The sequence below is a fragment of the Macaca nemestrina genome, chromosome 12, assembly GCF_043159975.1.
Source record: "Macaca nemestrina isolate mMacNem1 chromosome 12, mMacNem.hap1, whole genome shotgun sequence".
NCBI classification, from domain to species: Eukaryota; Metazoa; Chordata; class Mammalia; order Primates; family Cercopithecidae; genus Macaca; species Macaca nemestrina.
This window is the reverse complement of record NC_092136.1, coordinates 28,417,630-28,705,987: the sequence shown is the minus strand read 5'-3', so window position 1 is coordinate 28,705,987 and position 288,358 is coordinate 28,417,630. Positions and strand designations below refer to the sequence as shown.

General features: G+C 38.5%; 1 protein-coding gene, 1 long non-coding RNA gene and 1 pseudogene across 3 annotated transcripts; 2 read left to right on the top strand and 1 right to left on the bottom strand.

Moving 5' to 3' along the window:
• Positions 1-34,620: 34,620 nt before the first annotated feature.
• On the top strand, positions 34,621-39,392 carry LOC105471576 (uncharacterized). The gene is made up of 3 exons (XR_981225.3): positions 34,621-34,985; positions 38,124-38,291; positions 38,585-39,392. It is a non-coding gene; the product is annotated as an uncharacterized lncRNA (long non-coding RNA).
• Positions 39,393-73,401: 34,009 nt separating this feature from the next.
• On the bottom strand, positions 73,402-74,689 carry LOC105471578 (succinyl-CoA:3-ketoacid coenzyme A transferase 1, mitochondrial pseudogene; annotated as a pseudogene).
• A 132-nt stretch (positions 74,690-74,821) lies between these two features.
• Positions 74,822-223,662, top strand: LOC105471577 (succinyl-CoA:3-ketoacid coenzyme A transferase 1, mitochondrial-like). Of its 2 annotated transcripts, XM_011724127.3 has the most exons (3): positions 74,822-75,347; positions 114,576-114,674; positions 223,206-223,662. In XM_011724127.3, exons 1-3 carry the CDS (start codon positions 74,846-74,848, stop codon positions 223,232-223,234), a joined length of 630 nt encoding a protein of 209 aa, XP_011722429.2. In that variant the 5' UTR covers positions 74,822-74,845; the 3' UTR covers positions 223,235-223,662. The 2 variants fall into 2 exon arrangements, with proteins under 2 accessions (XP_011722429.2, XP_070930966.1); XM_071074865.1 differs by lacking the exon at positions 223,206-223,662 and having other exon boundaries at positions 114,576-114,766.
• The last annotated feature ends 64,696 nt before the right edge of the window (positions 223,663-288,358 follow it).

Here is a 288,358-nt window from a genome sequence, read left to right as displayed (position 1 = left end):
GACTAAGTAATTCACAGTGAACAGAAATTTATTTGGCGCCTAGTTCTGGAGGCTGGAAAGTCCAATATCAAGGTGCTGACATCTTTCAAGGGCCTTCTTACTGTATCACCCCATGGAGGAAGGTGAGAATGTGAGAGAGGGTGAGAGAATGCAGGAGAGACTGAACTCATCCTTTCATAAGGAACCCATTCCTTCAATAAAAATCTCACTTCTGTAATAACAAACCCACTCCTGCAATAATGACATTAATTCATTGATGAGGACAAAGCCCTCATGGCCCAGCCACCTCTAACTAGATCCCACTTCCCAACACTGTTGCCCCAGGGATTCAGTTTCCAACAGATAACTTTTTGGAGGGCACATTCAAACGTAGTATTGGGCATGTTGCCCTGTCAGAGACCATGGGACACAATGAGGCATTTCTGGGAGTATTGGTAGAGAAGCACACTCTCCTTTGTGTTAAACTTAAGACTCAGAGGTCTTATTCTGGAAATGAAGGCAGCTGCCATGTTACAAAGTAGAACCTTAGAATGAAGCCCATGTGTAGGAGGGCAGAGCTGCGGGATGAAGAAATACCAATAACTGATGTCCTTCTTTGAGCCCCTGAAGTTGAGATACCTCTAGACTTTTAAACTTTGTGAACAAATGCATTTTCTTTCTTTCCTTCCTTCCTTCCTTCCTTCCTTTTTTTCTTTCTTTCCTTCCTTCCTTCCTTCCTTCCTTCCTTCCTTCCTTCCTTCCTTCCTTCCTTCCTTCCTTCCTTCCTTCCTTCCTTTCTTTCTTTCTTTCTTTCTTTCTTTCTTTCTTTCTTTCTTTCTTTCTTTCTTTCTTTCTTTCTTTCTTTCTTTCTTTCTTTCTTTCTTTCTTTCTTTCTTTCTTTCTTTCCTTCTTTCCTTCTTTCTCCTTCCTTCCTTCCTTCCTTCCTTCTTTCCTTCCTTCCTTCTTTTTGTTTAAATCAGTTCAGAGTTTATTTTGTGTTTTGTGTGTCATTTATGTATGTGTATGTATGACTATATTTACAATAAAAATGATTCTAACCTGTATAATGGCAGTGGATGAAAAAATACTTAGCTGTAAAACTTTGTGCAGGATTCCTTTGCATGAGAAATGGAGCTAAATTAATTATTGACCACATTATTTGGGGATGTTAAGGTTGCTAAAAATGTAATACAATGATTTTTAATTCAAATGTAGCTGCAGTTTTAAAAAGCATGCCCAACCCCATGTTGAGGCCCGAATTTACGTATGGGCCAGAAGTTACATATAGGCCCTTGTGCTGGTAGAAAAATATGCATAAAAATTGTCCACTCCATGCAGCAAGAAGGTGTGAAAAAAGGAAATAGATTCTTGTTCTATTTTCCATTGTAATTGAATATGATCTTGCACAGGTCTGCTTATCAAGGTGGGTCTCTGTTTCCTTGTCAGAAAAATGAGGTTAATAATTCCTGCCCTTTCTTTAGGTTATTGTGAAATACAAATGAAATCAATGTAAAATGTTTTAAGTAAGACTGTATTCAAATGTAATGTGTCATCATCATTATTATTTTTCATAAAAGAAAGATTCAAGAATGACTTTAAACATGTTGATGTTTCAAAGTCTCAGAAAAAAAGTAAAACCCATGTATATAAAACTATTGAAATGTTTACCTATATTTCTAATCCAAGTATATGTTTCCAAAGGAGATGTAAGTTATCAGGTTATGCAAACAAACTACAGTGGTTTTAGAATCTTTTAGACACATTAAGGGCAGATTTCTCATCAAATTAATGGCCCACTTGAAGAAGAAATTAAGTAACCAATAATAGATTTTAGTAGGTCTTGTTGCCTACCTAAAATTCCTCAACTCCTTTTAAATCTCATTTTTGTTTAGATTTCCATCCCATCCTTAGCTCCAGGAGGAACCCTGATTTCTAAACTGATAAGCACATGCCATTCTCATGATGAGAGTTACTAGTCCAGGGATGCCGTCATGCTTTGAACTGGCTCAATCAGACTGGAGGGAGAGGCTTCTGTTCTTTCCTACTGAACGCAGTCAGGGAAGTGTGCAGCTCTGGTTGTCACTTGGAGTCATGCTTGCTGCGACGAAGGGAAGCAGCTCTCAGAGGGAGCTGCCACTAAGGAGGGCAGAAGGGAGTAGTCGAGACAACCTAGGATTTTATGGCATCATTACCTTTCTGGGCTTCCAGTTACAGGTGTTCCTGCATTTCTTTATTATTTAAGCCTGTTTGAATCTACATTTTCTGTTACTTGCAGCCAAAGTTATTCTCAATGACCCTATATATTTTTGGAGGCTTTCTAGAAATACCTGAAATGAAATTACAGTAAAAACTATGTATTGCTGTACTGTTTTCTCATCTTCGTTAATCTGGTTTCCATCTTCCTTTTCTTTCTTAAGAAGGCTAGAAAGAAGACGTTATTGATTATTTGAACTCAGAAGTGAGCAGAGGTCAATCATCAGCATATTACTATGCAAATCTATTATTGCCATTTCAAAACATAATGCATGGCTGGGTGTGGTGGCTCACGCCTGTAATCCCAGCACTTTGGGAAGCTGAGGTGGGCAGATCACCTGAGGTCAGGAATTCAAGACCAGCCTGGCCAACATGGTGAAACTCCATCTTTACTAAAAATACAAAAATTAGCTGGGCATTGGTGGCAGGCGCCTGTAATCCCAGCTACTCGGGTGGCTGAGGCAGGAGAATTGCTTGAATTCGGGAGGCAGAGGTTGCAGTGAGCCGAGATCACACCATTGCACTCCAGCCTGGGGGACAAGAGTGAGACTTCATCTCAAAACAAGCAAACAAACAAACAAACAAACAAAACATCCCCCCAAAACAAAACAAAACAAACAAACAAAAACGTAATGCATTTTAGAAGATGTTCATTTATTTCTGAGAGCTGCTTATGGGTAGTCAGGTTGGTAGCTCCAGCAAATAAAGTTGCCTGCTCAAGCAATCAAGATACAGAATGCCCAGCTAAATTTGAATTTTAGATTAACAATATATATTTTTAGTATAAGTATGTTCCATGCAATATTTGAGACATACTTAAACTAAAAGTTATTTATTGTTTATCTAAAATTCAGAATTCTGCAGCTAAATCAACAACTGAAGTTCTTTCAAATGTATGTATGCCAATTGTGAAAACAAAATTGTAGATTAAAAGTGGCACAACTTGTTCCTCTCGGCCTTGCACTTGAATGTATTTCTGGCTAAATACACATCATGATTACCCATTTTAAAACAAGGCGATGCTTGAGGTCAGGAGTTCAATACCAACCTGGCCAACATGGTGAAACCCTATCTCTCCTAGAAATACAAAAATTAACTGGGCATGGTGGTGTGTGCCTGTAATCTCAATTACTAGGGAGGCTGAGGCAGGGGACTCACTTGAACCCAGGAGGCGGAGGTTGCAGTGAGTGAAGATCACGTCACTGCACTCCAGCCTGGGTGACAGAGTGAGACTCTGTCTCAAAAAAAAAAAAAGGTGATGCTTAAGACAAACTTATAAAACAATTTTTTCATATAAGCCTTTTAGCTACCGGGTGAAAGAAATATTTTCACAGGATCTGAGAAATCACATTACATAAACAACCTCTTACTGTTTCTTTGGATAAAGTTGGCCCAGAGCTGGGAGCAATTATTCTATTATTTCCAGACAAATGTGAGTCTGAACTAAAATGCTTGTTGCATGTTGAAAGGATAACTCAGGGAATTCAAGATCAGTCAACAAGTGCAAAGGAGTGACAGAATCAAGAGTCGGGACATAGAAAGTTGGACAGAAATATTTAGGGAGCTAAGTAGGAAGGTCCTGGGTCATTGCTGAAAATCTGGCCATGCATCCAGGTATCTGAATCACCTTTTGGGTTATTCACATAGAATATGGATTATTCAGGTTGCCACTCAGGCAAACTGAACAATGCCAACTGTGAAAACAAAATTGTAGATTAAAAGTGGCATAACTTGTTCCTCTCGACCTTGCACTTGAATGCATTTCTGGCTAAATACACATCATGATTACCCATTTTAAAACAAGTTGATGCTTGAGGTCAGGAGTTCAAGACCAACCTGGCCAACATGGTGAAACCCTGTGTTCCCAAAAGGGAAGAAGAGAATTATACTCAGAATTCCCAATAGTTGGCCCCAGTCTTTCTTAAAATAAGAGATCTTTATGTGCATCTCTTCCTGTTGTCTCAGAGTTTTGGCAGAGGCCCTAACAGGTGAAAAAAACACACTCAGATTCCAAGTGAAATGCCAACCTAAGATGAAGTGTAAGTCTATTGATGCAGGGCATGCCAGTAAGACTGTGAATGGGTTTTGCAGTCATCTGCCTCTAGTTCACATAAGAGGCTGAGAGAGAATTATCAATAACTGTGCATTTTACTTCCCCTCTGTTGGTGTATTAATCTGTTTTCATACTGCTATGAAGAAATATGTGAGAGTGGGTAATTTATAAAGAAAAAGAGGTTTAATGGAATCACAGTTCCACATGGCTGTGGAGGCCTCATAATCATGGCAGAAGGTGAAGAAGGAGCAAAGGCACATCTTACATGGTGGCAGGCAAGAGAGTGTGTGCAGGGGAACTGCCCTTTATAAAACCGTCAGATTTTGTGAGACTTTTTCACTATCACAAGAACAGCATGGGAAAAAGCCACCCCCATGAGTCAATTACTTCCCACTGGGTCCCTTTCACAACCCATGGGGATTATGGGAGCTACAATTCAAGATGAGATTTGGGTGGGGACACAGCCAAACCATATCACTTCAGAGGGCAGTAGTGTTGCTTCCCATCACCTTACTCCCAGGGAGAGGGGCATCCGGGGAACCTTCAGAAAGTTTGACATATACAAAATATACGAAATGTGAAACTCCTGTTGGATACTCCCCTGGGTGAAGATCAGAGGAAAAATTCTCTGGCTACAGCTGCTGGCTTGGCTGTATTGGGAATGATCTGCATGGGGCAAAAGTGCCTGTTTTCTGGGGGTCAGCCTGTATCTCGGTATCTCTTTGTTTTTTAAATCTCTCTCTCTCTCTCTCTGTATTAGACTATTCTTGCGTTGCTATAAAGAAATACCTGAGACTGGGTAATTTATGAAGACAAGAGGTTTAATGGGCTCGAAGTTCTGCAGGCTTTATGGGAAGCATGGTGCTGGCATCTGCTCTGCTTATAGGGAGGCCTCATGAAGCTTAAAATCATGGCAGAAGGTGAAGGGGTAGAAGGGATGTCACCTGGCAAAAACAGGAGTAAGAGGAGAGAGAATAGGGGAAGTGCCACATGCTTTTAAATCACCAGATGTCACTAGAACTTACTGTCATGAAGACAGCAACAAGCCACGATCCAAACACCTCCCACCACGACCTACCTCCAGCACTGATGATTACAATTCAGCATGAGGTTTTTGTGGGTACAAATATCCAAACTTACTCTCTCTCTGTGTGTGTGTGCATGTGTGTAACAAAGGCTTCCTTTCAAAAGGACTGCTTGGACAGGCAGAAAGACTATATTGGTAGGAGTCTATGTAGAAAAGGGGCATCCTCCTCCTCAAAGCAGTGCAGAGGTTTCCAGCAGAGGGATTGTTGAAGAACCTGCCAAACTGCCCCACGAAAGAACCAGCTCCACACCCTGAAGGACCCAACACCAAATTACAATGGTCACTGCCACAGAGACTGTGCCAACTCTTCCTTTTTACCCTCATCCTTTATTCCTCTGAGCCCAACGATGAAGAGCTTTGAAGCCATTTCTAGAATCATACTGTGTGGGGAAGAGTAGATGGTGTGGGGCACAGCTGATGGACACATCCCTGACCCTACTGCAGGTTCCAAGACTGAGGAATGCCTGGGGAGCAGGGGAGGGAGAAATCTTACATTGTGTGAGGTTTTGAGTTTTGATGATTACACTGTGTGAGGTATTTTGATTACTGAAGTGAGACTATTCTTGACCTGAAGGGACCAGAAAGTCATAGGCCTGCCTGACAGTCATCCGGGCTGAGGATAAAGGGATTCACAGAATGAGCTTAACTGGGGATATGAGAAAGACTAAAGATGCATTATAATTGCACCCTATCCCATACAGCCCATTCTTCCTGGCGAGTTTGTTAGTAAATTAACTAATATCCCTCTTTATAGCAATGCTCCAGGGGCTAAACATTTGCTGGAATTCTTAAGAAAGGATTTTGGTCAATCTCATCAGTCTGTGGGCCTCTATGGGACCTTGTAATTCTTCCTATTCACTCTCTATTAATGATAAAATGGGCAATATTTATAACCCTGACTACTAGAGCACTGAAAAGACTGAAGGCTTTTTGTTTCTGAACTTGACTGTTGTAAAAAAAGCAATAATTTATGATATTCCTTATAAAGGTTTGATCAACCAGGACATATAAAGAGTGTGATCTGGGTTTAATACAGGTACATCCAGTAACCCAAAATTTCTAGATTGCATTATAAATAGTAAGAATTGATGTTTACAATAACATCCATAAGGTACACAGGATCCTGAGTCTTATACATGAATAGTTTTCAAATGTCTTTCATCTCCACCAGTATTACTCTAGTCTAAGCTAAACCACCATGATTTTTCACTTTGATACTAGGGAAGCCTCCTGATTGATTTTTTCTTCTAATTTTTTCTTTCTGTAAACCATTCTTGACATGGCAGCAGAGTGGTTACACACTTATTCATGTTAGATTGTGAGTGTTAACTAAGAAATTGCTTATCATAGAGTCTGGCTTATTATAGATGCTCGATAGTAGACACTTGCTATTGCTGCAGCCTCCTCTACCACCAGCTCTTTTCCCCATAATAACAAATGGCCACCCCACAGCCTATTATTTTTTTCATCATTATCTTCATCATTTCCTTCTACATCATCCAAGTCTTGTTAGGACCAAATCCAAATGTGCTAATGGCTTCATGATCTTCCTCTGCTTACCTTTCAGGACTCATCTCTTGCCATTTGCCTCCTTGTATCTAACACTGCAAACAAATTGAACATTTTAGTTCTTCAGAAATTCCTTGTTCTCTTTCAATTCCATGTCTCTGCACATGCTATGTCTTCTGCATTGAGCACTCTTGGTCCATGTTCAGATATCACTTCTCAGAAACTTTCCCTGCTCCCTAAACCCTGGGTTGAGTGACATTCCTATGTGTTCCCATGAACCCTCCACTTCTCTTGTCATAATGTATGTCCTGCTATACTGTGATTGCTCCTTTACTTGTCCATATTCCCTTTCTACCATAAACTTTGTGAATGCAAGGACTGTAAAAAAATCTGTGTAGGTCAGTTTCACAGCTCCACAGTGGCTTATAGTGGATCCTCAATGAATGAATGAATAAATGAATGAAAGAATGAATCTACAGTATAACAAAGTAAGAGTTATTATTTATTGTGATTCAATATAGAGAAAAATCTTAGCTATATTTCTGCTAAGTTGAAAAAGAAAAAAATTGGAGAAAAAAGTATTAAATATTGAAATAAAAAGTAATTCTCTTTGGCACTCAGTGGAACATAAGGTTCAAGTATATTGAACTCCCCATGCCATCCTTGAGCATGTCTGCTAATCAGAGATTATTGTTTTTTTTTTCTCTACATGGATATGATTGGTCCTCTGTGGTTACCCATCAATCCTGAGAGATTTTACCACTGAATTTGAATCTTTGCATGCCCTTTCTCCTGCCTGTCTAATACAACTTTCTCAGTGTTCACAAGATGGATGGCATGGTAGAAGCCCTTGATATAGAATCAGGGGATTTGAGATTGCATGAGATTCTCAAATATACTTGGAAAAGTCGTTCCACACCACAGATTCAGAACTTGAAGGGAAATCTCTGAGCTGAGCACTTTATGTGCATTTTCACATTTCATCATAACCAATGGCTGCTTTCAGTGAAAGTCACTGATATTACACTGATAGACACCTGCTGGTGTCTTGTTATGTGTTTGTAGCCTCAGCTAAAATCATCAGCTAGTTGGAGACAGCGCTAGGTCTTACTCATTTTTCTATGTCCAGACTTCAGTGCGATTTTATTTCCTGGAGCTAAATTCTCCCATAATCAAGATAAAGAAGCAGGACTGGAGAACCTCTGAGAAAAAACATCTAGCTTCAGAAATTTTATCTCATTTTTAGGTCAGGCATGTGATAACTGCCATATTATCTTTTAGGTAATATTGGGAATTTATACTAATGGCAATCACTATTGTGGATATTATAAAACAACAACATCAGAGACCCTTTCTCTTTTTTTTATTGCTGTTTCAGCAGCCCCTAGAATATTGTCTGGAATATAATAGGCACCTGATCAGTATTTATTGGTTGCAATAATGAACTACCCATTTTTGAGCATCTTTGGTGTCATCCTGTGCAAGGGTTTCACATAAGTTATTTCACTTTATCCTCAAAAAAATTCTAAAAGACAGACATTATTCTACCCACTTTAGAGATCACAAAACTGAGACTAGGTGATGTTTAGAAAACTGGCCACGTTTTCCCAGCTAATAACTAGCAGAACAGGACCAGGGTTTGGAGTCAATTTGGACTAATTCTGAAGCTTGTGCTCTTTTCAGAGTGTCATGCCACTTATTTGTAGCATTCTAACTCCCTGATAATCTTAGCAGGCTTCCTCCGGAGAGTTCAGATCTGGTGCATTTTTGTACAGGAAATGGTACTGGGGAGAAGCCTTGGGAGAAGAAACTAAGAAAGAATAATAATCCTCATTGTAAAGATCCCCATCACAATGTAAAAAGATCTGCTTCTTCAAAAAAAAAAAAAAAAAAGTGGACCCTAAAAAAGATAATAAAGATTTAACCCAGCTATGCAACTATAAAATCTCCCCAAGATTATTAACTTGCAAGGAATAACTCAGATTTTCCCTGAAAAAAAAAATGAATCCCATATTTCTTCTTCATAGAAGAGGACAAGCAGGCAGTTGTTGATGTTCGTTATTAGCAAGCTTACAGCATTGATAGTCTTCCTTTCCCCTTTTTATCTTCTCTCCTCTTATCAGCTAGTCTGATCAGAACCAGAGCACTGGGGATATTCTCTTATTTCTTTTCATTTTATGATACTGTTATCACATAGTTTATGGGTCCCCTTGTATGTGCCATGCAAGTTGCCATAATTCAACCACTACATCACATTCATTAATCTAAAGCCTTTTGAATTTTGCTGTGAGTTCTCTAATGATTTGTCCACAGTGGAATGTTTTTGAAAGAAAATAAATTAATTTAAAAAGTTTTTTTTTTAATGTGACAACTGGAAGATTTAAAATTATACATGTTGGCTGGCTTGGTGACTCATATCTGTAATCCCAGCACTTTGAGAGGCTGAGGTGGGTGGATTGTTTGAGCCTAGGACTTCAAGACCAGCCTGAAGTACATGGCAAAACCTTGTCTCTACAAAAAATACTGAGGTGGGAGGATCACTTGAGCCTGGGAGGCAGAGGTTGCAGTGAGCAGAGATTGTGCCACCACATTCCAGCCTGGGTGACAAAGCAAGACCCTGTCTCAAAAAAAAAAAAAAAAATTCATATGGCTCACATTGTATTTCCACTGGACATCAATGGCCTGGACCCTGGGTCAGCATCAACTCTTGAACCCACCACCCACAATAGTCCATGATTTATTTCTCAAAGTTGCAAAAGCCCCAGTTTCTCTGCCTCTGTGCTTTTATTTACGCTATTCAATTTCAGCTGCCAGGTTGCCCCTCTAAATCCACACACTGAAATTTTGTCCCTCTTTCAGGCCTTTGAAAATATTTTCTAATGCCCCTCCTCAGGTTTTCCATGGTACTTTATTGATATTTCCAGTTTGGAACATGTATTTTAGGACTAACAAACCCCTGGCATCCATGCTGATACTGTCCTCTACTTTGTCCATAGCAGACATTGCTAATCTATCATAGCGCTGTCATAGTGAACCTGATCTTTTTATGAGAATCCCTAGTACAGCACTCCAGGCAGCTACTTTCAAAGGATCAGAGGAGAGGCATAGTTTGAAACGTTGAAGTGCATGAATAGCCTGGATGCCCCAGAGGTCTAATATTAACTGTGTGAAGATTTCCTGTTCAAGTAGAACTCTCAGGGAGGGATCCAACATCATTGCTTTCAAGAGAGAATGGGTGTGAGGGACCATATTTTTGCATAGTATCTTTCTTTTCCTTTCTTCTGATACACCAATTAATTGTTTTACAATCGTTTTGCCATTTTCTGCATCTTTCTATATATTTGTGTGTGTATATATATATATAGAATCTAACTATATCTATATATTTATATCTATCTATCTATCTATCTATCTATCTATCTATCTATAACTTAGGCAATGTGACTCTTTCAAAGCAGATTGGTTGCTGAGGAGTCTAGCTAAGGACTATTTTGGGATGTTGTAAGCAATGGAATACCTCCATGATGAGACAAAGCTCTTCGGCGGTACAAACATAGGTAGCCTCTCTTTTTATCCCTTTTGTTATAAAGGTTGTCTTGGTGATGGGAAAGGTTAGAGTTGGAAGAAAACTGGAGAAGAAAAAACAGTTTTATAAAAGTTTCTTTTTCTCAACCGGATCTCTTCCTTCCAGTCTTTTTCTCAACCAGGAAGGAAGAAGTATTACTTCCAGAAGCTAATCATTCACTGCTGGTCTTGAACTCCTGGCTTCAAGCAATCCTCCTGCCTTGGTCTCCCAAAGCACTGCGATTACAGGCATGAGCCACCACACCCAGCCTTGTTTTATTTTTCTTTCATATGTGTGTGACTGATCAGGAGAGGAAGAAATGCCAGGTGCTCTGGCTAAACATTATCACTAAAACCTCTAATACAGATAACAAGACAACAGCATTACATGATTTGCTTTCAAGTAATCTGAAATCTAGTTGATGAAGTGAGATAAGCAGAAGACAAATGACAGAAGAGTGAAATAACAGGGTGACAGAGCAATAGAACGGATGGATTAGGAAATAATGTTGCTCAACACATGATGCAGAAACTAAGGGCTGTGGCTCATCAGAGAGGAATATCCCTGTTGGGAGGGGGAATACAGACTTTAACATGAGTGTGCCCTTCTTCAGGAACTCATGCCAAAAGACGCATCATAGGTGACATGGTATTGTGGTAATAAAGCACAGCTCTTGGCCGGACCCACTGAATTCCCAGTGTATTGATGCCTTAAAATCCAGTGAGAGGATGCTGGCTCTGGACTTACAGGGCTGTTGGAGAATAATAGGAAGAGAGAATGTTTCTTCTGATCAGTGAAGAAAAGTGTTTTTTGGCAGATGGAGAAGAGAGGGAAAACTGTGTTGGCTACAGGAATCAGATACAGGACTGTTTCTCCTTTAGCTTTCTGGCTTAGCTCTGGCCTCATCAGAACACAGGCCCTTTTCCCTTCTTACTTCCCAAACAATTCTGGTCAAAGAGAAGAGTTTCTATTAGATTACATCTGGGATGAAGCAGAGCAGAGGCACTTATTTCTGAATGGAATAAGATTTATGATGCCAGGGGTGGGAAGGAACCTGATGTCTTTGGAGATATGACATGGCCTTATAGGAATGTTTCTGTAACTACTATAGCTGAACTGACAGGGACAATGCCAAGATACGCATAAGAAAACCCAGTAATTAATCTATAGAGACACCTTTGCAACAGATCAAATTCAAGATATGGTATCTCATGGCGTTTCAATTCTGTTTAAAACTGGTATAAAATTGGCATCAGAAAATGCCCTCTTTGATGCCAGAGAAGGTCCATAATGCTACTGTGAGCTGCCCCCCTCTCATCAGTCTGCCTTAGTCTGTTTTTTCTTTTTAAAAATTTTACTGAATTTTAATTTTTTGCAGCACTAGACTTGAACTGGGGCACAGGAGAAGTTATGAACACTCCCAATGATAGGTGAGGATATCTAGAAACCCAGCCAATGTTATTCTTCTATGTTTTCTAAATCATACGGAAACCATGAAATTCTACATGGACTCCTAAAGAAAGAATTAGATCTGAGTTCAGGTTTTTTTTTTTTTTTTTTGTATAAACCACTTCTTTTCTCTGCATATCATAAAACAATTAGCCCCATAAAACAATGATATCTATCATTTATTAAGCGTTTTTAAAGTACTAACCACAACATTTAAGTACTTTATACTCATTACCTCGGTCCATCTCCAAAATAACCCCATGAGGTAGGTGCAATTATCATTGCAATTTTAAAGGCAAAGAATGGAGATTTAAATAAGATTAGGTAATTTGCTCAAGGTAGTTAGTAGCAGAGCCAGATTCAAACCCAGGTAGTCTTACTACAAAATCCACACTCTCCACATCTGTTATACTGTTTCAACTAAAGACTTCCCCAGCTCCCTTTCAACAATAAATGTCAATGATCCTGTGAGTATTTATTTCATTGGGTATTGATAGCAACTACTTTCAGAGTCATGAGGTTTGGGGGATGGTTTTTCTGACTTGGTCCTCACATTTTATACTTGTTTGAGTTATTCTAATTTGGTGTAGCATAAGAAGACATTCAGCCTACTAATATTCATTAATATTTACTTTGTGTTTCAAAGTTAAGAAAAAAAAAAACCTCTTGTCCATAGAATTTTTCATTTCATCTTTACAGCAGGCTGTTGGATTAGGAAGTAGGCAAGGTAAATGTTACTATCCTCATTTTGTAAGGACTTAGAGAGTGAAAACATTTAGCTAAGGTTGCTCAGCTAGTCAATAGTGGAGCCAGGAGTGGAATCCTGGTTTTTCTGGCATATTGTATTATGTTGTTTTGGGGTTCTAGGAAAATCCATTTTGTCCTCATAGATGATGTCCTAGAACACAAGGTAAGAACCTGGAGAAAACCCCTGACATGATTTCTTCTGAATACTGTGAAAATTACTCTTCTGCAGTGTCTCAAATATATTTGAGAGCTTTTGTGCACTCTTCTAGGACAGAATTCCGTGAGGCTTAACTGGTATTTGCCAGGTGGCTGAGCCCTGGATGAGAAGCATACAGCACTGGGAAAATGAACTAGAGTAAAACAGCTACATCACAAAGGAGTCCTGATGCAGATTTTGCCTGGGCAGATGCTCCATTGTTTTGTAATGTCCCTTGTTTGGGGGGTGGGCATTGGCCATTTAGCCAGACAGCTTAAGCATGGCAGCGGGGGTGGGGGGGTGGGGGGGCACAGGCATCCAGATACAGCCTAGTTACCTTTCTTTAATCACAAGGAGAAGCAAGGGTACCAAATACCAGTATAGCTGATCTCTGGACAGCATCTCACTGATGGGTTTGCTGACCCAGGCAGCCTCATTATCATTATCATTTTTAAGACACACTTTGTGCTTTCCTCCCACTGAGGGGACTGGAGGCTAAGCATGCATTTCCACCAGACCCTCCCTCTGTGGTTTTGGAGATGGACGCTTATTCCCCCTGGATCATCTGCAAGCACTCCAGTGTGGCTGGTGTTCATCCCAGATGTCTCATCCCCTGGAAAGTGGTCATTTCATCCATCAAAAATAACAGAGACAGCAGTGCACCCTGAGGATTTGCCCCAGTGATGTCTGTGCTAAGGATTTGCCAGGACTCACACTGTAGTTTCACTGAGCAGATTAGTGAGGATGATTCAAACCCAAATCTGATAGTACCCAAGAGGACAGTGATAGATCTTTCCTAAATTGTGAGGTCATTCCTACCACTGGCCCCACCCTGCAAGTCCTGGAAGCCTCGGAGTCAGAGGGTCTGATTTATTCTTGGCAGCAACCAGGAGGGTCCTTGTGTAGATGCAGCTGGTGAATATAATTTGGTCTTGAGCTCTGACATCTCTGGTTTCCATCATTATTCTTCTCTACTCTGGACCCAGGAGGCAGCTTCTGGTTGACTAAATTCAGGCCAGAGGCAGGGACCAGGTGACATTTCCCTTTCAGGGTGGTAAAACCTTGTCTTATGTTTGACAAAGTACCTGTGTTGGTCAAAGCCTTAGACATTAAAATTAGTGCGAATTTACTCTCACAGGCCTCAAAGTGAAGGATAGCCTCTCTCATCCAAGAAGTTGCCATGATGCTGGCATTTCCACCCACATTTTTCCTTAAATACAATCATTAGTGGCATCTTATAGAATGATGATGACTACTAATGAGTCCCGTATTTATACATAATACTTTATACTTTCCAAAGCATTGTCACATATATCATCGCACTTGATTCTCAAACGTTTTTAAAAATATATAGAGTTGTTAAATATTCTATTCTCACCCCCAAAGCCAAAACACTTTCACACACATAACATATCAATGTCTCAAAATTTAAAGTTTTCATCACTTGCTTTTCGCGTTTTCCATTTTCCTCTCATCTACAATGTACTCGACCTTTTTGCTGGCTGTTTCCTTATGAATTATACATTACCTAGTACCCCAAGTGATTTAAGTATCCTAACATTTTAATGCATGTAAAACAAGGCAAAAATAAACGCCAAAAAGTCCCCTGCCTCAGCCAGCTGGAAAGAACTAGGTAGGGCTATAGTACCTTGGGTGAGTGATTGTCCCACACTCAGTAGAGAAGGAAAGGGAGCCACTTAAGAGACAAGATAAGCTGTTAAAAATGCAGCCGCATCTTCTTAAAGCAATAGGGAAATAAAAGAGGCAAGTAGAACACCAGAGGCATATCTCGTGGCTGCAAGAAAAGAAACGATGTCTGTGCTAAGGATTTGCCAGAGCTCATGCTATAGTTTGAGCAGATTAGTGAGGATGATTCAAACCCAAATCTGATAGTACCCAAGAGGATGTGGTGGATCTGAATATATGAACATATTGATGGATCTGAAAATATAGAAATATTTCTGTGGCCACTGAAAATATTTCTCTGGCCACTGAAGTGGTCATTAAGGCATTTTCATTCGGAAAATGCCAAGCAAACACAAGGAGTTTGAAAGGTGTGTTGGCAGAGATTTGGTTCTCACTGGGCTTTTAGGGGCACAGGCTTCTAGAAGTATCTATAGCAGCTTTAGTTCAGGAGTCTGTTGAATGTAATTCTCCAGCAGAAAAATAAAGCGGGTATGAGGAGGCAAGTTTCATAGATGTAAACAAATCCATAGCCTTTGTCACAGGACTAAAAACCTTTGCTCTTTAGGTCAACTCAGGTGATGGAACTCACTACTATTTCAGCACTGAGATGCCAGGAGACGGAGCTCAAATAGGACATAGAAACTGAGAGGATGTAAATCAATTGAATAGAATAGAAAAGCACCCCTAATAAAATAATCTGGTGATTGGGGCTGACATAGTTGCAAATTCTTAAACTTTTCGAGAAGACATGAACATCTCTGAAATGCTGTTTTGTGAGAACCCCATCCCTCATGTGTCACGACCATTGGATTATGATCTACATTTTATGATTAACATCTTAATGAGAAGTTTCTCACACTTAAGTGTAGGATCAAATGTAATGAAATCTAAACAGCTGGGATAGATGATCTGGCATCCTGATTAGGTTGAATCCAGGAGAATCCTTTCTGTTTTGCCTTTCTCCTTAGATTCTATTCTGGTCTTTGTCAACAGTTAATATGAGGCTAGATTTCTCCAAGTACTGGCTTTGGGAATATTATTTTGCAACTGCACAAGGAGCTGGGATTGACTTGTTTTGTATATAATGTGGGAGTGTAATTTGGATTTATGAGAATTTGAGATTGAATGAATCCAACTTCAGAACTTCTTATAGAGGTGTATATTCCAGTGGAAGATGGCTTAGGCTGCATTTGATGACGGAGTTTCAAATATATTGACATACTTCATGATGACATTAAGCAGATTACTTGGAGAGTAAGGATTTTGGACTATAAAGCATGTGGCCTTTGGAGTTGCTATGGGCTTTAATTTATAGGAAATGAAGAATTTGAGTTTTCAATTTCAATTTCTTTCTGCAGATTGAATAATGAGCAGAGGTCATATTTGACCTTGTGTGTGTTGATATTGGAGGGTCTTTATGTTGCTTTTTCATTTCTATAAGACATTTGGGGAGCAGTATTGACTAAAGTAGGTATGCATAATTTGGGATGGGAATTAGAGTCATGGTAAAATTTAGCTTAGGATACAAGGTGGCCTTCGATTTAGTTTTTAATCAGCTATTGCTGCAATAATGCTGTCTAACAGACGACTTCAAAACTTAATGAACTATGGCAGCAAGCATTTATTTTCCTCATTTATTTAGCCTGCAGGTCAGCTAGAGAATTTCCACTTCAGGCTGCTGGTTGACTAGGTGTCGCTGCAGGTTGGGTTTAAGTGTACTTCATATGTCTCTGTATTCTTCCTGAATGAAGCAGCTGCCATATTCTTTTCATGATCAACAGCAGGTGCTCAAAAGAGCAAAAACACATGACCTCTTAAGGCATTGGCTCAGAACTGGACACTGTCATTTCATTCACACTCTGTTGGCCAAACCCAACATCATTTGACCAGGAAAATACACTGTGCCCACTCTTGTGCACTACAAGATCTTACAATAGGACATGAATGATTGAAAACAATGTCTAATCAATGACAAGTAATATGCTTCTTGTCTTGTTGCATCTGTTATTTCACCTTTTATTCATTTGGAAGTGTGGTCAAACATCATCCTTTAAGTCTTCTATAGTTCCTACAGTTTAGGCTCATTGGCTGCTTTCTTTAGGGCTTACCCCAAAATTATAGAATTAGAATCTTCCTGGATGGGCTTCAGGAATTTCTATGTTTAACAATCTTGGTAGATGATTTCAGTGAACTGTTAGCTTTCAGTAGTCATCTGTTTAGCTCAGGAACGCAGCTTCTATTCAACAGGGAGTTAATTTATCACCTAGTTGTTAATTTGTTGAAAAATTGTGTGTGTGTCTGTAACTAGTTCAAGCTACATTAGACTTCTCACAATCTTTTTCACCCATCTTGCAATTTTCAGCCTTATCCATGTTACCTTTTATATCCAGAATGCCTTTGACCCATGTGTTCCTATCTAAATTCTACTCTACCCCAAATAAGCAATATTTTAAGGTCCAATTCAAGGGCTATTTTTTTAAAATTAATAATTTCAATTATTAATTCAGCTAATAATTTTTCAATTTATCTTTTCTTATTTTGTGTTTCTGTATTACTTGTCAGGTCCTGCATTTTAGTAAAACTAATTGAATATATACCTCCATCCCCCAATTAAAAGTATCTTGATGGCAACAACATGCCCAATTCGTTTTTGTGCCCTCCTCAGCTCCTTGTAACTGTACCTTTACTCATTTTCAAAACTTAACTATGGTTCTCCCTGGATACAGTTTCCACCTGTGTCTTTGTTCCAGGTCCCCATCTACCCTTTCTCCCTTCAATCTTGCAGATTTTAAGACACCATAGGCAGTGTCTTTAGGTTTTTGAGCCTTCCTTCTTCTTATATCACTGTATCTATACAAACCTCTCACTTTCTCTTTGATTTTTCCTATTCTGGCTTCAATTTTGCCATTTTTGTCTCTTCTAGTTCTTCACTTCACTACGTATATTGCAGTAGGGGATATAGATTTTTTCTTTTAAGCCTCTGGCTTTACTCTTCCCTTGAGAGCTTTCTCTATATTATTTTGAAAAATGTCCCACTGATCCCTACCCCTTGAAAGAGGAGGCGGCTTTCTTGTTCCAGTTTTGATCATAGATTTTAATCATGTTTCAGATATTTTTCCTAATCTAACTGGAGAATTTTCTCATTGTGTATATATTTATGCCAAATCCTCCAGCTCTTAAACAATTAATTCTTGCTATTTCCTTAGTGTGACTGGACAGGGGGTTCTTTTTTACTTGAAATTTTACTACTACTTTATTGTACATAAATCTTAATGATTTCTAAAGGGCCACATTCTTCTTTGGTAAGTACACTCAGGACTTTTAGGAGTGTGTCACTGACTCTATGGTGCTATCGATGCATTCCACACATTTGGCTTTCCGAGATCACTTTAGTATCCTCCTTGCCTTGTCATTTTGTGTGGTTAAAATCTCTTCCTACCACCACAGTTCTTGCTGTCAATGGGGAAAGTACTATTCCTTTTAATGTATTTCTTTTCCTTTCCCATTTTGCAGAAAAAAATTATGAAGGAGTGTATAGGCTTTCCCAGTTTTTATGTAGCTGCTGTTTTGAACAATACAAATGACAATGTAACACAATTACAATTTTATTTTTCATTTTTTTTTGGTATCCCATGGTACTTTTAAAATTCATTCAGGGCTAGGCATGGTGGCTCACACCTGTAATCCCAGCACTTTGGGAGGCTCAAGTGGGAGGATCACTTGAGGCCAGGAGTCCAAGACCAGACTGGACAACAGAGCAAGCCCCCATATCTGAAAATATGCAACAATTAACTGGGTGTGGTGATGTGTTCCTGTATTCCCAGCTATTCAGGAGGCTGAGATGGGAGGATTGCTTGAGCCCAGGAGTTTCAGGCTGCAGTGAGCTGTGATCACACCACTGTACTCCAGTCTGGGTGACAATGGGGTCCTGTCTCTTAAAAAAAATAAATAAAATTTATTCAGTGGGGGAAATCTCCTGCCCCGCCTTCCTTATGCTTATGATTTTTCTGACTCCTCTTAGGTAATATAACAGAAAGTTCTCAGATGACTTAAGTTGCAAACAAGACTTGAACACAGAAATTAGAATGTCAAGGCCAACATATTGAACGGTGAAGATTTAACATCAAATTCTCTCTTTCTTTTTTAGTTGGGGTTTGCAGCTCAAGGCTGGCAGCTGGCAGGAGGGCAGGGGTATGGTTGACTGCTTTCTGTGTTTCTATCTTCCACCTTCCTTCCCTTCCTCCCAGCTTGCTAGCTAATTGCCGACTTTTCCAAGTTCAGAGTGGTGAGACAGAAGAGGGGGAAGATGATAGGAAAAGTCTACCTTGAACTAGCACTAGATGAAACTGGTTTCTAACTCTTTGGCACAACAGCTATTTACAGGTGATTCTTTCTCTCCAGGGAAATACTGAAGTTTATTTTAGAGATTCTCATTCTGGAACCCTTGCTCCATAGTTCTTTTGAGTGAGGAAAATGCGTTTCCTACCCCCAATTGTGGGTCCTTCTACAGTCTCTAGACATCTAACATTTACTTCCAGCTTTCTTGTGGGTCTCTCTGCCCTGTTAGACAGCCCCAGGGAATGAGACCTGTGTACCCTCTGAGTTAGTGCCCTTTCATGTGTGGCCCCATCTGCTAATGTCAGCCAGTCCTGTCAGCTACCCCTATCCCTGCAGGCTGATTAGCTTTGTCAGGCCTGTCAGGAATCAATCCTCTGCTCCCAGCTACAGTGAGTACATTTCAAGCCACTAGCTTTTTATTCATTGGTCAATTTAAGTAGGTGATAAAATTGCTCTTCCCTCGAGGATTATCTTGGATAAAAGACCAATACAGGGTTCTGTTAAAAAGGAGGGAGAGGCAAACAAACAAAATCAAGGCTCAGGAAATCCAAGCTTCTATGACTCAGCTTTTGTTGTTGTTGTTGTTACTCACTGAAGGTTTTCTTGCTCTCCCAGGTTGGGGTGAGGCTTGTCACCTCCTTACCATTGGTGCAGAAGCACCTACAGCAGTATCCCCCAAAGCTTCCTGCTTCTCTTTGCCTTCTCTAGTGGCCAAGCCAGGTTAATCCCAGTAGGCGTCTCATTTCTAAGTGAGATTCATTTGATTTCCCACAACTGCCCTGTGAAATCGTAGACATGGGAAAAGTGACCCCAAAATGTTCACTGACATGTTTTCTATCTGAGAACATGTCTCACTTTCTCTTTGATTTTCCCTATTCCAAACCTTGCCACATGGTTCCAAGCTCTTTTTACCAAGCTGCCATGTGATACTGACCAGGTCCTCACAGACACTGGCCTGCATCTCTGACTCTCAGCATCTCTGTGTCTCCTGTGAACAGATTTATGGAGAACCCAGGAATTATCAAAGCCATACATACAGTATTTTCTTCCTGGCATAGGAAGGAACAGGAGACACTTGCTTTCTGGCTAGGAGATGACTTAGTTTTAAATTTCATATCTTCTATTCAAAGGACATCCTTGTTACTTCTGGCCAGTCTCCTTCCGAACCTTTAAAACCTTACCATTGTAAACCAAACTCCTCTAGCTGCATGGACTTGTTTTCTCTTTACATGAGTTATGCTGCAGATATACCCAGTGCACACCTAGAGGCAGCCTTATGCATCTTGTGTGTGTGCTTGTCTGGCTTTACTTACAACATGCATATGTAACCCTAAGTTTTCATCTTTCTGGAGCTGCCTTCTCCTGTACCATCTAAGTAAAAACACCCTCTTCCATGTGACTGCAGAAAGTCTAGGTCCTTTCACAGCTGTTTCTGAGGATACTTGGGAGGTACATACCTCTCCTTGCTATTTACAGTCTCTGTTTCTGGACCCTTTCCTTGAGCTGGTCTCTGATCACCCTGTTTATTTCCCAATACTTTGGGGTTGCTCTCTTCTTCCCAGGCTGCTGGTATGGCCATGCAGTTTGTATACTGCACAGCTCCAAGGGATGCTTATCATGCCAACACAAATGTGAAGGGCCTCCTCCAGAGCTGACAAACATGGCACACCCTCTGATCCCTGTCTTTTATCACAAGGGTAATGGATCTGTCTCTTTGGTACCCAAACAGCCCCATCACAAAGCTAGTTTGTGCAAAAACAGAACAGGAAAACTTAAAGTTAGTTGTAGGTGTCATTTCGTAGGCTGGTTCTTAGTTTCTGTCGTTTGGTGGCATGTCTCTAACCAGTCATGTTTCTCTTCAAGCCACCTGTCTACTCCTATATTGCTAAAGACAGTTTCTTTATTAGGTCAGAATCCCCTTTTCCTCCACTGTCTAGAAAAAGCAATAAATCAATTAACAATTTAATATCCTCCCAAGGATGCTAGCTATACCAAATGAAGACAGCCTGTTTCTCCCTCCCTTCCTTCCCCACTTCCTTCATTCCTCCTCCTTCGCTCCCTCCTATCTCTTTTCCTTCCCTCTCTCCCTCTCTTTCTCCCTTCCATCCTTCCTTGCTCTCTCCCTCTGTTATTTTCTCCCTCTCTTCCTCCCTTCTTTCCTCCTCTATTCCCCCATCCCTCTCCCCTCCTTCCCTGGCTTCCTTCCCCCACTTTTCTCTTACTTCTTCTCTCCCTCCTTTTCTTCTTTCTTCTCTTCTTCCCCCACCTTCCTTCCTTCCTTATCTCTTCTTTCTTCCTTCTCCCCCCTTCCTCCCTCTGTTCCTTTCTTCTTCAAATACTTATATATTTACTCCTATGTGTCAGGCGTGATTGTAGGTTCAAGGGATTCAGTGTTGAACAATCAGACAATGCCCCTGTCCCCATGCAACCTACATTCTACTAGTAAGAGAGTAATACCTAAATATATCATTTCAGAGAGTGGTGCTTATTATGAAGACCAAGCTGGGGAAGGGGATAGAACAGGGACTCTCAATCTTGGCTTCATGTTAGAATCACCTAAGGGCTTTAAACATCCCCATGTCTACTACCACCCACAGAGCTTCTGATCTGATTGCCCTAGAGTGAGGCATCGCTAGACTTTAAAGTTCCCCAGGTGATTTTAATGTGCACTGGGCCATTAGAAACCACTGGGATGAGAAGAACGGCATGTGTACCACTTTCGATAGGGTAACTAAGGAAGGTTTCCTGAGGTGACACCTAGGTAAAGCAGGGATGCGGCCAAAGGGAGATTTCTGGCATAACAAAGGTGTTTTGGCTAATGTTTGAGCACTGATTTGTAGGGGTTACAGATTTCCATGCCGTAAATAGTCTCATTACAACTGATTTCAAACCACCAGTGTGATAGCACTGAACGTGGAACTGGGAATAGATGGTAGCAGTTGGCCCCTCTGAGCCTCTATGAGCTGGCTGCGGCCTACCACTGGCTAAGTAGTCTAGGCAAAAATAACAGGCTGTGCAAAGGCCCTGCCACTTCCATTGTTTTGCAGGGCAGTTCAGCACCTACTAGGCTCAACCTTTCCCTTTGGGACCAGGCTTTGAACATTTCCTTCACATAATCAAACCATCCATGGAAATATTTCTCCTTCCCCTACTAAGCCCTGCAAACAAAGAGAATAAGCTAGTCTTTTTTGTACAAATGGTTTCTGCGTCCCCTCCAGAGTTTTGGCAATGGCTTTATATTTCAAAGTGGCACTCTTTGTTTCTCCTTTCCCTTTTTGATTCTGTCACACAGCATTCTGCATATTTTATCTTCCACTTACCTAGACCAGGCTTGCTTTTCATCTCTGCTTCTCCAGTTCCTACAAATTCTTTACACTTTGAATAATGACTTTGTGTTAGTTCTCCCTGTGTCTACTCTGTGATGGTAGTAAACAAATAAACAACAGAACAATCACAAAGTCCAAAAGGGATGAGAGACTTGAAGCCCTCCTTAAAAAATATCTTCAGGAAAGAAGTAAACAAAAACCCTTTATTTCCTGCACTAAACAAAATTTCTCTTGTTTTTGGACATCTTATTGAAATAATATTAAATCAAACAAGCAGGCTGAACAATAAATGGAGAGTCATGAACACTATAAGACCTAATCAGAAGCATAGGGAATTATAGTGAGTGGATCTTCGGTTGCATAATAACGACAATTTTTACTCTCAGGAAAGTATGCTTTTTTCCCTAAAAGCAGACAGAATGTCAAACAGAAGTTGTAATTGGATGATGTGATTTACATACAGATTAATCCATTATTAGTCTAAGTGAGAATCTTGATTCAGCAAGATACTTATCATCCAATTGCTTTGCTCACATAAATCCAAATGACTTTGTAACTTTAATTGTACTGCATGTTCCAGAAATATTGTCCATGATTACACCCTGTTTGCAATAATTAGGTGGTAATTAGCATTACAAGTGTCTTTTAAAAAATACTATCATTAGAGAGATGGCTAAATGAATTACCTGGCACGGGGCACTTGGTTTTCTTGGCATAGGTACCTTTCTCCACAGAAGGGGCAGTGGTGTTCAAAGGCATTCTCAGAGAAAGCCTGTATTAGTCTGAAATCAATGCTGTAACAAATCACCACAAACTTAGTGGCTTAAAACAACACAAATTTATTATCTTGCAGTTTCTGTAGGACAGAAGTCTGGTAGACTTTGGTCTGTTTGGACACCCAAAAGGCCAAAAGCAAAGCGTCAGCAGGCTGCATTCCTTTCTGGAGCCTCTAGGAAAGAATCTGTTTTCTTGCTCATTCGAGTTGTTGGCAGAATTCAGTTCCTTCCTACTATAGGACTGAGCTCCCTGTCTCCTTGCTGGCTGTCAGCTGAGGTTCATTCCCAGCTTTTCAAGGCTGTCTGCATGTCTTGGTTTATGGCCCCCTCCATCTCCAAAGTCAGCACTGACAGGCTGAGTCTCATGCTTTGAATTGCTCTTGCCTTTTCTTCATAGCATCTCTCTGACTTCGGCTGAGATGAGTTCTGTTTAAAGGGCTCATGTTATTATATTGGACTCTTCTGGATAATCCAGGTTACTCTCCCCATTTAAAGTTTCTTAACCATAATGACATCTTCAAAGTCCCTTTTGCCATATGAGGAGACATATGCATGGACTCCAGAGTTTAGGGCCTGGACATCTAAGGGAATGGGGAGGGGTGCATTATCAGCCTACTACAGAGCCTGAGCCACATATGTGTTTCATTAGGCATGCTGTATCTTCTTAAAAATAATAGCAGGATACTAGTTATTTCTGTCTTTCTTGGAGTATTGACTGACTCAATTCGAGAAAGACAAAAGGACAACGGAATGCTTTGATGCTTAGACTACATTGAGATGCAACAATAGGCAGAGAAAAGAGAATTTCTGTTAAGTAACTGGTTGATATTTTTGAGAGTGTCTCATAAAGAGCTACTGATTTTGAAAACATTGGCTTGTAGGATGCTAAACATTTATTTATTTATTTGAGACAGTCTTGCTCTTTTTGCCCAGGCTGGAGTGCAATGGTGTGATCTCGGCTCACTGCAACCTCCGCCTCCCAGGTTCAAGTGATTCTCCTGCCTCAGCCTCCCCAGTAGCTGGAATTACAGGTGCCTGCCACCACACCTAGCTAAATTTGGTAGTTTTGGTAGAGACGGGGTTTCACCATGTTGGCCAGGCTGATCTCGAACTCCTTACTGTAGGCGACCTGCCCACCTCAGCCTCCCAAAGTGCTGTGATTACAGGTGTGAGCCACTGCGCCCGGCCTAAACATTTATTTATTAAAGAAGGGTTTGTTTACTTGTGTTTTTTTTAAATTTTTTCCATCACATATGAGTCCATGAAGACAGAGGTAATGTCTATCTTGTTCACTACTGTGTCCATAGAGCTAGGAAGAGGACCTGGCATGGAATTGCTCAATAACTATTTTCAATAATACATATTTATTGAATGGACTATTTAGCTACAACTATGACAGCAGTTCCAGGAAATCTAGCAGTGAAAAAGGCAGACATGGTCCCTGCCCACTTGATCTTAAACAGACATTAAACACATGATGACATGACTAATTATAATGAGAATTGATATGGTTTAGATCTGGGTCCCTGCCTAAATCTCATGTCAAAGTGTAATCCCCGATACTGGAGGTGGGGCCTGGTAGGAGGTGATTGGATCATGGAGGTGGTTTCTAATGGTTTAGTACCATCTATCTAGTGCTATCTTGTTGTAGAGTTCTTAGGAAATCTGGATGTTTAAAAGAGTGTAGCACCTCCCCCACCTCTCTCTTCCTCCTTCTCTAGCCGTGTAAGATGTGCCTGCTTCCCCTTCGTCTTCTGCCATGATTAAAAGCTTCCTGAGGCCTCCCCAGAAGCTGTCATGATTCCTGTATGGCCTGCAGAACTGTGAGCCAATTAAACCTCTTTTCTTTACAAGTTACCCAGTCTCCAATATTTCTTTATAGCAGTGTGAGAACGAACTAATACAAGGATAAAACTGAAAATCTTAAAAGTGGTAGAAATGTATTTTACTATTTGAAATTAAAATGTACAATTGTCCACCAATATTTTGATGTAGCATCAAGATATTTTGTTTGAATAGGTTTTGGTTGCATGAAGTTCTATGTTTTCCTACTTACATAAATCATACCCCAAATTCATATCTATGATTGTCAGTTTCTGCTTCTCTTCAGTGGTGTGAGGACTCAAGATCAGGGTTTGGCAAACTATGGCTCCCCATCTGTTTCTGTATGACCTAGAGCTAAGAATGGGTGGTTTTACATTTTTTAAATGGTTGGAAAAAATTAAAAGAAGAATAATATTTTGTGACATGTAAAAATTATATGAAATTCAAATTTCAGTCTTTGTAAATAGACTTCTTTGGATCATAGTCATACTCAATCATTTACATATGATCTATGGCTGCTTTTATGTTACAGCAGTAGAGTTTAGTTGCCACTATACAGCCCGCAAAGACTCATTATGGCCCCGCAAAGCCTAAAATATTTACTATGTGACTCTTTAGAGAAACTGTTTGCTGACCACTGTTCGAGATGCTTGAATAGTAAATTGAGGGAATAAATCTTGTAGATTCCTACCCCAATAATTTTCTTGGTAGTATGTGTATGTTGAAAAGGGGCTTCAAGGGGAGGCCAGTAGGCTACTTTCTAAAGCATTACATCTTATATCAATAATTGTTGGTGACTCCACTCTATTCAATATTTCCAAAACAGTGAAATCTTAATCAACTAAGAAAGGAATCAGCTCTCCTTCTTAGTTGATTCACATTTTATCAATTTACACTTGCCCCAATTAAATTATACAATGATGTCAACAGGTACGTATTACCATAAATTAGTTTCCAGATGAACACAGCTGACTTCTGGTAAGCAGACATCTCCAAGAGTGAGGCAGAAGTACATACTGTTCCAGAGAGGAGCCCACTAGCTGCAGACATAGTGAGGTCATCTGTCCCTATATTGTATGGAGGAATGGAAAGGTGTGGTTAATGCTGCAAGTTGGTCAAGTGAGAGCTTCAGCAGATAAGAAAATTTAGTACAAATTAAACATAAATTTGTATAGAATAACTAGAACCATGCTTTTCTAGATGTCATTTATCCATCATGCAAGGTAACTTGCATCTAGAATTTTGAATTTTAGCATTATTAATGTGGGGAACTAGTTTATGTTACAGAACTTTAAACCTCTAATATAGGAGACTTTCTTGCCAGAGCTCTTAAAACTCTGATTTTACTTTTATAGAAACCTTATCTTCCCTTCAAATATCAAAGTGAAATCCCTTATCCCAGTCTGTTTAGAATTCAGTCAATAATTGCAGTGATTTTTTATGCTTTCCTCCAAGATAATTTTTTCCTGCAATCTCTTAATTCAGGAGAGAGTTATCCATAAAGTCTGCTTTATTTTTTTTAATGCCCAGTCATATGACTCTGTGCCTCATTAAATGAATATTCTATCTTCTGAATAGTAATTTCAATTTATTCTAATGAGGGTAATCATTGCAAAGTATAACAGATAATTAAAAAGTAACCACTTAGCCTGATGCAGGTGTTAAACATAGAGTTGATGCAGATTTGCTATCATTTTCAGTTTAGAAACTTTGTCTTTTCATATTTCAGTGGTTCCTTTAGTCCTGAAACATCACCTCCTCAATGAGCAACTGGCTTGTTTTTACGTTATAAGGACTTGGGATTACAAAGTCAAAAGGAACCTCTATGCATCTTTCCTTACTTGCCTCAGTAGATGCAATATGAAAAAAGCATAGCATTAAGGAAGAATCTTTTCTTTCTTTTTAGTTTCTCCCTCTGGAGCTGAGTTAAACTGAAGTACAGTCATTAAAAGGTTACCTAGAGTAACAAGCTCTCTGCCAAAAGCAGAGCAGAAGGCTCTATTCCTCTGTGAGTTGTTTTGTGAAGTAGCTCATGGCTGACAATCAGTGAACTAAATCCTCGGACAAGGAGAGATTTACAAGGACTTGTCTACAGAGACGAAGTGTTTCTACAGACTTGAGAAGAGCTGGGACCAGGGATTAGCAGCCTTGCACATAAATACAGCTTGTGGCTTCAGGATTCCATAGCTGGGAGCTTTCAATAGCCACTCTGTGTAAATATGCCTATGAAATTGAGTTCTAAATATCGATCGTGCTGCATACAGGATTCATATGGCTTCCAGGGTTTACAGATGGGCTAACCAGGTGTTCTCCAGACACATATCTCAACCATGGAGCTCTTTTTCCTGATTTCTTGGGAAGCTATAGTGCTTAAACTCTCTCCTCCTGCCCCGCATCCCATCACTAAAGAAAGGGCTAACCAAGTTAAGTTTTCACCCCAATCTCCTTTCTTCTGGCTCACAACTGTGTATTGTCCATTGTGACTGGTGTTTCCTGGCAAGTCTGTTAGGTATTAGGAGTGGTGAGGTTATTGCAATTTGCCCATGGACATTTAATTCATGACTTTGTTTGGATGTGACTCCTAATATTCAAGGATTAATTTTGTTAGGCCCAGATAAAAGAAGTAATAATCAGAGATAAATTGCATAGGGACTTACGTGCATAGAATAACACAGCTGGAAGAGACATTAAAGATTATCTAGGACATCTGTACTATTTTTTTAAATATGAGAAAATTAAGGCCTACAGAGGTAAGAGACTTATATATGGCCACAAAGATGGCCTAGTTCAATATGATGATTACAACCTGCGGGATTATAATAAGCCACATTGCTTGTGCACTATCAAGATATCGTCATTACAAGTATCCGCTGTGAAGCCAAATTTCCTGGGTTTGAATCCTATCTCTGTAATTCACTAACTGTACAACCATGGAAAATGTGTTTTCCTTTCTGTGTCTCAGAGTATTCATTGACAAATGGAGATAATAAACAACCCTCATAGGGTTGTTTGTTTATCAAATTAGTAAATACACATGAACCACTCAGAGTAATACGTATGAAGAGGAAATGCTCATGTTGGCACTGGTGCTATCACTACTATCCTATTACTACTACTCCCTACTACTACTACTAGTTCTTGACTGATTTCTCCCAATTCAATGTGATCTGGGAACCAATAAAAAATTAAAAAGAAGAAATATACCATGTTTTGCATTTTCATCGGAACAATACATATAAGTGTGTTTGTGTATGTATGTGTACTATGTAGGTGTTTAAATCTATTGTATGTGTGTATCCTTTGTGTAAAACTATTAAATAAGATCAGCCAATTTTCCCCTGAACTAAATAGGAACTGACTCAACATTTCATCACTCTCAAATTGCTGATTTGCAAGTATTAACACTCCATTTTGAATTTACGTGTGTCCTTGTGGGACATATATCATGATATATATTACTGGGGTGTGCCTGGGGTTGGTACTTCCTCATTTTTTTCAATAAGTTGAGTCGTAAAGCAGACTGAATTTTTATTTTGTCTTGGTGCTTGAAATGTAGCCCTTGTGTAGGAGGTAGGAAACATGAATTTCCGTGTTCTAGTTACTCTTGGAATGCTTTTTCTTGGGAGGAGTACAAAATTGGTGGAGTAAATCCTCTACCAATATAAAGAGAAGGCCTGATGGCTTATATTAGTCTCACTTTGTTCTGAAGAGCCTTCACTCATGGTCTTGCAGAAGGTACTTATTTGAAGTAGCTTATTTATAGTAGCTTATATAAACTTATTTATAGTAGCTCTGTAATTACAAAAAAGTGGAAGCAATTTAATGACCATTGAGAAGAAAATGGAAAACCAGATTGCAATTTATATAAGATATTACATAGCAGTAAAAATGAATAATCTATAGCAATATAAAATAACCTAAATGAGTGTCGATAACATAATGATGAATAAAACCACAAATTCCAGAAGACAGTCTATAATGTGGCATGATTCTTATAATGTCTTAAAACAAACTACAAAACAATATGTTATTTAAGAATACATATGTATGTGGCAAAACTCTCACATACATATGTATTTACATATTAATTTCTAAGTAATAAATAAATGAATCAATAAAAATAAAATAAAACCGTGCATTGCCCAATGACAACATTGTATTATGAATAATCCAAGTCTATGCACCTGAGGTCCATAGGAAGAAAAAATAATTTCAAAAAGAATAATCACATAAGCCATTGTTTTGCAAGAAATAAAACTTCAGCATGTAGTGCAGACAGAATAAAAACCACAAAGTGTGACTTGGGAATAAGAAACTGTTATTTAAAAGTCTTAAAATTTTTTAAAAATCTTATGTGATAACATCTGTCCTCTGTAGCTTTTTCACTCTGTGATTGCTGGCCAAGACATTGCTATTTGTATTTGAGTCCATGAGGTAAGGTTATGAGATCGCCTTCATAGGACTTTAAAAGAAATAAAATCTGGGCACATTTCCATTCCCTCTAGTCCTGCTAAAGCCCAGAGTAGAAAAAAGGCAACAGATTCCGAGGACTCATCATTCAAATACATGGAAAAAAGCCAGACGAATCCTTTTTTCTACTACTGGCTTCTCTTTCATCTCTGCTGTTTGTTTCCTTACTCTGGTGTGTAAAGAGCGGGTGAGTCCCAAAGCAAGAACAGGCCAAGAGAAGATGCATGACTCAGCTGGTGAGCCAGTGAGCCACCTGAGAGCAGCACGACATGTTTGAAACATGTGTCTGGGTTTCTCTTTTCCCTAAACGCTCGATCTTTGTTGACTTTTGAGTAGCATGGCTGCTGCTGAATAATAACAAAGAACAAACTTGCAAATCATAAAGTGCAAGGATAGGCTTACGGGAGAGGGCTGGGATTCACAGGCTGTTTTCCTGATTTTCCCTTTATCTCTTGTGATGCCAATAAAGATGTACTTGTGAGAAGAGCTTAGAGTTTTGAGCCTTTTCTGATGATACTTTGACTTGTAACTTTCCAACTTGGAAAACTTTCTTCCTCAGGTCAGATGTGGAGAAAATCGGAATAAATTTCCCCTATTTCACTGCAGTGCTGAGAGAAAACTACTACCCTCTGAAGGGCACAGAGAAAATTAAACCAGTGCAGCCCTTTAGAAGTAAACGACAGTGAACAGACCGAAGTGGCCTGCTGCTAGTCCCATAGTTTTTGGAAGCATTATGTTTTATATTAAGTAATGCAAAGTCTGCTTTCCACTTAGCAACATGCCTGAGCTTCTTTTAATAGAAAAGATCCCTATCTATCTATCTATCTATCTATCTGCTTGCCAAATTGTCTAAGGAAAACAATGTTTCTGAAATATGTTTATGCTATGACTTCTGGTATCCCTGGGGTACACCACTCTATATTGTTAGAAATATTCATACCTTAGTTAGAAAAGTACAGAGTTAGACATTATTGGAAAGTAACAGTATTGTCTTTCTTCATATGCCAGGTTGTTTCAATCACACACAAGTTAAAAATTTCAAATTAAATTGAGTCTATCAAATTGATTGTCTCAGTAATTATTTGGCTAAACTTAAGCTCAAATCACAGATGAATAACCAGTATTGAGGCTAATTATTACTTTGTCATATGGATGAGAGAGAAAACAGACTAAATGCTATTGCAATATGTAGAAAAATCTAGCATATGATATGTTATTGTCAAAGCAGCCTTAAAATTTTTTTTGAGCTAGGAGACAAATAGATAAATGAAAAAACACACAAACATTAAGTGACTGGATATTTACAAAGGCGATATGTGACTAAGATATGTTTGAATGAACTGATGATCTAAGAGTTGCACTAAAATTGAGAGTCTGCCTTTCCCTCCCACATTTCTTGTCATTTGTTCTCTTTGTCATTAAAATCACATAGGAAGGTGGTTTTACCACTTTTTAATGTGTATAGAACTCCTAAATTTGTATAATCAGTTACTACCTTTCTCCTGAGCCCCAGAATAGCATATTCCACTAAAATACCTTTAAGAAGTATCTTTAACTTAACATGACTAAAGTAGAACTCTCCTCCCCATTTCAATAAGTGGCACCACAAACTACCAGTGACCAAAACTTCAAAGAAGATATTGTTTTTGATTTTTTCCTTTTCCTCCTTATCCTACCCCATATTCAAACCATCAACAACATACTTAGCTTTTTCGATAATGCATGGAAAGACACTGTCTATGTCCCTCTATCTCACTGCTATTACTTGGGTCTAAGACACCCTTATTTCTTTCCTGAGCTTGGCTTTCACTTTTGGCTGCTCAACCCCTCCCATTCTCCCAGCAGCCAGAGTGAATTTTTGAGAGTGTACATCAAGTTGTGTTGCATGCTTGCTCAAAGCTCTCCACTGGTGTCCATTACAGTTGGGTATACTTTCCCTGTGCACAAAGCAATGGGAAATCAGTTGAAAGTCTCTCTCTCTAATCTCCCCTTCCCACCCTGTCCCCCTGTTTATTGTGCTCTGGCCCAGTAGCTTCATTTCTGTTTCTGAGAATCTGGTTTCCATTCTGGGGACTTTGCTTTTACTGCTTGCTTTGCCTAGACTGGCTACTTCTGGATCTTTCCATGGCCAACTCCCTTCCATCATTCAGGATTCAGCTCAAATGTCACTTCCTCAGTGAGTCCTTTCCTGACAAATCTATTTAAAGCCATCCCCTCCCCTTTGTCACTCTTACAGTGTTACCCAGTTTTAGTTTTATTCTCTTAGTAGTAATAAACTTCTAATATTGTTCTGTATTCATGTATTTGGAGACTACAGTTTAAGCTTTGTTGTTCATTATTGTATTAATATCTCTAGCACCTGGCTCAGTGAGTATCAAGCATTTCCGAATGACTGGACAATTTTTCCTTAACCTCATTTGAGTCTTATAACAACCTTCTGGGTGGACACTGTTATCGCCTCTTTCTAGTGGTTGGCATCTTAATTTTGGTGTTTTGGGATTTTTTTTTGGTAAGTCCATAACTCATATTTCTAGAAAGAATGCATAGTTCTCATTTCACAGGTGAAGAAATCTCAGGGTTCAGAGAAGCCAAGTTACCTTTCCCAATGTTATACATTATGTAAATGGCACAGTTGCATCTAAAATATGTGTCTTAAAAATTAATTTATTAATTAACTTTCCCCAGCTTTATTGAGGTATAACTGGCAAATATAAATTATATGTATTCAAGTTGTACAACACGATGTTGTGATGTATGTCATTGTGAAGTGATTTAGTCCTGGCTCCTAGCTATTTGCTATTTCCCTGCTAACTTGTTACTTTCCAAATGGCAATTTCCCTAGTAAGAAACTCTGGAAGAAAAATATTGAATGGTAAAGAGTACATTTAGTTAGGTGCTCAGGAATTGAATCAATTTTTTTTTTTTTTTTTTCAAACATGTAATCGGTGTATTCTTCAATGAACTTCTTTACTTTCTTGTTGTTCAGACAATTCTAGTATGGGCTCCGTTCATGTCCTAGTGGAAAATGCTGGTATAATAAGATTGGAAATGTCGTTTTGAAACACTTACTGTTGTTTTTTCCTGCTATTCTCTTCCTTGGTTTTCTCTTCCGAGCCAAATCTTGTTTATCCTGCACTCAGTAAGTAGCAAGCTTTCTGAGTGCAAGACCTTGTCTTGGAGGTGATATTGAAGAGTGTTATACAGTTAGTCTTTGACTTAATGTTCTTCAAGCTCAAATCCAGGCTGTTGCTTTCTAATTTTGTGACCCTGGAAAAGTCTGTTTTCTTATCTGCTAAAGATACATAATAATAATAATACATACTTCCTAGGATTGTTAGAAGAATTAAACAATGATAACTTGCTAATCTATTATTATACTCAGTGTTGAGTATATACTGAGTATTAAAAAATAGTTAACTATTATTATTTTCCATCTTTGTACTTCTTTTTTTTTTTTTTTTTTTTTTGAGATGGAGTCTTGCTCTGTCACCCAGGCTGGGGTGCAGTGGCCGGATCTCAGCTCACTGCAAGCTCCACCTCCCGGGTTTACGCCATTCTCCTGCCTCAGCCTCCTGAGTAGCTGGGACTACAGGCGCCCGCCACCTCGCCCGGCTAGTTTTTTGTATTTTTTAGTAGAGATGGGGTTTCACCGTGTTAACCAGGATGGTCTCGATCTCCTGACCTCGTGATCCACCCGTCTCGGCCTCCCAAAGTGCTGGGATTACAGGCTTGAGCCACCGCGCCCGGCCCATCTTTGTACTTCTAATACCTAAGCACAGAAGCTAGCATATAGCAAACATATAAAAATGTTAATTAAATGAATCCAGGGGCCATATTATCGACTGGATCTTTGACAGACTTTAGTAGGCTTATCCCTCTCATCAATTTCCTTAAAGTTAAAGAGGAATTGAGAATTGTACCTGTTGTTTCCCTCTAACATTTGTTATACCTTGCCTAACCAAACCCACTTCCTACCCTACAGTTATTTGACAGATTTTTCAAATATATAGGTTCTTTCAGCATAAATTATTGTTAATAAGAAAATGTGTTTTGTTGAGACAACCTCTGCTTTCTGCTTAGATTTTGAATTGCCAGATTCTAATTTATAGAATTTGATGACACTCCTCCTAAAAGCTGGTCTTTTCTCCTCAGGTCAAATTACCCACCATTAGTCTCTCTCCAGAGCACCTATATTTTAGTTCTGGAATGTTCTGTTATCTTGTTTCCCTTGTTGATGGAAACATATCATTTTTCAATATTGCCTTTAAATTGAGAAATTCAAAGGTACACACGGGTTTTAGGAACCAGGAGAATACGTGCCACGTGCTGCCTTCTTCTGAGTTTGTTGCTGCTGAAGGTGAAGCCCAGCATGTTTTCTTTTTGCTGATTATAAATACCCAGTCACCAAAACTTCAAACCAGATATTGTTTGGGAACAAGGGAAGTGACTGGGGAGCCTTTCACAAGTAATGAACTTACCATATCACAGACCTATGCTGTTCACCCAGATAAAGACACTGCATTTTTCAAGTTATCAGTTTTAGTATTGTGCTTGAATAAAACAGAGACATTGATATGTATCTAATCTTGTTTGGATAAAGTTTGACTTTGCTATCTAAGATGTTCATCTAAAAAATACAAAAAGAACAGGAAACTTAAATGAATCAATAGTGAATACTTTGTAATACAAATCCCATTATTTTTTAAAACCTCCTTCTGTTTATCAGTCAATGTTGGGTCAATATTATGCATAGAATTCTTTTTCTTTATATTCATAGCCCATGTGGAAAGATAGCTTCTCTTTTCAGTTGAATGATACAAGGGAGTTGCATCAAACATCAGAATAATTATATTGGAGAATCAAGTTTTTAAGATGTGAACAGTGACATCAGGTAAACAAGAAAACACTCACCCCTGATCATTCCAGAATCACAACTCAGAATATAGAACGCATCTATCAAAATAAATTCATCAGAAGCTCTCTTAACTGATCTGTGCTTATCCTACTTAGCACATCAACTCAATCCTTTCTCTCTAAAACATAGATGACCATGTGCTGCCCACTACTAGGTTCTGGGCCATTACCTGGTCTTCTCTCACACCTTTCCTCTCAGAAATTGAGTGACGTGCTTACCAAGACGCAGTTGTGCTTAGTTCCAAACCCTTCTATGTCATTGTATTCATTATACTATATTCTGTAATTTAAGATAATGATTTTTTCGGAAAGGGAATATAATTTCTTTAAAAAATAAGTTGAATGATTTAAAAATCATTGATAAAGATGATTTGATAAAAATAAAATTGCTTTTGAATTAGAGGTAAGACCACTTTAGAGGATTAGAAAAAAAAATTGGAAGGATGCTTGCTTTACTTCCTTTGCAAGTATCTTCAATCTCTTGCTTTACTTTAAGCCAAAATTGTAAATATTACATGATGTGTTATGGTTATGTTTTGTTGTAGAAAGAAGATAGAGTACTCTACCTGTGCATCTACTGTGTATCTATCTATTCAAAGGAACACCTTGAATCTGCATAGAAAGATTGGAGAGTGAAAGTACACCTATACATTTTAAGTTAAAATATCAAGGTGTATATGTGTATTTTGGAGGGTCTGCTTTATTATTTTCAAATAATTGACTGTCTGAAGGTATCAACTAAGCCAGACAAGAGGGCTTTTGCTCTGATCACAAACCTCATGAAACTGAAGGTTGAACGTGATGAAAAGAGAGGTAAGTTGTTGAGGACCAAGTGACTTCTCTTCCCAAGGTCTCGGTTTCCTTTTCTCTGAAATGAAAGGGTTGGACGTAATCAACCTGAAAGTTCTTTCTAATTCTAATATTTTGTATTTCTTGATACCAATTTGGCCAAAGTAAAGACCTTTCCTATTATGTTACCTGTTAGATGACTTTTCAGTCCGCTGTACTTCTCTCAGGTATACTTTTGTGAACATTGTATTGGCCCTGGAATATTTATTTGAGTTCATCCTGGTCTCTTGTTAATCATTCAAGAGACACTTGTCTGGAAGAGAGACCCAGGTTGAGTTGCGTTTGGTTTAGATCTATATAAGAGCATGTTACTCCCTTGCTTAAGGTCTTTCAAGAGCTCAGCCTTCGGTACAGGGCATCATGCACCTTCCTTAGTATGCATCTAAGTTTTTGCATAATCCAGCGTCTACAGAGTATTTCAGCCTGACTGTATAAACTTCTATTACAGAACTGACTTGATTATCCTTATTCCAAGGTGTTGTTTATACTTCTGAGACTTCATGCATGCTGCTTGCTCTGTCTGGAATGTTGTTCTTCATCTGTTTTTTGCTGGTTAACACACACACACACACACACACACACACACACATATATACACACACACATATATATATATGTATATATTTTTGGAGATGGAGTCTCGCTCTGTCACTCAGACTGGAGTGCAGTGATGTGATGTCAGCTCACTGCAAGCTCCACCTCCTGGGTTCATGCCATTCTCCTGCCTCAGCCTCCTGAGTAGCTGGGACTACAGGTGCCTGCCACCGTGCCTGGCTAATTTTTTCTATTTTTAGTAGAGACGGGGTTTCACTGTGTTAGCCAGGATGGTCTCGATCTTCTGACCTCGTGATCGGCTCGCCTCAGCCTCCCAAAGTGCTGGGATTACAGGCATGAGCCACCATGCCTGACCAACTTCTATATGTTTTTTAAAGAGTTAGTTTTGTTGCTCCTTTCTTTAGGGAGCTTTACCTGATTACCCCAGGCCAACCCAGTTACTTCTATGACTTTCTTAGAAATCTAAGTTTACTACCAACATTTTAATATCCCACAATATATCTCTTCCACTAACCTGTAACCTCCTAGAAGAAAAAGACTGAATCTATGTTTGTTCCAGAACCTGTACATTTTGCAGCATGGGGAAGTAGTTCAAAATGTTTGGTCAAATGCACTGTTGTAAACTTGGGGGTTTTCAACTGGACTTGAAAAACGTATCTAGACTGCCTGGCTTAAAACTTCCATTTTATACATGAAGAAACTGAGTCCCAGATGATTTTATGACTTTGCCCAGTATCTATTACTAACCCTGGAAACTATAATTCACCCCACTGTGTCTTGTCCTAAGCTTCCCTCCCTGGGATACTCAAATTCAAGAGCATCTGACTCACAAATTCATAGGAGAATATAGCTATTGAACAAGAGATAAAAATTAACATAATGAAAATGCGTACTGGAATGTTTCCACCCCAGCTCAGATTCCAAAAATGAACATAGGCTAAGGCCTAGTGAATAAGCCTTTCCCTGACTTATCAAGTAAGCATCCTTCTGTCTATACCCCACAATAGCCGTCACAGGTCTTAACTGAGGCTATGTCTTGATGTTTCTCTTTAAAGTCTCATCCAGTGCTCATCTTCTCTTGTTATGGGGGCTTGAATCCTTGTGATATGTAGCCAATTAGCACTTAAATGTTTTGATCTGGATAAAAATTCTGCTGATATTAACTACTAGGTAACCTTGAGGTTACTTCAAGTTGAAAGATTCTAACTCTGACTATCCAACTACACCCCAATCCTAAATGCAAAGTTGTAAAATGTTTTAGTAGAAGAGAATGAAAGATGTTATTGAGTACAGAATTAATCATTAAAAAGGGACTGCTCAAAAGGAAATTAAAGGGCGAAAATGATGAGTAAGGCAAGTTAAAAAAAAACCCAATCCTTAAAGGTGTATGTTGTTTAAGCTTGATATTCAGAAAAGTTAGAGATAATTTATTTTTCCAAACTGAGACATTTTTGAGAATGGAAAAGAGGACTACTAATAAAAGCACAAGCACAAACCAGGACTGCCTTTGCAAAATCAGGACATATGGTTACCCAAAAAAAGCTCACCTCTGTCCAGTGTAGTTTCGTTGCTTCAAGAATGTTCTCCTAGATAAGCCATATGCCCAACAGTTGAGCTGAGAGTGTCAGACATGCTTCTGATCTGGTTTTCTATCTCTTCCCATTCCATTCTGGTCCTGATGCTTCATTTCACCAAATTCCACTCTCACAGCTTCCCATTTGCCTAGCCTTTCCCATTGGAAAGACATATTTGACTTTCTTAAATCTCTACTTTTTGGCTGCATGTGACTTAACTCTTCCATTTGTTATATGATTTGTGACTCCAGTGATTTTCACACTATTTTTGGTGGCATTCTAGGTTTCAAAGGTTCAACAAATGTTTGATTTTCCTTTAAGTTTTTAAAGATATATTGTTTACCCATAATTATTTTGGCTGACACAGGGGATGAGAAAAACTGTGTGGGAAGATAGCTTGCTCCCATCTTCCATCAGAGCAGCTCTCCCTTCTTCCTCTGGCAGTGATTCATATCAGGCCATTGTGGGCACCCATTTCCAATGCTGCCAGCCTGTGCCCAAGCCCCTGGGTGTCAGGAGGCAAGGAACCCAGCCTTGGGCCTATGCTGCAACTGCACTGTGATGAGTGTCCATCATGCCCAGAGCCTTACTCAATGCTTTAGGGAGGATAACCCTGCTTTTACCTGTTTTAAGTATTTTGTTCGAAAAGACTTTAACCATTAAATTTGCTTAAAAACCATGACTCTAGCTTTTCCCATAGTAACTGACTTTCCTTTGTTTTAGCTCCCAGGTTACTGTGTCTATACCTGTGGTGGGCAGCTTCTGAAATAGCTTCCAATGATCCCTGCTTCTGATATTTACAATCTTGTGTATTCCCTCTTTGTGAGTGTGGGATGAACCTAGTTGTTTGATTTTAACAGATAGAATACTAGAGCAAAGGTGATAGGGTGTTACTTCCAAGATTAAGGTGCAAAAGCTTGAGTTACTTGAGTCTTGCTAGCACTCTCTTTTCTTCTCCCTTGCTCTGATGAAGCCAGTTCCTATATTGTGAGCTACCCTACAAAGGAAACCTCATGGAAAGGAAGAAAGAGAAGCCTCAGACCAACAACTCATGAGGAATTGAGACCCTCAGTCCAACAGCCCTTGAAGAACTGAATCCTGCCAACAAGCTGAGTGAGCTCAGAAGTGAACCTATCCCCAGGTAAGCCTTGAGATGACTTCAGCCTTGTAAGAAGCCCAGAACCAGAGGATCCACCTATGCTGTTCCCACAGTCTTGACCCAAAGCGACTACGAGACAGTAAATGTTTTAAGCCACTAAATTTTGGAGAAATTTGTGATACAGCAACAGATAACTGACACAGTGTCTCATTTGAAAGGTCAATTTCAACCTCAGCCTTACCCCATTTTCCTTTGGCCTCAGGGGAATGAACAAGTCACAAACATCACACAGACTTCAGAGAACTAAGACTATAACTTGTTCTTTTAAATCCTAGATCCAGGCCGGGTTATGTATCCTGTGATTTACATGCAGAACTCCAGTAGTTCCATCAAACCCTTGTTCAAGTATTCAAATGAATTCAAAACTACTGCTTGGGAAGATGACAACAACAACAACAAGAAGAACAGCAACAACACTTTCTCGTTTTGCAGTGTACCGCCTGTATACGAGTCAGACAGCAACTTACCATTTTTAATTTCCTTAGTAAAATACTAGTGATGGTGTCTTCATTTAAGAACTTAAGCATCTCCTTGCAATCAGCAGCACAGGGCACTTGCATGGAAGGACTCCAGTCTGAATTTGACTGTTATACATCGTTCATTAAAAGTCCTGCTGAGAAAATTGGTATGTCAGTATCAGAGAAGTTGAACCCTTTATTTTTATCAGATTTTTAAGGCTTTATCATGACATTGAAGCACACCATGAGCTAGCCACATACTGGAATTTATTACTCTGATTCTCTATATAAGTGCCTTGAGAAAACTGCAATTTAAATTTACTCCTTAAACTTTGAAATAAAGAATGCCCATAAAGAGAGCTATAGTGATAAGCTTTTGTAAAATCATTTTCAAAGACACCATCAGTTTGTTGTTCACTATACGTACATTATGATAAATTTTTTTTTCAGTTCAACACTATGAAATACGTGTATTTCTCTGGTAAACCGGTACATGTTCTTTTACTGAACAATAAGAATGATGTAACATACTAACTTTCTCATTTTGCTTTGGCTGCCGGGAAATATGTTTATTTTCTGAGCAGTTATAGTAGCTACTCTCAGCCTAAGTTTGTTACTATATCTCTTTTTGACTCCATATTTTAGTACTTGTTTAATTAATTTTCTTTTTATTTATTTGGCTTTTATATTGTTTTGGTGCCTTTATAGTTCAAACTATCACATTTTAGGGAGTTAGGTGGTGAAATGCTGCCCCTTTAACATTTGAAAAAAGGTCTCACTAAGTTAAACAAGAAATCTTTCTTCTTTTTTATTTTTTTACTTTAATAGTAAAACCCTTTTCACAGAGGATTGGAAACATTTCTTTTAGAATTTTATAAATTAATCGGTAGATACATCTTATTTTTAAAATCCACATTATTAAGTAAAATCTCACAGTGGAAGGCATGAGCTCCTGGTTTTGCCAAGCAAAACTGAACCTGGAAGTAAGCCAAGTGAGGCTGCAGCAGGAGGGGGTCAGTCAACCTTCTGTACAGAGCAGCGGTGGGAGTGGCCATCTTTGGAGGAAAACATGATGGAGCCTGCTGTGTCCAGTTCTGATTCTGTGGTCAGTATTGTTCTTGCTTGGGTAACTCCTTAGTTTGTACCTCTGGCCCTCTCAGTGATTCTATGAGCCACCTAGTACCCTGTAACAAAAGCTTTTTATCTGCTTGGATTTTATTGTATGCAACTAAGAAACCTGAGAAACACAGGTTTACAAACACATGTACCTTCAGGGGCTAGTCAAATAACAAAAAAGATTGATGTGGGTCAGTATAAGAGCCAGGGAACAGTCAGAGGGGAGGAGGGATGTATATGCCCCTCTAATGGTATTCAAATTCAACTTTTCTAAAACATTCTTTTCATCACAACTAACTTGGTAACATCTGCGCTCTAAATTTAGCTTATGGGGCTCCCAGTTTGTGACATTTGACACTGATATTTATTTAATAGAGTTTTTTTTTTTTTTAATTTGAATTTAGGGAATTTCTTGCTTGCCTTTTTTAAAAATGAAGTTGGCATTTTCCACCTAAATATTTTGCCATTTTAGCAACATGGTTGTGACTCTGTGGATGCCCTGGGGCTCCTAAGAAATTCTCTTGTACTGATTTACCTTATGGTGAGGGCAATCATGATCCCAAGTAAAGAGAAAGGAATAATCCTGGATTATGGATGCTGGATGCTGCTGGCTGATAGCAGCAACACTCTTTTTCAGCAAATCCTCATTCCTTTATCACGGAGAATAGACTCCCAGGAAAACCCTGTGTTCTAAGTATCTTTTAATGTCCCAAACAGTTCCTGACTTGTAACAGCTTTTAAAGCAGCCACAAAACTGGAAGCCCAGCTAACAGTTTTCAGTCCTGGGATATAGTAGAAATGAAAGTTCTGTGGCAAGTGATGTGTCTGAAAATTGCATTGGAAGAGTGATCATTAGGAGGACTGTTGGCCCATTTCCAGAGTGGCAGGTGTCTGGGATAATGTTCAGGGGAAACTCACCTATTTCATCCTTCCCCTCAAGAGCTGGTTAGCTTTAGTCCTTGAAGCAGTGAGATTCAGCACCTAATTCTCTATGTTTCATGCAGAGAGATGCAGTGCTTTAAGCCAACATTTCATTTGTGGTTTTAAAACTGTATTTGGATTGCATTCTGTTTTGTGATTCATGTATATGTTGCCTCATTCCTTTTCATTGGAACACCACATCTACGGGCCTCATTATCTCTAATAGACCTTTTAGCTCTCTCAGGGTTATGTGGTTTCAAAGTATTACAAACTCATTCATGTCATTCTAATTTAAACACGATGATGTTATTCCTGTATCTATTTTATGAACTACCCTTCTGCTTCCTTTTCTACTTACTGGGTGTTACGGGAAGTGGAAGATAGCATTCCAATCAACTGTGGAGCTAAAACGTCTGGGTAATTGCATTTGACAAATGTTGAAACCCTATCCCCCAAATACTTGCAACACTTTCCTTCCTGACACCAGCAATAATGAAAATGTCATGGTGCTAATGAAGGATTTCTACTGCGGTCCCTTGAACATGGCCCAAATAATCATTGTCAGGCATACACCATTCAGATTTCTTGGTATAGTCTTACCCATCAACTGAGGTTAGGCCTCCATTTATTTCAGGATGACAAAGATATATTTTTTTCTAGACACTTATCCTGGAAGCTTTGAGAAAAGGCAAAAAAAAAAAAAAAAAAAAAAAAAAAGGTTGACTGTGAAAATAAAATGATAATGGTTGTGTGTATAAGAAAGTCACCTTAATCTTACGTGTTTGCTTCTTAAAGCTCCCATAAACACAAGAAGAGAGTGACCATTTAGGTTATTGTTTTTCAACAGAGAAAGTGTTGCACCAGAATTGTAGATTAGCAGAGTTGGGAGAAAGGTTTAGAAACGATCTTGTCCCATGCCCTTTATTTGCAGGCAAGGCAATGTGGTTTAGAAAGTGGTAGTGAGTTGCCTCAGTAGGATATGAGGGTGAGTAAAGAGGAAGTTGATGGACAAGCAGATTCTCCATTAGACTATAGCTTCTATCTTTCTGGAAGGGAGTGACAAACAGGTGAGATTAAGTGACCTTAGTGGAAAATATGAATCCCAGTGGCAGAATATTGTTTGAAATACATCTTGATTTATTTTCCTTCCTCCTTTCTTCTCTTCCTACCTCTTTTCCTTCTTTCCTTACCTTCTTTTGTTACTCTTGTATTTACCCCTTGAGCTCTTCTTCTATTAATTCTACCTTGTAATTTTAAACCGGAAGTAATTTTTGTCCTGCAGGGCACATTTAGTGATATCTGGAGACATTTTCAGTTGTATCTAGTGGATAGAGACCAGGGATGCTGCCAAATATACTACAAGCATAGGATATCCCTGCCTATGCCCACAACAAAGGATTTTCTGGTCCAAAATGTCAATAGTGCTAAGTATGAAAAATCCTGTCTGGGCTGATTCTTTCCAGCAAAGAGAAAGAGAGAAGGGACCAGAGAATATTTGGAAGAGAAAAGAAGATATGATAAGTTACCTCTCAATTATAGAGAAGGACAATGGGAAACTACTTTAGTACTGAGAGGAGAAATCTGGGGAAAGATTCTGAGAAGGGTGAGAGGTGAGAGTTGACATTACCCTGTGAGACTTCTGCCTCCATTGGGCCATACCTTGGAAGGAACAGGAATGCAACAGATAGCAAACTACCCACATCAGTTTGGAGTTTGGTAAAATCCTAGAGCCGGATCTGCATGTTTTGACCTCTTGGCCTTTGGCCTAGTTTAGAAGACTTCATGCTCCTCAGAGAGAATCCAAATTCAGCTGGTGTCTTAGGTACTATGGACCCAAACCCAAGTCGTTAGTAGAAGTGGTGGAGGGAGATGCTCAGGCCAGGAAGACTGAGATAGTGCCCTTGGCTCTCCAGAGTCCACACTAGCATGGAGAAGGCCAGGAGATTACTGTGTGCCACAGAGGGCTGCTGTAGGTACTGGTTGAAGAGTTCCTCAGGGGTGTCTCTGAGTCAAGGAGTGAAAAGACTCTGAAGTGGAGAGCTGCAGGGCAGACCACCCTTGCTGAGTGCTCAGATCCAGACACCAGCCATCCCTGTAGGCAGACCAATGGACCTTGACTACATAGGAGTGACACCAGCTCACACATTCTGCAGCAACTGTTATGAGCCCTGAAGCCCATTACAAGAAGTAGAGCACCACAACCGCCTACACCATCTCACCCCACCCCATGACATAGCACAAGCATCACCTTCTATCCAATGTCTGGAGAAGAGAAAGAGAACCGAAAGAGAAAGGAATCCAGAAAGGCCAATTACCTGAAAGAGATTATGTATTAAACTAGAAGAGACCAGAAGCTTGTAATTGGCAAGTACATTTTACTGTCAGCAGTAATGAATGCTGAAGGGAAAATGAGAAATACAGTTAACTTCCTCCCATTTACATTTAACCTCACTACATTCTTATTCTGTGTCCATACGACCCCAGTATCTAGTACTAGTTTCTTTTTCGACACCCTTGTCCACATTCATCATTTCTTCAGCCACATTCTCTCTATGATGGAGCATCTCACCTTTGAACAAACACCAGTTGCCACGTTGGCTGCTTACCTGCCTTTGCTCTGTTTTTTCTTCTTCCATGTCCGTGGATATCCTCAGTGACAAAGGAGCTGTCTGTGTATTAAGATCACCTTGTCTTAATGGAGAAATTTATCAGTGTCTTGTACGTCCATGAGACCCAGGTCCTCTCTAACAAAGTATATGTCACTGCATAGTAGATCCAGCTACATTCCTGAATACACCAGGGCCCCAGAAGGAAACATATGACACTCTTAAATGGGGAATTTGAGGCATGCTTAATAAAGGGCCTATTTGAAAAACTGTGGACAGGGTTAAGGGACATGAACAATAGATGAAGAAGTGTCTCAAAACCAGTAATGGTAGTCTGAAGGGGAAAGAGGAAGTGGTGTTATTGGAACCCAGAGACATCTCTAGCTATAGAAATAACCTTTGGTAGAGGAAAAGAGTCACTGCCAATCTGTGGCCCAGCAGGGAAAAATAATCAGTCAGGAAATATCTCGATCTCAGTCTCTTTATACCCTTTGATCTCTGGCTGGTAACTCTTTTTGGTCAACTGAACTGGAAACTAGGAGACAAGCGAGCTCTGTGGATGGAATTCATAGAAATCAGCATCTGGGATGCAGGAGAAGGATGCAGAGGGTGTCTTTAGGGATGAAATGAGAATATCCAAAACAACAATGTTTTTAGATGTTCTTTGGGTCTGCTAACTTAGAGTTTGGGCTCTGCCATGCACTCGAGCTTGAACAGCTTTTAATTTTTCTGTAAATTAGTTTCCTCTTCTGAATTATGGCAATATAAAAAACAGTACCTACCTCATTTAGTTGCTTTGGGGATTATGGGTAATAATACATGTAGCACACTCATAGCAGTACCAGGCGCACAGTAAGTGCTCAGAAAATGTTAGTGGCTTTGATTTTCCTGGTTCTTTGGTCTTCAGCAGGACAGGTAGCAGGGGTTCTGATTTCAGGATGCTGTGCAGTCATTTGCGCCTCATGTGCAGGATGATGCCCTGCCAGGGAAATCCTGAATTTGAAGTGGAGAATTAGGCAAACTCTACCCTATAGCACTGCTGATTTTACACTTAGTTTATTTTGCTTAGATTATGAGTCTGCTTCTTCCTCCTTTAGAGGATGATTTTGAGAAACTGTTCTCCAGGAAAAAAGAATTAGTCACAATTACAGCAAAACTTTTACTGCTCTGTTGTAAATTAGGTGACTTATTTTAGGTTCTCATAGCTCCTGTAGTGTTAGATTGGGTGACGTAAAAATCACTAGACCCTCCACTTGATTCAGAAACAAAAGCTGGCCTGCACTCTTATTTGATGTAGTTCATGCTGTGTTGTGGCACCCAGATCATCCTGCCTGCTTCCAAGATGGACATGCCTATTTCCCAATTATTGGAAATATTGGTAATTGACAGATTCCTTTGACTTTCTCTTTCAAATTTTCCACTGGCTGAAGAGAGTCACCTTGTCCATACCCAGTGGCTGGTCAATATGGTTTATAAAGACCTGGCTGCTTTGCCTCAATTTGAGAAACTTTAAGGGGGTCAAACCATTCACCTTTGCCCTCTGTGGGATCGTCTGAAGCCTTTGTTGTGACTACATTGCTGTTTAACTTTCCCCCCTGCATAGTCTTGCTTTCCTCACTCCCTCTTGTGTATCAATCCCAGTTTGTATACTTTAACAAACTTCCTGCATGCAAATCTCTGTCTTGTAGTCTGTTTCCAAAGAAATCTCACCTGCAACATTTGGGGTCAAGAGTTATTTTTTATAAACCTTGCTACACACTGTTGTATTATCCGGGATGCTCAATAAGTGTTTATTGAGATGAACAATTGCACTTGAAAAGCTGACTCAATGGGACCCTAGATTTAGGGTGATGTGGTTCTCACAAAGGTCACTATTTTAATCTTTAGGATTGATTTGGATAACTAGATTGGTTACAGATAGTCTTCTTTCCTCCCTCACTGTTCCATGAGTGTTCTACAAATGCCACATTTTCCACCAGAGAGGACCCCTTCTTCAGAGAGAGGAGAGCTGTACTTTAGTTTCATAGTGGTTGGATTTCCACAAAAGAATTGCCATTCCGAAGACCAATTTGACTTGGCATTTTAATTATGGAATTATATATTCCAATTAATCAGCCCATAGACAGTAAAGTTCCATTTTGTACCCTTCACAGTGAATCTTTGAGTCTGTGCCAGATTTTATAGTGTTAATGTATGCTCAGAGCTCCTGAGGCAGAAATGTCCATCAGAATGATGCCGAAGACAGTAGTGCTGTTGCCTCATGGTCTGATGTGATTCGTTAAGACTCTTATTCTATTTTAACACTGCTATGGGAGAGTTGTGTTTGAAATATACTATTATGATTATGAGAAAATGCAGATCCATTAGCAAAATCTTCCTTAATAAACATCAATGTTTTGGTAGCTTTCAGATGTCTGGGGGCATTGGGCTGACTTTGCTGAGTCAAAAGACACACTTCAGTTTTGCCAGCTGGCTGGAGCAGGTGTACCAGTAATGGCATTGCCCACAGTGCATGCTTTGGAGTACAAGCCACGGGCTCTGCTTTTAATGGTGCTAACTTGATTGCACTCTTGGCTTTTGTGAAGATTTGCCAGGTTTTCAGGGCAGATTCTGTCCATGCATAAGTAGCTCAATAATGTTTTCTCATATTGCTAGAAGTTAGTTGCACTCTGATATTTTCATCATGGCACCTGTGCCTGAATTCAAGTTCCTGCATCATAATCAAATTATATCATCCAGATTTTTAATTTAAGATCCACAGCTGTAACTAAGTTAGGAGGCAGTGTAGGGTTTATTGTGATAAAGTTTTATTTACAGTGGGATTTTCTTGGGAGTCCAGACATCAAAAGACAATTATTCTATGGACCCCTACCAGAATGTAATTAATGAAAGTATTGAAAACACTGATTGATCTGTAAAACATCAAGAATAGTGTTAAAAGTCAGATGGAAATAACTTCATCTGGTGAATGATGAGCTCTGTGTGGTAGGCTGAAGTATGTGACGGAGGAAGCAAATGTGTAACTACAATTATAGATTAAGTCATCCTTAACAAAAAGGAGGGATTAGTGTAATATCTCGTAAACACTTAGGGCTTTCTTTTCTTTCCAATATTGCTCTAAATTGAAATGTTGCCTACTTTAAATTTTTGGTGAAACAGATGCACAGAGACACAAATCAGTACATTTTAGAGAGGATATAGAACATGGTTATTTTGAAATATTTAACTTTGGACCTAACTGGGATCAGGTTTGAGAGAAATATTTACAAGAGAGGTTTGTGAAGAGAAAAGAATACAGTCAACTTCCAAGTGTAGAAGACCTGAGCAAACTTGAATTATCCCCACATCTCTCAGAGGGAGAGATGCTCGATATCCATAGAGTTTGAAAACTCCATTCAAATCTATGCACTGTGACTAATACAGCCTATTAGGCAGGAGCACAGATGGATATTTCAGTTGTAGGAAAGACACATTCTAATTGAGAGTGAAAAGACTCATAGGAGAACTGTATATTATTTAAAAAGTTAAATGTTCATCTAGAAACTGAACATGATACAATTTGCACAAAAAGATGCAGAAATACATCATAGACATACCTAAAATGAAATGCAAATGTTCGGTTATAAAACCCCTAAGAGTCATATTTAAGGAATCTGTGGTCATGGTTGACCAAAGGAGACAGGGAAGGGTGTGGACTGTCACTGGAACTGAGTCTCCGGCAGAATCAGGGCTTGGGGAACTGGCCTGGTTGCAGCTGCTAACTGCAGAGGTTCCAGCTGGGGACAAAGTGACATGTCCAAAGGGAGCACAATAACTAAAGTTTACAGTCTAGGCAACTAGTAAACACTGGCATGAAGAGATTACAGGGGGGTCTAAGGAAAATTACTGAGGCATTAAATTGAGGGTGGGTCTCAGAGATGGTGAATTTAAGGTTAGGTGTTACTAGAAAGGCAGTTATGTCATAGAAAGCTATTCAGGGCCCCTGTCACAGGGCTAGGCCTCACAGACAGACTCCAGTATGTCAGAGAGGACAAGCAAGAGCAACACAGAGCTCCAATTTTAGTAGATATCTTGGAGAACCATGCAAGATTTAGACATAAGGACGCTGCTCTAGAATACAAGTCTGAATTCAGTTAGGAAACTGTGGTTGAACGTTGGAGATATAATCACTTCCAAGATCAAATGGGAGTCCACTTCTTCCATCCTCAGGCACTCTTTGAACTAAATTTCTGTAGGTATGCTTGCTATTAATGAATGATTGCAGGATGTCCTAACAATCAGCTAGTTCTGGTGGAATGGTTCATCTAATGGTTATCAAGTCACCAACTCAGTAATATAAGCAGATATAATCTGATTCTCACTATACCACTCACTCTTTAATCTTTTCCATTGTTCCTTGGGATGCCTGGAGACTAATTTAGTTTGCATCTGTTTTCATTATTCTTGCCAGTAGTGAATCACTTTGCTCCGCCTTTCAGCAGCAGATTCTCTTTTAAAAGCAAATCAATGTATCTAACGGGTTTTCAGAATGGGTACTTATGATCAATGTGCATTATTTATCACAGAATTGCCTGTGTGCATATTTTTTTTAAAAAGACTTTTAAGAAGGCAATACTCTAGGTATGCATATGGAAAATATGCATAATAATCAGAAACTTAATAATTTATAAATAAATATTAAATTAGCCTTGAAATTAAAAGAAACTCTCATCTTTCTCATCATTTGGGATGCTCTCTTATTGTTCTGGATGACTTCTAATAGATCAGTGATAAGATAAATGAAGACATGTATATATACATCTATAGTGTTATTTAATGATAGGTAATAATTGCAGCACAAATGTAAACACACATACATGGAAAAGATTATAGAAATAAAAAAGAAGTTAGAAACCATGTCAAAATAAGCCAGAGTTAATGACACTGTGCAATAAATCTGTGCATGAGTTTCCTGGCTGTCAAGTCAAAAAAGGGAGAAGGTTGTCTTTCTCTGCAATAAAAGCATGCAGGCAAACGTTTCCTGGCACTGAAATCAAGGTTGTGTAGTGGTAGTTAAAACTGTGAGCTTAGGACTCAGTAGAAGTGACTTTGAGTTCTAGCTCCCTCATGTATAAGTGTGGATCCTTGGGTTAGTGATTTCAACTCCTTGAGTCTCCGTGTCTACATCAGAAAAATGCAAACAGCAATACCTCATCCTAAAGGTAGCTGAGAAGTTTAAATTAGAAAACTCATTTAAAGTACCTAAGGCAGTGCATGCTACAGAGTACCTGCTCAATAACTGCTAGTCAAAACCCCACAGCACACAGGGGTCATCCGAACCAGAAAATTCCCCTGCAGGTGAGATACCAATTTAGGAGAACATAGGAAAAGCCAAAGTATTTATTTAAAATAATAGTGAAAAGTTTATAGGCACAAAAAGTTTAATTCTTTTCCTCTTTGAATTTTTATAAAGGTAAGATGAATCCAAAGTGAGTATTTGAGGCTCATAATAATTAACATCTGTTGCTAGCTTTGCTTTGCACTCATTTCAGCACACTATGGGAATAAAAATATTTGCTTGATCCGAACTACTGCTGAAGTGTCATAGTCTGAGAATAACACTTGGGCTTATTCATTACTTAAGAGGGTTAAACTGAGAGATGTTTATAGTTAAGTGGCGTAAATATTTTTAAATGTGTATCAGCTCCAGGTTGGAGGTTAGAGGCATGCTTAATGTTTGAGAAGCTGTAAGACATCTTTTGTCTACTCTGCATAGACTGGAGTCTTGAATGGTGTGCTCATTGTACATGTGGATATAAATAGTGTGCTGGGTGGCTTGATGCCAGTTCAGCATCTCTGCTACCTCCTTCTACAATCTGCTACATTTTGGAGAATCCAAGAGCGACATTTCCAGGCACCTTTTCCCATGTGACTCTGCCAATAGAACCAGTGTACTAGCTAGTGAGTGGCACACCATGTCAGATCTGGAAGGCACAAGGAGGAAGGCTAGTGTTCTCCTGAGGCAGTTGCAGCCACGACAGATGGTCACATGTGAGGTTTGAAGCAGCTTTCACCACACTGGTGCCCAAGCTGAGTCCATCAGTGGTACTGCTCGACCCTCACACTCCAAGCTCTTTCAGCAACTGGGTAAGCCTCTGAATCCCATATGTAAAACCTCTCATTGAATAAGAGCCTCAGTTTTCCTGACACGATGTTGATTATTTACACATACCCACACTCATTTACTGAGCACCTACTATATAACTTATTGTAATCATTTTACAAAAATTATGTCATTTAAACCTTTCAACAGCCCTGCTAATGCTGCCATTTTACAAACGAGGAAATAGAAAGTCAGATAATTACAACCTCATTTAGCCCCTAGCAGCATTTTCCCATATATTCTACCTTCATACTATTACTATTAATTGAATATCTATGTTTCTTTCTAAAACAAATTCTTTTATGTGTATAGTAATGTCCTATTCTCTTTTGCCCACTCAGGAACACCACTATAGCAATTCCCATTTCTCTTGTACATTATTAAATATCTCCTCTTTACTGGGTTATTCCTGTGGGTATAAAAACATACTTTATTTCTTCCATCTTAATCCCACTGTTCTTTCCAGCTGTTACCCAGTTTCTCAGTTTCCTTGAATGTTAAATCAAAATTTTTCTTTGTCTCCAATACCTCTTCTCTCATTCTCTCTTAAACTCTATTTAACTTCTTGTCAAAGTTATCAATGACTTCCGTGTTAAACCCAAAGTTCAATTCGCAGCCCTCATCTCACTGAACTATCAGCGGCCTTAGATTCAGTTGATTTCCCCCTCTTTGGCACACTTTTCTTCACCTGCCTTTCAGAGGCAGGCTAGATTATCTCCTGCTTCACAGATTGCTCCAGCTCAGTCTCCTTTGCTGGTCTTGCCTCTTCTCTCAGGCCTATAAAGATTGGAATGTCTTAAGGATTGGTCCTGTTTTGTTTTCTTTCTTTCTGTACTCTCACTCCCTTGGTAGCCTTATCCAGCCTCATGATCGATAATACCAGGTATATGTCAATGTCTAATAAATGTTTATCTCCAATGCAGACTTCTCTCTTGAGCTCCAGCTGCTGGCATCTAGTAGACGTACCAAGCTCAGTCTGTGCAAAATTACACTGCTATCTTCCCTTTCAAGCTTGCTTTTCTCAGCCTTCCCCATCTCAGTGGAAGGCAACTTTGTTTTTCCTGCTGTTCAGTCAAGAGACGTTGGAAGGATCTTGAACTCCACTCTTTCTCTCTCACCCATTATTTAATCTGTCAGAAAATCTAGTTATAATACCCTTAACGTATACTAAGGATCAGATTGTTTTTCAGCATGCCTTCTACTGCCTTCACTATGGTCTTAGCCACCATTATGTGTCACTTATTGCTACAGTGGAGTTTGACTGGTTTCCCTGTTTCCATTTTTTTCCTGTGGTTGATTCTCAGTAGTCAGATTAACCTGTTTGACATAAGTCGTATCATGCCATTTCTCCACACGAGACCTTAGAAACGTTCTTTGTTGTCCTCACAATGGCCTACAAGGCCCTGCACGATATGGCCTCTTGTCCTTATTTAACTTCTTTTCGTCTTTTTTCTTATACTCTACTTTAGCTACATCAGCCTCCTTGCTGCTAGAAATGCACCTTAGGGTTTTGCACTGGCTGTTCCTTCTGCATATAATGCCATCTCAGTGGATAACTGCATGGCTCACTTCTTTATCTCCTTCAGGTCTTAGCTTAAATATCACTTCCTCAATAAGGCCCACTCTACTGTATTTTTATTCCTATGTTGTTATTATTTTTCTATTTTTATTTCAATAGTTTTTGGGGAGCAGGTGGTTTTTGGTTACAAGGGTAAGATCTTTAGTGGTGATTTCTGAGATTTCGGTGCACCCATCACCTGAGCAGTGTACACTGTACCCAATGTGCAGTCTTTTATCCCTCACCCTCCTCCCACCCTCCCCCTGACTCCCCAAAGTCCACTATATCATTCTTTTGCCTTTGCATCCTCATAGCTTAGCTCCCACTTACAAGTAAGAATATGTGATATTTGGTTTCCATTCCTGAGTTACTTCATTTAGAATAACGGTCTCCAACTCCATCCAGGTTGTTGCAAATGCAATTATTTTTTTCCTTTTTATGGCTGAGTAGTTTCCCGTAGTGCGTATATACCACATTTTCTTTATCCACTTGTTAGTTGATGTGCATTTAGGCTGGTTTCATATTTTTGCAATTGCAAATTGCGCTGCTATAAACTTGTGTGCAAGTGTCTTTTTTCATATAAAGGCTTCTTTTCCTTTGGGTAGATACTCAGGAGTGGGATTGCTGTATCAAATGGTAGTTCTACTTTTAGTTCTGTAAGGAATCTCCGTACTTTTTTCATAGTGGTTGTACTAGTTTATGTTCCCACCAGCAGTGTAAAAGTGTTCCTTTTTCATCACCTCCATGCCAACATCTATTATTATTATTATTATTATTATTTATTTATGGCCATTCTTGCAGGAGTAAGGTGGTATCTCACTGTGGTTTTAATTTTAATATAAAATGATATATAACTTATTATTTATTCCTTCACTCCCCTTCCCTCCTTCCAAATGTAAGCTACATGAGAGTAGGAATTTTTTTTTCCTTGCCAGTTTCATTCACAAGTATCCCAAGCTCTCCTAAAAGAGTACCTCATGTATAGTGAACCATTAATAATTTTTTGTTGAATGAGTGATAGAAATTAAGTTATTTGCCTAAGGTCAAAGGATGCACCCTCAGTAGAGCTGACTTTAAAGACTGGGCTCTTTTCTGTATGTCAAATTACCTCTCAATGATCTATGTCTTTACAATATGTTTCGTGATCTCCTCACTCAATCTTTAAAAGTGATTTTGCTGTTAGGGAGTTTGGTATCTGGTCCATATGGAGCTCTTGGTTGCCTCTTCCTAAAGTTACTTAGAATTTTGAATGTCAGAAAGGAACTGACTAATTTTTTTTTCTCTTATTGGAGTGTCTACCCTGTGTAAACCAGTAACACTCTAATCATGGCTCAAGCAGGCGGAGTTGGAGAAGGTGACCCCAGTCTCATGAAGGTAGACTTGGACAAGACAATCCCAATCACTAGCTAAAGGAGAGGTCACTTCTATTTTGATTATTCTCAATTATGTTTTTATCCATGTTGGCAAAGTTATTAGGTATAATCTGAGAAAATATCAAAATGGATGGGTGTTTCTGGGCACAGATGATTTCTGCTGTGAAGACTCTCCCATGTTAAGTGTGTCTGAGTTTTGTAGTATGATGACATTACATGGGGTATATTCATTTACAGTTTGTTTCCCCCACTAAACCAAAGTGAGTACCTTGAAGGCCAGGACTACTTCTCATCTGCTGTTTAATTTCCTTCTCATTTTATACCTCTGCAAGGTGTTTGCAGAATAACAGTCAATCCATGATATGTATGTGTGATATGGAGGTAGAAGAGGCAGCTCCTTCATGGGCTAGATAACAGGGAGAATTCAGACAGAAGTGGCATAGAGCTGATGGTCCAGAGTGTGAACTTTGGACTCAGGAGGGCCTAGTCCCAGGACTGCCTCAGATATTTACCAGCCTGATCTTCGGCCTCAGTTTATGCATCTGAATGCTGAAAAAATAAAATATATATATATATATAGTGAGGACTAAATATAAAGTTTTACCATAAACCCTGAGTTATGTGCTTTATAAAATTAATTCATTATTCTCATATTTCTGCAAGACAAATCTGATTGCCTCTCTCCCTTGCTAATTGCCCTACTGTGGTAGGTTGAATTGTCTCCATCACCAAGAAAAGTTATCCAACTTCAAATCCCTGATACCTGTGAATGTGACATATTTGAAAACAGGGTCTTTGCAGAGTAAGTAAGGATCCTGAGATGAAATCATCCTGGATTTGGGGTGGTCCATAAATCCAATGTCCAGTGTCCTTATAAGAAGACAGAGAAGGGAGTTAAGGCTCAGAGACACAGCTCATGTGAAGGTGAACAGCAATTGGAATGATGCCGCCAGAAGTCAAGGAACACCGGGAGCCCCCGGAAGCTGGAAAAAGCAAGGAAGGAGTCTCCCCTGGAGCCTTCAGAGGGAGCATGGCCTTGCCAACTGTTGGATTTTAGACTTCTGGCCTCCAGAACTGTGAGATAATAAATTTCTATTGTTTTAAGCCATCAAGTTTGTGGTGATTTGTTATGGCAGACCTAGAAAACTAATACATCTCCCCATAACCACTACAGAATAAATTCTAACTCCTTAACTCAGCATACAAAGCACCATTTAGCTCATCTTATACTTGCCTGTATCTCCAGTCTCTTCGTTTGCCACATTCATTTTTCTATTAACTCTTAATCTTTGTCTCCTACACTGATCCTTCTGCTTGGAATGCCATTCCCACCCTTCATTGCATTGATAACTCTTGGTCCTTCTTGGAAACCCAACTCGAGTGTCATTTTCTCTAGATCCACCCTGTCTATGTGGTAGCCACTAGTCACAGGTGACTGTTGAATACTCGAAATGTGGCTTGTACATGAAGGAGCTGACTTTAAAATTGCATTCACTTTTAGTTTAAATTTAAAAGCTGAAGCACTATAAATTTTTTAAAATCTTGAGTTCATGTAGAAATGATACTATGTTAGATACTAATTTAGAAAATAATATTATTGAAATTAATCTTGTTTGTTTCTTTTTCTCTTTCTTAACATGGCTGCTAGAATATTTACAATTCTGTATGTGGCTGATACCTATCGGACTGCATTGAGCTTATTGAGCCTATTCTCTGTTACTACAGCACCAGCGCACATATACCACATTATATGGAAATAGTACTTCATGTATCGACCTCCTCTATTAGGAAGGTTTTTTGTTTTTTTTTCTTTTTTAGACAAGAGTCTTACTCTGTCACCTAGGCTGGAGTGCAATGATGCAATTTCCGCTCACTGCAATCTCTGCCTCCCAGTTTCAAGCAATTCTCCCTGCCTCAGCCTTCCGAATAGCTGGGATTACAGGCACCCACCACCATACCCAGCTAATTTTTGTATTTTTAGTAGAGACATGGTTTTTCCATGTTGGCCAGGCGGGTCTCAAACTCCTGACCTCAGATGATCCACCCGCCTTGGCTTCCCAAAGTGCTGGGATTATAGGAGTGAGCCACCTCTCCCGGCCAGGAAGTTTTAGATGGTGGGACTGTAACTCATTTTCTTTTTGTACCCCTGTGCCTAGCCCAGTACTTCGTACAGAGGAAGTGCTCAGTAAAGCTTGGCAGAAAAGCATAGATGAGATGCCCATTCTTGGCATCCCTGTAGTGGGCTTTTCGTAAATTAACCATCCCCCTGAATCATAGTTGTTGGTTTGGTGGTCTCTGATGAGACTGGGACACAGGAGTGGAGAGGGCATGTCTTCTCTGCCTTTGCTTCCCTGTTGTCTGGTACATAGAACTGCTCAATACCAATCTGGATGCTATGAGTTTCTTTTGGGTGAGTATTGTGACGAAAATATCTTTCCTCTGACTTCAACCCACTCAGCTGCAATTTAAGCAGACTGTGTTTGAGGCTGGCCTCTGGCGATGAAGAGCAGCTCTTCAATAACGACCATCTCCCCACTGATTCCCTTGGGCTCCCTCTTTCGCTTCTCATCTTCTCAATTGCTCCCTTGTGAATTTTGCAGTGGTACCCAGTGCTCTGGGATGAGTCCTGCTAGTGCTGATGCATCCTACTGTTTGCCACTTGTGTAAAATGTCTATTTCCTGACTCATTTCCAGTCTTGGATTGATTAGGTGGCAAGAGTAGAGTCTGTGTGGTGATAAAGGAGCTTTCGTGGGTGAGCTGGTCCAAGCCAGCCATCCAACCTTTAGTTTCACATGCCCCCTTCTTGGATGTTATGCCTTAAACATAAAGGGATTATCTTGATTTATCAGCCAAACCAACACTTGAGAGTAAAGACTTTCATTCATTTAGTAAACATTTATCAATGAGGTGATGGGCCATGAAAGCTGCTAGGCACTAGGGTTGAGATGGGAGTCACAGGGTGAATGAGTCATATTTGCTGACCTCAGTTTGTCTGAATTCTAGGGGAGGTGATAGGTCGGCAGTCCTTGCAATGGGTGCTGTGATAGAGGGAAACACAGAGGGTCAGAGAGGCCCGCAGGCAGGGCAGCTCATCCATTCTCCACTAAGCATCAGAATCAGAGAGACCTGAGTTTGAAATCTCATTCTGTCCCTTACTAATGGTGTGATCTTTTTTAAAAAAACATTTGAACTTTAGTTTTCTTATCCACAGTAATAGGAGATGTAATTGTTATCTGTAAGATTGTATTGAGAATTACGTGCAATGATTTGCACAGTACATTTATAATCGTGAACACTTCCAGGATTCAACAAATGGCTATTATTATTATTTCCTTAGATTTGTCATGCCTGTGATGTCTGGCTTCTGAGACGATGGCCCTCTCTTTCCTTCTTGGCATATATTAACAACTATGGGTTTTGCATTCAAAACGATAGTGTCCAAGACTCAATGATACTCAGGACACCAGCCCCTTTTTGCAGCCACATTGGTTGACTTGCTTTTCCCGGTATGTTCGATAAAATCATACCAAGATCCATATCTCACACATTCCTTTGCTTGGAATTCCTATCCCTGTCTTCTCCATCTACTATACTAAAATCTTATGTGGCCATGAGGCTGTCTCAGGAAGCCTGTCCCTCCCACCGTGGTCCGCAGCAGCTTGTCCCTTCTGGGAGTTTCTGCAGTAGCCCTGGTTACCACATTCAGCGGGTGCCCCATGTAGCAGCCTCCTTATCACAACTTCTCATTTTCCTCCAATCCTGTGAAGCAATTTGGCTTTATATATATTCTGTATTCTCACCACCATTTTCAATGAATAGGTCATTAATAAACAGTTGTTCCTTAAGGGAGAATCTTATACATACTCTGCAATGTTTTTCCCCGTGTCTGTTGGGAATAATTTTGGCTGCAAGTAAAAGAAAATGTGACTTAACCCAAAGGGTTAAAAAACCAACCCTCCCCCTCCCACCCCCACACAAAAAGAGTTAAAAAACCAAAGGGTTCCTGTTTAACCAAGAACAGGCCTGGAGGGAGGCAGTGCTCGTGTTCATTTCTTAGCTCTGTGATGTTAAGGTGTTTCGTTGGGTTGGCATCTCTGTAATTCTCCTGGCTTATATTTCTCATGCTTACCAGATTTCTTCTGCAGCCCCCAAACCCTATTCTTTATCCAGTTGTGTTCAGAGGACAAGGGAGGAAAATACAGAAATGAGAGAGAGAGAGAAAGTGAAAGAGAGAGAGAGAGAAAGTGAAAGAGAGAGAGAGGTCTCATTGAGGGTCATTTTCCTCTTCTTCTCAGTGAGGGAAAAGCCATCTCAGAAATCTCCTTATTTCTATTAGCAGGAACTGAGCTCTATGGAACCGTTAACTGTAAGGAAGTTAGAAAATGTACGTAAGTGCCTGCCTTTTAAAATTTCTACAGTAGGAGAAGGGCCAGGGTCAAGGGTGCTGGCAATGGGTGTTAGGGGGCTAAACCAGCGTGTCTTCCATGTGTCCTCTGTATGGAGTTGACAAGAATTAGTACCACAGACATCATTACACATTGAGGAAGAGCTCATAGAAAGAAGCACCAGACAGTGGAAACTAGCAGGCTTCTGGGAGTAGAATGTGGAGGCCAATTGCATCTGTTCAGAGGAAGTCTTAGACTTACTTTTTTTTTTTTTTTTTTTTTTTTTGAGACGGAGTCTCACTCTGTTGCCTAGGCTGGAGTGCAGTGGCGCGATCTTGGCTCACTGCAATCTCTGCCACCCAGGTTCAAGCGATTCTCCTACCTTAGCCTCCTGAGTAGCTGGGATTACAGGCACCTGCCACCGTGTCCGGCTAATTTTTGTATTTTTAGTAGACTCGGAGTTTCACCATCTTGGCCAGGCTGGTCTTGAACTCCTGACTTCGTGATCCACCTGCCTTGGCCTCCCAAAGTGCTGGGATTAGAGGTTTGAGCCACCACACTTGGCTGGCTTAGATATTTTAAGACTAAGTGAGAATGGATGCCACTTGGATAACCCAAGTTACAGAATGCATGGTTTGGGGAGAGGGAATGGTTTTGGGAGAATGATGAAGAGATAGGTTTGGTATGAGTTTTGGAGCTTGGATCAAAGCAAGATGTAGGAGCAAGAGTAGTTGCTGCTGGAGTAGAGCTGGGTTGGTGAAGCAGATTGGGGGATGTTGGATGAAATGTTCCCTTGAGTATTACCTTTGGTTTGTTTTCATAAAAGCTAACCCAGAGACAAGGATTTGGGTGTAAAAACTTTCTTTGGGAGATGATTGGGAGCCTGTGGCAGAAGTGAGGAAAGGCAATAGGGAAGGGAAAAAGCTAATAAAGGATGAATTCATGAGCATATCACCACCATGGGCAATTGAAACTTTATCCTACTGTGGATCCCTGAAAGATTATTGTAAAATATACTCCATGATTGTCCTTCCAATGAGATGAAGAAATGGAAATATCTGTCTACCATTTTACATCTCTCATTGGTGGGGTCAATTCTGTAAGCACTGCCTCCCTGAAACTTTTGACCTATCTTACCCTGTGGGGCTGAGCATGGCTCCACAACCAGAAGATGATATAGGGTGCCATTGGAAAGTATGTGAATTGTGTGCAGGTAGCATCTCAGAGGGGCTGAGATGCTATGGGGAGGGCACCCACCATTTCTGATACTGGTAACATATCTTGGTGATCTGAAAGGGAATAAGAGAGGAGGTACAATAGCTCATCTATTGTAGGCACAGAGAAAATAGTTCAGCACCCACCCTGAGGATGGAAGGAAGTATAACCAGCTACTGTCTTTTCAGTGACACTCTGAATAAATGGTTCTCTAAGCAGACACCTATAGGCACATCTGGAATAGCTAGGTGTACTTGGAACGAAACAAGAGTTGCAAAATTTTCCTTGAAGTTTAGGTATCTATAATTTTCTCTTAGGAGCAATGCTGGATACTTTTACAGTCCCCTCTTAGTAAAACCAGTCAGCCCAGAGTCCTGCTCAAGACATGATTTCCAAGACCAGGGGTAGGTGAGAACACATAGTTGGGCCAGCCACCTATGGTATGAGCTGGTGTGAAAAAACAAGAGGGGAGATCAGATAACTGTCCTGAGAATTTAAGTTTGAAACTTGGAAAATCTGTTAGTTTAAGTCAGTTTCTGCCATCATTGAAGCTGAAGTGGAAGGAGAGTCCTAATAATCCATGTATATTTATCTTCCAATAAATAAACACCCTCCATTTTTAAGTTAACTTGAGAGGGTCTCTGATGCTTGTAACTAAAATAACCTAAAAGGAAACATGAATGGGGATTCATTTCCATTTAGATAGTTGATCATGGGGATATATTGATATCTTTACCTTGAGAGATTCTCTCTCTCTCTCTCTCTCTCTCACACACACACACACACACACACACACACACACACCCCAGAGAGATAAAATGAATCAACTGAGTTGGGTTAATGGTATTACAAAGTGAAAAGTTTTTTTTTTTCTATCTTTCATTTTGTACTTAAAGGCATCCAAGATTCAAATATTCATTGGCTTTCTCCCTAAACTTTTGGAAACTGCTCTATCCACACACCTGCCCTCTGTTTTTAACCTTCATAGATATTAAGGCTTTGTCTTTTGTGCAAGTTCTTTTAGATTGATATTTCTTGGTTTTCCAGGGCAGTCTTGATTTCAACTATTGTCCCGTTGTCTCCATATACTATCAATTTCCCAGAACTGCCAATATTTTGGCATTTAAACTATATCTCTCTCAGACAGCCTAATTCCCAGAAGTGAAGAAAAGTTATTTGTTAGATTTTGTGTCCTGATTTTTGGTTTGGAAGATAAGGTCATCATAGCCTTATTCTACTATTCTTTCAGGTCTTGAAATTTGTGAGTTGCCACTTGCTTCTCCTTGAGCAGGTATAACCTATGCAGCTTTCATCATTGAAGCACTGCGTTATATGAAATAAGACATGTATCAGAATTTATTATTTTTTTATTTTATTTTTTTTTTTTTTGAGACGGAGTCTCGCTCTGTCGCCCAGGCTGGAGTGCAGTGGCCAGATCTCAGCTCACTGCAAGCTCCGCCTCCCGGGTTCCCGCCATTCTCCTGCCTCAGCCTCCCGAGTAGCTGGGACCACAGGCGCCGCCACCTCGCCCGGCTAATTTTTTGTGTTTTTAGTAGAGACGGGGTTTCGCCGTGTTAGCCAGGATGGTCTCGATCTCCTGACCTTGTGATCCGCCCGTCTCGGCCTCCCAAAGTGCTGGGATTACAGGCTTGAGCCACCGCGCCCGGCCCAGAATTTATATTTTTCATGCTTCCTTGGAACACTCATTACTGAGGATCAGCACATCCTATGGAATATTCAGTGGAGGAGAAGACAAAATGTGGACATCAGTCCTCTGGAGCTGAGTGAGCTCCCTGCCCCACACCAGGGGGATTGGATGGGAGGATGAAGCTGAGTTAAGAGTGCTATGCCATTCTAAAGACATGCAAATCTAATTCTTCTTCTCTCAAAAGCATTTTGTATTTGCTTTCTAAGGCCCTTAGAGATAGAGCAATTATTCTTATTAACTGAATGGTCAGAAAAAAAGATGTATTTCAGTATGACTGCTATGCCTCTATGGTACTCATTGCCCTTGTTGACCTATCTTGTCCTAATTGACTTTATCCCTCACTAGACTCTGAGGTTCATGAGGGTGATGGAGTGTGGTCCTTCTACATGCTTAGCTTGGTCCTGGTTCGTAGTGGGTGATAAATATAAATGTAAAATACATGCAGGAGTGTGTTCTCAGAGGCAGCACTCTCAGGAGTGCACTGGATTAGTGTAATTGTTATTGAATTGTACGTAGTAGATTCTTAAATTTTATTGGTCACTGCTACTTCTGAAGAGTTGCAGACATATGATGCTTGATTAATTTAAACAAAATTTATGATCAGGACCATCTTGTTGTCATAATTATTCTCTTTTTAAATGTCTACGCTGATAATGAGGGTGAAAGCTTATTTACTTATGGGTTGAAGTTGGCGGTTGAAAAAAGATAAGTAAATTAGTTTATTAATTTATTAATTAGACTTCTATAGTCATTTTAAGCAATTGCTCATTTGGCTCTTTTCTTATTAATTAGTGTCCTGATTGTTTGTTAAATAATAATGTATATGTAAGTTCAACATTTCTTTCATTTTACCCTTGTTTCTGAAATTCATGAAATCCTGTCTTAAAAATGGGAATGGTAATAACTCAACTTTTGCTTAGATAGCTAATAGAATGTTGAAATAATAAATGAGAAATTAATCATCCAAGGAGATTCAGCATAGTGAAAATGATGATAATAAGTGCAAAAATGATAGCTATTTTATTAAGAGATAAATACATGTTGAATATTATCATAAACTTTTTGCATGTAAGACTAATATAGCCCTTGCACAACTGATGTTACAGAGGAGGAGAAGGCACAGAGTGATTTACTTGCCCAAGGTCATATATAGAGCTAGTAGACTGAGGAGTAGAGATTGAGATACTACAAAACTGTAAGTGTATATTGTGAATCATAAGGAGAATCACTTGGGTTTCAGTTCCAGGAAAGGGAACCAATGGTTTGGAGATGGAGAAATTTTATTTTAAAAAATTTGCTTGTTATAAGATGAAAGACTCTATAAGTTGTCTGAACTTCAAGATGGCAATCTACTAGGTTATGGATTTTTCAAGACTTATTTTTGAAATTAGATTGATAGTGAGAGGCTGAGTGCCTAAAAGGGGCAGGTAGGTTTGTTTGTGACGTTGAGACTCCTGATTAGTGCAACCTTAGTATTTATGTGAGTCGCACCTCCACCAGTAAGTCCACATTGTTATCTATCTTAGCTTTTCCAAATTATGCTTGTGAACATTACTTACAAGATATATGAATGGGTGTTAGGTTCAAAATAAGGTTCCTTTGATCAAATAAATTTGGAAAGATTGTATCTAACAAAATGAAATTAGTTTCAAGACACAGTGTTCAGGGTTCTAAACTACATTGTGAATGTCCAAGAGGGACATAAAGTAGGTAGCATTTCTCAAACTTATTGATGGCCTTTTTCAATTTTTTTCCTGGAGAAGCTTATGAGACTCAATGGCTCACAGAACAAACACATTTTTGGAAATGCTCTTATTTCTACATTACGGAAATGAATATTTGTACCTATTTATATAAAGAAATACCATCTAGACACGTTTTATGTATAAGGGGGAAGAGAAATCAAAGACTGTGTAAGGCAGTGTGCTCCAGTGGAAAGAGATAGAAGCTCATAAATTTCACCATTTCTTTCCAGTTGTCTTTAATTTGCTGTGCAATGCTGGATGGAAACATGGCAATTGTGTATCTTTGTTTCCCCATTTAAAAATTAATGATGAAACAGGATGATAATGATGGGGAGAATGGGGAACAGGGGTGGGAAGAAAACAAGAAAAGGTACTTGATGATTAGAAAAGGAAACATAGTATCAAGTAGTCATGCAGAAGCAATAAATTCAGATCTATTGCACAGCATGGTAACTATAGTTAATGACAATGTATTGTATACATGCTAAGAGTAGATTTTTAAAGGTTTTTACCACAAAATAACGATGAGAAGTAATGGACATTTTAATTAGCTTGATTTTTGCCATTCCACAGTGTATGCATATATCAAAACATCATGTTGTACATCATAAATATATATAATTTTTGTCAATAAAGATTAAAAACTTCACTGACAAAACAAAAGTAGCTAATTGTCATCATATGTCCAACATGTTCGTTCACTTGTCATTCATTCATGCATTCAACAGCTGTTTTATTCCATTTACTGTGTGCTAAGAATAGAAGGATGAATAAAATAAACACGTTTTCTGCCCTTTTCGATCTGTTAATCTGAGGATGAGGGGAAATAGACAATAAAGAAGGAAACAAATAAACAAAAATAACACAACCAGCTGTGAAATCGAAAAAAATAAACTTGAGTGAAGTGATGGAGCATAATGGAATTAATTTCAGCTTCATAAGATATAAGGACGTATTCTCTGAAGACCCAGAGGGGAGCAGGCCTCCCATTGGCTTCTTTGATGGGGGAGGATGATTGATTTCTTCCACCCCCACATAAACCTTCATGGGGCTTCCCATGACAGCCTTAAAATAATCTAGCATTTCATTGGTGAGTCATAAAATGTAAGTGAAAAACTATGTTTATAATATATTTATGATAACTTCCTGCCCAGATGTGCCTTGAAATGTTTCCAATTCTAGTAAATGTCCTGATACTCCATTATGATTTTCCTGTAGGTGGAGCAGAGGAGAGACCCAGTGCTGGATGCCAAAAAATTTGTCTCAGCTCTGCCATGAATGGACTGAGCCATCTGGTCAATTCACCTGAACTTTCTCAGCTTTATTATTTTCTCTTTTGAAAAACGAGGGCATAGAATATGTTGTCCCCAATGTTTTCTAGCCCTTAAATATCCATTCCAGGTTCCTTAGACCCTTGGTCTTGCTCCACTCTTGTCTTTAGCATTTCAGTTCTGATGTTGATGCTGCATCCTACTCTCTTGAACTGTCACTTGTGATTTAGCTCATTCCAGCAAGTTTATGAGCTTAAAGGAACCAGCAGGTCTCAGGCTTCTATATCACACAAATAGAAATGTTAAGAAGCCATCCCCCATGCCAGCCATTTGACTCTTGTGAAAGGCTAATTTAATACAGGAAAGTTTAGGTAACTTCAGATGGAGGTGCCCATTTACTCACTGCCATGGGTCAGGCAGCTCAAGTTAATATCTACACTAATTGAATACATGAATCAGAGAAAATGATGATTTGTCACGAGTATGTGTATGCTTAAAAATGGGAATAACGAAAAACTAACAGAAGACAAATTGTGCTGTAAGAATTTTGTAAATGGAAATTTCTGCCCAAAAAAAAAAAAAGAGCACAAAATATATTGAGGAGCCTTGGAGACTCCTAGCCAAGCTTCTCATTTTTTCCTGGCTGGCCTGTTTTCTTTTTAGGTATCGTTCGGTGTCATAAATAAAATTGTCTCTGCTGGAAAGGCTCTGAAGACCTAGGGAGAAAGGGGAAACTGCTGGCTATGCCTAATCAGAATAAACGATGGGGCTCACTCCTAGGAATTCTTTATTTTTAGACACTGGTGTGTGTGTGTGTGTGTGTGTGTGTGTGTGTGTGTGTGTGTGTGTGTGTGCGCGCGCGCGCGCGCGCTTGTGTGTGGTATATGCACTCAAGTGCATGTTGCATTACCTGGCTGTACACTCCTGGCATGGCACCTGAAGACTCCAGCTCAGTTTTCTGGTAGGTTATTGTCATTTGTTTGTCATTAATAGGAAAAATGGAGTGAACCTGGAGATGTTCTGCCCAGATTCCTCCTTTGATGAAGGACTTATTGTCCCAGCTGTTGGGATAGCGTCAGCTACAGAGGACCAGGACCTCCCTCAATGTCAATCGCTTTACCCAGGGTGGTCCACATCCAGTGAATGATTGATGGAGGGGATAGTGTTGTGGCCTTCTTACCCCAGCTTAAGATAACTCTGAAGGGCTCCTGATGACTCCTCGGTCAGCCATGCATTGTAGGGATGGCAGTGCCACCGACTTCTCCCTCTGCCCAATCCTGTTTGTTTCTTCCGTCTTTCCCAGAGGTTGGTCCCATGGGCACTCTTTAATAAACATCCTGCAAAGCCAATCTCCAGCTTACAGTTGCTTCTGGGAAACCTGTGACAGAAGACAATAATATATTTGTGAAATGCAAATCGGATCATGTTATTTTCTTGCTTAAAGTGTCTCTAGGTGGAAGTTCAAACTCCTTAGCAGGCTTTAAAGGTCCTTCAGGAACTGACCCTTCCTCATCTTTTCACCTCCATCTCTCATTGCTGGCAACTTGCACCCTGAGCTCCACTTTGGCATCCTTCAAATGTCCCAAGCATTCCTATGCTCTGAGACTTTATATATAAATAACATCTTTTTTGTTTGTTTGTTTTTGGCCTTGCTCTTGCCTTCCTTGGTTTCTTGACAAACTTCTATCTTTCCTTCAAGACACATCTTATATCACAATGACAGTTCACATTTATTGGGCCCTTCTGCTGTGCTAGGGACTGTGACTGTAGCAACGTGCTTTTTTAATCCCTAGGGGTTTATGAGGTAGCTATTATCATCATTTCCATTTTGCTGGTGAGAAAATAGGGTACAGAGAGTTTAAAAAACTTGCTTAAAGTCACAAAATTGGTACAGAGTGGAGCCTAGACTCATGGAGGTAAATTGTACCCTTATTCATTATATGAAACCAGTCTGTATATTTCTTGAGAGAAAGAACTTTTTACATTTCTTTTTAAAAGGTCTTTTAAAAAGACCTTTTCATATTTACTTTAATTTCAACCATTACTAGAGACCTTACTTTCTTTTCAGCTTTATTGAAGTATCATTGATAAATAAAAATTATATATATTTAACTTATACTGCTTGATGTTTTGATATATGTATACCTGTGAAAGAATCACCACAATCAAGCTAATTTATATCCAGCATCTCACTTAGTTACCATCTTCTTTTTCTTTTTTTTTTTTCTGGTGAGAGCACTTAATGTTTACCTGCTTAGCAAATTTCTAGTATACAATGTAGTATTGTTAACTATAGTTACATTGATGTACATGAAAACTTCAGAACATATTCATCTTGTAAAACCAAAAGTTTATATCCTTTACCAGCATCTCCCCATATTCCCTCCCTTCAGTCTCTGATAGCCACTATTCTACTCCAGCTTCTGTGAGTTCAACTCTTTTAGATTCCACATTCCACATAGAAGTTGAGATCATGCAGTATTTGTCTTTCTGTGTCTAGCTGATTTCAATTAGCATAACGTCCTCCAGGTTAATCATGTTTTTTCAAATGGCAAACATTTTTTCCTTTTTTGAGTCTGAATAATATCTCATTTTACATATATATGCATGTATATCAATCTATATACCTATTTATGTCTGTACTGATCTATATATCACTATACAGAATATATCAGTATATCACTATGTAGAATATATCAATATATTTATATGTAAGTATACACCAGTGTATTTATATAGATATATAAATATGGTATATATATATGTTATATATTAATATGTAGATCTATATCTATGTTAAATATGGTTATATCTATATACTGAATATATCATATGTATATACATATGTATATGTATATTGATATATAAATATACATGTAATCGATATACATGTGGAGACTGATAGACATATATGTAGACATAGGCTTATCTATATATTGATATATAAATATGTAGATATATTAATATATGTAGACATAAATATATCTATATATAGTATTGATATTATATAATATAAATATATAGATGTACCTCTATAGATGTACCTATGCCTACATATACATTTATCAATCTACATATATTTATCAATTTGTATATCGATATATCTATATATCATATATTGATAGATCTATCTATGTGTTTATATATCAATATATCTGTATCTTATATATTGGTATATATCTACATATAAATATATAATATATCTCTATATCTCTCTATATAGGTATATCAATGTATAGATATACCTATGTCTATATATATATGTCTATATCTGTATCAGTATCTATATGTGTATCGCATTTTTTTTTAATGATACTTTAAGTTCTGGGATCCATGTGCAGAATGTGCAGGTTTGTTACATAGGTATACATGTGTCATGGTGGTTTGCTGCACCCATCAACCCATCATCTATATTGGGTATTTCTCCTAATGTTATCCCTCCCCTAGCCCCCCAGCCCCCAACAGGTCCTGGTGTGTGATGTTCCCCTCCCTGTGTCCATGTGTTCTCATTGTTCAACTCCCACTTATGAGTGAGAACATGTGGTGTTTGGTTTTCTGTTCCTGTGTTAGTTTGCTGAGAATGATGGTTTCCAGCTTCATCCATGTCCCTGCAAAGGACATGAACTCATTCTTTTTTATGGCTGCATAGTATTCCATGGTGTATATGTGCCACATTTTCTTTATCCAGTCTAACATTGATGGACATTTGGGGTGGTTCCAAGTCTTTGCTGTTGTGAATAGTGCTGCAATAAACATACATGTGCATGTATCTTTATAGTAGAATGAGCTATAATCCTTTGGGTATATACCCATTAATGGGATTGCTGGGTTAAATGGTATTTCTTGTTCTAGATCCTTGAGGAATCACCACACTCTCTTCCACAGTAGTTGAACTACTTTACACTCTCACCAACAGTGTAAAAGTGTTCCTATTTCTCTACATCCTCTCCAGCATCTGTTGTTTCCTTACTTTTTAATGATCACCATTCTAACTGGTGTGAGATGGAATCTCATTGTTGTTTTGATTTGCATTTCTTTTATGACCAGTGATGATAAGCTTTTTTTCCCCCATTCATCCATTGACAGACATTTAGGTTGTTTCCATATCTTAGCTATTGTGAATAATGCTGCAATGAACATGAAAGTAGAGCTATCTTTTTTAGATACTGATATCATATTCTTTATATATATATCCAGAAGTGGTATCAATGAATTTTTATTTTTTTGAGGAACCTCCATACTGTTTTCCATATGGCTATACTTTCATTCCCAGCAGCAGTGTACAAGTGTTCCCTTTTGTTTAATCATAGGCTAGGGCTGGAACATAGTAGAATTTCAAGGAGTGTTTGCTGAATAAGTGAACAAATGCAATAATGGCTTTCCTCAGTCCCAGCCCCAACATGCTGAGTAAAGGAGTATGGACCCTTCTTGCCTTAAAAGGATGTCTCTTGATGAGTAGGCAGTGGTTTTCTCTGAAGTTTCTACTCCTGTCCAGAGCTCCCAGCTGCCCATACTTGGAAGCTTTCTGTTAGTCTGTTTTGGTTAAGGATCCAGCTGTGACTTTTTCCTCCTCTGATGCCCTCCACTGCATCTGGGATCAGAATCAGAACCTTCCGGAGCCATCTCTATACAGCAGCTTATCCGCATCTTCTTTGCTGAGTTTCCTAGTGGGATTCTAGAGCTGGGAGCACAAGTTTACTTTCTGCTTTGCCATGTTCTGATTTGATGCTTTCAAACTCAGTTTTTTAAATTGCAAGACAGGTGCAATCATAATTCACAGACTTTTGGTGAGGATAAAATGAGATAGTGTACGTATCAAAGTTCTAAATACCAACAAATATTATTTATTGTTAAAATGATTTGTTCTAGTTGTCTTTCAATTCAAAAGTTGTCCCAGTCAAAACCCTCAGTCCCATCCCATGCCCCACTCCTCCTCCCTATTCACAACTCCCTTCTTATATTGTTCCAGTTTTCTTCTCTCATCAACTACCAAAGTAATTCATCCTCAACACATATGTTTCCTATGGGAAGAATCAATCCTCCCATCTAATTTCTATTCTGGACTTTGACTAACTGGATTCTTATGTCTTCCAGAAATGATAAAATATCAGAATCTGAAAACACAAACAAGAAAAAGAAATTGAAACTCCAAGAAGCAGAGTGACTTGCCTAGAGGTCACAGAATAAGCTGAGGGTCCAAAATCCACTTTCAGGATTAGGACCCTGTTCCTTTGGGGTCTTACCTTCAGACTTACTTTTGCATTCTATGTATTGAAAGGGTTACAGAAGAGCTTCAGTGCTTTCTTGGGTGGCTTTCTCTGATTCTACAGGATGCTTAGATAGTCTTTTTACATGCCCCTAGGGCACTCTACACATCCATGTAATGGCACTTCCACAATTGTAAGGAACTGCTGGATGGCTGTTTTCCCTAATAGACTTTAAGCTCCAAGAGTGCAGAGTTTGGATCTGTCCTGTTTGCTATCCTATGTGCTTGATAGGGTGCTTGTCATATAGAAGCTGGTCACTAATATCTATGGGAACATGGTAAGTGGCCAATAAATACCTGAGACTGACTGATCAACTGCAGAGTACATACTGCATTGAGAATCCTCCTCATTCTTCTCTAGTTGGACCCATCAGGAAAACAAAAACACGAGGCTGAGTGTTTACATTCTCCGGCCCCATCTGTTGCCCTCTCCCCTTCCCCCTGGGCATGAAGATCCAAATTTTCGCAGGTAATTTCCCAGTTAGATTCCTGAATTATTTCCCCGTCACCCACTTTGTCTGTTACCATTATCAGAGCCAGTAAATGAAAGAAAAGAGATTGGGTCATCAGGTGACTTGGCAGTTTCCTTTCAGTCTTGAGATTCTATTATTCTCATCATTCATTCACTGTCATCATTCACACACTCAACAAATGTTTATCGAGCACCTACCATGTTCCAGTATGTTCCAGGCACTTAGGCACTAGGAATACATTGGTGAATAAAACAAATACAAACCCCTGCCCCACTGAGCTTACATTCTAGTGGAGGGACATGGACACTGCAGATTCACATAAATTAAATAATAGTACTGCTGTGGAAGTAAATAAAGTGTAGTAGGGAATAGGAATTCTGGGAGAATTGGGTGTTTTCATTTAAATATAATTATTTGTAATTTCAACTTTTACTATAGATTAAGGGGCACATGTGCAGGTTTGTTACATGTTACATATTGCATGATGTTGAGGTTTATGGTACAACTGATCTCATTACACAGGTGATGAGCATAGTACCCAATATATGGTTTTTTAGCCCATGCCTCCCTCCCTCCTTCCCTCTCCTGTCTAGTAGTCCCCAGTGTTCCCCATCTTTATGTCTATGGGTATTCAATGTTTAGCTCCCACTTATATGTGAGAATATGTGGCATTTGTTTTTCTGTTTTTGCATTAATTCTCTTAGGATAATGGCCTCAAGCTCCATCCATGTTGCTGCAAAGTATATAATTTTATCCTTTTTGATTATTGCACAGTATTCCATGGTATATATATAACACATTTTCTTTATCCAAGCCACTGTTGAAGGGTACCTACCTATGTTGATTCCATGTCTTTGCTATTATGACTAGCACTGCAATGAACACACAGGTGCATGTTTCTTTTTGATATAATAAATTATTTTCCTTTGGGCATATACCCAGTAGTGGGATTGCTAGGTTGAATGGTAGTTCTGTTTTCTGTTCTTTGAGAAATCTCCAAACTGCTTTCCACAGTGGCTGACCTAGTTTGCATTCCTACCAGCAATGTATAAGTGCTCCCTTTTCTCTGCGAACTGGCCAGCATCTGTTATTTTTTGACTTTTTAATAATAGCCACTCTGACTGATGTGAGACGGTACCTCGTTGTTGTTTGGTTTGCATTTCTCTGATGATTAATGATGTCAATCATTTTTTCATGTTTCTTGGCCACTTGTACATCTTTTGAGAAGTGTCTGTTCATTTCATTTGCCTACTTTTTAATTAGTTAGTTTGTTTTGTGCTTGTTGATTTAAATTCCTTGTAGACGCTGGATATTAGACTTTTGTCAGACGTATAGTTTGTGAATATTTTCTCCCATTCTGTAGGCTGTTTACTTTGTTGGTAATTTCTTTTGCCTTGGAGAAGTTCTTTAGTTTAATTAGGTCCTTTTTGTTTTTGTTGTAATTGCTCCTAGAGACATAGCCTTAAATTCTTTGCCAAAGCCCATGTTGAGAAGGGAAATTCCTAGGTTATCTTCTAGGATTTTTATAGTTTAAGGTTTTATATTTAAGTCTTTAATCTATCTTGAGTTAATTTTTGTACATGTTGAGAGGTAGGAGTTCCAGTTTCATTATTCTGCATATGGCTAGCTAGTCATCCCAATATCATTCATTGAATAGGTAGTCCTTTCTCCATTGCTTATTTTGGTCAGTTTTCTCAAAGATCTAATGGTTACAGGTATGTGACTTTATTTCCATGCTCTTTATTCTGTTCTATTTTTCTATGTGTCTGTTTTTGTACCAGTACCATACTGGCTTGGCTTCTTAGCCTTAGAGTATAGTTTAAAATCTGGTCATATGATGCTTTTGGCTTGTTCTTTTTGTTTAGGATTGCTTTGACTATTTGGATTCTTTTTTGGTTCCATATGAATTTCAGAGTAGATTTTTCTAATTCTGTGAAAAATGACATTGGTATTTTGATAGGGATAGGAATGAATCTGTAAATTGCTTTGGGCAGTATGACCATTTTAACAATAGTGATTTTTCAAATCAGTGAGCATAGGATATTTTTCCATAGATTTGTGTCATCTCTGATTTATTTCAGCAGTGTTTTGTCATTCTCCTTGTAGAGATCTTTCACATCCTTGGTTACATACATTCCTAGATGCTTCATTTTTTGTGGCTATTGTATATGGGATTGTGTTCTTGACTTTGTTCTCAGCTAGAATGTCACTGATGTATAGAAATGCTACTAATTTTTATACAATTATTTCACATCCTGAAACTTTACTGAATATGTTTACAGTTCCAGGAGCCTTTTGGGAGAATCTTTAGGGTTTTCTATGTATAGAAATATATCATCAGCAAAGAGAGATAGTTTGACTTTTTATTTTCCTATTTGGATGACTTTATTTCTTTCTCTGACTGATTGCTCTGGCTAGGCCTCCCTCTACTATGTTGAATAGGAGTGGTGGGAGTAGGCATCCTTGTCTTGTTCCAGTTCTCCTGGGAAATGGTACCAGCTTTTGCCTGTTCAGTATAATGTTGGTTGTGGATTTGTCATAGATGGCGCTTCTTATTTTGAAGTGTGTTCCTTTGCTGCCTAGTCTGTTGAGGATTTTTATCATGATGAAATGTTGGATTTTATTGAAATATTTTTCTGCATCTCTGAGATAATCATATGATTTTTGTTTTTGATTCTGCTTGTGTGGTGAATCACATTTATTGATTTGTGTGTGTTGAATTAACCTTGCATCCCAGGAATAAAGCCTACTTGATCATGGTGAATTAACTTTTTGATGTGCTACCGGATTTGGTATGCTAGTATTTTGCTGAGGATTTTTGTGTTTATCTTCATCATGGATATTGGCCTAAAGTTTTCTTTTTTTTGTTGTGTCTCTGACAGATTTTGATATCAGGATGATGCTGACTTCATAGAATGAGTTAGGGAGAAGCCCTCTTTCCCAAATGTTTTGAAATAGTTTCAGTAGGATTCATATCAATTCTTTGTATGACTGGTAGAATGTGGTTGTGAATCTGTATTAGTCTGTTCTCATGCTTCTATAAAGAAATACCTGAGATTGGGTAATTAATACAGCAAAAGGGTTTAATTGCAGTTCCACATGGCTGGGGAGGCCTCAGGAAGGTTACAATCACGGCAGAAGGGAGAGCAACAGATCCTTCTTCACATGGTGACGAGAGAGAGAAGAATGGGTGAAGGGGGGAAAGCCCCTTATACAACCATCAGATCTCATGAGAACTCTCTCTCTATCATGAGAACAGCATAGGGGGACCATCACAATAATCTAATCACCTCCTATGAGGCCCGTCCCCCAACACCTGGGGATTACAATTCAGACTACAATTCAAGATGAGATTTGGGTGGGCACACAGAGCCACATCATGTCAGAATTAATCTATTCTTGGGCTCTTTTAGGTTGGTAGGTTTTTTTTTTTTTCACTTTGGAATATTTATTATATTCCTTAATGCATTTCTTAGCAAGTATAGCACTCTTTAATCAAGAATATAAAGTCATCTACTTAGAATCACAATATCTTAAAGATGCATACTGGAATGATAAGCAAGTTTGAAGATGTAACTATCAACAATTCTTTTCTAAGTCATATCAGTATATTACTCTCATGAAACTTGCACATTCTAAGAAAGGTCGTTTTTTTTCCCCCAGTACTGGGAAGGTATGCATTTAACCATGTGGCCAGCCAGAAAGGCTATTTTATTTATGGTGTGTGTTACTTATTAAAAGCCTGTCCTTTCTCTAATATTGTATATTACACAATTGTAGCTACACCTGAAGAGAAGTGAGTTTCAATGACCACTATCACCTAAAAACATGAATAAGTTCCTATATTTAGGACCAGAGGAATGATATATTGTACTGTACGATGCCTACCTCTGTCCAGAGGCCAGCTATCTCACCTGTTCTTCAGGGTGCCTAGACTTCTTACCCATCTATTATCAGGGATGCTTCTGAAGTCATTCCCATGGGCCCCTGTCTAGTATTGAGAATACCTCTAAGGAAGTTTCTTTCAAATCTGATCTACCCGCCATGTTTATTCCCTGACACTAAAAGTTCACTGACTTCAAATCCTAGACTTGTCCATCATTATTTTCCCTAGTTGGACAAGGCTGAATTAAAGACACTTTGTTAAAGGAAGTAGCCTTGGCAGAAGAAAAATCGTTGTTCTGTAGAAGTGTCATTCAATATTTAAAATCTTTTCTGAACCAAAAAGAGAGCCTGAAAGTAAAGCACCTTTTATGTTTTAACTCTGCTGTCATTGCTACTAAGGATTCATGGTAAATTATCCTGCAGCCCTTCTTGGCTTGAGAGGAGGTACAGCACAAGTAGCCCACAGGGTCTCAATAACAGAAATATTCTCAAGGACCCTTGAGAATACAAAGGAATACTGGGCTGTTTTAAAATGAGAAAACAGAAGAATCAGTTTCTTCTGTTCCTATTCCTATAATATGCCTTAGTCTTTGAAAAGCACAGATAGACAGTTGGTTTGAACTAATTATTTCTCCCTGCTCTCCCCCACAAGAGACATTCCTGCTTGCCTTCTTGGGCATCTGTTTAAAAGCAGTATGGGAAGAAGGGGGATGCTCTAGGGGGACAAGATGTAATCATAAAATCTGAAGCCCCAAAAGAAAAGTCAGAGGAGGTTGAAAAAAAAAAAAAACATGAAAGCAACTCTCCTAACCAGAAAATCAAATATGTTATCTTTCTTTCAGGATTAATAATTAATAGTTAAGAGGAAAGCCACATCAATTTATAGGGCCCTTCTTTGGGAAAGGTTCATATAATTTAGCATACATACCATATTCAGTGAAAATGCATTCAATATAATTACCTATTATAAAGACAACCTTCTCGGTACTTAACAAATGAGATAATTATAAATGCTCCTTTTGCTTTTTATTAAAATGTCACAGCATGCCTAGAGAACAGTTTATATGGATGCATAAAGTCTGAAACCCTAGAAGAAAACTAATCAAAAACCACCTGTTAAATACACAATTATGATTACTGGTGGCCTTTCAATTAAATCCTATGTGTTTAAAATGAAAAACACGCAGCCTGGTACAAATATTCATGTTTCAATTTGCGATCTGCTGCATTGGCATGAGTTTTGGTGAAACTGCAAAATCACACCCGGTACTCTTCTGTGTGTCATCCACTGTCAGACCTTCCCAGAGCTCAATCAGAGTCAGCCCTTTTTTCTTGTCCACATCAAACACAGCCTTTTCAGTAATAATGCGGTTGACACATTGCTTTCCACTCAATGGTAATGTACAGTTCTCCATGATTTTATGTGCATTTCCCTTTGCAGAATGCTCCATGGTGACCACCACTTTGGTTTTGGCACTGGACACTACATCCATAGCACCTCCCATTCCTTTCACCATCTTCCCAGGTATCATCCAGTTAGCCATATTTGGAAACCTGCATCGCTCCTAGCATTGTCAGATCGACATGTCCCCCTCTAATCATTGCAAATGATTCATCGCTGGAGAAAAAGGAGGCTCCTGGAAGAATAGTAACTGTTTCCTTGCCTGTATTGATGAGATCTGCATCAGCTTCATGTTGTCGTGGGTGTGGACCCAAACCCAGGACTCCATTTTCACTTTGAAGATGAACAGTCATATTTGGGCTGATAAAGTTGCTGGCCAGGAGAGGGATTCCTATGCCCAAATTAACATACATGCCATCCTCAAACTCAAGAGCGGCCCTCTTGATGATTCGTTCCCTTACGTCATCTCCAGGTTTAGCAGATTTGGCTTCCTCATCTCCCTCTTTCTGGATTGATAAAGGCTCAATTCTTTTCTCATATTTTTCTCCCTTTATAAGGCGATGTACATAAATCTGAGGAATATGGATGTCTTCTGGAGCAAATGCTCCAATATCCACAATTTCTTCAACCTCTACCACTGTGGTTTCTTCACCTTTGCACATTGGCAAGTTGAAATTCCTTGCACTTTTCCTGAAAATCGCGTTTCCTGCTCGGTCCGCCTTCCAGGTTTTCACCAAAGCAAAATCCCCTGTAATTGCTTCCTCCAAAATAAAGTGCTGACCATTGAACTCCCTCGCCTCTCTTGGCTTACTGGTAATGGCAATACTGCCATCTTTGTTGTATTTGATGGGCGATGCTCCTCGAAAGGCCGGGAGGACGTCACAGCCGCGCTGTGGAGGCTCCAGCCCGCCCCTCTTTTCTTCGCAGTGAATCGGCTGCGCCCGGGACAGCGCGCACCGACGCTCAAACGCGCGCTCCACCCGGTAGCCTCCTCCTGCCTCAGGCCCGAAGATGGCGGCTCTCAAACTCCTCTCCTCTGGCCTTCGGCTCTGCGCCTCTGCCCGCGGATCTAGGGGAGCCTGGTACAAGGGATGTGTTTGTTCCTTTTCCACCAGTGCTCATCGCCATACCAAGTTTTATACAGATCCAGTAGAAGCTGTAAAAGACATTCCTGATGGTGCAACGGTTTTGGTTGGTGGTTTTGGGCTATGTGGAATTCCAGAGAATCTTATAGGTGCTTTACTGAAAACTGGAGTAAAAGGACTGACTGCAGTCAGCAACAACGCAGGGGTTGACAATTTTGGTTTGGGGCTTTTGCTTCGGTCCAAGCAGATAAAACGCATGATCTCTTCATATGTGGGAGAAAATGCAGAATTTGAACGACAGTACTTATCTGGTGAATTAGAAGTGGAGCTGACACCACAGGGCACACTTGCGGAGAGGATCCGTGCGGGCGGGGCTGGAGTTCCTGCATTTTACACCCCCACAGGGTATGGGACCTTGGTACAAGAAGGTGGGTAGGTTTTTAAAATTGCTGATTCAGTTTTGGAACATGTTATTTGTCTGTTCAGGTTTTTACTTTCTTCCTGGTTAAATCTTTGGAGGTTGTGTGTTTCCAGAAATGTATCTATTTCTTCTAGATTTTCTAATTTGTGTACATAGAGGTGTTCATGGTAGTCTCTGAGGATGTTTTGTATGTCTGTGGGATCATTTGTAATGTCATCTTTGTTATTTCTGATTGAGCTTATTTGGATCCTTTTTCTTTTCTTTGTTAATGTAGCTAGTGATCTATCAGTCTTGTTTATTCCTTTGAAGAAACAATTATTGGTTTCATTAATCTTTTGTATGGACTTTTTGGTCTCTATTTCATTCAGTTCTCTGATTTTAGTTATTTCTTTTCTTCTGCTATCTTTGGGGTTGGATCATTCTTTTTTTTCCCCTATATCTTTAAGGTACAATGTTATATCATTAATTTGAGCTCTTTCCAACCTCTTCATGAAGGCATTTAGCACTATAAACTTTCCTCTTAACACTGTTTTAGCTGCATTCCAAAGATTTTGGTGAGTTGTATCTCTATTTTCATTGATTTCAAGGAACTTTTTAATTTCTGCCCTAATTTTGTTGTTCACCCAATAGTTATTTAGAAGCAAATTGTTTGTTTTCCATGTTCTTATATAGTTTTGAGAGATATTATTGGTATTTTTTTTTTGCACTGTGGTCCAAGAGTGTGCTTAGTATGTCTTAATTTTTTTTGAATTTATTGCGACTTGCCTTATGACCAAACATATGGTCAATCTTAGAATATGTTCCATGTGTAGATGAAAATAATATATTTTCTATGGTTGTTGGATGGAATATTCTGTAGATGCCTATTAGGCCCAATTGGGCAAGTGTCAAGTTTAAGTTCAGAATATCTTTGTTAGTTTTCTGCCTCAATGATCTGTTTGGCACTGTCAGTTGGGTGATGAAGTCCCCTATGTTATTTTGTGGCTGTCTGAATCTTTTTGTAGGTCAAAAACTTGTTATTATAAATCTGGGTGCTCCAGTGTCAGGTGCATATATATTAGGATAGTAAAGTTTTCTTGTTGAAATAAACCCTTTATCATTATGTAATGCCCTTCTTTGTTTTTCTTGGTTGTTGTTGGCTTAAACTCTGTTTATCTGATATTAGAATCGTGACTCTTGCTTTTTTGTTGTTGTTTATTTGCATGTTAGATCTTTCTCCGTTCCTTTATTTCTAGCCCGTGGGTGTCATTACATGTGAGATGTGTCTCTTGAAGACAGCAGACAGTTGGCTCTTGTCTTTTTATACAGCTTGCCACTCTATGCCTTTTAAGATGGATGTTTAGATAATTTACATTCAGAGTTAGTGTTAATATACAAGATTTTGATTCTGTTGTCATATTGCTGGCTGTTTGTTTTGTAGACTTGCTTGTAAAATTGCTTCATATTGCCTGTGAGTGATGCGTTTGAGTGTGGTTTTTTTTTTTTTTTTGTGGTAGCAGGTTTCAATCTTTTGTGTCCATGTTTACCATTCCTTTTAGGGCCTTTTGTATGGCTGATCTGGTGGTAACAAATTCCCTTAGTGCTTGCTTGTTTGAGAAGGATTTTATGTCTCCTTTGCTCAAGAAACTTAGCTTAGTGGGATGTGAGATTCTTGGTTGGAATTTCTTTTTTCTAAGAATGCTTAAACATGCCCCCAATCTCTCCTAGTTTGTAAGGTTTCTGTTGAGAGGTCTGCTGCTTGCCTGATGAGGTTCCCTTTTTAGTTGACCCGACCTTTTCCTCTAGCTGCCTTCCATATTTTTTCTTTTATATTCACCGTGGTGAATTTAATAATTATATTCCTTGGGAGTGGTTGGCTTGTATAATATTTTGCAGCAGTTCTCTGTATTTTTTGAATTTGTATGCCCTTCTCTCTAGCTAGATTAGGGAAATTTTCATGCACTATATTCTCAGATGTGTTTTCCAAGTTACTCTCTCTCTTTTTCTTTCAGAAATATTCATGAGTCATAGATTTGGTCTCATTACACAATCTTATATTTCTCAGAGGTTTTGTTCATTTTTTAAAATTATTTTTTCTTTGTTTTTGTTGGATCGAGTTGCTTCAAAGAACCAATCTTCAAGCTCTGAGATTTTTCCCTCAGCTTGGTCGATTCTGCTGTTTATGCTTCTGATTATGTTATAAAAGTTTTGAAGTAAATTCTTCAGTTCTAGAAGTTTATTCTGTTTTTTTCTTAAAATTATTATTTCATTTTTCAGCTCCCAGGTTGTTTAACTGCTTTCCTTTTATTCCTTGGATTGGGTTTCAACTTTCTCCTTGATCTTGATGAACTTCCTTGCCACCCATATTCTGAATTCTGTTGCTGTCATTTCAGTTATCTCAATCTGGTTAAGAACCATTTCTGGGGTACTAGTGTGTTCATTTGTAGGTAAGGGCACACAGTGGCATTTTGAGTTGCCAGAGCTCTTGCACTGATTCTTTCTCATGTGCAAGTGCTAGTGTTTCTTTAACTGTTATGTAAGTTGAGTACAGTCAGTTGGCTTTGTTTCTGGAGGCTTTCAGAAGGCCAAGACTCTGTGCAGATCTTTTCTTTGTAGTTGATTTTTTCCTTTAGCTTTATTTTTTATTTTTATTGTTATTATACTTTTAAGTTCTAGGGTACATGTGCACAACGTGCAGGTTTGTTGCATATGTATACATGTGCCATGTTGGTGTGCTGCACCCCTTAACTCGTCATTTACATTAGGTATATCTCCTAATGCTATCCCTCCCTCCTTCCCCCACTCCACAACAGGCCCCACTGTGTGATGTTCCCCTTCCTGTGTCCAAGTGTTCTCATTGTTCAGTTCCCACCTATGAGTGAGAACATACGGTGTTTGGTTTTCTGTTCTTGTGATAGTTTGCTGAGAATGATGGTTTCCAGCTTCATCCATATCCCTACAAAGGACATGAACTCATCCTTTTTATGGCTGCATAGTATTCCATGGTGTATATGTGCCATATTTTCTTAATCCAGTCTATTATTGATGGACATTTGGGTTGGTTCCAAATCTTTGCTATTGTGAATAGTGCTGCAATAAACATATGTGTGCATGTGTCTTGATAATAGCATGATTTATAATCCTTTGGGTTTATACCCAGTAATGGGATGGTTGGGTCAAATGGTATTTCTAGTTCTAGATCCTTGAGGAATTGCCACACTGTCTTCCACAATGGTTGAACTAGTTTACAGTCCCACCAACAGTGTAAACGTGTTCCTATTTCTCCACATCCTTTCCAACACCTGTTGTTTCCTGACTTTTTAATGATTGCCATTCTAACTGGCGTGAGATGGTATCTCATGGTGGTTTTGATTTGCATTTCTCTGATGGCCAGTGATGATGAGCATTTTTTCATGTGTCTGTTCGCTGCATGAATGTCTTCTTTTGAGAAGTGTCTGTTCATATCCTTTGCCCACTTTTTGATGTGGTTGTTTTTTTCTTGTAAATTTGTTTGAGTTCTTTGTAGATTCTGGATATTAGCCCTTTGTCAGATGAGTAGATTGCAAAAATTTTCTTGCATTCTGTAGGTTGCATGTTCACTCTGGTGGTAGTTTCTTTTGGTGTGCAGAAGCTCTTTAGTTTAATTAGATCTCATTTGTCAATTTTGACTTTTGTTGCCATTGCTTTTGGTGTTTTATGCATGAAGTCATTGCCCATGCCTATGTCCTGAATGGTATTGCCTAGGTGTTCTTCTAGGGTTTTTATGGTTTTAGGTCTAACATTTAAGTCTTTAATCCATCTTGAATTAATTTTTATATAAGGTGTAAGGAAGGGATCGAAGGGATCCACTTTCAGCTTTCTACATATGGCTAGTGAGTTTTCCCAGCACCATTTATTAAATAGGGAATCCTTTCCCCATTTCTTGTTTTTGTCATGTTTGTCAAAGATCAGATGGTTGTAGATGTGTGGTATTATTTCTGAGGACTCTGTTCTGTTCCATTGGTCTATATCTCGTTTTTGGTACCAGTACCATGCTGTTATGGTTACTGTAGCCTTGTAGTATAGTTTGAAGTAAGGTAGCATGATGCCTTCAGCTTTGTTCTTTTGACTTAGGATTGACTTGGCAATGCAGGCTCTTTTTTGCTTCCATATGAACTTTAAAGTAGTTTTTTCCAATTCTTGATGAAAGTCATTGGTAGCTTGATGGGGATGGCATTGAATCTATAAATTACCTTGGACAGTATGGTCATTTTCACGATGTTGATTCTTCCTATCCATGAGCATGGAATCTTCTTCCATTTGTTTGTGTCCTCTTTTATTTCATTGAGTAGTGGTTTATAGTTCTCCTTGAAGAGGTCCTTCACATCCCTTGTAAGTTGGATTCCTAGGTATTTTATTCTCTTTGAAGCAATTGTGAATGGGAGTTCACTCATGATTTGGCTCTCTGTTTGTCTGTTATTGGTGTATAAGAATGCTTGTGATTTTTGCATGTTGATTTTGTATCCTGAGACTTCGCTGAAGTTGCTTATCAGCTTAAAGAGATTTTGGGCTCAGATGATGGGGTTTTCTAAATGTAAAATCATGTCATCTGCTAACAGAGACAATTTGGCTTCCTCTTTTCCTAATTGAATACCCTTTATTTCTTTCTCCTGCCTGATTGCCCTGGCCAGAAATTCCAACTCTATGTTTAATAAGAGTGGTGAGAGAGGGCATCCCTGTCTTGTGCCAGTCCTCAAAGAGAATGCTTCCAGTTTTTGCCCATTCAGTATGATATTGGCTGTGGGTTTGTCATAGATAGCTCTTATTATATTGAGATACATCCCATCAATACCTAATTTATTGAGAGTTTTTAGCATGAAGGGCTGTTGAATTTTGTCAAAGGCCTTTTCTGCATCTATTGAGACAATCATGTGATTTTTGTCTTTGGTTCTGTTTATATGCTGGATTACGTTTATTGATTTGCATATGTTGAACCAGCCTTGCCTCCCAGGGATGAAGCCCACTTGATCATGGTGGATAAGCTTTCTGATGTGCTGCTGGATTCGGTTTGCCAGTATTTTATTGAGGATTTTTGCATCGATGTTCATCAGGGATATTGGTTGAAAATTCTCTTTTTTTGTTGTATCTCTGCCAGGCTTTGGTATCAGGATGATGCTGGCCTCATAAAATGAGTTAGGGAGCATTCCCTCTTTTTCTATTGACTGAAATAGTTTCAGAAGGAAGGGTTCCAGCTCCTCCTTGTACCTCTGGTAGAATTCGGCTGTGAATCTCTCTGGTCCTGGGCTTTTTTTGCTTGGTAGGCTATTAATTATTGCCTCAATTTCAGAGCCTGTTATTGGTCTATTCAGGGATTCAACTTCTTCCTGGTTTAGTCTTGGGAGGGTGTATATGTCCAGGAATTTATCCATTTCTTCTAGATTTTCTAGTTTATTTGCACAGAGGTATTTATAGCATTCTCTCATGGTAGTTTGTATTTCTGTGGGATTGGTGGTGATATCCCCTTTATCATTTTTTATTGTGTCTATTTGATTCTTCTCTCTTTTCTTCTGTATTAGTCTTGCTAGTGGTCTATTAATTTTGTTGATCTTTTTGGAAAACCAGCTCCCAGATTCATTGATTTTTTGAAGGGATTTTTGTGTCTCTATCTCCTTCAGTTCTGCTCTGATCTTAGTTATTTCTTGCCTTCTGCTAGCTTTTGAATGTGTTTGCTCTTGCTTCTCTAGTTCTTTTAATTGTGATGTTAGGGTGTCAATTTTAGGTCTTTCCTTCTTTCTCTTGTGGACATTTAGTGCCATAAATTTCCCTCTACACCCTGCTTTAAATGTGTGCCAGAGATTCTGGTATGTTATGTCTTTGTTCCCATTGGTTTCAAAGAACAATTGAAACCAATTTCTGCCTTAATTTCATTATGTACCCAGTAGTCATTGAGGAGCAGGTTGTTCTGTTTCCAGGTAGTTGAGCAGTTTTGAGTGAGTCTTAATCCTGAGTTCTAGTTTGATTGCACTGTGGTCTGAGAGACAGTTTGTTATAATTTCTGTTCTTTTATATTTGCTGAGGAGTGCTTTACTTCCAACTATGTGGTCAATTTTGGAATAAGTGCAATGTGGTGCTGAGAAGAATGTATGTTCTGTTGACTTGGAGTGGAGAGCTCTGTAGATGTCTATTAGGTCCACTTGGTGCAGCGGTGAGTTCAATTCCTGGATATCCTTGTTAACTTTCCCTCTCATAGATCTGTCTAATGTTGACAGTGGGGTGTTAAAGTCTCCCATTATTATTGTATGGGAGTCTAAGTCTCTTTGTAGGTCTCTAAGAACTTGCTTTATGAATCTGGGTGCTCCTGTATTGGGTGCATATGTATTTAGTATCGTTAACTCTTCTTGTTGAATTGATCCCTTTACCATTATGTAATGGCCTTCTTTGTCTCTTTTGATCTTTGTTGGTTTAAAGTCTGTTTTATCAGAGACTAGGATTGCAACTACTGCATTTTTTTGTTTTCCATTTGCTTGGTAGATCTTCCCCCATCCCTTTATTTTGAGCCTATGTGTGTCTCTGCACCTAAGATGGGTCTCCTGAATACAGCACACTAATAGGTCTTGACTCTTTATCCACTTTGCCAGTCTGTGTCTTTTAGTTGGAGAATTTAGCCCATTTACATTTAAGGTTAATATTGTTATGTGTGAATTTGATCCTGTCATTATGATGTTAGCTGGTTATTTTGCTCATTAGTTGATGCAGTTTCTTCCTAGCATTGATGGTCTTTACAATTTGGCATGTTTTTGCAGTGGCTTGTACCCGTTGTTCCTTTCCATGTTTAGTGCTTCCTTCAGGAGCTCTTGTAAGGCAGGTCTGGTGGTGACAAAAGCTCTCAGCATTTGCTTGTCTGTAAAGGATTTTATTTCCCCTTCACTTATGAAGTTTAGTTTGGCTGGATATGAAATTCTGGGTTGAAAATTCTTTTCTTTAAGAATGTTGATTATTGGCCCCCCTCTCTTCTGGCTTGTAGAGTTTCTGCCGAGAGATCTGCTGTTAGTCTGATGGGCTTCCCTTTATGGGTGACCTGACCTTTCTCTCTGGCTGCCCTTAACATTTTTTCCTTCATTTCAGCTTTGGTGAATCTGACAATTATGTGTCTTGGAGTTGCTCTTCTCGAGGAGTATCTTTGTGGCGTTCCCTGTATTTCCTGAATGTGAATGTTGGCCTGCCTTGCTAGGTTGGGGAAGTTCTCCTGGATAATATCCTGAAGAGTGTTTTCCAACTTGGTTCCATTTTCCCCGTCACTTTCAGGCACACCAATCAGACATAGATTTGGTCTTTTCACATAGTCCCATATTTCTTCATTTGTTTTTACTCTTTTTTCTCTGAACTTCTCTTCCCGCTTCATTTCATTCATTTGATCTTCAATCACTGATACCCTTTATTCCACTTGATTGAATCGGCTACTGAAGCTTGTGCATTCATCATGTAGTTCTCGTGCCATGGTTTTCAGCTCCATCAGGTCATTTACGTACTTCTCTACACTGGTTATTCTAGTTAGCCATTCGTCTAATCTTTTTTCAAGGTTTTTATCTTCTTTGCGACGGGTTCGAACTTCCTTCTTTAGCTTGGAGAAGTTTGATTGTCTGAAGCCTTCTTCTCTCAACTCGTCAAAGTCATTCTCCATCCAGCTTTGTTCCATTGCTGGCGAGGAGCTGCACTCCTTTCGAGGGGGAGAGGTGCTCTGATTTTTAGAATTTTCAGCTTTTCTGCTCTGTTTTTTTCCCCATCTTTGTGGTTTTATCTGCCTTTGGTCTTTGATGATGTTGATGTACTGATGGGGTTTTGGTGTGGGTGTCCTTTCTGTTTGTTAGTTTTCCTTCTAAAAGTCAAGACCCTCAGCTACAGGTCTGTTGGAGTTTGCTGGAGGTCCACTCCAGACTCTGTTTGCCTGGGTATCAGCAGCAGAGGCTGCAGAACAGCAAATATTGCTGAACAGCAAATGTTGCTGCCTGATCGTTCCTCTGGAAGCTTCATCTCAGAAGGGTACCTAGCTGTGTGAGGTGTCAGTCTGCCCCTACTGGGGGGTGCCTCCCAGTTAGGCTACTCGGGAGTCAGGGACCCACTTGAGGAGGCGGTCTGTCCTTTCTCAGATCTCAAACTCCGTGCTGGGAGAACCACTACTCTCTTCAAAGCTGTCAGACTGGGACAATTAAGTCTACAGAGGTTTCTGCTGCCTTTTGGTTGGCTATGCCCTGCCCCCAGAGGTGGAGTCTACAGAGGCAGGCAGGCCTCCTTGAGCTGCAGTGGGCTCCCCAGTTTGAGCTTCCCTGTGCTTTGTTTACCTACTCAAACCTCAGCAATGGCAGGCACCCCTCCCCTAGCCTCACTGCCGCCTTGCAGTTTGATCTCAGACTGCTACGCTAGCAATGAGTGAGGCTCTGTGGTCATGGGACCCCCTGAGCCAGGCGTGGGATATAATCTCCTGGTGTGCCATTTACTAAGACCATTGGAAAAGCACAGTATTAGGGTGGGAGTGACCCGATTTTCCAGGTGCCATCTGTCACAGCTTTTCTCGTCTAGGAAAGGGAATTCCCTGACCCCTTGTGCTTCCCAGGTGAGGCAATGCCTCGCCCTGCCCCCATTGTCTGACAAGCTCCAGTGAGATGAACCCGGTACCTCAGTTGGAAATGCAGAAATCACCTGTCTTGTGCATCACTCATGCTGGGAGCTGTAGACTGGAGGTGTTCCTATTTGACCGTCTTGGAACCAACCGCCCCTCGTTTAGTTTTCACAGGTGCTGTATATTGGCAAAGTATTTTGGTGTTGTGGTTTGGGCTGTTATTGAGTAGGTTGAAGTTAAGAGTTGTGGCCAGCAGATAGACTCTTAGCCAATGGATCTTTTACATTTTGATGCATTTTAGTGGTAGTGCTCTATGGGTATGGGGGAGAGAGTTGACTCCCTTACCTGTGCTGCTCCTGGGCCTTGGAGGAACCCCCTCCAATTACTGTTTTCATGCCAGCATTTTCTTTGTTAGGTGTTCTGGGTCACAATGCTCCCTCAGGAAGGGGATGTGGTTGGCAGACAGGCCATACCTTTCCCAGACATACCCGGTGCAGGGAGGCATGTCCTAGTCCCCTGCTGGCCTGTGAGAACTCAGGCATCTCAGCCCTCACAGTATTCTAAGAGTGAAGGCTCCCCCACCTGCTTGGGCACCAACCAAGCCAGCAAGTCCCACTCAGCTAGGAGTAGCAGGAGTGGATGGAATCATCTGATCCACCCTCTGAGTGCTTCCCAGGGGAACATGGGACTGTGCCCACCCACAGAATTTTGGTAGAGGCAAGGCTTTGTGCCGGAAACCCCAGCTGGTGTGTCCCACCAAGCTAAGAGCAACAAGGATGGGTGAGGTCTCCGGTTCCACCATTCAGGTGCTTCCTGGGGGAACATGGAGCTGTGTCCCCTGGCAGAGTTCAGGCTGAAGCTGAGCTGTTGTGCTGGAAGCTGGCATTGAGCCTTGTCTGACAGGGGGAATGGTCCAGTCTTCCTGCTTCCAGACACCATGACTGTGGCCTCTATCATGGCTATGGCAGCTAGCACTGAGCTGGTCCAGGGTCCAAGGCCTGTGGGAGGTCCCCTAGGGACTTGAGTGTTGCCTTTATAAAAACTCCAGGTGGCTCTTTGGATTAATCAAGGGACCCAGGAGGCCGAGGTCATTCTCTCATTTCCAGGATTGTACAGGTCCCTGTGGGAAGTGTGAATCCCCCAGGGGCTCTCACTCATTCACCTTTTCTCCATGAAAAGGAGCCAGCTCCTTCTGGCTCCATGTTGATCTCAGAGGTGCTGCTGCCAAGCTTCACTGTTCTCTGTTCTTAGTGTCCCCTCACTTCCTTGATGGATCCCTATGAGGCTTTTTAGACAATTGACTTGTAGCATCAGTGATTACTCACCACTCTGTCTGTGAGAGCGGCACACACCAGCTACTTCTAGTCTGCCATCTTGACCCCCTCTTGTTTTAATTTTATAGTATTAGATATCTGCAAGTCTTAGAAAATCTCAAGGGGGTGGCCCAGATTCTGCCTTGGGCACATGCAAGACAAGGAAAAGAAGAAAAATCCTGCTTATGACACATTCCTCCCATCCCCATGTGACCTTTGCTGCTCCCTTGAAAGGTGTTCGGTTCTACTTAGGCTGATTTAGCCTTGCTGGGGCTGAGACTCTGCAGCTGAAGATAACTGAGGATAAGGTATTAGTTTCTAAGGAAAAAATCCCCATAGGCTAATCTGGCATCAAGATGATTAATACTTTTCACTAACAAATAAAAGTTCAGGAGTCCCAGGGAGTTCAGTCACCTTAATGCCATTAAAGCTATAAATACTCTTTGAAGACATAGACTGTTGGTGTTGAAATATTAGCCAAATGATCTCTAGTGGCTGCGGAAATTTACCACTTCCCTTGAGAAGTGACTCTGCTCATAGCCTGTGGAGCCTTCTGAATTTGCTTCTCCTATTCAAATTGTACACTATCTTCCAGAGTTCTTAGCAGTACCGTTGGTCATCTTTGAGGGGAGGATAGACCCTACTAAAACCATCATTTAGGAGGCGGTGGAGGACTTTGCCTAGGGTGCCTTCATTAATTTCTATTTTTTACTCCTGAATACATTTTCTTCTACAAAAAAAGCTATTAACATGGTGTCAAGATCCATTTGTTTCAGCCATTTTCCTTATTGTATTCATTCTGCATGCTATTAGGATCAATTTCTTCCTATGGGATCCTGGATCTTATGACAGGACATTAGCTCTTGTTCCAGGGAAATCTCACAAAAGTAGCCACATTGATCAGGGTAGCATAACATCCTAGCTCCTGGGCTTGTTATACCTTCATAGGACCTATACTGCACTTTGGAGACACAAATCTCAGATGAAGAAAAATTCAATCCAAGGAAATGCACTAATGCTGCATGTCTTTCATTTTTGAATTCCCAGAGTCTAGAACTATGCTCCAACTTTGAAATGAATCACTTAAAAATAATATATAAGTAAGAAAATGCAGTGGAACTTATGGTCTGCACCTTTTTGGATTTGGGTATGCCTGGAGATCTGGGATCTTGGGTGGGTGAGGTAGGGGTGAGTGAATGGAACATGATAGCAGTTTGTGGAGGTCTATTTGTGTGGGGAGCCACTTTGGGTAGGAAAGTATCTTAAAGGGAGAAATATGTGTGCATGAAGGGCTCGGACTATTTACGTGGCTTTGGTGATGGAGGTGGGGCAAGAGCAGGTATGATTCTGCATGTAATGTGGTACCAGTCCCTCTGATCTATGCCCAGCTCAATTCCATGGAATTGTACCTGAGCTGTAGAAGAGACGACATCCTGCAATCTATTTCATTACTACTGTCTCCACTTTATATTACACTCAATTGGAGGGGTCTGGCAGTGCTGTGCTGGTTATCCCACCCCTTGGTGCCACAGACCACTTTGCAGTTTTGGCTGTTCCAGAGAGTGAGTAATGGCATCAGGTAGGAAACTATAGTAGCCTGAGAGAAGACAGCAGAGGCAGTGTGGTAGCAGTGTGCCCAGAAAAGACACGTAGTTCTTGACTAGATTTGCATGTGTACATATAAATAAACTCCCATAAATGCTTATGGGGGTTGAGGTCTTCGTCAGAGGCTGAAGTTTTACGTGATCAGATGGTGTCAAGGATAGAGATATTTTTATGGTTGTTGTTAATGTTATGTCACCTGGACCTTTAGGCTGTGGAAGTGTGTGTGTATGTGCATGTGGATGTGGATGTGTGTGTGTGTTTCTCAAATTCAGGGATACTCAGTTGAATCTCTAGGGATCCTTAGAGATTGGAGGCTCCTTCACAGCTTCTCTGGCTCTAATTTGAAATGTGGCTGGGTCAGCATGTCTGGATGACTTTCCAGTTGGTTTCCCAGGAGAAAGAAAACAGCTCAGAGCACTTGTTAGTCCAAAGGTTTAAATGCACTAGAGTCAAGATAATTAAGGATCTCCAGGAGAGCACAGAGAAGAGTAATTGAGAGAAGCCAAGTGAAAAATAATGTGGGGAGAAAGGGAGATGAAGGGCATTAACACACAATAAGTTGGCAGGTCCTTGTTTAGATGATAGAAGGGCTGAGATGATAACAAGAAAGGTTGGGACAAGCTGTAGCCAAAGGAAATTTCATTTGAACATTTATCAGCATGTCCAAAATGAGGGATCCATTGAACGAAGGGCGCAGAAAGGGAGTCATCTGACTCACTAAAAATGAGCATTCCCCTAGCTGAACAAAGATCAGCAGACTGAGGGGGTGGCTAAGAAAATACCATTATAGCCTGTGCTGCTTCTAACCCTGACAGAGTTGGAACAAAGCTGAGTTTTGAAGGCAGAATTGACACCATGATGATGGAACTTGTGTCTTGCTGTGCCAATGCCATCCAGAGATGTGAGCAGTTAAAGGACTAAAATGAAATGGAGCCAGAAGATCGATGTTATTTGGCTGGGCAGGCAGTTGGGAGCCTGCAGTTCACAGGGGGCTCCATCTAAGTGCTTGATTTCTTTTCTGTTTTTTAAGAGAGACTAGTAGTTCAGAGGAGTCCAGTGCTCCTGCTCCTTCCTTCAACTTGGAGACATCGGTGGGCAGAACTGAAGTGCAGTTTGCTAGAAACAGAACACTGTTCTGGATGAATGATGCTTCTGTACAGGATAATGCCTTTCTGAGGCTGGAGCACTGGCTTTGAGACTTCCCCATTCAGTGCAAGCTGGACCAAGCAGGCCTGTGTCAGACAAGGACAATGAATCTAAGGCAGATCATATGATGACTCCCTGTTGTTAAAAGAGCATTCATGTACTACCCAGCACTGTCTGTGCTCCGGTGAACATGATACTTCACTGTTATCCTTCCTGTGGGGTTATGCCAACCATCCCAGTATCTCAGGATGTAGGACTCTCAGTACTAAAACCAAGAGAGCCCCTGGCAAACTGGGACAGTAGTAACACTAGCATAGGAGAGCCTTATTAGGTATGCCTTGTGCTTAGTGCTTTACCTGATTTATCTCAAGCATTTCCTCTATCACTTCTGAGGAAGACTGTTACTTGTTCCCATTTTATGGATGAAGATAGGCAGGCAAAAACATGTTAGTTCACTTGCCTAACAAAATGTTAATGTCCGTTCTCTTTGGGTAGTGAGAGTCCAAGTGAACTTTACTGTTTTTCCATGTTCTATACAGTGTTTAAATTTATTAAGTGAACATGTATTATGCCATAATATATATAAAAAAAACCCAATGTACCTATTTTCCTTGTGGGAAGGTAAGTAATTTACCAACATCATGTATTTAATGAGTTGAATCTGGAATCCTGCATTGATGAATTGCCAACCACCATAGCATCAGGACAGGCTTAAAGAAGAAATTCCCTCATTTTAAGGTCTTTCTGATTCTTTGGGAAGTTTCCATCCTCACCTCTGACTGCCTTAGAACCAACCTATGCTGAATTCTCTATAATAAGAATGTTAGAATGAGTTTTCTTTGTGTAATAGCTTCTCAACTAAGTGGAGTACTCTCTTTTGCAGTGACCAGATTTCTTTTTAGCTATAAGATGCCAGATATGAGAATCTTACTCTTAGCATATTTAATTAGCACCCTGGGGCAAATGCTGATAAAGTCCTATTTCTCATGATTGTGGGAGAGTATGTGGAAACCCAGTGGAGGGCTCCTAAATTTCTCGATTTTATCACCAGGGCTGTCCATCCCCTGCTGTCTTGCACATCTGTGCAGTTCCAGTTGCTGCCTCAGAGAGAAAGGGCAGCAAGGAAGGTCAGCCAAGTGACCCTACTAGTGGAGGAGGGGCAGAGGAGGCTTTGAGCTCAGCTTGGCTGAAGTCCTCAAATTTACTTGGGAAACAACGCTTTTCTATACCTTCCAGGTTTGCCTTGAATGCTACAAATTTATGGGACTCATGCTCATCCTAAAGCAAATTCCTCTGTGTTTCCCCTTAGTAAGCTTGAAACATTTAAGTGGATTGGAAGTCTCCTTGCAATGATTCTCCCACTCTGACTTGTACACACTTTTGGCACTAGTTTGTTGGGAAGCACTTTGGTATATTGATTAAGGTTCTGGAATCAGACTGCCTGAGTTTGAATGCCAATGAGTTAGCTATGTGACTTTGTGTAATTCAGTTCATCCCTCTAAGTGTAAATGTTTTTATATATAAAATGGGATTATAATCATACCTAACTCATAAGATTGATGTCAGGATTAAATAATAAAATGTACATATATTAGCTGCTGCTGAGTAAATGCTCAATACCTGTGTTTTCACCTGGATTTAACAGGGGCAGGCAGGGTCATGAGGAAGCTTGAACTCATAGGCATGAGCTGAAGCTATTGTCCATGAGTTTTCTGGAAGGGAAGGACACAAGGAGGCTGGAACTACATGGTTATGTTCATGATGTTTGGGAAAGCCTCATTCCTGCTTTTAAAGTCTTCCAACTGATAAAGTTAGAATCACCCAGGATCATCTCTCTTACTTAAAGTCAACTGATTAGGGACTTTAATTACATCTGCCAAATCCCTTTACCCAAGTACCTAGATTAGTGTGTTTTGCTGAATAACCAGACCCTGTAACTAGCCAAGGTGATGCCCCCAAAAGCCATACCCAGCTTTTAGCTGTGATCATTTATTTTAGTTTCCTGTGTCTGCTGTGACAAATTACTACAACCTCGGTAGCTTAACAGAAATGTATTCTTTCACAGTTCTTGATGCCAGAAGTCTGAAACTAGAATCACTGGGCTGAAATCAGTGTGTCAGGAGAGTGGCATCTCCTCTGGAAGCTCTAAGGGAGAATCAGTTTCTTGCCTCTTCCAGATTTTGGTGACAGCCAGCATTCCTTGGCTTGTGGCTACATTGTTTCAATCTCTGCCTCCCTGGTCACATTGCTTTCTCCTTCACTATGTATGTCAAATCTCCCTCTTCCTCTTTCTTATAAGGATACTTGTGATTACATTTAGGACCTATCCAAATAATCTTGCATCTCAAGACCTTTAATGTAATCATGTTAGAAAAGACATTTTCCATATCAGGTAACATTTCCAATTTCCAAGGATGAAAACCTAATATTTTGGGGGACCATTATTCAGATTGCTACATCACCTCTTCATGTATTTTTGGAAGCTTGCTTTATGCCGGGGACTTTACCAAGCTGTTGGGAATATGGAGATGAAATAGTTACAGTCTCTTCCTTCAAGGAGCTGACTGGTAACAAACAGAGATTCTTCAGGTACATGAGGAGCCTAGCAGTAATACCAAGAGCTGAGTCAAAGTGCCTCTGGATGGTTATTTGTGATGTGGTGAAGGATTTTAGAGGAGAAAAGAGATCACTGTCAACTGTGAAGATCTGGGAAATTTTCATGGAGAAGAGAGGATATGATTGTCCAGAGCAATCCATTTCAAATTTGAGCATGTATAACATCACCTATGAAACTTCTAACAACACAGATTGCTAGGCCTTACCTCCAGAGTTTCAGATTTAACAGGTCTAAAGTAGGGCCTAAGAATGTGCATTTTAAGTAAGTTCAGAGGTGATGAAGATGCTGCTGGTCTGGAGACCACACTTGGAGGAACACTGTTTCTATACACAAAAAGATGATGGTGGGAGGGGAGGTAGCTCTTTCCTTTCTTGAATTAATTTAGGTCACAATTTAGAGGTCACTTTCTCAGACAGCACTCCTCCTTTAAGACAGAAGAAAACCTTGTCACATTAATTTACCCTGCTATGTTTCTTCATATTATTTATCATCACTGTCGAGGGGGTAGTGTCTGTCTCTCCTGCCAGGAGGTAAGCTTCATGAGGATGCAAACTCTGGCTCTTTTGTTCACAGCACTTAGAAAAGTGGTTAGCACATGGTAGGTGCTCAATAAATATTTGTTAAGTGAAAGAGTGAATGATCTTAGATTTCATGTAACTTAAAGTTCGTTAACTCCTCTGACCTTGTTCCTTCAACACTAAACCAGTCTCTTCATCCTGAGAGCAATTATTTAAATAGAATTAAATCAGTCAAGTTGGCTGTTTGAGAGGACTTTTTCATTTTTTTCAATATGTTCTAGTTGACACAGTCTATGCAGAGCTGAAGATAATTTGGAGTTTCCTTAAGCAGTGAAGAAATGCCCATAAAGTAATTAGGTTGGTTTAAACTCATTTACTTCTTAATATTTCCATTTTTGAGTAAATATTTCATGCATTGCTCTTCTGGGAGGCAAAGAGCCAGGAAATTTCAGCAATAATGTGTGTATAGAATTTCTTTTTTCCCCACAGTAGCACATTTTGAAAGATATCTCAACAGGTTATGACAAGTAGAACAGGAAAATATTATTTTAATTTCCCTGGGTCAATTATTAGAATTACTGAAAAATACACTTAAATCACACTTTATCAGTATGATCCAATCTGAGGAGGAGGGTAAGTAAAAAAGGACTGGACTGGTTTATCATGATTAAGTTTGTGCCCAAAATGCCAAAACAAATCAAGCCCACTGGATGCATCTGTCTTCCAGCTATTGAATATAACCGTGAAAAGGGGGATTCAGCCTGTCTAAATGTGGCATGCTGCTATAAAGCAGGTGGTAAAATCTAAAGAAAATTTAAAGCAAAGTACATCTTATGAGCTATGTTCCTAAATTTTCCCTTCGGAAACAGATGTCACATAATAAACCGTAATAAAAACTTTGAACATGTAGAAGGACATTTTGAATAATTAGAAACTTATTTTAGTCATCGAGTTTGATGATAACTACAGGGCTCTTCCCTAATTCATCTCCTTCCAAGCAGAACAAGAGAGGTAGAAATGGGGTCAGGTTAGGGGCAACATGCTCTATGTGGAAAGGTGGGGTGATCAACTCATCCCAGTTTGTCTAGGACTTTCCCAGTTTTAGCACTTCTTATCTTGTATCCCAGAAAACCTCTGTGTTCTGGAAAACTTGGACAACTGGTTGCCCTAGGCACAGGCTGGCTCTGTTATTAGGTAATGACTTCCTACTACTAAGGATAGTACATAGAGGTTGAATGGCCATTTCCCTGCATGAAGTGGTTCAATCTCTAATGAATTTTAGAGGTTGACTGGCTGCAATTCTCTTATTCTCCAAACAAATAAATCCTCATCTCAAGAAGCTAAATACCTAATTATAGTCATATAAAGCAGCATGTACTTGTGCAGATTCCTATTTTATCTTAACTTTAAAACAAAGGTGGATGAATTTATGAATTCTTAACAGTTGATCGTTGCTTTTAAAGGTCTATTTGACAAATAATTCACTCCCCTTCCAATTATATACAGTTATTTGGTGTTTAAATGTCCTAATCTTGTACCAAGACTTTTTTTTGCTTTTTTTTGGTAAAAGGACTAATTTAAATGTGTGTGTGTGTGTGTGTGTGTGTGTGTGACAGAGAGAGAGAGAAAAGAAAGAAAGAAAGAGAAAGAAAGAAAGGGGGCAGGGAGAACAAATACTATGTAGTAGGATTTTCTTTTCTTTCAACTTTTATCATTTATTAGCTCTTCTATTGATACTTTTCACTTGAAACAAAAGCTACACACCATTTGTTTTGGAGGACAACTTCTTAAACTGTCATTCACTTGTCTATTCTCCCTTTGGGATACGAGTGATGTGTGGACATCAAGGAATCTCAGACTGTAACCTTGAACCCATAGCCTCAGAGTGATAGGAATGGGTGGGCTTGAGCGGGTAAGTGGGAGGCAGTGCAGCCTAACTAGAAGAGTGAGGTTTTCTTCCTCATTTCCCTACCATCCCAGGTCATCAAAAATAAACACCTGCCTTTTTAGATTAAATTGTGTGTCTGCTCTAGAAAGGATGAAACAGTTCCTTGGACAATCAGTATGTGTGAAAGATTGTTAAAAGGCCACGCAGTACTAATTCTCTTCTTATTTCCGTCTGACAGATTCCTCATTTTGTTTGAGGCAGCAGTGTGAGCAGTTTAAAACACTCAATTTCCCAGCTTCATTTGCAGGTTGGGTGGCCATGTAGTATAGTTCTGACTAATGAAGTACAGGCATAAATGCCCTTTGCTTTTCCTTTACTGGAGAAGCAGTGACCATATTGTGACCACAAGGCAACAATCATGAAGAAAAGGGAAATCTCACAACATCAGTTTTGACATTGTTGAGTCGGTGAATGAACACCTACTTCTAGAATTTTTGTTAAATGAGATAACTGGTTAAACTTCTGTTAGTAGCTACAGTTGTAGGATTTTCTGTTTCTTCCAAATAATTGCTTTCTAACTGATCCAGGATATATGATACAGTGGAGAGTGTGCCACAGGAGGAAGCCGGAAAACTGTTCTTGGTTTATTTTTTTTCTGCTGTTACAGATGATATTTTGAGGTCCATTTTAGGTCTAAGAGGTCGAATTCCAATTCCAAGTCATTTTTGAAATAGAAGTTGTTATTTCTTCTAGTGTGTGTGTGGGTGCAGTAGTATCTATGATAGTTAATAGTAATAATGAAGATTATTTAGTCTAAACCAGAGCCTATTTTCTTGCTGCTCCCTACTAAGTTTCTCTGGCAAAGATGTTTGTCTTCTCAGGGTTACATTTGGTTCAGCTATGGCAATTCTATTGTGTATCCTGTCCTTCTACCCAAAGTTTGTGTTGAAATTGATTAATGTTGATGAATTGCCTTGAGCTTCATGAAGATCTGAAATTATTACAACCTGAGGAAGGAAGGGCCATGCTTATGTGACTAAGACAGAAAAATCTATAACAGAATCTGTGCAATTTCTGTTTTCCTTAAGCTGCACTTGTGAATGGACCCCTGTTCCTCCTTGTTCACCCTTTGTAGCACCATGGAGTTAAAATGCAATAAGTTGAAATGGCTGTGCTCTGAGTCTATCTGATGTCACTGTTGTTACCTTGACACAGAAGCAGGCAAGTTTTCATGACTTGTTGGAGGTTATGAAATCCACCGACTTCAGGGATGACCTTGATGTCTTCTAGGAATTCAGGCTCTGATAAGTATAATTAACTCTAACCAGTGGGAAATCTCAAAAGGAATAGCTTCTTCCTCAACATTGAAGTAACAAAGAAAGCGAGCTGCCATTTAAGATAAATATCAACATGCTGCCAATAACTGAGTGAAGGTTTGGAGATATTTATCAGTGTAGTTTTTTCACAGAAGAAGTTGTTTCACAGAAGAAAACAAAATGTTGATTGCCTTGGTTCCTCAAACTGAGAAACAAAATGTCAGGGATTATTTCAATCTTGTGCTCCTACTAAGCTTCCTTTTTGACCAGTGCCTCCCCTTCCAATTCCCTCATGCCCATTTAATGTTAATAATTTTCTGGAGCAGCTGACTACTTTCTTCTTGTGTTCCCCTTCATAAGCTGGCTACAAAGCTTGTTCCTTAGTTACCTCTGATACCCCTTTAGAGGTCTATGTGAATTTTTTCTCTTGCAGCCTGTATCTGAAGGTAAGGTAGTGGGAACAGTTATGACAGTTACTTGAGGGGCAATTTTGCCCTTTTGGTGAGATGAGAGGGAAGAAAATGTGAGCAAAGACGAATCTGCAAAATATTTCCTTATATTACTGTACTTCTAGTTGGGGACTTAGAAGGGAACTTACAATTCAAGTCATTGTGCCCATGTGGTTAGTGACATGTGACTATTGATTATTTGAAATGTGATTAGAGTGACTGAGGAACTGGATTTTTAATCTTTTAAAACTTTACATCATTTAGATTTAAATTTGAATAAGCATATTGGCTTATTCTTGCCATATTGGACAGTGAAGATATATAGTATATAGGAATGTTCTCAGAGTTCATGTGTCGGTTCAAGAGTTATTTTAAGGAATCCTAGATTCAGGAAGTAAATTGATCTCATTATCCCTAGCCATTATTGAGATATGATGAGTGTATTAGAACTCAAGCTTTATCAAAGTTTTTCTTTATTTTTAATTTTTTTTTGTATTTTATGTAATTCTACTAAGCATATTTCAAGACTGCCGGGCCTGGGCCCTTGTGAATCAAATATGTTATATTAGACAGGAAGGTAATATTGACTACAAGATAAAAGCACAGGCTTAAAAATGTGGCACATATGCACATGGAATACTATGCAACCATAAAAAGGATGAGTTCATGTCCTTTGCAGAGACATGGATCAAGCTGGAAACCATCATTCTCAGCAAACTAACACAGGAACAGAAAACCAAACACTGCATCTTCTCACTCATAAATGGAAGTTGAACAATGAGAACACATGGACACAGGGAGGGGAACATCACAGACTGGGGCCTGTTCGGGGGTGAGGGGCTAGGGAAGGGATAGCATTAGGAGAAATGCCTAATGTAGATGACCAGTTGATTGGTGGAGCAAACCACCATGGCACGTGTATACCTATGTAACAAACCTGCACGTTCTGCAAATGGATCCCAGAACTTAAAGTATAATTTAAAAAATCATAAATGTCTGACTTCAATGTCTGATTCTACCTTTTCCTGGTTGTCTGTTTTTGGGTAAGATAAACAACCTATGTGGGCCATAATTTTCTAATTTTAAAATAGAGAAAGTAGCTCCTATACTCTGAGGTACTTGCTAAGTGTTAAAATGAGATAAAATAGCAATAGTAGTTAACACAGCCCTTGACATAGAGTAAGCACTTAATCAGTGTGTCTGTGTATGTGTGTGTGTTTGTATGTACGTTCATGTGTGTGTGGAAGTCTGGGTTACATACCCACACACCCATACAGCTTCACTAGCATTTTATAGTTATATTTATTTTTTGATAATCTATACATATGTTTATATGTATATTTATAGAAGTGTGAATATGTGTATAGGAACATTACTTCTATTTGGCATCTGGTAGTAAGTTGCCATGTGGTATAAATGTCCAACATTTAAAAAAATTATCCTATATGTATTTGATCATTTTTATTTTGTCAACAAACATTTCCTTTTTTTCAAAGCATAAATGTGCAATATGCCAAAACCTTCACCAATTCCCTGGCCCCTGCAGAGTAAGCCCCACCCCCATAGGATGGCATGCTTTCAGTTTGGCTCCCACTCATGATTCTAATTTCAGCTCCTTCCATCTATCCTTCCCCCAGTAATTTCATGCCACGATTTAGTTTCGTTTAGTCCCGATACATCTCACTCTTTGATATCTCTATGCATTCACATGAGCTGTCTTTTTCATCTGGAACACCTCTATCCTGTCCTTTCTGGTTTTGGGAAGCACTAATTCTACTTGAGACCTAGTTAAACTGTTACTCCTTCTCATGAACTCCCATCCCCCAGGGGTTCTTATTTCTGTAACTTTATTATAACTCCTATTTCATTGGATTTTAATTTTTTGTTCCTGGAATTTCCCCTCCGCTGGTGCCTTAGTTACCTCTGATGTCCTCTTTAGAGGTCGTCTATGTGAATTTTTTCTCTTGCAGCCTGTATCTGAAGGTAAGGTAATGAGAACAGTTATGACAGTTACTTGAGGAGCAATTTTGCCCTTTTGGTGAGATGGGAGGGAAGGAAATATGAGCAAAGATGAATCTGCAAAACATTGTCTTGTATTATTGTACTTCTAGTTAGGGCCTTAGAAGGTTACTTACAATTCAGGCCATTACGCCCATGTCATTAGTTACATGTGGCTATTGACTATTTGAAATGTGATTAGAGTGTCTGAGGAACTGGATTTTTAATCTTTTTAAATTTGACTTCATTTAGATTTAAATTTGAGTAAGCATATTGGCTTATTCTTGCCATATTGGACAGTGAAGGTATTTTGTACTTAGGAAAGTTTTCAGAGTTCATGCGTGGGTTCAAGGGTTATTTTAAGGAATCCTAGATTCAGGAAATAAATTGATCTCATTATCCTATGGCACCCCAAAACACAAAAACAAAATCCATTTGAGTTTACCAATTAATATTTTAATGTACATAAAATGTTAACTCACTTCTAGAAAATAATCTACTATGCTTGGATTCACAAAATATTATACAGTAAGGACCAAACTAGGGAAGAAATATTTGTTCATTCTAATAGAATTCATGTCTCTTTCTTTTCTCCTTCAGGATTGGTTAAAAATTGTTTGTTTTCTAAGCTAATGCTAGTAGATAATTACCTTTAGTTCCATGGAGAGTAACAACAAACAGGTAAATTCCAGTACCTGAAGGGTATTACCCAATAGTACAGGACTCCTATACTACAGGACTCCAAGGTGCAATTTAATAAAGCAGAGACTTAGTTGTAATCTTTAATTCCATTGGGGTACTACTATATTTGAACCTATGAAGCAATAATTTTCTAAATTGCACCCTAGTGGCCTAAATGTTAATTCAGCTTCCTGAGATTTCTAGCTTAAAGTCGAGGAGTTTGTTCTACACTATTAAATCTTGTTCTACAAATTTTATTTCCTTTAAACCTCTAGATTAAGAAATCACAGCTTTCAAAATGAAACTGCAAATTAATAGATGGAGGAGGAATCATCCATGAATTGACTGACTGAACTGCATACTTTTTTTTCAGATGCTAAGAATTCATTTTGATTCAGTTTCTAGCAAGCTTGAAGCAAAGTTTTGTGATCAATTTTGGTAATTAACTATCTCAGGAGTCTAGTTATATGTACTTTTTATTCATTTTAATTTCATTGGTCTATTTTAACTTTTATTGCTCTGTTTTATAATGTGTTTGGTTTTGTAAGCTATATCTAGTAGTTGCAAATTTCCTTGTTCCACACTTGGATATACAGAGAAAATGTATTTTTTTCTGTCTTTATTGACTAATAATATCCCATAGGAGTCCTACATTTGGTTGGGCTAAAGCAAATTTATTTAGCCCAATCCAGAAAATAGAATACTTCCTTAAGGTAAAAGTAGATTCTAAGGTTCTCATATTTGTAAGTTTCATATCTCCTCCATTTTCATCTTTTCCCAGAGGCTACTGGGTATATAGTGAGTGTGATTTATATGGCCCCCAAGGGGAGGTAATAGTTGTGAAGCCCTGGGATCCAGCTATATCTGCCCCTTCATAGGATGATAGCTGTGGAGGGACTAATAGAGTTGCTCTCTGGGTTGCAAATGTGCTGAGGTGTGACAGGTCGCATCTGGTAGAGATGGCCCTTCTCTCCCCTTGATTTTTACGAAGAGTGATTTTTTCCAAACCATACTCCTGTGGCCTCTTACCTTACTCCTCAGTCTCCTCCTGAGAGAGGGGTAGTGTGAACCTGGTTAGAAGGCAACAGGTTTCTTGATTGTTTGCGGAGAATCTATCCAAGGTCCTGAGTGTGGTTCCTATTCTTCTCAGTGAGACGCAATGGCTGGTCAGCCTTAAGGACTGACACTCCTCTTGGGTGTTCTGTCTCAAGTGTGGCCATGGGTTTGGATAGGGAATGACTTGGCACATTTGGCTCTCACACAAACTGCCTACTTTGATCCATATACACCACTAATGAATGATATTTTGACTTTCATCTTTACTCTTGTATTGTATTTCTAAAATTCTAGATCCTTGATTGGTGAAGGGTTTATATATTATTAATGTATCTAGGTGCCCCCAGATACTCCTGACATATGAGTGTCTTTAAGAACATAACAACATAAAAAACTGGACTTTTACATTGGAAAGACTTTTGGGGAGCCAGAAAGATTAATTCTTTCATTTTAATACTTTCTTCCCTTCTTTTTTCTGTTTTTCAGTTCTGGTTAAGATCCCATTTAGACTATTTGCCCAAACTTTGGCCAATTAAAAGACTGTACCACCTCTGTTGCATTTCTTCACAGTAACTTTCAGTAATTGGCCAAAGTTACTGAAGTTACTTTACGGAAAATAAAGTAAGCAGGGGATGAAAAGCATCCATCTTTGTCAAGGGCCTGACCTGGAACTGTGGGACTTGTTCCCTTGGCATTCTTCCATATACCTCTCTGCCAGTCTCTTGCCACCACCACATGCCAATTTTGTTTGTGAATTTTAGAGAATCAGATGGCAGCTTTACAGAAATAGAGGGAATTTTGTTAATGAACAAAATAAAATGAAGCACCTCCTATGAGGCAATCAATCTCAGTGTGGGTAGAGGAGAAAAAAGCCTGGTAAATTATTACAGATCCAAAGGCCAACAAAAGACAACATTATTAAACAAAACTTGTGTCTGAGATGCTTTACTCTTGGGGAATCAGACTGGTACTGAAACAGAGCAGGCAGCCTCAGGAATGCTCAAATTTATGAAAGCCAATAAAGCATAAACTTTGCATGTTTTTCTTGAAAGTCTGTAAAGTGGGGATGTTATAATGCCTCCCTGACAGAGTTGTTTCTGACATTGAATGAAATCAGGCGGTAAATAAGAATCACTTCAGCACGTATGACTCAGATGTGTATCTCAACAACATGACAAATTACTGCACATTATTTGTGTTTGATTGTTAATGCAGTGATTGAGACAATGATTATTATATCCAAAATGCCAAGAATTTGATGTATTTATAAAATCCTGCAGCACATTCTTTTGTAAAGCAAGTGATCCTTCTGTAATTTTAATAGACAATCCCCAATTTTTAATTTTTTTGTGGCTTAGGTAGTTTACTGCATTTCAGTTTTTTTTTTTTTAAATGGCATCTGTTTTCTTTTTTCTCTTTCCTGGGTGCAATGAGTGTGGATGTGATACATCCTTCAGGGTTTGAAGAAGCATAGGTGTTTTTAGAGAAATTTTACTATTACCAGGCTTTTTTCACTGAGAAGCAAACTCAGCTTAGCAAATCCTTGTTTGTTTTGCAATAGATGAAGAGAATGGTAGTGAAAAATGGACTGTCAGATTTGTACTGATTTGATGTGTCTTCCCAGCTAGCTGTGCTGAGCATTAATGAGCAGGGTGCAAAAATAGTTATTTCGAGGTACAATGTATGGTTGTTATAGAATAATATCATCACTTACATTCAGTCTCAGGCAAACTAAATCCTTGAGCTAAAACTGCATTCTGATTTTCTGAACAACTGTATATAATACCAAGAGTCACTATAGTTAGAATTCTGTAATGTAACATAGTAGAAGAAATGATGAATTACCCATTTCAAATCTGCTATCCCATTGCCATTTCATCAAATACATATATGAATAATTAGTCATCATAAATTCACTTCAGAGTATTTATTGAGCACCTATTTGGTGCTTGGGTCTGTGAAGGATATGAAAGCTTTCAACAAGGTTTTTGCCAAATGCAATGTAATTGATAGGAAAGGATACTCACAAGAAGAGTTAAGGAATTATATGAAAGTTTAAAGTGCCTAAGAAATTCATAGACACAATACTTTCATTAGGAGTTTAAAGGAAGTGGAGATTCCTGTGGGCCTGGGCAGTGAAAGAACACTCATTGCTAAGGATGGGTAAGGGAGGAGGGGTCAGGAGATGAGGATTAACTTCAGAGCAGGGCCACATCACAAAAGATAGGCAGCAGACATGGGGCTACTGCTCCATGAACTAATGAGCTTGGCTGGTGAAGACAGTCTGTGAGGCAGAGTCCTGATTGTGAGTTAATACTGAGCTGGAGAGTGGGTGACAACTTTACCAAGGTCTTGAAAGCCATATGGAGGGATTTGGCTTCCTTCTGGAGGCAGGTGTGAACTACTGGAGAATACCAATAGCTATCCAGATAGTGACTGTGGTTTTGGAACATGTCTGATTATGGGTGTTTGTGGGCAGTGCTGTTCCAGTTCTTCACTAGGAACAAGGGGTGGAATGCTTCATTGTAGAGAACAATTCTGGAAAAAATTCCTAGGAAATGCTCCTTCAGGCCTTGGAGTGAGGATGCTACTGTCTGGCAAAAGAGAGCCAGTAAAGTGGTTACCCACTATGGAGGGACTGCCTAATGTAAAGGCATTCCTCCCTAGATGACATTGTTTCTTTGCCAAGGAACAGGATATGCAGCTCAAAGTAAGGAGGCTCCAGTTTTTGTAGTTGAAACCTAACTTCTGTGGCCAGTTTCTCCACTGGCTCTTTCCCCTGAATTGCAATCATTTTGAGATTGCCTATCCTTAGCCCAAGTGAGAAAAAAGACACAGGATAAAAAGGGAGCCCTTCTTGGAAATCCATCTTGCAAATGGTTGCCAAGCCAATATGTTTTTAAAATACTCCTTTTATTATGTCACTTTTTGTTTATAAACTAAAAATAGATCATTAATTCCAACCTGTGCATTGTAAGTCTCTTTTAAGGTCAGAACCCACTTTGTCTGTCTATGTATCTATGTATCTATCTATGTATCTATCTATGTATCTATCTATCTATCTATCTATCTATCTATCTATCTATCTATCTATCTATCTATGTATCTATCATCATCTATCTTCCTCCACCTCATCATCTCCTTAGGTTCCCATCATTATAGATTTCTAGTCTTCATTTTAGTTAGATTAGTTCCACACTAACCAGAACTATGTCTATTCCCATAGACTTAATTGTTTCCCTGGCTTGGAAAGTGCCACATCTTTGGCTTTGATCCAAATCCTACCCATTCTTCAAAATCTATCTTAAGTCCCTCCTGTTTCATAGATTTTCCTGTCTCAACTTGAACCCTGAATGATCTCTGTATTCTCTGGACCATTAAAAGACTGAAAAACATAGAGCATAGAGTTTTAGAGGACCAACATATTATAATATTGAAGACTCTAGAACAAAATGAGTTACAGTCTTTATAATTGTATGTCTACTTCGATTTTTAAAAGATCAAGAACATTAACCTGCAGAGGTTCAGCCTCTTTTTAATGTATTTTAGTGGCAAGAAGATGCCAGCCCATTCCTTTGTGTTTCAGCAAGGTTTTTCTTGTCTTCCTGTTTGACTATAGAGGTGGGGTAGAGAACAGGCTAGGTGCCTTTACATTTAGTGATGTATCACAAATTTATTGAGCAGCAATTATTTTTTAGGTATGGTACTGAACACTAGAAATGCTAAGATTTTGAAAATGTCTTTTATTTCAAGGTGCTTATAATGTATTGTGAATGTGAGCTTGATCCATAATAGTTGATCAATAGATGTTTGTGGATGAAAGAAAGAGAGGCAAGAAAACCAACTATTATCACGGATTTTTAAGAATATGATCTCTTAGATCAGATTGCCTGACTTTGAATCTTGGTTCTGATACTAGGTATTTACTGAATATTACAACATAGGTTATTAGATTTGAATGAGAAAATGCCAATAAGATGCTTAGCATAGTGTTTGACACGTAGGTTCTCCGTACATGTAATGATAATGACAAAAATAAGTCTGATTCATTGGATAGAGGCATGGGCAGAATGCTGTGGGAACACGGAAGAGGGTCATTCTGCTCAGACCTATGTGCAGGGAGGTTGGGAGGGACCAGCCAGTGAAGTGGCATGTGAAGGATGGCTCAGAGCAGTCAGAGCTGTGTGCTCTTATAGGAAAATGTGAGTAGTGATTGAGCAAAACCAGTTGACCTTTAAAAAATTGGAAGATGGCACAAGTGTTCTTAAGCTTCGTTAGACATGTCATCAGGAAAGTGGCATTATTCTATGAATTTCAAGGCAAGTACTACCTTCTGAGACAATAATTGACTGAAATAGTTTACCATGTACTAGCTCTGTGTTCAGTGTGTTTTTTTTTTGTTTTTTTTTGTTTTTTTTTTTTGTGAAGAATGTCTGAAAATATCTATAAATAAGAAGGATATAGAACCAAGGAAAACACCTGGTAACATGTCAATTGCTCACCAGCACCTGTACTTCTAAGAGAGCATTAAATGCCGAGTCTGGTGGCTTTTGTCTATAGTGAGATCCTAGGCTTATTGGTAAAAAATATACTCACAAGATTAATGATAGAGGGCCAGATGGATGGTGTCTGCTTTTTAATAATCACATGTAAAGTTTTGCTGTTGCTTTTCCTTTCAGTCACTGGGAAAGAAGTTGTTATTTCTATATATTTCTGGGTAGTGTTTAATACTCTTTTTTCTGTATATCTCATTTGCTGAGTTTCAAGCAAAGTGCTTTTTTAAAAGACTGAAGAGCTTTATAGGTTTATCGCAAGGCTTTTGTTGGCCCCAAATGTATAATTATTATTTAGTCAAGGCATAGAGTGCTAGCTAGCCACATTAATGTATATCATATAAAATTGATACTCAAACTCTTTAAAAGTATCTCAGAATAATGTCCATAGTGTGATCTCAATTGTAGTTATGTATGCATACATACAAGTGAAGAAAAATCTTAGAGGAGTACACAATGGTGTTAGAAGTCAGTCATTCCAAGGACTATAATTAGGTAAAGACATGGGCTTTCATTTTCATAATTTATGTGCATTTTAATTATATTAGTAGAGTAGGCTATCTGCTGTAACAAGTATACCCAAATAGAGCTGATGGCTCAAAGAACATAGAGGTTTAGTTTTTCTTTGTGTAACAAACCCAAAGTAGTTCCTAGACACTGAGGAAGGGTACAAAGAAGCTCTGCCTCACACACAGTCATTCAGAGATCAATCTTCAACATGCAGCTTACAAGGTTGCCCTGGATACTGATGTCACATTCAGTCCCTGGGCATTGACACCAAGGTGGCAGAAGAAAAATGAGCATAGAAGATTAATCACTGGAGGTGTGTGGTATGGTGTATGTGGCACATGGCAAAAGTGTGTCTCTGTGTGTGGGGGTGTGTGTCGGTATGTGTGTGTCTAAAGGACAGGCTTGAAAATGGCACTTCTGCTCATATTCAATTTACTAGAACTCAGTTATGTGACCACATCTAATTGTAAGAGAGGCTGGGAAATGGAATCTAGCTGTATTCCCAGGAAGAAGAGGACAACAAAGGTTTTGGTGAACAGCTAAAAGTTTCTACCAGAGTCAGGTTTTGTAGTGCTCCCTTCTATCTACATAGAGAGCACACTTGCCGTCTTTCTTAAGGAAGATAACAAAAAGTTTCATCTAAATTCCATAGAAAATTCAAAGGCAAGGGTCCCTGGGTAATGCACAGTCTTCTTAATCATATCCAGATGTGGTCTCTAGTGGTTTGGTGACCTGCATATTAAAAAGATGCATTCTCTCTCCCCTTTCATCCCTCCACTGGCAACACACACACACACACACACACACACACACACACAAAATAGTGGTGGACCTGCAGCAAGAAAACCACAGTAAAAACTCCCATTCAGGAATGAGAAGAGTCACTGGTTCATGGCAATGATAGAACCAGCTGGTTGAGCTTTGTGAAGTCCCCCTTTCCTGATGGTAGGGAAAGTTCCTGAAATAAATCCTGATTCTGCCATCCTGGAGGAAATCCCGTGTCTACTGAATGACCCTGGTTCCCTGCTGTAGGTGCATCTTCCTTGTCCATTATCCTCCATGACCCTGCGTGAATTGAGAACCAGCAATGTACCCTCCTCAGGGGTTGCACGGTACTCTCATCTTGCTTTCTGCTGTGCCAATAACAGGGCCTGCCTAAGAATTCTTTAAAGGCTTGAATAGTTAAAGCCTTTTCAGTTTAGGCACAGGATTATTTGGCAATATCAGTTCCTTAAATATTTAGTTGCCTGGTAATCTTTTTGCTTTCAGTGAGTTCCATGTGAGTGTAACCGTACCTAAATTCTTTCCTAAGACACAATGCTTAAACCTTTTCTCTTTCCTCATTTCCCAACCCAGTGCCTCTCTCCCTCAGCTTACTGGTGGTTCTTTGTCAGCCATTTGAAACTACGGGCTTAGGTGGAAAGGAGACATATTTAATATGGTGCTTGCCATACTGTTAAATACCTCTGTTTAACTAATGGAAATTGATGGAGGCTTCAAGGCGTATTTTCAGTCTCATTTCCTATGATTTGTTGTTCAGTAGTGGTTAAATTTTTCAGTTCTGCAAAGCCTGATTTTCTGGACATTCTCCATTATCTTTCATTTCTGCTTGCAAATCAACCAATTCTTTCTTGAACTCATTTATTTCTTGTAAATCCTTCCTAAATGCAACAAGTAATAGTCAACATACTCTCCTAACATCTCTTTTCTGATCACTTACCCCATAGCTACAAGCATGGGAGGCACCTGGCTTGCCTTCCAAGACAGGTTTTACCAAATTCTTTGTCACCATATATCATGGGTCTCCAACTGTTGAGACTCTGTTAAGAGTTTCCCCACCCCATGCTACTTGGTCACTAAGCCATTGCCCCGTATGTTAGAGTTTTGTTATGGCACTATGCCACTTGAAGGCATATATTTCTGTATAATTAAAGAGGGTGAATTTCTATGACAAAAATACACTAGTCCATCAACAAATATTGGATAAAGAGAATGGGGATACATATATACACAATGGAATACTATGCAGCCATAAAAAGAAATTGTTACAGGAGTTATGAAGACATTATTTTAGGCAGATAGAGAGCAAAAGAGGTCCTTGGGAAGTTTTTATTTCTTTTAAAGCAGCTCCAGAAACGTTTCTTGTCTAGTAGGAAAGCCCCAGCTCTTAGAGCTGGGCAGGCAAGCTTTGATATGCAGATGCCGGGCCATTAGAAACTGGGTCCACCCAAACCTGGTGATTCCCGCTGTCTTCTTCTTGCCCTTGCCCCTAAGTGTGCCTGGCAACGTGGCCACCCCTACATATCCCCACGTGTGTAGAACATCATGGCACCCTGTATTTGCATATAAACAGGTCACAGTGGGAGGGCCCATTGCATATAAACAGGTCACAGTGGGAGTGACATTTCACGTGTCAGTTCTTGGCTACGTGAATGACACACCTGGTTAAACCAATCCTCTGGGCCCTATGGAAACCAGACACCGCCTCCTCCAGCATCCTAATATAAGCAGCCACTTTTCTACCGCACATGGGGTTTTATTTTGTTGGAATCCCCCCTCCCTCTGTCTGTGTACAGGCGACCTGTTTTCTTCTTCCTTCCTTCTTTCTTGCCTGTTAAACTTTTCCCTCCTTAAAACCACTCCACGTGTGCCCATGTCATTAATCCTATCAGCCAGACCCTAGTGTTCCTCCAGTCATCAGAGCCGTATCAGAATGAAGTCATGTCTTTTGAAGCAACATGGATGGAACTGAAGGTCATTATCTTAAGTGAAGCAAGCCAGACAGAGTCAAATATTGCATGTTCTTGTAACTGGGTACTAAAACAAGTGTACACATGGATGTAGAGAGTGGAGCTATAGACAGTGGAGACTCAGAAGGCTGAGATGGAGATGGATGATGAGAAATTACCTCATGGGTACAATGTACATTATTTGGGTGATAAATACCCTAAAATCCCTGACCTGACCGCTATCCAATCTATGCATGTAACAAAATTGCATTTGTACTCCATAAATGTTTATAAATAAAAAACTCTTAAGTTAGCTATTGTGTTATATACAAACACAATAGAATCTTCTTTCTTGTTTAGGTAAATAATCTAGGCTTGCTCCAGTTTAGCATGGGATGGGCTATGCTTGTCACGGTCATTCAGGAATCCAGGCTGATGGAGTCTCTGCCATCTTCAACATATAGCTTTCAAAATGATCCTTGGCATTGTCATCCAACAACAAAGGAGGTCAGTGAGACCAAAAAAATTGCCTGAGAAGTAGAAAAGGCTGATGCATGTCTTCCACCACTTTTGCTAACATCCTATTGCCTAAAACTTAGTCCCATGGCCTCAACCAAACTCAAGAGAGGCTGCAGATTTTGTTTAGGCCCTATGCCCAGGTAGAGGAGAACATGTATTTATATATATATATATAAAAAATATATTTATATTTTTATATAAAAATTTTAAATTTTTAGATTTTTAAATTTAATTTTAAAAATAAATTATTTAAAATAAAATTTTTAAATTTAAATTTTAAAATTTTATAAAAAATTATTTTATATTTTTATATATAAAATATATATTTTATTATATAAATATATATATTTGTATTATTATATATCCAGTTGAAGCTGGAGTGCATGATCTCGGCTCACTGTAACCTCTGCATCCTAGCTTCAGGTGATTCTCATGCTCAGCCTCCAGAGCAGCAGGGAATACAGGCGTGCACCACCACACCTGGCTAATTTTTTGTATTTTTACTAGGGACGGGGTTTTGCCATTTTGCTCAGGCTGGTCTTGAACCCTTGGGTTCAAGTGATCCACCCACCTTGGCCTTGCAAAGTGCTGGGATTATAGGCATAAGTCACTGCATCTAGCCACGAGAATGTAGATTTTAATCAGCAAGTGACAAATATTGTTTGAATTTTTAAAATCCTGTATTTCTGTAATAAAACCAAATAATTGTATTTGTTTTTCTTATCTTCTGTTTGAGCAACTTTGCTACTTGTAATTTATTCTAGAAAAACAATTTGACAAGTGAGCATTGATATGTGTGCAAGGGTGTACTGCAGAATTGTTTGTAAGAGAGGGAAAATTGGAAATAGCCTAAGTGATAAATTCTCAGGAACTGGCTACTAATGTACCCATTAGGACAATGATGTGAAGAACTGTACTCACTGATATTCAAATATGTTGATATCATATCAAGTGAGCAAAGGAGATCATCGAACAATATGTCTGGTGTGACTTTTATCTTACATATTTGTGTTATGCATTAAAGTTTTGGAAAATATCAATAATGGTGATTCATAGATGGTTATATTATGGGTAATTTTAGTTTCTTTTCTGTTTTTCTTTACAGTATTATTTATGTTTTATATAGTAAATGTAGATACTTTGGTAATTAAAAAGTCAATATTGTTGATACCACGAGTATCGACAGCGTATTTGCACGATTCTGCATCCTGTGTCCCAGTGTGGAGACCCTTTCCCTGTGTAGTCATAGCTGTTAGGAAAGTAGCTATTTAATTGGAATTTCCTGGGTTGCTCTATGTTTTGCTTATTCAGGTGTTCTCCAAAATTTTCCTCTGCACCCAACAGTAATATAGCTCTTTATAAAACACTTTCACATAACTTCATTTAATTCCTATAATAACCCAAATAAATAAGCAGTTACTCCTATTCAGAAAAATGAAGTGACTTTGCTATTGTCATACCTAGTGAGAGCTGGGACCAGGCCTTAGTTGAGCCCAGTTTTTCTTTGTGTGGACTTGGCTCACTCCACCCTGGTTGTTCTCAACTCTGGCAACATCTTCGTATCACTTGGGAAATTTACCAGTTCTTTGGTCTGTCCCCTGAATAAGTAAAGAAAAAATGTCTCTCTCTTTATCTATCTATCTATCTATCTATCTATCTATCTATCTATCTATCTATCTATCTATCTTCTATATCTATCTGTCTATCTATCTATCTATCATCTATCTATAGTTTATATATTGTCATTGTTGTTACTATTTTATTACTAGTTGTCTTTTTGATAGTTTTAAATGGTTTTCATATATTATCTCACACACACACACACATATATATATATATATATATATACTCCTTAAGTGATTCTAATACATAGTCAGCTTAAGGACATGTGTCCTATGCTAGGCTGACAAAGGGACTGAACTCTCAGGGGCCTGTGTCATGGGAGACGGGGACTTGTTCTTCTGCATCATTGCCAATCATTGGTGGAGGAGAAACACTGAGAGGTAAGGTAGGTGTGGTAGCCTGGCAGGGAAAAGGAGAGAATATTAAGTCTTGTGACTTGCAGCTAAGCAAAAGAGTAAAGAAAAAGAAAAAGTCAGGGTGCTCACTTAGGCCTGAGAGGAGGCACCAGCAGCTTAAGATTTCTTTCTGAAGATTCTGGACCAGCCCAAGGCAAATCTGTAGGAAAGAGATTCCTTTCTCCTTCCAGTGTCCTCCTTCCCTCTGCTGGTGCTTACACTTCCCTCCTCCACCGCTCCCCACACTCCCAATATCAGGTCATTGACATCAGGTCAGTCCCTTAATACTTCTGTCTTCCTTAGTCATCTTTTTTACTTCTATCTGAACTTGCTCTCAGGTAATTCACCAGGTGAAGATTCCACACACCAATTTATACTAAAGTACTATTGATTGATGATACCTTATTATTGTCTTCTTTCTCAAGAGTATTTGTAGATTAATAAGGCTTAATCAGAGAAATGACTTTAAGATCAGACATGAGGAAAGATACATACTTTTAAGGGATACTTTGGACAAGGAAGACATCATGGTGGCTCATTGTATTATATATGGCATGTTACCTTTTGTCCTTCAGCTCCCACTGGGTGGGGGGAGCTGTTCATTTATTTATTCATCACATATATAGTGAACTTTGTCTATAGATAGACATAGGGGCATAGGGGGACACAGCAATGAGCAAAATAGAAGAAAGTCCCCACCCCTATGGAGCTTACATTTTAGTGGAGAAAACAGGTAGTAAAGAAAAAAGCAAAATACATGGTATGTTATGTAGTGATAAAAGTGATGGAGAAAAATAAAGCAAATGAGGGGTATAGAATCAGAGGAGGCTAGCTGCACAGGCCTCAGTGAGCAGAGACAAGGAAGTAAAAGAGGATGCTATGTCAATATCTGGCAGGACAGCATTCAAGAAAGAGGGAACAGTAAGTGTAAAGACCCTGAGGTGGCAGTGTTTCAAATGTGTTTCATAAAGAGCAGGTGTCATCATGGCTGGACTAGAGTAAGTGAAAGGGGATGGAGTAGGAGGCTAGGTCAGAGATGATAGTGGGGTCAGATCATTAAGGGCCTGGAGGACGTTGTATAAGTGTTGACTTTTACCCTGGCTGGGACTAAGAGACATTGGAGGATATTGAGAAGTTGAGTATTGAATGAAGGGGCTCAGGTCAGATTTGGAGGGACCTATCAAGAGGCAATCACAGGGATCCTGCAATAGATGGTGACTTGGGCCAGGGTGATATAGAGGACATAGTGAGAAGTGATTGATTTCTGGATGTATTTTGAAGGTAGTAGCAACACTTCTAATGGAGTAGGTGTATAGTTTGAGGGTAAGTGAGGCATGAAGAATGACCAATAGCTTCTGGAAGGATGGAACTGACATAAGCCGAGATGGAGAAGACCGTGGCTAGTGTGGGTTTCAGAGCAAGGATGAAGAACTCATTTAACACTGTATTGAGTTTGGACTTGTGAAATTTGAGAGTCTGTTAGATATTGAGGGGAAAGCAATGAGGAAGCATTTGGATATAGGATATGTGAGCTTGGATTTCAGGGTGATATCTGGGCTGGAGATCTAAATTTGGGAAGGGTGCCTATGTCAAGAAATCCAGATAGATGCCAAATAGCAGAGTATGTAAGCACAGGCTCTGAAGCCAGATTGCCTGGGCTGTACTCTTGGCACATAATCTAAACTTTGAGTACTCAGTTGCCTCATCTGTAAAATGGAGAAAATAATTACAGTATCTAATTTAGGAGTTGCTGTGATAAATACGTTAGTAAATATATTTAAGTTATATAGGTAAAGGTCTGGCAACTGGGGAGTGCTGAAAATGTTAACTGTTTTCATTGTTGTTGCTATTTTATTACTAGTTGTCTTTTTGATAGTTTTAAATGCTTTTCATATATTATCTCATTTGATCCTCATTAGAAACTCATAAGGTAGATATTCCTTTTCTTATCACAAATGAGGAAACTAAGGCACAGAGAGGATAAATCACTTGCCCAAGAAGATCCAGTTAGGAAGTGGATCAAGGAATATTTGAGCCTACATCTATTTGCCCCCTAAGACTGGGCAATTAATCATTTTTATAAATAGTAAAATTTGGTCTTGTGTGCAGGTCAAGACATCAGAAGATTAGAGTTGTAGCTCATATAAATAGCCAAACTAGGAACTCAATGAGTTTAAACTCAATATAATTCTGTGAACAAAGCAACAGGATAATTCGAAATGTCAATGTGACATTCTGTTCCACAGTAAATTAATAAGATGTGACTGGAGGCCTTTCTCGTCAAGGCTGTAACAATCGCAAGCCATACTTTCTCTCCCCTTTAATCTCATGCTATGACAATAGGCAATCAGTGGAAACATCCTTCAAATATCAGCTGAGTCCTTTTCATACTCAAAGGTGGCATATTGGCAGCATCCACTTTTTTTCATTTCCGTTGGAAGATGTAGCTTTAAACACTATGATGTGATGAAATGAGCAATGTAAAAACAGAGGCAGTTTTCTATAATTAATTTGGTATTGATAGAAAACACTTTGATCCTCTTCTCATTTTTTTCATTGCTGAAATGATGGTCAGTTAGATGATCTGAGTGACTTTGAGGCATGGGTGAAAAGCTGGGAGGTCCTAGCAAGTATTTAAGCCATCTGATAAAGTCCATCGGGTCACCCTGGAGATTACTCCTCATGTTTCAGAATCCTTTAATTTTGGACATTTCTTTAGCTACAGATTCTTGGTTTCCAGTCTTGAACATGGCTTTGGGCACCTTCTCCATTTGATCTTGGTGCTACCTGCTGGATCCCACCTAGACCAGCCCAGTATCCCTGTTCTGTGGATTATGTTCAGAACCAGCTCCATACTAGCAACTTCCTGGTACTCATCTAGCAACTGGCACTTTGAAAATCTAAATTCTATTTCCTTAAGGTGACTAAGGAGAGAGAACATCCCCATGGGTGAGATTTGTTGCGACTTGTTGCCGTAATTCTTCTATTAAGAGAGATGAGAGGCCTCTTAGCCAAAACTACAAGGAAACTGAAACTGCCATTTCCACCTGGCAAGTGTCTTTATTATTTACAGTATGGACCTTTCTATACTCAGGGTGAAGTTTCAGCCTTTTCTTTTCCTGAAAGGTGAGGTTGAGAGGGCACCTTTAGCCCAGGCATGTGTGCAGACATGTCCTCAGAGCACATGAACACATGAAAGACCAGAACTCATTGAAATGTGGCATGGAAAATGCTCACTGTTCAAACTGGAAACCTGGATCCATCTATCTGTAATTCTCTATTTGTTTTATTATTCACATCAAAACCATCAGTGGCCATCACCATCTCTTTCTCTAAAAATATGTCTTTTATCTGCCCACTTTTCTCCATCTCTTCTGCCTGCTACCCTAGTCTGTGTCTCCATTATCTCTTATTGGCTGTCCTGTAGTAACCTCCTAGGTGGTGTTTCTACTTCCACTTGTGTGTTCCTACACATTATTTTCCTCAGGGCAGTTAAAGTAAACTTGCAAATCATAGACCAGATCATCTTACTCCTCTGCTTTAAAAGCACTGGCTTCCCAAAAGATCCTATATGATCTGGTGCCAGCCTATTCCACTAACATCACCTAGTCCCACTCTCCCCTCGGTCACCAGGCTGAACCACAGGACTTTGTTCATGGAATAGGACAAGCTTGTTTCAACCCCAAGGCCTTTGTAGCTCCTATTTTTTCTGCCAAAAAGTTCTTTGCTGGGGTCTTCCTAGCTTGGAAGAACCTTCTTAGTTGAGAGGTTATTGCCTGTTTATTCTATCTAAAGTAGTCCTTTTCTGCCCCTTCATCATGTCTGTTTATAGAACAAGTACTTATTGGATGCCTGCTATGTTTCAGATACTGGGAATAACTCAGTAAACAAGACCAACATAAATTCCTGCCTTCGTGTGCTTTACATTCTAGTGTCCCATCAGGATGTTTAAATTTCTTCATAGCACTGACCTCTATTTGAGTTATATATTGGTTTGCTTGTTTTAGTCTTTCTCTCTATAGCCTACCCTGGGACAGACTGGGAAGAATAAATCAGTTTTGGTTTTGCAGCATGTCCATGGTAATCTGTCTCAGGAGGCAGACATTGGAAGAATCTGTAGACATAAAGAATCAGAGTGGGAAGAGTTTATTGTCCTTTTTTGTTACTTCCTCCTTTGCTTAGAAGAACATTTTGAGCATGAGTATGCTTACACATAGTCTAAGATGATACTTGTCAAATATAGTTCATAGATGGCATCATTAATACAATTTAGAAACAATAGTGCCCCTACCCCTTTGTCTACTGACTGTTGAATTTTGCTCCATAGGATACAATTTTCAGATACTGTCTTTCTCTGTATTGTGGTTTGTGTATAACAATTACCTGGTAATTCAGATTTTGAAGCCCTGCCTCTAAAGAGTCTGATTATTAGGTCTAAGGTAGAACCCAGGAGCCTGTCTGCATTTTTAAGAAGTACTCCAGGTGACTCCATAGTCGGTTTGTGGACTGTAATCTGTAAAATACTTTGTAGAGCATAGCCTGATACTGTAAACAAGGACTTTCTATGGTCCTGTGTGCCAGAGAATGTGCATTTGTAGAATCTCCTAAATTTAGGTGACTGTGTGACGAGGTTTGCCTGGGATGGTCCTGGTGTCTGTTCATTTTCCCAGCGTAATTATTAATAATGACCATTCTAACTATCAAAAGTGTCACAAGTTGAATGGTACATTTAATGGTAACTCTGTATGTATGGAACTCTCACCCAAGAGGTTATTGTAAGAAGCTTCCTTGTTGGTGATAAAAAGGTAGGCTTATCTGAAACGGATAAAGGGGGAATCTGTCCACCTGGTCTAGGTCTTCTATCATGGAATTTTTGAACTATATCCAGACTATGAAAGAGCAGTTCCTTACATTCTAGGGATTCCAGTTCCTGCTTCCTCCTTATCTGATATTCCTCCTTGTCTGATATTCCTCCTTGTCTGATATTCCTCCTTTTGTGATATTCCTCTGCCAGACTTACCATGGAAAGTCACATTTTTGCCTATGTGCTGTCCAATACTGTAGCCAACAGGAGTATATGTCTATTTAAATGAAAATTTATACGAATTGACATAAAATGAAATTTAAAATTCAGTTTTTTAGTTTTGCCATATTTCAAATGCTCACTAATCACAGGTGGCTAATGGCCGATGTTATGGACAGTGAGTTATAGAAAATCTCATCATCATAGGAAGTTTCTGTTGGACAGCACTAGCCTAATTTGTGTTTCCGTGTTTTTTACCCACTCAGATTTGTATCCAGTATTTTTTGCAGTTATGACTTGGGAGAAATCAGAAAAATAATGCTTTTAGAAGTTATATTACAGATTGTCTAATACAATCTCTTAATATCATTTATATTTAAGTGTATTAAGTAACCCTAGCTAATTGCTTGCTATCAAATTATCCATCTGCAAAATGGGATCACAACAGCTCTTCCTCAGAGTGACACTGAGGCAGCTTTCCAGCACATGCAGATGCCAGCTACTGAGCAAATAGCATCTCATGTCATTAAATGGTACACTGGCTTTGACATGTTGCTATAAACTCCTTATCATAATTCGTTATGAATGTGTTAGGGAAATTGACTTAAAGCAGCTATATCAAAATAGCCATGAGTATGTTTGAGTCCAAAGATGAATTACACATTCTATTTCATTATCTCGTTAACAGTAGGTTCCCTTAATGAGATGCTTTCTATTTCAGATGGTGGTGTAACATGGCTAGTACTTGAAAACTTTGAGGAGTCCTTAAGTGATGCTGTTTGCAGCCCTTCAGTCCTGTTCGACACCTCCAAAGGAAATGGTAAACCCTGTTGCTGTCTGTCCATTTGGTTTGATGTGACTGATGCTTTGGCCTTCTTCCAAAAAAAGATTTTTTAGTTCAATACTCTTCCCTCCATGGAGCACCTTCTCTATAGGATGGTGGATCCATTCCTCTGGGAGAATGCTTTGAGATATGTGTGTTGTGCATGAAAGACAATACATGAAACACTTGTTTGATCACTGGTTTGGACTTCACTTTCATTTTGGTGGATGTGTGAAGAGAAGGGCTTGGGCAAATGCCTATAGGCAGGAGAATAATAATAAATGTGTTCTGATTATGAACTCATGTATTATGTACCTACTATACCCAGCGGCACATTTGCTTTCAAGAATCCTACAGGAAAATTATAATTTTCTCCTTGTATGGGTGAAGAAACAGGCTCAGAGAGAGAAAGTAAATATCTCTGGCTGTACAAAAGGGATTCAGGATTCTTACCTGAGTTGTTTGGCTTCAGAGCCCCCATTCTGTCTACTATATTATTCTACTTTACTTGTACAGTAAAATGCATTTAGATCTATTTTCTTATTTGATACTACATTCTGTTAGGTGGAATGGCAGGTATCAATATCCCTGTTGCTTAGATAGATCCTCCATCCAAGTGGAGCAGTGAGTTGCCCGAGGTCAAACAGCAAGTATGAATGTCTGAGGCTCCTATATACACTTAGCCTGATAGATAGGGAAACCGTCAAAACACCAAAATAAATAGGAAATATTGCTGGAAGCTGGTAGCATTCTGTCCCTAAGCCATGATTTGGAATGCAGCAGAAACTCTTGTCAAGCCAGCACACTTTGTGTAATGAAACATTTGTCCTGTATGTTTCAATGGGATCTCGGGAGCTCTTCTACTTCTGTGTCACAGAATGGCATTTCGTAGGACTTTCTGGAAAAATAGAAGAGTGTTTAAACACCAAATAGCATCTGAGAGGGATCCAGAGACCAGTGATTAAAGACACATGCTAAAGGCCCTGGGAATGCTGATTTCAGGAATTCTGGGATGCAAAATGAGTGTCAAAATTGAGGCATAAATCTTTGCTGGCTCGCCGAGAGGAAGTTACTTCTACTCAGCTGTGTAAACAACCATGTTGGAAATGTCAGAAGAAATGAAATCCTTTTTTGGAGAGGGACTATTAAAAAGACAGTACTAATAGTAAAATTAGAAATGCATTAGCTTTGTTGTACGAGATCTGTGACAGCATCAATTTTTGGCACCAGAGTAGTCTCTTATGCACATAGGGATAGAACAGTTGACAGGTTTATGATCTTCCCCCATAAAATGGTTATTGCCTCTTGATTCCTCTACCTATATATCACACAGTTCATAAATTGATTTACAAATCTCATAATATCAAATGTCTGTTCTGATCAGCCCATCAGCCTTTTTAATATTTATATAATTTTCTTTGAAAGATCTTGGTTAAATTATTTCCTGGTTTTGGAGCTGGGGTAGTGATGGTGTAGGGTGACTCAGAGAAGCCTGTGGAGACTGACTGACAGATGTAGTGGCCACTGAGAAAAACAATTGGGTTATACTCGAGAGATGCACTATGATGAAATGTAACACTGTCACTTGTTTGATCTTTACAGTTTTTGGGAAAGCTATTGAATGCTGTACCAAAAGTATGACCGTGGTGATATTTGGATTGCAGGGGCCTATGAAGTGGGAACTTGTACTCATCAAAGGCAAAACAATTTAAAAGGGTATTACCTATGTCAAGTCTCATGTAACCAGCTTGCTGTGTATTTCACATCATGATGCAAAAAATCATATAAGGCATATGTAGGAAGTCAGGCCAGAGGAGGTAGTCAGGGATGTTTAATGTAGAACATTTTGAAGCCAAAGTTTTGGAATTCTGTTTCAGACACCTTTCTTGTACTGTTCATGTATTCCATCATTCATTCATTCATTCGTTCATAACTTTATAATGGGAGGGGCTACATTATTAGTTTTTTTTTTTTAGACGGAGTCTTGCTCTGTCACCTAGGCTGGAGTGCAATCGCACAATCTTGGCTCACTCACTGCAGCCTCTGCCTCCCAGGTTCAAGTGATTCTCCTGCCTCAGCCTCCCAAGTAACTGGGTTTACAGGCACCCACCAATATGCCCAGCTTACTTTTGTATTTTTAATAGAGATGGGGTTTCATCATGTAGGTCAGGCTGGTCTCTAACTCCTGAGCTCAGGTGATCTACCTGTCTTGGCCTCCCAAACTGCTGGGATTACAGGCATGAGCCACCGTGCCCATCTTGCATTATTAATTTTTTAGGGCAAATAGATATCATTTGACAGGAATACATCAATATGAAATATTCAGCATCCTATCTACTTATAGTAGCAGGAAATGCAGTTTTTCCTCTGAGAATTCTCTTCTTGTAATAAGTACAAGAACCTCAGGATGCTAAGTTAATCCAGATGGTCAGTCCAGGTTCAGTCTTTCTGACCACAGGCCTGTTCTCTACTGTGCATGCAACTGCTGCCTAGTGCTTCATAGAAAGGCTGACTACCGCAGGGGTCAGTCCACAGGGCTTGAGGGAAGACTGACTTGTGGCAGAATGTGAAAAGGATTGGAAGAAAAATCAGTCCAAAGTAATACTCAGGTACAGGTGCGTAATGCCAGCCTTGACTCAGGAGAACGGTTTCTCTAGCCAGACTTTTCAATTAGCTCGACACATTGTCTGAGACTTGTAAGTACATATGTTGCTCAAATATGTGGTTTGGAGATGGTCTGAGCTCAGCCTTTTGGCAAATCCAAAAACAATGTCTTGGCACAGATTTATGGTGATTTTTATCTCAAGAGTCTTGTTAGATATTTCCTGCTAATAGGCCTCAATCAGGGACACCCTAGGTCTTCCCCCACGTTTTGATTCTTGAATACTTTTGCAGCTTAGAGGGAAGAGATCAATCTTGATACTACCTCTCAGAGACCCTTTCTGCTCTTATGCACATTTTCATCCCTTCTTGCAAACTTCAGGCTTCACATTTCAGTTAGTATAGGGGAAAGGTGAAATGCTATCCATCAACAGAGCTGGATTCTACCCTCCCTTCAAAATAAAGGGCAGAGGGGTCCTGCTTTGCTAGTCACTCACCTACATCTACTGTGTGCCTGAGGTTCTGTTAGGGCCCCATTGTTGGCAAACTAAATAATGTTTTATTGGAACATGGCCAAGCCTATTCCTTTACTATTGTATATAACTGCTTTCACCCTACAGTGGCAGAGGTAAGTAGTTGCTATGAAGCCCATGTGTGACCTGCAAAGCCTAAAATATTTACTATTTGGCATTTTGCAGAAAAAAGCTTGGATACCTGTGTTAGGGACTGGGCATTCAGAAATGAAAACACATTACTGTGCTCACGGGGGAGCCAGCATCCTGAGAGTTATAATGGAGTGAAGAACCCAGAGCGCTTGTAAGATACAGCATAGAGTGTTACCTCTGCCTCGGGCCTGGGAAAGGTTCCCCAAGGAGGCCACATTTAATCTGGGTCTTGAATTTAGACTTAGCTTTCAACATGTGGAAAAACGTGAGGCATGCAACAGCATCCAGGTGGTGAGAATGCTTTGTGCAATGGCAGGAATCATTATACTGTTCTGGGGAAACTCAGGGTGGCTGGAATGTAGGTGTGGAGGGTGATGAAGCTGGAGGTGAGCTGCAGGTTGATCAGCACACTTGGCTAGTACTAGCAGAGAGCCTGGGAAGCTGCACATGGGCTTTTGATGGGTTCTGGCAAGTGGAGGAGGAATTTCAGCAAAGTCACATTGGATCCATCCTTTGGAAAGATTGCCACTTCTGCTGGATTGCAAAGGAGCAAGACTAGAGCCAGGGAAACATTAAAAGACCTGCTTAGGCCAGGCATGGTGGCTCACACCTGTAATCCCAGCACTTTGGGAGGCCGAGGCGGGTGGATCACTTGATGTCAGGAGTTCGAGACTAGCCTGGCCAACATGGTGAAATCCCATCTCTACTAAAAATACAAAAGTGAGCTTGGCGTGGTAGAGGGTGCCTGTAATCCCAGCTATTTGGGAGGCTGAGGCAGGAGAATTGCTTGAACCTGGGAGGTGGAGTATGCAGTGAGCCAAGATTGCACCATTGCGCTCCAGCCTGGGTGACAGGAGTGAAACTCAGTCTCAAAAAGAAAAAAAAGATCTACTTAAAATGTACACATTCTCTGTTGTTCAAAGGCAGCTCAGTTGTCTGTCTCCTTCAAATAAGTTATCTATTACACTGGTACTATGTCCTGGTTGTGAATACTTTAATGCCAGGTGTGACGGTTAATTTTATGTGTCAACTTGACTGGGACATAGGGTGCCCAGATTAAATATTATTTCTTGGTATGTCTGTGAGAGTGTTTTCAGGTGAGATTAGCATTTGAACCAGTGGGCTAAGGAAAGCAATTGGCCCTCCCCAGTGTAGGTGGGCATGATCCAATCCATTGAGGGCCTGAATAGAGCAAAAAGTCAGAGGAATGGGGAATTTACTCTCTCTGCCTGACTACTTGAGCTGGAACATCAGCCTTCTTTAACTGGAACTTACATCATAAGCTCTCTGGTTCTCAGAACTATACCACTGGCTTCCTGGGTTTTCAGATAATGGGACTTCTCAGCCTCCATAATCACGTGAGCCAATTCCTTATAATAAATTACATATCTATGTATCTCATTAGTTCTGTTTCTCTGGAGAACCCCAACTAATACACCAGGTTTGTTTGCATTCAATGCAAGGACCCTCAAAAGCACTATTCTAATGGGTCTTTCTATTGAATTAAATCTTAGCAAAGAGCCATCTCCATGAAGCTATCTCCTTCCTTTCCAAGCCATATTGCATACATTCCTATTTTATATTTATTTTATTTTGCTCTGATTATGATTACTTACACCTTTGCTTACCACAATGCCAGGTGCATAGGAGGTACTCAGGTTTATATTTGATGATTGGAAGAATGACAGAATGTGGCTAAGCACTCTCTTGGTGGTCTGCAGAGCCAAACTGGGTAATAGGAGAGTCTGAACAGACTGTCAAATGTGCCTCAAGGGGTAGGAGCTCTCATTGAACAAGGGTTAAGTGAAGTACAGAAATTATCTCATTCTTAGTTCTCTCCTTTGAGTTCCCTTACCCTGTCCCCCAACCACCACCACCACAAAAAGGTACTGAGGAAAGTCTGCTTGACTATGTGGGACTCATTAAAAGTCATTTGCAATTTGATTGACATACTCTGGTTGGATTCCGTTTCTTTCTCTTTTTATTTTGGAAGATCTGCATCTTATTTTTGTGCTACCCGCAAGTTTCTCATGTTCACTTGCATGGACATCTGTGTGGTAGGCATCTGTTCTGAAGTTGTGGTTGGAGGGATGCAGTTGGAAAGTTGTGTGGATGGAGGGCATGGGTTTCAAGAATTATGCTTAGCTTCAGCTGGTACACACAAAAGTAGTCCTATGGTAGGGTAGGTAGAACATGAAGCACCTTCATCTTGGTTGGCAAATAACTGCTGCCTCTCTCAAGTGTTTCTGCCATTCAGACTGCCTTTTCCACTCATCCCTGGAATTTCCTTGATATGCCTGCATTCTGTCATCTAAATGGTTAATGATTAGCAGGTTTGTCTGAAGGACATCCCTGAACAACTCTGCTCCAGTGATCTATTTGATTGGTTGGTACCTGAGCCACTCTGCATATCCCCAAAGTCCTGGCTTTGGGACTGTGTTAGTCAGGGATCTTCAGAGAGACAGAACATATAGGATAGATATAGTGTTGGCCCTCCATTTTCATATATTCATGGACTTTGTGTTTGTGGATTCAAACAACCACAGATAAAAATTATTTGGGAAAACAATAAAAAATGGTGCAGATAGAAAAGAATACATTATAATAACGATTTCCACAGCATTTACGTTGTATTAGGTATTATAAGTAAAGATGATACAAAGTATAGGAAAGGATCTGCATATATGCAAATGCTACCCCATTTTATATAAGAGACTTGAGCTTGGTATCTGTGTGTGGGAGGAGGTTGTCCTGGAACAAATCCTTTATGGATACTCAGAGATGACTGTATAGATAAATGAGAGGACTTTACTGGGGGAATTGGCCCATGTGAATATGGAGGTTGAGAAGTCCATGAAAGGCTTTCTGCAAGCTGGAGACTCTGGGATGCCAGTAGGTAGCATGACTCAGTGCAAATCTGAAGGCCTGAGAACCTGGGGGCTGCTGGTATAAGTCTTGAAGTCCAAAGGCTGGAGAGCTTATATCCAAGCGTAGGAGAAGAGAGATGTAGCTCAGCCTCAGGAGAGGGAGAAATGGCTGGGGGGGGGGGGGTGCATGGGGGGTGGGGGAGAGAGAGAAAGAGAGAGAGCGAGAGAGAAATTCATCTTTCCTCTTTGTTTTATCAAGGACCTCTGCTAATGAGTTGGTGCCTGCCCCCACTGAGGGTGGATATTCCCCCAACTTAGTCTACTCAGACTCAAATGCTAGTCTCCTTGGGAAACACCCTCACAGATGCACCCAAACTAATACTTTACCAAATTTCTAGGTATTTCTAATCCATTCAAGTTGACATTTAAAATTAACCATCAAAGGGCATTTCCATCAATGCCTTCCAGGACCACAGAATTCTTTAACTTGTTTTCAGCCACTACTCAGCCTTAGGCTCAGTTCTGGAGTAGGATGGTACCACTGGGGAACTGCCTTTGTGCCTAACAGCCAGGCTGCCTGGCTCCTGTCCACTGGCTTCTGTTCATGAATTTCATCTACATCAGAACGAGCTCAGACCTTAGGGGAACTAGAACCCATAGCAAAGGTGCTGACACTCTGAAAAGCAAATGTCACCTGTGCCAGATCCCAGGGACAGTCGTGATCCGTGTAGCAGAGGGTACTCAATTCCGGAGACACCCTTGTGTTTTTGCTCATAGAAACTGCAGCATCTGTGGGCTTTTAAATCTGAGAGGCTTGGAAAGACAGGGAGAATGGAGATGAGGTGGGTAGCAGAAATAGTGGATATTGCAACAACAGCTAGATGCTGCAGGCTTCTTTGCACATTGAGTACTTCTGAAATTTGAAGGAGGCTGTGGGGATGGATGGAGCTATGAAGAATGGGCAGATTTGTCTGTTTAATGAGACACATCTTTGAAAATTTGCACAACCCCCATTCATAATGGACATCAACAATATTCATTTTTATAAAAGAGAGAGCTAGTGCTTACATGTGGCTTCTATGCCAGGCACCATGTATAGTGACTTATTTAAATATTGTTGTAACCATCATAATCTCCATTTTGCAGTTGAGGACACTGAAGTTATTTAAAACAAGAATAACATAGGATTCCAAAGCAGATAGCCCTGAGTCTCCAGTGTTGGAAGGCTTATATTTGATCTAACTATCTTTGACATGTCAACAAATGATATCTGTGACTTAGTTGATTATAGAACCACTGAATGTAAAAATATTTAGATATTATTATGTAATTGCTGCTACATCAACAGGAGCTGAGGAAAGCATTCAGCACCATAAAACAACATTGCTGATGGCAAGAGAAGCTCACATTTTAAGACTACAAATGATCATAAATTTAGAAGAGTTTGACTGTGATTGGCTGTCAAATTATGACTCAGACAAGGGCTAAATGTCAATACTGGCAGTTTCACAAACAGGAGCTAAAACCCATAGTTTTACTTAGTATTAGTGGAATTTATTTTATAAAAAATAGTATTTTTTGTTACAACTTATATTACCTGGTAACCAGTTTAAAATATATGCATATATGTATAGATATATTGTTTGGTTTATCTAAAGATAAAATAGGAACAGAGGTCTAAATTTTTTCTTTACATATTAATTTATTTTTCTACACAAGTTGTTGAACATTATAAATATACTTTCTGATGATATTAAAGTTACATAGTGAATAAATCAAACAGGGAGCCTAGTAGATATGAAAAAATGCATCGTAAACTGTAACATGCTCATTAATTGTAATGGAAAGAATTAATATATTAATTTACACATGCACATGCTTTTTTTTAAAAAGGCAAGGACAGCCGAGTATGGTGGCTCATGCCTGTAATCTAGCACTTTAGAAGGCCGAGGTGGGTGGATAACTTGAGATCAGGAGTTTGAGACCAGCCTGGCCAACGTGGTGAAGCTCCATCTCTACTAAAAATACAAAAATTAGCTGGGCATGGTGGTGGGTGACTGTAATCTCAGCTACTCAGGAGGCCGAGGCAGGAGAATCACTTAAACCCGGGAGATGGAGGTTGCAGTGAGCCGAGATTGTGCCACTGCACTCCAGCCTGGGAGACAGAGCAAGATTCTATTTCTAAATAAATAAATAAATAAAATAAAAAAGTAAGGATAAAAATAATTTAGAAATAACTTTTGATTTATTAATAGCATTGGGGCTGGGAGTCATTACTTCTCTGTAAAAAAATTGAATAAATGTGGTAGCTCAATTGTATGTAGAAATGCACTTCAATTAAGGCAGTATAACACCGTGACAATGACAAACATTTTGAAGTCACAGGGATCTAGGATTTATCTTCCTTGATCCCGATGATCTATACAAACTTAGACAACGTATGTATTTTTCTGAGTCTTGGCTTTCATTCTTGTAACATGTGGATAACACCACATACTTTGAGAGTTAGGAATATAATGCTCCTATCAATGTCCTTAATATATTGATAAATATTTTTTTCTTAACAAATTTTTTGTGGGTACATAGTAGGTATATATATTTATGGGGTACATAGAGTGTTTAGATACAGGCATGCAATGTGAAATAAGCACATCATGGAGAACAGGGTATCCATCCCCTTAAGCATTTATAATAGTACTATTAATTTTCAACATCTCTCATATCTCCTCTACACTCTCAAGAATCTGATCTCTGGTTATATACTTAGTTTCATTTATTACCTAAGTGTAAGAAATTTATATTTTAAATAAGTTATTTTTATAATTACAAAAGCAATGTATAGTCATGTAGAAAACTTAGCAGAGAGAAGCAAAGATGAACAAGAATAAACATTTCTATCATCCTCAGAGAAAACCATTATACATTTTCTCAGTCTTTTTATGCATACATATACCTTTTAAAAATTAATTATGCTATACTCACTGTTTTGTAACCTGCTTTTTTTCACTGAATATATATGAATATTTTTCCATGTCATTAAGTGTTCTACATCATTTTAAATGGCTATATGCTGTATGACTATAAAAAGCTGGGGACTTTTTGACTTGCAAAACAAATCCTCATTTTCTTTTGGCTTTGTTTTTTTGGTAGGTGAGTGGAAGCAGATAGAGATTGTTTTTAAGGTATGTTTCACCTATTTGTTTTCCCTAATGATGGTTTGGTAGTTTGAAAGATGCGACTCAATCCGAACCTTATGCATGACAATGACAGGATTTAGTACGATAACACTCTCAGGGAATTCATTGCCTGCCAAGACCTAGAGCTGGAAGATTTACTGATGTTAGAGGGTTGGCTATCAACAGGAGTCACATGAAAGGCATAGAGTTACTGTCTATATTTCAGTTACTCTCTGCAGGAATGCCTGCCTTCCACTCTGCATCAGCCACCTCTGGTTGTCTGAAATATGCAAACCAGCAAGTGACAAATGCTTTTTAGAAAAAGTACAATTGCATTCAAATTGAAAATGGAGGAAGTTGATCAAAGAATAAAGAAAGAAAGGCATTAAAAATTAATCATCCCAGGGCCATAAAGTCAGCTGTAAACCTTTAGTAATAAAAAATTAAATGAAGAAGAAGTTAATGTTTTAAACAGAGATTTAAATTTTCCAGGGGAGAAGTTGATAGCTGCACCAGATTGGGGAGCTGGCAAAATTTACAGGGGAAGCCCTAGTGTCTGGTCCCACTAGAGGCTGCATAAAGCAGTCATCAAATAAAACATCATTTATATTATTTAGCATCATTGTGCAAAATCTTGGTTGTAAAAGGAAATGGCACTTTTGACCAACTGAGAATATTGTTCTATTCAGAACAGATTAAAGTAGCAAAAAGTGGAGGAATGCTTAAAAAAAAAATCACTGCCAAGAGAATCCCAGAGGAAATATTATAGAAATATTTAATATTAGAGAATCGTAGGGCTCAAGTAATAATATTTATCTATCTTTCTTGTTCAAATAACAAACCCTAAATCTGTACCTGGGATTATGTGTTCATTGATAGGTTGTCTCTGGGTGGGCTTAATAACTGATCAGGTATTTGGACCCAAAAGGAAAGTTGAATCATATTTATTATAGTTTCTGAGCAAACTTAGCAAGTATTTAAGGGTGTTTCCGACACATTCTTAAAAATTGGGATTGAGATGATAAAGGTATTAAGACACTACAGTGTGGTGGTAGAACTGGTTTTGGCCGCAAACACATTTCTGCTTGAATCTTGGCTGTGCCACTTACTATCAGACTCTGAAGAAATCACTTCTATTTTTTGAGCTTTGATTTCTTCATCTGTAGAAGGGGATTAGAAATAATAGTATTCCCTTCATGCAGTGGTGATTATGGTGATTGAAATATTAGATGCAAGAAATGTAACATAGATCTGTGTATACAGTAAGTCTTCAGTAAATGGCAGCTTCTTACTTCATTCTTTTGCTAAAGTAATCACATAGAGGTCAGATAAATGTGTGGAAAATGTTTGAAGGATATAACCTGGATGATTTGTCATACCACAGCCTTGGAATTCCAGCTTAGTACTACCTTGTGGCCTGTAGGTATTTTGATCACTTCCTGGAGATCCCCCCAAGATTTTTAGGGTCTTTTCATTGGCATTCTAGAGACATTGACTGTGAGTACCTTGGATGTGTAGGATATGACAGCAATATCTTCTGACTTTTCTCTTTAGATCCTGGTCAGTTGGTGGGGACGGGGGAGAGTGGAAATATTCACCAGGATAATCTGAGCAAGGTCTCCTACCAGTTCAGCTTCCCTGGATTTACTCACAGATATATTTTATTAATACTTAGCAACCCCAGGAAGAAATGTTCCAGCTGTTGAGAGAAATTAACACTTATTTAGCTATTTTTTAAAGCTCATTAAAGTTTATGGCACTTTCGTTTGTGTACTGATGCTGTTTCAGGGCTGAACTGTCAATCTTCAGTTAAAGGAAGCAGCTGGAATGTTGAAGGATGTTGACTTTCAGTTTATTAGTGTGTCAAATGAGAATAATACAAATAACTATTTGCAATTGTTATAGTCCTTTTATTCCCAGCATCCTTTCAAATGAGTTATGTCCAATTCCTTCCTTTTACTCTAGGAAGCTGGCCCTTTGTACATTTGTGAGACTTGCCCTCTGAGTACATTCCCCTTTCCATCTTTCTGAGTTTAATGCCACTATCATCCACTTAATCACCCAAACCAGTAACCTCAGTGTCATTCTAGATGCCTCCTGAAAACAAGTGGTCAACAAATCCTATCAAATCTAGTTCCTGAAATAAGTCTGTCTTCCATTATCCCTACCACTGCCTTAGTTCAGATCGTCAGCATCTCTTGATATATACTTCAAAAGCCTTTATACTGGGCTCCTTTTCTTTAATCTTTACCTTTTCTAATCAATAATATCCAATAACATTATTTCTAGAAGGAATATATGACTATGTCACCTTTTTTGCTTACAAACCATTCCGTAAGTCCAATTTTGCCCCTCTCTATTTGGCCTACTACCTTCCCTCTTCTTGCTTCTTAATTGTCAATACCTGAATCATACGGAATTACCTGTAGGACTCCAATCGGTCACGCTTTTTCATGCCTTCATTCCCTCAGCCTGAAATATGTCCCTTCCAGTTTATCCTCTATTGAGAACTGGCAGAGATAGCTCACAGGACACTTTGTTTCCAGGACCCATTCATTATCCTTATCCTTCTACCTTTCCCTCATCATATTCTGTGATTCCGAAACAATTGATATACTCTCAGGTAGTTTAGACATTGTGCATACTAGATGCTACATAATACATGGTTGAATGATTGGATAGATGGATGATGAATGGGCATGAACTCCTATTGTTTTCTTTTGGTGTCTCTCTTTCCCTCACTACCAAATCATCATGACTCTTTCTTTCCTCATCTAAATGCTCCTTTTCTCTGCACCAATTTTAATAGCTGTTAGGAACCAAACATTTGAATTTAAACCACTTCATTCTAAGTTGTGAATGACTCACCACCCCCACACTTTCTATTTTTAAAAAAGAAATTTCTACTTCTAGTTTTAAAAAGAAGGCATAAATTCCTAGGTGAGATTTCAACAAAGATATTAGGCTGGAGAACATGTAGCTTTGAGCTTTCAGATTACTCCCTGTATGTACCCTTATTTTGAATATACATAAGACAGCCTGATATCACCAAAGAAAAGCTTCCCTTTCATAAGATCAAGAGATAATATTGTAAGCCAGGTGCAGTGGCTCACACCTGTAATCCCAGCCCTTTGAGAGGCTGAGGTGGGCAGATCACCTGAGGTCGGGAGTTTGAGACCAGCCTGACCAACATGGAGAAACCCTGTCTCTACTAAAAATACAAAATTAGCCAGGCGTGGTGGCGCATGCCTGTAATCCCAGCTACTTGGGAGGCTGAGGCAGGAGAATCGCTTGAATCTGGGAGGTGGACGTTGTGGTGAGCCAAAGTCGCACTGTTGTGCTCCAGCCTAGGCAACAAGAGTGAAACTCTGTCAAAAAAAACAAAACAAAACAAAACAAAAACCATAATATTGTTATAGTAACAACAGCAACAACTGCTCATTCATGAGTGCTTGTGGTATATCAGTTACTATGCTAAGCCCTTGTATACATGATTTCACTTAGTCCTCACTATAGCCCTAAAAGATAGGTCTCAATTTTCCTGTTTTGTGGGTGAGAAAGAAGATATGTGGTCAAGTCAAAGGACTTATCCCAAGTCACACAATTAAGTGGAGGAACTGGGATTTAAACCTATGCCTTTAGATGCTACTCAGCTTATATCCACATTCAGCCACCATGCTGGGCAGGTACCGTGACTTTACAGAGAAACAAATTCAGAGAGCAAATGCAACAACAGGAAGTGGGGACTCAAGGAGGATATGGGAACAATTTATCCAACTGTAAACGGAGTGATCATAATAATGATCAATAATAATTATGGATTCTGGTATATCAGGCACTCTGCTCAGCACTTTCTATCATTTATCCATGCATAGTCAATCTTCAAAAAAACGTCAAGTAGAATATAAAGAGGAGAAAACGAACTTAGAAAACTGAACTCAGAAAGTGACTTGCCCAAATCACTCAGTTAGTAAACAAGGAATTTAATAAACATTCCAGTGATGACCACTCTTATTTTATCAATGCTATTGAAAAGAAATACCCCACAAAAACCCTGAGGCTCGTGTAGACTTATTTTAATAAAGGTCTTCCTATGTATATATTTTGTTTCTATTATTGGAGCCATCATACTTGGAAGTCTGCAATTTCAAGGGCTTTTCTACTTTGGGTTGTGCAATCCACATTGCTATTCCCCTGAGCTTTCAGATAATGTTTATATTTCTTTTTAGAAGAGAAATCCTAAGTGCTATTTCAAGAAATTGCCTGTAAGTAAAAGGCACTGAGACCTGTTGATGTGCCTTTGTTCCAGTTCTCTAAATATCCCCTTTATTGGTCTTGATAGACGGCTAATTCCTTACAGGCTCCATTACTTCTAACTTGTACAAATGTCTTTTCTTTCTTTTCAGGATTGTGATAGCTTTAAGGAATGAGGTCAATATTTCAAAGGCATAATTAATTTAGCATGCCTCCTCCTTCATTAGGAGGCTAATTTTCTCTTGAGCCTCTCTCTCTCAGTATGTCTGCAAAGCGCTTCTTCATTCTCCGTAATTCCTTTTGTGAGCACAAACTCACTTTTCTTTTTTTGGGGTTTCTGACACTGTTCTCATTCTTTAACATCCTCAACCTCACATAGAGCATAAATTCTTCTTAAAATTTTTCTTCTATCTTCAGTTGCAATTTCTTTTTCTATTTTTTTCTTTTTTTTTTTTTTTAAGGTGGAGTCTTGCTCTGGTTGCCCAGGCTGGAGCGCAGTGTCATGATCTCAGCTCACTGCAAACTCTGTCTCCTGGGTTCAAGTGATTCTTCCACTCAGCCTTCTGAGCAGCTTGGACTATAGGCATGAGCTACCATGCTCAGCCAATTTTTGTCTTTTAGTAGAGACGGGGTTTCGCCATGTCGGCCAGGTTGGTCTTGAACTCCTGACCTCAGGTGATCCGCCCACCTCAGCCTCCCAAAGTGCTGGGATTACAGGCGTGAGCCACTGTGCCCAATCCAGTTTCAAATTAGGTATTGAAAAACTGGGTTCAATTCAAAGAAGCTAGTTTGGTAGGAGCCCTGAGTTTCTCAAGCCAAGAAGAGCTTTTCCCCTGATATGAAAAGGTGGCTTGCTTGAGCTTGTTCTGTTTATGAAAAGCAAAATTCAGTGCTTCCCTTTTCTCCAGGTGTCACTGACCTACAGATGTATGGGAAAAGTGAAGCAATGGAAATTTGTTCAGAAAAAGCATATTCCAATTAGAAAAGATAGGCCAAGAGAAGACATTGATATGATGACAGAAAAAAGATCACCCTGGATCACTGAATAGCCACCTCCTTGCTGTGCCTTTCTGAAATGTGTGATTTGGGGTTACCCATGATTTTCTTACTTTTGAGGAGGACTTGACCAGAGAAAATTATAATGTGGTGACATAATTTTTCCTGATGGACATGATGTGTAGAAAAAGGATCTTGTTGCCCTCTCCTTTTGGCACAATTAGCTCCGCAAAGAGGCAAAATACAAATAAATCCCAATTTTAGACCAGCTAGGCATTTCGAGGTAATTTACATATTAGGTCTCGTAATTTAATTCTCCCAGCTGTACCAAGGTCATCTTATTCCCAGTTTATAGATAAGGAGTAAGAGGTTCAGAAAGTTTCAATAAATTTATCAAGAATTCACTGGTAATAAGTGGTGAGACCAGGATCTGGTCCAAAGGTTATCTGATGCCAAAGCCAGGCTCCTTTTCAGCAAACCATCACTCTTAAGCCAAGCTGCTTAGCACTGCATGGCGGATGCACCTGATAGCAATAGCTTAACTTAAGCATAACTTGAGGATGACCCTGTGTGGCAGATGGACCTGAATGTGTGTTTGGAGTTCTGAGCTAAGGAATCTGGGTGTGGCTATCCTGTAGATTATTCCTTAGCTATGAAGAACTTCTGAATTCCAAGTCTTGTCTGATGGAATGCAAGCTATACAGGGGATTGAGGATCAAAGTCCTTTTATGGGTTAAATGAAATGAAAGTTGCCAGGGGGAGGCTGTTAGGGGCAGGGTGCTAGAAGAAAGTGCTATTATAGACTGCATGCTTTTTGCAAGTGGTTGTGGTTCTCCTGCCCAGCTTCCTGCCACTGAATCATATGATTCTTCTGCCCAGCCCATGGTCACTGAGCTGAACTGTTCTCCTGATCAGCCTGCTGCCACTCGACTGTCCCTGTGTGTAAGTTTCCCGTTAATGAAACTCTATGTCTCCTTTGCTTGGCTGCTTGGCCCCAGGTCTTCTTTGGCCTTTTGAACCTGGTGGTGTCTCTATTAAAGTTAATAAGGGTCTAGCATGTCAATTGGCGAGCCAGCCAGGAGGGTGGAGAAAATCCTGTGAGCACTGAGACAATGGAGTCGGGGAAGGGAAATCTGCAGGGGACATCCTGAGCTGGCTGTCCACGTCTATGTGGGGCCCTATAACTGCTCTTTGATGAATGGGACCCACTGAGTATGTGAATTCCTCCAAAATGCTGAAGGGTCTGGAAGAGTTGTTGCAGGGGAGAGATCTGACTGAGGGAGGGTCAGTTGCCTGAGCTGTGGCAGCTGCAGTTGGCTCCTGCTTGTGACTGAGCACTGAGCAGCTGTGGAGGCTGATTTTGCAGCACGGGTGAGGGTTTATCAGTTATAGGGCAAACTTCCATTAGAAAGAGATGCTAGATTAGTTAGGGCTGAAACATCTAAGACCTTACTGTCCCGGGACCTGTGGGCACAGAATGACAAAGTGGAGACCCTGGCTTGTCGGGTGGCTCGTTTGAAGGGTTGCCAGCATCAGTACTAAACTATCCTGGGACTGTAAGTCCTGGAACCTAATGGAGGGCTGTAGTGGGGAGGAGGGTGAAGATTGGGACAAGCTTGTAGAGGTTCCCATCTTCATCTTCTCTGTGCATCTGATGGTCATCACCAAAATAAAAGTAGATCAACTGCTCCCAAAAGGTGTAGCCCTACAAAACTTGTCCCCACCTAAAAGACGGCAGCACACTGGAATGCAGGACTACACCACTGTACAATTGGTGGAGCTGGAACATAGGCTCAGGCAGAAGGGGAGAGAGTCGATCAAGGGGTGGCTCCTCTGTCTATGGGACATAGGGACGGAGGGTATGAGAGTTTCTGGACTCGCAATGAATAAAATGGCATCCATCACAAACCACCCAGCCCTGAGGCAGCACTTCTGTGGTGCCAGTAATGGGGATCAGGCTATCACCCTCTACTGGCCAAATGAGGGGTAAGTCTCTACATCTCCTTTGCGATGGCAGACTATGAAGGAATTGCGGGACATCCTCTGGGAATTAGGAATGAAGCATGCAGTCTACACCGAGCATTACAAAGGCCCCAATCATGAGCTTTTACAAAGACCCCAATCATGAGCTGGCACAAAAGAAGCCATCTCCCATTCAGCACGCAACCCAACCAATTGATACTGCATGTTAATGTCTATCCTGGACCTCTTGGTAGGACAGCTAGTGTTTTAGGTGACCACTGACTTAGGGGAGACAGGCAAACTGTGTAGATGAGGGGTGTGTGTTGCTGGAATGAAAGACAGAGGAGCCAAAGGAAAGGAGACAAGGGTCTCATCAGGGTGGTCTGCCCACAGATATGCCCACAGATGTGGTGTGACCCGGTGGTGGCAGGAATGCCTACTGCAAGAGCGAATGGACGGCCTGATGCTGTTCTGGTAAGAGTATGGCAGAAGCTTAAGCCAGAATAGCACTTCCCTCAGGAGCCTCACGCCCAGCCCACTGCACCTCCTGCAGAGGGAGGCAGGCACCAGCCCCTTTAGACTAGGAGGAAGGTGGCCCTGGAGTCCTGATAGAAGCAGTGGTGGCTGGGGTGTCCAGGGACTGGAGGCCACATGTAGAACTAACCGTATATTGGTCACCAAAGAATAATCAGACTATGCTTGCCCTAGTGGATACTGGAGCCGAACGTACTCATATATGGTAAAATTCATTGGTTCCAAAAGGTCTTTAACAGCATAGATGGTTATGGAGGGGGCCATGGAAATCAGACAGGTTGAATTAGTATTACAAGTTAGGAGACTAACATCAAAACCCTATTTAGTATACATAGCTCCCATCTCAGGGTACATCTTGGGAATTGATATCTTATCATGCTTGACCCTCCAAACAACTGTTGGGGCACTTGGATTGAGAGTTAGGATGGTGAAACATATGATCAGGGGAAATGCGAAGTAGATGCTGGTACTGCTGAAATACTGCCTGCTGGGGTGTGGGTCAGGATTTGTGTGATGAAATGGTGGGGAATGTTAAGGAGTTAGCCTGGGTAAGCATTATAAGGTCAGTGCACAGCCCATAAAACAGCCCTGTATGGCCCATGTGGAAGCCTGATGGAACATGGAGAATGATAGTAGATTGCCAGGAATTAAGTTGGTCCCGTCAGTGTATGCCACTGTTCCCAATGTTGCCTGTCTTCTGACAAGGGTAGGAGAGGCGCTGGGCAAATGTCGTTTTGTTATAGATTTAGCCAACCCTCTTTCAGCATCCTCGTTGCCCCAGAGAGTCAAGACCAATTTGCACTCACCTGGGAAGAACAGTGGACCTTTACTGTCTTGCCCCAAGGATACCACCCTGGCGAGGTTTTCCATTAACTTCTGAGTCTTTTTCCAGCTTATAAATTGCAGTTCCCACCTTGCTGTCCCACTTGGCAAGCAGAGAATGGGTGATCAACACAAAGTCCAGGGTCTGGGCTTGTCAGTCAAATACTTGGGTGTCATCTGGTCAGGCAAGACCATAGTCATTCAGTCCACTGTTATGGATCAGGTGCATGCCCACCCACATCCTACCACACCAAAGTAGTTGCAAACCTTTTTAGGCCTTCTAGGGTATAGGTATATTTTTTTCACCATTTGACCCAACTCCTTCGGCCTATATACCACTGGGACAGGTCCACAGAGGAAGATGAGGTCTCTGAAAACTTGTGGTGGAATAAACATAAGCCTTTGGAGTTCTAGTGCAGGGACAGCCATGTGAACTGTATGCAGTCAGTTACCCTGAGGAGTTTAGGTGGGGCCTGTGGCAAAGGCAAGGACATAAACATATGCCTTTGAGATTCTGGTCTTAACTATGTAAGGGGGTTGAATTTAGATGTAGTACCATGGACAGCAACTCTGCACTACATACCATGCCTTACAACAAATGCAGGGCATTGCAAAGGGGATGCTAATATGCACCTCATAGCAGGTTGGCTAAAGGATACCTCCAAAGTCTGGGAATGCCAGACAAAAACTATGGCCAAATGACATACATATTTGCAACAGAGGAGTACATTAACTAATTACACCTTGAGCGCAGAGCTCCAGTTGGTGCTTGGTCCTGTCACTATGTGAGAACTGAAGGACAGTCTTTGATGGAGGCAACTGAACCTCAGGGATTCCCTCCTTTATACAGGAGGGACAAAGTCCAATTCATGACTAGTCCTGGTACATACATGGCTCGTGGTGAGGCAGTTCTTGCGCTTCGACATCTGTGGCCATCCAGCCGTCCACTGATGGTTCCTGGCTTGATACAGGCAAAGGACATAGTAGCCAATGGGGCGAGCTATGAGCCACCTGGATGATCTTCCTCCATGAGCTGGACCCAAGAGTCCTGTGCACTGGTAGCTGGGCCATCTTCAAGGGACTTATCATGTGGCTGCTGCAACGAGAAGCACAGGAATGCTCCAGGCCCTTGCCACATGATACTGGGCCCATCGCCCGGGGTTAGAGCCCGTGATAGCAGGTAACTACATAGGACTTTTTTTCTCTATCCAATGGCTGCCACTTTGCCTTGACTTGTGCAGACACCTGCACAGGGCTGCTGCAGGCATATCCCAGCAAAAGTGCTATCCAGAAAACCATCATAAAAGAACTAGAGCAGCTGTGTGTAGCCTATTGCATCCCCGCTGATATCAACAGTGACCAGGGCTTGCACTTTACTGGACATAATGTGCAGGGGTGGGTGGAGGCCCTGGATATCCACTGGCATTTCTACCTGCCAAACAACCCTACAGCAGCAGGGCTGACTGAACAGTTGAATGAACTGTTGAAGCAACAACTCTGGCAGGAGCTGCTGCTTACCATCAGCCACCTGCACTCTGAATGATCATGTGCGTTCTCATCGCTTCTGTGCGTACACTGTCCTGATGCAAGGACCTGACACCATCGTCAGGGTTCAGGTGGACAGTGCAGTGGACAGTACATCTTTGCCTCAACTGGAGATTCAAGGTAAACTGCTATTGTTCTTGCCACAGGACTTAGCCACAAGGGAACACATCACAATGTGGCCCTGGAAATGGCAAACCAGTCCCCCATGGTTCAGTTGTTTTCCTCCATGGGGGAAGGACCTAGAACAGGTTATACAGGTCACACCTATTTTACACACTGCTCCCCCTTGTAATTCTAAAATAATGAAAATTGGTCTTCCCTGTGCAATGGGACTATCATCCTCTCATTATGGACAATTATGTTACCTCCATTGTCTTACTCTGGCCTCCCACAATACACCACTGAGGGTGGCCAATACATTCAGTATTGTAAACCAGGCACCAGGCCATTGCCAGAGTGGTGCTCTCTCAGAAGGACACAACTTCCTTTGTCTTAAGTCCCCATGACTTGTCCTTTCTTGTACCTATTAAATACCTCACCTTCTGCCCATAGATGGTGTGCAGCAAACCCGTTTGACAACTGGGAGCAGATATTGGCCTCTCTCTGAAACAAAGCAGACTGTTGGGACTCTTAAGAACTGTCCCTCTCCTCCTGTGCTACCACGGCCCTTCTGTGGTGCATCCAAGCAGCTAACTTGAGTACCTGGAGCCTTTTCAGTTTTACAAATTATCCTTATTTTATTTTATTTTTATTTTTTAGATGTTATGATTAGTATGTCCATAGCGCTCCTCCATATACCTGGCCCCAGGGAAATCATGGAAGAATGGCATGATAAGAATGTGGGGGCCACTCAAAGGTATGCTGGGGTGGAGTGTATGGCAGCCTCACCTGACAGCAATAGCTTAACTAAGCACACCCTGAGAGTGACCCTGTATGGCAGGCACACTCCAATGTGTGTTTGGAGTTCCAAGCTAAGGAATCCAGGAGTAGCCAACCTGGAAATTTGTTCCTTGTCTATGAGGAACATCTGAGCATCCCTGTCCAATCCTGTTGAACACAGGCTGTACAGGGGATTGAGGCCCTGTGTTTGGGGTTAAGTGAAGTTTGCCAGGTAGAAGTTGTCAGGGGGAGTGTGCTAGTGAAAATGCTATATAAACTGCATGCTGTTTGCAAACAGTTACAGTTCTCCTGCCCAGCCTGCTGCCACTGGACTGTCCCTGTGTGTATTTCCTCCTAATAAAACTCCGTTGCATTTGCTAGCTCCAGGTCTTTTTTTTTTTTCTTCTTGAACCTGGTACCGTCCCTATTGACATTAAGAGGAGTTTGGTATGACAGGCATATGCAGTGTGCGTGCACTGTGGGTCACATGTCTCTTCTTCAGTATGACCTTGACCTTTCTCACTCTAACATGCCTGGTTACTGTCTGCAACTCTCTTGTCCTTGCTTCTATGCAGCATTTTAATAGAATGACTGTCACTCATATCACATAAACAGCCTCTGAGTTATTCACATACTGATTATTGACTCTCTGCCCACATTCCCAGTCTTTGGTGAAATAGCCTTATTAAGATGAACCTGAGGAATACTAACTTCTTATTCTGACTGTAAGACAGGCATTGCCCTATTGTTTTACATATTGTTACCCATTTTAATCCTCCTAACAACCTCCAGGGTCAGGCACTCTAATGGGTCAGGCCCCATTTTATAGATAAGGCAATAGACACAGAGATTAAGAAATTTGCCCAAGGTTGCTCCACCTGGTGTAACTCCACCACGTGTAACCTGATTCCAGGTGGTGGAATCAGGAAGCAGGGATGCCACTCAGGGCCAAATGTTCTAAGCCTCATATCTCTATCTCTGCTTCATCACATTTCTAAGTTGAATGACTGGTTGAGTAGGTTTTTAGTCAGCAATCCCTTTACTTAATCCCCAATTTATAAATGAAGCAATTGAAGATAAGAGCAGTCAAACAGGAAGTGGAAGGTTGGAGTTGGAAGATGAATTTAGGTTTGATTGTCTTCAAAATTCTTCAGGCTGCACCAGTCAGGGAACCTTGGATCTAAAGGATATTCATTCAATAGCTTTAAAAAGACATAAATTACTTAATTCTTCCATTTAATATGGGAAGACTGCACAGGTTCTAAATGATGGTCTTTGGCCTAGACACCCTTCCTTTTTTCCTCCGTGAAAGCTCTTGGTTACAGAGGAAGAAAATAAAATTGGGACAGGAATGATTATATGAGGGAAGCATTGATTTTTTTTCATATCATTACTGGTGACAGTATTTAGTGGATATGAGAGATTTTTGACTCAGATCTGGGTTTGAATCCAGCTTTTTAACTTCTTCAACCTCTTTAATCCTAAATTTTCTTATCTATTAAATTGTCACACAGGATTGCTGTGGGATTTGGATAAGGTAATGCGTGCAGAATAATTAGCACAGAATTTGCAATGAAGAGAGGGCTCAACATGCCATAGCTGTAATGAGAACTAGGCTTTACCTGATTTGGGCTGAGAGGTGTGATTGGAATAGGAGAGGCTGCCCAGCAGGATTAGGTTCTGTTTGATTCATTACCATGAAGCTGGTATTCTTTGGCCCTAACTGTTTATTAATCCACAAGGGGGCCATGAATACTCATGGGCTTATCTAAAATATATTGTTGTTGACTCTTCCTAAATGTGTTTCTTTCCTTTGACTTTTTGTTTTCTTCCCCTTCTTATCTTTCCCTCTCTCTCAGGTAAAAGATGCAGAAAATTTTTACTCGGCTCAAAAAGACCAGACATGGGGAAAATGGGAGGGGAGAGAAAAACATATAGCTGGAATGACGAATAAGTGGAAAAGAACAACAAAGAGACATGATTGTTTCTTTTTTGATTTTTTGAACCATATTTTCAGAAACAGCTCAATAAAAATTCAAAATCTGCAAGCTAGAAATTAGGGGAAAGAAACTATGTACCATAATCCCACTATTCTAATGTATTGTAGCCAATTACCTTCCCTTTTTTTCCCCTAAGCACTTTAAAAAAAATGTAGATGTAAGATGGAGGAGACACGTTTTTGTATTTCTTCTTTTAACATGTTGCTAAAATAAAAATAGATACACTAAAGCTACAAAAAGATATGAAGGAAACTTAAATGCGTATTGCTAAGTGAAAGAAGCCAGTCTGAAAAGGCTGTATACTGTATGATTCCAACAATATGACGTTCTGGGAAAAGCAAAAATGTTGGAGGCAATAAAGCTATCAGTGATTGCCTGGGGCTCAGGGGTTGGAAAGGAGGGACAAATAGTTGGAGCACAGAGAATTTTCAGGGCGTTGAAAGTATCCTGTGTGATCCTTTAATGGTGGATGCATGACATTATGCAATTGGCAAAACCCATAGAACTGTATAACTCAAAGAGTGAACCCTAATGTAAATTGTGGACTTTGGTTAGTAATGATGTGTCAGTGTTGGTTCATATAACACATGCAGTACACTAAAGCAGATGTTAATGGGGAAGCTGTGTTAGGGAAAGGTTGTATATGAGAATTTTCTGTACCTTCTGCTCAATATTTCTATAAACCTAAAACTACTCTAAAAGTAAAAACTATAAAAAATAGATATATTAGAATTTAAAATTTTGAACATCTGTTGTGCCCTTCAAAATAGTCTCTTCAGAATGTTATGTGCTTGTTTTAGAGATGCTGTCTTTGCTAAAAACATGTTGTAAGTCCTCTTTAAAAAATGTCTACAGAGATTACGTGGAGGAACAAGATGGAGATAGCATTTAAAATTACATTTGTATGATCGTGGAAAGACTGGGAGGAAATGAGACACATTTTCTCAGGTGACTTGTAAATTGGATTTGAAGTTTTTCTTTAAAGAAGCAAGTATTGAGCAAGCACTTCCTGAGGAATATTTATACAGACTCCCAAGAGAGCTTTTTGCAAGAGAGCAATGCTCCTGGTGATGCAAGAGGTCTTTTATAAGAGGAAAAAAAAAATGAAAGCACCATATTCCTGTCTATTTGTTTTTCTTTCACAGAGCCATGGACATTGGCAACAAGTGACTACAAGGTCACAGTGAAGCACAGACTTTGATCAAATTCTAGTTCTACCATTTACCACCTGTAAAATCGTGGGCAAGTCTGAACCCTAGTTTGTTTCTCTCTGAAATGGGGAGAATACAATATTATCTTGGAGAGTTTACATGGGAATTAATACAGGGAATGTAGATTATGTATCTGGAACATACCACCCAATACAGCTGAAACATAGTAAAAATTACTACTAATTATATATTGTTACAATTAGAAGAGCACATAATTTTAGTATTATCTTTTGAGGTTAGTATTTAAAAACTAGGGTTAAACTTGTAAAGAGAACAACACTTTGTAGCAAAAAAATGTGCATATCCGTAAGGTATCACCTTATTGGCGTATATAGACATTGGCCTATACATGCTATCCCTATTATTTTTAAAACTGTTTTCTTTTTCGTAACAGTTAAGGTACAAAATGTATGACCTACTTTAAAAAATTTGAGCTTACATAAGATTATCTTTACAGTAATGTCACTTTCACTTACTAGCATTTTCATAGACTTTCTTGAGTGGGAGAAAAACTTGTACATTTTAGCCAGTGCATTGGGAATTGCCCACAGCCTGCAACCTGTCTTTGGAGTGCTGAAATCTGTAAGCTGGTACAGCCATGGATGTGCTGTTATGTGAATGTGATTTGTCAGCTGTTTTGAGGTGAAGAAAAAGACTGAGAATTTCTGTCTTGGCTTAGTCTGCATTCCAGCTTGTTACTCTTATTACCCTTCTAAGGAAGACTCTGCTGCTGCTGTAATTCCTAGGGGCAGCAGTTGGACTCCAATTTGTTTTCCCAGAGAGTTTAATTTTGCCTTAATATACATCTTTAAGCAAATGTTAATACATCAAAGAGTACTGATGAAATATTATGTTAATCATTGAAACCCTTGGTTGGTATTTTAGAAATAAATAGAAAAAAATACCCAAATAAAACTTAAGGGAAGATAGAATTAATTTTAGTAACAATATAATGCCAATTCTGGGCCTGGCTCTTAGAACCAACTGTCAAGTTAATTTAATTCCTCAAACCCCATTGCTCCAACAAAATGTTGTTTAAATCAATTCATTCTTTCATTAGGCTGCCTAAGAGCGCCATGGAGTGATGAGAAATTACGGAGATGGCATTCATGTTTCAAAAGCCCCTCAGTTTCACTTCATTTTCCAACCTGACATGGGACTAATGTTCTGCATTTGCATGCTAAAATAGTATTTTTAATTGTAAAAGTGGTGTTGTTAAATTACCTTCAAATGAGTTTATTTTAAACGGTTCATTAAAGTTTTTGAAATCATTCCCTGCATGATTGCATCTCTTCTCCACTTTGATGTATTACATCTCTCACCAAAAACGCTGGCACTGAGAGAAAATTCTTTTCTTGTAAGACTCACATCTCCCAATCTGGCCAGTTTTGAAGTAAAAGCAGCAAAAGCCTCATGCTGTTGCAGAATGACCGAGGGCGTCTTCTCTGGCACCTCAGCTGAGAGGCTAGGGTGAGGGGTGAAGGGAGGTGACTGTGTTGGGCAATAATGAAAGGTCAAAGTCACAGAGGTTTCAAAAGGCTGTGTCAACTCGGAAGATGAAAAGCAGCCTTCCCCAGATAGCTAGTTTGGTTCTGAGATTTAAATACATCTCACAGACTCTTTGTGTTTGCTTTCATTTTAACTTTTCTCCCCCGATACCACCTTTCCTCTTCATTATTTCTTTTCTTTTGGAATCATCCAAACAATTCACCTCCACATTAATTCTCCTACTGGTACTCAAACTTTTTTTTTAATCTTAAGCCTTATCAGTCCCTTTCAGATTTTTTTAGAAACAGATAGCCTAGTTTTTCAGAGATTGCCATATGTATGTTTATGAGAGTTTTAAAATCATATTATTTATTTACAGTAGGTTTAGGGGAATATGAAGTTGTAATATACTGATGGAGTAAATTCGATTGTGATTCCTTAGTTATTGTTATGAAAACCTAATTTCCCATCCAGACCTACTATTTTCTCCAGTGGTAGAATCCCCATCAAAAACTACCGAGCAAGAAGGCTTTACCCTATGGGGAAGACAATGAGGAGAGGAAGTGAAGAGAGCCAGCTGTATTACATGCTGTAGTATATAATGTTGGCATTTTGCAGCTTATTGATCAATGGATGGTTCTGAAAGTATATTTTGTCATCTTTGCTTGTCAAATAAAATCCAAACTTTACTTAATGACCCTAACCATTCTAACCTTGAGTAAAAGCAGAACTTCCATTTCTGTTTGGGCAGAAATCCAGCTTTTCACTCTTGACACCCTAACATTTCACCTTTCACATCTATTGAAAGTGCTAGCTATCTTTCTGGTGATCTGTAAGGCACCATAATACTATTTGTGTTAATAATTTGTTTCGAAACTTTTTGCACGATGGTAATAACACAATATACATTTGCTGGAGCCAATGTGAAGAACAGAGCTCCTGTTTCTTCAAGTTAACCACTGATTCCTAGACCTTGGTTTTCAGTCTTTGGTCTACATTAACTTTTTTTCCTCAAACTTTCAGCACTCACAAGGCATCCACAGGCATTTATTGAGCACCTGCTATATGCAAGGCATTGTAATAGGAACTACGAGGAATATGAAATAATAAAAATGGAGATGAAATGAAAGCTAATGACCATTTTCTTTATGTCAGTTACTGTGCTATATGATTTCACATGCATTATCTTGTGATAGACTTGCAGGATATAATCATCTTTATTTTACAGATAAGGAAGAGATATGATCATCTTTATTTTAAAAATAAAAAGCCTACAGCTTCAAATTGTAATCCTAAAGGAACTTATAATCCAATGGAGAAATAAAATACATAAAATAAAAATATGAAGTGGTACATAATGAATATCAGATGAGTATTTCCACCATAACTACTATAGTTGTTGAGAAGAGAAGGTCATTAATTTGGGTTGAGCTAATTAGGAAAGCTTGACACTATGATGAGGTAGCAGTCAAGAATCCACTCATTCTAGAATCATTTTTGAAGTGCCTGCCATAGTATTTTTCTAGGAAAGCATAATCTGGGGATAAGGACTGACATGTGAGTAAGCAAGTACAGTTACTTTAAAATTTGCTTTAATGTGGGCATAGACAAAGAAGTCTGGGAGTACCAAGGAGGGAATAACTATATAACTTGGTTTGAGTTTTAAATGGAAACAGAAATTTTATAAACATAAAGTATTGACGTAGCTCTTTGAGGTTCACAACATATTTGGGTAGTTTTTACATTTTACTTGTGGTAGTAATTTTATTTACTTTATACAATTGACAAAGAAATACAACAACTTACTTTTTTTTTTTTATGATTCTCCTCCTGTAGGTCTTGCTTTCACTCTCAAATTGGATAGAAACAATCTGTTTCATTCCCTGGGAGTCGGGGCAGTTGATTTTACAAATTTCTGGCTAATAAGATCATTATATTCAAGATTTCAAATTCACATCCACATTAATTCTCCTAGTGGTTTTTTATGTAGATGTTTTTAACACACACACACACACACACACAATAAAATAAATAAATAAATAAATAAATAAATAAATAAATAAAATAAGTGCTGAAATTGACAGATATTTGAGTTTTGATTTAGAAGCTGATTTTCTTGGCTGTTGGGTGGTGAAAACTTGGGGTGCTTAATTAAAAGTATAGTACAAAGGGTTCCACTGCTTTATGAGAAGTGAAGTCTTCTACTGAAATTCTTCATTGAATGACATAATAAATCACTCCAATAAATAATCTGTTCCAGACAGTTCAGTATTTTGTTACTGACCAGCGAGTTTATTGAGGAAAGTATTATGTTTTCTATGAAATCAAAGGTTAAAAATTTTCTTTGAATATTTCCAATTTTCTGAAAAACTTGATGGCAATACCAAATAGAAGTTTGGCCACATCCTTTAGGCATCTATACATCTTCCCTTGTATATTTTGGAATGACACTATAGCACTGATTTATAAACTAGAAAATCTAGACATTTGCTTGGGACTTGCTAGTCTCTTACTCTGTGATCTTGGGCAATCACGGAAGACTTAAGGCCTCGGTTTCTTCATTGGCAAAGTGGAGTATTACTGTTAATCCTGCTTGCCTCTTAGGGTATCTCTGAGGCTCAAATGAATTCCTAGGTACTTGAAAATTCGAATGCATTTTGCAAATATAAAATATTTTTTGTTGTATACTCATTATCATGGACTTGTCTTGTTCTTTGATTTATTCATCTTTAGGGGTATTTCCTAATATGTAAAAAGAAAAATCCCTTTCTAATAAAAGGAATCAGAACTCCATGGAGAAGTGCTCCAAGTGTTGTTTCTAGGACTGTGCAAGAAACATACAAGATCAACCTAGAGTATCTTGCGGGGCTAGAAAATAAAACAAAAACAAAAACAAAACAAACAAAAGAACTCAAACAAAGAAACAATAAACTGAAAATCAACAGCCACCCCACAATGATGGCAGTATGTCAAAGAGACATGGGAGCCAACTGAATATTGCATTATAAATCAAAGAATAAAAAAAAAATCCATCAGTCTACACTGATATAAATAAATGATAAAATAAATTGGGTAGAGAATAGACAAATTTCTCCTGTAGAAGAATTTAAAATAACTTATGGAGCTACTTTACCTTTAAGGAGGTGGACAATAATTCTCCCATCTTTAAGCGTGGGCTGCCCACAATAACTTTCTTCTGAAGAGTACAGTGTGTAAAGTGGGAAAAGGAGTAACCTTTCAGTGGAGGGACCTGACAAATACTACCTCAACCAGGTAATCCAGGATAACATCATATTGGTAATATGTGGTCTTAATATGATGTGATGAGAATGATACTTCATCTCTGTGGTCTTCCTCCCAAAACACATTAACTCACTCTGATTATGAGAAAAGAATTAGACAAATCCTAGCCAAGGAACAGTCCACAAAGTACTTAACTAGTACTCCTTGAAATTCTCAAGGTCATAAAAAAAATCTGAGAAATTGTCACAGTGAGGAGGAGGCTTGGGAGACATGGCAACTTAATGTAGTATGATTTGTTATGTGAGATCCTAGAAGAGAAAAATGACATTAGGGAAAAGCTGAAGAAATCTGAAAAACATATGGACTTCATTTAATAATAATGTATCAATATTGGTTCATTGTTTACGATAGTGTACAATACTAGTGTAAGATGTTAATAATATGGAGAACTGAGTATTGGGTATACAGCAACCCTCTTACTATATTTGCAATAATTCTGTAAATCTAAAACATTTCTCAAATAAAAATGTAAATTCCAAGGACTCTTTGGAAAGTGTTTAAAATATTTGGATGGAGAAACTTGTATAATAATAAAATATTTGGATGGAGCAACTTGTATATAACACTTTCTTTGGAAAGTGTTTAAAATATTTGGATGGAGAAACTTGTATAATAATTAAAAGAGAGATTTCTTCCACTTTGAATAAGTTTGTTTTCTTTCAAGCCTAGAGAATTATTTCTTATTGCTGAAATATACATTTTTAAATAGTGAATTATTACTGATAAAATGTTCAATGGAACAACATTTAAATATAAGATGAGACATTGATTTTCATCAGGAATTATATCTATTTTAGAAGAGAATGAAGAAAAATTAATCATTATAAGATACATGTCTTTTTAGTTGTGTATTGCATTGCTATTATTCTTGGATTTAACACTTATAGATAGATAACTTTTGCCACATTAACAAAAGACAATATAAAAATCACGTATCCCTATGTTTTATTTTTCTGGCTTTGCTGGTTCTCACTCTCATCCGAGATTTCCAAGACTTTTGAACATTCCAAAAACCTTTCTATCTAGCCTTCATCTTTTGTACAACAAAGAATCCTAGCCTTTTCAGTTATCTCCTTTGTAGAAGCTCCATCATCTCCTTATTCATTGTGCAAATTAAAGCCTGCAGTATAAACAATGTTCAGTACCTTCAAAGCAATGAGCCTGTACTGGATTTCTCGTTCTTTTTCCCTTATGCGATCTGATTGCTTTGCCTGAAATTTAACTAACAATGATTCAGAGATGCATTTTGAATCCAGAATCCAGAATCCATTCCCTGCACCAAATCTGCGACACTGGAGAGAGAACCAGCAGAGAAAGTTGTTGAGAAGAGTTAGTTACATGACCTAGATCTCATGCCAATTTCCACAGAATTGCTGCTGTGAAGTTAAGTATCCAACATGATTTGATGAAACAGTCCTAGGAGATCAGGAGCCTCTCAGTCCTATAAGAATTCAATGCTACTTAGTTATATATCTAATTCACCATAGAAACTCACTAATTATTTTGATGGTTTGAGAAGAAGAAGGAGAATTTTACATTTTTGTTATCAGTGAACTCTTGGGAGAAGTGAGAATGCCATGAAAACATGAGTAGACACATGATTGATGCACTCATCCAACTGAGATTGGCCAGAGTAAGATGGGTTACAAAATCCTTTGAAATAGAATTTCTTGGCTTGGATTTTGGCTCTGGCAGGGCCAAAAAATGGAAGTGGCTCGGTGTAGAGCTGTCTTGCAAAATACTGAACCTTTCTTGAGAGGCTATTTTCTTACCTGACTCTAGCTATTGACTGTACAAAAATAGTGGTGTAGAACTATGCATTAATCTCAGTGACATGCCTGGGGTTGGATGGAGAACTTGCTTCTAATTTGTCTGAAGAGAAATATTCGAATCCACTTTCACTCAACCAGGTTAATCCCTGGATAAATTTATACAGTGACAATTCATGTCTGTGCTGTTTTAAGGCCAGTCTTCTACAGGGTGGCGTGCATTTTAACACAGAAAGAATCGATGCCTGCAATTGATATTTTGGTTCCCAGGTCACTGGGAGAGCAATCACGCATTGGTCTGAGCCAGGAAAATCCTCCACTGGGTCATGCTATTGCAGGCACACCAGACGCAGGCTAACTTCTCATTCTTTTGATTACTCTAACAAGAAAACAGTTTTACAGGTGGTTGTTTTGGGGGTGGTCAATAATTATTCCTGGTTTGCACTGGCTATTTTATCTAAGCCTAGCTGCTTAGATAAATTATCCTGAGTTTCCTGAATATTCCTAGCTTCTGACCTGCCTGCTGGGATTGCTCCTGGTAATTTGGATTGGTTTGAAGGATCTCTGGAGAAAAAGATCCCATGTCTTTTTGTTCACATTTTTGATGATTTTTTACCAAATGAGGAAAGGGTTGGCATCTGTTAGGAGAGGCCTCAAGGACATGCCCAGTGTAGCTCAACTAAGATCAGGGTCTGTTTTCAATTGAGAGTCTGGAGCCTGTAAAGTGGTTGGTGGGGGATAGAGTCAGAGTATGTTGAATCATGAATCACTGGGAACAGGATCATAAGAACATGGACACTAAGAGCAACATAGTCTATGGAACGGAAAGCAAAACAATAATTTAACAACAGAAAGCAAGACTAGGCAGGGTTCCAGCCAAATTCTAATCAGGTAACAGAAGAGGGGCATGTAGGTAATTCTGCCAAACCAGTTGCAACCAGGGTTAGATTTGCAAGCTCTGAACCAGGGCTCTTTCCTCTACCACTTGTAATTAGTTCTGTGTCTCTTTGTTGAAATATTAATATCTGTTTGATGTTATCCTAAATTCTTGTATTTAACCTTCAAAACAACCCTTTGTGTTTGTGCTATAATTATCCTCTTTTTACATAATAGAAATACTTAGGCTCAGATAATTTAAGTAAGCTGCCCAAAGTCACACAGCTAAAAATAGGCTGGGCCAATTTTATGGTTCAAGGGAGAGAGTGGGAAGGAGGAAAGAAATTGCAATTGTGAGATTGCAACTTAAATGGGCAAAACTTTGCTCTCCCTAGACGCTTTCCTTGAGAAACAGCAGTAGAAATCTTGTAGTTTGAGGGTGTATCAGAGTTTTCATTAAAGAGTATTATAAATACTCTATATGGCAGGCAGAATTTTTCTGCCCTCTGGTATTATCTCTGTGAATGTTTTGCTACATAGCCCAAGGAACTCTGCAGATGTAGTTAAGATTACTAATCAATTGACCTTAAAATAGGAGTGTATTCTGGGCTATCCAGGTGAGCCGAATGTAATCACAAGCTCTTAAAAGCGGAGATCTTTCTCAGGAATGCAGCAAAAGGGGAAGTCAGAGAATTGAAATATGATACAAATTTGACCTAGTATTGTTCTTGAAGGTGAAGAGAGTCATGTGGCAAGGAAAGGTGGTATCCCGTCTTACAAAGGCAAATAACTGAATTCTGTCAAAGATCAGAATGAACGTGGAAGCAGAATCTTCCTAAGAGCTTCCATACGAGAGCCCAGTCTAGCAGGCACCTTGATATCAAGCTGACGAGGTCTTGAACAGAGGACCCAGCTGAACCAGGCTGCATCCAGACTTCTGATCGAAAGAACTCTGAGATCATAAACAGTATTGTTTAAACATTAAATTTTGGTAATTTGTTAACACAGTAATAGAAGACTAATGAACTCAACAAGGCCCCAAGAGCTTGTGCAATCTGGCTCTTGCCTGCCTCTTCACCTCTATTCACAACCACCTTTCTCACTGCCAAACTCATTATTTTCCAGCAACATGGACTGTAGTGTGTTGAACTGTGTTCTCCAAAAAGATATGACCCCGTACTAGCTACTGGTACTTGAAAATATGATCTTATTTGGGAAAATGGTCTTTATAAATGTAATTAAGGATCTCAAAATGAGATTATTTTGGAATAACCAGATAGGCCCTGAATCTAATGACAAATATCCTTGTAAGAGGCAGAAGAAGATACGAGAGAAAAGGGGAAGGCACAGAGAAAAGAGGGCTCCATGTGAAGATGGTGGTAAAGATTAGAGTTACACAGCCCCTAGCAGAGAAACACCTGGAACCCATAGGAGCAGGAATAGGTAAAGAAGTATTCCTCCCTCTAGCCTCCCAAGGGAGTGCGGTCCTGCTGCCAGCTTAATTTAGGGCTTCTAGCTTTCAGAATGTGAGAATAAATTCAGCTGCTGTAAGCTGTGAAGATTGTGGTGATTCGTTACGGCATTACTGGAAAACTATTATACTGACTTTTCAGGTTCTTAAAAATGTCATGGCCCTTCCTTTCTTTGGGTCCTCTCAATGCTTTAGAATTTGGTGGTCTCACTTGATAGTTCTCTCCTCTCTGCTTTCCATTCATTTTGCCTGACTAATTTGTTTTCATTCTTAAGGTCTCAGCATAGTTGAAATTTTCTTAGAAATGTTATTCCTGTCTATCTTCTTTATCACCTTGCTAATAATATAGGCTTCTCTGTTATAGGTCTTCATAGCAAAATGGACTTTTCTATACTTACTTGCATAATTATTTTTCCCACTTTTTTCTTTCCATTAGACACTATACTCCAGGAGGGCAGTCCTCATTTCTGTATTGGTCACTCCAGGACAATACCTGACACAGAGTGTGTTGACAATAGATATTTGCTGGATGGGTAATTGAATATTCCTTTTGGCTCATTCTCTGTTTGGGACTATCAAAAGGATCAATCCCATAAAACAGTCAATGGAAAAGATTTTTAAATGTTCCTGTTTCTGACACACAACTTTAATACCGTTTCTCAAAATGCCAACCTTCTATTAATATTCAAACTAACAAGAGGAGTGACGATGGAAACCTAAAATGAAAAATGTTGAAGATAAAAAGAGAATAGCTAGGACTCAGAGCTCCTGTGTCTAACCACCTCTTTAAATGCTTTTCAGATGTTTTCAAAGAGCAGCAGCTGAGAGGAAGAATGTGCTGCCTATCTGATGGCCACAGAATTGTTTGCTTCTGAGCAGACAGCCTATGCTGTAAACATCAAGTTTTTCCTTTTTATTTGTTTTCCCCTTTTGTTTAACTAAAAGTAATTATGTTTGCATTAGATTAAGCACTGGTTTGTTCTTGTGTAGAACAATAGAGCTTTTTTTTTTCCTCCCCAGCTCTTGTTCATTGTGTCATCCTGTCAGTAGCAGTCAGTAGCAAAGCCATAGTCATATTGCAGCTGTGTCCTGAGAGACATTGGCTTATCCTTTGTAGAAAGAAAATGGGGCTGCGCGAGGAGAAACTGAAAGGTTAGACTGGGTAACTTAGACTAGCAAAATAAAAACTACAGTAAGAAGGCTTATGACTTTGCATTCCTGGGAGGCTTCATGAAGAGTTAAATTCTTTCATTAGTCAATGCAGCAGAAAAGCAATTAAATTGTGATTTATTTCTGCTCACTCTGTGTTTTGTGACCAGTGGGCCTCCAGGGTTTTCCCCAGATGCACGAGTTCTTTACCTTCTCAAATGTTCCTTGGATAGGCTCTTGGACAAGACTTTTTTCACTGCCATGAGATACTCTATGGAAATGAGAGAAGCCTGAGGAGCTTCTGCAAGTGCACATCAGAGAGGTAAAGTCTGGGGAGAAGGTAGGATTCGGAATCTCCTTGTTTCCCCGAAGCCTTTGAAGAGAAAGAGGAATGACATTCTGAATCAGCAATGACCAGTTAGTTTCACAGTCAGTTTAATCAGCCAGTTAGTTTCACAGTCAGAATTCTACTGATAATTGGAACATTCAAATATAATCCCTCCTTTTCCCTATGGATGGCACACATCATATCTTCCTCAGAGGGCTCATAGATACTTCGTGAGCTGTTGATCCTTGTCAGAATGACTAGGTTTGTTAGTACAAGAAGATTTTTTTTTCTTTCTGGAGGCTCTGGGGTCAAGACTTTATCTGAAACTCTGCAAAAATGTCACTGCCTCTATCTAATTCCTTGTCTTCTCTGTATCTGGGAGGCTGTGCGTGGGCTTGCAGAGGCACTAGAACCCCAGAGAAGCTTGAGTTAGAATTCAGGCTCTGCCACTTATCAGTATGGAAACATCAGCACATCATTTACTCCCATCCGGGCTCTCTTTCTTATGCTATTAAGTGGATGGTAAGTGTTCCCTTCTGGGCATGACTGTGGAGAAAATTAGTGAGCTAATGTAGGTGGAAGATCAACGCAGTTTCTGGTAGGTAATAATCTTTCAAAAAAGAGTGGTCAGAAAATCCCTTAAAGCATGTTACTATCTTTGGCAGATTATGCCAGTAGCTAGAATAGCACCACTATTTCCCTTTATGTAGAACTTTACAGTTTGTTCCATGCAGACTTGTCATGTAAGGTAGGATCATATACATGATTTGTTTTGTTTTTTGATTACCACAGAGTGTTATTCCTCAAAATGTCTAGTTCAGGAAGATCTGCCTTGAAGAAGCACTGAGAACTAATATTTTTCGAATACCTACAGCTGGCCACCTAGAAATGAAGTAATAACTTTTTTTTTGAGATAGAGTCTCGCTCTGTCACCCAGGCTGGAGTACAGTGGCACGACCTCGGCTCACTGCAACCTCTGACTCCCAGGTTCAGGTTTGAGATTACAGGCATGTGCCATTATGCCCAGCTAATTTCTGTATTTTTAGTAGAGACAGGGTTTCACCATGTTGGTCAACCTGGTCTTGAACTCCTGACGTCAAGTGATCCACCTGCCTCAGCCTCCTAAAGTTTTGGGATTACAGGCATGAGCCACGGCGTCCAGCTAGAAATAGGTCTTACTTGATCTTCACAATGACTCTATGGAGAAGGCTATGCTAATCTCCCCACATTACAGCTATAAAAATGGAGGCTGGGAAAATTCAACAATTTACTTAATGCTTGGCAAGAAAGAATCAGGACTGCAGTTAAAGCGAAGGTGTCTAACACAAAAGTATTTGGTCTTTCCATAAAATCAGCTCTCTTCCTCTGTTTTGAGAAAGAAAAAGGTGAATTCTGAAAGTGGAACAGAGGAGAATCTATGCATTGTTAATGCCTGTGATCGCTAGAAAGTTATCCCTTTCCATTCAGAAAAGAAACTTCCTGGAACGTGCAAAGAACTCACCTTCTCTCCCTGAAATGATTTATTGGTAAAACTTGAAGGGATTGGAAAAGGTCTTACAGAGGAAAGAGTAAGTGAAGGCTCTTGTGTTGAGTGGCACATTCCCACTGATGTTGGATTCTTTATGACAAGGTACAACACTGTGAGTTGTGGATATTGCTCCTTGATCACCGCAAAAACCCTCCAGTTTTCATTCTTATATAACCTCAGAATGCCCTTTGCTTATTAAGTTATTGTGTCCTTAGCCACATGTTACAGTCAGAAACAAGGGGTTGGTGTGCAGAGTTTGAGTAATGAACTGAAATGAGACAATTTCTCTTTGCTGACAGTAACCCATTAACCGCTCAAACCCATGCTCAGCCATTGTTCAGGGCATATTCACACTCCTTCTTGCAATTACAGGGAGTAATTGCAAGACACTGAGTTATGAAAGGAATCTGGGTTCACAAAAACCATAGCAGACTGACATGCTTGACAAGTTGGTTGTAAAATTACCTTTTGTTCAGTATAATTTGAGATAGTTAGGCTTTGTATTGGGTATGTTTTTTGGTCTCCTCTCACTGCATAAAACTACACTCAGTGTTGCTTCATAACATCCTGCTATTATCCTAATAATTTTTTGGATTACCTAGAAAAATCTTTCACTGTGGCATAAGTTCTTTTTTTTCACAAATTCATTTATTGTTAAGTTGGTTAGGTGTATGTAAATAAGGACAGAAGTTGCAGTTCTTGGAAGACCTGTGATGTTATGGAATGGGGGAGTGAGACGTTAGAGAACTCTATGCAATAGTGCCTCTCCTAAGGGGACTTCCCTGTAAAAGAAAACTAATGTGGGACGGGTGTGCTGGCTCACGCCTGTAATCCCAGCACTTTGGGAGGCTTACGTGGGTGGATCACAAGGTCAACAGATTGAGACCATCCTGGCCAACACGATGAAACCCCCTCTCTACTAAAAATACAAAAATTAGCTGGGCATAGTGGAGTTCACCTGTAGTCCCAGGTACTTGGGAGGCTGAGGCAGGATAATCGCTTGAATCCGGGAGGTGGAGGTTGCAGTGAGCTGAGATCGCACCACTGTACTCCAGCCTGGGCGGCAGAGCGAGACTCCGTCTCAAAAACAAAACAAAACAAGACAAAACAAAACAAAACAAAAAAACAAAAACCAAACAAACAAAAAAGAAACCTAACGTGATAGGATGGAGTCTGTATGCTCCATGAGGGGTGGTGCTTTGAATGATTTATTCATAGCTGTATCCCCAGTCTGGCACATAGTATATGGGCAAAAAACACACGTTCAGTGAATTAATAAATGAATGGTACAATAAACAAATGAGAGGCATAGTTTGGTAGAAAAGAGATCACAGGCTTTAGAGCAAAGGGGGAGAATTCTGGCTTCATTATTTATAGTATGATTTGCGGCTAGTCACCAATTCTGTTTTCTCATATATAAAATGGATATAATAGACATTTTCTTTTTGGCTTCTGATAATTTAATGAGAAAATGTTTGAAAAAATCCAAAATGAATAAATGTTTATGTGTGTACACACACACACACACACACACACATACACACATATATATTTATTTATTTCTTGTTCTAAAAAGGATTTGAAGTGACGTAAAAACAAATCCAAGGATTACTGGATTATATGTAAAAGTAGAGGAGAAAATATTAGTGAAGGGAAAGCAAGCATGGGAAAAACTTATGTATAATCAAGAGTGAAGGTAGTGTATAAATTGCAGGGAATATATATCCCTGGATTGCCTAGAAAAGAACCACAAATTTGACTCTGAGCTTTCTATCAAATAAAATGAAGAGGTTAACATGACCATAATTGAAATTGTTAGTCAAATAAAAACAAAACAACTCTTCAAAAGACTGATCCTCAGAAAAAAGAGTTTTTTTGTTGTGAGCTACGTTCTAACAGTAACAGACTTCACTGAGCTATCTTTTTCAGAACATGTCAACATGGAATCTAGTAAAATTATGCCTTAATATGGGAAAGAGAGCATAACAACCTGTAATATAAAACAGATTTCTGATGGTCATGCTTATTCCCAGGATAAATTTATCTACATTTATTGCATTTTAGAAAAGCTATAAAGAAAACAAGTCAAAGATAAATGACTACCAAATTGATGATCTATCAGAAAAGCATTGGTACAGAATTTATAAATAGGGATATTTTTGAGTAAGACTTTCAGAGAATGAATTCCCTGTGCTTACTTGATCTGAATTATAATTTTCATTTCAAGTTATTTCAAATAACTCACTTTTTATTTGCTATTTTGTCTTATATTTTACTTCTTCTATACAAGCTATAAACTTCACAAAAATGTTGTCGTTGTTGTCTTAAACAGTCAACATCTTTTATATTCCCCTATATTTACCTCTTCTGGTTCTGTTCATTATTTCCTGGGATTTCTTGCTGTCATCTGGAATTATTTTCCTTTACCCAGAGGAGATTCCTTTAGTATTTCCTACAGTAAAGTTCTGTTTTCAATGAATTTTATTATTTTATGTCTGTCTGAGATTATTTTTCTTTTGCCTTCATTATTGAAGGATATTGCCACTGAGTATAGAATTCTAGTGTTAGCAGCTGTTTTTTTTTTTAAACAGGTTAAAAATGCAATGTATATATATTTTGAAACATCATGTTATACATAATACATATCATTTTGTCTGTCAATTAAAAAATAAAACCCAAAAAACTAAAAATGATAACATAATCAAATAAATAATTACATTTTTTAATGGCATACATAGTTTCTATTGAGAAATCAGTTGTCTATCATTTTAGTTGTTTTCTCCTTAAAGAAAATGTTTCTTTGACCCCTCTGGCTGATTTAAAAACAATTTCTCTTCAATTTTGGGGGTTTGTTTTTAGCAGTTAGACTTTTATATGCCTAGGTGTGGTTTTCTTTTCTTTTTTTTTTTAATATAAATGTCTTTTAATTTGTCTTTAACATGTTTTAATTGAAGTATGTCAACACTGAAAATTAAATCTACTCTTACATGAGTGTCCTACTCAGTTTTTTTTTTCTTTTCTTTATTTCTTTATTATACTTTAAGTTCTGGGATACATGAGCAGAATGTGCAGGTTTGTTACATAGGTATACACGTGCCATGGTGGTTTGCTGCACCCATCAACCCATCATCTACATTAGGAATTTCTCCTAATGTTATCCCTCCACTAGCCCCAACCCCCCGACAGGCCCTGGTTTATGATGTTCCCGTCCCCGTGTCCATGTGTTCTCATTGTTCAACTCCACCTATGAGTGAGAGCATGCGATATTTGACTTTCTGTTTCTGTGTTAGTTTACTAAGAATGATGGTTTCCATCTTCATCCGTGTCCCTGCACAGGACACAAACTCTTTCTTTGTTATGGCTGCATAGTATTCCATGGTGTATATTTACCACATTTTCTTTATCCAGTCTATCATTGATGGTCATTTGGGTTGGTTCCAAGTCTTTGCTATTGTGAACAGTGCCACAGTAAACATACGTGTGCATGTGTCTTTATAGTACAATGATTTATAGTCCTTTGGTTATATACCCAGTAATGGAATTGCTGGGTCAAATGGTATTTCTGATTCTAGGTCATTGAGGAATTGCCACACTGTCTTCCACAATGGTTGAACTAATTTACCCTCCCGCCAACAGTGTAAAAACATTCCTGGCTGGGCATGGTGGCTCACGCCTGTAATCTCAGCACTTTGGGAGGCCCAGGTGGGTGGATCACGAGGTCAGGAGATCGAGACCATGGTGAAACCCCGTCTCTACTAAAAATACAAAAAATTAGCCTGGTGCAGTGATGGGTACCTGTAGTCCCAGCTACTTGGGAGGCTGAGGCAGGAGAATGGCATGAACCTGGGAGGTGGAACTTGTACCGAGATCGTGCCACTGCACTCCAGCCTGGGCGACAGAGTGAGACTCCGTCTCAAAAAAAAAAAAAAAAAAAAAAAAAAAAAAAAAATTCCTATTTCCTCACATCCTCTACAGCATCTGTCGTTTCCTGACTTTTTAATGATCACCAGTCTAACTGGCGTAAGATGGTATCTTATTGTGGTTTTGATTTGCATTTCTTTAATGACCAGTGATGATGAGCTTTTTAAAATGTTTGTTGGCTGCATAAATGTCTTTTTTTGAGAAGTGTCTGTTCATATCCTTCACCCACTCTTTGATGGGGTTGTGTTTTTCTTGTACATTTGTTTAAGTTCTTTGTAGATTCTGGATATTAGCCCTCTGTCAGATGGATAGATTGCAAAAATTTTCTCCCATTCTGTAGGTTACCTGTTTACTCTGATAATAGTTTCTTTTGCTACGCAAAAGTCAAGATAGGTCAAAAGTTAGTTCTCTTGCACCAGAGAGCGAAGTTGTGAATACAAAAGAAAGCTTCTTGAAGGAAATTAAAAGTGCTACTCCAGTGAAGTGAACATACAAATGCGAAGAAAGTGAAATAGTCTTATTGTTGATAAAGAGAACATTTTAGTGGTATGGACAGAAGATCAATTCAGTCACAACATTCCCTTAAAGCAAAGCCTAATCCAGAGCAAGGGCCTAACAATCTTCAATTCTATGAAGGCCAAGAGAGGTGAGGAAACTGCAAAAGAAACCCTGGAAGCTAGAAAAGGTGGGTTTATGGAGATTTAAGGAAAGAAGGTATCTCTGTAACATAAAAGTGCAAGGTGAAACAGCAAGTGCTGATGTAGAAGCTGCAGCAAGTTATCCAGCTTGATGGATCCAGAAAATCTAGCTTAAATAATTGATAAAGATGATTATATTAAACAACAGATTTTCAATGCAGACAGTACAGTCTTCTGTTGGAAGAAGATGCCATCTAGGACCTTCATAGCTAGGAAGGAGAAACCAATGCCTGGCTTTGAAGCTTCAAAGGACAAGATGACTCTTTTGTTAGGCCCCAGTGCAGCTGGTGACTTTCAGTTGAAGTCCATGCTCCTTTATCATATTGAAAGTCCTAGGTCCCTTAGTATTATGCTAAATCTATTCTACCTGTGCTCTGTAACTGGAACAACAGAGCCTGGATGAGAGCAAAAAGCCTGGAGGAGAGCAAATTTGTTTACAGCATAGTTTACCTACGAATATTTTAATCTCCCTGTTGAAATTTACTACTCAGAAAGAAAAAATTATTTCAAAATATTACTGCTCAGTGACAACACATCTAGTTGTCAAAGAGCCGGAGATGTACAAGGAGATTAATACTGTTTCCATGCCTGCTAACACACCATCTATTCTGCAGCCCATGGATCAAGGAGTCATTTTGACTTTTATGTCTTTTTATTTCAGAATTATATATTGAAAGGCTATAGCTGCCATTGATAGTCATTCCTCTGGTGGATCTGAGCAAAGTAAACAGAAAATCTTCTGGAAAGAATTCACCATTTTAGAAGCCATTGGGAACATTCATGATTTATTGGAGGAAATAAAAATATCAACTTTATAGGAATTTGGAAGAAGTTAATTCCAACCTTCATGGATGAGTTTGAGGGCTTCAAGACTTCAGTGGATAAAGTCACTGTAGTTGTGGTGAAAATAGGAAGAGAACTATAATTAGAAGTAGTACCCTAAGATGTGACTGAATTGTTGCTATCTCGTGATAAAACTTGAACAGATGAGGAGTTGCTTCTTATGGATGAGCAAAGAAAGTGGTTTCTTGAGATGGACTCTTCATCCTGATGAAGATGTTATACATAGTTGAAATGACAAAAAGGATTTAGAATATTCCAGAAATTTAGTTGATTAAGCAACAGCAAATTTTGAGAGGACTGACTCAAAATTTGGAAGAAGTTTTACTGGGGGTAAAATGCTATCCAAAAGCATCACATGGTACACAGAAATCTTTCTTGAAAGGAAGAGTCAATTGATTGGCAAACTTCATTGTTGTCTTATTTCAAGAAATTGCCATAGCCATCCCAGCCTTCAGCAACCACCAATCTGATCAGTCTGGAGCCATCAACCTTGAGTCAAGGCCCTCCACCAGCACAAAGGATTATGTGTAACTGAAGGCTATGATTATGATCAGCATTTTTTACCTATATAGTATTTTCTAGTTAAAGTCTGTACATTGGTTTTTTAGACATAATACTTTGTACACTTAATCACATAGCAGTATAGGGTAAACATAAATTTTATATACACTGGCAAACCAAAATAATTTTATGTGACTTACTTTATTGCAGTGAAAGGGAGAGGAGAAGAGAGAAAAGTGTGTGTGTGTGTTTGTGTGTGTGTGTGTGTGTGTGTGAGAGAGAGAGAGAGAGAGAGCGAGAGAGGCTGAGACTGTTTGAAGTTCTAGATCCAACTGTAAGTGTAACTCTGAATTTTAACCAATGGTAGTAAAACGATGCAAAAGAAAAAATCCAGATTGAAGAGTAAAAGACTTAAATTCTGGCACAATAAGGATCGATTGATAAAATTAAGTATCAGAGGGGACTCTATGAAATGAGGAGAGGGAATTTGCCTTAGATAAAGTTTGCATCATTATTTTCTCTGAGGTTGAAGGAGAAAAGGATAATAAATATGCAGAGGCATGTTAACATGGAAATAAGCAGAGTTAAAGAAGTTGGTATTTGATGGCTAAGATTACCTTCAGACACTAGGAAGAAAGGTTAGCAATCATTTGACACATAATCAACATGTTTTGTTGACTTTTTTTCATAAATTGTGTATGAGATGTTGCTTTCATACAGATGCTCTGTGCTATATTCCACAGTTTATTCATTATAAATAGTAGAGAGAAATATGGAAAGTAGTAGAAGATATGGAAAACCCTTGAAATATATTACACACACACACTCACACACACACACACACACACACACATGCCTTAAGGGCATAGGTGCATTGTCTGCTGCAGCACTGCTATTGGTGAATGCAGCAATAAATAAACCAAAGCACTAGAATTAAATTCCTACCTTGATATTGTTAGCCAGCTAACTCATGATAGTGCTCAAAATGAACATCATGGTCATTCTTAGTCTGTTTGTTTTTCTCCTTTTTTTCCTTATTCCTTCCTTGTGAATATTTACAATGTTCTAGACACAGGGATTACAGGCTTGAACAGGATTGATACCTCTGCCATCAAAGTGGTGAACAAAATAACAGAGGGATTAAGAAGGGACCGAATATTTCAGGCGTCTGAAGTCTTGTATCTATTTTGCCAACTGTAGAAGTTTTTATAAGAACATTATTTATTGATAAATTGTCAAGACAGAATCAGCTGTGCTTATTTTTATTGAAATTGGAAAGTTGATTATGTCCAACAAGCTTGACAATTTATGTGGATAAGCGTTTGGAGAGAAGTCAGTCTTTTCTGATAGTGTGCTCAGCTAGACTGCATCCAGTTTTCTTTTATTTAACTAAAGATCAATAATTATATTTCAACCTATATCTTTTCCCTTTCTACCCTCTCTCCACTTGGTAAGGGTTCATTAATCAAAAACCTTATTTGCTTTGCGTGTGTGTGTGTGTATCTGTGTGTGTGTGTGTGTGTGTTTGTGTTTGCAACAGTTGAAGGGCATTAAATTTTTGCAATGATTTCTTTATCTTCCTGAAAGGTTTTAGCACAGGGGAACTATTCACTCTGTAAGGTGAGTTGGAAGGGATATTAGTCCCCGTAGAGGCTACACAAACTATTGCACCAAACTACAAACTAGTGGTGGGAATGTAACAGAATTCCAAAGGAAAATATTTCATGTACATTGCCCTGTCATGTTAAAGAATCTACTGCTCTCTGTAGGGTTTAAATTTCAATAGTGGCTGGCATGACAGGATACACGAGCATTGCCCAATATTTAATTCAGATTTTGCTTATATAACATCTAAAACTGGTCTACTCAGAACTTTGATGCAGTTGAAGGAAAGCTTCCACTGTCTCCTTATCACCTTTGAACACCAGTTGTTGGTTGGCTGTGTTGTCTATTCGTTTCCCACATGATTTTGGAAGTCATAGTCATACGCAAGGCCTTTATTTATTACCCCCATTTGTTTACTATTAAATCTGTTCTAGTTTTACTAGTTGGAAAAAAACCACAGTTGAAAAGTTGAAGTTACCCTCTCCCTTATTTGCCATTTTATTTATATTTCAGTCTTGAATACAGAGAACAAAGATAGGAAAAAAAGAACTGGTTAAAATATTTTGTACGTTGTATCAAAACCTTTTCTAAACTCAGCAACTGATGTCTATATCCACAGGTTGATGCCTTCTCCAAATAGTCCACTGGCTTTAGTCTGTTAATACAATAGAAAACCAACATTGCTCAATTGAAAGAACACTTGAACTGGGGACCAGAAATTTGGCTTTAGTTTCACCTCTTGCAATCATAATATGCACCGCCTTGAGTTTTCACTTAACTTTTCTGAACCTTGTAATTTTACAAAACAGGAACAATAATATGAATATATTTCCTATAGATCATCTTTAGAATCAAATAAGATAAATTATGTGAAAGTGTTTTGTACATTTGTATAGTACTGTACAAATGAAAATTATGACTGTGGAGGTGAATTGCCATATTATTGATTTTGTTTACTTGTTGTTTTAGATCTCAGGGGAAATATCTCTAGAGTCACATTGCCCAGAATAAGTAAACATCAGTATTATTAGAAAGAAAAGTTCCGTCTTGTCTTTCTCACAAGCATAGTTTTTGATTTTGTTCATCAGTGAAATGATTCTTTTAAGACACACAGTGTTGTCATGCATTGTACATATTCATACATACTTTCACTGTTAACCAGAGGAAGTCCTAAAATTCAAATAGATTCACAGTGGACAATTCAGAAGAACAGAAGCTTTTATAAAACTTTCAGTTCTTTTCATTATTGTTTCAACCAGAGAGCTGGTACTTAATGCAAAAAGTTCTAATTGGCTCCATGCTTATTTAATAGCACTCTTTAAAATACTTTTTTTTCAGCAAATTTAATTATAATTCTTTCACCACTCCTTGAATTATTTGGTTAAGAGTATTGTATTGCCCTTTGATAGTAATTAAGTTTTAATTTTCTGACATGTAAAATTTAAGTAACATAAGATCTTCAAAAATACATTTTTATATATAAATTATATGAGCATTGAGAAATAAAGGATAGTTAGAAACTTCTAAAATTTTGTCTTTAAACAGTGACAAGTCTAAAAGAACCTAAGTTCTAGGAAAGTTAACATCAGAATACCCCTCTAAAGCTGTTCACGATAGGATATGGATTGACTTGGTGATAGTCAATCTTGGGAGACCATGTAGTTTATCTCTATGGGGTTTCACTGGGCATCACATGGACCACAACAATTTATTAGGTTCCTCTGAGTTTCACCAGTTTCTATTTTTGTTCTGTATTATTTCAATACTTTGAAATGAGGTGCTGGGGATGAATGGAGGAATAGAAAAGTAGAGGGGACTTAAAATGCATTAAAATTCCACTTTTAGGATATAACCCTCACATTTTTATGGTTTTACTAAAATGAATGTGTTGTTATATACAAACAAGCAAAAACCTTATGTGTTGGGTTCAGTTAAAGAAATCTCATTTAAAAAGCTAAATTTAAATATATTAGTTATACTATGTGTGAGCAATGAAGTAAAACACCATGTACTCTCATATATTACTGGTGAGAATGTAAGTTGCTACAAACACTTTTAAAACTGTTTGCCAGTATCTAATAAATGTTAACATTCAAATATTCTATAATCAAGTTTTTCTACATTTAGAGACATACCTAACAGAAACGTATACCTATGTATACCAAAAGGCATGTATAAGAATATTCATATTATTAATAGTACCAAACTAGAGACCCAAATGTCCAAATGACAAAACTATTTGTCTACAGTGATAGAAGTCAGAAAGTGATTACTTTGGGGGAAGAAGGAATGGTTAGTGATGACGAGGAGGCATGGGGAGCTTCTGGGATCCTGGTAATATTTTATTTCTTGGTCTAGGTGATAGTTACGCAGGCATGTTAGTTTTGTGATAATTCACTGAACTATACATTTGTAACTTGGGGATACCTCTGAATGTATATTATGCTTCAAAAGTTTTAAAATAAAAATGATATTTAGCTAAGAATCAACCAAAGCATCAATCAAATGCGAAAGTAGAATAAAGGCCTTTTGCAAAAGTCCCACACAGCCTTTATAAAGAAAACTAGTTACTGATATATCCTAGCAAATAGAGGGAATAAACCAAGAGTCATGAAGATGTAGGATCTAGAAAGAGATAATCTAGTTTGGGAGATAACAAAGGGAAATTCAACCTTATAACTATAAGCAAGACTAGGGGATGAGGGTCCTGTGTAGACAAAAGGACAGAAAACTCCAGGAAGATGCTTAAGAGATTTAATGTTATCCCAGAGAAATGCAAGAATTTATGGATTCAATAAAAGCAAATCATGCAAGAAAATAAAGGTCAATAGAAAAATGATGAATAAAATGCAGAAAGATAAACAAAATAAAGAAAATAAAACCAGAGAATGTTTCTTGGCTCTACCATGTACAGTATTTATACAGTTATAATAATATAATATAAATCCTGTTTGTTATTATCCAAATACCGAGGTTTAAATGTGGTTTCAAAACAGATTTCAAATATTGGTAACAACTTTGAAATGTGAAAATAAAATTGTGGATGACAGAAAGTTGGAGGCAGGAGTAGTATGAGAGTGAAATACTGGTGGAGACATGGACACTTCCTTTTAAAAAGTGCAATGACAAAGATGTTGGCTATGGTTGATTGGCCAAGGCTGAAATGTTGGAATGTGTTATTTAAAGTTGGAAAATGTAATCAGCAGAAAGACTAAAATCAGCCATCTCTATTGGGAGGGGAATGGGGAAGTGGGCTATGAGTGAATTAAATCCTCATCTATCCTATCAGGAGTCAAATCATAATGTCAGACAAAATCAAGAAATAATAGAGTGAGAAAATCATTAAAAGATACAACAGTCTCACTGAGAATTAAAAAAAGCAGTTAAGATTAGAAGTTGTTACTTCTGGAAAGTAGGACTGGGGAGGAGGTACAGGTATCAGATAGGGGACTATTTATTTTTTTCATAAGCCCTTCTGTACTATATTTGATTTTTTAAATGAAAGGCAAATATAACTCAGAAAAACTCAAGTAGTAAATTTTAATGGTTCATCGATTCCAATGTTTCTATTTATAAAATTTTTAAAATAACTGCATCTACATAAAAGTATGCTTTTGATTATTGGTGTAACTAATTACCACCAATTTCTTGGTTTAAAAAACCACAGCTTTATTATCTTGCAGTTTTGTGTGTCAGAAGTCCAACACTAGTCTTAGTGGGTTCAAATCAAGTTGGTGCTCCTTTCTGGAGGCTCTAGGGAAGAACCCATTTCTCTGCTGTTTTCAGCTTTGAGAGGCTTCCCACATTCCTTGCTTCATGTATCCCTTAATCAGTCTTCAAAACCATCAGGGTCCAATCTCTCTAACCCTTCTTCTGTCATCACATCTTTCTATCTTACTGATCACAGAAAAATTCTCTGATTCTAGGAACTTGTGTGATTAGATCGGGCCTACCCAGATAATCCAGGATAATCTCTCTATCTCAAGGTCCGTAACCTTAATAACATCTACAAAATACTTCTTGCCATGTAAATTAACATATTCACAATTTCTGAGAATTATAGCATGAACATCTTTGAGGCCATTATTTTTCCCACGAAAAGTTAATACTCAACCAGTTGTACAAAAAGTTATCCACAACCCTACCATACTGGTATATCCAGAAAAAAATATGTAAACTCCTAATTATAACATTAAAATCATGAAAATAAAGCCAAACTTGTGATGAAAACTCTTCCCATGCTCGCCCACCCCTGAGAAAAGAGAGGTTTGTATGTGTTTCTCAGGAGTCTTTGGTTTGTGCACACTGAGCATATTTTACCTGGGTGGCTCCTGAGGGAATGGGATGAACACACATATTGGACGTGAGGAAGCAGAAAGTGGTGAGATCTTGTGAGAGAGACTAAGAGAGGAGTAGGGTTTGAGGAAGGGTTTCTACCTGTGGAATTAACTTGACCCCACTAGCATGCAGCATCTCAGATGCTATGGGATACCTTGGGCTCTGTATGCATTATGCACCATATACATTACTTTGGAAAGCACTGGAAATGATTCTGATGGACCTCCAAAGGGACTCTGAGTTTGAACCACTGTGAGTATCCCCAATCCCCAACAAAAGTGCATGACCAATCAGTCATAGGGCTAGCACCCACCAGCAGCTACAGACTACAAAGACTGGACAGTGGAAAAGTTATGTCCTTGGGCTAAGACTGCCCTATTGTACTCCACTGTGTGCACCTAGGACTCTTAGATGATCTCATAGAGTGGGAAAGAGTGACACCACAATATTCCAGCCTAATTTCTCACCAGTTAGGTGGAGATGGAACAAGAAACAGATTAAAAATGATATGAAGAAATAACGGTATGTGATAATTTCTACACCTTCCTATCATGCACTAAAATTTATATCGCACCCATCAGGTTTTTGTTGGTTCAACATAAGTAGGTGCTACTCACTTCTAATTCCTGGGCAAAACAAATGTTTTTATATCTCTCTACCTTTGTTTATGCTGTTCTTGCTTCCTAGAATGTCCTTTCTCTCTCCCAATCAGGCTTCAAATCCCAGCTCAGTAAAGACTTCCCAACCTAACTGGACTTCTTATTACTGAGTTTCTGTAGCATTCCTAACTCTAGACTCTGTTACAGCACTTGCCACATTTCACGAGACATTGTTGCCCGTCTTAGTTTCCTGATTACTAGTGATAAGTTAAGGTCTCAAAGGAGACAGGTACGTAAATATATAACTTACTTACTTTGAATCCTTTTGTAAAACCAGGACCACAAAATGTGGTCCCCCAAAAGCAGATTATCCCTTTATACTGATATAATATTCAGGCCATGGGACCCTTCCAAACCTCTGGGTATAATACTTTATACTGAATTATTGACTGTCTTCCTTCACAAGTTTGGCTAGCACAGTGCCAAGTAGGAGCCCTTGTGGGAGAAACTGCCTTTCTTACTGGATAACATCCAGAGCTTTCACATTGTGGAGGCCTCAAAAAGCATATGGATCTGGAATCTACAAGCAGTTCAGGAAGCAAAACAAATATAAATGGCTGCACCAGTCTTGTGGACATCTATAGAAATGCTTCCTTCCCCTCATTAGAGCATAGAAACCCCAAATAAGTTAGTGGAGGACAGGGAGGTGGCCTTTGGATGTCATTTTATATTACTTCTCCAGAATGTACTAGATATACAATATTGGACAATTTATTTCACTATGATTCTCAAACTTCTCTGCAAAATGAGAATTGGCAATGGTATCTCCAAGGTTATTGTGATGTTTAATGAGATAGCATCTGAGATTCCTGTTTTATTACTTTGCTCATGACAACATGTAAAAATTTGATTTGACCTATCCTGGCTAAGTTATGACTCATATCTAACACAGAGAGCACACATGTCCCTCTGTGCATGAAGGAAACTAATATTTTATTGAGAAGCTATTACATCTTAGGCACTGTGTGATTTATGGATGGAATACAAAATAAACAAGATTCATCACCTTTTCTTCTCAACTTGCTTGAATCTAAGTTGACAATACATGGTATAGTTAAGGCAAATAGTCCAATATTTAAACATCAATGTGGGGCACACTATAAAATAGCCATGTGTGATCTAGTGAGGCATGCATTCTATAGACTCACTGCTGTTGTCAGTAGCATTAATTAATAATGTCATTGGGACACAGGGGAGAAGAAGATGATCTCAAAATAGACTTTTTGATGATAATAAAGACAATTCTTATTTAATGTGTTTGAATGACTAAATCTTCCAAACGGTTATCTAAGCCAAAAAATAGCTTTTATTTTAAACTATTGATCCTTTAACAATAACAGCTTGATTAGTCCTAAATGTTGAATCAATGAAGTGCTAAAAGGATGATCTGGTCCAGAGGGTTAAATAAAATCCTTTTCACTTCAGCCCTTGCTGAAGTTCCTTTAAAATTTTTCAAATTCATTTTCCTGCCATAAGCAATAGAATGTTGTTAAAAATAATGTACTCTGATGATAAGTTATGGAACATCATGGAATTATAAAAAGCATAGAACATTGAGATAGACAATCAATGACTCTAAAACATTAAAAACAATTTTTTTGGGGGGAATTCCTAACCCCTCACATAAGATTTCTGGTTTTTGTCTCATCGTGTTGGGGATATTTTTGTGATGAGTCTTTCTATAAAATTAGAGTAAGCAAAATATTCCAATGCACTGAAAGCCATGGTTACCTGGGTTCCTATAAACCAGAATTTTTCTCCATCTGTTAGGTAAGATATTGATAGAAAAGTCTTTTGCTATATTTGACACCAAACTGCTAGCTTGGATTTAGAGATGAAGGTTTTTAAAAATGCAATGTACTAGCTACAGGTTTTAGTGCCAACTGCAGAGATCAATATCATTTGTACCACAGTGGGAGCATTTATTAAGAAATCACTCTGCCTCTGAGTCCCAGGGAGAAAATCAAGCTTCACGCTTTGTATTTATGTGGCAGTTGTCTCCACAGATCACAGTGAGCCCTTGTGAAGTACAAGTGAGCTGTGTTCTACATAACGTGTGCTGTGCTTGTAACTTGAGAGTGTGAGGGTGGTTTCTTCCCATTCCCCTAAGCCCCTTCTTCTAGAATTCACTGATATTAGACTGATTCATTTTGGAGCTAAGAAGCCTTATTGGAAAGTTATTCAAAAAGGGTTGACACCTGGAATACAGACCTACAATGGCATGACTGGCTGACTGAATGGCACCTGCAGGAAGCCAGATTGCCATGGTGGACTGTGGGACAGTGGGAAACTATCAACCCTGAGTGAAGATAAGCTAAACTCAGCCACAGGACCTGAGGGCTGGAGAAATACAGTGGTGCTAGGTAAAATATGGTGGCTGTAACTCAATCATGTGGAAACTCTGGATGAAGGTTGTGTATGTTGAATAGAAATATATATTTTATAAGAAGATAAATATTAACATGCATGTGTTACTAATCTTATACCCCTTATCATTTCCCAAGATTGATATATAGTCTTTGCTTATTCAACTTCTTTTCCTCCTCTGTATTCTAAAAAGATTTCTACTTTCACCAAAGTTTTTGAGATTTGTGATTTGTAATCTTGAGAGTAGTTAGAAATGCATGGTTGGCTAGTATGTCAAGGAGAGTGATGTGTTGAGTTGAGGGTTGTGTTGAAGATGGGGGAACTTTAGATGAGAACTGGGACTGGATGATTTAGGGATAAGGGAAGGTGATGTTAAGGGCAGGAAATGATCCAGATTTTGTGGGGTTGGAAACTTATACAATAATTGAGATCTCCTTTGAAAGACAGAATGCAAAATTACAAAAAATTAGGTGTTTAATTGAGTGTTTATTTAGCAAAAGAAAATAAATCACAGTAAGTCCCAATGTTAAAAGGCAGATAAGTATCACAAAAGTCACTGAATGTGTAATACATTTATTAATTATTATTGTACACTTTTGTTATGGACTGAATGCTTGTATCCCCTCTAAATTTATGTGTCTAAGCCCTAATCCCCAATGTAATAGTTTTTGGAGATGGGGCCTTTGGGAGGTAATTAGGGTTAGATGAGCTCAAGAAGGTGTAACCTCATGATGGGATTCATGTTTTCGTAAGAGACATGAGAGAATACTCTCTGTCCTGCACACATGTAAGGAAGCAATTCTGTGAACACATGGTAAGATGGTGGTAGTCTGCAAGCCAGAAGAAGGAGCCTCAGAATGAAAACTATCTTGTTATCACCTTGATTTTGAACTTTCCAGCCTTCAGAACTGCAAGAAATGAATTTCTGTTGTTGAAGCCACTCAATCTATGATATTTTGTTATGGTAGTTCAAGAAGAGTAGGATATCTTTATACGTATATTTTCACATATATATTATATATATCATATTTTTTCATACATATTTTTGGTTGTATACATTGAGCACTTCTCTATACAAAAACATGTGTTCTTCTAAATATTTTCAGTCTTTATATAATTGGTTGACGTGTGTATTTTATTAAAATTGTGATGTGACAATATATCAATTATCTCACAGATATAGTAATCATTTATAGAGTTGTGCCTTAAAAACCAAAGAAATTCTGATAAATTCTATTTCCCATCAAAAGATATGGTTCTTTTGTAATTGCAAATGCTGCATTATTATTTTCCTAAAAGAAGAGGATTTCTCTGTCTCCTCTACAATTTCACATTTTTGATAATTTGAAGTATTTTCCACATACTAGTTTCTGGCTCTCCAATTTTGAACCTGGTTTCTTCCTGACTACAAACAGTTCTGGTGCCTGGTGCTGTGGGACAGATTCACTTTGCAGCACAACCTCTGCTTCTGTGCCTTTGTGTTTACGATAGTGGGTGAGTTGGCATGGTGGGCAGGAGGAGTATTCCTGAAAGCCATTCCAACCTGGAAAAGCTAGAGATGATTATAAACCACATAAATATATTCTATTCAAACTACATGTATCTTAGACTTAACCATGCCTTAGATTTCCAAGATGTTCATAGTTTATTGTCACCCAACACAGGAGCAAGTGTGACAGAGGGGAAGTCAGAGTGGGAAGAGACAACAGTCTTAACTACAGTATTTTCACTTAAAATATTTTTCCAGATTTTACAAAAACATGATCTTGTGAATACATTGCTAGGTCTTCCTTTTCCCTGTTGGTCTTCTGACTCATTGTCTTATCCATTTTTGAAAGTGGAATATTAAACTCTTTTTTTTTGAATTTTCTATTTGTCTTTTGAATTCTGTCAGTTTTTGCTTGATGTATTTTGGGGTCTCTGTTGTTAGGCACATATATAAGCTTATGTTTTCCTGATGGAATTATACTTTTATCATTATATAATTTTTATCTTTATCTCATACATTTTTTGTTTTAAAATCTATTCTGTCTGATTTACTAGAGTCACTTCTGCTCAGATACTTTCAAGGGAAATTGACAATCTTTAGTTTGATATTGTATAAAAGGCAATATCATTTTTATCTCTATATCAAGAATTCACTGATGGGAGGAGGGAGAAAGTTTACACTAGAGAAATAAATATTGTATCATTTGGAATAAGTAACCTTTATTATAGCTTGATTCTTATTTGAATTTTGGTCAGTAAGGGTAGGGTATTTTGATAGCTGTGTGAGGTGTCTGTTGTACAGATTAAATATAAAAAAACACTTCAAAGTTGTACTTTGGAATTCTGCTTCTAGTTTGGGGTGAGGGAGGAAACAATATGGGCTTGGGTTTTTCTTTTTCTTGAAATCATGAGAACTTGCTTGTTGATGAGGATGATTTGTCTAAAGCTCCATAACCATCCAGCAAAATACCCAAGCTTGACATCTTGGAATGATCCGCCACTCCTGCTTTCCCATGTCCCACATCAGTACAGATGTGTGTTCAGCTCTGAAGTCTTGCCTGATTTATTGCTGTTTCCCACCTCTACCTTCTCTTCCCTACAGAAGCTATTAGCCTCTGTATGCCCCAAATAGTTTTTATACCTGTTATGGCACTTCTCACATTGTATTTTAATTATCTTCTTTTATATCTTATGTCTCCCAAGTACATTAGATAGTGAACTTTTTGAGAGGAAAAACCATATATTATTTAATCTTGGTATCTTTTATGTTCATGCTACATGCTTAACAGATGTTTAAACCTTTAAAAAATTTGAACATGACCATCCAATATATTTAGTTAGTTAATGCTAGAGTTTATTTGGAGAGTTAAAAAAAGAAAAAAAAAGGGGTACTTGTCACTACTTGTGTTTGTTATTATGAATGTCACCCTAGAACTTAGGAGAAATGGGTTATATGATTATATATTTTAATATATATTTACTCATTGAGATAATCTATACTCATTAAAATAGTAATTGGCATATGTTCTTTCTGGCTTTTATGTTCCGCTTGGTGAAATTATAGATATTTGACATATAGCCAGATTTTATTTTAAATGGCTGTAAACCAAATATAGTTTACAAAACAAGGACATTCATGGAAACAGCAGTATAAGAACCCATTAGTAACTACAGGTTCTTAACAGATTGGTTGGTTGAAAATAGCTTTCACTTAGTCTAGTAGAAGAAAGAATTTCTTCAAACTAAGATTTTCCTCTATCTCCATAGTTATTATGTTTGCCAGGTATCTAGGAATGTTGATAGGTCAAAATAGTTGATTAAAAAAACAGCTTGAATTATTTCTACCAAATAGTTGAGATTCTTTTCAGGCCCAAGATGGAGAATCACAGAATCTTGACTTTAAGGGGATCTTTCAGTCAACATAACCTGACTTCCATATTTTACAAATAAATAAAATGAAGTCATAAGAATAGAAAGTGATTTTTCAAAGGGCGAGAACCCACATTTTAAAAGTTCTAACCTACTAGTCTTTCCCCCACATCTTTCAGCTTCTTACAAAGTATTTAACAAATAGATTCAATACAATCTTTATCAAAATCCCAGCTCTCTGTTTTGCAGTCAATGACAAGCTGAACTTAAAATGATCTAAGGGACCTAGAATAACCAAAACAATCTTGAAAAATAATACAGTGGGAGGACTCACACTTCCTGGTCTCAAGTCTTAGTATAAAGCTATAGTAATGAAGACACTGTGGTACTGGCATAGGGATACATATAAATATCAACAGAATATAATTATAAATCCAGGAATCAGCTCTTACATTTATTCAATTAATCTTCAACAAGAGTACCGAGACCATTCAATGAATTGAGAAATAATAGTCTTTCTAACAATTTGTGCTGGGACAACTGGATATTCACACAAAAAAGCTTAAACTTGGATTCCTTACCTCACATCTTATCCAAAATGAACTCAAAGTGAATAATATATCTAAATAGAAGAGGTTAATCTGTAAAATCTTAGAAGAAAACATAACTATAGGTATAAACCTTTGTGACCTTGGTTTAGACAATGGCTTCTCAGGAAGGACACAAAAAACACCAAAAACAAAAGAAAAACAGATAAATGGACATTATAAAAATGAAAACCTTTGTGTTTCAAAGTTTACCATCAGAAAAGTGAAATGACAATGTTGTAGGACTTTTCCTTGGTTCAACTAAAGACGACGTCCTTGTCTGTCCCACTGCCATGAAAAATTAGGCTCACAGACAGTTTGAAGGGTGAGGGAAGCAGGGTTTTATTGGGTGAAAAGGGAAAAAAGGGGGGAAAACAGAGACTCTGGCAAGCCCATAGTCCCTGCTAGAGCACTTCCCACCTGGCAGTTTGAATCCTAGTTTCCGCACAGGAAGAGGAGGGGCCAGGCTCCTTCCTGCTGCAAAAGGCATGAACTTCCCGAGGCTCCATCTCAGTGGGCAGGCTGGTTGGAGTTTCTCCAGAGACTTCCTCTCTCTGGGGTTGTCTCATTCCCCCCTCTAAACAAGTGCATCTGATTGCTGTTAGATTAAGGATAAGGACAAAGACCCATCTTAAATGCTTCCTGCTGAAGGGGGCACTGTTTTGGGGAAATGGCAGTCAGCGCTCCCTCAGAGGTCTATCTAAGGGTTCCCAGCAGAAGGGGACATTGTCAGAGGCTCCGGTTGCAGGACTGTTTGGAGTTTGATGTCCTGAAGGCAAGAACAGACAAACCAGGTTATTAGCCAAGCATGCATCAAAATGAAACAAGGGGAGGGGTAAGGACAGCTCAAAAATTATGAGGCCTTTTACCAGTTTGCACAGGGAGGCCAAAAAGCTCGACTGGTAGACAAAAAGTTACCCTTTTGCCAGCATGTTGGGCTTCTGGGTTCCCTTCCCTGGAGCCCAATCCTAAGCCAACCAGGTTAAGGTTTGGAAAATTAACTCTATCCAGTTTGAAGGAAGCATCTTAGGAGAGTGTCTTATAGTATGGAGACAAAATTACCTGTTAGTGAAGACAGGACACAGGAGAAGAAAGGAAAAAAGTGCCCTTTAAAGGAGTCCCAGGGGTTTAAGAATCATTTGAAAGGGGTACAGACTGAAGATGAATGGCTACCCATCTAGAAAGAGAGGAGCAGGCATCCCTGATTCCCTTCTCTTCCTAGCAGATACCTGGGGTAAGAAAGAGAGAGAGAGGGAAGAACATTCTCTTTCCCTCTTCCATCCTTGCATACCCGAGTTCCAGTGACCTTGGCAGGCACCGCCATTACTGTCAAAGCGACTTGCACCCACAAAGCAGGGAGACCTAGGGAGTGGGAGTCATCTGCTCTTACCCACATACGCTCTATCTCCCATGCTATCAGTAGGCTTGACTTCCCAAGACCTCATTTATGCCATGGATACTAACGTGGCCTTTATCCATGAAACAGGAAGCTTGGGCTTGACTTAACCTGGAGGAATCAGCCACGCTCACCTGCTCTGTGCCTTTTAACCACTGTTGTCATTTGCCTCTGGATCCCTCAGATCCAGTTTCTTTCCTAGGGCTTTGACCCTAAGCTTGGAATTGAGTCTGGGACAAAAATGTGTCTCTTGGGGGTTTCATGAATACTTTATCATAAGCCCAATGCTAAGGTGAAGCTGTGGAACTGAGTCTTCCTCCAACAAGGGAGAGGAAAGGATGTCTTGTGACACACCCAGATAACTGGTAGCTATAGTTATGCTTGCTAGGATTTGGGAGCATGGTGCTTGACTTTGGTTAGCTTCCTTGGTCTTACTTTACTGAAAGAAAAACCTCCAAGTGATGGGCATCCTATTTATTCCCATCACCTGGCAGAATTTGCAGGATAATTGCTCAGGACTAGAACATTGATCCGGATTTCTACAACAACACATAGAATAGGAAAATATATTTTCACACTATATATCTGATATAGGATTTGTATCCAGAAAATATAAATATATATAATCTTACAGCTCAACAATTAAAAGGTGAATCACCCAGTTAAAAATAGGCAAAGGATTTGAGTCATTTCTTAAAAAATAGATATGAATAGCTAATAAGCACATGAAAAGAGATTAAATACTATTAGTCATTAAGGAAATACAAATGAATACTCTATGCCTCAGAAATTCTACTCATAGATGAGTACTTAAGAAAAATGAAAATTTATGTCTACCCCAAAATTATACTAAAATGTTTAGGCACTGGCCTAATTTTGGCATTTACCTAAAAGTCATATTGATAATGAACAGCAACCCCAGGATTTGAGTCCAGCTGATCCTTCATCCTACTCCAGGCCTTCACCTTAAACTCAGCTTAATTGTTGATTTATGGGTTATTGTGGGCTATATTATTGCTATGATGGAATCATGTGGTGTTGTGCCCCTAAGATATATATATAGTGAGTGAGGTGGTATAATAAACAACCCCAAATCAGTGGCTGAATATCCTTGCTTATATAGAATCAACAGTGGCTTTCCATGAAACTAGATTTAAAGAGCATAAATCTTTCTTCTTATGTAATTATCCCATTTGGAAAATAAAATGTACAAATGAAACTCTGTGGCTTGCTAATGTGTCAAAGCGGAAAGTGCCATCTGCATAGAAAACCATGTCAAAAAACCCCCAAGCCTCACTCTCATTATGGACCAAATGAGGTTTTTCCAAGGTAGAGGTGATAATGTATTCTCAGGTTTCTGAATATCAAACATATGAGGGTACTCAGGGACCTCCCAAACATATATTTCAAGGATAAAAATCTTTTCATCTTCAAAGAATCAACTTACTATTCAACAAAGATGGTTACAAAATAAGACAAATGGAATTATTCTGCCTCACAGGTGCCATATAAAAATACATGTATATATACCAGAGTAGTTGAGAAAGATTAGAAGTTTGTGTAACTGAAAGAAAATACATTACAAAAGTTACAAATGAAGTCTTTGGAGACGGTGCCTGCTACTGTTTCTCATTAACAAGAGGAATGAGCAAGGGGGAGGGAATCAGAGGGAGGTGTCTACGAAAGAGAGAGCAATGTTTAAAAGCAAAGGTTCTAGACTTTTATCTTCCAGGTTCTAAATCTGTCCTTTAATCTCTGTGTACCTTGGTTTCCCAATGGATAAAATCAAGATAATGACAGTGCTTATGTCAAGTGGCTGTAGGAAGGATAAAATCGACAGAAGGAAAGGGTTTCCTGTTAATATTTGGTACATTGTACATGATTGATATGTATTAGCTATTATTCTTATAAATATTCATAAATAATACACTAGAACTGTGCTTTCCAATAAAGTATACTGTAGTCATGTGTGGCCATTTAAAGTTAAATGTAGATTAATAAAAACAAAATGAAATTATAAACTCAGTTTCTTAGCTGCACTAGTCATGTTCTAAGTGCTCAGTAGTTACATGTGTGCTAGTGGCCACCATACTGCAGAAGAATTACATCCATCGTCACAGATAGCAAAGTCTCAGTGACAAATAGCAAGCTCTGTAGCCTCTTTAATTTGATTGAAGGTGAAGAAGAGATCTTTCCCCTTCTTCCACCACTGGGTCTGGAAATGCACAGGGCAGTGACAACTCTCTCAAGAAATCCTCTGTCTCAAAGCCATTCCCTGTCAACTCTAAAATGCTCTCCAGGAGAATGCTGGGCTTCTGCCAGCTGAATTTATTTTACAATTACCTAGCCAGTACTCTTAGGTGGTCCCGTACCAGAATTAGGATACAGGACCACTTAGCAACTATTACATATTGCCAAGATGTAGAACCTCTGCCAGAATTTTCATTTTATCAGCTGTCCCTACTGCATCAATGTGTGTTCTTCTTCTAGTCTCCCTTAAACTTCTAACCTCTGAGTTCTGGATTTGTGTGATCTAAAAAACCAAGTAACCAAACTTATTATAAGAGTAAGACTCTAGAAAGGGCTGTTAGTCCTTTGCAAGAATGTCAGTGCATAAACACTTAAAGACTTTTTTTAAAAAATAAATTTTTTCCTGGTCCCTGCCTTGAGACCTAAGACTGCCACAATTCCTAGCCTGTGGAAAAAGCTTTATTTGCAGTATCAGAGATCAATATAGATGTATGAAGTGATTCTTTGAAAAAAAGTATAAGAAATAGAAGAATAATATAAGTGAGATAAAAAATACTTGCAACTAGCAAATCTGCAAAGTATGCAAATTTAGACAAATGGCTAATTCCATTCAGTCATGGGCAAATTATGCCAAATCATTCGTAAGCTGGCAAAAATCCATCCTTCAACTATAAACCACAAATAATTAACTTTACATAACCCAATGCAGTATGCTTAATCATGTATACATTATAATGTATAGCCAAATACATTTTAGGCTGTCTATACACATATGCCAGCTTGAGGAAATAGGTGAAATTATCTAAATGAACATTTCTCATTTGAACGTAAATGATGTATTTCTTGCAAAGCTGATTTATTGAGTGGTGTGCATGAGAAATCAACTAAGTTAGGCTACATAGGATGGGCCTCTGGTATCTTAGTAGACTTATAAGGAAGATTCGAATCCTTCTCATGGTAGACCTGCTGCACTACCGTTTTGATGTTAATGCTCTAATACTTTCTGTGTGTAGAGACATCTACAAGCTTTCTGTTTTTGGAAGGTGAGACACAACCACTCTATAGTCCCTGAAGCCTCTCTGGAGTTTTTCCAAGACTCAGGCTGAAGATTGCAGGGGATAACAACACTACCCTGCTATTTGAGCTATCACTTCTCCTCTCTGTTTTTTCTCCTTTCTCAGTCATTCAATTCACCTTATTTTGTATGGGAAAACTTGCTTCTAGGTCATTATGAAAGTTTCCTGAAACTATGTTTATGAAATAAACTTTGTATGTCTTCTGGGTCTTAGTTCTTAATAGCTAAAGGCAAACTTTTAGAACACAGCAGACCCTTTCTCTTTAAAAAAGCTAGGGTCTCACAAATCAAAAGCACTTTTCTTTTAAGAGTCCATTTATTTCTACGTTTCAAAATTCAATTTTGAACCTTGAAGTCAATAATTGCTGTTCTGCCATCCCTCTAAAGCAATGGAAGTCATTGAATAATAAATGGGAGAAGGGTCTCTGGGCAACTAGAATACAATACAGCATTTCAATCTTAGGACATAGCTAACAACCAAAATGCCACACTGGTGATACGGATAACGCATGCTGTAGACACTTAGAAGATGGAGAGGTGTGCAGGGGATGAAAGGGTCAGAGGAAACTTCATGGTACTGGAAAACCTGAACTAGGCCAGGGTGGATGGTTTGGGTTTTGGTAGGAAAAAAAGAAGGGATCATATCTAGCACAGGCAGGAGTGTGCAAGGGAAAAAGATCCATTCAGTGTGCCAGACAGGAGCATTCGTATGGGAAAGTCCCAGAGATGTGTAGTAACTGAATGCTTTGAATGGCAGCCTGAAAAGTTAGGGCCACCTTTTCAGTTTCAGACACGTGCTCTGTGACTTGCTGCGAACTGTTAGACACCTGAGTGAGGGATGTGGTTGCAGCTTATCCTCCTGAGCCCAAAGCTCGTCTGAGATCTCTAAGCTGCAGAATAGCACGTTTGTAGAGCCACTTTGTGTCACCAAACCTTTGCCCATATATCATGTATAACTCTCAAGCCAACTCTGTTGATATGGTTTGGCTGTGTCCCCACCCAAATCTCATCTTGAATTGTAGCTCCCATAATTCCCACATGTCATGGGAGGGACCTGGGGGGAGGTAATGGAGTCATGGGGGTGAGTTTTCCCATTCTGTTCTTGTGATAGTGAGGAAGTCTCGTGAGATCTGATGGTTTTATAAAGGGCAGTTCCCCTGCACATGCTCTCTTGCCTGCCACCATGTAGGAAGTGCCTTTGTTTTTCCTTTGCCTCTGCTGTGATTGTGAGGCCTACCCAGCCGTGTGGAACTGTGAGTCCATTAAACCTCTTTTTCTTTATAAATTACCCAGTCTTGGGTATTTCTTCATAGCAGTATGAAAATGGACTAATACACTTTTGAAGGATCTATTCTCCCACCTCCACCTTATAGAAGGAATGGACTTAGCATATCTTGAATTTTTTTCATAAGTAGTTCACCTTTTGTGTTTACTACTTAGCAATTGGCTCACTTTGAGGATGAATAGAGAATGTATGGATGAGTGTTTGATTAAGTGTGTGTGATGTGTGTATGTGGTGTATATTTGTGTGGTATTTATATGATATGTGGTGGTGTGTGGTATATATATACATACTATATATACACATATAAGCAGGTCACACACACGCACACACATATGTGTGTATATATATATATATATACACGATACATGTCTGTGGTGTGATCTGTTCCTTGAATGGGTGATGTGTGATGTGTGTGTGGTGTGGTCTGTTCCTTGTATGAGTGATGTGTGATATGTGTGTGTGTGTGTGTGTGTGTGTGTGTGTGTGTGTGAGCTTGTGCTGCAGTATTTAAGAGTACCAGCTCTGGAGGCAAATTGCTGGAACTGATGACTCTCTTCACTTATGGGCAAATAACTTCTTTGTGCCTTAGTTTCCTTTTCTCTAAAAATAGGGTAATAATAGTGCCTACCCCAAAGATATGTTATAAATTACTATACATAAGGCATTTGGAACTATGCCTAGTACATAGGTGACACTCAGTAAATATTAGCTGTTTGGTTACATCACTTGTACTTGGGTTTTTGGTGATGTTTCAAGGTCTGTCTGCCCTTTCTGCTAGTTGATAGCACCTTTGAAGCAGCAGACAGTGACAGTTTATTATAGAACTGTCAGATCCAGGCTAACAGAGAAGATTTTTCTCCATGTCCTTGCTGATCTCCAGCATTACTCTATTCATCCTTGAATTGACTGTAGATTCTGACAACACACAAAATCCAGAGCAGCTTGGTTTTTCAGATACCTGATTGGGCTGATGAAGAAGAGTCAGCACTCCAGTTTGCACCACTAGTAATAAAAGAAAACCAAATACTTCACAGGGACAGTTAGGTGGATGGCTATCAAATATTAACCACAACCACGACCACAACTCATTAATAGTAGTAGGTGTTTGGGTAAGAGACAGTATGTTAGCTGCTTATGTAATCTTTTATTTGGAAAAGAGAAATGCCTATGAAAACACTCTGGGTTTCCACTTAGAATGAGTGGGGACACATCTGGCTGATGATTGAAACACTGACATTTCAGTAGGCAGCAAGGAGCCAGAGGTTGAGGAAAACTCATTTCCTCTTATTGCAACCTGACAACCTGATCCAGAGAGGTTTTTAGGGCATGGACAATGACAGCTCACCTGGAAGACATTGTATACTTGTCAGGATTATTTAGTCCAGATTATCAACTACAGAGTAGAAAAATTAGTCATAATTTAATAATAAAAAAGACATTCCAATTTCAGTAACCGGACAAATGCACAAGAAGCATATATAAAATATATTTATCTCCTGACTATCAAACATAGTCATCTCTCTTCTGTCTTTGTCTCTTTATCTTGATTTATTTTATTACTGTCTTCCCCTCCAGATGGTAAGGTTGATGAGGACAGAAATTTTGCCTCTCTTTCTCATGGCTGTATTTTCTCAACCTGAAATATTTCCAGACACATTGCAGGTACTCTATACTTAGCTGTTGAGTAATTAAATGAATCCATGAAAAAAAATGAAAGCAACTTAAATGTCCAGAGAGAAAGTTTGGTAAAATATAACACAGCACTTCCATACAGAGGAAAACAATGAAACCATTAAAAGTGATAATGCACATTTAAACCCCTATGTTGATATAGAAAGACACAATTTTATATTTAGTGAAAAAATCATCTTGCAAAGCAGCTTATAGTTATATATATGTATCTATATACATTTGCTTATAAAAATGTATAGACTATTAGTAATGATCTTTGGGTGGAGAGACAATGGGAGACTTATTTCTTACTTACACCTTTCTGTATTGTCTGAAAAAATTAAATATAAGCATGGATTTCTTTAAAATTCAGAAAAGTAATTTTCTTTAAAAAGAGATCTTTTTTTTTTTTTTTGAGCTTACAAACCCTTCCTTGAAAGCCTATCTTTCTGCTCTAATTTGCTGCAGCTGCTGAGGGCAACAGAAACTTGGCACTTGAGATTTTTGAGAAGTATCCAGATAATTTCTTCTGCTTAATTAGCATGGCGTTGAACTTGTTGGAGCTTCAGAAGAAAAAAACAAACAAAAAAAAAATGCCAGCTCCTGGCATAAAGTAGCCCTCAACACATGCTTGTTAAGTGAAATGAATAAAGTTGGAAACTTACACGTGGCTTGTTCTTTACTGAAGTAGTTCCCGCTGGCTCCAGGTTGAAAGACTTGATCAGTGGCATTCTGGAGAACTGTGACAGTTACCCCAAGTTCAAGGTCTTGCCTATCCCCTCAAATGTATTTTTTCAAAATCTCACCATTGTAGATTAGATAAGAATGAATGAAAATGGCCTAGTTAGTAATATAAATTTTTTAAATGTGGGAATCAGCTTATGTATTTTATAATAGAATTAGACTGAGTTCCAGATCACACAGTTTTTGAGTGTTGAGCTGGTACTAAAACCATTGCTACCATCCTTGCCCTCTGAGATTTTACAAAGTCAGAGAGTTTTAAAATTGAATAAGGACCACAGTCATTTCAGGCCTAGGTCAGTGGGAGACATAGCCTATCAATGAAGTATTAAAATAACCACTGAACTTACATTGTCTCTTACTATATACCAGTCACTGGGCTACATTTATTACTTGCCCTTTCTCACTTAATCCTCCTGGCCACCCTCTAGGGTGGATGCCATTATTATCCCTATTTTAGAGATGATGTACCTATCGTTAAGGGGACATTAATACCCTGCTTGAGGTCATACATGTGGACTTAATATGACACATCTGAGACACGCAACCAGCTCTCACCCACTATAGAACCTGTCCTCTTAAACCATTCTGTACTGTCTTTCTGCCTGTTACATTTTTTAATTCATCAATAAGGAACAACCTACTTTATGCACATTCCTGATCTCTTCTGGTTCCCAAATGGTCCCATTTGAGATCATTCCAGAAAGAGTTGGAGACTTTGCCAATAGCAGGGCTATTTCACAACCTGCTTTGCTTTGTTGTCAATGTTGCTTTGAGTCTCGAATTTAGCCTGTTCAAGTTAAAACTCATAGATCTTTTTAGATAATATCTGGAAATATAGAACTAGATTTGAGGACTGTGTGACATGTTGGCTTAATTAGCCAATAGAGAAGCAAAAACTATATTCTTTTGGAAGGATGCCTTCTTTATTGACCTTACATAAATGGAAAGAAACCTGGTTCATCTGATTTCACTTAATTGATTTCCCATTTAAAGGGAAAATAGTATGTTGTAGTTATAAACATATATCTCATTAGCTAGAACCTTGCACAGTTTCTTCATGAAGTCATTATTATTTAGGATAGCAAGAGGTAAGTTTGTTTGCAATAGCCTATGCATATAATGATACAGAAATAGCACAATTATTTTTTCAACATAAAATATCACAGAGTGAACACAGGTACCCCAATATAAGAGAGAAGTCATTTAAGTATTGAAAAAGGGACATGGAGACCAGTTAATTGCCAGGATCTGAAAGTCAGCGGTCTAATCCGATTAAATATGTAAATGCTGCAGTGGTGTTCATTTTCAGTGTCCTTTAGGGCTAATAATTAAATGATGGATTTAGAAATTAATTGCTAGGTAGTGGAGTGCGTGCGCAGAAAACACAGAATCCTTTCCCCAGCTGTGCCCACTTGCAAGTTCTATGGCCTTGCTCTTTTCTGACTTGGCCATAAAGGAAGTAAAAAGAAATTTACACCAAGAACAAATAACCTCCTTCCTCTGCCTTCTCTCTGACATGGCAGTCAAAATGAGAGAATATTCTCCCTTGAGGACAGTGCTATATTGCTGCTTGACTTATAATAAGTGTCAGGAGAATAGCACTAGGGAAAGATGGAAACTGAATCTTAGCGCTCTTGCTCCTGCTGTTAGAGAAGAAAATGCCTGTGTAAACCTGGGTGTCTGGTTCGTAATGGGAAACGTCTCTGCCTGCCTGTATCAGCCTACAGCCATCTCCACCTCCTTCAGCTCCCAGAGGGAACATTGTCTTAACAGTGCACCCAGAGCATCTCTTCCATTGTCATCTTGACTTACTTAGCTTACTGCATACCTAAGCCTGTTTCTTCTAGCTAACTGTATAAGGAGAGCCAGGGATGTTGGGTGATATGTTATTTCTTGCTATTATTTTGGCTCCATATGCTGTAGTCATGTGCTGGCATGCTCTGGGTGGGGTCACTCAGGTGCCAGTCTGCCTCTCGGCTCCATCCTAGACAGATAGGCTGGAAGAGTAGCCTGATTGCATTCTAACTATATATGACCCTTCCTTCTATTGGGTAAACTCATAACCATTGTTTGTAAATCTGTTATATTATTTATTTGAAATATCCTTGAATGGTACTATGTGCCTAGTATAGGGCCTTACATGGTCCATAAAGATCTCATAAAGAGTTGGAGAATACGGAATTAAATGAATAAATGCATGATGAGGAGAAAATACAAAGTTCTGTCTTCTTGGTAGGTATTGGTCAAAGTAAAAGAAAATTAGAAACATTTTGTATTAAAATCAGCATATCAACTGAGAGACATTCAGATTCAATTCAGATTTAGTTCCAATTAACTTGTTTCTTTTACTCTTAATTTTTTAAAAATAGAGCATGCGTGTGGCAACAAGTTCAAATAATAAAAACTAACATGTATGTATCACATTTGTAGGGAGTCCTGATAGATGTGCGACATTTTCTTAAGCACTTGTCAATGCTAGCTTTTTTGGGGTGTAATTTACTTGAAAGTACTTTGTACATTTAGACATTGTAAGTGCCAGCTTCCTTCTCTCAATAACTGACAGCTCTGTATTGTAAGGGACCACAGAAGAGTGTCTTATGATTCTTTACATTCCTGGCAAGTTTAATGCTGTGCCTTGTATATAATAGGTGTTTAGTATTTGTTAGTTGAACAGAACAGACAAACACATTGGACCTCACCTATCTGGGGTTTCATTTATTATTTCTCGATGAAGAAAGTTAAAAGAGATGTTAGGAATGGTCAAAGCTCAACGTAATGAGTGAATTTGTGATAGGGATTTTCGACATGAGTAATGGGAGATATTTTGAGCTGAGTCAATTGTTTTATCATGTCAGGTGAGCAGCTTTCTCTATGCCTACAGTAAAGGCTGCCTATGACTTCTGTTAAAACCTGTTGTGTGTGCTCCTTCTTTTTAGGGAAAGGCAAAATTGATAGGAGTAGAGAACATAGGGTTTGAATTCAAATCAACCTGGGCTTGAATCCCTTCCCTACTGCTGACTGGCTGCTTTTCACTACTGGACAGCTTTCTAAAGCATCTGGACTCAAAGAATCACAAGAATGAAACACATAGGTATGGTGGAAATCAGAGATAATATGACTTACATGGTATATTAGAGGCACTCAGTGATGATTACTGTTTTAATAATTGTTTTTATTTCAGAAAGTCATATGTTCATGGAATATTTCTTAGTGTTTGTAAGGTACCTAAGGAATTCTAATGAAACAAACACATTGCATTCTTACTAACAACTTATTTAGATTGGTAAATAATAATTATATGTATTGATAGGGTACAATGTGATATTTTGCCCAATTGTACACTATAGAAAGACCAAGTCAAGCCAATTAACATATCCATCACCTCACCAATGTTTTTGTGGTGAGAACATTAAAAATCTAGTATTTAGCAATTTTGAAATATATAACACATTATTATTAACTGTGACCATGCAGTACAATAGATCACTAAAATTTATAAGTGAAGTAAGCCAGGCACAGGAAGACAAATACTGTATGATTTCCATATGAAAAAGTATAAAAGTATAAAAAATATACTTTTTTATAGAAGTATTAAGAGGTCTAATATAAATAGAGAGTAGAAATGTGGTTACCAGAGACTGATGTGGAGGAGGGATGGGAAAAAGGGAGATTCTGATTAAGGAGTTACAAAGTTTCAGTTAGACTGCAGCGGTACATTTTAGTGACATATTTCAGCCGTCTTTCGGCATCCCAAATGTCGAGTCTGCTCTCACTGTCGTAACAAAATACCATAGACTATGATGTGGCTTGAAGAACAGGAATGTATTTTCTCACAGTTCTGAAGGCTAGATGGCTGAGATCAGGGTGTGAGCATGATTGGGTTCTGGTGAAGGCTCTTCTTCTTGACTCGCAGATGGCCGACTTCTCACTTTTGTTGTCATCGCAGAGAGAAAGGGAGAGAAAGAAAGAGTGTGCGTGTGAGCATGAGCATGCTAGCACTTGGGCTGTTATAACAAAACACTATAAACTGGGTTGCGTATAAGCAACAGAAACTTACTTTTCACAGTTGTGGGGGCTGGGAAGTCCAAGATCAAGGCACCGGCAGATTTAGTGTCTGGCGAGGGACTGCTTTCTCACAGATGGCACCTTCTTGCTGTGTCCTCACATGGTTGAAGGGGCAAGGCAGCTTTCTGAAGCCTCTTTTATCACTAATCCTATTCATGAGGGCTTCATCTTCATGATCTAATCATCTCCTAGAAGACTCCATGTCCTAACACCATCATCTTCGGGGGGTAGGATTTCAATGTATGAGTTTTGGGGGATACAAACATTCAGACCCTAGCAGGAGCAGTGGGTTTATGCAGAGGGTTTTGAAGCTTAATGGGCCATGGGCTTGTTTGATTGCTATGTCTAAGTACATTAGCAGGTTTGTCATTTGAATTTTAAAATTCCTTAAAGTGAGAAGGCAGTGAGAGTGGCTAATGGCAGGGTACACAAGTTTCATGAAATTCTTGGACTGCCATTAGTGTCAAGGCAGTACTATTCCCTTACTCTAAGATATTTGACCAGAAGTGTGAGAAGTGGAGGTTGGAGGTTAAGTGGTTAAGAGGTGGAGGTTAAGAGGTATTTAAATGGAAGATGTCCACATATAGCATGGTAGAACATGAGGGTTCATGACTAGACAGAGATTTAGTGAAGGCAGAACACAGAAATCCACATGTCCCTGCCTCTAGCATTTCTGGCTATTGTGAACATGGTCTAATTTTGGGCCCACCTCCTTAATCTGGAAAATTATCATTAGGTGACCTAGCTTTGAAGTCAAACTATGTTTGTTACCAGCTGCATGATCCTGGACCAATCACAAAACCTCACTGAGCCTCAATTTCTCATTCTTAATAATGTGGTTTAAGGATACCTTATTCAGACAAAGACTACAGATCAGATAAGGTAATGAATACAAGAACACAGAGCAAAGGTTCTTACATATAGTAGGCACTCAATTAAGGTTTATTGACCCTGACATTGAATTTGTTTGCTATTCATCACTGAAGAGTAAGTGCCAGATAATATTCATGACTGTACGAACAGTCAAATGGATATTCTTGACTTCCAATTCTGAAAAGATGACTACTTTATAAAAGGAAAATTAAAAGTTATTTCAATAACCCAGGTCCCAAGTCTCTTCTCTGAAACTCTTGGAGGAAGATGTATTTAGCAATTTAAAAACATTCAGCTGTTATAAAAGTAATATAATACATATGCTGGGTGATACCATCAGTGGGTCTACAGAAACATCTCATAATCAAACACATTAGTAGTTCTTTAGTGGAATGTGTAAATATTTACAGTGAGTGGTTTATACAAAGACCATGAATAGCCTCACACCAGTCCAGGTCAGGTTTTGCCACAAAAGAATTTCAGTTGAGGTCAGGTTTTACTACCAAATGAATTATGAAGCAAATTTTGATTTTTGAAACTTCTTGAAGAAGTTTTGGACTTGCAGGAGGGATTGAGCATCTGTATTATTAAATAACTTTTGATATGGCCTTTGTAAAGTAATACTGACTTTTCAGAGTTGAGTTCATTGCTATATAACTTGTCTATAGGTGTTAGATTATAAAAATAAAACTTAAATGCTGGCTTCCCAGTAATAACTGCAAATCCCAGGACATTCAAATACCCGGGTAATTTGAGTTTTATGGATTCATGACTATCAAATGATGAGTATCCAGGCTCACAGCCTTACCAAGTGTACATCTATGCTGTGGCCTGTGATCTTCTCATGTGTAATTTATGCTACTGAGGTAATAGAAGATCTTGCAATGTAGCTTTCATTGGATAATGCTCACAGCAGGGAATAACAGTTTGAAAAGTAATCAGTTAGCTTTTATTTACTCTTTGAGGAATCACACTCAGGCTATCATAAAGGAGTACAGTTGATGTACATTCCTGTGCAAATGGGGAAACATTCTGTATACCTACTCTTTCCAAGCTCAAAAATTTCATAATTGACTAAAAGTAAAAGGCAGACTAAACAGTGCCTGTCTGTGATATTGACAGTACAGAAGAGAAACCTTTGTTTTTTTCCTCTGAGCTCTTTCCTGCATCACAACATTTCCTGGGATGATCTTTACCTGCAGTTATTAAATTTACCTGTTCATCAAAATCAACAGGAAAGAAAGTCAGATTTTCAGTATACTATCCTAAGAAATTCAGTAAGGGTAAGGACCTAAAAATCCCCTCATTTGTTTAATTTCTGTGATGTATAGCTAAGTTTGACAATGCGAATTCAACCTTCGGATTGTACCTGGCCTTTCAGGTTACAGCATGAAAAATCCTGTTTGGGAAGGGAAAGTCAAAGTACACAGTAGACAACTGCAGATTCTGGAGGAACCCTACATTTTGAAATTTCCAAAAGAATTTTGAGAATTGAACACTAAAGATTTATTGGATGCAAAGGCTCCCTTGTATCTATGTTATAAAATACCTTTCCCAATCATGTAAGTTGGGATCCCAGTCAGTGGGAGGAAGATGTCCTCATAGAGGAGTCGCTTTTGAACTTCATTCTTGTCTTTTTCTCTGGCCTCATGGTGCTCATCTGTGAGGTTCTTGGGGGGAAATATGCTAGAGGGGGCTTGAGCACAACAACACTCCACATATACCTGGCTTGGTTTACTGCAAAAGCTACAGCTCAGATGCTTACAGGTGCTGAAGAGGCAACTTAAATGTATGAATTGTGCGCTACATAGAGAATCTGGCAAATTCTTCTAAAATTGGGCAAAGTCCACTTAATATCCAGTCAATCATTGCCAGGTGGAACTGTGAACCTAGTATCCCAGGTTTTTTTTTTTTTTTTTTTAAATTTTAAAGAGAAAAATCTGGGTCTTTATGTGAAATCTTCCAGTTTTTAAATGAAGACAATTCTACAGCTCTTTTAGGTACTATTATTATCTCCGTTTTGCAGGTAAGGACACATATTCAGGGAATGTGATAATTTGAATTATTCAGCAAATATTCAGCCTGCAAATTCCTTCTCCCCTAACTAGAGACAATATACATTTCCCTGATCCACTGATGTTGGACTTGGCCATTTGACTTGTTATGACCCACAGCATGTGAGCAGAAGTGACAGCATGCCAGTTACCAGCCAAGGCCAAAAGAAGGTCTAGTGGATCTATATTTCTGACATTCTGACTAGTCTGCTGGTCCAAAGAGGATATGAGACACACGAAGATAACATGACCTCCACCTCCTTGCAGCTTGAAGCTGAGCTAGCCCAACCTGGCCTAAACCAGTCAACCCCTGGGTGACCCTCAGATGCATGAGCAAGAATAAATGACAGTTGTTCACATATCTAATTTTAGATAAGATAACAGATACAGAGAGTTTATAACTTGCCTAAGGTTACATACGAGTCATTGGTTTTGTTTAGTCAGGATTTGAACCTGGGTCTGCTAAATCTAAAGCTGATAACTATTAGTGTGCTATGTTAGGTCACTGACAATGTACTATTTGATAATTCTTAATCAGAGTCATGATCTTAAGATACTAACCTGCCTTGAAATCACTTAAGAAAGAAAAATGGAAATTGCACTTGGGAAAATTTCATTGTTCTTTTATTTAACACTGAATTCTTTGAAACTAATTGTGATGATGCTATATAAGCAATTTGATTGATAGAAAAAGACTTTGGACTTGTTGTGATTTGCTTTAGCCTCCTTTCCTAAAAAATAGAATTTATGTTACATACATACATAACTATGATAATTATTTCCATCCTCCTAATGTAGTGAGCATACACCATTCTTCCAGCTAGACATTCCCCTCCTAACCCCATTCCTTGGCCCAGGCTATTTAGGCTCACCTTACCTTATCTTATTAGTTTGCCAGGGCTGCCATAATGAAGTGCCATTAACTGGGTGGCTTAAAACAATAGACGTTTATTGTCTCACTACCCTGCAGGCTAGAAGGGAGGTCAAAATTAATGTGTTCTCAGGGCCACGCTCCATCTGAAACTTACAGACGAGTCCTGCCTTGCCTCCTCCTACCTTGCAGTGGTTCACTGGCAATCTGCGGAGTTCCTTGGAGTACAGACACGTAACTCTCATCTCCACCTTTGTCATCACATGGCATTCTTCCTGTGTGTCTCTGTGTCTTCCCAAGGCCATCTCCTTATAAGGGCACCAGTCATAGTGAATTAGGGGCCCACTTTACTCAAGCATAACCTCATAGTAACTAATAACATGTGCAATGATCCTATTTCCAAGTAAGGTGACATTCTGGAGCGTGGAGCTTTGGAACCTTAACATGCCCTTTTTTGTGGGGGTGGGTAAGGTACAATTCAACCCGTACAACCCAGCCTTGACTTGGTTGCAAGAAGAGCCCTCATAGGCTTGGGAATTCTGCTCATATAACTTAGATGACTGTGCCTATGTCTCTTTCACAGGGCCCCCAGCCCACAGCTCCTCTGGGGCTTTATCTTCTGGGTTTAGTGTCGTTCTAGGAACAAAATTGTCTTCAGTAGTAGGTCCTTTCTCATGGAGCTCTCAATTCATTTTTCTCTGAGCAATATTTTTTTTTTTCTGCTCACTGAATGAGTATCTTTGCCCCAGGAGGCCAGGCTTTTTCATTACTTGGAAAATCCTTCAAACTCCAAATAAAAAAGAACCACAAGTTAACCATATTTCTATCTATTTTCCCCATATAAGCACAAAAAAAGGCATTAGGGAATAAAACTAAAATGTCATGCAGGGCTGACAGTTTTCCACACTGATTGCCTGTAATGCTAGTTGATGCAGGAAAGATTGTCAGACAGAGTGGAGCTCTGGGTGCCAGAGGCCTGGTATCCTCTTATCTGGGTCTTCCCTACTGGGCTGTTAAACTTGGTTCCCCTGCCCTGTTTGGCTGATTCAAGCTTCAGGTTTTATGTGCCTTTCTGCGAGTCTAAAAGGAAGGTCCTGTGAACTGCGGCTGTTTGGCGAGGGAATTGTGCTGTTGGTTTGCTGGTCCACATCGCAAGTAGTTCTAGAAACAGCAAAAGTGGAGAGCAGTATACAACGTTTGATAGCACTTAAACCATTTTAAAATATGTTTCTAGATATTATCATATATTCTGTTACTTTTTGTGCACTGGTCTCTGCTGTGTTTATGCTTCCTTTTGTTAACTTGTTTCTGGATATCTCTTCCCCAAGGAACCAGCTTGTTCTCCCTTGTCTCAGGCTATCCACCTTGCTTGACACAGTGGTTTATCTCAACCCTTTATGCTGATCCCTTTCCCTGGGCTGAAACTATTTTACCTCACTCTGTCTCCCTAGTTCAGAGGGATAGGGGGAAAAATGTTGAATTTTAATGGAAAGCAGTGGTTATCAACTTTTTCCAAATATAATGAACCCTTTTGATTTTTAATAAATTTGGCTACCTTCACAGAAGGGGCCTTATTGCACATTACGGTTCCAGTATTTGCATCTTGACTCCTCAGGGTCCTCAACCTAAGCACTGGGAATCACAGATCCAAAGACCTTAGTGTGGCTTTCTCCAGGCTGTCAGCTCCTGTTTGGTCTTCCTCAGAATCAGAGTGTGTTACCTGAAAAGTCAGAATGAAAAGGGTTCACTTCTTCATTAATTTATGCATTAATTTTTTGATCAAACTTTTAATGAGCATTTTACTGTGTTCTATTGAAGTAATTGTTGGGTATGCAAATGAGGATACATTGTGCCTCAAAGAGCTCAGACTCTGATCAGGTAAACAGGTATGTAAACACTTCAAAGTCATTCAAATGTGCGTCAGTCATTTTAGGGGAGTCAAGTTTTGTGGTAGGTCAAAAAAATGATGTAACATAATGGATCCAAACTTCCTCAGTTTAAATCTTGGCTCCATTTTCAGCTCTGCTACCTTCGGCTACTTTCCTAACCTCTCCATACCTCAATTTCTTAATGTGAGATGTGGACATGGTGTATTCAGGTTTCACAGTGTCTGAAACTTAAGCAATTTTGAAAGTTACCTTAAAGAAAAAATAATACAAAATTATGACTGTAAAATTACTCACAAAATTGATATTTATTTAGAATGGGAAATGATAACTTATAAATTAAAAAAAATTTTAAAGAGTTGACAAATGCCATCAGCATTATGAAATCCAAAAATATACAATCTCATTACTATTAATTATATGCATCTGCCTGATGCATCTCTCTAATAGGGTTTTTTTTTTGTTTTATTTTTGGTTATATTTAATCATTGTTGTTTGACAACAATTTTATAATATTTTCGTTGCGAGGATAGAAAAATATCACATCTTTCTCACAGCATGGTTTGTCAATTAAAAAAATATCGATCGCTTAGAAAAGTATTTTTTTTTAAGTTTCACAATTCATTCTTGCTAACATTGAGTGTCTCCACTCTCTCAGATGGTGCTTCTTGTCCTGTGGCAAGCTTGGTAAATCGTACCCTTAGAATTTGCTAGGAATGGCCTTGAAGGCTATGCCCAGCAGCTGTGAAAGATGCATCAGAAGCATGTCTACCTTGCCACGCTTGATTCATGCTGCTATAACTAAGCACCAACGACTGCATATAAAAACAGATTTTTTTCCCCCACAGTTCTAGAGGATGGAAGTCTGAGATCAGGATTCCAGTACAGCTGGGTTCTGGTGAGGATCCCCTTCTGGGTTGCAGACTGCTGACTTCTCATTGTATCCTCATGAGGTGGGAAGAGATCAGGCTAGTCCTCTGGCATGGGATTAGGGTTTTAATGTATGAATTTTGGGGCAACACAAACATCTAGTCCATTGCACTACATTGATCCATTGTTCTTGAGACAGGTCACAACTTGGACATGGATCCTGGGTCCTACTGCCTCCCAGCAGAAGCAAAGAAACATTTATTTTCAAAAAACAAAATAAATATACACAACCTCAAAACAGGAGGTTTGTAACACAATTTTTCTGAAATGATCCTTCTTCCAGTTTTTCAATTTTTGGTACGGGTGTTAATAGCGAAGTCAGGGATTTATCTGATGTAGAGAAACAGAAACCCATTTAGATGATTAAATTTAAAAGGAGGTTTATTGAAAGTCAACAGTAAAACGTCCCAGAGAAATAAAGTTAGGGAATGCAGAAATGAGATTTGGGAATGAGAAGCAGCAAGGATAAATGGAGACTAATGTTGAAAGCAAAGATCCTCTCTTCTCTCAGGTACCTGTTTTTCTCAGGGCTGCTTTCTCTGTAGGCACTGGCTTTATTTCCTATTTCTGTCAGTAGGCTGGCTTTTCCCACTATTCTACGTGCTATGTAACTGTTTTTGAGGTGGCTTTGAATTTTCATGGCATGGAGTTGACCCTGATCTCCTGTGATTTTTCAGAGCCATGTGCCCAGCCACATCTATTTTCTTAAGAGAGTGAATCTGATTGATTCCTTCTGTGTCAGAGGTCCATACCTTGACCAATGAGCTGTGGCTAGAGGGAGCAAGGTTTTGTGGTAGGAAACACAGCCATTCAAGCGTGTGCCTTCATCAAGGGCTGGGCATGAGCTAGAATTTTCAAAAAGAGAATGTGGGCAGGGCACCTATTAAGTATTGGAAACTGATTCAGAGAAAAGTGAGTTAAATTCCTTAAAAAGGGGGTGTGAGCATGTGCAATTCATGCTCATCTGCGCTTCTCAAGCTGGAGTTTACGGCAGTGTGCAAGAGAGATCTCTAAGCCACAATATGGCCGTGCTCCCTCTTTCTAGATCAGCAGTTTTACACATGGATAATTGAAAATATCATTTGCAGAATTATTATGAAAAGCATAAATTCTAGCTGTTTATAGGCATGACCTCTTGGGTGTATATATTTACACCCACTCTGGGTTCTTCAGTGGAAACATTTAAGAAGCACTAGGTTCATATTTAGGTACAGTCTCTTTCTAAAAGATGGAAACAAACTTTGTTTTGAACAATCAAATCAGCAAATTTATGAAACTGATTTCATTTCTCTTTGAATTACTCTTTTCACTCATCCAGCATTCATTCGTTTATTCATTTACTTAATAAATACGTATTCAGTAAGTACTATCTGCCAGTTATAACAAGACTGTATGGCGCTGCCATCATGGAGTTTACAGAGAGGAGAGGGAGACTGAAAATAAACATGTTAACAAAGAAATATATGATGCTTGGCTGAGGGGGATAAGTTTTATGAAGAAATCGTATTGCTAGGAGTGAGAATAGTAGTGGCTGGAGCAGCAACGTCAGAGAGGATGGCCTAGGAAAACCCCTGAGATGGTGGCCTGTGAGTTAGACCTGCAGGGGGAGATGTATTTCGCCTTGCAAAACCCCAGGGAGGAGCTTTCCAGGCAGGCTGAACAGCAGGTGCAGAAGCCCATTGCAAAGAATGTGGTGTGTTTGACGAACTGAAAGGCAGGTAGAGTAATGGGAGCTGAGTAAGAGACTGGTGGAGTATGAGGATGAAGAGGTAGAGGGGATGTAGAAGTAATGAGTTTGGATTTTATCCCAAGTATAATGGAGAGTTGTCAATGAAGTATTTTAAGTAAGAGGATGATTTTATTTGGTTTCTGTTTTTAAAAGATCCCTCTAGGGAAGTGTGAGAAAAGATTGGAAAAAAAGCAAGTAAAGAAGCTGGGATTTCAGCTGGAAGGCAGAGTGATGAAGGTGAGAAAAAGTGGTCATGTCACAGAATGGGAAAGGAAGCTTACTTGAGAAACAGAATCCACTTTTTATGTGGTGTAACCCGTCAGTCCCGATGTGGGCTCTCAGAAGCAGTCAGACAGGTTGGGTTGTGAACAGAAAGGCTCACAAACTCTCTGACTGCTTCTGAGATGTGATGTGTGAAAGGGGAGAAGAGTCCTTGCAATGAATGATTTTAATGATAAGGCCTGTATTTAAAGTTGGATAAGAAAGGAAATGGAAACAGAAAGAGGCTGACTGGTTTTGAGAATGCACCAGGATCAATTGCAGAATTGTGCGCTGTGGGCACTTGAGCAAGTGAACTGAAAAAAATAGGAAGCTAAGGCCGATAAGAGGTATGCCTGAAATTGAGATGTATGACGTTGTGCAGTTTCTGATGATGAAATGTCAGATATGGCAGTGGGATGGGGTCCTGCAAGAATGTAAGAAAGACCCACTGTTGACAAGGAAGGGAAAGATTGAGGGATGAAAGTTGGATGGACCCTCCACACACCTGTTGAAGCTATTAGGGTTGTTTATGGAGAGAGTGAGTGTAAGCAGGAAAATATCTCAATAACAGAGGGATGTCAGCAGATAACTTCAGGAAGGTTGGATTAGAAGAGTGTCAAATAGCTGAATGAGATGCTTGAAGGGAGCAAAGAAACTTGTAAGTTGAAGGGAAAGCCAGGAGAAATGATCTGTTAGAAACTGTGGGAAAAAGAAGGACACATCTTTCTTCTAACCCCAGAAAAGAGGGAAGAATGAAAGAAAAACAACAAAAGGACGAAAGGCAAGCAAATTTTAGAGGCAACGATACAGTCAAGCAAGGAGATGAAGGGAGCAGGGCAGTGGAAGAGTTTGTAGGTGTAAGGATATTTGCTGATCGTAAATGGACTATTCCAGAGGGCACAGTGTGTGTGAAAGGAAGGAGAGGGGTGGAAGGTTGAACCACGCTTGGGAAGTACAGAAGAGGAAAGGGGAAGAGAGCCTGGTGATATGTAATAAGTGATACTAGCAGTTTATGCTTTTGGGAGGGATTGAGGTAAAAGGTTGCAAGACCTGATGGATTGGTCCTGATGCTCTTGACTCTGATCTGGCATTCTCTGTCTGGTGGGATGCTGGATTCCAGAGTGCTGCTTGTGAGGACATTGGCTGCAGGGAAGGGGCCTTCCAATTTGCCTTCAAGACACAGGCAAATGAGGGTAGTGAAGACCAGTGAACTTATTCCAGAAGTCTGCTAGCTGCTTCTCTATTATGACTAATCCTCAGGACAATGCTACTAAATAGCTTTTATTATTCCCATTTTACAGAAGCTGAAACTACAGCTCAGACAAATTAAGAGACTTGGTCAAGATGAAGAGGTAAGGATGGAGAGAAGGTTTTAAACCCAGGCCTTTCCAAAACCCGAGCCTGAGTTCTTTCACATAGGAAACTTTAACCAGGCTAAAGAACCAGGGTAAGACACAGGAACTTAGACTCTGGCTGGGAAAAATTCTCTCTTTGCTTGGCTATCTTTCTTATGAGATTTTGAGCTTCTTGAAATTAGAGACTGTCTCCTTGTATCTAGCATGGTGCCTGGCACATAGTAGGTGCTCAATAATATTTGATAAGTGAAGGTAGGAATAAATTACTTTATGTCATTCCTTTCCTTTCGCTTTTCTTCCTTCTCTTCATTTCTTTTTCTTTGTTTATCTTTTTAGAATATCTCCTTGCCTGCTAGCCTCTTTAGGACATGTTAAACTCTGTAGAATAGAGCACATAATTCTTCAGTCTTTGACCCTCCCACTTTTCCAGCTTCCTCTCCCTTCTCTTCCATCAAACTTCGGCTCAGATTATGACTGTATCTTTCAAGTTCCAGCGTCCCATCTTGCTTTCTTTGAGTTATTTTCAGCTACTCTCTGATACAACCCGTGAAGTCCCACATCAGGAGAATAGCAGGCCAATTAGTTCATGGGCATCACCATGAACCCATGGCCATAATTTCCTAGATTTTGTCTCAAAGTTTCTGATTGAGCTGCCTAATGTACCGGAGACAACCCTTAGTTATGCAAGAAAAGCTGTGCTTTTACTCTTTGCATTCTTGTGTGGAATACTTAGAATTATTGGAACACTCATGACTGACCCTGGTGTAAAGGGTGCAGTGTGTGTGTGTGTGTGTGTGTGTGTGTGTGTGTGTTTGAGAGAGAGAGAGAGAGAGAGAGGATCATTTGTGGAAGTTACGAATGCATGGTCTATTTTTATTACCTATCCTGAGGCTTTAGAATAAGTGAATTCTGCATTAGAAGATGGTTTTCTTTCAAAGTTTTTAGTATAAATATCGGCCAGTCTTGTGTGCTTCTGTTATACTCCAACACCTTTCCCTGTACATTTTCTTTGGGGCAATATTGAATATGTTTTTCTGCACTTGTGTGCAGAACCTCTTACATCCTTAAGGTGGCAGCAACAATGAAAACGGTATTTAAAGAAAACTAGTTGAATGGGAAGGAAAGTGGGGAAAAGAAAAAAAAATTCTTTCTGAAGTGTTCCATAATCCTCCATTTTCTGCTCAGCAGAATTGTATCTGTAGCTAGATTATTCATTATTAAGAGCTTATTTCAGCCCAGAGTCTGTGTGTCAGTAGATTAGGATGTGGGGGAAGATTAGCTTCTCACAGCAGGTGGCTAGAAATAAGTTTCTTATCTGATCATTAAAATTGGTTGTTCATGGTTTCTTGATCATAATTACTAATTCTGTCAAGGACTTTTGCATGTCGATTAAATTTTGGTTCTTGATATGTAATGTTAGAAGTCAGCTCCATGGTACCAGTGTTACATTAGCAAGGCAGAAATAACTGTGTGTGTGTGTGTGTGTGTGTGTGTGTGTGTGTGTGTGTGTGTGTCTTCAATAGTTCTCAAGTGCCTCCAGTCCTCAAAACTTATTTTTGAAAGTATTTAACAATTTTGAGACTTCAGTAATGACAATACTATTAATAAATAAAACACTAGCAGCAACTTTTTATTGTTTACTATGCACCCTATACCTCTGTTGTCTATTTTTATCATCTCCACAAACCTAGGCAATTGATGTCATTTTTACTTCCATATTAAACATAAAGAAAGTAAAGAGTCAAAGGATGAAATAACTCCTCCATATTTACAGAGCTGGTAAATAGTGGAGCTGGTGGGAACCCAGGTATTTCTCACTCCAAATCCCTGCTCCACTACCTGTCAATAAAATGGCTTTTTGTGAGCTTGGTCCAGGAATAGGATTCTTAAATTAATATGTTGTCACAGTTTAACAAAATGAACACAGTGATCTGAAGACACAGAGATTTATTGTTTCTGGCAAAGTCAAACCTAAAGAGAAGAAACAACAACTACTTTTTTTTTTTGGAAAACGTGTTAGGTGATTTTCTTTAGCTATACAACTATACATCAAACAAGGATTTGAGTGTGAGGCAATGTGTTAGAACATCGAGTAAGACACAATCCCAGTTCCTGCAGGAAATGTAAATAGTGATAAATGTGTAAGCAAAGTCTATGGAGACGATGGAAGAAGTGATTTATTTTGCTTCACAGAGGAGGGCCTCTTGCAATAAACTATAGAAGTGTCCAAAATGGCTCTTTCAAGAAAAAAATGACATCTTTCCTCAGTTACCTCCACTCCACCCTAATGTAAAAGCATTAACAATAGCTTTTTTGGTAATATGAGAAAAGTTGGTAAGATAGAGTAGGAAGTCTTGTCCTACTGGCCTCACGTTGCAGAGGAATGCTTGTGAATGAATTCTGAAAGGCAGGAACCAACAAAACCTAGGATGGGAGTTGGGGTGGGAAATGATGATGGGAGGTGGTGAGGGGATGGTAAGTTATCATGAAATTGTATAAGGTGGGCATTTTGATTCCAGATAAAGCAGAATCCCAGTCATGATACCTGAGTTTTAAAATCAGAGCACATGTTGGGCATCGTGGTTCACTCCTGTAATCACAGCATTTTGGGAGGCCGAGGCAGGTGGATCACCTGAGATCAGGAGTCTGAGACCAGCCTGGCCAACATGGTAAAACCCCATCTCTACTAAAAATACAAAAATTATCCGGGCGTGGTGGTGCATGCCTGTAATCCCAGCTACTAGGGATGCTGAGGCAGGAGAATTGCTTGAACCTGGGAGACAGTGGTTGCAGTGAGCCGAGATCATGCCACTACACTCCAGCCTGGGCAACACAGTAAGACTACATCTCAAAAAAAAAAAAAAAAAAAAAAAGAAAAGAAAGATCAGAGCACATGTTCACCCACTAATTCACGATTTATAGATTACCAATCTGATGTCAGTTTACAGTTTACTTTGAAATTAGGGCTATCTATATGCCTACCTATTGAGGAAATACTTGTTTCCAGAAACTCTAGGTTTGATTCTGTAGGACAGAATCATGTGGACCCAACCTAAAGTAAAAGACAGGTGTGTAAAGGAATAGAGTGTCTGGCAGATCACTACATACTGAAGCCGTGAATATAATAGAAAGGTTATTCATACTATCACTACATACTCAAGTCATGACACAGAAATACTATCCAAATATGTTTCTTTAGGTAAATCAAAGTGTCCTAATTAGCATAGGAGCTAATAAGCTAGAGAGTGAGAAGAATTGAGGGGTTATAGTGAAGATAGAAATATTCATTTTCTTTAGTTGGAATAAAGAAGAGGCACAGTGAATTCTCTATGTATTCACTTACTCTTTCATTCATTTTATTGAACCCTTAGATGACACTTTCTATATGAAAGTCCTAAATAAGTAATAACTCATTGATTTTAATAAAAATCTGACAAGGTACACATTGTTATCACATACATTTTATGGAGAACTGAGTTACACAGGTATTGAGTAACTTTTACAAGGTAACTGTATTAGTCTGTTCTCACACTGCTAATAAAGACATAGCTGAGACTGGGTAATTTACAAAGGAAGGAAGTTTCATTGACTCACCGTTCAACATGGCTAAGGAGGCCTCAGGAAACTTACAATCATGGCAGAAGTGGAAGCAAACATGTCCTTCACATGGCGGCAGCAAGGAGAAGTGCAGAGCAAAAGGGGGGAAAGCCCCTTATGAAACTATCAGATCTCAGGAAAATTCACTCACTATTAGGAGAACAGCATGAGGGTAACTGCCTCCATGATTCAATTACCTCCCCCAGGTTCCTCCCACAACACATGGATATTATGGGAACTACAATTCAAACTGAGATTTGGGTGGGGACACAGTCAAGCTATATCAGTAACATAGCTTCTTTCACCATATTTATTTATTTTTTGACAAGCAAAGTTATCCTGAAATGGAGTGGTGACCTTTTTCTAGTTTCATGCAGACAATTAATTTTTAGATCATCACTCTCAGGAGAGGAAAGACTTCACAGACCTAAGCATCTGTTTCCCCAGCCCAACACTGGCACAGACCAATTGCATGTTTTTTTTTTCTTTTTTCCTTTATGGCATCAGAAAATGTCCCAAGAACACATATAGCTTATGTATCTGAGTTCCCGAAGCTGGAGTGGAATCCTGCCAAATCCAAACTGATAACAACGTCTGTCTGCTATCTCTCATGTCACTAGATGCCTTTCACAGTTAAAATCACACCATGCACCCCATACAGCTAGCTCCAAGCTCACTAAGCCTGTAGACCTTGTATCACTGCATGTACTCCATACAAATGTGATTTCATAGCCAGGGTCCAAACACGAATATGGAAAATGGCCAATAAGGTTATTAAAAAGGAATGGCCTAGAGAAAGCCCAGCTAATCACCATCCTGCTGGGTGAGAGTGAGAGACCAGCAGGGGCTGAGACTTTTCTTCTATTTTTAAATCAGGAGTCTGAGCAGTAAACCCATGTCTCCATCAATTCACAGAGCCGGTCCACAGAGGATACACGTGCTGTGGACCATGGTGGCAGCTGAATGAATTGTTTGGGCTGATTGTCCTTTCCTCTGTCTGTCTCTGCTGCCAGGGTAGAAATGTTTAAAAATACACTGTCATTAAGGGCATTTCAGCTGCAGGACTGGAGTGGCTGGCATAATTGTGAGCTTCCTGAGTCTCTGAGGCTTCCTAAGTCTTTGGCTGGTTCTTTCCTGCTCCTCCACACTCATGGTCCCCGATAGTTTTGAATAAAATCTTATGTTTCTGTTGTTGATAAGTGTTAGCCAGTTCTAGGAGGTAATTGAAATGATCCTGTATTTGCACTGGAGATTTTGTATTTGTGCAAACTGCTGCTGAATTGCCTTTCACTGAGGATGCAGAGTTTGAAAAGAGCTTTTCCAGTTGCCTTTGTGACACTTATGTTTTGACTCTAGTAAAGTATGAATGGACATCTGGAATAAACACATTTGAAAGGGGTTTACTACATGGTGGTCTAAGTTTTTTGCACCGGCCATTTATAATTTTTCAACTTGATCTTTCTGTCCTTTGGTATTTGGATTTTTGTGTACAGTGAGGGGCTTACCACTGTAAAGGGGCAGGGAAGCTCATATAACAGTCCTCTGCAGCTTTTTGAGGCTTTTGTACACTGTAAGTTTAGAGACAAATAAATAGTTGAGAAAGTATCTAACACATTAGGTGTGACCAAAGATTTATGCTATTTGTAGAAGACCCAGTTTATTTTTCTCCCCAAATCTGCTCAGCCCTGTGCTTGACTGTTAGACAGAGATTCCTTGCCATTACTCCTGTTCTTTCCTCATCTCCTAGCACCACAAGCTATCTTATCTGCTCCCACAGTGAGAACCAGGTTCCACCACAGCCTCTTCCATGCAAAGACCATGTACGCTTTGGTGCCTCTGTTGAACTAATCAGGCCCATAGGAGATATGGTGCCTTTCACTACTTCTGGGCTCATGTAAAGAGAAAAAACTTTGAGGCAAGAGAAATGGCTTTCCTTGAGACTTCTGGGAGTAGTCAGTTTACACAATCTGAGAACCTGGGGCAAACTGACCAATGAGAGAGAGGAGACAGACACCACTTAGCAGACAAATTTCACATTCTCTCTTCAGTTTGCACACAGTGGTTTTATAGAGCCTCTCTAGAGATACCTTACATGACTGAGAAAATGGCTTTGTTTTTTTTCGTGAAGGCCAGTTTAACAACTTGGCACCTTGTAACTGATTTGCTACTTTTCTGCTTCACTTCCCTTTTCCTCAGTCTTGCTGCTCTGAGATTGCTCCTCCCAATATAGTATTAGCATGTAGATATGTAGACCTTTTTTTTTTTTTTTTCCCTAGAGAACCTGGCCAAGACAACATAGGAGAAGGACTCTCCACTAAGATAATCAACTATACAACTATAATGAAGGTACAAGTTAAAGATAAAGGAAAATAAAGAGAATACCTTAGGGTGAATAGAAAGTATACCAGGAAGTCAGTAGGGGAAGGTGGTTCCTTTTGAGAAAATGGGACAGGGTGAGTTGGGAGGAACAAAGCTTTCTCATAGTTTTTCAGGGTCAAAGAGGAGAAGAAGGTTCATCCTAGCCAGTGGAATTAATAATTTTGGATGAAACAGAAACACACACAAATTTCATGGACTTAACAATGTAGATTTATTTTTAACATCCTATATGGTTCTGCCATTCTCCATCTTGTAGGCATGCAATCTGGAATCCTTGGGCTCTAGGGTTTCAGGGGCTGGGGCTGGAGAAGATAACTAGATCTGGATCTAGAACTAAAAGAAGACCAAGAGCAAGAGGGAGAGAGCAAGAGAGGAAGAACATCAGCTCTTCACTACCTTACCCAGCAGTAACACATGCCCCTTCTCCTCAGTCATTGGCTGGAATTAATCCCACTGCCACAGTCTACCTGCTAGGGAGGCTGGGAAATGTAGGGGAACACACAGAGTTCTGTTGAACACAGATGGCCTCCCAACAAGGCTCAGCAAGAGAAACTAAGGGAGGGAGGGATGCAAGTGGGATAGGGAAAGAGATTCATGCCAGAAGAATGAAAAGAAGACCTTCAAGAAATGTAAAAGTGGGAAGAGGGAGAAGTGTGGGACCTGAGACAAATATCTGTTCCGAAGTAGAGGACACAAATGGGAAAGGAAAACACTTCTGAAGAAATTTTAGAGGATTAGGCAAATCCTTAGATCAAAGCTGAGAGAAAGTCCAGGGAGTTGGGAGAGGACGCCTGATAGGTATTAAGGGATGAAGCTGTGGAGGAAGGATTTCCACAATGAGACAGGGCAGGATGCCCTGGAAAAGATACCCGGTGACCTGGTCACAAAATAAGGCAGAACAAAGAGTAATATAACATTTCTTAACATAAGTAATATTGAAACAACTCACAGACCCACTCCCTGTGTTCAGCCTAAGACAGTGAACAGATGATTATGTCCAATGCTCGCATAGAATGAATCCACATTTCCGTGAGGACTCTCCAGTTTAGTTCTGAAAGGTCATGAATATGAAGAATCACTTATGATTTTCAGGTGTAGATGTCCAAGGTGATGTGAGTTGGGTGAGGCACAGGTGCACGTCACATCATAAGAAAGAAGAAGCTGGTTGCAGATTGCAAAGCAGTCATTCATGGGCTATTTGATAGGCTGTGGTGAGGATTCAATTAAATGGCTGACACATCCCAAGTGGTCAAAATAGGTTATTTTTGGGCTAACCTTCTGAGGCCTCTGTTTCAGAGATTAGGAAATTGAGGCAGGGGAATTGGAAAGACTTATCTGTGAAATCGTAGCTCACAAAAGCACAAAGTAGTGCATGCTATCACTTAGTATAGGGGGTTGGGAGGGTGGTCATTACAGACCTCCTGGATGACATTATACTTAAGCAGAAAGGTGAAGGATAAAGAGTTAGCCAGGCAAGGAAGGTAAAGGTAACAGATGACAATTCTGGTAGAGGGAACAACAGATAAAAACACCTGAATTCAGGAATGAGTTTCATGCAGGGTGAGTGGAGTTTCATCATGGCGAGGAAGAATGGTCTAAGACAAAATTGGAGAGGAAGACAGGCTTAGCAGGGTTTCTTAGGTCATGCTATAGTCAATGAATCCTGTCCCAAAAGGATGCTAGGCCACTAACAGGCTTTAAGCAGGGTAGTGGCATAAGGGACTCATGTTTTATAAAGATTACTCCCAGTGCAATATGGAGAATGGACTGGGGAGGAGGGCAAGCGAGAATAGGAAGAACAAGAAGAAGACTAGTGTAGTTCTGATGAGGTTATACTAGGGGTACTTTTTCCCTTGATCTTTCTCTCTTCATTTGACAGATAGGTCTACTACAATTTCTTGTGGTAAGACTGTAAATCCTAATAATTCACTTTATTATTGAGGCTGTCTGTAAGACAATCAAAAAACTATGCTATATGCTCAAAAAAATAATGAGGTATAGTTGCTGGTATTACTTCTACTCATGCCCCTCAAAGGTATCCAATGGGAGGAAGGAATGCTCTTGTTCTTTTTTTTTTCCTTTCTAATTTTGCTGTCATGTTGTGGTATTAGGCTTAGCATTTGTACAATAGTTCACAGTTTTTCAACACCATTTATTAGCTGTACTTTCATGTCTTGTATTCCTTGTAGGAATCTTATAAGTAGGTATCAAAACAGTTTTTAGACTTGAAGAAAAAAAAAACTAGCAAAAATCACCCATCTTCCCAACTTTGTATGTTCTAAAACAGTGGTTTTCAGTGATATACTGGGTAATCCACAGACATTTCTGAATCTTGATTTTGGTCATTTTTAAAATAGTTTGCCTATGGTTATAATTTTATATTTTATACTGTCAATGTTCCCAATTTTGTGACACAATTAAATCTATTTATTACTAGTCTGAATTTTCCTAAGCCCATACCTAAAGATGATAATCTAAATTGCACTGACTTAAGCCCATAACTGTTCATATTGGCATTTCCTGTCCAGGTCTTGGTTTCCATCGTGCTCATATCACCTAGTAGCTGTGATCTCCAGGTAGCATAGAATACTTCTTTTCTTGTTCTGACCTCCAAATGTGGTATGTTCTCCCTGAGAAGTCACTTCAACATGACTAATGTTGCCATTACTAAGGGTGCCAACTGTGAAAATACCAACGTCTCTACAAAGAATTTCAGGTTCTAGTGCTCCACATGCCACCAAACCCCATCGTTTGTTTCCTGCCCCAGAGCGCGAGAATGTCTTCTTTTCTATCTCCTCCTCTGCCTTCAAACTCAATCCTCTGGAAAATATTCCTGCAGTTTTTGTTATAGGGTCCTCAGTCTTGGGTGGTAGCAGAAAAAATACTTTTCCTCTTTTTTCACCTTTATCATCATATCAGCATCTCTTCCACATGAGTCCTTCCTTCCTTAATTTTTTTCCTCCTAGATGGAACAGGTACTACTCGTTAGTCATTAAGGCTGTGGATGCTGATGCTGAACTTCCTGATTTCAAATTTCTATTCTACCACTTACTTGCATTGTAACTTTAGAAAACGTACTTCACCTCTCTATGCCTCAATTTCCTCTGTTACATGGGAATAAGACTTCCTAGGTTTGTTGAGAGGATGCAGTGAGTTAATACATGCAAAGCACTTTGAGTTGTGCTTGGCATTATAAAGTCTTCAAGAAATATTAATGGCTATTGTAGGTCTAGACCTATCTGATGTCTCCGATGGCTAAGATCGGGCATCATCTATGAATTTATGGATCATCCTATACACTCTCCTTATTTATACATGTAAGATAAATTATTTTCAGATTAAACATGTTATGAAGCTAAGATAGATAGTTTTAATACTTTAGAAAAAGTTAGCAAAGAACCAAAATGTGGGTGTATTTTGATGCTTATCACATATCAGTTTCATCTCTTCAATTTCCAGGCCATAGACTCTGATATCAGAATTGTTTCACACAACTAAGGGACATGGCTATTTCTCACTGCCAGGCAGGCCAATAACTAGAAAAAGACACCAAGAAGGAAAAAGACACCAAGAAGGAAAAGGACTTAAAACTTAAAGGACAGGACATAAAACACACATCTAACCGATAAGAACAGAAACAAAAGGGTGTTTAAACTAAAGATAAAATGAAATGATGAGAGTTTTGGGCTTCAGCCACATGAAGTCATGGAGCTTTAATTCTTGATGGGCAGCCTGACAAGACATTAAATGAAATTCCAGAAATCTGGGCTTTCTGCCAAAAAGGATTTAGAACTGGAGATTTCTGATTCAGCACTGCCTTCCTGGGGAAGAAGAACACTGAGATCCATGTGTTTACTTCAAGGGGCCATACAAGGTCCTTTGCCTCACTTTGAGGTGAGAAACATGGGAAAACTAGATGCCACATGATGTAGAGGAAAGTGATTCTGATCTTGGCCAGCCCTGGGTTTAATGCTTTTCCAAGGTGACATTGGTAAGGATTGCTAACCTGGCAGAGCCTCAGTTTCCTCATCAACAGAACAGAAAATTTAATTTTGGTGATAAAGATATGAAATGGAAAGAGGGCTGAATTATCCATTAGATACTATAGGCAGAGTGCTTACTGCCTATAATATTTTCAAGGGCCTTTTAAGATGTTTGAGATATAAAATATTTTTTCTCTTAAGTTCTAAATTGAAATGCTAGAAAATTAAAATTGAGAGTGATTTTGAGACCACAGTTATAAAAGTCCTTTCAATCTCTTAAGTGCCACAAATTATACAATGTCGAATGTGGGTCCATTTTAATAAGTATAAAATGATATCATGTGGAGTATCCAAAATTAACAGGCTTAGGAAGAGCTCTGGGTAATAAATAGCAGGGTGTTTGGAATGTGTTCGGTACTGAATTAATGCCAATTCTTTTTCGCTCTTTTTTCTGCCCTGAAAGTCTTTTGAAATCTGGAAGGAGGTACAAGGTCACATGACAGATGTTATACAGGTAGTCAGTATGATAGTGGGCATGGTGTAATTAAAATTTTATTTTTACTACTTTTTTCATTTTATTGTATGCTTACCATGTGCCAAGCACTCTTCTAACTCACCTATATTAACACATTCAATTCTTATGATAAACCAGTGCAATAGATAAAGCTATTATCCCAGTTTTATTACAGAGGAGATTCTATGCAATTTGCAAACGTGACACAGCAGTGGAGCCAGGATTTGAACACAAAGATTTTTACTATGGAACTCAACTTCATCTACTAAATGGTAGTGCATTTGGGACACAGGATATCTGGATAGATTACAAGATTATTCAGTAGATATGCACTACCACAAGGCTTTGCTTATGTGTATCCTTCAGTTTTGAATTCAAGGAGAAAGCAAATATCCTGAAATTAAAAAAAAATTCTCTCTCATTGTCACAGCATTCAGGATGTTGGTTACAAGTAGAATTTGAAATCTTACACAGAACACAGGGCTGGGATTAGAACAGCAGTTTCTTATGTTTGCCAATATGGGGATGCTCATGTAAACTTCCAAAACTTCATATACCCTCCTGTCCGTATACAAGGAGTGAGTATACCCTCGTGATACTTTTATTAAGTATAATCTGAAAAAAATACATAACAGAATGGAGCCAAGTAGCAAATGTGTTTCATTTATGCAGTTTATCATGGACAGTGCTGAGAGCAAATGTAAATTCTTGGGACATTGTAATAATTCTGTGCCCTCTAAGAAGTTATGGTGAAATAATGAACTGCAATATCATACAGATATTCCCATTAGCCAGGTAGAGGAGCATGGAGAATTTTGCTGATTATTTAAAAGCAACAAAATTTCTTTGTTATTGTTTTCTGAATGAATTACAAAAAGTCTCAAAGGTATAAGTGAAATGAGCATATAAGCAAAAACTATACACTTAAAAGAAGATGATTGCTAATGTGAGAAAAAAGTATTCCTGTACAAATGGGATATGCTTTATCTGGAAAATGAAGAAAATCTACTGAACATATTGGAGGCTCTTACGAACATTACAATTTGTTGCTTATTTCTTAATGAGTCAGGAGCTAGAGGAGAGGTTCTGTCTCATAACTGACTGTATATTCTACATAGTTTCTAAATTTTAACACATTTAACTATAAAAGATTCCTATTTCAAATTGTATTTTCAGTAATTCCCAACTAATTTATTTGCTTACTCATGAAGTCTGGAGTTAAAGAACTTCAATGTAATTTGCTAAAAAGTTTCTTTTTCCTTAAAAAGATTCAAGCCATTTTTAAGAAATTCAACATTATGATTTATCCTAAGAAAATAATAGGGGATATGCATAAATATTTTAGTGTAAAGATAGTTATAACAGCATTATTTGTAATAAGCAGTATTTGAAAACACCTGAATGATTATCAATGGGATATTAATTATTGAGCTATAGTATCTTCAGGATATAATACTATGCAAGTGCCTAGCCTGTAGTCCATAGAAAAGAGATCCTGGCTGGGCACAGTGGCTCATGCCTGTAATACCATCACTTTGGGAGGCCGAGGCAAGTGGATCACTTAAGTCCAGGAATCCGAGACCAACCTGGGCCACATGGTGAAATCCCATCTCTACAAAAAATACAAAAACCTGTTCTTGGGATGCTGAAGGTGGGAGGATCATTTGAGCCCAGGGGGTGGAGGTTGCAGTAAGCCGAGATTGTGCCAATCCTTATTGGAAGGTAAAATTCCCGGGAAGCAAGTATGAGGCAAAAGGAGTGAGTCAAAGAATGAGAAGCAAGTGCAAGGTGTTATGTTGCTGTACTAACCACTGTTTTCCTTCAGGCACGTTGTAGTGGGAAACTGCCTTGGAACAGGTCATCTGAAAAAAGACTTGAGAAATAATTTACCTCTTGGCTCCAATCTGTCTACTGTTTACTTCTGATCAGAGTTCATCCTCCAGAGGGTTAACTCCCTCACACTTCTGGGTTTTATCCCTGGCTCTTTATTCAACCAATAGGGAAGCCAGATTCCATGTACTGACTGTGCTTCATTCAAGTTTGGAAATGGTGAGAGGAGCCAGAGACTCTGGGTTTTTAGCTGGTTGGTTCCTGTAGAATCATTTACCAATACAGTGGCTGAAGATGAGCAGACAAGTGAGTGTCAGGAGACATTTGTGGGTATTTGGTGAGGCATGTAAGATATGCCCACTAAAAGACATAAAACCAAATTAAAAATAAAAATAAAACATTGACACATTCACGATTTAATGGTAAAAAAGAGGCTTAAATGTATATGCAATTTGATACTGTTTTTTATAACTCTACGCATGCTTATGTGGAGAGAAAGAAGAGAATATTAAAAAGTCATACAACAAAACTTAATATGCAATTATCTTTAGAAGATAGATTCAAAACTGAACGTTGGGAGTTTTATTTCAGTGGGATTTTTCTGTGATTTTCAAGTATTCTGTGTTGAACATAAATCACTTTTGCTATAAAAATAAAGTATAGTTGTGAGGAGAGACTCATCTGTAGAGTAATTTAATGTGTAATGTTACTTATAATAATAACAAAATGGAATGTACAACATGGATGGAACTGGAGGACATTATGTTAAGTGAAGTAAGCCTGCCACAGAAAGACAAACTTCACATGTTTTCATTTATTTATGGGAGCTAAATATTGAAAAAATTGAATGGATAGAGATAAGGAGTAGAATGACGGTTACCAGAGCCTGGGAAGGGAAGTGTGTTGGGAGGGAAGTGGGGATAGTTAATAAGTATATAACATAGTTAGATAGAATGAATAAGATCTAGTATTTGATAGCACAACAGGGTGACTACAATCAACAATAATCTATTGTGAATTTAAAAATAACTAAAAGGGTATAATTGGAATGTTAGCAACACAAAGAAATGATAAATGCTTGAGGTGATATATATTTTAAAAAGAAAACAGACATGGTAGCCACAATAATAAAGATGAAAACCTACTGATTCAATAAAAACATTTAGGGTGAAGAGGAGCAAGTTGGCATAATAGCATTATCCGGCACTCATCCCCCCTGCAGAATCATTAATTTAAACAACTATCCACATGTGAAAATGCCTTCACAAAAGCTGAAGACACCAGGTGAGAGCACCTGGATACAGCAAAGAAAAAAGAAAAGGTGCATTGAAGAGGGTAGGAAGGCAGTTTTGTATTGTCACCCTTTCCTCAACCCCATAAAACACAGCATGGAGAGAAAGACCCTCCATGTGGGGGAAGGAGAGGAAAGTGAGTATTCAACTTTACCTCAGAGACTAAAACCAGGCCCACCCCAGTAAAACCCAGTGCCAGGTAGATCCCCATAGCCCTAAACTCCAGGCCAATACCTATGGACTGAACCTCTGTGCTCACCTCATGCTAGGCTAGGTCCTGTAGCCTCAGGCTCCAGGTCTTTGTGGTGGATTCAGTCTCCAGACCATCCCACTGCTAGGTCAACCTCAAAGGCTTCATGTTTCAGCTTGTCCTTAGGTCTTGACTGGCTCCAGTGGACCCATATCTAGGCTGCCACCATCAGCAGACCAACTCTAGGCTGTCCCAGGTTCCAGGTTTCAGCCTTGTCCCAGCAGCAGGCCAATCCTAGTCATCCTAGTCATGAGGCCAACACACGTGGACTCCAACTTGCTGGAAGCTTCTGTGGATACAGCCTCCAGGCCCACCCACTACTGGGACAGCCCCTGTCGGCCCAGCTTTCAAGCTCATCTGAGGACCAGGTCAGCCCCCCTTGCCTCAAGGACTAGACGTGTACCCATGGATATAGCTTTTTGGATTGCCTAGTGCCAGGCTGGTTCTGTGGCAGGGTCCAGGCCAATTCCAGAGTCCAGGCCTGTCACGGTAGGACCTATTGTTAGATCCAGGGTCCAGGCTTGTCACAATAGGACCTATTGTTAGAGTGGCAGTCACCACATACACTCCACCAGCTGCCAGGCCTACCTATCTGCCGACCCAGGCACCAGACCAGCCTGCCCGAGGACTTCAGAAGCAAGCCCACCCAAGGACCAGGCCAAGTAGCCTGCTCAGAATCTGTGGACAGGCTGACTAGTGAAGGGCTTTCCCAGAAAAAGCTAGTCTGCAAGTCTCTACTTGTTCAAATGTGTAAGCACCAAATAAGGCAATTAAGAAACATGAAAAATGAAAGAGACATAACAGTACCAAAAGAACACAATAGTCTCCCAGTAACAGACTCCGAAGAAATACAGATATACAAACTGCCTGACAAAGAATTCACAATAATGGTTTTAAGGAAGGTCAGCAAACTCCAAGAAAATACAAAGAAACAATACAGTGAAATTAGGAAAAAAATAAATGACTAAAGGTAGCAATTTAGCAGAGATATTAAAATAGTTAAAAAATGAAACAAATACTAGAGCTAAAGCATACAATGAATGAAATAAAAAATTGTAGTAGACAGCATCGACAACAGAATTGACCAGGCAGAAGAAAGAATATGTGGACTCAAAGACAGATTATTAAAAAATATATAGTGAGTAGGAAAAAAATGAAAAGAAGTAAAGAGTGTTTGCAGAATTTATAGAACGGCATGAAAAGGGCAAATATTTGAATCATGGGAGTTCAAGAAGAAGAAGCAAAAGAGACAGTAGAAAGCTTATTTTGAAAAATAGCAGAAACTTTTCAAGTCTGTGGAGTAAAAGAGTAAAGGTTTTGTAATGCACTTAAAGTTAAGTTGTTGTCGACTTAAAACAGCCTGTTATAACTATAAGATTTGTTTTTGTAAGCCTTATGGTAACCACAAAGCAAAAATGTATGGTAGATACACAAAAGATAAAGAGTAAGAAATCTGCACAGACCACTTGGAAAAAGTCTTCTGAACACAAAGGAAAACAGCAAGGGAGGAGGAAGGCAACAAAGAGCCTACAAAACAACCCAAAAACAATCAAAAAATTTAACAAAATGGTAGTAGTGAGATCATACCTATTAACAATTACCCTGAATGTATTCTCCAATAAAAAGACATAGATTAACTGAATGGATAGAAACATAGGCCCAACTGTATGCTGCCTAGAAAAGATTCACTTCATCTGTAAGGACATACTGAGACTGAAAGTGAAGGGATGGAAAAAAATATTACATGCAAACGAAACCAAAAGAGAGCAGGAATAGCCACATTTATACCAGATAAAACAGACAAGTCAAAAACTACAAACTGAGACATACAAGATTATTACATAATGACAAAGGGGTTAGATCATCAAGAGACTGTAACTATTATAAACGTATGTGCACCCAACGTAGAAACACCTAAAGTAAGTATTAATAGAACTTAAGATAAAAAGCCTGGAATATAATAATAGAAGGAGACCGAAATGCCACACTTTCAGCAATGGAAAGATCATACATATATATAATCACTAAAAACATTGAACTTAAACTACCAATAGACCAAATGGACCTGACAAATACAGAGCGTTCCATCTAACAACAGCAAAATACACATTCTTCTCAAGTGCACATGAAACATTCTCCAGGGTAGATTATATATCAGGCCACAATACAAGTCTTAAATTAAGGAAGATTGAAATTGTATCAAGTGTCTTTCAACCACAATGGTATAAAACTAGAAATGAGTGAAGGAGAAGTTGTGACAAATTTTCAAAGATGTGGAAATTTAACAACATGTTCCTGAACAACCAATGGGTCAATGAAGAAATTAAAAGGGAAATTAAAACAATTGAGATAAACAAAAATTTAAACACAACATACCATGAGTAGTTCTAAGAGAAAAGCTTATGATAATAACTGCCTATATCATAAAAAAGACAGAATTCGAATAAACAACCTAACATTATACCTCAAGGAGTTAGCAAAACAAGGTTAGCAGATAAAAGGGAATAACAAAGATTAGAGCAGAAATAAATGAAATAGACTAGAAAAATCTTAGAAAAGATTAACAAGATAAAGAGTTGGTTTTTTTGAAAAGATAAATAAAGTTGACAAAATTTATAAACCTTTAGCTGAACTGAGAAAAAAAGACTCAAAGAATTAAAATCAGAAATGAAAAAGAAGACATTAAACTGATACTACAGAGATGCAAAGAATAATAAGAAACTACTTTAAAAATTTTATGCCAACAAATTGGATAACCTAGAAGAAATGAGTAAATTTCTAGATGCATACAACTTACCAAGAGTGAATCATAAAGAAATAGAAAATCATAGCAGATCAATATGAAGTAAGGAGATTGAATCCCTAGTAAAAAGTCTCTCATCAAAGAAAAGCCCAAGACCTTATGGCTTCACTGTTGAATTTTACCAAACATTTAAAGAATAACTAATACCATCTTTTTTCTCAAATTCTTCCAAAATGTTGAAGAAGAGAAAACACCTTTGAACTCATTTTGTAAGGCCAGCATTATCCCGACACCAAAGCCAGACAAGGGCATTATGAGAAAAGAAAATTATAGGCCAATATCCCTGAACATAGATGCAAAAATTCTTTAAAAAAATGCTAGCAAAACTAAGTCAACAGTACACTAAAAGGATCATTCACTATGATCAAGTGGAATTTATTTTAGGGACTCAAGGATGTTTCAACACATGCAAACCTACACTACAGCATTAACAGAATGATGGAAAACCAGTAGCATTTCTATACACAAATAGCAAATTATCTGAAAAAGAAATAAAAAAAAAACTCACTTGCAATAGGCACAAAATGTAAAACACTTAAGAATAAATTTAAGGAGGTAAAAAAGCTAAGGAGATTTACATTAAAAAGTATAAAACACTGATGAAAAATTGAGGGAAATTCTAATAAATAGATATCCCATGTTTATGGATCAGAAAAATTAATATTGTTAAAATGTTCATACTACTCAAAGCAATCTACAGTTTCAATGTACTCCTTATCAAAATACCAATGGCATTCTCCACATAAATAGAAAAAAAAATCCTAACATTTATATGAAACCACAAAAGTCTCCAATTAACACAGCAATCTTGAGCAAAAAGAACAAAGCTAGAGGTATCACATTACCTGATTTTAAACATCCTACAAAACCATCATAACCAAAACTACATAGCTCTGGCATAAAAATAGTCAGATAGATTAGTGGAGCAAAATAAAGAGCCCAGAAATTAGTACATGCATTTGCAATCAACTAATTTTTAACAAACATACAAAGAACAAACAATGGAGGAAGGGCAGTCTTTTAAATAAATGGTATTTGGAAAAATGGATACTCACATGTAGAGGAATGAAATTAGATCCTTATCTCACACCAAAACAAAAATCAACTGAAAATGCATTAAGACTTCAGTGTAAGACCCCCAAACTATGAAACTACTAGAAGAAAGGAGGAAGGCTGACATTGGTCTGGCTAACAATTTTTTAGATATGACCTCAGAAGCACAGAAAACAAAAACAAAACTAAACAATTGAGATTACGTTAAACTAGAAAAGTTTCTGCATGGCAAAGCAAACAATCATAGAGTGAAGAAAGAACCTACAGAAGGGGAAACAAATATTTGCAACCTAAACATTTGATAAGTGGTTAATATCCAAAATATAAGGGATTGAAACAACTCAATAAGTAGATAATTTATTATAAGAAAGAAACGTAAGAAGTAATTATAATAATCAATTATAAAATTATAGGAAATAATTATAAGAAGAAAATAAATAACCCAATTTAAATTAAAGTGGTAGTAATTAAAAATTACTTATTAATTAAAAATGGACAAAAGGTGTGAACAAACATTTCTCAAAAGAAGACATACGAATGACCAACATGTATATTAAATCGTGCTCAACATCACCAACATAGAAATGCAAATCAAAACCATAATGAGATATCACCTCACTCTTGTTAGAATGGCTATTATCAAAAAGACCAAACAGCGTTGGCAAGGATGTAGACTAAATGGAACTCTTCTTTGCACAGTGTTGGTGTAAATGTAAATTAGTATAGCCGTTATATAAGATATAATGGAGGTTCTTCAAAAAATTAGAAATAGAAGTACCATATGATCCAGCAGTCCCTATGCCGTGCATATATTCAAAGGAAATGAAATCACTATGTCAAATGTATTTGTGATATGTGACATCAGAAGAGGAGTTTAATTAGAGTGTTCACAGAAACTTATGTGATAAAGAGATTATTGAGCTAAACTTTGTAGGAGACAAAATAGTTCTCTAGGTAAAGAGGAAGCTGGACTGGTACAAATGTGCCTGGACTGAAGGATTATTAATGTTGTGACCAGAATGGGAAGGAAATACAATGAATGAGAAAACAAAAATACCTACCATTAAATATCATCAGGGGCTATAACTATAATAGAAAAGAAATTACAAATGCATGCCTGATTTGTACACACACACACACACACACTCTCTCTCTCTCTCTCTGTTAATAAATTTGAAAGTCTGTATATATTTCATGAATTTCTAGGCTAATACAGTGTTCACACTTGATTCAAGAATTCAAAAAGGGGTAAAAATATGAATAGATTAATAACCGCAAAAGAAATTGAAAGGGATTTTTAAAGCTCCTAAAAGAGATAACAGTCCCAAACAATTTCATGGACAAATTCATTGTCATTAAAGGATAAATATTTAAACTGCTCTAAATTAGAAATATTTTAAAATGTACTATATGAAAGACACCTAATACTTCAGGTGAAACCTAACAAAAACAGCAAAACAAATGATAATCTCACTTATGATGCTGCAGCAAAAAAAAAATTTCTTAAAGATGTAAATTACATTCAGTTATATTTTAAAAGAATACATTTATTTAAAGAACAATCCACTACAATGAAGCAGGTCATATTCTGGGAATATAAGAAAGGTTAAATATCATGGAATTTATTAATATAATTAATTTTCTTGCAAGGATGAAAAATAATATTATTTATTTGATCCCTAAATCGTATTCCATTTCACTCTCTTCTCATTCTCTTAGCCTTCCAGGAATATCTCTTACACCATTTGTTTCAAAGATATAGAATTTGCTCTTTTCACCGCAGGCTTATACAATATATCATTCAGTCTCTTTCTTGTCACTTATTCACTTCAGGATATAATATTTTCTTCTCTCCTTTTGCGTTCCACAAGTTATATTTTAGTATAAAAGTAAAACAGATATTGATATCAGGAGGCAATTAGTAGTTTCTGCCACAGCACTTGTGATGTGCTATGTAATGCCAAAATGAAGAAGACACAAAGGGAGAATGGGCCTTTGTAACCTGAGTGGCTAAATATGTGATAGGAAAGAGAAGACTTTACAGGGGATGCTTTAACTGGAGCTTTGGCCGAGCACAGTGGCCACATCTGCAATGCCAGTGCTTCCAGACTTTGTTGAGGCAGGAACATCGCTTGAGGCCAGGAGTTCAAGACCAGCCTGGGCAACATAGCAAGATTTCCATCTCTACAAATACATAAATAAATAAATAAAAATTAGCTGGGTGTGGTGGCACCTGCCTGTAAATCCAAGCTACTCCAGAGGATGTGGAGTGAGAATTGCTTGATCTCAGGAGTTCAAGGCTACAGTGAACTATATGGCTGGGAGACAGAGCAAGACTCTGACTGTAAAACAAACAAACAAAAAAGGGAGGACGTTTACTGGGAAAAGCATTAGTGGATCAGGGAAGCATGTGCTTGGGCACCTAGGCAGGAAACAGCACAACCATTTAGATTTAGCAGCAAATCACTGAAGTGTGGCAATGAACGGGAATGAAGAGGAAAAGAGTAAAGTGTTTTAGTTAAGGGGCATGGTAAATACAAAATCCTATGTAGGTTAGAGTAGGAATGAGCAGAAAAGGAGCTATTGATGCTGGAGAATGGTGACCCAGGATGGCTTGAGTGGCATTCGCAGCTGGTGGGTAAAGGGCTGTCTCTTCTGCAAGAGATTTTCGTTAGATTGAGGTCAAGTGTATGGAAATCGAGGGAATGCCCACCAGTTATTTTCATTTTCTTGTTAAACCTTGTAAAGTACTGGTTACCCTTTACATTTTAAAAGACATTGGCATCTTGCAGTGACTTGGAGTTGAGAGCTGTGAGTATCCATGATCATATCTGGTTATGAGATTGCTAGACAATAGACCATTTAAAATACCATACTTTCCTTTTTCTAATGACAATGCTTTAATGAGAAAATCAGTTCTCATGTATATTAGCTGTCTGATGAATCACTATGCAAATGTGCCTACTATTTAAAATACCGAATATATTTGATTCATTAAAAAATGATAAGCAGCAGATATTCATTTTAATAGTTCCAAGAGCAGTGCAATACACAATCTCTCTTTTAAAGGTAGAAAACATGATGCCAATGTTGTGTCTTCCTCTTCCCAGTAATTTTTGAACTTTGCTACCCTGAGGAGGAAGATAAGGCTCATTTTTTTTCATGGGGACAGCACTGTAATACTAGTGTAGGTAATCCAGCCATTTGAAGCTGGCAATTAAATTATCCTTGAATAAATCTCTTAACACTAATCAACCCTGGATAGACACAAAATCAAACAGTTTAATGCTTGAGGGGTAAACATGAGTATTTGTATCTAACTATAGCACTTTAGTTGTGTTCGTACTTTATCTAGAATGAGTTCTCAGCGACTCCTATCTCTTTCCTCTGTCACTTATCTGCAGGCTTTACTTATATTGAAAAAGCATCAGCAATAGGTAAGCTATGTAAAGAGGCCTAAAGCCATATATGTACCACCTTGTGCCCCATGAATTGAGAAGGATTAACCTAAGTAAGAACACATTGCATATATGATAAGGATTTTTGCAAAAAGGAGCTGATAATCTGCTAATTCATTTTTAGGAACTACTATATAATTCATGTGGCTTTTGTGTATTGTTAATTGAATTACCAGGTAAGGAATATCTATATATCAGATACACGCAGACGCCAGGGAGGGGGTAAAAATGAGTTTTTCACTTCTTATTCCAAGACTACCAGTTATATTTGAATTATGAATAGCAGATAAAATTCATTTTCCAAAAAGCTTAAAATAAATATAGCTGGAAATATAAAACCACAGAGATCTCAGTCTGGAGATAAACTGGGCAGCGATGTCAAGCATATGGAGAACAAATCATCTGGTATTTCTTTGAGATGGTAATATTTTCCAGTAACAAAATAGCTACAGTATACAGCATTGACTAAGGGCATGGTTGTTTTATGGTGGTAATGAATCATTCAAGCTAAGGAGAATTCAGGTATGTAAGTCACATCTGCTGTTACTTGGACTTCATCAACCTAGCTCAGATGCTTCCTGCTTTCCTGGAAAGGCCTCTTTGGCCAGGGATAGTTTTTGCTTCTTTTCACTTGTCCCTGGGTAGACAATCACATAACAAGTAGTGGGAGAAGTATCCACCTACCAGTGTGATTTGGGGAAGGGAAGCTTAGAAATTCCCCTCTTCCATTGCAAAATAAAGATATGAATTTCTCTCTCATCCAATTGCTGAGGCTGAAGTTCAATCACTAGACTTCATGCTGTGGCTTGGGCTCTGCTTATGAGTTAAAAGGAAATCTTTAAGGAGAAGTCATCAGTCACGTAAACACTGTTGCGCAAATGCTCATTCAATTATATCCCCAAATTAAATGTTAATAGGAGGAAAGAATAGAAAGAAATGGAGGATTTAGGCAGGCTGGGACAAAGGGGACTTTATAAAAAAAGGAAGATAGGATAAAGCAACCACAATAATAATGTCTGTTTATTATTCACCAGGCATTGTTCCAGTTTCTTTATACATTTTATCTCATTTAATCCTTAATGAACCCTGACTATAAGCAATTCCTTATATCCATATTATATATGATGCAACCAGAGCTCATAAAAGTTAAGTAACATGCCTAAATTTAGTCAATAAATGAGTGGTGGAATTGAAATATGAACTAGCATTTACCACTCCTGGATATGGACACTGAACCACTGTGCTGCCTGGAAACTTTGACGAGGTCCATCTCTGTTGGGATCTGCCATACTTCTCAACCATCCTTTCTATATTGTCACCAGAAGCTCTGCCCAGGTCACCAAGAACAGCAACAAGGACATTACTTCCAGTTGCAGTTTTATCCTTAGCTATGTGTGTGCTCTTGAGCACATCACTCCACTTCTTTTGTCCCATTTCTTCAACTATAAAAATCACAGAGTGGGATGTGATTAGAAGTTCTCCTTTTTGAGGGTCAAAACCCTCCAATCATGTACCGTCTCTCCTCACCTAAATGAACCATCAGATAAAATTTTGCCTACTATTTCACATTCTTGTTGACTTCCTAAAATTTGGGTCAGCCTAGGCATCTCATTACATAAAATGTGAAATAATAGAAAAGTGTGAATTTTATGAGATTAAGGGATGCTGAGTGTCTATATTTTTGTAAGATAGTATTTGTAAACTATTTTTATCAAGGAGAGTATTAATTATTTATCATTGAGGGATACTTATAAGTGGGTAAAAACCAGTGTTATGTAATGCTCAGTCTTCTCCAATAATTATTCTTTTGTAATAATGATGGTTAGTAGTAACAATAATAGTAATAATTAAGGCTATCTTACTGAACATTTTAAACACTGCGCTAAATGATTTGCATGTATCATCTTATCTAATCTTTGCAAAATTTGTATTATAGAAGTACTGTTATCATCACCATTTTGCTCAGAGAAGCAAATAGGGGGTTCAGAGAAGATAGAAATATACAGACATATTTTCTTAAAACTAAGTCTCTTCAGTTCTATTACAGTTTAGTTTTTATAATTATGTTTCTAAATAAGCATATCATAGAATTAAAATTCATTGCCGTCAAGTGAAAAGGATATTATACATCACTTGGAATTATGTTTAACTTTAGTTATCAGCAAATTCAACTTAGAGCAGCTTAACCAAATAGATATAAAATAAGCCTAGTACTCCTAAATGTACCATAAAAACTTCATAGGAATGACAAATGCTATATTTAAGGGAAAAATAATCTGCAAAATTAAATCAAATGTTTCCTCTACACCCAAAGTTTTTCATTTGGAGGCTTATCATTTCTGGCTAAATTCTTTTAACTATTCTTTCACGAGATAGTAATTAATCATTTTGAGATTGTCCTTACTACTTTATTGGTGCTAAAATGACCTTTCTTTTTTAAGATGATGGCAACGATAATTTCATTTTTTAATGTATGTATGTCCTTACTTGGCAACATGGTTTGGTGACTTTTTGATCTCTTTCTCTGTCACATTTAAAATTCTGAGAACTTGTATAATTCTATGAGAATTTCTAAGATTTAAAATGTAGCAGAGTTGAGTTTGAATGGTAATATCTGTGGTAAGAGTTTATACAATTTTCCTCTAAGTCTGACTCAGGTCATTCCACTGGAATAGTGGATTCTATAGTAATATCAACTGCTTAACCCTCTTAATCAGACTTGGAGCTTGCTTTGTCTCATAAATGAGAGAGTGAACTTAGAAAAATGTTTAAATGCCCTTGTACCTTGGCAAGTTTCAAACTTAGAATATCTATTGGCACGGTTTTCTGAAAAACAACCAAATTATAACAGGGAGTTAGAAATACATAAGTGTTTTAGTTTAGGACAAAGTTGACCACTTTATCACTACCCATAAGATTGTCAACACAAAATGTGTCTATATCTATGCGTATGAAATATGTAAACAAAAAGCAATTATTTGGGTAGTTTAGTAGCTCCTTCTGTCTCACCTTTCTTGTTGAATTAATCTGAAAAATGCACTAGATTTCAGTATAGATATAAACAATCTATTTTAATTACCATCAAATAAATCAAACGGGATTACTCTCTTGAATAAAAACTAAATAAAAAGATAATGAGTAACCCCCAGATATTTATCAAACTTTTAAAACCAAACATTTGCCTACATATCATACCAACCATCTTAATTATGACACGATATAATTTAATCAGCTATGTGGTCCCAAATATCCAGGTGTTAAAAATGTGTAGACCCTAATGACTTCTAACTGGTTGTGTCTATTAATATATTTAAACAAAAATAGAATATTTCAGTTTTCTGAAAATACATTAGAATTTTAAACCATGGAAGAGAGAACCACTACATTTATTATTTCCTTTTCTTCTTTATTTTCTTCTGCTCAGTTTTAATTTTTTAACAGGAGACCACATAAAATAGGTGGAACCTTTTAACCCTTAAAATCCTTCCTTGTGAACTGTTGTATCATTAAGGGTATTGAGCATTTCTTCTAGGTAATGACTATCTTTTTTTCTTTTTTAATGAACCCATGTGGGTGGATGCTCATTAGGATATGACAAAGGGAGTTGAAAATAAAAAGGTAAAATCTTAGCCTGTGGACATTCACAAGCCAGAATCTGTTGGAAATTAATGTCCCTAGGAGCGGCCTTCAATCCATGATGAAAGAAAGTTGGTGAATAAATATTCCAGCTTCTTTACCCCTATAAAGGAAATCACCCAGATATGTGTTCTCTGGGTTCATATAATACTTACTTAATGGACACACATATCATTAACTTATCTTGGAGTGTGACAGGCACATTTTCTGGGGAAAAACATCAATTTCCCTATTTCAGTATTTCTTTTAACAAAGTTTGAAATCATATCTTAACACAGAATGTTCCGAAGTTCTGTGATTAACATGCAAAGCTGTTAATCTCCTCGGGGTCCCCAGTAAGACGGAGCCCCAGTTGCACAAAATGCTAACTTATTTACTTTCACTCTCCTTCCTAGATAATTATTTTTCTTCAAATGCTTATACTAGAAATGATCTACTTAAATAACAGAACATTGAAAAACTGTACGGAAAAGTTTGTGGCTTTGCTTTTAAAAGGGATTATCATATGGTCTTGTCTTGGTTTTCTTCCCTTCGTCCTCTTACTTTGGCCACTTCCTTGCTGTTGCTTTCTAGGAGTTACTTTTGGGTCAGTTTCTGGGGAAAACACACCTAAAACAGTTTACGTAGGCTCTGAGTTAGTTACTTTTTCAAAGGAAATCTTATGATCATCTCAGTACAGAAAACACATAAAAACAGAGCAGTTGTAATTGATAGGGTGAGAGATTTGGGTAGAGCTGGAAGAGATGTCTACTCAGCCTTTCTTTCCATCTTTCCCATCCCCAGACATCTCAGTAGGAGAAAGACAGTTTTGGAAACAGTTTGAGAACCTCTGGACTAAATGTTTTCTGTCACTTAAAAGAGTATTTCAGTCTCTCACTGATTTCCTCTACCAAATATCATATGCTAATATAGCAGACATTTAGCGTACATAACAGTGGTACATTTATTTACTCTTTTCATGAATATATTTTTTCCAAGAATCCGTGTCTGTTGTGACCAATACAATTTCCCAAAAGCAGCTATAACTTGTGCCTACTCCATACACTACCTATTCCATAACTGGTTGAATTACACATGAAAGAGAATCAACTCAGTTAACCTTGATACCTTGAATTAAGAGATTGTATAAATCCTAGATGAAGTCAATTCTGTCTGAACTTTTTTTTTCTAGGCTGTGACTTTTCATATAATATACTTATTTAATGGACACACATAACAGTAACTTATCTTGGAGTGTGACAGGCAAAGTTTCCGGGAAAAAAAAATCAATTTCCCTATTTCAATATTTCTTTTAACAAGGTTTGAAATCATATATCTTAACACAGAATGTTCCCAAGTTCTGTGATTAACATGAAAAGCTGTTTCTTAACAGCTCCCTCTCACTTTTAAAATGACATTGAGAGCTTAGAGGCACTTGTTCTTAATTTTTAAACCTACCGATTTCATTGTGCCTGACACAAAGCAGAACATCTTTGCCGTAATTACTATAAAACAGTTATTTTTCACAAAGTTGTAATTTTCCTAAAATTAACTGAACTGCCTCAATTATGTAAATTGAATTCCGAGACTTTAATGAGTGTATTTGCAGGAGCACAATAGACTTTTATAGAGAAATATCAGGAAAAAAAAATCTCCAAATAATTTTCGCCTCATTTTTCATGAGACCAGGAAAAATACTTCCACTGTTAGTGAACACATCCTCTTGTGGACAGCTGGTTGGTTGGATCCTTTGTCCACCTTGTGCAATAAAGGAAATCGACTCAAAGCATCTAAGACTAGAATCCCACAGTTTTGAGAAGCTCAAAGAGAGTTATGGGCCCCAGATGACCTCCCTGCGACCTTTAGGCAAGGTTAGGCTGCATCTTCACATTGTGTTTCCCCTCAACAGAATATCCTCTTTCTCCTCTCCACAAACAGATGCTCCTCAACTCATGATGGAATTATGTCTTGATTTTCACTGTAAGTTGAAAATATCATTTTAGTCATTTAATACAACTAACCTACTGAACTTTATAGCTTAGCCTAGCCTGCCTTAACTCAGAACACTTACTTTAGCCCACAGTTGGGCAAAATTATCTAACACAAATTTAATACCGTACTGAAAGTGAAAAACAGAATGGTTGCATGGGCATTCAAAATAAGGTTTCTACTGAATTGCTTATATAGCTTTCACACCATTGTCAAGTCAAAAAATTGTAAGTAAAACCATTGCAAGTCTGTACTTTGCTCTGTTTATCTATTGCTGTGTAAGAAACTATGCTCAAAAATTTAGAGTTTTAAAGAATAATTTATTATTTGTCATGGTTCTGTGGTTGGACGGACTAAGCTGAGTGACTCTTGCTTATGATCTCTCATGGAATATGGTCAGAGAAGAGCTGGGGCTGGAATCATCTTTACAGCTTGTCCGAGCTGGACATCCAAGATGGCCTTTTCACCCACATATCGAACGCCTTGGTGATTCTCCTCATAGCCTCTGTCTCCAGCAAAGTAGCTTGGACTTTTTCCCGGCACACTGGAGCTCCAAGGGGAAGAAAGGAGAAACTCCCAGTTCTTTCAAAAAATAGGCCCAGAACTGGCAAAGCACCACAGCCACCATATGCAGTTGTTCAAAGCACTTGCTTGCCAGCCTGGATTCAAGGGAAGGGGCATGGACACCCCCTCCCTCACTGAGGGAGGAAGGTCAAAGAATTTGAAGCCCTCTTTAATCTGACACACCCCTCACTGAGCTGTTTGTTCTCTAGGTTTTTCTTATTGCTTGCTTTGTTTCTTTTGCTTATTCTTTCTTCCTCTTTGCTGGAAGATAAACTTAAGTTGGCTTATTTCACTGCTTGCAATTTTATATTAGGTTGGTGCAAAAGTGTGCACCAATTTGTACACCAACCGATATATTTCAAACTCTCAGAGAAATTTTTCATTTGGTTGCCTTCTGTAGAGGTGGTTACACACATCTCTTTTCTGAGCATACCCACTTTTCATTGCTTGGCCTCTCCTCCATGAGAAAAGCTACTGCCTCATCTTCCTGCTTCACTATTGCCCTGGGCTCTGCTTCTCTAGTCTCCAATACAACAACGTTTCTCCTTTCCTTTAGGTGTGGTTACAGTTTCAGAAAGCTATGCCTTTCACTCTAGTATCCATGGTTTTAAAATTATACTACACTAAAGAGATGTATGCCTATTCAATAATATTAATAACAGCACCAATTAACATTTATTGAGGGCTTATATGTATCATAAGAGTTATAACAATTCACATGTATATCTCATTTAAATCTTTAAAACCACCCTGTGAGGTAAATATTATTAGCTCCATTTTCAGATGAGGAAAACAAGGAATGGAGAACTCAAGGATTAGCATCTTTAAGTGTATTGACAAATTATTTGTGTTCTCACTAGGTATGTGTGAAAGCTTTTGTTGTCCCACATTCTTCACAAAATTGGTATTGGGCTGATCAGTATTTGCCAATCTTGAGAGTATGAAATTGCATATTATTGTGTCTTTATTTTCTATTTTTCCAAGTGCTGATGAGGTTACATGTCTTTTCATACAATTGATTGGCCGTGCTTGATTTCTCATCTAGAAAATGGCTGTTTATGTCTTTGCCCCTTTTCCTATTAAAGTTGTTTTCTTATTGATTAATTGGAGTTCTTTATATATTCTTGATACTAATCCTTTTTTAAAAATGTAGTTATTATATATGTTGCAGATATTTTCTTTCAAAGTGTGACTTTTCTTTCCACTCTCTTTTTGGTGTTTTCTGATGAACAGATTCTTAGAATACATTTCTAATTGATTCCTAGGTAATTTTTGTGTTTTTTTCTTGCTGTTAAATTTAGTGTTTCTTTATTTGTAGGTTGTCTACTTGTTTTTGTTTCACAGATATGTGGAAATTCAATTGAATTTTAACTTTTAATCTTATGCCAAGAAATCTTCCTAGTCTCTGTGTACACATATGCATTCACACACGCATTCACACACATTGAAGATGCTTGATATATTTGTGTGAATATTTCACCTGGGAATAATGGAGATTTGCTTATTTTAAAATCTTTACATCTTTTTTTTATCCATTTCCCCTAATTGCATTACATGGCACACAGGAAGGGCACATAAGAGAGGTGATAGTGAATATTCTTGTATTTTCACAATACAAGATAATGTTTTATTACATTTCATCATGTTGCTTTCTACAGAATCAATTTTAAGTTCCTTAATGGTTTTTCTTTGTATGAATGGATTTTTTAGTTTTATTTAATGATTTTTCTACACATGTATTGAGAACATTACATGATTTTTCTCCCTAAATTTTCTATTGTGGTAAAGCATGTGAAAATATTTCCAGCATTGTATCCACCTTACGTTTCTGGAATAAAATTAAGTTGGTCATGATGCTTTACTTTTTAATTTACATTGCTCAGTTTGGCTTGTTAATATTTTCATATTTATTGCATCTACATTTATGAGTGAGATTGACTAAATTTTTCATTTCTTCTAATGTATTATTGAGTTTGGTGTCAAGACTATATGTAGTTTATAAAATGATTCAAGCATTGTTAATTTTATTTTCTGGAAGAGTTTATGTAAAATTAGAATCATCCTTGAATATTTGGTAGAACTATCATGTAAAAATCTCTGAGCCTGGAGTTTCCTTTGTGAAAAGATTTTTTTATAGGAAACTAAATTTCTTTAATATATATGGGACTATTTAAATATTTGATTTATTCTTGAATCAATTTTAGTATGTAGTATTTTTTTCTAAGAATTTACCATTTTGTATATGTTTTCAGGGTTTTTGCATAAAGTTGTATGTAATATAATTTAATCTCAATATCTGCTGTATGTATAGTTAGGTTCCCTGTTAATTTTCACTGTTGCTTAGTTTTCTTTTAGTCTTAATTAGTCTTGACAGTTTGGTTTTTCTCTATTATGTATGGTTTTTTAAATTTAAATTATTTCTGGTTTTATTACTTTTTCTACTTCATTCTTTGGAGATTTCTTAACTTTTTAATATGGAAATTTCACTCATGAATGTTTAACTTTTTCTCTTCTCTAGAATAATTATTGAAGGTCATACATTTCCGTTTAACTTTGTTGTACTAGTGGCATCTTAGAATTTTTGATATGAGCCATTTTTTTATTCAGTTCAAATTTAATTACTAAATTAAAAAGAATTGAGTTACTTATACTTTAAAAAGTAAAACTGTATAATTTTTCAATGATTTATTATCCCTTTTATTGTAAAATAACAATGATTTAAAAAGTCATATTAAAAAATATGTAACTTAATAAAATAAAAGGCCAACACACTTTAAATCACCAACCGGATCAAGAAATGGCACTCTGTCAGTCACCCTAGAACTCCCTTCATGTGCCCTTCCTCTTCCCCAAATGACCATTACGTTTTTAGTAGTTATTTCCTTGTATTTCTTTATAGTTCAAACAACCCAGTTTGCAATACTAGACCACAATCTTCCCCATTTTATTAATTTTACAGCTTCCTCATCCTTCCATTTCTTTTTGTTACATTTTGTCTGTTTTAAAACCATGACCCATTTATCACAGTTAGAATTTTAGAATTTTCTCAATAAATATTCTTTTTTTTTTTTTTTTTTCCCTGGAGACAGACTCTTGCTCTGTTGCCAGCCTGGAGTGTATTGGTGCAATCTCGGCTCACTGCAGCCTCCGCCTCCTGGGTTCCAGCAATTCCCCTGCTTCAGCCTCCCAAGTAGCTGGGACTACAGGTGCCGGCCACTACATCCAGCTAATTTTTGTACTTTTAGTAGAGATGTGGTTTCACCATGTTGGCCAGGATGGTCTCAACCTCTTGACCTCATGATCCGCCCACCTTGGACTCCCAAAGTGTTGGGATTACTGCTTTTTAAATAAGATAAGCTGCAAAATGTTACAAGTTTCCCCCTTCTTGGCTGTTAGTTGGTATAATTGCCAGTAGATACATTTTAAAATTCTTCTGTATAAAAAAGTTACATCAATAATAAATGAGAAAAAAAGGTCTGTGACTTTTAACTCCTAACAATTTCAGAGAGTGAAGGACATGTGAAATGTCTCTCAGATGACTTTAGATCTCCTAGACAGGTCTTGTTGATTTCACCCTTGGAAAAATGCTTTCTTTCTTCCATTAAAAAGCTGTCACTGAACAGACTCTTCCTCTAGAAACTGCAAAAGCTACACATGGCAAAAAGTCTTGTGTTCTTTGACTTGGTAAAGTTAAAGAATAAGAAGCCATATTCTTTTCTTTCCATATCAGAAGAGAACTTTAAGATAATGATCTCCCCTTTAATATCTCACATATTTATTAAAAGAAAACCCAGTAGATCTTTGACTATGTATAAACTTTATAAACCATATACATTTACTAGCAAAACAGATAGATGGTATTAGCAGCCCAGGGTATCAACCTAACCCTGTTGTGAGGGCATAACATATTCCTTCTAATGCTGCTTGTATCTGGTGAAAATTTTTGGTAATTCTGCAGTAGTTAATTGAAATTGTAAGAAAACAAGAGTTCAGAGAATCTTTTAATTACCTGGTTCAGTCTCTTCAATTTAGGCAATTAAAATGGCACCTTCAATTTTGGGGCTTCATTTTTCTTTTTACTTTTCTCTAATATTTTGGAAAAAACTATAAATGAATAGAAAAATATTATGCAGATGAGAAACAAAATCATTCTGGTTAAAGTTCTTCATAGAACAATTTAGAAATTGGAAATCAGGCAATAAATATTTCAGTAATGGTAGAAAATCTGTTTTTTAGTGATGTCTGATGAGACCCTGGAACTTTTAATTTTTCTTAGTTCTGGGTTCTTCCATGAATTAGTCACTATCCTTCAGGTTGAAAAATATTTAGGAATAGAACTTAGGAATAGACATATATATTTTGATACTGTTCTTAAACTTTCCAGGAAAACAAGTAAGCTGGAATATGATTATGATTTCTGCTTTCCTCTATGATTCATATTTTACTCTTTTTACAGTTTTACTCTTTAGGACATTGAATCTTTAGAAGAAACTCAATCAATAGCATCTACAGTGGATTAATGAGGAGCACAGACTTTTGCTTATCCTACTGTTGAAAGATGGTGTTTCTCTTTCCCTTGAATCTAAGTTCACCTTGGAGATTTGCTTGATTATAAAATGCTGCAGAGGAATATTCTGGAACTTCTAAGACTGGTTCTTAAGGACTCTTACAGCCTCCATCTGGGTCTTTTGGAACACTTGGCTCTTGAAACCCAGCCATAATACTGTAAGGAAGCCCAACCAGCCCCAGGGAGTGGACCCTGGCCAACAGCTCCACATGAACTCCCAGCCGACAACTCCCACCAACTTGACAGCCATGTAAGTGAGCCATCTTGGAAATGTATTCTCCAGACCAGCTGGGCTGCTGATGCCTCATGGGATTGAGATGAGCCTACCCTGCTAAACTCTGCCCAAAGTATAAAGTTGTGAGACAAAAACATGATTGTTTTTATTTTAAGCCACCAAATTCTGGGTGATTTGTTATATAGCAATAGGTTACAAAACAGTGTGCATATCCTGGCCTGATTTCTGAGTAAATATAAAAATAAAATAAGTAAGTCAGAGCAATAGAAACCCAAAATATTATTGTGATTGTCAGTAGTAGTTAAGTGGAGGTTTGTCTCAGTTTGAGAGCCGGTGTTAGTTTGCTGAGACCATTGTGTTCTAAGAATTTGGTACTGTAGTATTTAGGGACAAGACCTCCTTATGAAAACTGGAGAGGCATATTAAAGGCAGTGCCCACTCATAATGAGTAGCAGTTATGAGCAGCTGTTGAGTTCAGACAAGATTTGTTCTGAAGCCTGGCTCTGCAACTTCATAGGAATGTGTACTTGATCCAGTAATTTAACCTCTCTAAGCTTCAGTTTCCTTGTCTATAAAATGGGGATAATAATGGTACCTAATTTATTGGATCTAACACATAGTTAGGACTCAAAAGAGTGTTTCTATTATTTGCTACTATAGGATGCTAGTAAAGATATTGTGCTTAAAATATTAAGCATGTAGAATTCTGAAAGGAAAATTGAGAGTAAAATACCATAGACCTAGCCTGGTTATTATTATTTATTGGATTCTTGTGAGGATACTTTCAGTATGAAAGGTTGTGATCAGAATATAGTCAAGGCTGTCTTTCAGGAGATATGAGTGTGGTGAGGAAATGATGGATTTGTATAGATACTAGTCTGCTCTTGCCTTGCTATAAAGAAATACCTGAGTCTAGGTAATTTATAAGGAAAAGAGGTTTAATTGGCTAATGGTTCCGCAGGCTGTACAGGAAGCATTATGGCTTATAGGTAGGCCTTAGGAAATGTTCAATCATGGTAGAAGACTAAGGGGAAGCAGGCACATCTTACTTGGCCCAATCAGGAGGAGGAGAAGAGTTGCGGGAGGTGCTACACATTTTCAGACAATCAGATCTCATGAGAATTCTATCATGAGAAGAGCACCCAGAGGGAAATTTGCCCCCAAGATCTAATGACCTACTACCAGGCCCCATCTCCAACACTGGGGATTACAATTTGACATGAGATTTAGGATGGAACACAGATCTAAACCATATAATTCTGCCCCAGTGCCTCAAAATTCTCACGCCCTTCTCACAATTGCAAAATTCAATCATGCCTTCCCAATAGTCCCCAAAAGACTTAACTTATTCCAGCATTAACTCAAAAGTCCACAGTCCAAAGTCCTGTCTGAGACAAGACTAGTGCCTCCTGCCTATAAGCCTATAAAATAAAAAACAAGTTAGTTACTCCCAAGATAAAATAAGGGTACAGGTGCTGGGTAAATATTTCCATTTCAAAAGACAGCAATCAGCCAAAAGAAAGGGATTACAGGCCCCATGCAAGTCTAAAACCCAGCAAGGTAGTCATTAAACCTTAAAGCTCCAAAAATAATTTCCTTTGACCTCATGGTCCTACATCCAGGGCACAGTGATGCAATGGGTGGGCTCCAAGGCCTTGGGCAGCTCCATCCCTGTGGTTCTGCAGGGCTTGGTCTCCAAGGCTGCTTTCAAATGCTGGCATTGAGTGCTTGTGACTTTTTGCAGGCACATGGTGCAAACTGTTGGTGGATCTACTGTTCTGGAGTCTGGAGGACAGTGACCCTCTTCTCAAAGCTCCACTAGGGAGTGTCCCAGTGGGGACAATCTGTGGGGGTTCAAACCCCACGTTTCTCCTCTGTATTGCCCTAGTAGAGTTTATCTGTGAGGGCTCCACTCCTGCAGCAGGTTTGTGCCTAGATATCTAGGCTTTTTCATACGTTCTCTGAAATCTAGGCAAAGACTCCCAAGCCTCAGTCCTTGCACTCTGCGCACTCTCAGGCTTAATACCAAGTGGAAGCCACCAAGACCTATGGCTTGCACCCTCTAAAGCAGCAGACTGAGCTGTATCTGGGACGCTTTTAGCCACTGCTGGAGCTGGAACAGCTAGGATGCAGGGAGCAGTGTTCTGACTGAGGTGCAGGACAGTGGGACCCTGAGCCTTGCCCAGGAAACCATTCTTTCCTCCTAGGCCCCAAGGCCTGTGATTGGAGGGGCTGTCTCAAAGGTCTCTGACATACCTTCAAGGCATTTTTCCCATTGTCTTAGCTATTAGCAGTTGCCTTCCATTCAGTTATGCAAACTTCTGCAGCCTGCTTGAATGCCTCCCCAAGAATGGGTTTTTCTTTTTACCACATTGCTGGACTGCACATTTTTCTGTTCCCCTTTTAAATATAAGTTCCAGTTTCAGATTATTTCTTTCCTCACACATATAAAGTAGGTTATCAGAAACAGCCAGGATAGCTAAATTTTTTTTTTTTTTTGAGACTGAGTCTCGCTGTGTTGCCCAGGCTGGAGTGCAGTGGTGCCATCTTGGGTCACTGCAAGCTCTGCCTCCCTGGTTCACCCCATTCTTCTGACTCAGCCTTCCGAGTAGCTGGGACTAGAGGTGCCCACCACCACACCTGGCTAATTTGTTTGTATTTTTAGTAGAGACAGGATTTCACTGTGTTAGCCAGGATGGTCTCGATCTCCCGACCTTGTGATCTACCCACCTCGGCCTCCCAAAGTGCTGGAATTACAGGCATGAGACACTGTGCCCGGCCCAGTCAGGCTAAATCTTGAATGCTTTGCTGCTTAGATATTTATTTTGCTAGATACTCTAAGTCATCATTCTCGAGTTCAAAGTTCTATAGACCTTTATAGCAGGGGCACTGTGCTGCCAGTTGCTTTGCTAAGGAACAAAAGTGACCTTTGCTCCAGTTTCCAATAAGTTTCTCATTTCCATATGAGACCTCCTCTATCTGGACTTCATTGTTCATATCACTATCATCATTTTGGTCACGATAATTTAAGAAGTCTCTGGGAAGTTCCAAATTTTCCTTCATCTTTCTCTCTTCTGAGCCACCACACATTTCCAACCTTTGCCCACTACCAAGTTCCAAAGTCACTTCCACATTTTCAGGTATCTTTATAGCAATGTCCTACTTCTTGGTACCAGTTTTCTGTATTATTTCGTTATTGCATTGCTATAAATAAATACCTCAGACTAGGTAGTTTATAAAGAAAAGAGGTTCAATTGGCTCATGGATCTGCAGGATATACAGGAAGCATGATGGCTTCTAGGAAGGCCTCAGGAAATTTTCAATCATGGTGGAAGGTGAAGGGGAAGCAGGAACATCTTACATGGCCAGAGCAGGAGAAAGAAGGGAGGAGGGAGGTGCTATACACTTTTCAACAGCCAGATCTCATGGGAACTCTATCATGAGAATAGCATCCAGAGGGAAATATACCCCCATGATCGAGTCACCTTCTACCAGGCCCCACTTTCAACATTGAGGATTACAATTTGACATGAGATTTAAGTGAGGGCACAGGTCCAAACCATATCAGGTATGCATCTCCATGCAAACAAAAGTAGTATAATAAATATATGTTTAATTCTCCCAGACCACCAGACTTATGAGGAACATTAAGATATTTTAATACATTGGATTATCAAAAATCAGAAATGCAATTAAGGAAGCGTGTGATATAAGGTTTATTGAGATACAATTGTGTATGTGTGTGTGTGTGTGTGTGTGTGCACATTGCTTGGGGAGCCTTAGGATACTTACAATCATGGCAGAAGGCATAGCAGGCACCTTCTTCACAAGACAGCAGGATGGAGTGAATGAGTGCAAGCAGGGGAAATGCCAGATGCTTATAAAACCATCAGTCTCATGAGGTTCACTCATTATCACAAAAACAGTATGGGAGAAACCACTGCCATGATCCAATGACTTCCCACTGGGTGCCTCTCATGACACATAGGGATTATGGGAAGTATAATTCAACATGAGATTTGGAAGGGGACACAGACAAACCATATCATTCTACTCCTGACCCCTCCCAAATTTCATGTCCTCACATTTCAAAATCGATAATGCCTTCCCAGCAGTCCCTGAAAGTATTAACTCATTCCAGCATTAACCCTCAAGTTCACATCCAATGTCTCATCTCAGACAAGGCAAGTCGCTTCTGCCTATGAGTCTGTAAAAATAAAAAGCAAGTTACTTTCTGGATACAATGGGGGTACAAGCATTGGGTAAATACACTAATTCTAAATCAGAGAAATTGGCCAAAACAAAGGGGCTACAGGCTGCATACAAGTCTGAAATCCAATAGAGTGGTCAAATCTTAAAGCTTTGAAATGACCTCCTTTGACTCCATGTCACACATCCAGGTCACACTGATGCAAGAGGTGGGCTCCCATGGCCTTGGGCAGCTCCACCCCTGTGGGTTTGCAGGATACAGCTCCTTTCCTGGCTGCTTTCACTGGCTGACATTTAGTGTCTGCAGCTTTTCCAGGTGCACAGTACAAGCTATTGGTGGATCTACCATTTTGGGGTCTAGAGGATGGTGGCCTTCTTCTCACAGCTCCACTAGGCAGTGCCCCAGTGGGGGTACTGTGTGGGGACCCTGACCCCACATTTACCTTCTGCACTGCCTTAGCAGAAGTTTTCATTAGGGCTCTGCTCCTGCAGCAAACTTCTGCCTGGATATCTGGGCATTTCCATGCATCCTCTGAAATCTAGGCAGAGGTTCCTAAACCTCAGTTCTTAACTTCTGTCCACCTGCAGGCCCAACACCACAGGAAAGCTGCCAAGGCTTAGGGCTTGCACCCTCTGAAGCAATGGCCTGAGCTGCATGTTGGCCCCTTTTAGCCACAGCTAGAGCTGGAGCAGCAGTGGCTGGGACACAGGGCACCAAGTCTGGAGGTTGCACAGAGCAGCAGGGGGACCCTGGGACTGGCCCACTAAACAATTTTTCCCTCCTAGGTCTCTGGGCCTGTAATGGGAGGGGCTGCTGTGAAGGTCCCTGACAATCCCTGGAGACATTTTCCCCATTGTCTTGGTGATTAACATTGGTCTTCTCATTACTTATGCAAATTTCTGCAGCTGGCTTGAATTTCTCCCTAGAAAATGGGTTTTTCTTTTCTACTGCATCATCAGGCTACAAATTTTCCAAACCTTTATGCTCTGCTCCTCTCGAACACTTTGCCACTTAGAAATTTCTTCTGCCAGATACCCTAAATCATCTCTCTCAAAGTTCCATGAATCTCTAGGGCAGGAGCAAAATGCTGCCAGTCTCTTTGCTAAAGCATAGCAAGAGTCACTATTATTCCAGTTCCCAAGAAGTTCCTTATCTCCATCTGAGTCCACCTCAGCCTGAACTTCATTGTCCATGTCACTATGAGCATCTTGATCAAAGCCATTCGACAAGTCTCTAGGAAATTCCAAACTTTTCCCATATCTTCCTGGGAGATCTGGACTTCATTGTTCATATCTTTATCTGTTCCAAACTCTGCCTGTTACCCAGTTCCAAAGTTGCTTCTACATTTTGGGTATCTTTACAGCAGTGCCCAATACTTCTGGTATCAACTTACTGTATTAGTCCGTTCTCACACTGCTATAAAGAAATACCTGAGACTGGGCAATTTTAAAGGAAAGTGGTTTAAATTGACTCATGATTCTGCATTGCCAGGGAAGCCTCAGGAAACTTACAATCATGGCAGAAGGCAAAACAGGCACCTTTTTCACAGGGCAGCAGGATGAAGTGAGTGAGTACAAGCAGGGAAATGCCAGATGCTTATAAAACCATCAGATCTCGTGAGACTCACTCATTATTGTGAGAACAGCATGGGAGAAACCACTGCCATTATCCAGTTACTTCCCTCAGGTCCCTTTCATGACATCTGAAGATTTTGGGAACGACAATTTAAGATGAAATTTAGGTGGGGACACAGCCAAACCATATCAGACTTAGGTGTTTTCTTGTAGGCCTGAGTGGTCAAGATATAATATATGACTTGTAATACTGAAATCCACTCTTTTTTTGTTTTGACGGGATTTTGCTTTTGTTGCTCAGGCTGGAGTGCAATGGTGCGATCTCGGCTCACTGCCACCTCCCACCTCCCAGGTTCAAGCGATTCTCCTATCTCAGCCTCCCAAGTAGCTGGGATTACAGGCATGTGCCACCATACCTGGCTAATTTTTGTATTTTTAGTAGAGATGGGGTTTCACTGTATTGGTTAGGCTGGTGTCGAACTCCTGAACTCCAGGGATCCACCTGCCTTGGCCTCCCAAAATGCTGGGATTACAGGCATGAGCCACCTCACCTGGCCCTAAAATCCACCCTTTAAAATGGAAGGTAATTCAGAAACTTGCTAAATATTCTTATTGTCCAAATAAGTATCATTATTGTTTTATTATTTAATTTAAAAATTACTTTTAAAATTAATTTTAATTTAAAAAAGTTTAATTGACAATTCATAAGTGCCATTATTCTTGATTGTAGAGTTTCAAAAATAACCAAATCATTCTGAAGGATAAACTATTATATTTCTTGCTCTACCTTTCAAATAACCTCAAATTTGCTGCCTCGAGGCCATGTCAAATTGATTAGTAGGAGGTCAAATTATTTCTAGGAAATACATCCCTTAAATATCTCTAAGGAGTCTAAGGGGTCTTAAATATGTAACCTGAACATGCTACTAATGCCAATAGCAGTTTATGCCTTTCAACATAATTCCACAATAGGTCGGAGAACATAGTGTTCCTATGTGTAAATTCAGAGTGATTGCTGCAACTAATATCAAACATTTATTGAATGCTTGCAATGTACCTGGCACTATCACGTACACATTTTCAAATTAATTCATTTCATCCTCCCAAAACCCTATGAAGTAGTCATAGTTATTGTTTGTAATTAACAGACAGGAAGATTGAGGCATGGGAAAGTGAAGTAACTTGCCTAGGATCACACATCTTGGAAGGGGCTGAATCAATTCAAACCTAGACTGGGACCAACGTTTGTATTACTAACTTTTCATTGTGTGACACATTGTATCTGTTGTGATTTTTTTTATCGTGCTGATTCCTTTCTGCTGAATTGTTAATTGGTGTTCAGCTAATTATGGTCCAGGGTCCACACTCTCTTTAAATTTCTATTCTCTTTAGAATTACTCATCTCTGAGTTGTTTCAAGGTTTTAGTTCATATTGCTGCTATCGCCCTCTTTACTGTAGGGAAACCCTTAACTTTTTCCTCTTAGACCGAGCTCTTTTGTGCTGGCATCTCACAGAAGAGCTACTTGTGGCCCAGGGATTTAGCAATTTTACTGTTGCATTGTCTCCCAGGTTAAGAGGAGAGGAGAGGGCTGGCAGAGAGGACTACACAGGAAGAGTTCACAAGCACAGTCTTGATTTGAATTCATAAGTCCTACCTTCAACCCTAATATTCATACCTTGTTGCTGAATCTAGCTAATTCAAGCAGACTTCTTAATTCTTCATAGAGATTTCTTCTCAGGGGACCACACCTTTGTCTATTCCCCAGTTGTGGATATATTTTAAGGTGTTCTCTCTGGCTCCTGGAGCTCCTGGGCCCCTTCTAAAGCAGAGGGGTAACTAGACCCAGAAGTGTTCTTAGGTATCCTGTATCATAGGATACCATTGCCTATTCAAAGTCTGACATAAAACAAATTATATACAGTCACTAAGGAAACCAATGACCAAATATTTTAAAAAATGAAATAGCAATATATGTGCCTTTTTATGAAGACATTAATGGGAGCATGTCTGATAAGTATGTAATTTCAAAATTATTATGAACAGAAATGATGTTTCAAAATGTATGCAAATTGTAGAGGATATAAAATATCTGTTTTATATAGTGACAAACCACAGGAACTACTAATACAAGTGTGGTTTGTTGCCTCCATTTGTAATTGGTGTAAATGCTCAGTCTCACTTATAAGTTAGTGAAGATAAGAGGGACATATTTTTCCACTGGAGTTCACATACCCTGAATTCTCTCACGTACCTCCTTAGGTAACACCCATGTACTTTACATATCATTTTTCTGTTAGAGGGTAGAATTTAGCCCATCTATGGTAGCTTAGCAGAAGAGATATAAGTTCATAGACAGATAGAGGCGGACTTTGGTGAAAAAATGTTTGAGTCTAGTAAAATTGATTAGGAAGGATGCTAAATAGGGATTTTTAAGTTTTGGCTCCAGCTTCAATTCTGCTACTAACCATCTGGGTTACATTGGACAATAAAATGTACTTCTCCAGGTCTCAGATCTCATCAGGAAAATAAGAAAGTTGGACCAGCTGATCTCTGAGGAACTATTTTGATTTCACAACCTATTATTCTACCTTACTTATCATTTTACTTGGTTCCATGTCACCCATATTTATTCCTCTATGATATTACACAAGAACAGGAAAATGTCATATCATTTGCCAAACTATTTCCCCAGGATATCCTTCACTTCAGAATTTACCTTTCTTTTCCCTCCAGGAATAAGAACATTACCTGAAACAAATGCTCCTTTCCTTGAATGAAGATATTTGTCAGCTAAAGTAGGCTTTGCACAAACTTAAGAAAAAAGCAGACTTAGATGTAAAATAAACTATTTTCTTGGCTAGTTGAGTTTTGCATCTCCTCCATTGGTTACTTTTTTTATTATTTGAGTTTCAAGAGGTTGTTTTCTCATAGCCTTACTTGTCTTTTGAAAAATTCTTCCTTCATTAAAACCACAAGTAATAATATTAAAGAGTAAAATGGAAATAAATCAAAGAAAATTGTCTTTCTACCTTACTTTTCATTTTAATCAAGGCTGAGGAAATCCTCCTCAGTGATGCCCAAGCAGTGGATGGTCCAAGTTGAGGTAGCCAAAGCCATAGGAATACTGGAGGGTTTAACCATATTTAAACTCTTAGATCAGTTAGTATGGTGGTTTTGGAGGCTGTCTCCAGTCTCATTGTGGCTTTGTGTTTCTCAGGTGGCTGTCTGAACACTACAGCTTTCTGTTCTTAACAAAGGCTGTCCTCAAGAAAAGGTATTTAACTAGAAATCTAACCTATTAAGATTTCATTAAAGCCTAACTGAACTGGGTGGGGGAGAAAAATACTTAATCCCAGACCCCTGTAGCTATCTTACCCTACCTAAACAGGCAGTGTCAGTGGAATTAGAGAACACTTATGAAGTTCGCAGCCCAAAGGCACATACTTACTAACAGACTGATGTCTAATCACAGAACTGTGGAATATTTCCCAACCACATACATCTTACCACCACATCACTAAAGGCCTTGGACTATTTACTGGACTTCTTTTTACACAGTCTCTCATATCCAGCTTTCAACAAAAAATTACAAGGCATACTAAAAGGCAAAATACACAGTTTGAAGAGACAGGGCAAGTATCAGAACCACACTCATAATAGCACAGGGATGTTCGAATTATCAAACTGGGAAACAACTGTGATTAATATGCTGAGGACTCTAATGAAAAATGTGGACAATATGAAAGAACAGAAGGGTAACAAAACAACAATGAGATATCATCTCACACCAGTTACAATGGCTACTATCAAAAAGAAAAAAATAACAAATGCTGATTAGGATGCAGATGCAGAGTAAAAGGAACTCTTATACTATTGATATGAATGTGAACTAGTACAACCACTATGGAAAACAGTATGGAGGTTTCTCAAAAAACTACAACTAGAACTACATTTCTCAAAAAACTACAACTAGAACTACCATATGATTCAGCACCCCACTACTGTATGTGTGTGTATATATATCCAAAGGAAAGAAAATGAAGATATTGAAGATATATCTATATCCCCATGTTTATTACAGCACTTTTCATAATAGCCAAGAAATGGAATCAACCTAAGTGTCCATCAACAGATGAATGAATAAAGAAAATGTGGTATTAGCTGGGCATGGTCGTGCACCTCTGTAGTCCCAGCTATTCTGGACTCTGACGTGGGAGAATAGCACAAGCCCAGGTGTTTGAAGCTGCAGTGAGCTATGATTATGCTATTGCATTCCAGCCTGGGTGACAGAATGAGACCCCATTTCTAAAAAATAAAAAAATGTGATATATAATGAAATACTACTCAGCCATAAAAAAGAATGAAATCCTGTCATTTGGATGTTGTGTTACTGGAGGATATTGTGTTAAGTGAAAAACGTGTTCTCACTCATATGTGGAAGCTAAAAAATAGTTTATCTCATGGAAGTAGAGAGTAGAATAGTGGTTACTAGAAGCTGGGGAGGTAAGGGAAGGTAGGATAGGGAGCGATTAAAGAATGCAAAATTACAGCTCGATAGGAGGAGTAACTTCTAGTGTTCTCTAGCACTGTAGAGTGACTATAGTTAACACTAGTTTGTTATATACTTTTGAATAGCTAGTAAAGAAGATTTTGAATGTTCCCAAAACAAAAAAACATGGAAAATATTTGATGTAATAGATATGCTAATTACCCTGATTTGACTACTATATGTTATATGTATAGAAATGTCACTATGTACCCCATAACTCTCTATAATGACTATGTGTCAAATTAAAAAAAGAACAGATGGGTCATGTCAGTAGATAGATGGAAATTCTAAGAAAGAATAAAAAAGAAATGCTAGAGATAAAAAACACTGTAATGATGATCTTTGATGGGCTCATTAGTGGATTGGACATGGCTTAGAAAAGAATCTCTCAGCGTGAAGATGTGTTAATGGAAACTTTGCAGACTGAAAATCAAGAAGAAAAATGACTATAAAAAAAGAACAGGATATCCAAGAACTGAGGGACAACTACAGAAGGCATAACATACTTATAATAGGAATAAGAATGAGAAGAAAGAAAAGAGAAATATTTTAAGCAATAATGACTAAGAATTTTCCCAAATTAATGTCAGACATCAAACTGCAGATCCAGGAAGCTCAGAGAACACCAAGCAGGATAAACATCAAAGAAGCTACATCTAGGGATATCATATTCAAGCTGCAGAAAATGAAAGAGAAAAAAAAATCCTGAATGAAGCCAGAGGAAAAAATACCTTACTTTATAGAGAAGCAAAACAAGAATCATATCCAAATTCTCAGAAATCAAGAAAGAAAGAAGAAAGTGGAGTGAAATATTTAAAAATGTTGAGGGAATGGATATATAAATGTACTTCCTGAATGTACTATTTAAGGGCATGCAAACTTGAATTTTGTATTGGAGATATATGTTTTTCATAGCGATAAGGACTCTGGAGTTAGTCAGAAATTGATTCTGTTTTTGTGGTAGCTGACTACAAAAATGGCCACAATTATCCATGCCTTTGTGGAAATGTACCCTTTACAGTATGATTTTGCAGCTCTTCCCATCTATTTTCAACCCTCAAATCTGAGCTGGCATTATGACTTGCTTTGACTCACAGAAAGTGGCAAAGCCATGGTGTGCCAATTCTAAGAAGAGCCCTCAAGAAGTTTTGCTTATATCTAAACACTCTCTAGGGATCCAGTGTCTGCCATGGAAAAAACAGAGCTGATTCAGCTCACTTGTTCTAGTTGAGCCCCAGAAGTGAGACAGCCCAGTGAAGATCAACAAAACTGCATACTGGACCCCCAGCTAACCTCAGATGCACAAGGACTCCTAGGAAGAAAAGAGGAATTGCCCAACCAAACCAAGCCAAAGTAGTAATCTGACTATTGCGATCTAAATAGATGGTAGTTGTTTTAAGCTAGTAAGTTTTAGTGGTTTTAGTGTGACTTGTAATGCAGAATTACTGTGGCAGTAGATATGTGATACAGTCTTTGTCTTTTACCAACTATGTTCTTAGGCAACATACCTGTCTTGACACCTGAGTTTCCTCCTCTTTTAATTGGAGTTAATATTAAGACGTATCTCACAGGATTACTGTAAGATTACGTGACAAGATGTACCATAAATGACACAGATGAGGAACTCAATACGATCTAGTTATTACTATTATTTTCCTTTTCACCATGAACAAACAAGGCTTATACAAGAGGCCTTTTTGCTTTTCTTGATGCTTTGGGTATTGGCTCCTTTTCATGGTACAAATAAATGGTAGCAAATAAAACCCATCTTCCAAACCAGAACATGGTGCAGGTAACAGTAAGGAACTCTGAAATCAGATTGTCAAGACTCAAATTCCCTGCTCTATTATATTCCAGCTGTGTGGACTTGGGTAACTTAATTTCTCTGTGCTTTAGAGTATTCACTTGTAAAATGGGGCAAATAATAATTCCTGCTCCTACAGTTGTTGTGAACATTAAATGATGAACATTTAAAATGATTGGAGCGGTGCTGAGCACAAGGTATACACTTGGAGCGCTTGGTAAATGTTTTACATTATTGCTATTATATATTATTATTCTTATTAAGATGTCTGCATCACCTAGAGATCAGCTGAATCTCAGGCTTGTACCATGTGAAATTCTTCGGGAGCTTCTGAATTAAGCAGGGGGATATTTGGCCACTCCTCTGTAGTCCATAGGGCAGTGGCCATTTACTAGATTTCAACCATCTGGCAGACAGCTGGCAGATGCTGAGATCTTTACATATTGTCATAATGAACAACTGGTCCAGAATTAACACACTAAAGAGATTCTGAAGAGAGCCAGAAAATGGGAAATGGGAATAATCCATTGCTCTGAGCAAGTGACACTGGCTCATGTGAGTATGGATTTGGGGTTAGCCTCCAAACAAAGAACTAAAAGCAAAACAACAACAACAAAAATAAAACAGTTGCCAATGAGTCAGGGCTAGTTTTGAGGGAGCTGGACCAACAGTCCAGCTAAGCTGAAGGGGATTAAACCTTTAAGATGAAGTAACACTGAAAAATCCTCTTGATATATCTTTAAAAGGAGACACATTACACTTAGAGGTAGGAAAAAGAAGAAAGGAATTGTGTATGTTATTAAGAAAAATGGGCCTTTGAGTATGACAGAAATGGTTTTGATTTCTCTCCTTCTCATTTAAGACCTGCATAACCTTGAAAAATTTCTTTATCTATCTCGTTTCACTTTCCTTTTTAAAGTTAGAATAATAATTCTCTCATAGAGCTAATGAAGGTATTAAATCATTTAACTATTTAAAATGCCTAACAGTGTCTGACACTTAATAGGCACTTAATAAATGGTATATGTTCCTGTTATTATTGTTATTAATTATACCTCGTTTGCCAAATTTTTTGTATTGCCAAAATCTCCACCTTCAGTCACCATTTTCTGTGCTTCATTTGCTCTGGTTTAGCCTTCCAAAAGTTATGCATTCCACAGAACTTTTGACATCCACCCTTTAGATACCCAACTACTGACTTTAATATTACACACCTGATTGATTACCTCCTGGGCTGACTTTGACATCAGGCATCTGCATCATTTTTACTCACTTGTTCAAGGTTCTAATTTCCCTATATCCTGTCTTTGTCAGTGGATAAGAGATCACAGAAAGCAAATGAGACTTAAGGAATTGTCTAATGTTGGAGGAAAATATCAGGAAGGCAGGGAACAGGGTCTACAAGGTCAGGGAGTCAGAAAATGAGGTACCAATTGTCAATGTGGTTTTAAGCTCTTCTCGAGAAAGAATAAGAAATATGTGCTCCGAGTGATTTCTACTCTGAAATAGGTTAAACCTGGACATAGGCTCTTAAATTGGGAACAGAATTTAGAGATTCTCCAGATCATTTTCTCTACTGCTTTCTTCAAGTTGATGATGAAAATTTGAAAACAATAAAAAATAAGGGTAAGTTAGGATAAAAGTTATAATAATACACTTCTTTTTCTATGCAGCTGATTAGATTTATCTCTGTTCCTTCTTTCACTCTATAACATTTATCACTTTTAAAACTGGATCATCAGAGCTTGGGTGAATTAAACCATGTTTACAGGTTGGATCCCATTAGCTCCAATTTATTCACCTAGTTGTAGGTACCATGCAGTACCTGAAGAACTGTTTTAAGAGTGTTGATAGATCAAACAAAAGTCCTTTTTACAACCAAGCAAACAAAGTTCAGCAGAGATTTACTGTGGGCCAACAGTGTCACTTTCCTGTGAAAATGTAGGATTCCTTCAATCAGGCCCACACACCACACCTCTTAGCAAGAACATACTGCTTGGTAGCAAAGATGATCACTTTAACATTTTGGAACTTCAACTGGTACAAACTCAGATATAATGAAGCTCATAAATATACAAATAGATGGGCTAGATATAAAGTATAATTTTCTTCCCATTTCAAGTACATCCATTGTCTAAATAGTCCTGCCTCCACAGAAAGATCTGGGGATTTGTGCATTTCTATACTATATTTCTCTCTGGTTTATTTCTCTTGTGACCTTCCTTGGAATTTTGGAAATTTTGAAATTTAGTTCCTTATAGTTGATAGGTTCATAGATGATAACGAATTAATGTGCCAATGCTTTCTACTAAAACACATCATTTCTTTGCTTCTGATAGTTGTTTCTGATAGAATATGCAAATCCCAAGATAGAGCATAATGATGAAATAATATCAAATAATGCAGCTGAGGGAGTTTCTACAAAATAAATAAGGTGGTCACCAGCCATTGTTGTTCATGCCCTTTAAATCCTTCTTCTCAGACCCATTTATAGCAGATGACTTGGGCTGCATCATCCTCATGCTGTTGTCTGTGGGACAAATGAAATAACTTCTTTGTGTTTCAGTTTCTTTATCTAGGAAATGTGGCTGTCAGTACTTTTCTTTTAGAGGGGAATTTTGAAGAACAAATGAGATAATTCATGTTGAGTTATGGATGTACATGTAATATTTACCTAGTAAGTGATAGTTATTATTATTAATAATAATTAACCTTATGGTTGATTGATATATAGTTGCAAGGTGATTAGCTTTGGTTAAGAATGCAGTGTGGCCATGCACGGTGGCTCAAGCCTGTAATCCCAGCACTTTGGGAGGCCGAGGCGGGCGGATCACGAGGTCAGGAGATCGAGACCATCCTGGCTAACACGGTGAAACCCCGTCTCTACTAAAAATGCAAAAAATTAGCCGGGCATGGTGGTGGCGCCTGTAGTCCCAGCTACTCGGGGGCTGAGGCAGGAGAATGACGTGAACCCGGTAGGCGGAGCTTGCAGTGAGCCGAGATCGCGCCACTGCACTCCAGCCTGGGCCACAGAGCTAGACTCTGTCTCAAAAAAAAAAAAAAAAAAAAAAAAAAAGGAATGCAGTGTGAAATCTCACAGCAGATTGGAGCTATGGAGTTGAGTTAGAGATTGAGTTATTACTCATCAGTTGAACTAGTAAACAAAACTGCAAAAAATCATCTTGGAAGGAAAGACTAGATTGAATATTTCTAATTCATATGAACTGTTTCATTGTAAACACATTATAAATCCCTGCTTATATAAACAATAATTTTTATCTTCCTACAAGCATAATTTTAATCCTTAGAGCTTTATTTGATAGTAATGACTAAGTCAGTAACAATTCTCACCCTAATAGTTTTAGTCTGGAGCTGCCCTTTTCCCAAGATGATTTAGCTTGAGAAGAAAACTAGGATTTAAATTGCCACATTTACAATGTCACCGTGTATTGGTTCATAGCATCCATTCTTGAAATAATAATTGCATTATTGAATACCTATTTTATTCCAGGAAGCAGGTTAAGTCCTAGAAAAATAAAAATCCTATCTCTGCCCTCAAGGAATTTAGCCTTGTGGATGAACAGAAGTACAAATAAAGATTATCATGTAACAGAAGATATACTATGATCAAGTCTTGTGCAAGATCTTAACAGGAAGAAGAAGAAGACTTTTGACTTAGTTATAGGAATATAATTGATAGGATTTTGACCCAGAAAGGATTTTTTAGAAAATATTGAATCCAAGTAGAAAGGCATCATTTAAAACCATGGTTAAACCTTCAGAATAGGCTGGCTTCAGAAGCGGTGCCTCACGCCTGTAATCCCAGCATTTTGGGAGGCCGAGGCAGGCGGATCACGAGGTCATCCTGGCCAACTTGGTGAAACCCCGTGTCTACTAAAAATACAAAAATTAGCTGGGTGTGGTGGTGCTAGACTGTAATCCCAGCTACTCGGGAGGCTGAGGCAGGAGAATCACTTGAACCTGGGAGGCGGAGCTTGCAGTGAGCCGAGATCACGCCACTGCACTCCAGCCTGGTGTCTCGGCTCAAAAACAAAACAAAACAAAACAAAACAAAAAATCTTCAGAATCTTAGCAGGAACTCTCTGAGAATAGAAATATTCTTATGGTGCCTCTTTGCTCTTCCTAAATTCAAGCTTCTGTTTTCAAGAAAAGAAGAAAGACTATACTGCTACCACTAGGACCAGGGTGAGCTTTCAGGAATCAGAGTGGTCAGGACTCATTGATAACATCTTGGGAGAGAGATAGAACATCTGTGGCTTCAGATGCAGCCAGTCTTCTTCAGTGGGAGCCACCCTGTGAGCAGTGAATAAAATAATCCGGACTTCCCTTCCTCTCTGTGAACTGTGGTTGGTTTATTTGTTTTTGTTTTTACTAATTGATTTGTGGTCTGTGGCTCACATTTCTGGCTTATCCCCTAGCCTTCAGATTTATGTCACCTTCCTGTATTGGCTTGTGTGGAATCATCATCACCATGATGAATGATTAAGGACTTATTCCACATCCGTCTCTAATCTTTGCCCTCTTCATCCAGGCAAGGCACTATTATCAGTTCATAAGACAGAAAAGTTAAGTGACTTGCCCAAAGTCTGACAGCAAGTAAGTGGCGGAGTGGATGTTTGAACCGAGGTGTATCTGACTCTAAGGTTTCTTCCCTACCTCCTTATAGACTACATCTGCAAAAATGACTGTTGGCGCTGCCTCTGTCTGTCCCAGACTGCTGGGTCTGAAACCTAACTACAGGCTCTTGATAATGACTTCTTATACTTCCAGGTCTGTTTAGGCCAGTCCTGTCATGTAAGAATGCACCATATGCCCTGAGAAATGCAAAGGAAGTTGGGTATACAAGGCCCTGAATGAATATGAAAACAACTTAGACAAAATCAGAATTCTTCTCTTTATTTTAGGCCTAAGTTGTGATAATATGACTGTGTCAACCTGTTATTTGGAAATAAAACAAATTACTTTGCAAGAGCCTCAGTGGCCAGAGGCTGTCACCTTCCTCTGAGGGTCCTCTTCACCTAATATAGGACAAGGCCATTTCTGCTTCATTTGCTCAATAGGAAGGAAGTCTCATTCTTGCTGTAGCCTCAACTCATGCAGCCACAATACTTGTTGTCACTATTGATCACTGCATACACATAAAGAATTGGTCATATGATTAGTACAACGTGCTGGAGGTAATAATGAAAGAGTGTTGGGCTTGAGTCAGCTTAATTTATGTCTAGCCTGAACGTGTAAACTGTCTCCTTCTGTCAGATATGGTGATTTCATTACGAGTGTAGCGCTGAATGGTGTGTGCCATGCATCAAGCTAATGAATATATAAATCCAAACAGTAATTGAATTTCTGCATTGATGATAAACGTTCCTTGTAAAGAAAAAAAAAAACCACATTCAGTAGGGACAAAGAAAATAGTCTGGGGAAGGTAGCATGCTGGCATGATTTGTATTATCAGAAGGCAACTTGGTGGCAATATAGAGAAGGATTGGATCAAGGAAAATGCCCCCAGCCTGTCTATTCCATAGAGGAAGCAAGGAACAAGGAGAACAGGTATTTTCTGAGTAAGATTATTATCCTACCTTCTCCATGTAATTTTTCACCTGCTTGGAAACTTCTTTGCCTGAGAGAACAGAATGTGGTGAATATGAAACAGGTTCTGGAGACATGGAGACTTGGATTTGCCCAGCTCTGTCATTTCCTAGCTATATACCCTTGAGTAGGTTAGTTTCCCATCATTATAATTGGGATAATCATCTCATTCTAGCTGTCAGAAGGACTAAATTCTTTTGTCATTGTTTTTGTTTACTCCTGGCCAACACCATACAATGGAAAATATTGGGGTTGCATTTTAGAGACATATGTAGCTAATTCAAGCCCCAAGGCTCTGGGACTCCAGTTCTTTCTGATCTTCCTCCATTCCCTCTGGAGAGCACTGAGAGGATAATTAAGAGCTTTTCAATTTAACCATTTCCTTGGGTATTTGTAAACAAAAGCTGACCTACTTGTTTGTCTCTGTAGTAACTCACATCATGGTTGGAGGCATATAGGCCTACCTTTGCCAATAAGAACTGTTTTCTGACCATTCTTCAGGCTACTTCTTTTACAGACTGTTCTAAAACTTTTCTCCTCTTTGGTCAGCAGGTCATTTTTGAGTCTCTCCTTTTTTCCTGAAGGGTGCTGGCCAATACCCCCTGAATTCATCTACCCTATACAATCATTGCCCCCCACATACTAAAAATTTTGGGGCTGCTGACTTTTCTCATGTGTCTACATACTTTCAGGTAACTGGGCTGTTCTCAACGTTTTTGAGAGAAGCTTACAGGACATTTTTGTTTCTGCTCAATTCCCTATCTTAGAGATCTTAGAACATGAATAGGCATCAGAGAATTTATGTAAATTTTTGTGTATACATACAAGTATTTGCATGTGCATTTTAAAAATTAGAAGTGACATATTGTTTACCAATTCTCCAGTTGTCGTTTGTCCTCTGAAACATTAAGAATCATTTTTAGTAGTCGGTTTCTGTATTCTATAGCAATCATGTAGGAATAGGTCTTTGAAGAGTGAGGGGCTCTTGATTCTCTTCCAGTGTGGGCTTGGGAAAGCACATCTTTATAAAACCTGACTTCTCTTAGTTTTCCTTTCCTTCCTTATCAATCTCTTTCTCTATTCCCTCAGAACAAATTCTCATCTCTATAGTGAGACCTCCGATGGGGTGCAGCAGTGCCTGGATGGCCCCTCATCCTCTTCACTCCTCTACCAAACACTTACTCCTCTCTCCTCACACACTTTAAAAATCACCTCCTTTGTAATTCTCCAGTGTAAAGCCCATGTCACTGTCTTCCATTGTGTCTCCAACATCTAGTACAGAGCCTACCACATGATAAACGTTGATCACAAATGTTTATAGGTTGTGTTGGAACCGAACTGTCGATTCCTTCCTGGGCAGGGGTCGCCGCGAAGGATCACCGACACGAGATTCACAGCAGAGAGTTATTTATTACTAGCGCGCTAGGGTCCCAAGCTCTAAGTTGGCCTTGGGACCCCGAGTGCTTGTTACAGGTTGTTTATATAGGCAAACACAAGTTTAAACACAGCTTAAGGCGCAAAATTTAAACAAAGCTTTAGGCGCGTGGTAATTGGGTCTAGCTATGGCCTGAGCAAGGTGTCTTGTTTTAATTGGTTAGAGCAGGACCTTATGAGGTTTTTTCTTAGAGTTGCTGATTCTGGGAACTTCGAGGCAGGGTGGGACCCCATGAAGTTGTTTCCCGGAATTGGCAGGGTGCGACCCTATCAGGGTGGGACCCTATCGAGGCAGGGTGGGACCCTATCCAGAGCCACCTGGTGTTAATTTTTTAAGTTCTTTTTTTATGAGGCCTAGTTTTTAAGTTTTATGCGGCCTAGTTTCAGTTGTCAGTAGTTATCCTCCTTCGATTTACAATTTCTGAATCGTGATGCCATGTCTTCCCTCTCCTTCTTATTTTCACAGACTTTGTGCAGAGAAGAGGGTCTATTTTACCTTCCCTTCATCCCAGGCAGATGATGGCATGTTTTTAATCTCAGGGATGCCTTAGAGGATGAAGTGAAACTACCTATATAGAGTGCTTAGCGTGATGCCTAGCACATAGTGGTGATAAATAACTAATGGCTAATATTAACAGTAGTAGTCTATAACTCATACCTGGTGAAGGTTAGTGCTCATAAGCCTGTTATATCTGGCAGTAGTACTATTCCTATGCTCTATTGTAGATAGAACTTTTGCCACCATGTTTAGCAGCAAGAGGGCAGGTAATGGCTCCTGGCTCAGGCCCTGAAATTCACAGACCTGCACACTGAAATGAAGCGAATCATTATCAGAGGATGGGACCTTCAGGCTCTTTGCTGTCTGGCTCAAGCAATGGGGAGGAGGCAGCAGCTGCTTCTGATGCTTCCAGTAATTATGATGGAAGATTATGCAATTCCATGTAGTATCCAGGACCCGAAGGGAACAATCTGGGCTAAGTCAGCATGTGCCTAATGAAATCGTTTAGCTTGGGCTACTGTCTTACCTACCACAAGCTGTGATCTACTGTGTGCTAACAAAGCAGCCCTGGGAGATGATGCTGCTTGGGAAAGGGAAATGCTTGGAAAAATTCACTCCTTTTATCCGGCCTTCAAATTTCTACTTTGATCCAAGTGGCTTGAAGGCTGGCTTGGAAAATAACTTGTTCCCCATGGCCAGAATGGGAGTTTCTATCTTTAAATGGAGGCACCTTACTTCCCCAACTTGCCTTCCCCAAATCAGGCGGCACTTTCTGCTGTGCCCGCTGGGGTCAGCACTTTGATGACTTCCCGTCGCTCTGTACTGCTTCTGGCAGCCACCCACAGAAAATGAGTCAGGTAGATTCACACATGGGTTTCAATTAGATGCTCAATTTATTAATATGCTGCTGTGTGGTTGTCGGTGATGTGAATCTTATACAGTATCTAAGCAACTGATCCTGAGTCTCAGAGCCTGTTTATATGTCTCCTGCAACGTGACACCCTGCCTCTTCCCTACAAACAGGAAGTGGGTTGAGGCAATATGTCGCTGGACAGCAGATGATGGCTCACGTAATTATTATAAGATTGCCTTTATTAACCTTTCCCTATATTTTACAAGAGAAGGAATGCTGGAAGTTTGTAGGAATATGACATGGAGGCATTTTGGATTTTGTGAGAGTACGCATGTCAGAATGAGAGGCGAGCACAGTCATTATGCCTAATGAGTCTAGCTACCTCCATTAAAGGCTCCTTCCTAGAATGTGTGTCTATTCGATGCATTTTGTGCATCCATTTGCTTTGGCTTTCTGGTCCATGCTATGTGGTATCCCTACACAGATGTCTTAGCAATATGGAATATCTCCTCACATACTTGATGAAGATAAGTACGGGAATCAACATTGACTGACTAATAACCCAAGTTTTTACCTGGATTTCTTTTTTCTTTCATTGCTACATGATTTGCATTGGCTGACATGGAGAGAACGGGGTTAAAGATGACTGATTTGCTTATTAATTTAATAGAATGATAGTCTAAAATAATAAAACAAACAAGCAAACAAAATTAACTAATTTCTCTTTCAAAGTAAATTGTCTGCTTGTTGGGCTGAATTTGATTAAATCATCTGGTTGTTCTGGCATCATGTAGACAGCACACCATAATCTTATGTGTCAAGCTAATGAACATTGAAATGAATCGATGAAACATCTGTTTCCAATGAAGGAAACACTGACGTGTCATGTAAATGGCAACTCCTACACAACACCAGATGATTTTTTTCTCTTGTCCTTAGCAGAGGCTGAGGAGTGGGATTATAGGAAGTCATCGTTACCTGTGATTTGACGAGACTCTCTTGCAAGTATCCTCCGTGGAGCCACACGGTAAGTTTGTTTAGCAATATCAACTGAACACCTAGAGTGTGCTCATAGCAGCATTTTTGCTTCGTGTAGGAGAAAAAAGGTTAAGAAATGACCTGGGCCAGGCTTGCCCTTCACATTTGTAGGACTCGGGGAAAGAGTGCAAATGTAAGTCTAGAAGACATAGGTATTTACTTATTTACATATTTATTTATTCTTTTGAGACAAAGTCTTGCTCCGTCACCCAGGCTCCAGTGCAATGGCACAATCTTGCTCACCACAACCTCTGCCTCCTGGGTTCAAATGATTCTGTTGCCTGAGTCTCCCAAGTAGCTGGGATTACAGGCATGTGCCACCATATCCAGCTAATTTTTGTATGTTTAGTAGAGTTGGGATTTCACCATGTTAGCCAGGCAGGTCTTGAACTCCTGACCTCAAGTGACCTGCCTGCCTCGGTCTCTCAAAGTGCTGGAATTACTGGCATGAACCTCCGCACCCAACCTAGAGGACATAGGTCTTTAGAAGTTACAAATCATACCCACAAATGTTTACATAAAGTATACATAAAATATGATCCATCTTTGTTGACAAATATAACTTTATATTATCCTGGAATGCCAGACTCAAATTTAGCATTCTTGGTGAATCATAATTCTGTATTGAAACCTGGTGATGTAGGGAAAGCCATCTTTCAGCCCCCAGCTCCTAGCCCATGGCCTTCCATCTTTATCTTTCCATTTCCATCTCCTTTTCACACAAAAACAGATACCCAAGTCTGCGTATCCAAGCTCCACCGATATCACTTAAGCCACTGCCCCTGCCAGCCTTCGGCTATATACACTAATGGTGCAGCTGATTCTGGGGAGTTTCCCAGGATCCAGGGCCCTAGACCATTTGGGCCAGAAATTCTGAAGTCCTAGATAAACAAAACATGATCAAAAAGAGGGGCCACCAGCTTCTGGTGGTCAGGTCCTCTTGGAGCATAAAGTGGGACATGACTGGAAAACGGTCTTGCTTGTATCTGAGTGGTACTAAATTTTTCTCAACTATAACATTTCTTAATTTATATCTCTGCTTCAGCTTTTCTTCCCTCTGATTAGTTTACACTGAGTCCATTGATTGATTAGCTCTTAGCCAATTTGAACTTTACCCAGAATCTCTTGATTTTCTTATAACTCCAAGTTGACTACAGAATATGGCACTCCTCATACCCGCATAAAATACTGCAAGACAGTGGTTTAAAGGCAGAGCTTAGACTTATGCCCTCCCATTTCCAGGCTTAGTTTACCTCTCAGAGGTTTAGTTAACCTCTCCAAATCTGTATAATGGGAGTACTAACCCTTAGTCCATAAAGAGAAAATGAAGATTAAATGAGAAAAAAATGTAACGCAGTGTCTAGTAAGTAGACACTTAGTGCTGTCAATAATGATTAATAGTAGTACTATTGATTATTCTTGTTATTCTTGTTAGTGGTTAAGAATGAGGACTATTCAGAAGTAGGACTGACTTAACTTGAATTATTCATTTTTGTGTTACCTTTACAGGCAATTTACTGAAGCTGTATGTACTTAATCTATAAATTGGAGTTAATAATTGATCTTATTTCATAAACTTGATGTTAAGATTAAATGAGCTAATATGTGAAAATTGCTTAGATATATGCACACAGTATATACTCAGTAGTAATTATTATACCACTCCCTTTCAACCTTTGAAGGTGATTTTGAGCTTTGGCTTTGGTGGGAGGAAACTGCAGCTCTTTTATAGATTAAGTCAGAAGACTTTAAGCATTTTTGCTACATGAGCCGCCCCCCTGCCCTTTTTTTTTAAAAAAAAATTTTAAATGGAATCTTGCAGTGGTCAGGCATGGTGGCTCATGCCTATAATCCCAGCACTTTGGGAGGCCACAGCGGGCAGATCACTTTAGCTCAGGAGTTCGAGGCCAGCCTGGCTGACATGGTGAAACCCTGTTTCTATGAAAAATAGAAAAACAGCTGGGCATGGTGGTGTGCGTCTGTGGCCTCAGCTACTCTGGAGACTGAAATAGGAGAATCGCATGAGCCTGGGGAACAGAGGTTGCAGTGAGCCGAGATGGCGCGTCTGCATTCCAACCTGGGTGACAGAGTGAGACTCCGTCTTAAAAAAATCACATAAAAGAATAAAATAAATGGAATCTTGCTAAGTCAGAAACTTTTTTCTATACCTATGAAGAAAAACAGCTAAGTGTAGGAAAAAGACACAAAAACGGTGAGCATTTTTTTTTTGAGACGGAGTCTGGAGTGCAGTGGCCGGATCTCAGCTCACTGCAAGCTCCGCCTCCCGGGTTCCCGCCATTCTCCTGCCTCAGCCTCCCGAGTAGCTGGGACTACAGGCGCCCCGCCACGTCGCCCGGCTAGTTTTTTGTATTTTTTAGTAGAGACGGAGTTTCACCGTGTTAGCCAGGATGGTCTCAATCTCCTCACCTCGTGATCCGCCTGTCTCGGCCAACGGTGAGCATTTTATAAAGCTGGAGAAGTTATGTAGCAGTTACATCTATTTTGAACTTGTTGTCTCTTCATTTTATTCAAACTTCTATCTGCTTTTATCAGAGAATCAGTTTATTTTTCCCTTTGGCATTCAGAAACATTTTATATGGATACAGAAGCGGTGTTGGAGAAGGGGTGTGTGTGTGCGTGTGTGTGTATGTGTGTGTGTGTGCATTCCTCTTCTTTATTTCTATATCTGAAATTCTACATTTGGCTAAATTAGGACAATCTATGGGTTGTCCCTTATGAGAAAATTTGTTTTTTTACCATAGTAGTGGGAACAGTTAGAAATCAATTTGTGGCCGGGCGCGGTGGCTCAAGCCTGTAATCCCAGCACTTTGGGAGGCCGAGACGGGCGGATCACGAGGTCAGGAGATCGAGACCATTCTGGCTAACACGGTGAAACCCCGTCTCTACTAAAAAAATACAAAAAAACTAGGTGGGCGCCTGTAGTCCCAGCTACTCCGGAGGCTGAGGCAGCGTAAACCCGGGAGGCGGAGCTTGCAGTAAGCTGAGATCCGGCCACTGCACTCCAGCTCGGGCGACAGAGCGAGTCTCCGTCTCAAAAAAAAAAAAAAAAAAAAAAAAAAAAAAAAGAAATCAATTTGTACAACATACCATACTCACTCAGTACGTCTTTGGAAGTGAGGGCAGGGCGTTTTGCTTGGTCTTAGGAGATTTGGTCTGAATTCACTGAAGGGAGTCCAGCTATTAATATATATCCCAGCCAGAGTGGGAAACATCCATTAAGCCTAGCCTTCTTTTTTTAAAACAGTAATCCAACAATCTAAGTCAAATGACAATGGACTGATTTGACACACCAGTGAAAGATTTTTTCCTTGACTTTTATTTTAAATTTCAAATGTTTTTTCTATATCTGGAGCCATGGAAGAACACATAAGTTAAATGAGTGAGTTGACCATAGAAAAATTTTTTAAAACTGAGATATAATTATGCTACTTATTTTTCAAAAGCACTCTTTGTTCGATTTCCTACTTTGCCAGCTAAATGTGAAATTCTTTAATTTTATTTAAATATAAGAACCATCTGGTAATTTTGAGGTGGATAAGCTAAGCCAGAAGAAAGCATGTCATGTTAAAATCATACAACTTATTGATGATAGAAGGGAAGTGAAAATCAAGGTTAACTGATCGATGTTAATATCAATCAGTGTTTTATATATTTTGTGAAGCATTAAATTAATGTGAGATTTTTAGTGTATTAAGTAACTCAGAAATGAGTGATTCCTTATTAAATAAACACATAGAGTTAACACTTTGGATAGTAGCTTCCACCTATACCTTGGGGTTCAAGGATAGAAATAAATAATCAGACATGAAAGGTCTTACATGGACTTTATCCATATTTTCTAAGAATGACCATTTTGCACCATTTAAGGAAAGCCAACCTAAACCAGTAACTTCTGAACCTTAGAAACAATTTGGGGAGCTAATATATGTCTGGTCAGTGGAACTCTCCATTGTCTTTTTTTTTTTTTTTTTTTTTTCTGAGACTGAGTTTTGCTCTTGATGCCCGGGCTAGAATGCAAGGGCACAATGTTGGCTTGCTGCAACCTCCACCTCCTGGGGTTCAAGTGATTCTCCTGCCTCAACCTCCCATGTAGCTGGGATTACAGGCATGCACCACCATGTCCGTCTATTTTTTTGTATTTTCTGTAGAGACGAGGTTTTTCCATGTTGGTCAGGCTGGTCTCAAACTCCTGACTGTAGGTGATCTGCCTGCCTTAGCCTCACAAAGTGCTGTGATTACAGACGTGAGCTACCGTGCCCAGCCTTCCATTTTCTTTTTAATTAAAAAATGATCTAATAACTGATGCATTAAATAACTAATTAATAGGTCTAGTCAACTATTTAAAAGATTTCTGGGGCTTAAAATTAATTTTAAAAATTCTGGTATATGTACAATCTTCTAATTGTCAGTGGAAAATGTCTCATTTTTAGGCAATGCTGAACTGTTTTTTAAACTGTGCTCATGATCCAGGTAACACATTGCCCAGAGGTGACCCTATAGTTTGGTATCTTTCTGATTTTCCTGAGCCTGAGGGTACTGAGGGAAATGCTGGGAAATGTCTAACCTCTTGAAAATAGTTTTGGGATTAGAGTAGTTAAAAAAGTAAAAAGGCGGGAGCAGTGCCAAAGAAGTAAAGATATTTCTCCATTGGAAGATGTGTGAGCATATCTGACAACATTCTGAAATAATTTTTTAATTAGCAGCACAGTAAGATATTAAACTACACTATAACCACGACATTCTTACATCAGTGATCCAAAACATCTGCTACTGGGGGGTCAGTGTGTGCAGTTTTGTTCTTTCTTTCTGTAATTCCAGTATATATACCGAGACAACTAAAAAAGAAAAAGGTGTAAAATAGTCTCCACTGTTTTGGATAACATGAAAAGAAAGCAGATGGGTTTTAATAATAGATTCTAAAAAGGATTAGGCATTTTGGACGATCAGAACAAAAAATAAATGGTAGAATTTAAATTATGGCCATACATGTCTTCAAATTGTTCAAGGGAAGAGCCGATCAAATTTGTCTCTAATTAATGATGTTCTGTGTGGTCACAATGTCTGGATCTGGATAACAAAACCATATAGAATCATGATAAAGAATCACAATTACGGAGACCTTAGAAATGACACCTCTTGGCACCTACTTGTTGCATAGAATCTTATGGATTCTCCTACCGATATTACCATACCTCCATTGCATTCTTCCAGGGAAAGGGGATTTATGAAAATTCAAGCCTCACAATTCCACTTGTGCTCAAACACTGGTTTTTGAATTTTTTTTTCTTGATCTGAGTATGACATCTCTGTAGCAACTCACCTTGTAAAATATGTAAGTATGGAGCCACTTTGGTAAGACGGTGTTCAGAGTCCTGCCAATTGAATATCTCTTTTGGAAATTCCTTTGGAATCTAGATTCCAGAGCGGTGATTTTCAGTTGGGATGATGTTGTCCCCCAGGGTCCATTTAGCAATGTCTATAGGCATTTTTGGATTTCACAACTGGGTGCCACTGCATTAAGTGGATGAAATTCAGGGACACTGGCTCTATAATGAATATAATCCTAAAATGTACAGGAAATCTCCTATAACGAAGAATTATCCAGCTCAAAATGTTAATAGTGCCAAGGCCAAAAATTCCTGCTATAAGCAATAAAATACAAGTCTAAGCTCTTCTTTGCATGAGAGACCTTTTGATATGTGAAGACAGTTATAATCTCAGCTTCTTCTTGTTCAGGCTAAATATTTGTAATTATATTAAATACGGTAATTAGTTTGTAATTACATTTGTAATTACTTCAATTGTTGTTCTCAATGTGCAGCCAGCCTCCAGAGTCCCTCCTTGGGACATACTTCAATTTCTCAAAGTCCTGTTTGTAATTACATGTTCAAACATGCAACATTTCCCATATGTGTTCTTACTGAGTTTAGCATAGTCGTGCTCAGAAAACACTTGCAAAAGGATAAATGGATCAATGAGGCAGTAAGTCAAAGAAAAGAAGTAGAATAAGAAACTGTAGAGCATTGACATTCCCTAATGAGGTCCTTTGTTTATGAAGATTAAAAAGAAAAATCAAAGACTTTATTTACGAGCATTGGTAGAAGTGACAGAGGAGCCATACAATACCTCAAAGCTCCAGTAGGGGGCGCCCAGTCACTAACTGAAAGACTGCACGGAAGTGTTAAGATTTAACTACAAATTTCTTGAAAACTTCCAGAGGGAAATGAAAATATTTTATCTTTTTGATTTGTTTTCATGTTTTATCTATGGAGGATGTACAGCAATTCCACTCTGATCTTTTAGTTTGAGAAGAAGGTCCAGAATGAGAATTGTGACTTAATTGTTCAACCTAAGCCCAGGCATGGTTTCTTTTTCATGGCTATTCCATTGGGAAACTCAAACCCATCCACTTTCATGGCGGCAGATACCATTTAATGAGAGTGCCCCTATTTAAAAGCAGTTTTTAGCCTTCTGAGAAGTAGGACATGCAAAGTTTAGATTTCAGAATGGAGCAGAAAGAGTTTGTGGGGTCGCTGGAGAGAAAAACTGTCCCCTTATTCATTGAATTCTGTCCTGTGTGAGATGGTCACCTATTTTAGGTGAATTCATGGACTTTCGGATGTCAGGGGGGATGTGTGCAGTGTGTGAGCCACCCTATTCCACTCCTCACTGTGCCTCCTTCAACATGGGCATCCCTTGTCAATCTTACTGATGTCATGGAGTTAGGTCAAAACATATAATTTCTTCAGATTCTAAGGATCATTTCCTGTCTTAAAGTGCAAAGTTTACTTTATATTCAGATTCATTCCGAGCGAATGGAGGAAGCAAGTAGGAAATTCCAGACACAGCAGGACCATGTCTCTCTTAAGGATAATCCCCAGGGGTGGGAGGCATGGCCGGTTTCAGTTCTTCCCTACAAACTTCCATTGCCAGGAATGACTTGCTTTGGAACCTTCTCTCCAGTCATTTTCTACCCATGTGTGATGCCTGTTCATCCCTTTCCTATCTGACCCCAGTAAGTTCCCAAGGCACTTCGCTGTTGTTCTGTCTTTGTCAATGACAAAAGTTTGTTTAATCTTGACCTCCATATATTGTTGCTTGTTATGTTCCTAATCAGAAGCAGGAAGCCAGTATGACTGGATTGCTCACTCCCCCCAAACCGGAAGTTCACACACGAATTTATTCAGCTTCTATGAATTCCGATTCTCCGGCAACAGAAGGGCCAAGCCTAGCAATTTTTTCTGAAGAAGTTTTGACATAGTGGGAAAAACATGGAATTTTGAATTAGAGACCTAAATTCCAGACACTGCTCTTCAACTTTGTGTTCAATAGGTACTTAATTTTCTCACCTCTACATGCTAAATTTTTCAAATAAAGTAATAAATATACCTATATATTTTGAAGACCAGAAAAAAAAAAAACACAAAAAATCATTTGTTACATTGAAAATGGCATGCATATATTTATATGTTATGCTGCAAGTAGATTATGTTTAAGATATATCAGTTGAATACTAGTATGACACAATTAGAAATTAAAATTGTTACATCATTCTGAATACTTCTTAGGGAAATATCCTAGAAGTTAATTAGAAGGAGATGGGGTAGTGGAATGACCTCATATGGAGCTGTGATAAAATGCAAGTGAGAACTAGAGTTAAAGGAGGTAGAATACCAGGGGAAATGTTACCCTAAAGAAGAGAACAGAGATAAAGAAAGATTGTTTTGCAGAAGAAAAGTCTCACCAAATAAACTCAAAAGAACCCGATATTAGGTATTAGCTTTATGTAGCAAGCTAGGGTTAACAATCTATTCAAAGATTACAAACTGATTATCCAGCTGAGAATAAAGCAAGATACAGAGAAATAAAGCTGAGTTTTGGAAACTCAGTTAATAAGTGACAGAGAGGAATAGATTCTTGGATTTGTCTCATTTCCACCACTCGACCTTAGGGAAACTGATTGTCCTCTCTAAATTTCAGTTTCCTAATGTATAAAGTGAGGTGATTGGTCCATGAGATGATGCGTAATAATCTGACCCATTTGTACATAATTTTTTGAAACCTATGTGACCTTTACTATTCAAAATTTCTCCTTTTTTGTCCATAGTTTTGTTTAAATTATTTACTTATGTTTAAAAGAAAACTATTTTCACTGCTCTTATATTACAATTTTACATAAAACATGCTACAGCTGTAGATCTTCAGGAATCGTTCATTTCTAGACTTGGAGATGTCCATGTCCAAATAACATTGTGATGTGGGTGGATTTCACCTCATCCTGGTTTGGAGTTTGGAAGAATCTCAAACTGATTCTTGTTAGTTCCAACCTCTAGGTGATGAGTGCTTTCTTTTTTACTCTGCTGTTTCAGGGCATTTAGGGTTTCTACATCTGTTTTAGAGACTTAAGCATGGAAGAGAGTATTATAAATATAGGGTAGTTTGCATGGGCCGAGCAATGTCTTACATCATTATTGGCCACCACGTCTGCTGGGTTATTGATGTGCAATGTGCAGGTAACTGTTGATGAGATGCTCTCACCCTGTGGCAAACAGAAGGAAAACTAATACTGTATCTCAGCCTAGGCTACTTGTGTCAGAGGCATTCAAACTAGAGCATATCCATCTTGAATACTGGTTGGGTAAAATAAGGCTGAGACCTAGTGGGCTGTGTTCGCAGGAGGTTAAGGCATTCTTAGTCACAAGATGAGATAGGAGGTTGGTACAAGATACAGGTCATAAAGACCTGTCTGGTAAAACAGCATGTGATAAAGAAGCCGGCCAAATACCACTAAAACCAAGATGGTGATGAAAGTGACCTCTGGACATCCTCACTGCTCATGATACACTAATTATAATGCATTAACACCAGTGCCATGAGAGTTCACAAATGTCATGACAACATCAGAAGTTACCCTGTGTGGTTGAAAAAGAGAGGGAACCCTCAGTTTCAGGAATTGCCCACCCCCTGTCCAAGAACTCGTGAATAATCCACATCTTGTTTAGCATTATAATCAAGAAGTAACAGTAACTGTAAGCAGTTGAGCAGCCCTTGCCATTGCTCTGCCTAAGGAGTAGCCGTTCTTTTGTTTCTTTACTTCTCCAGCAAATTCACTTTCACTTACTCTACTGATTTGTCTCAAATTCTTTCTTTCTTTCTTTTTTTTTTTTTTTAGACGGAGTCTTGCTCTGTCGCCCAGGCTGGAGTGGAGTGGCGCAATTGGCTCACTGCAAGCTTCGCCTCCTGGGTTCAGGCCATTCTCCTGCCTCAGCCTCCCTAGGAGTAGCTGGGACTACAGGCGCCCCCCACCACGCCCAGCTAATTTTTTTGTATTTTAAGTAGAGATGAGCTGTCACCTTGTTAGCCAGGATGGTCTCGACCTCGTGATCCGCCCACCTCTGCCTCCCAAAGTGCTGGGATTACAGGCGTGAGCCACTGCGCCTGGCTCAAATTCTTTCTTGTGTGATATCCAAGAACCCTCTCTTGGGGTCTGGATTGGGACTCCTTTCCAGTAACACTTGGGCACTCATTTAAATGACAAAGGGAGTCTGGGGGGGGTTACCTGGGTTTCCTGATGGCTCAGGCAGAAATGGGAGGTCCTACATTTTGCCCCTTCATGTGTTCCATCTCCTGGTTCTCCTTGTCCTCCTCAAGTGTCCCTTTTTAGCTCTACCCTCCTGGATAGAGCAACCTTAATTTTCTGTTTTGGGTTAAGTTATTTAGCTGTTCGTCTGCATTTCTCCTAATTTCTTTCTTGTGAATGAATTTTATGTTCTGCTTCTTTAGGCCTTTCCTCTGTGACACAAAATCTTTTCTCACTTATTTTTTTTTTGAAAACTTCTTTAACATTTCAGTTCTCACTTAAACACTTTGGCTTTCAAGAGTACTGTCTTTGAAACAAGCTTCAAGTGACTATTATGGAAGTCAAATACAGAATAGTGATGCTTTCTTTCTCTATGCTTTCCACCTCTAACAACCCTAATTCTTCCGCAGGCAATGGATGTCTCTGCTGAATAGCAGGTAGTACAAAAAAAGGCAAAGCACAGAGACAGATTTTAAAGCATTTTCTCACAACAGAACTACAAGGCTACTCATACAGATACACAATTCACTGATTCTGACAGGTAGACTTTTTTATTTTCTTTCTTAGTATATATATTTAAGGTATATAACATGCTGTTTTGATATATATTAAACAGTGAAAGGATTACTTCAGTTAAGCAAATTAACTTACCCATCACCTTTCATAGTTATCACGCTTGTGTGTATGGTAAGAACACCTAAAATTGTAACTGCTCAATGCGTTCTTCTTGCCTGCTGCCCACATAAAGCCAATTTATCAAGACTGAGGAATTGCAACAGAGAAAGGGTTTAATACATACAGAGCTGACTAAATGAGAGACTGGAATTTTACTATTCCTCTAACCAGCTTCCCAGAAAATTTAGAGGCTAGGATTTTTCAAAGATAGTTTGGCAAACAGTGGGTAAGGTATGGGTGCTGCTGATTTTTGGGGATGCAATTTATAGGGGAGTGGAAAAGTGCTCTGATTTCGCTTCTGATTAGTTCCAATCTCTAGGTGCTGAGTGCTTTCTTTCTTACACTGTTCCTTCAGGGAATTTAGAGTTCCTCCATCTGTTTTAGAGACTTAAGCATGGGAGAGGGCATTATAAATATAGGGTAGTTTGCATGGGTCGAGCAAGAGTTACAAGTGGAGAATTACAGGACTGGTTAGGTCCAGAGATGAGGGTCTGAGTGGGGCCGTCCTGTCCTTAGAAATGAGAAAGCCTGAAAGGCATCTCAAAAGGGCAATATTAGGTTCTGTAGTAGTGATGTTAATTACAGGAGTGATTGGGGAGGTTGCAAATCTTGTGACCTCTAGAATAATGGCTGGTAATCCATTAACTAGGCCTACATCTTGGTAGAATTCAGGCCCAGTCTCCTCCTAACCTGGTGGCCTTTCATTAGTTTTACAAAGAAGATTTAGTTTTTGTGAAGGGCTGTTACCATTTAACTTATAAACTAAATTTCACCCAAAGTTAGCTTGGCCCATGCCCAGGAATGAGCAAGGGAAGTTTGGAGGTTAAAGACCAAATGAAGTTGGTTAGATGAGGTCTCTTTCACTGTCCTAATATTCTCACTGTTAGAATTTTTACATAGATGGTTTCAAAATCTACTCTCTTAGCAAATTCTCAGTATACATGCTACATCATTAACTATAGTCCTCATGGGTACGTAGCATAGCTAGAGTTACTTACCTTACATAGCTGCAAGTTTGTACCCTTTGACCTACTTATTTATCTTCATTTCCTCTCCTCTGTTCCTGCTTATCACTATTCTACCATTTCTATCTACTTGACTTTTTTTTTTTGGTAGGTTTCACACATAAGGGAGGTATATATAAGTGAGGTGTTTGTGTATGTATATATACATACATACACATATATATATACAACCCACAATTTCTTTATCTGTTCATCTATCCATGGACACTTAGGTTGTTTCTATGTCTTAGCTATTGTGAGTAATGCTGCAATGAACATGGGAGTGCAGAGATTTCTAAGAGGTGTTAATTGTCTTTCAATACATACTGAGTGGTAGATTGCTGGGTCTTACGGTAGTACTATTTTGAATTTTTTCAGGAACCCCTATGGTGTTTCCCAGAGTGACTGCATTAATATACCTTCCTACCAACTGTACATAAAGGTCCTTCTCCACACCCTTGACAACATTTGTCGTCTTTTGTCTTTTTGATAATAGCCATCCTAACATGTATGAGGTGATGTCTTATTGTGGTTTTGATTTGCCTTTCCCCAGTGATTAGTGATGTTAAGCACCTTTCACAAACCTGTTGGCCATTTGTATGTCCTCTTTAGGAAAATGTCTATTTAGGTCCTTTGAGTATTTTTTAATTGGGTTATTCAGCTTTTTAGCTGTTGAGTTGTGTGAGTTTCTTATAGATGTTGGATATTGACCCTTTATTAGATATGTGGCTTGCAAATATGACAGATAACTTATTTTTTAACTCCTTTTTTAGAGATGGGATTGTCCAGGCTTATCTTGAACTCCTAGGCTCAAGCAGTCCTCCTGCCTCAGCCTCCAGAATAGCTGAGCCTGTAGGTATGTACCATTTCACCTGCATCAGGTAATTTTTAAGGTCTTATTGTATGTCAAGCATGTGAAAAGCTTGTAAGTTAATGAGACATGGAACTTCCCCTCAAGGGGCTACATACTGATAATTGAATCCAAGAATCTTAGGGAAATTGCTGTTTTTATCCTTCTCCAGACAGGAATCCTATCTTTGAAAATAGTCCTGTTGTACTTGTATACCTGTACTGATGGAAGAATGTTTGTAGAAAGCTGACTCTGAAGCAAATAAGAGTCATATTTAAATGACCTGGGATTTCCTTTTACTGAAATGAACCCTATAGTAAATCTTAGAAATATAAATAATTAACCACTAACTTGTTTTATAAATGAATACTTTTTCATACACTGGCTTTACTTGAAGCAAATATATTTGTATATCTGGATATACATACACACGCAAATATATGTATTTTTGCAAAATATGTATGTTATATATGGAATCACATTTTATTGTAGTTTTTCCTTAGAAAAAGTTGTGCTATAATTATTCCTATTAGGAATAAATATTAAGTTCATATTTCATTTCAAAATTAATTCAGTCACTGCATTACTTCTCCTTACAGTGATGGCAAAATATCTCAATAAAGATATATATTAGCCATGTTCACAAGACAGGGATGCTGTCTCTCACCACTCCTATTCAACATAGTGTTAGAAGTTCTGTCTAGGGCAATCAGGCAAGAGAAAGAAATAAAGGGTATTCAGTTAGGAAAAGAAGAAGTCAAATTGTCCCTCTTTGCAGATGACATGATTGTATACTTAGAAAACCTCATTGTCTCAGACAAAAATCTCCTTAAGCTGGTAAGCAACTTCAGCAAAGTCTCACGATACAAAATCAATGTGCAAAAATCACAAGCATTCTTATACACCAGTAACAGACAGAGAGCCAAATCGTGAATGAACTCCCATTCACAATAGCTTCAAAGAGAATAAATTACCTAGAAATCCAACTTACAAGGGTTGTAAAGGACCTCTTCAAGGAGAACTACAAACCACTGCTCAGTGAAATAAAAGAGGACACAAACAAATGGAAGAACATACCATGCTCATGGATAGGAAGAATCAATATTGTGAAAATGGCCATACTGCCCAAGGTAATTTATAGATTCAATGCCATCCCCATTAAGCTACCAATGACTTTCTTCACAGAATTGGAAAAAAAACTGCTTTAAAGTTCATATGGAACCAAAAAAGACCCCACATTGCCAAGACAATCCTAAGCCAAAAGAACAAAGCTGGAGGCATCACACTACCTGACTTCAAACTATACTACAAGGCTACAGTAACCAAAACAGCATGGTACTGGTGCCAAAACAGAGATATAGACCAATGGAACAGAACAGAGCCCTCAGAAATAATACCACTACACAGCCATCTGATCTTTGACAAACCTGAGAAAAACAAGAAATGGGGAAAGGATTCCCTATTTAATAAATGGTGCTGGGAAAATTGGCTAGCCATAAGCAGAAAGCTGAAACTGGATCCTTTCCTTACTCCTTATACGAAAATTAATTCAAGATGGATTAGAGACTTAAATGTTAGACCTAAAACCATAAAAACCCTAGAAGAAAACCTAGGGAATACTATTCAGGACATAGGCATGGGCAAGGACTTCATGTCTAAAACACCAAAAGCAATGGCAACAAAAGCCAAAATTGACAAATGGGATCTAATTAAACTAAAGAGCTTCTGCACAGCAAAAGAAACTACCACTAGAGTGAACAGGCAACCTACAGAATGGGAGAAAATTTTTGCAATCTGCTCATCTGACAAAGGGCTAATATCCAGAACCTATAAAGAACTCAATCAAATTTACAAGAAAAAAACAAACAACCCCATCAAAAAGTGGGCAAAGGATATGAACAGACACTTCTCAAAAGAAGACATTCATACAGCCAACAGACACATGAAAAAATGCTCATCATCACTCGCCATCAGAGAAATGCAAATCTAAACCACAATGAGATACCATCTCACACCAGTTAGAATGGCAATCATTAAAAAATCAGGAAACAACAGGTGCTGGAGAGATAGGAACACTTTTACACTGTTGGTGGGACTGTAAACTAGTTCAACCATTGTGGAAAACAGTGTGGCGATTCCTCAAGGATCTAGAACTAGAAATACCATTTGACCCAGCCATCTATTACTGGGGATATACCCAAAGGGTTATAAGTCATGCTGCTATAAAGATACACGCACACGTATGTTTATTGTAGCACTATTCACAATAGCAAAGAGTTGGAATCAACCCAAATGTCCATCAGTGACAGAGTGGATTAAGAAAATGTGGCACATATACACCATGGAATGCTATGCAGCCATAAAAAAGGATGAGTTTGTGTCCTTTGTAGGGACATGGATGTAGCTGGAAACCATCATTCTCAGCAAACTATCGCAAGAACGGAAAACCAAATAGCACATGTTCTCACTCATAGGTGGGAATTGAACAATGAGATCACTTGGACACGGGAAGGGGAACATCACACACTGGGTCCTATTGTGGGGAGTGGGAGGGATAGCATTAGGAGATATACTTAATGTAAATGACGAGTTAATGGGTGCAGCACACCAACATGGCACATGTATACATATATAACAAACCTGCACATTGTGCACATGTACCCTAGAACTTCAAGTATAATTAAAAAAAGAACATATATATTAGCCATGTAATCTTTGAAATTTTATAAAAAATAAATTTATCCAAATTGATTTCTAGTTTCATTTCAAGATCTCATTGCCTGCATGAATTCTATATATTTATATTATAGTATTGCTAAAACAATTGAACCATGAAATTGGACGTAGTTCCAGAATATAGTCTCAGTTTAATTCTCAGATAATTTAATCATTTTACAGATTCAGGAATTTCTGAGGTACTGTTAGATGAATGCATATTTATAATTGCATGTAGAAATAAGAATTATGCAAAAATATGACTATTAAAATATTTAAATCTGTAACTTGCACAGTGAATCATTATCATGAATCTAATAATGCTCATTTCAGTGTTAGAAATTAAGATAATACTATAGATACACAAAACATTTATTTATTGAATAAATATTTGTTAAATTCTAATGCGGCACTATGGATTATAATAGACAGTGAGGGTACAGTGGTGAGTTAGAGTTTCTGTCTTTATAAAGACAGTGTCAATGATGAAGGAATAAAAAAGAATGGACATTATTCTTAACCTCAATAAACATTTATTGACCATATATTATATTTGAGAGATATAACAAATTAATATTTTTGTGACATTATCTGTTTTAAGTTTTGACTTCTTTGTTTCCAGTTCAGTTTCTTATAGCCACCAAACTGCAAGTGACTAATTCCTGATGCATATTTCTTGGCTCATTCAAACTTAAAATGTGAGCTTAGGTGTGATTTTGCAAACCATTTTTTTTTCTTTTCCGGACTGACAGTCTTTAAGATTCTTATATGTAATGCAGTAATTGACATATTTTGGTTTTTATGTTAATATTTAATATTTGTTTTCAATTTGTCTCACAGGTTTTATGGTTTTTTTTACATACTTATCTTCTTGTGGATTAATCAGATATTTTTAATTTCATATTTTCTTTTTATTAATTTATTAGTTATAAATTATTTTACTCATTTTATTGCCTTTATTATAACTTGAATATTGACATATTATAGTCAAATGTAAGTCAGTACTCTTTCCTTTTCCCAGTCAGTGGTGGAAACTTAATTCAGTTTAATTGTATTTTCCATCATGCATTTTCATGTTAACTATAATTGAATTTTAAGTAATTGCTATGTACTAAGTCACATCTCCCTCACACCATACTTAGTATAAGTGATTAATCCCAGGCACAAAATATAATATTTATTCCTGGTAAACTTCATGTTTTTGGAGCTTTCATAATGTGGATTCTACATAGGTTCTTTACTATTCCCATAGATGTTAATGGTTGATAAGATTTGGATGTTGATAAAATCTCATCTTGAATTGTAGTTCCCATACTCCCCACATGTTGTGGGAAGGACTTAGTGGAAGGTCATTTAATCATGGGGCCAGTTACCCTCATGCTGTTCATGTGATAGCAATTGAGTTCTCACAAGATCTGATGGTTTTATAAGGTGTTTTCCCTTATTTTGCTGGGCACTGCTCTCTCCTGACACCATGTGAAGAAGAACATGTGTGTCCACCGTCCACCATGATTGTAAGTTTCCTGAGGCCTTCCCAGCCATGCTGAACTGTGAGTCAATTAAATGTCTTTGCTTTATAAGTTACTCAGTCTCGGGTATGTCTTTATTAGCAGCATGAGAATGGACTAATATAATAGTGCAATAGTGGCATCATACTTTTAGAATGTCTATTAGCACTGTTGTTCTAAACATCTCTCCATTGCCTGTGCTTGAGCAAATCTAACTTCAAACAGGTGACCAGATGTATTGCTTTTAGTTTTAAGAAAAACCAACTTGGAAGAGGAAAAATTATTAAAATAACTTTATCAGTCTAACAGGAGTAATTGTCTTTTTCTCCATACACTCATCACAGAAGCTTGGAACTGGGCAAAATACTATGATGAGTAGGGTTTTAACTTTACCTTTATAAGTAGATTAATTGCACTTCATGACAAAGGTATTTCTTTGTAAAAATTATTTATTTAGAAAGAAAAATGATGTTCATTAATTTATTGCCTTTTCCAATACATTTTGTCACTTTTTGAGAAGTAAAAATAATGATACTTGTGAAGATGTTTGTTTCTTTAGGGTATAGTTGTAGTGTCAGTCATCCATTGCCTTGATAATGCTGTGTAACTAATCACCCCAAAGTTCTGTGGCTTAAAACAACCCACTGTTTTGCTTACAAATCTGAGTCTGCAAGTTGACAATATAGGTTACAATTAGTCTGGCAGTTCTTTGAGTCTGGTGTGTGCTCACTACCAGGGTGTCATCTGTCTTTGGGCTCATCTGGGATAGCCTTAGCTGGGATTACTGGAACTATTCAGCTCTACTCCAGCAAGTTAGCTGAAACATATATTTGTGGCAATCACAGTCAAGCAACAGAGCAAATCAAGATATACAAATACTTTATGAAGCCATTTTTTTTCACATTTGCTTGTTGACATAACTGAATCAGAGTCAAGGAGTGGGGCAGAATATTCAGTTAGAACAGGAGAACACTGAAAAGATACAGTGAAGTGTGTGATGACATGAATGGGTGAAAAATGGGAACTCTTAATTTACTATAGTTGCCAACTGATAAGTGCTATAGTTAAGAAAATAACAAGTTTTGGGTAACAAACTATATTTTTTTTCATTCTTGGGAAGAATACAATATAGAAAATTATCAAGAGCTAAATGTTTTGATTTCCAAAGTGGTCAGTTTTGAGAGGAATATGGTATGACTGAGAATGGTTTGATTGAAATGCTTTACTTTTTTTAAAATTAGAGTTACAGACTATTCATGCTTATTAATTTTCCTTTATTCTAAATATTGTGACATTTGTTTTGAATTAAAAACCAGTCTTGATTAGGTAAGGGAATAAGTACATGATAATCAGCTTAGGTACTGCATCCCATAAATATATTTGGTTCATGTATTTTACTACGGGGCATAGGCAGTTTATGTTTAATTATTTATAGCAAGACTTTATAATATTCTAAGTGTCTGGCCATATATTTGGAAGAAGGAACAGCATCTTTCTTTGGATTTAAATCAAAGACTTCCTGTGACATTACTGGTTTTGTGAAAATGTCATGAAAACTACTGATTTTACTTTCTGAATTTTAGGGGAGAATGTAGTACATAAGAACAAATTCTGATTATCATTTATATTCCTAGAAAAATGAGAGTTAGTTACAGGTGTTCTCAGTTCATTCATCCTACTATTCTTTGAGGTATCCATAAGAACATAAAAATTGCTATAGTTAGCCCATTTTGTGAATAATATACATATATATGTATCAAAAAAAAAAACCTTGAGGTAGGTGAACCAAAATCTTAAGGGTACTTATGTTTGGAAAGTATGATCAGGGATAATTTTAACTTTCTTTTAGTGATATTTTTCAAACCTTCAAACCTTGTATAAATAAACTTCTATTACACTTTATTTGATCAATTTTAAAAAGTGAGGCTAGTCATGTTCAATTCAATCCAATACTCCTAAATTTCATGATTGGCCCAGTGTCATGTGGCATTAACTTTCAAGTTTAGGGTCACTGTTGAATAATTCCTTCTACATAAACATATATTCATTTAGCTTATTAAGTATTTTGTCTATCAAATTATCTACATTTCTGTTGGCCATTCTATCTGCCTCATATATATACTTTGTGCCCTAGCAGAACAGAATTATTTTTCTCTTAATTTCTGTTTCTCCCTTGTCTCTTTGGGGCTTTTCTCAGGCTCACTTATCTTTCAGATCTCAGCATAAATGTTGCTTATCCAAGGAAACCTTTTCTGACTTCCTAGACTCCTTGCCCCCTCTAGAACTCATCAACACTATAATTAAATATTAAATAATTATTTATATAATAAATAACTATTTATATTAGTTTATTTCACCATCTAGATTGTAAAATACCCAATGTCAGAGGCCCAGTTAATTTTATTTCCTACTGCATTCCTTGGTCAATAGTTCAGTGCCTCAAAGAAGTCTTCTGAGTAAATGGATCAGTGGTAGAAAGATGGATAGAAAGATGGCTGGCTGGATAGAAGAATGAATGAAATCTCCTCTGACTTGTGAACTTAGCCAACTACCCTCAATCTTGGGTGCTCCCTCTTCTGTTTTCACAGGTAGACCTGGATGGATGCCCCTTTGTTTAGACTTGCTTTGCAGCTTTATTCATTTGTTCAATAATTATATCTTGAACACCTAGTAAGTGTCAAGCATTGTATTAGTAGCTGTGTATTCAATGGTGAAGATGTATAAGGTTTCTGTTCTTAAGGGGCTTAAGTTCTGGTAGCGATGATAAAAAAAAAATGGGTCAGTAAGATAATGTCAGATAATAATAAATGCTAAGGAAAAACTTACGTGAATGTGGATGTGCAAATATCTCTTCAAGATCTTGATTTCAATTCCTTAGAATAAATACCCAGAAGTGGAATTGCCAAATCAGATTGTAGTTCTATTTTTAACTTTTTGAAGAATCAACATATTATTTTCTATAGTGGCTGTTCATTGCAGCATTATTCACAATAGCTAAGAGGTGAAAACAATCTAAGTGTCCATTGATGACTGAATAAAGCAAATGTGTACATATGTATATACAATAAAATATTATTCAACCTTAAAAAAGAAGGACATCTGTTGCTTTGTGAAAACATGGATAAACCTTAAGGACATTAAGTGAAATAAGCCAGTTACAGAAAGGCAAATACTATATGATTTCACTTATATATCTTAAGCCATCAAAATCATGAGTAGAAGGTATAATGGTGGTTGCCAGGGGCTGAGGGAAAGGGCCAGGGAAAGAGGGAAATAGGAAGTGGCTATACAATGGGTATAAAGTTTTAGCTATGCAAGATAAAATAGTTCTAGTGATCTGCCATACCACAATGTACATATAGTTAACAACACTGTACTATACATTTAACATTTTTTTCTCAGGTGTATTTCATGTTATTATTTTTTAACAAATGCACAAGAAAGGGTAATATGAGAGTGACTAGGTGGGTGACACTGATGTGTCTTCTTTAGAATGGTGGTCAGAAAAAGCTTCTTTGAAGAGAGGACAATAAACTGACACTGGAATGCGAAGACACAAGCATGAATAGGTTGGAATTTTCTAGACCAGATCTGTCATTAAAATCAAATACGAAACACTATGTAATTTTAAACTTTTTAGTCGTTACACTAAAAAAAAGGTAAAATTAATTTTAATAATGTATTTTATAGAACCCAGTATTTATAAAATGTTATTTATTCATGTAATAATATTAGCACATTATTAGCAGTCTCTTTTACATGATTTTTTTTGTGCAAAATCTTTAAAATCTAATGAATATTTTACACTTAGAGCACATTTAAATTCAGGGAAACTGCATTTCAAGGACTCAATAGCCACATTATTAATCACTACTATATTGGACAGTACAAATATAAACAGAGAAGACAGCAGAGGTAAACAGCCTACCTAGGGATAAATTTGGAAAGCTGAGAAAATGAAAATGGTCTAGAGTTGGCTGACAGAAGGGAAGATTGGTAGGAACGGACTTGGAAAGAGAGGGACAAGGACAACTTTTTATATCTTTCTTGCAACACACTTCCCAAATTATTGTAAACACCTTCTTGAGTTTATCTCTTTATCTCAATAGTTTAGAATAAAAAGTAGGTTACATATATTCCATGAATAAATTGATAAAATACGTGAACAAATATAGAGGAAAGTGCTTGTTCAGCAAAAGAATTTTTTTTTCACTTGTGTTTACCTTCCTAAATGCCTTCGGACCTTAGACTCTGGTACAAGCGTAGGTTCCCTTCAACATATCTATTCATGGTTGTTTTTGCAAACTCCTTCTGAATGTGTATCATCATTGTTAAAGAAATAATTGCCAGTTTGGAGTAAATATTTATTGAATGGACTTGAATAATTATCCTGTGAGGTATGTTTCTGAATTATTGCCCATGTTGCATGCAATGTTTTATGAAATAATTGGTAGCTGGTACAATGGCTCATTGAAATAACTGCCTGTTTAGTGCAGTATTTTCACCCAGCATTTGTTTATGTTTTTGCAGAGTTTTCATTTGCTCTGAATCTTCTTTAGTATAATATTTCATTAAAGATTTTCTCTTCTGCATAATGGGAAGATGAGCTGCTGGAGCTTTTAACTACTGGGCACAGCTGCATCACTAATTAAGTAATGGGAACGAAAAGAATTATATTAAACACACAAGTTACTCTTTGTTTTATTGAATGGCAAATATAGGCTCGATGTTATTAATACCGCTAAGTGTTGTTAAGTAAATATCCATTCCTAGTATTAGTAGAGAAATAAGAGAAGCATAGACTCCATTTTTCTACTGTGTTGCAGGTTAAATTTTCTGCAAGCACAGTGCTTGGGGTGCAAGATGTTTATTTGGGATCAATATCTGTGAAAGAAAGGGGAAGAAGACAGGGGTGGGAAGAAGAAGGAGATGAACTATGATGCAGACCAATTGTAGCTCAGCCACCCTGGCAGGGATCCCTTGGCAAGCTCTGATGGTTAGAGCTGTCCCATATCAAGCTGAATGGTGGGCCCTTATACCCGTTCTCACCAGATGCAGGCTGCTCCAGGAAAGGCATGACCTTGAGTCAGGAGGGTACAGCTGAGGCAGACCTTGAAGAAGGTGACAGCTGGAACCTGCTTGCTGACTGCGCACTTCACAGCTGGTCAGTAATTCCTTTCTTGAAAGGTGACCTGGATGGTGCAGCTTAATGTTTACCACATGCTGTTAAACCCAAAATTGATGATCCAGTATCAAATTTTTACTTTAGTTAAAACAAAATTTTATTTTTTATTTTGCATTCAATTTAGCTTAATGAGTTAATGCCTCCTAGATTTATTTTATGTTTGCATACATTTACATGACATTATAATTAACATTATATAGGTCAAGACTGGTGAGGCAAAGAGAATTTCTTTTAAAAGAGCTCTTTTATTATCCAAGTATGAACATTAATTTATTTTTTTATGCAAGAAATATATGTGCATTGTAAAAAATTAGAAATATGTAAACTGAAACACAAAAGAATCCCTGAGCATTCCTGTAACCAATTCCACTCTCTCATGCACATGCTATTAACAGTTTTAGACTATAATTGCAGATCCCCCTTTAGATACATTTATAAATATACATATATATGGGTACATATGCGTGTAGAATTTTTATTTTGTAATAAAAGAACATCATTGCATATAGCAGTCTTCAACTTTTTATTTTGACAACTAAAATGTCTTTTCATAAAAGTGCATGTAAATTTACCTAATTTTTAACTTTTTAATACATCATGAGTGTTTATATTTTTCCAACATTTTACCATTATTAGCAGAGCTGCAAAAAACATTCTTTACAAATGTTTGTGCATGTGCACAGGTATTATTGTAGAATAAATTCCTAGAAATATATTTGCAAGATTGAAGGGTACACACTTCAAAGACAGTGAAAGATATTATTGTCCTCCAAAATGGTTGCCCTAATTTGAATATCAATAAAAAAATCCGTGTGACAGTTTCCTATCATTATTGTTTTCTTTAGATATAAACATGACTTTCAGTTTTTTCTCAACCTGAAATATGAAAAATTGTGCACACTGTATTTCATACCTATGTTTTTCTATTTTGTTACAATTAGTAATATAATTTACTTAGGTTCGCTTCAGTAATTTTAAGCTATGCAATTTTGTCTTTTTCCTTCATAGTGTGAGCTAATTCTAGGTAACATGAAACGTATCAATTTTATTTTGAACAATAAACTACCAATGAAACAATTTTATTGAGGTTAAACTTATCGGTGATATGACTTGTGGCAATTAGGATTTTCTGGTGGCAAGTAACAGAAATGGACTCTAAGAAGGAAATCGTTACTAAGAAGGAAAGAAATTTATTGAAAGAAAGTTGAACAGCTCACAGAATAGTGATGGTATTAGTGCTGTCAAAGGTATAAAGGCCAGTGTAATGAGCTGATTACTGTTCCCTCAAAATTCATATATTGAAGTCATAACCTCCAGTACCTCAGAAGGTGATTTTACTTGGAAATAGAGTAATTGCAGATTAATTAGTTAAATTAAGGTGAGGTCATACTGGGCAGGGTGGGTTCCTAATCCGATATGACTGGTGTCCTTAGAAAAGAATGCCATGTGAAGAAACACACATTGGAAGAATGCTGCATGGGCACCAAGCACAGGCTGAACTGTGACATCTACAAGCCAAGGAATGCCAAATGTTGCTGGCAACCACCAGAAGCGAGGAAACAGGGGAACAGAAGAGATTTTTCCCTCAGAAGGAACCAGTTATGCCAATTCTGTGACCTTGGACTTCTAGCCCCCAGAATTGTGAAATGATACATTTCTGTTTTTAAGCTACACACTTTGTAATACTTTGTTATAGCAGCCATGGCAACCTAACGCAGCCAGGTACCAGGATGGCTTCTAAAGTTTAGATAGCAGGAATTATTTACTTGCCAGTCTCCTCATGTAGTTGTTACTGTAACAAATAGATTCTATAATTCTTTTGTTTGTTTTTGGTGTTTACATCTTTCATTTCACGATTCAGAGTCCCTGGAAGAAAAGTTCATGCATTAAACTTGGATCCAATATCCGCCACCCTGAGATTGTAAGAGAACAGGACACCATTATATACAGTTCCATAACAATTGTGCACCACATAAGTGAGCCAATCCCCACAAAATAACTTGGTTTATTGCTGAAGAAGTTGAGTTGAATTGAGTTGAGTTGATTTGTAGATTCTGAAACACACATTTGAAATATGCAAGAAACATATAGTGTGTTGAGGTGGCTTATCTATCTCCAAGGAAATTCTTTACATGGAAAAATGTACAGAAATGAAGAAGAAAAAGGAAGAGGAGGCGGAGGAGGAGGAGAAGGAGGAGAGGCGGGGGCGAGGAGGAGAAAGAAAGAAGGAGAAACAGAAGAAAAAAATGATAGAAAGAGAGAAAGACAAGGAAGAAATTTAGTTATTGGGCAGTTGCTCCATGTCAGGCACTGTTCTAAATGCTTCATGTATATAAACACTGTTTACCCTCTCAACAATCCTATGAGATGGTTATACTACTCACTTTACAGTTAAGTAAATGAATGTACATGCATAGATGTTAAGGTATTTGCCCAAAGAAATACAGTTAATAAGTTGAAGAGTCGGGTTTCAAATCTAGGGCATCTGTTTTTGAAATCCACCTTCTACATGTTCTGTGTTCTAAATGCGCAGGAAATCTGGCTGATTTGGGGTTTAACAAGGAATGGTTTGTTTTAGTCATGACTTAAGCCATTTCCTTGGCATCTTTAAGCTACCTGTAAGGGAATTCCTAATTGACACATTATCCTATAATTGTACTGTATTATTAGGCCAACTCTTTTAAAAGCCAGTAGCTATCTTTTTCTTAATGACACTTGCTTGCTTTTGTCAGCTGAAGTTGAGTGGTTTATTAAGTTCTGATAGCCCAAAGGTAAAACTTCTCCTCTTTGGAAGTACTAAAGAGATCATGTAACATCCACTCCATAGCTAAGTGATTATTGCCAAGTGCCTAAATGTTGTTACAAATCAATAAGGGCTTTGTGAAAAACCTCCAAAGCTGGATCACTTCTTATCGTTTACATTTGGCAAGCCTCTTAACTCCTCTGAGAATCAGCGTCTTCTTTGTAAAAATCGGGTTAATTTATGCTCTACTTGCTTAGCTGCCTTGTTGGATCATGCACAATAATGATTTTAAAGTGCTTTGTAAACTGTGAACATTTTAACTAGACAATCTAAAAACATTTTATTAACAATGAAAATGGTGTGGTCTTGTTTCTGTTTCCTTCATTTGTGTATCATTAGTAACTTCATTTATTCACTCAGCCAGCCAGTCATTTCATTTTTATCATCTACCTAATGCATACAAGGTACACAGGAAACATAATGAAAAACAAAGCATGTTCTTGTTGTACAGGAGCAGGAACCATATAAAGCTAATACAGTATGATAAGTGCTACCATGGGTTAAATTGAAGTTTTTCAATAGCAGCCCTACTGACATTTGGGACAGATAATTCTTTGTTGGGATGGCTGCCCTGTGCATTGTAAGATATTTAGCAGTGCCCCTGGCCTCTACACACCAGTTGCCAGTAGTACCCTCCTCCCACATTTTGACAAATAAAAATGTCTCTACACATTTCCAAATGTCCCCTGGGGAAAGGAGCAAAATTGCATACAGGTGGGAACTATTGTGTTAAATGAAGGTGCCTTTGCAGGCTTCTGGCAAGAAGTGATGTCTAAGCTGAGACCTGCTTGATCAACAGCAGTCAATTTGCAGTCTACTGTATTTGGATATTCATCTAATCTTTTTGTACTAAAAAGGAACAACCTTTTTTTCAAAGAGAAATAGGTCCATGTGAACCTGATACGGAATGAAAAATGTTCAAATATGGTCCTTCCTACTCAGTATACTTACTGTAAACCAGAAATAAAATTCAAAGTCCCCCCCCCAACCCACAACTGTCTGAATGGACTCCCTCCTCCTGGAAATGCCTTCAGGGCACTCCAAAGTTAACCTGAAAGACTGGTTCAGGTCATGATGGGAAGAGAGGATTGGACATGCCTCCTTATGCCATCCTCCCTTCTGGAATTCAGGAAAAGCCAACCAGCATTCAACAGCAGCACAGACCTTAAGTCTGGTATGAAGCATTTACAATCTATTCTTTCTGAAGCCTGGCAACTGGAGACTTCATCTGCATGATAAAACTTTGGTTTCCACAACCTCTTATCAAAACCCAGATACTCCTTTCTATTGATAATAACTTTTTTCAACCAATTGCCAATTAGAAAATGTGAAAAATCTACCTATAACCAGGAAGGCCCCGCAGTCCCCCCATGCCAAGTTGTCTTGATTTTCTGGACTGAACCAATCACTTAAATGTATTTGATTGATGTCTCATGTCTCCTTAAAATGTATGAAATCACGCTGCAGCCAGAATACCTTGGGCACGTGTTCTTAGGGTCTCTTGAGGGCTGTGTCATGAGCCATGGTCACTCCTATCTCACTCACAATAAATCCCTTCAAATATTTTAGAGTTTAACTCTTTTCATTGATAATACAAAAGAAGATTTTACAGAATTGAGAAATGCAATGTATGTAGGGGAGATAACTGTGATTCCCCAACAATTAAAATGATTAGAGTTTGCTCACAAGCCAGAATAAATGCTAATTTTATGTATATGAATGAAATGAGTGTGCATTATGATGACAGAGGTCTGACTATTTTAAAGCTTAAAGGTTCTTATGAAATAAATTATAAATATTAGAAGCACTGTTTCTCTTCCGGTGCTAAACATAGGGCAGAATTCTCGATTGAGGTAGCCTAATAATTTAGGACTGTTTATAATTGGGCATTTTTTCAAGAACTGACAGCTTAGGTATAGATTTCTGCAATTACATTATATCACAAGACTTATCTGAAGCTGCACGTAGAAACACAGAATATCAAAACTTATAGAGAAGCTAGAGATCATATTGTCCAAATCCCGAGAGGTAAGATGTTTGTGTAAGTTCAAATCACTACACAGTGGCAGTGTCTGGACTTTGTTTCTTGACTTCCTGTTCATTTCCACTACACACCTAGGTGTCTTTTCCATTTTCTAGGAACCTTCTTTCACTCTATTCAATGAGAAGTGTTTGTTTTTCATGGGGTAGATCAAACCCTGGACAGAGCTGTTAGGAAATGTTTCTGGTTTCTTAGACAATCCAGTGTGATAACTCTTTTATTTTATTTTATTTATTTTATTTTTTTATTGTGAGACAGGGTCTCACTCTCACTTGGGCTGGAGTGCAGTGGTGGTGTGATCACGGCTCACTGCAGCCTCGAAGTTTTGAGCTCAAGCGATCCTCCTACCTCAGCCGCCCAAGTAGCTGGGACTATAGGCTCATGCCACTGTGCTCAGCTAATTTTTTTTAAATGTTTGTGTTTTGGAGAGGGGCCTCACTCTGTTGTTTAGGCGCTCTCGAACTCCTGGGCTCAAGCAATCCCAATGTGTTGGGATTACAGGCTTGAGCCACTGCAAGTGGCCTGTGTTGTAAGATTAATGTTTGCATTTCTTTAACAGTTTATGTTATATCTTATAAATCTTATGTATTTATCTTACATAGTATCTGATTATACTTTTTTATCTCGAAATGGCGAGGTTTCCGAGTTGGTAGTTGAAAGACATCTAAGTACAAAATTGAACTAACTTAAATCTTTTTTGCTTTAACTTCATTTTATGATGAGTTCCTCTTGTATATTTCTGGTTTGGGAAAAACTAGATGTAGAACATAAATGTCATATTCATTTTCCTTCCATCTACCTAGATTTCCTTGGCTTTGCACATGAAGTTAAACGAAGTAGTAATTCTTAAAGTCTTGGACTTATGGGTTAGAAGTGTTTTAAGTGGGTTTTCTTCTCTCCTGAGATACATTAACATAAGAGAATAAGAAACTCATATCTTCTCGTGTCAATTTATTTCAAATTTTATAAACCTTTGTATGGAATCCACTCCCTGTGTCTTCAACTTCATGGTTTTATTTCTGCCTCTAGGGAAGTAAACAGAGCAGTTCTAATTCCCCCTTCCTGTGAAAATGTATAGTAAAGTCATAGAAGTTTAATAATGAAAGTCATAGAGGCAAAAAGATACACTTCTTATTTTTATCTCATCTTCATTTCATTCCTAGAAATTTAATAATGTAATGAAAATAATATTTTGAAAATATTGAATGTCTTTTGTGTTTCTCATCCCTTCTGCTCATTTTAACTATGAATAGATGACATCATAACCAGGGACCCTGACCCCTCAGAGATAAAAATCTGGGTCATTGCACCTGTCAAGCAACCTAAACCAGTGCAGGTGTTCACCAACTATGAAAATAATCTCAAATGGATGGTAGAGGAGGGAGATGATAAATATCAGTTAAGGTTACAGAGCTAAATGCAGTAGTAGAGACTGTAGTTCATATTACTACCCTTCTATTGCTAGTTTTCTCTAGAAATTATGACAACTGCCATCTTGAAGAAACCATGACAGGAAGATAAAATGTGAGTCCACTGAGTGGTGCAAAGGGTGTACTAAAAGTGGTTGCTGTTGGTGCTCCACCCAGATCTCTCAGATTTCCTTTTCCATTTCTGTGTCCCCTTCCCTCAGCATTGGTGCACTTTTGCCTCCAATAACTCATATCTGACATTCTTCTTTGAAGGATTCACATTGAGCAATAGAAATTGCTTATTGCAACACCTGGAGCAGAATTATGCAATACATGTTAGCCATCATTATTACTATTCTCCTTCCCAAGTAATTTTTGTCTCACTACAAAGAATAATTGGAATAGATCTCATGCTTTTGTATCTTCTTGCATGAGAAAAAAAAAGATATCTTTATATGTTAGTGTTCCCTTCTCTGGAAGAGGCTGGACAGACAGAGAACATTAAAATAGGAGTCAGGAGGCCTGGGTCCTATCTGTCCCCTCCATAGTGTGGGCCACATATTCTGTATCTATAAAACAGAGTCAAGGTCTCAGCTAAAATATTATCTCCTCTAAAACCTCTAAGTAGCCCTTCTACCAGGAAGCTCTCTAACACTTTAGTCTGCTATTTCCTTTATTGTACTTACACAGTTTGTAATTACCTTTTTGTGTTCGTCTGTCTCCCCCAGTTGGCTTGTAATTTTGACAAGAGCATACATCACATCTGTCTTTTCTGTCTTCTTCACCTCCAGTGCCTAGCATGGTGCCTGGTCCATGGTAGTTATTTAATATGTCTTTATAGAAAAAAGTTTTTAAAAATGAGCTTAATATTTAAAATTACTCTACTTATCTATTGCTGCATAATAGACCACTTCACCCCAAAGTTAGTGGGGAATCAAACCATTTTGTTATACTTACAGATCCTTTGGGTCAGAGATTTAGATGGGGAACAGCAATGAGAGGTTATCTTTCCTCAATGAAAGTAGGAGGATTCAAGACTGGGATCCAGAATTATCTGGAAACATTTTTTTTTTTAATTATTATACTTTAAGTTCTGGGATACATGTGTGGAACGTGCAAGTATGATACATACGTATACATGTGCCATGGTGGTTTGCTGCACCCATCAACCTGTCATCTACATTAGGTATTTCTCCTAATGCTATACCTCCCCTAACCCCCCACCCCCCGACAGGCTCCAGTGTGTGATGTTCCCCTCCCTGTGTCCATGTGTTCTCATTGTTCAACTCCCACTTATCAGTGAGAACATGCAGTGCTTGGTTTTCTGTTCCTGTGTTAGTTTGCTGAGAATGATGGTTTCCAGCTTCATCCATGTTCCTGCAAAGAATGTGAACTCATTTTTTTTTGGCTGCATACTATTCCATAATGTATATGTATCACATTTTCTCTATCCAGTCTGTCATTGATGGACATTTGAGTTGGTTCCAAGTCTTTGCTATTGTGAATAATGCTGCAATATACATATGTGTGCATGTGTCTTTATAGTAGAATGACTTATAAACCTTTGGATTTAAACACAGTAATGCGATTGCTGGGTCAAATGATATATCTGGTTCTAGATCCTTGAGGAATCGCCACACTGTCTTCCTCCACAATGGTTGAACTAATTTGCACAACCACTAACAGTGTAAAAGCATTTCTATTTCTCCACATCCTCTCCAGCATCTGTTGTTTCCTGACTTTTTAATGACTGCCATTCTAACTAGTGTGAGAGGTATCTCATTGTGGTTTTGATTTGCATTTCTCTAATGACCAGTAATGATGAGCTTTTTTTCATATGTTTGTTGGTTGCATAAATGTTTCTTTTGAGAAGTGTCTGTTCACATCCTTCACCCACTTTTTGATGGGGTTGTTTTTTTTCTTGTAAATTTGTTTAAATTCTTTGTAGATTCTGGACATTAGCCCTTTGTCAGATGGATAGATTGCAAAATTTTCTCCCATTCTGTAGGTTGCCTGTTTACCCTGATGACAGTTTCTTTTGCTGTGCAGAATGTCTTTAGTTTAATTAGATCCCATTTGTCAATTTTGGCTTTTGTTGCCATTGCTTTTGGTGTTTTAGTCATGAAGTATTTGCCCATGCCTATGTCCTGAATGGTATTACCTAGGTTTTCTTCTAGGGTTTTTATGGTTTTAGGTCTAACATTTAAGTCTCTAATCCATCTTAAATTAATTTTCATATAAGGAGTAAGGAAAGGATCCAGTTTCAGCTTTCTACTTATGGCTAGCAATTTTCCCAGCACCATTTATTAAATAGGGAATCCTTTCCCCATTTCTTGTTTTTATTAGGTTTGTCAAAGATCAGATGGTTGTGGATGTGTGGTGTTATTTCTGAGGCCTGTGTTCTGTTCCATTGGTCTATATCTCTGTTTTGGTACCAGAACCATGCTGTTTTGGTTACTGTAGCCTTGTAGTATAGTTTGAAATCAGGTAGCTTGATGCCTCCAGCTTTGTTCTCTTTGCTTAGGATTGTCTTGACTCTACAGGCTCTTTTTTGGTTCCATATGAAATTTGAAGTAGTTTTTTCCAATTCCGTGAAGAAAGTCAGTGGTAGCTTGATGGGAATAGTATTGAATCTGTATATTACTATGGGCAGTATGGCCATTTTCATGATATTGAGTCTTCCTATCCATGAGCATGGAATGATTTTCCATTTGTTTGTGTCCTCTCTTATTTCCTTGAGCAGTGGTTTGTAGTTTTGAAGAGGTCCTTCACATCCCTTGTAAGTTGTGTTCCTAGCTATTTTATTCTCTTTGTAGCAATTGCGAATGGGAGTTCACTCATGATTTGACTCTCTGTTTGTCTGTTATTGGTGTATAAGAATGCTTGTGATTTTTGCACACTGATTTTGTATCCTGAGCCTGCAGAAGTTGCTTATCAGCTTAAGAAGTTTTTGGGCTGAGACGTTGGGGTTTTCTAAATATACAATCATGTCATCTGCAAACACAGATAATTTGACTTCCTCTCTTCCTATTTGAATACCCTTTATTTCTTTCTCTTGCCGGATTGCTCTGGCCAGAACTTCCAATCCTATGTTGAATATGAGTGGTGAGAGAGGACATTCTTGTCTTGTGCTGGTTTTCAAAGAGAATGCTTCCATTATTTGCCCATTCAGTATGATATTGACTGTGGGTTTGTTGTACATATACATAGCTCTTATTATTTTGAGAAATGTTCCATCAATACCTAGTTTATTGAGTATTTTTAGCATGAAGAGGTGTTGAATTTCATTGAAGGCCTTTTCTGTATCTATTGAGATAACCATGTGGTTTTTGTCTTTGGTTCTGTTTATGTGATGGATTACATTTATTGATTTGCGTATGTTGAATCACCCTTGCATCCCAGGGATGAAGCCAATTTGATTGTGTTGGATGAGCTGCTGGATTCGGTTTGCCAGTACTTTATTGAGGATTTTCGCATTGATGTTCATCAGGGATACTGGCCTGAAATTTTCTTTTTTTGTTGTGTCTCTGACACATTTTGGTATCAGGATGATGCTGGTCTCATAAAATGAATTAGAGAGGAGTCCCTCTTTTTCTATTGTTTGGAATAGTTTCGGAAAAAAATGACACCAGCTCCTTTTTGTACCTCTGGTAGAATTTCGGTGTGAACTCACTCAAAACTGCACAACTACATGGAAACTGATCAACCTGCTCCTGAATGACTACTGAGTAAATAACAAAATTAAGGTAGAAATAAATAAGTCAATTGAAACCAATGAGTCAAAGACACAACATATAAGAATTTCTGGGACACAGTTAAACCGGTGTTTAGAGGGACATTTATAGCACTAAATGCCCACAGGAGAAAGCAGGAAAGATCTAAAATCGACACCTTAGTATCACAATTAAAAGAACTAGAGAAGTAAGAGAAAACAAACTCAAAAGTTAGCAGAAGACAAGAAATAACTAAGATCAGAGCAGAACTGAAGGAGATAGAGACATGAAAAACCCTTCAAAAAAATCAATGACACCAGGAGCTGGCTTTTTGAAAAGATTAACAAAAGAGATAGACTGCTAGCCAGACTAATAAAGAAGAATAGAGAGAAGAATCAAATAGACACAACAAAAAATTATGAAGGGGATATCACCGCTGATCCCACAGAAATACAAACTACCATCAGAGAATACTATAAACACCTCTATGCAAATAAACTAGAAAATCTAGAAGAAATGGAAACATTCCTGGACACATACACCCTCCCAAGACTAAACCAGAAAGAAGACAAATACCTGAATAGACCAATAACAAGTTCTGAAATTGAGGCAGTAATTAATAGCCTACCAACCAAAGAAATACTTTTACTTACGTGTACGGTGGTGTGGAATGTTGGCCGGGACTTTAGGTCATCTATTTGCCAGAACACCTAAATATTGCCTCTCCATGAGGCCTTTCTGTGTAGTGTCTCCACGGAAGATAGTTTGGGCTACTTCACAGCATGGAAGCTGGTTTTCAAAAGAAAAAAGTCCTATGAGAAAAATGATTCAGGGCATGTTATTTTGTAACATTGAAAGTCACAGAGCTTCATTTCTGTTACAGCCTCTTGATTGAGCAGGTGCAAAGCTTTGCTTGGGTCCAAGGGGAGGGGATATAGATCTTGTCACTGGATGGGAGAGTCAAAGTTGTATTATAAGAAGAGACTGTGAGATGGGAGAGGATATTTGAGCCAACTATGGAAAATGCAACAAAACCTCATCTTGAATTAGAATCCCTATAACCCCCACGTGTCAAAGGCAGCACCAGGTAGAGGTAATTCGATCATGTGAGCAGTTTCCCCCATGCTGTTCTCATGATAATGAATGAGTTCTTATGAGATCTGATGGTTGTATGAGCATCTGGCATTTCTCCTGCTTGCACTTCTCCTTCCTGGCACCTTGTGGAGAAGGTGCCTTGCTTCTTCTTCACCATCTGCCATGATGGTAAGTTTCCTGAGGCCTCCCCAGCCATGCTGAACTGTGAGTCAGTTAAATCTCTTTCCTTGGAAAATTACCCGGTCTCGAGCAGTTCTTTATAGTAGTATGAACTGCACAATCTTCCACAGGTACATACATAACTTAATACAATTGTCCCAGATTTTAATCTTTTATGAGAGAGTAAAAAACAGAAGTCTGAGTATGAAAGGTTCCTTATTTCTGCCCTGGAATTCTGTGAACCTCAAACTAATATATAAATTTTTAAAAGTCTCATTTGAAATAAAACATTAGCTTTGTAATATATATATCCTAAAATAGATAGATGACTCTGTGTTATTGCAAGTATATACATTTCTATGTGGTTTGAAAGTGTGTTAAAAAAAAAGTCAAATGTTAAATATTTCCATATAAATATTAGTGAACATACCATCTAGGGGAAGTGGTTGTATTTCCTTCTGAAATAAAACCCTATAAATCTCCATTCCCCTTTAGTTGTGCTATTTATTTATTAATTTATTTCACTTTTTTTGAGATGGAGTCTCACTCTGTCACCAGGCTGGGGTGCAGTGGCATGATCTTGGCTCACTGCAACCTCCACCTCCTGGGTTCAAGCGATTCTCCTGCCTCAGCCTGCCAAGTAGCTGGGACTACAGGTGTGCACCACCACACCCGGCTAACTTTTGTATTTTTAGTAGGGATGGGGTTTCGTCATGTTGGCCAGAATGGTCTCGATCTCTTGACCTCATGATCCACCTGCCTCAGACTCCCAATAGTTGTGCTTTTTGTAGAAGCCACACTGGGTTGGTTGGTGGGGTTTGCTTGGTGAATTGCGTGATCCCATCATGTTCCCCTTTTTCTTTCCTCTTTATAAAGTTTAATGTTAAGCAACTGAATAGTATCTAACACAAGCCATTAATGCATGTGTTTGATTCTAAATGATGTCATTTAAGCACACCTGTGTGTTTTTTACTAGAAGCAAGGCAGACTGTAAAGTTTCATCTCTATTTTTTGTAAGTATAATCATGGGAAATGGTATTTATTCTTCAGAGCATCATTCTACACTATATTAATGAAACCTTCACTCACCGCCAGCAAAGCATGAACGTGTTTTCTCTAGACATCAGAAAAATAGTACTGATTTGACAAATGAGGTAACTGAGTGTTTTATACTCTAATGACGCTTATAATACTTTTCAAAATGGTTGAAATGAAAGAAGCCTTCTGATTACCTAGGTAATCTGAAAATGTTATTACCCTAATCCTCCATTTTTTAGCCCTTGAATTAATGTTTTACTGAAATGCATCATTTATTAATGTATAGATGTCAAGTGATATATGGATCATGTTTTCAAGGCTTTGCAAATCATAAGATGGACTTGCAGTCAGCTGAGAATATACTCGCTTTTCTGGCAGTAGTGATGGATTTGTTCTATTCTGATCCATCCTGATCTTTTGTGATTGGCTTCTCTCTCTCTCTCTCTCTCTCTCTCTCTCTCTCTCTCTCTCTCTCTCCCCCCCTCCCCCCCATTCAGCAAATGTTTAACTTTCTCTTTTTCTTATTTGTCTTTGAGAGTTTCACTAACCCTGGGGGAAAGAGAAAACATTGCCAACCAATTATGTTATCAAACTTTGAAAGGTCAGTGATGTACAGGCTATCTGAGGGAGAGCATAAAACCCATTATCAGCCCGATATCTCATTTGGTGGCTAACAATCTGAGAGGAATACTATATGGCCTCCCCCCACATTAATCCCCTACAAGTAAAGGATCTTAATGAGAAAGGAATAATGTTATCAATTTCCTCCATTCTCATTAAACTCCAAAGACTGTAATCTAGAGGCCTTTTTGGTTTTCATGCACAGCCAGTGTGAAAGAATTGCAGCATACAAAAAGGAACATAGAAGAAAAATAAATTGAAATAGAGCATTGGCTTGGCTTATTCATGCAAATATATGTTTATTTTCCAATTTTAAAGGCTCAACATCCTAAACACTACTCTAACTTATCTTCCCATTACATGTCACTAGTGTCTCACAGGAACCCCACAGGAAGAATGGCAACAATTCTACTCTCAAAACACTTTCCACCTTTCTACTTCTCCTTTCTACTTTGCTCTGACTTTCTCTCTTCTGCTTTCCTGCCCTTCCTACTTCTGTCTACATATATGAGAGCCGACTTACTTTCCAAGACATACTTGAAGTCTTAAACCTTATATGGCAGTGACCCATAGCCACCTTCCCTTCATGTGGCCATATTGCTTCTCCATATTACTGACCACATTGCTTATTTGGCATTAAGTATATAGGCAACACATTTAAGACAAATATCCATAAACGTCTCATGATCCCAACACATACTCATTTATTCACTCTTTTACCCACTGATTGATTGATGAAACATTCCTAGAGTGTATGTTCCATACCACATAATATAGAAGATGCCAAAGACACACGAATGAATGAAATCCTATTTATAATTGAGTAGGGGATGGGAATGAGTACAGTCAGACAGGTGCTATGATAGAAATGCAAGCAGATCACATTGCATCCACAAAGGAGGAGTGATCAGTATTACTGAGAAGAAGAGAGGCCTGAGGGGAGAGTTCCAGTGAGCCAAAGAAGATGTTTATTAAGTGATAGAGAACAGAGAGGGGTGGAGAGGAAAGTGGATGATGTAAGGAAGAGTATTGCAGAAAGACGGGTTGATATAAATATTACAATGTGAATGTGGGGATATAGAAGGACAAGAAGTTTTGAGTAGAAAAAACCATAGATTGTGAAATGAAACAGGAGTCAGGTGAACAAGAATGGGGTTGGAGAGATCATAGGAGGTTTTTTGCATCATGGAGAGAAGGTTGGACTTAATATGTGGGCAGTGGAGGCCATTGTGGTTTTCTGTGTGCTGGAGAAACGTAGTTAGATTTGTGTTTTCTATGATTAATTAGGCAATGGTGTGTAGGCTAGACAGTGATGAGCCATGAAAAAGAAAGAAAGACTCCTGTGATGGTCCAAGTGAAAGATAGTTAGAATATGCACTAATGAGGATGCAAATACAGGTAGAGCTATGACAAATTATGAGAAAATAAAATCTATAGGACATATGACTTCTTGAAGTCACATGCTGCACCTTATTTTTTGTATGCTGCACAGTTCTAAGCATTTATTAAGGGGTGTTGTTAATATTTGCTAAATAAAATTGAGCTTTATACTGGTGTAAGAAAAGCCTTCAAGAGGATTGCATAATTTTGCTTGTTCCCCATTAAGTTAAAGCAGATTTTGATCTACGGCTGAGATTATAGATCTTATGCAATTTTGCTTAGAAATGAAAAAAGCTAGAGGATTTTCATGTGGAAGACTGTTTCAGGACTCAAACTGCTTCGCTGTTAAAAAGTTTCATAACTGAAATGTATTCCAAGTTCTGGATTGACATATGACAGAGCTATTTTATATTAAATGTGTTGGTGTAAGGTTGGTATTTGGTTCAAAAAGAATCTTAAACCAACAGAGTTGTATTAGTTATTCCTGAAATTGCAGAATAATAAGATTTTTATTTTTCCTGGACTAGGTGACTAAGAGTAAAAAAAAAAAACAAACCATACTTCTACTCTGTATTGAATGAGAATAGAAGTCTCAGAATAATGGACAGATTGATAAGAATAAAAAGGTCAGAAGCCATTATAACATCTTCCCATTGCCCCCCGAATTAAAGGTGATTCTTATAATGATTGTGGTACTAATTACTAGTACTAACTAGGTATCAAAATGTACCTTGATATTCCTTTTAGAAGAGCAAATAGCCTTGAGGTAAGCATATAACAAATTCATTGCATGTGTTGTTTTGAAATTCATAATAAAAAATATTTTTAATGTCTTTTACAAATTCATAATGCATCTTCTTTTTCATTTGGTAATAAGGCCTTGTCACTGAACTTGTAACCTCAAGCAATGATAGAAGAGCAGTGTGGTAGATTTCAGAAATGGCTCTATCCTTGTAATGTTTTTTGCAATGTGACTTAACAGTTCCTATTATTAAAAAGCAGAGCCTGTTTGCCCACCCGTACACATTGGCTTGGTTTGATGACTTATTTGGTCAACAGATTACAGGCGACATAATATGCCAATTCTAAACCTGGGTCTGAAAAGGCCTGTTGTGCTTTTGTTCCCTCTTTAACCTGAGCCTTTGCATGAGACCAAGCCCAGGCTAGCCTGCTGATGATTAGAGTACTGTACATTTGGAGTGGACACAAATGGTTGCTGGTAAAGCCATCCTGGACCAATAAGGCACCAGCTGACATGCCAGCTGACCATAGACTCATGAACAATCCAGACAGGTTTGGCCCGGAACCGTAGAATTAGCCAGCCAGCCATGCTTGCTTCTGAACATTAAAAAAACACTTGATGGTTGTGTTCCACTGAGGTTTTGTGGTTATGTGTTGCACAGTATTATGATGGTGAGATATAACTCATACAGCCAGGTGGTAAGTAGGACAGAGATGAGAACAAGTCATTCATGAGGAAGGTGCCAAGATTTGTATAAAAATCCTATTAAGTAGGTAGCAACAGTAAGTCAATCCCAAAGATAGTGGTGTCTGGTTCATTGACTGGGTCAATGAGTTTCAGATGGAGCCAATAAAGCAAGTCATAACTTCTCCCTGTAGAAAAGTTGTCCTGGCAGAGTCTGAACCCATATTGAAGTTGATTTAAGTTCAAGACAACTGATTTAGGCATCAGTTAAGAGTTTTAATTTTGCCATTCACTGGCTGTTACAATTGCAACTAATATTTGTCAAGAGTTTTCTATGTGCTAAGATAATATTATTTAATGTCCACAAAAAAAATCCTACACCATGTAGTTAGTAACTGGAAAATTTAGGACACAAACTCAGGTCTCTGCCTCATGGCCACCCTTTCATTAAAGTGTCTATAAACTTCATTTTAGTCATGTATAAAATGGGGATGATCATACTTACTTTCAAGGGTTGGATCAAAGATTAGACGAGATAATGTATGAGGACATATTCAGCCAATAAGCCATTATAAGTTTAATTATGATTTTACCCTCAGATTTCCAGGTGTTCTTGGCCAGCTGCATTCTTTCTCTGGAAACTTTGCAGCTAACTTAATTCTCATGGAGTCTGGAAAGGCCTGACACTGAGATACTGATTCTGTAAAAGAAAGATTAGTAATCTCCTTTGGTGAAGGAACTTGCCAAGTTTTAAAAAGAAGTGCTAAGGAAAAATTAACACATGATGAAATGTGAAGACCGTTACGTTGATAACAAGTTTTCTTTTGCATATACCAGAACATATTCCTATAGGCTTCTTTTACTGTAAGTCTCTTCTGATTGGAAAACTAATCTGTATATTATTTTGGGATACATTCAATTTGTCAGAAGATAAAATTACAACAAGTTAAGTTTAAAGATCTTAATTGGCTTTAATTTGCAGTTATAGAAACAGGCAACACCCCATTCTCCAAAATAGAATGAATGTCCCGATAAGTTGAACAGAGGAGGTTAGTTTTGTAGACAGAAAAGGGCTGAGGAAACCAGAAACAGAACAAAAAGCAGATTGGTCATTTCAGTTACTTTTCTTGTAAAGGCTAAAGCAGAGGGGAGTGCCTTATCTTGCTGGCTTAAACTGGCCTATTTTGGGGATTTGGCTATTTCCTTCTCTCTCCTGATTTCTTGGAAGGTCAGATAAATAGCTTAGTTTTGGCTTGGTGGCATGCAACATCGTACGAGGAATTCGATTTCGGTTTGGTCTATTGGGTCTAGTGTGGGAGAAGTCCAAACCAATGATCTTGATAAGTTTTATTAAATTTCACAAGATGAGGTGAGGAATTTTCAGAGTTTAAACCAGCAGAATGATATATGTGAATTCAATATTAGCATGGAAGAGGCATGAGTGGTCATTGGATGTGTACATGAAGAGAGTCTCACTGGGTGATTTTTCAAACACTGCATGAATGCTGCAGTGACTGAAGACTCATCACTTCACAAAGAAGGCTATTGAATTGGTAAAGAACTCAAATGAATCAAAATCTCTCTTTCTATAACTTTTCCTCACTCACCTCTAGGTTTCTCCTTTGAGAAATGTCTCTCTATTCTATTTTTCTGATTCTTTAGAATGGATACTCTTGGATAATTTAAGCCCTCTCCCGTTTGTTTGTAACTGGTTACTTATTCAGTTCCAAAGAGGGGTGATGTTGATTTATTATAAGACATTACCCATTGGTTATAATCAATATGACTGGGGCTAGAGACCTGATCCTAGGAGGGCTATAAGAGTCTCTTTGAAATTGAGATCTTGTTAAAAATTTTATTTTAGTAAATTTCATGAGAGTTTTAAAAATTCAATGTTTTAATCTCAGGATTTTTACATACCACAAACATCTAGAATTTTAGCTGCTCTTGAAAGATGAGATGATCTGACAATACTGGGCAAGCATTTCCACATCTTAACAATTGACTGTAGCTGAGTATGTGCTGAGCCTCCAATCCATATCTGTTTTTCTGGTTATCATCTTCTCTTTCAGCATCTTGGGAATTCAAATTTGTGTCACTGTCCTGCTATGAGTGCATTTCTGTACTTGCAACTATGAGGAGCGCCTTAAACAAACTTTGTATAATTCCCCGGTTTGTAAGCCCTGGCTGAATATTAGAATCATCTGCAAGCCTTCAAAAATAGATTCTTGGACTAGTCCTCATAGTTATCAAATGAGAACCTATGAATATCATTCTCCTTGGTCATCTTTGATGTCTGGAACATTTTCATCTTAGTAAACAAGAAAATACAAAACACAAACATCTTCTCCAAATACAAACGAAAGTAGTTAAAAACCAGTCATAGACTTGAAGATGGGAAACAGAAAAGATAGACCCTTTAATTCAGATGCACAAAATTCCCATTTCCTTCTGATGCACAAAATTCATGCAAGTAGGCCAGCTTTCTCCAACCTAAGCATCTCTGGCTGCCCCGGAAGTGTTTTAAGATGCTTTTGGGTAAGAGCTGCCAAAGGCTGGATGCCTCTGCTTGGCCTTGATAGTGCTTACTTGTTCTTAAGCAGAGCATTGGGAAGGGAGAGGAACTAGCTGATGAGTGAGATGCTGCAGGTGGCCAGAAATCCTAAGTTGCCTTCTCCTGGGATTCACCAGAGGAGAAGTGATGATGAGAGATTTTAGCACATATTCTAGGATTAGCTGGTACCTGGTACTATAACCGTTTAACTCACCCTAGCTGAGCATTAGGCCCAGACTACGAGCCACCTTTTTACTGAGCTGCCTCTTTCTGACTTAAGGGTTATACTTTCAAAGACACTAATTAAATTCTTCTCACAAAACCAGCTTTAAGCACTCTTCTAATTCTACTAATTAAAAAGTGCCCAGCTGCCAGTGTCAGTAGTAAATCATTTCTGATCCGATGTGTCTCATGTACTATGGTCTGATAAACTTCTGCTCATCCCCTGAAACCTTCTGTCTCTTTAAGTAGTGCTTATTTTCTTAGCATTTGCACTACTGCCTCACACCCTCCTTCCCCAGACTCATTGAGTTGCTTGTATTGCTGGCCCTACAATTTGTTCAGTATTTCATTCACTTTGTTCAGTATTTCATTCAATTTGAACTCCATCCTCAGCTCTGTTGGAGATTTTTAAAACAATCCAGATGCAAACATTATCCTCATGATAATCTAGAATACATATTAAATGCTTTCTATATGTCAGGCACTGTTCTCAGTTAATTCTTACGAAGAGTCTGTGATATAGGTGTAATGATAGATGAAGTAGCCGAGGCACAGAGAGGTTGTCAGGTCTAAAGCCTTTCTGTGGTTTTCCATTGCCCTTAGGTTAATGATCTATATTCTTAACAGGGTGACTCAGACCTTCCCAATGACCTCTTCATTCTCCTCTAGTCTTTCATTTGTCACTCATCCTCCCTATGAGGGATATGATTTTATTTTTCTGTCTTTCCTTTAGGTCACGTAATTTTCATTGGACCAAAACCCCTACCTTTTTTCCTGCATCCCTTCCAGCTTAGCTAAATCATACTCCCTATTTAAGTCTCAAATTAAAATTAAAATTACCTACCTCAGAGACAAAAATCTTGATTCCCATGTAAGTGTTGCTTTTCGGGTTCCCTGTATTAGCATTATTTGGGAGTATGTATTACAAGTTGAATTTCAGAGCTTTTCTCTAATCCTGTTGAACTAGGAAGTAGGGGCCAGGTGTCTATATTTTGAATGAACATCTTTGGTGATTCTTATGAGCTATAAAGTTGGAGAATCATGTCCATAGACTTAGTTAATTTCCTTTACGCCTGTTGCCATAGTACCCCAGCCATCTCCTTTCAAATAACCATCACATTCTGGATAAAAATATTAATTTATTTTCCCAATTAGATTATATACTCCATGAGGTTAAGGGACATGTATCTGTTTCATTCATTTCTTTATCTGTAGCATCTAGCCCATTGCCTGGCCTATAATTTTGTTTAATGAAGTAGATTTTTTTTTTCTTGTTTCAACAAATATTATGATGCACCTATTTACCTTTTTTTTTTTAGGCACATAGTCCTTGGAATTCAAGGTTTAGTAATATACGATTTATTGGCTCAAATAACTTACAACAGCATGAGGAATACAGGCAAGCAAATATAATATTTTAGCATAGTATGATAAGAGTAAGTAGATCTGTCTGCCTATCATTTGGAAATATAATCACACAGGTAAGCGTTCTATGTTTACAGAAAAGAGAAGACAAAATCCACCCCATAAGGTGACATCTGAGAGGGCTTCCTGGAGAACGTGACACACAAGTTTAGTCTTTAAAAAAATAGACACCAGAGAAAGAGATGTAGAGAGGGTATTTTAATCAGAGAAATGAGCATAGTATGTACTTGGGTACCCGGGAATAGGTAGGAATAGCTTAATGCAGGGTGTAAGTTAGGGAATATAAGAACCAGATCATGAAAGTCTAAGCACTGTGAATTTTATTGTGAAAACCACTGGGAAAAATTAAGCTTGATTATCTGCAAGAATTGGCAATATTCAAGTTGCAGATTTTCCATAATGAATTTTTAACCTTATTAGTGCCTGCTGTTTGTGAAGGGGGAGACCCCTCCACTTCAGTTTACTTATCTATGTAATGGGGTAAATCCTACTCATTCCAACCTACTTGACTTGTTGCAAGCATCAAATAAGATAATACATATAAAAGTATTTTTTAATACTTGTCTGGCTTTTTTGAAGGGAAGTGAAGGATAGAAAGGAAGATAATAATTGTTGAACTTTGATTAAATTAAGCATAGGGGAAAATTGACTGAAAAATTCAGAAAAGCCTGAAGCCACATTGGTTCTATGACCGTGGTAGTATGTGGGCCTTGTTTCTAAATTGTTTCCATTAAAATAGTTCAATTGCAAATACCTAGCAGTCTTTGTGACACTTCCTTCTAAATTCTAAATTCAGGGGGGGCAGAGTCTTATTAGTCCAACTTGAATCTAAATCCATCTTAGACCAATTTGCCGTGGCCAGAGTCACAGGGTAAAAGTTCAGCATGGCTGCTGGGAGCTGACATCTTTGAATAGAGGGGATACATTTAAACCAGACACAATCCCAAGGGTATCCACTATAGCAGAAAGCAGGAAGCAAAGATTATTACAGGGGCTTCAGAAAGGAAGCCAAGAGAGGAAGACCGCTGCTTCCATCAATAATCGTATCTGATGCTGAGAGATCCTTTAATGTTTTTGGCTTGCCAGTTGAGATTTTTAACATGCAAGCTACAGAATTTAATGGTCAGCATACAGATGCAGTTTTAATCAAATCTCTCTTTATAAACTCGTATTGATATTGCTTGACAGGGATGAGATAAAAAGAGGAAGTACAGAAGTTGCCTGCTCAGCATAACGGACTATATCAAATATGCTGAGAAGAATAACTAGGAGAGGGGAGTTAATCAATCATCGCAGTATAAAAATCACGATGGTTTTTTGATAGGGGTTTGGAATATCTTTTGAGATTGCAGTTTTCTGGAGGTCTTTAAAAATAACCTAGACACTTATATGAAAATATCCCACTATTAAGAAGGGAAATGGACTCATGGAATGGTATAGTTGTGAGACCTGCAAGTTCTGGAACAGCCAGGCCTAAGTTCCAGTTTTGCTTCTTTAATGTGTAGAATGTATGACTTGTCCAGTGTCTTACCACTGCAAAACTCATTGTGATCTGCGAAGTCAGATTGACAATACTGTGTAGTAGCCTTGTGAGGATTAAATGAAATGACATAATTGGAATGATTAGCGCAATACCAGGCATGTAGAAAAGGCTTAATAAATTATAGCCATTATTGCTGTTGCTATTAATATGATTACTATGATTGTTATCTTTAAATTATTTCCTAATTCTGTGGTTTTAAAGGTATACAATGATGAATCCTTTAGAAAAAGTCAAAATTCACTGTAGTTGCTTTTAGGCAAATGTGGG

Bases quoted from the DNA above. Each gene is read 5' to 3' on its own strand.
- LOC105471577 (XM_071074865.1), top strand. From the start codon at position 74,846: ATGGCGGCTCTCAAACTCCTCTCCTCTGGCCTTCGGCTCTGCGCCTCT. The intron at 75,348-114,575 runs GTGGGTAGGTTT...TTTCTATTTCAG, and splicing joins TGGGACCTTGGTACAAGAAG to ATGGTGGTGTAACATGGCTA.